Consider the following 273,482-nt stretch of genomic DNA (forward strand, 5'->3'; position numbering starts at 1 on the left):
GAAGGAAAGCAAGAGGATGCATGGGATGCGGGAAGCAATGGAGGAAGGCGTGAAGGCGAGAGACATTGCTGACTGAGACTGGGGGGTAGGATAGCAATCGAGTGAGAGAAGGGCGTCAGGGGGACGGGGAAGGGACAGACCAACCGAGAGACGGAGGGGGGGCACGTGGACAGTTTTCTGGGGCCAAGAGCAGGGGATGGTCGGGTAGCCTGTTTGAGTTGGAAGTTCGTAGATCCCAGGAGTTGAAAGACATTTAGGATTCATCAATGCTACATCCCACATAGTGAAAAACAAACAACACACACCAACCAACCGACTAGCCAAACAAACCAACCTCCCCACCAAGGTTAATGAGCTCCTCCCAACAGCTTATTCGTTCAGTTTCAACAAAACAATGTGCCCTCCATTGTGCCAGGCACGCTGGTGAAGCTAAAAAAAAAAAAAAAAAAAAAAAAAAAAAAAAAAAAAAGATACCTTACGACTTTGCACCTATTGCACCTATTGTTAAAATAGCTTTCAAGCCCTGGCCGGTTTGGCTCAGTGGATAGAGCCTCGGCCTGGGTTCTATTCGGGTCACTAGCACATGCGTGGGTTTCCGGCTCGATCCCCAGTTGGGGGATGTATAGGAGGCAGCCAATCAATGATTCTCTCTCATCATTGATGTTTCTATCTCTCCCTCTCCCTTCCTCGCTGAAGCCAATTATATATATATATATATATATATATATATATATATATATATATATATATATATATATATATATTAATGTTTTCAATATGCAAGTTCCATGCCTTAGAGCAGGGGTCTTCAAACTTCTCTCATTATGAGAATCACCTGGTGGAGTTGTTAAAACACAGATTCCCGGATCCCAACTATAAGAAGTGCTATCAGGAATCTGTGTTTTAACACCTCCACCAGGTGATTCTCATAATGAGAGAAGTTTGAAGACCCCTGCCCTAGAGTCTTGCTTGTTTCTTTCAGCAGTCCAGGTAGCAGCCAATTTGGTGGTCCAGGTTTGAGGACCAACACTAGCCACGTGGACTCTGCCCAGGTGCAGGGACAGTTGTGAAAGATGAATCCCACAGTCCAACCTAGGCAGATCATTTTTAATAAGATGGAGCTTTAGGGAGGAGGGGGGAGTGGAGGGGATCAATGAGGAGGGGGCTGGGACATCTGTAATACCTTCAACAATAGAGATAAATTAAAACATAATTTACTAAATAATTACTGTGTTGTATAAGTTTTAAGAAAAATATGAATAGAGCAAGATTAAAAGAAACAGAATGGCTTGGCAAATGTCTGCTATTCCTGTTTATCTGAGTATCTAGCTTGCCTTCCAACTTTAAGGGAGCCCTTCCAGTTCTCTGGCTTGGGACACTCCTAAGCATTGCTCAGCCTCTGAGTCAGCCAAAGCCACACACTTTCATGGGACACCCTCTTGACAGATCCTTTCCTGAGTCCTTCACAGCTGAGCCTCTCTCACCCAGGACTACTGATCTCCCTCCACAGCAGCTCCAGGGAAGATCTCAGTGCCCTTTCTCTAGCGCCACCCTCTGGGCTGTACGTTTTCTCGGCCAGGTCAGAAACCAAGGAGATGGGAAAAGACCGGGTCTCTCCCCATCCACCTGCAGCCCTGACTCTCACTTTCCCATGGGAACCCGGCTGCCTAAGGTACTAAGTTTCTAAGTTGGGGTCTCTTACTCTTCTGGCTCCCCGCCTTTCTAAGGAATTGCTAATTAGCACGGGAAAGCTGTGAAACAGGCTCTCCACAGCTCTTAACCAGCTGTGCAAGGGGATAAAGGAGTTTGAGATCCTAGACCAGGGGTCTGCAAGCTTTTTCTGGAGCAGCCAGAGAGTGAATGGTTGATGGTCTCTGTTGAAACTCCAAGTCTCTCCTTACAGTTTATAAGCATAGGCAATATGTAAACCCATAGGTGGGGCTATCCTATCTAATAAAGAGGGAATGTGCTAATTGACCCTCACATTGTCACAAAGATGGCAGCACCCACAGCCAATAAGGAGGGAATATGCTAACTGACTGTTACACCCTCAAAGATGGCAGCACCCAGTCCCCTCAGCCCTGCCAGGCAGGCCAGGCCTTGCTGCACCTGCCTCCGGAGTCCCCCAGTCCCCTCAGTCCCACAGTCACTCAAGACCAGCCCATGGTGCAGGCAAGCCTCAGATGGTGGCTGCCCAGCTGCCCAGGGCTACCTGAGGCTCAGGTAACCAGGACTGGCCCAGGCTTGCACTGCTGGCAGTGGCAGTAGCAGAGGTGTGATGGGCTGTCACCTTCCCCTGATTGCCCATGAGGGTTCCCAGACTGTGAGAGGGGGTGGGCCAGGCTGAGGGAACCCCTCTAGTGCATGAATTTTCATGAACCAGGCCTCTAGTGTTTTAATAAAACTTTATCTGTGTCATTGACTCAGCCTACTTCCTTTCAGCATAAACAACAAATACAGGGATCCAAGATGGCTGCGCCCAGGTGAACACCTAGCCGCAGCAGCACACAACAATTTCAATAAAATACAACTAAAATATAAAACGGACATTGCCCAGAACTACAGGAAGGTTGTCTGACTGGAAATTCTACAGCGAGAAGCAAGGAGAAAACCAGAAGGAGGCGCGGAGGAGCTGGAAAAGCCCAAGGTACGGAGACGCGGCGCGCGGAGGACGGAGCCGGAGAGGAGGGAGGCTGAGTGCCTGGCGGGCGTTCCCTAGCGGAAAGGAGATAAAACTCCGACTGTGCTGGGCCCCCGACTGCTCTGAACCCCAGTTCTAGGCCAGACCCCGGGGACTCAGGCTCAGCCATAGGGAGCCGGGCTGTAAGGCGGAACCCCGGGGAAGTGGCGAAAGGAGGTCCCGGCGGCGCGCACACTGCGCACAGAGAAGGGCCAGTCGGCTGTGCCGCGGGATTGCCCTGACGGGAAGGAGACTGGGGCTCCAGACTGCTCTGAACACCACCTCCAATTCCACTTCCAACTGAACTGAACCCCAATACCGGGCTCATTGGGGGAGAGCATAGACTGTTTGGCAGCAGGCGAAAATCGAGGGCACCTTTCTCTCAGAGGAGCCGGCAGGCAGCGAGCACTGAAGGACCCGCATAGGGCGGTGCTGACGGAAGCCAAAGCTGCAGGCTCCATCCACCCTGAAACCCCGTCCCATCTGTAACTGCAAAATGAGACAACAAAATAGATCACAAACGAAAGAAATGGAGGACAAAAAGCGTCTGGATATAGAGTTCAAATCTACACTTATAAGGTTTTTTAAGAATTTTCTAGAAAAGATGGATAAGACCTATGAGGATATGAAAAGAGATCAACTAGAATTAATAAGGAGTCATCAAGAAATGATAAGGGATCAACAAGAAATAAAGAATATATTGTCTGAAATAAAAAATATTTTACAGAGTCCTAAAAACAGAAGGGAAGATCACAAGAATCAAGTCAAAGATTTGGAACATAAAGAACCAGAAGACACTCCTCCACAGAAGCTAGAAGGCAAGAGAATCCAGAAAATTGAAGATAATGTAAGAAACCTCTGGGACAACTTCAAGCGAACCAACATCAGAATTATGGGGGTCCCAGAAGATGAGAGAGAGCAAGATATCGAAAACATACTGAAAGAAATAGTGACAGAAAACTTCCCCCACCTGGTGAAAGAATTAGACTTACAAGTCCAGAAAGTGCACAGAACTCCAAACAAAAGGAATCCAAAGAAGACCACACCAAGACAAATCATAATTAAAATTCCAAGAGCAAAAGACAAAGAGAGAATATTAAAAGAAGCAAGAGCAAAGAAGGTAGTTACCTATAAAGGAGCACCTATACAATTGTCAGCTGACTTCTCAACAGAAACCATGCAGGCCAGATGGGAATGGCAAGAAATATTCAAGGTGATGAATAGTAAGAACCTACAGCCAAAGATAATCTATCCAGCAAAGCTATCACTCAGAATCGAAGGTCAGATAAAGAGCTTCACTAATAAATAAAAAAAAGCTAAAGGAGTTCATCAACACCAAACCAGAATTATATGAATTGCTGAAGGGGGTTCTTTCAGAAGAGAAAGTAAACAAATATAAAAATTATGAACAACAAATACGTAACTATCAACAAGTGAATCTAAAAACCAAGGAAATTAAAAAAAAAATCTGATGAACAATAGTAACTGTTGAATATAATAGAATCAGAGGTATGGAAGGGGAGTGAACTGACGATTCTTGGGGAAAAGGGGAGAGGGGGGCGTGGGAAGAGACTGAACATAAACTGTGCACCTATGGATGAGGACAATGGGGAGTGGGGAAAGGGCAGAGGGCGGGGTGGGAACCTGGTGGAGGAGAGCAATGGTGGGGAGGGGGGCGGAAAGGAACATTTGTAATAATATGAACAATAAAAACTTATTTAAAAAAAACTTTATCTGTGGACACTAAAGCATGAATTTCATATAATTGTCATGTATTATAAAATATTCTTTTTCTTCTTTAAAATTTTTAATTTAAAAAACATTATTAGTTCAAAGGCCACAGACCAGATGTGGTTCACAGGGCATAGACTGCCCACCTTGCCATAGGTGATTAAATGCCCAAGAACAGCCTTAGCTGGTTTGTTCCAGTGGCTAGAGCATCAAACTTGCTGACCAAAGTGTCCTGGGTTTGATTTTGGTCAAGGGCATGTACCTTGATTACAGGTTCCTCCAAGCACGAGCATGTACAGGAGGCAACCAATCGATGTGTTCCCTCATATTGATATTTCTCTGTCTTTCCCTTTCTCTTCCACTCTCTCTAAAAATCAATGAAAAAATATCCTCAGGTGAGGACTAAAACACACACACACACACACACACACACACAAATGCTCAAGTACACTGTAATAGTAACTTATCCTAAATATTATAATAAAAGCCTAATATGCTAAGTGTCTGACTGTTCCTTTGACTGTTTGACCAGTTGTTATAACCCGCACTGACCACCATGGGGCAGACACTCCAACTGGTAGGTTAGCTTGCTGCTCGGACTGGGCGAGATGGCCCTGATGGTCTCCAATTAGCCCCAATCAGGATTGGGCCAGAAGAGCAGGACAGGCCCTGGGGCCCTCCCGTAACCCTTCCCCAGCACCAATCGGCCTGGCCTGTGCCCTCTCACAACCCAGGACCCCTCAGAGGATGCCAGAGTGCCAGCTTCAGCCCAATACCCACAGGCCAAGCCAAGGAGCCCGACCCCACCAGTGCATGAATCCATGCACTGGGCTCTAGTGTAATAATAAACAGTAACAGGTCAAAGAAAAAAGACACCTGTTCAGGACCAAAAGAGTCCAAAGCTTCCTGGGGAAAGTGGGGCCTGGGATGGATCTTTAAAAAAGATTAACTCTCAGGTTGCGAGTTTGGTTCCCAGTCAGGGTGTGTACAGGAGGTAAGTGGTTAATGTATCTATTTCTCCCTCCCTCCCTCTTGGGACTCTGTGAGCTTCTTGGATTTTTTCTTCCTTCCTCTCTCTATAAAAAAAATCAATAACAGCTCAAATCCGTTTGACTCAATGGATAGAGCATCGGCCTGCGGACTGAAAGGCCCCGGGTTCGATTCCGGTCAAGGGCATGTACCTTGGTTGCGGACACATCCCCAGTAGGGGGTGTTCAAGAGGCAGCTGATCGATGGATTCTCTCTCATCGATGTTTCTAACTCTCTATCCCTCTCTCTTCCTCTCTGTAAAAAGTTAATAATATATATATATATATTTAAAAATCAATAACAGTGGGTAGTGGTTGAGTGTCAGCCTGTGAACCAGGAGGCCACAGTTCAATTCCCAGTCAGCACATGCCGAGGCTGTGGGCTCAGTTCCCACTGTGGAGTGTGTAGGAGGCAGCTGATAATGATTTTTCTCTCGCTGATGTTTCTATCTCTCTCTCTCTCTCTCACTCTCCCTGCCTCTCTGAAAACAATGAAAATATATTTAGAAAAAAATCAATAAGAACATATTTTATAAAAAGGGTAAAACTTAGACAAAAGGTCAAAGGGAAGGAGGGAAAGATGGGTCCATCTGGCATCTGGAGATAAGAGAAAAATGATGAAAGACGGCTGAGTTTTATCATGGGGAAGTTGTGAGATATGTATCAGAACAAGGAACTCAAACCTGATCCTCACAGAAATAACACTTTATTTATTTATTTATTTTTAATTTTTCATTGTTCATATTATTACAAATGTTCCTCTTTCCTCCCCCTCCTCTCCATTGCTCCCCTCCACCAGGCTCCCACCCCACCCTCTGCCCTTTCCCCATCCATCATTGTCCTCATCCATAGGTGCACAGTTTATGTTCAGTCTCGTCCCACATCCCCATCTCCCCTTTTCCTCGAGAATCGTCAGTTCACTCCCCTTCCATACCTCTGATTCTATTATATTCACCAGTTAATATTGTTCGTCAGATTTTTCCCCCCCTTGGTTTTTAGATTTACTTGTTGATAGTTACATATTTGTTGTTCATAGTTTTTATCTTTATTTACTTTCTCTTTCTAAAGAACTCCTTCAGCAGTTCATATAATTCTGGTTTGGTGGTCATGAACTCCTTTAGCTTTTTTTTTATTGGTGAAGCTCTTTATCTGGCCTTTGATTCTGAGTGATAGCTTTGCTGGGTAGATTATTTTTGGCTGTAGGTTCTTACTATTCATCATCTTGAATATTTCTTGCCATTCCCGTCTGGCCTGCATGGTTTCTGTTGAAAAATCAGCTGACAATCGTATAGGTGCTACTTTAAAGGTAACTACCTGCTTTGCTCTTGCTGCTTTTAATATTCTCTCTTTGTCTTTTGCTCTTGGAATTTTAATTATGATTTGTCTTGGTGTGGTCTTCTTTGGATTCCTTTTGTTTGGAGTTCTGTGCGCTTCCTGGACTTGTAAGTCTAATTCTTTCACCAGGTGGGGGAAGTTTTCTGTCACTATTTCTTTCAGTATGTTTTCAATATCTTGCTCTCTCTCATCTTCTGGGACCCCCATAATTCTGATGTTGGTTCGCTTGAAGTTGTCCCAGAGGTTTCTTACATTATCTTCAATTTTCTGGATTCTCTTGCCTTCTAGCTTCTGTGGAGGAGTGTCTTCTGGCTCTTTATGTTCCAAATATTTGACTTGATTCTTGCGATCTTCCATTCTGTTTTTAGGACTCTGTATAATATTTTTTTTTTATTTCAGACAATGTATTCTTTATTTCTTGTTGATCCCTTATTATTTCTAGTTGATCCCTTTCCATATCCTCATAGGTCTCGTTTATTTTATCGGCCTTTTCTAGGAGATTCTTGAACAACCTTATAAGTGTGGTTTTGAACTCTATATCCAGTCGCTTTTTGTCCTCCATTTCTTTCATTTGTGATCTATTTCCTTGTCTTGGCATTTTTGCAGCTTCCCTGATGGGGCGGAGTTTCAGGGTGGAGCCTACAGCCTTGGCTTCCGTCAGCCACGCCCTACGTGGCTCCTGAGTCTCAGTGTTCCTCAGGGTCCTTCAGTACTTGCTGCAAGCACCTCTGAGAGTGAGGTGCCCTCGATTTTCGCCTGCTACCAAAAAGCCTAGTCTCTCTCCCCCAATGGGCCTGGAACCGGGGTTCAGTTCAGATGGAAGTGGAGTTGGAGGTGGCGTTCAGAGCAGTCTGGAGCCCCTGTCTCCTTCCCGCCAGGGCAATCCCGTGGCACAGCCGACCGTCCCTTCTCTGCATGCAATGTGCGCGCCGCCGGGCCCTCCTTTCGCTGCTCCCCCGGGGTTCCACCTTACAGCCTAGCTCCCTCTGTATGAGCCTGGGTCCTCGGGGTCTGGCCTAGAACTGGGGTTCAGAGCAGTCGGAACTGGGGCTCATCACAGTCTGGAGCTTTTGTCTCCTTCCCACTAGGGCAATCTGGCAGCAGAGTCAACAGTCCGTCCTCTTTGCTCAATGTGTGGGCCTCCGGAGCTCTGCCTTTTGCTGCTCCCCCAGAGTTCCATCTCACAGCCCAGGCTCCCTCTGTTTGAGCCTGGGTCCCCAGGGTCTGGCCTAGAACTGGGGTTCAGAGCAGTCGGAACTGGGGCTCAGCACAGCCCGGAGCTTTTATCTCCTTCCTGCTAGGGAACACGAGCCAGGCACTAGGCCTCCCTCCTCTCCAGCTCCGTTCTCTCCGCGCGCTGTGTGTCTCCGTACCTCAGGCTTTTACAGCTCCTCCACGCTTCCTTCTGGTTTTCTCCTTGCTTCTCGTTGTAGAATTTCCAGTCAGTCGACTTTCCTGTAGTTCTGGGTAATGTCCATTTTATATTTTAGTTGTATTTTATTGAAATTGTTGTGTGTGGCTGCGGCTAGGTGTTACCTGTGCAGCCATCTTGGATCCTCTCAGAAATAACACTTTTAGATTATTCTTCCTGGGAAACTTAGGACTTATCTGACAAGAGAGAACAGGGGACCAAGCAGGGGAATTGTAACTGTAGGAAGTGCAGGAGTCTGAGTGAGTATGTACAGCAACTGAAGGGAAGGGACACTGAGAGCCACAGGGCATAAAGAACCAAGGAGACTTGGTGACTAACAGGGCTTATTTTATTTTTAAAATCATTATTGTGGAAAACAGTATGACATCGGTCCTCCTTTTCTCCTCATTAACCTTTTCCAGCCTCTCTCTTCTCCCTGCCCCTTCCCCCGCCCTCATCACCCCATTGTCCATGTCCATGGGTTATGCATATGTGCAAATAAGTTCATTGGCTGGTCTCTTCCCACTCAGGATACCCTCCCCTCCCTTCCCACTGATGACTAACAACATTTACAAGAGGATTCAAAGTGATTTAGGATTCAGGACAAAAAATCAGGAAAGCTCTTCAGTTACTCATAGGCAACTCAGCACCCATCACCACCGCCAGACCCTGGGCGGACATTGGGAGACCCATATAGGACTCTCTTTCACGGCCCGCATAGAAAGAGTTCCAATTCAGGGTTCAGCTTCTGGAGAAGGGCCGCACACAAATGAAGAGACTTGAAGAAATTCAATTTGGCAATATGGGGGGCCAGGCGGTAGTCCAACTCTAGTGGGAGAACTCCTCTTGCTCTGGCCCTGCCATCCCCTTTTATTGAGGCTTTGGGGAAAACATCTTAAGCAACATAAACAGAAATTTACATGTAGCCCCTGGGCAGGAAATAACAGAAACTTACACAGGACAAATAAGGTAGATTCTGCTTCAGCTAACATAATCTCAACTAAAGGTTAGAGCAATTAAGGTTGTTGACCAGCCTTCCTGGCTTCCTGTCAACATCTCTTTAGCAGTGAAACTGATTTGGTTTCCAGCAGAACCATGCCCTAGAACTCACAGCCCTGTGGGGAGAGACGGCCAAATGAATGCACTGTGCAGTGCTGTCCAATGTGAACGCACAGGGCAGTGCTGTCATATGTGAACACACAGAGCAGTGCTGTACAATGTGAACACACAGAGCAGTGCTGTCCAATGTGAACACACAGAGCAGTGCTGTCTTATGTGAACGCACAGAGCAGTGCTGTCCAATGTGAACGCACAGGGCAATGCTGTCATATGTGAACACACAGGGCAGTGCTGTCCAATGTGAACACACAGAGCAGTGCTGTCATATGTGAACGCGCAGGGCAGTGCTGTCATATGTGAACACACAGAGCAGTGCTGTACAATGTGAATACACAGAGCAGTGCTGTCCAATGTGAACACACAGAGCAGTGCTGTCATATGTGAACGCACAGGGCAGTGCTGTCCAATGTGAACGCACAGGGCAATGCTGTCATATGTGAACGCACAGGGCAGTGCTGTCTTATGTGAACGCACAGGGCAGTGCTGTCATATGTGAACGCACAGGGCAGTGCTGTCATATGTGAACGCACAGAGCAGTGCTGTCATATGTGAACACACAGAGCAGTGCTGTCATATGTGAATGCACTGTGCAGTGCTGTCCAATGTGAACGCACAGGGCAGTGCTGTCCAATGTGAACACACAGAGCAGTGCTGTCATATGTGAACACACAGGGCAGTGCTGTCATATGTGAACACACAGAGCAGTGCTGTCATATGTGAACACACAGAGCAGTGCTGTCATATGTGAATGCACAGAGCAGTGCTGTCCAATGTGATCGCACAGAGCAGTGCTGTCATATGTGAACGCACAGGGCAGTGCTGTCATATGTGAATGCACAGAGCAGTGCTGTCATATGTGAACACACAGAGCAGTGCTGTCCAATGTGATCACACAGAGCAGTGCTGTCTTATGTGAACACACAGAGCAGTGCTGTCATATGTGAACGCGCAGGGCAGTGCTGTCATATGTGAACACACAGAGCAGTGCTGTCCAATGTGATCACACAGAGCAGTGCTGTCTTATGTGAACACACAGAGCAGTGCTGTCATATGTGAACGCACAGAGCAGTGCTGTCCAATGTGATCGCACAGAGCAGTGCTGTCATATGTGAACACACAGGGCAGTGCTGTCATATGTGATCGCACAGGGCAGTGCTGTCATATGTGATCGCACAGAGCAGTGCTGTCATATGTGAACGCACAGGGCAGTGCTGTCATATGTGATCGCACAGAGCAGTGCTGTCATATGTGATCGCACAGAGCAGTGCTGTCTTATGTGAACACACAGAGCAGTGCTGTCATATGTGAATGCACAGAGCAGTGCTGTCATATGTGAATGCACAGAGCAGTGCTGTCATATGTGATTGCACAGAGCAGTGCTGTCATATGTGAACTCGCAGGGCAGTGCTGTCATATGTGAACACACAGAGCAGTGCTGTCATATGTGAACACACAGAGCAGTGCTGTCATATGTGAACGCACAGAGCAGTGCTGTCTTATGTGAACATAGAAGACAGGTAGGGAGGTGAAAACTAAGCCTTAGAGAAAAGCCTATATGTTTTTGTAACCCATAGGCTTAGAAAAAAAGGGGAATCCAATAAAAGGAAAAGAGAAAAGAGCTGTTAGAAATGAAGGCGGAAAACCAGGAATGAGTAACATCATGGAGGCTAGTGAGAAAGACTTGGCGTGGGAGAGACCCAAGAGGAAGCCCATTGAATTCAAGAGGCCTCAGGAGCACCGGTGAATTCAGAGAGAAGACTGAAACCAGATTATAAGTTGCAGAGGAAAGGAGCTGGTGTAGCTGGAACACTTCAAACAAGTGTTTGTGCCAGAATTGGGAGTGGGGGTGGGGGGTGGCAAATAGGACAGAGCAGTCTCAGCCAGAAAATTCGGCTCAGGGGACACCTGAGTGAGGTCACCACATGTCAAATGCAAACAAGGCAGGTAGCAATGGTTCTGAAGACAGACAGAATCAGAGTCAGACCAGAAGACTGCTGTGTGTCTGCTCAGAGTCAGGACAGAAAGCCAAGGAGGAACACTGAATCCCAAGGAGAGGTGGAACCCTGGCCGCTGGAGCGGGCCTGGACAAGCAGACACCTGTCAAATGTTTGCCGAATGAATACATGCAGCACAGATACCAGCAGCATGCCACATGGAAAGAGTATGACTCTGGGATCAGACCTTAATTCACATCATAACCCATCCTATATAATAAAAGAGCAATATGCAAAATGACACTAACGTGCAACCGCCAGTCGCTATGAGGACACTAAAGGGGGTGGGAGTGGAGTGGGGCAGATGCTCAATGCAGGAGCTGCCCCCTGGTGGTCAGTGAGCTTCCACAGGGGAGTGCTGCTCAGCCTGGCTCATGCTGGCCGGCCTGCCGGCGGCAGTGACCATAGCCTCTCCCACCTCCAAGGCAGCACTAAGGATGTTTGACTAACGACTTAGGCCCACTCCCCGAGTCAGTCAGATATCCCCCGAGGGGTCCCGGACTGAGAGGGGTGCAGGCTGGCCTGAGGGAACTCCCACCCCACCCCCGCCCGTACAGGACTGTTTGTGCAGTTTAATTCATAAAGTCCATGAACACTGTTGTATGTGGCAGGAGTACACCAGACTCTGTGGTCCAAAATAGAAGACTTAGAGCACGCACATTCGATTGGGATTGCTCTGCAGGGTGGTGAGTGCTGGCACCAGCGTGTATACAAGGTGTGGCTTTGGTCCCGGGCTCCCAGAGGTGACGCTCTGCTCAGCCTGAAGGGCAGGGGGACCAGGAGGGCCTGGCGGTGGTGCTCAGGACCAGAGGTCAGAGCTGATTCCCAGTTAGGGCACATGCCTGGGGTGTGGAATGGATCGATCCCATCAACAATTCTCTCACCATTGATGTTTCTATCTCTCTGTCCTTCTCTCTTCCTCTCTGAAATAAATAAAAAATATATTTTAACAAGAGGACCAGGAGGATCAGGGACCAGGGGAGGGGCCAGCTGGATGAGTAGCAGGGCAGGTGCTGGAGGTGAGGCAGTGCAAAGGGTGAGCACATCAGGGCAGCGTAGGGTGTGTTAAGTCAGGGCAGGAAGCTTGGGCTGGCCTAGAGAGGCCAGATCACAAACCTAGTGATGTGCTAAAGTGATTAGATTTTATCCTGAAGGTGATGGGAAGCAAATGAAGAATTTTAAGTAGTGAAAACACGATTAAATTTGCATTTTAGAAATAGCGACTGCTGGAGGATGGGTTGGAGGAGAGAGCCGGTTGGGGAGAATGTGCAGAGGTTATTGTAGAAATAAGTGGGTGTCGTGAGGGCCTGAACTCAGCTAGAGGCAGTGGGCATGAGCGGTCCAGAGATGGGGATGGAGGTGAGGGTGGGGGTGGGGGTGAGGGTGGAGGTGGAGGTGGGGGTGGGGGTGGAGGTGGGGGTGGGGGTAGGGGTGGAGGTGGGGGTAGGGATGGGGGTAGGGATGGAGGTGAGGGTGGGGGTGAGGGTGGAGGTGGAGGTGGGGGTGTGGGTGGGGGAGGAGGTGGAGGTGGGAGTGGAGGTGGGGGTGGGGTGGGGGTGGGATGGGGTGGGGGGTGGGGGTGCAGGTGGAGGTGGAGGTGGGGGTAGGGGTGGGGGTGGAGGTGAGGGACAGAGAGCAGGCGCTGTCTACACCTCAGCTTCTGCTCCATCTCCCCAGACTCTTCCGCCCTCCCCACCGGAAACATCACTCCTGCAGGGCCTGTCTGTGCAGCTGCCATGTCCACTTCTGTATCTTGTACCCTCTGCCTGAGATGGTCACCTCCTCCTTTTCCTCCTTTTCCTTATAAACATCAGCTCAGGGAGAATCCAAGATGGCTGAACAGGTAAACACCTAGCTGCAGCCGCACACAACATAAACTGTGCACCTATGGATGAGGACAATGGGGGATGGGGAGGGGGCGGAGGGTGGGGTGGGAACCTGATGGAGGGGGGAAGAAATGAGGAACCTTTGTAATAATATGAACAATAAAGATTGATTTAAAATTTAAAAATTTTTTTTTTCAATAAAATACAACTAAAATATAAAATGGACATTACCCAGAACTACAGGAAAGTCGACTGACTGGAAATTCTACAACGAGAAGCAAGGAGAAAACCAGAAGGAAGAGCGGAGGAGCGGTAAAAGCCTGAGGTACGGAGACACGCGGCGCGCGCGCGGATAGGACGGAGCCCGAGAGGAAGGGCGGTGCGGCTGAGTGCCTGGCTGGCGTTCCCTAGCCGGAAGGAGATAAAAGCTCTGACTGTGCTGGGCCCCAGTTCCACTGCTCTGAACCCCAGTTCTAGGCCAGAACCCGGGGACCCAGGCTCACACAGCGGGAGCTGGGCTGTAAGGCAGAACCCCGGGGGAGCAGCAAAAGGAGGGACGGTTGGCTGTGCTGCAGGATTGCCCTGGCAGGAAGGAGACAGGGGCTCCAGACTGCTCTGACTACCACCTCCAACTCCACTTCCAACTGAACTGAACCCCAATACCGGGCTCAGTGGGGGAGAGCCTAGACCACATGTGTCAAACACAAGGCCCGCGGGCCAAATCCATCCCGCCAGGCCTTGCAATGTGGCCCGAACCGCGCTGTCATCACTGCACTCCGCTGCGTTTCCATCACAATGACAGTTTATGACTGTTCAGTAAACCATTCGGCCCACGATTTAGGCTGGATTTTAGATTTTGGCCCCTTCTCTGATTGAGTTCGACACCCCTGGCCCTAGACTGTTTGGTAGCAGGCGAAAATCGAGGGCACCTTTCTCCCAGAGACGCTTGCAGTGAATACTGCAGGACCCTGAGATGCAGGAGCCCCATAGGGCGTGGCTGACGGAAGCTAAGGCTATAGGCTCCACCCTGAAACTCCGCCCCATCAGGGAAGCTGCGAAAATGCCAAGACAAGGAAATAGATCACAAATGAAAGAAATGGAGGACAAAAAGCAACTGGATTTAGAGTTCAAATCTACGCTTATAAGGTTTTTCAAGAATTTCCTAGAAAAGATCGGTAAGACCTATGAGGATATGAAAAGGGATCAACTAGAATTAATAAGGAATCAACAAGAAATGATAAGGGATAAACAAGAAATAAAGAATACATTGTCTGAAATTAAAAAAATATTATACAGAGTCCTAAAAACAGAATGGAAGATCACAAGAATCAAATAAAAGATTTGGAACATAAAGAGGCAGAAGACACTCCTCCGCAGAAGCTAGAAGGCAAGAGAATCCAGAAAATTGAAGATAATGTAAGAAACCTCTAGGACAACTTCAAGCGAACCAACATCAGAATTATGGGGGTCCCAGAAGATGAGAGAGAGCAAGATATCGAAAACATACTGAAAGAAATAGTGACAGAAAACTTCCCCCACCTGGTGAAAGAATTAGACTTACAAGTCCAGAAAGTGCACAGAACTCCAAAGAAAAGGAATCCAAAGAGGACCACACCAAGACACATCATAATTAAAATTCCAAGAGCAGTCGAAGCTGGTTTGGCTCAGTGGTAGAGCGTCGGTCTGCGGACTGAAAGGTCCCAGGTTCGATTCCGGTCAGAGGCATGTACGTTGGTTGCAGGCACATCCCCAGTAGGGGGTGTGCAAGAGGCAACTGGCCGATGTTTCTCTCTCATCAACATTTCTAGTTCTCTATCTCTCTCCCTTTCTCTCTGTTAAAAATCAATAAAATATATATTTTTAAAAAAAGCAGGATCTGCCGGGACCGGTTTGGCTCAATGGATAGAGCGTCGGCTTGGGGACTGAAGGGTCCCGGGTTCGATTCCGGTCAAGGGCATGTACCTTGGTTGCGGGCATATCCCCAGTAGGGGGTGTGCAAGAGGCAGCTGACCGATGACTCTCTCTCATCGATGTTTCTAACTCTCTCTCTCTCTCCCTTCCTCTCTGTATAAAGTTAATAAAAAAAAAAAAAATATATATATATATATATATATATATATATATACATATATATATATACATATATATATATATATAAAAGCAGGATCTGTGGATTCTGCAGTGCATTAAAAAAAAAAAATTCCAAGAGCAAAAGACAAAGAGAGAATATTAAAAGCAGCAAGAGCAAAGCAGGTAGTTACCTATAAAGGAGCATCTATACGATTGTCAGCTGATTTCTCAACAGAAACCATGCAGGCCAGACGGGAATGGCAAGAAATATTCAAGGTGATGAATAGTAAGAACCTACAGCCAAAGATAATCTATCCAGCAAAGCTATCACTCAGAATCGAAGGTCAGATAAAGAGCTTCACTAATAAAAAAAAAAAGCTAAAGGAGTTCATCACCACCAAACCAGAATTATATGAATTGCTGAAGGGGTTTCTTTCAGAAGAGAAAGTAAATAAAGATAAAAACTATGAACAACAAATATGTAACTATCAACAAGTGAATCTAAAAACCAAGGAAATTAAAAAAAAAAATCTGATGAACAAATTAACTGTTGGATTTAATAGAATCAGAGGTATGGAAGGGGAGTGAACTGACGATTCTCGGGGAAAAGGGGAGATGGGGATGTGGGACGAGACTGAACATAAACTGGGCACCTACGGATGAGGACAATGGGGAGTGGGGAAAGGGCAGAGGGCGGGGTGGGAACCTGGTGGAGGAGAGCAATGGAGGGGGGGGGGGAAGGAACATTTGTAATAATATGAACAATAAAAATTTATTTTAAAAAAAATCAGCTCAGCTGTCACTCCTCCAGGCTGTCCTCCCTGCCTCATCCTCAGGACCCTCCGCCCCTCTGTTCACGGGTGTCAGTGACCCCCTCCCATCTTTCTTTTTCCTTTTTTTCTAATATATTTGTTGATTTCAGAGAGGAAGGGAGAAGGAGAGGGAGATAAAAACATCAATGATGAGATTCATTGATTGGCTGCCTCTTGCACACTCCCTGCTGGGGGTCAAGCCCACAACCCAGGCATGTGCCCTTCACTGGAATGGAACCCAACCCAGGACTCTTCAGTCTGCAGGCGAAGGCTCTATCCACTGAGCCAAACCAGCTAGCTCCCTTAGCCCCATATTTCTTTATATCTACTTAAAGCTCTGTCTCCTCGCGCCCCCAGCATGTTTAAACTCCATAAGGACCAAGAGCATCTGATTACTTTTTCTCTTTTTTGACGGTCTCACAACTGCCTTTATGGGAGCAGTGGGACATTCCAGCCACAGGACAAAATTAACCTCCCGCAGTGGCTTCGGCCAGACGCCAGCGCAGAGCAGCGGGAGAGAGAAACCCTTTGCAGCTCACCAAGCAGTGGCCCTCATCTCCCCGGCCCTCCGGATCTGGGTCCTGGGACCCCGCGCCCCCTCCTGCTGCTCTGGGGCGCTGGTCCTGACCGGCCCTGGGCAGGCCCGCACTCCCCGGGATGTTTCCGCCCCGCTTGTCTGAGGCCTCCACATCCCGCCTGCGGGCGGTTGGCAGCCACGCAGAGGGGAGCCGCGGGGCGCAGGCAGCAGGAGGGCGCAGGTTTGGGAAGCACCGAGATCGCAGGGGCAGGCCCAGACTTCCCGGTGAGCCGCAGACGCCGGCCACAACCAGAGCCGTTCGGGTCCGGGCCCCACACCTCCCAGGGGCCAGCTGGCTGCGACCTGGGCCCAGCCGGGCGCCCCCTCGAGTACTGAGCAGTTCGCCCACGATGGGCCGACTGCACCCCTGAAGCAAGGTGTGCGGCCCTGGACCGCCGTGACCTGGCCTGCCCGAGAGGGAGTAAGCGGAGTGGCTTCGCAGGTACCCGAGAGGGGGAAGGAGACCGCACCGCGCAGATCCCCCCTGACAGGGAGGTCACCCTGCGGTGCTGGGGCCTGGGCTTCTAGCCTGCGGACATCACCCTGGCCTGGCAGCCTGACGGGAGCACCAGACCCAGGACATGGAGCTGGTGGAGACCAGGCCTGCGGGCGCAGGACCTTCCAGAAGTGGGCGCCGTGGGGTGCCCCCTGGAGAGGAGCAGAGACACACGTGCCATGTGAAGCAGGGGGTTGCCCGAGCCCCTAACCCTGAGACGGGTTTCCTGATCTGGCCCTGGGTCTGTGCTCACAGTTCTGGAAACTCTCTGGGGCCCAGGACTAGGGCTTCCTTTAGGACCTCATGGCCCTGCCTCCTCCCTGGCCCCTCCCGGGCGGAAAAGCGGGGAGCTCCGCTCAGCCTGCCAGCAGTGCCCGTGCCCTGGGCTCTGATGTCTCTCCAGCCTCTGAAGTGTGAGCCGCTGTCTGATGTGGAGCTGAGTGAGACAGATGTGCTGGCCTTGCTTTGTGGCGAGGATCTCCAAGTCCCCTTCTGCAAAGGGCACGGCAGGCCTGTGTTCCTGTCAGCCTGCCCATGGGCCCTGCCCTGCCCCCGCCATCGTGCACACCGCACACATTCAATACACGCAGGGTTTTGTATATCAATGAAGCCTCAATGAAGTTTGTGGATGTCACGAGTGTGCTTGGCTGGAGGCACCCTCACAGCGGTGAAGAGGTGCCCACGGCCAGTGACCGCGCCACTGGCGGGGTGTCTGCCCATGGCCTGCTCCATCGCGCCCGCACAAGGCGGTCGGCCACTCCGCGCCAGACAAGCACCCGTAGGAGCCCCTGCACAGCTTTATTTTTTAAAATATATTTTTTATTGATTTCAGAGAGGAAGTGAGAGGGAGAGAGAGAACCATCGATGATGAAAGTCTCCCCCAGCAGGTTCTCAGCAGGTATTTGTTGACTGTGGGCATTAGTGTGAACTCAAGCAAAGATACCAACAAACGCATCTGCACAAATGCACTCACCTCTTCCGGGACCAGGTCTGCCGCCTGCACGCCCACTGCAAACAGTGAGGTTCGCGTGGCTCACTGGGAGCTGGACTCATCTGCCATCCTCAGGGCTAGGCAAGGCCTCTTTCACCTGTCCCTCCCTCTCTGTGCTGACTCCAGCCTGCACTGGCTTTAACTTGCCTGCAGAGCAGCATTACTTATGTGACTGTTAACAGAACAGCAGCAGGCACAGAGCTTGTCCTGGTGGGAGGAACTGTCGGTACGGACAGCCGGTGCTGGGCAGGGGCAGGGGCAGGGCCGAGCCTTTACCCGCAGACACCCGGGCTTGGACTCTATCCGTGTGTGCAGAATCAGACTCACCTACCACGGACATGCCCACAGTGTCCACGCCCAGACACCCAACAGCACCTGACATTCTTTTTTCTATCCCGGCTGGTGTGGCTCAGTTGGTTGGAATATCAATCGATGCACCAGATGGTTATGGGATTGATTCCCGGTCAGGGCATATACCTATGTTGTGGGCTTGATCCAGGTCAGGGCATGTAGGAGAGGCAACTATACCTCTCTCACTGATGTTTCTCTCTCTCTTTCCCCGTCCCCCCTTTCTAAAATCGATTAAATACATACAAATAAATCACTTTGTCTGTTCGTAGGTGTTGGGGGAGTATACACTTGCAAAAATATTCTTCTGTGTCAGTGAGACAGGACCACCCCGGGGAAGACTCCTACCTCTGAGTCTTATGCTTATTGATTAGACAGGACCAGATATTTTGCGGGGCCCCATAAAAACAAAAATGCAGAGCTCCTTCTTAAAAATCACTAAGAGCCGAAACCGGTTTGGCTCAATGGTAGAGCGTCGGTCTGTGGACTGAAAGGTCCCAGGTTCGATTCCGGTTAGGGGCATGTACCTGGGTTGCGGGCACATCCCTAGTAGGGGGTGTGCAAGAGGCAGCTGGTTGATGTTTCTCTCTCATCGATGTTTCTAGCTCTCTATCTTTTCTCCCTTCCTCTCTGTAAAAAATCAATAAAATGTAATAATAAAAAAAAAATCACTAAGAATTTCAAGACAGCAACACCAGAGTACCACGCCGAGCCCAAGAGCCTTCTGGGGGTGGGGGGGAGCGTGGCACGCTCACTCCCACAAAGCCTGCTGGCCCTCCCTGCTTCCCCCCCCCCCCCTCGGCCTCCGGCTAACAGACCGCAGCCTTAGGTGCTCCCAGGCCTTGAGCTCCCTGTGCTGGCCCCCCGCTCGCAGGTTAGCACTGGCTCTGCTCTCTCTGCCGTGTTCCCGGCTAAACAGTGACTCTCGAGGTCCCCACCTGCCAGGGTCCCTCCCCACATGCCAGCAACCAGAGCCACGGGCAAGCTGGGAAAACCTCCCCAGGCCTTTGCCCAGGTCCAAAGTCTCTGAGAACTGGAGGCCACACACTACAGAAGGCCCTGAGGTCATGACCCCTGACCTGGGCAGCTCCAGGGATCCCGGGGAAAGAGGTGGGGTTTGGGGAAGTGCACCCACCCGGCCCTCTTCTGGGGCCAGAAGAAAAGCAGCACAAGCAGACACCGCCCGGGCTGGGCCCAGAGGCATCCGGAAACCTCTGCAGAAAGGGGAAGAGCCAAGGGCGCCAGAGCTGCCACCGCATCGGGACTGAGCCACCACACACCGGGAGTTACGGGATATGGGCCTCGGACGGTTACCCTGCCCTGGCTTGCAAGGCCAGCAGGGTTTCTTCAGGGAAGAGCCTCCTCCCAATAGAAACAACCCCAACAGCGTCGAGCTGTGTGGCCACTCGCTCCGTGGCCAGCTGGCTCCAAGGCACCAGCTCCACACCACAGGCGCCATCATCACGGAGGAAGGGCTACGCTTGCCCTAGGGGCACACGCCCTCAGGCAAAAGCACCTACGGTGCTCACTTCCTGTGAAACACCAGGCTCCGCTCTGCAGATGCGAGGTGTGCTGTGCCCCAGCCGCCCATGCAGGCCTGTGGGCACAGCACAGAGCCCTGTCATTGCGGCCCCTCACATACCACCCACTCGGTCATCCTCACCCTCGCGCCTCTCACAGAGGCACAGCGGGCACTGGCTCGCCTGCCTGTCTGCTGGGGCCTGTAAGAGGTCAGCAGGCCCAGAGGCACCGCTGCCGGCCTGCAGGTTGCGGAAGTGCCTGGATGGTGGCAGGAAGGACAGTGAGCTGGCCCCTCCCCTCCCAGGAACCCACAGACTCCGCTCTGCTTCTTGTTCCCACGGAGCATTCGCTTCAGTAGGCCGCGCCCGTGAAGACCAGCCAGTGAGGTCACTGTTCTGCTCACCTCCTCCGGGCCACAATCTCATGGCCTCGCTCCCCAGGCCACCTTCATGGCTCTGTCCCCCTCAGTGCATCCCAGCCACACAGCTGTGTGCCACCCTCAGACCTCTGCGCTTGCCTGACCACCCCTCTCCCAGGAGCTCACGGGATGCCTGTGGCTCGCTTTCTCTTCCCTCCGGCCCAGTGCCTGCCACACAGCAGATGGCTGGTAATGGCTGAGTTAGTCACGATGCCTGTGTCCACATGAGGCGGCTACGCTGCCAAGGTAATGTGGGGCTCACAGTCAGCGTGCCGCAGGCACTGGTGAGAAGCCGTGGGGCGGCATGCGGACTCCGTCTGATTCCCACGCTCTCGGTGCCCGGGACGTCGCACTAGGCTCCCTGGGAGCAGTGGGCACTGATCATCTTGTTTGGATTCAGTCTACATCACTTCACTATTCTGTAGCCTTGAACCTCCGCCTTTCTACATTTCTGAAAAGTATGGATACAAGTGGTGACAAATCCTGTCTACCCAGGGTGTTCATCCCCTCAGGTGAGACCGTCCAGCTGCACAGACACAGGCGATGCTCCAGGTGCCAGAGCCCTCCCTCTGCAACGCTCCCTCGCGAGCCAAACCTAGCCTGTCCCCGCCGCAGCGCCTTGCTCTCTGCCAGGCCAGGCTGGAGGAGGTGACAGACACCCACCATCCGCAGCCTCCGGACCCCCTCCCGCACATCAGGGTGGCCGGCCCCAGACCAGGCCGGCAGGGAGGTACTCTCTGCTGAAGTTGAGAATTTGGCTGCATCTCTTGCCGGGCACAGTGATCCTGTCTGCAGGCCCAGCAAGCACCCAGCAGAGTAAGGGGAGGAGAGAGCTAGTCCAGACGCCTGGGACCCACACCTGCCACAGGGGCCCTGTCAGCCCATGCAGTTCAGGGTGAGCACTCACAGGACTTGGGCTGGAATGTGACCAAAAGGGTAACCAAGGAGGACAGCCTACCAGAGGGGCAGTATGCCACGTACCAATTCAGAGGCCAGGACTTCTCCAGGACCCCAGAAGAGGCCGGCTCCTCAGCCTGGAACCTTCCAAGGCTGGAGGGACCAAAGGAGAGCGCTGAGCTCGGGGTCTCCCTCCACGGCCTCCTCTGTTCGCCCATCCTCAGCGCTCGCCCACTGCTCCCTGCACTGCCTCTGCGCACGCACCTTGCAGGCATCAACACGTCCGCCGCACAGCAGGCACCAGGTCACCGGGCCCTGCCCTCTGTGTGGCCGCCCGCCCCGCCCCTCGGGAAGAAGCACTGCCCTCAGACTCTCCACACGGCCTCCAGCAAAACCAAGGCACACTGGGCACCAGGTCTGCAATCCCACCCTGGCTTGTGCCTGTCAAAGTGGGAGCTCCTCTCGCAGTTCAGACTCGAGTGTCCCACTCCCCACAGCCCAGCCCGTGAGGGCCAGGGTCTCCCTCCTCAGGGGAGCTTCGAGACCTGTCATCTCCAAACACAGACTCCCTGTGGCCTCTGCTACCCGAGAAGACGGAGCTCCTGCTGGTAGGACAGCAGCCCGTGTCTTCGTCCTTGTGGCATGGCCAAGGCCAGGGGGCCGAAGGCTGGTCTCCCCGCAGCGGGGCTCGAGCTTTTAGAGCTGCTCTTTCACGTCCATAGGACACTGTGGCGGCTGCAGCTCCAGGAACCCGAGTGTGCTCATGGCTGCCCGGCCCCCTTCCGCCTGGTGAGCTCCCCCCAAAACCCAGAAGCTTCCTCCCAACACCTCTGCCAAACTCCCAGCTCCTCCAGTCTGTCCCTCCCGGGCCTGTTGGTCCTCCAGTATGCAGAATGCATCTCCCCAACCTGGGGCCCCTGGGCACTATACAGCCCCCCACCCCCCGCCAATCCTTCCTGCTCCCTTACAGCCCAGCCGGCCCAGGGTCCCCAGAGGGAGACTGACCGGCGGCCGGAGGCGCGGGCTCCGCAGAGCTCCACCACAGGCCGGCGGCCGGGCCCGGGCTGCCCAGGGAAGGAGGAAGGGAACTGGCCCAGCGGGAGCTTCTCCCGGCCTTCCTGGCACCCGCCCGCGGGGCCTCACTCCCGCCCTCTCCCTACTGCAGTGCCCACGCGGCTCCTGCCGCTCTGGGCTCTTCCCAGCTTTTTGGTTCAGAGACGCGAAGCGGCTGCTCACGGGCTCTGCCCCAGCATTCCTGAGACCGATGCCATCCCCACCGCTCAAAGCGCCTGTCCGCCGGGAGTGGTGCTCCCTCTGCTCGGGCCTCTCCCCTCCTCCTCACTGGCCCATCCTTCCACTTTCATTCCCCTGTAAGTTGTGTTCACACACAGCTCCTGGCAAAGCCCTGGCTCCACCATCCGCCGGCTCTGAGTGTCTCCCTTCTGTTCCGCTCACTCCACCAGCCGGCCTGGGAGGACCACAGGACACACCCACCTTCTAGAGCTGCTGAGAAGGCCACACTCTCAGGCTCCTCACAGTTAAAGTTCTAGCCAATTCTGGGGCTTTCTTCGCTCAGGGCCTCAGAGCTTGGGGTTCAAGAGAAGCCGCAGAGCCGGGCACCCTGGGGCCTTGGCCCGGTCTGTTAGCCCTGTGCTGTGCACAGCGAGCCTCGCTGTGGGCAGTTTGGGGCGCAGGTGCCACATTACCCTCCTTTCTCCGGGGCCCGCTCCCTCCTCCTCCAAAGGTTCTGTATGCGGAGCCCGGTCCGGCTGACCCGGAGCAGGAGCAGCGACGGACAAACCCGGCACCCCGCACTGCGCAGCGCCTCTGGTGCAGCGTCTGCCGGGCGGCGCGCCAGGCCTGACACCCTGGCCGGAGGGGCCGCGGAAAGGGAGCCGAGGTTCGGTGAGAGCCCGCAGCACGCTGCCCTCGTGCAGGCAGGGCACGGAGGCGTGGGAACTGTTCTCTGGAGCACAGGGAGTGGTGGCCCCGCTTTCGGAGGGCAAGGTTCTTTCCCAGCCTGAGGCCTGGGGGGCAAACGGATGGCGCAATCCCATGCAGACATTCCTCTCTGAAGAGGAAGAGGGGAGGAGCTTTAATCCGATCCACAGGGAGAGGAGAAGGGGAGCATGAGGAGGCCACAGGCCAGCCAGGCCCTGCCCTTCTCCCTTAGCCAGAGCCGCAGTGGGACAGAGCATGTGCGGGCAGGGCCGGTCCTCAGACCACCGTCTCCTCAGTGAGGGCCCGGCCCGGCCCCACTCTGCTCCTGGGACCCCGAGGTCACCCAGCCAGGGGGCTCCAGAGAAGGCCCAGGCTCTGGCCTCGGGCACCGAACTCAGAGGCTGCAGCTGCTGGGCTCGGGCCTCAGCCCACAGTGACGCTGAAGCCGCAGTGGAACCTGTTGCGCCAGTGGTTGAGGAAGGCCCCCAGGGCGAGGGTGACGGGCAGCGGGGGCATCTTCTTCTCCAGCACAGCGCCCACACACCAGTTACTGTCCACCACGCCTGCGCAGGAGACGCGCAGGTCAGTGCCCGGGCTTGCAGAAAGGAGTCGGCAGAAGTCAGAGGGAGCACCCCCTCCCTGCCCCCATCCCACACAGCTCGGTGTGCTCCCACTCGCCCTCACCTTTAAACGCCATGTTGGCCTGCGGCAGGGTCAGGTGGTAACCGAAGGAGAAGGTGGTGTCTTGTAGCCTGGTGTTTGCCTCCAGCTCCACGCCAACCTGAACCTGAGGGGGAGAGGTCTGTCTCTGTAGAGACTGTGGGTCCTGGCGGCAGCAGGAGGAGACACCGTGACATGTATGGGAAGCGCAGGCGGAAGACAGCAGTCGGCAGGGCCCGTGGAGGCCCAGGGTGGGCACCGGGGCAGAGTGACATGCGGGGGGTGGGGGGTCAGTCGGCTCACCTGCTCATTCGCCCTGTGGTAATAGCTTGCATGGGCCCCACCTGACCCCACATTCAACGTAGCGACCCAGCGTACAGCTGTGAAAGGCAAAGGCGGAGGACGGGAGCATTACTGCTGCGGACACAGGCCAGGCCCCCAGCCAAGCCCAGCGCCCCCTCCATCACGCCCCAGCGTACCGGAGTACTTCCCCGCCAGCGTCAGGATGGCCCCCTCCTCGCCCGGCCGCCGGTGGTACACCAGCTCCCCCCCCAACACCAGCCGCTGGGTGAGGCTCTGCAGGAAGTGAGCGACCACGATCACTGGGAGTGGGAGACACAGAGTCAGGCCGAGACAACACGCCGGCCTGCCCTCCCCGCAGGTTTCTTCTCTAATCGCAGAAGTGAGCGAGGTGAAGAGGACGCCATCAGCGGTGGGTGGCCAGGATAAAAAGAGCCCTGTCCCGATTCTCACCGGACTCCCCAATCAAGTCAGGATTTCCGAGGGTCAGAGTCGCCGTGTAGTCATCTCCCCGGTACTCGCTGTCAAACTGCCAGGTCAGGAACTTGGACTGCTGCGTCTGGGATGGGGCAAGAGAAGTAAGCTCTCCCTCCCCCTCTGCCATCTGTGGCCTCTGCTCCTCCCCCGGGGCCGTGGAGCAGCACATTCGTGGAGGAAAGAAACCCTGGATGGAGGCAGGAACCATGGGTCACCTGGAAGACGGCCTTGGCTCGGAGCCGTTCCGCCAAGAGGAGCAGGACCTGCGCGTTGAGGCTGCCGCTGCTGTCCCAGTCACCTACCACAGTGGGGAAAACCTGTTGAAGAGCTAGACAGTCAGACTAAGCTGGGCTTGGTTCCATTCAGCCCAAACCCAAATACCATGGGCTTTCTTTAACGGCACCCAGCGCCCCCTATTGGAGCCACAAAGAAAAACTCCACTCAATCACACAGTCCCTCCTCTCTCCCATTCAGAAGAAACCAGAGGAGAGGAGCGCCCTCCCCATAACACACAATTTCCTCCGCCCGCAGGCGAGGCGGCTCTGAGAGACGGCCGGTGCGGAGTCCTCACCTCGGTGGGGCTGAGTTGCCAGTCCCCTGCATAGGCCGCATGCAGGTGATAGCCAGGCAGGCCCAGGGCACTCAGGTGCACCGTGTGAGCCACCTGGGGAAGAGAAGCCGGTGGAGAGCGTTCCTCTGCGCCCGTCCCCATCTCCCCCTCCATCCCGTCCCTATCCAGGCCTTTTAACAACCCCAACTGTCCACACACTGAGGGTCACCTGTCTGAAAGCAAGCCCACAAGCAAGGGAGTTAGAGCCGGGCTCCTGCCCTCTGCCGCAGCCCGGCGCCAGGGAGCAGAGGAAGGAGAGGGTGGGCCGGGCAGGAGGCGCCGTGAGGAGGGGCCAGAGAGAGGGAGCACCTGGAAATGGCTGCTCAGAACCTTGTTGACAACGAGCTTCACTCCCTCCATCTGTCCTGGGAATACATCTGAAGGTGGGAGGGAGAGAGGGGAGGAGTCAGCACAGAGAGGAGCCCCGACCCCGAGGAGCAGTCCCCCGCGTGTCACAGCAAGCGCTCTGGAGGAACCGACTCCTTTCCGGTTCTGCAACAAAACGCTCGCTCCATGGCGAGCCGGCGCGACCTCCTCTCCTGCTCCCAGCCCCGCACCCAGCATGCAGACCGTCCCTCGGCCCCTTCCCCCGGGCTCAGGCGCTCACCTTTGCACAGGCGGTGCAGCTCATCGAAGCTCCCGGGGTTGGGCAGAGGGTCCTCTCGGCGGGGGCTCCGGCGGGGCAAAGCCCCCATCGGAGCCAGGCCCAACGTGTTCCCCATTTCAGTCCGGAGGACGAGGAGGGGCTGGGGGAGCTGGAAAGGATGCTATTCCTCCCTCTACCCCCCGCGGGCCCCACCCCCCATCACCCGGCTCCCCAGCCCCCGAAGCCTCCGCATGGTCCGACGCTAGGCCTGGAACGAGAAGAGCGGGCGGGGCACCGGTGTGGGCACTGAGTCGCAAGCACAGTCCCGTCCCATCTCGGCCCCACAGCCCCACCTGTCACCCGTCTCTAACCCTGACCCCGCCGGCCGCCCCGCTCCCGAGTCTCCCTGCTCTCCATCCCGAGGCCGCCAGGCGCGGTTCGCCACGGATCGGTCGCCTTACCGTCTCAGACCTTCGTGCTGCCCCTTCCCCCCCGGCACACCCCGGTCATCTTGATGGGGGCAGCCATCTTGAGTGATGGCAGGACCGCGGCTTCATGCTGCTGTCTCCGCGTGGTCAGGATCACCATCTTGGAACCGGGCAAAAGAAAGCTTTTAAAGACCGGCCCTCCTTTGACCGGGCCCCGCCCAACCATTAAAGACAGGCGGCCTGGGTTTCCCAGGGGCCAATGGGAGAGGAGGAAGTAGAGGAGTGGCAGGCGCCGCGTCCAGAGAGCTCCAGCCTCGGAGCTGCGGAGGCGGGGCTTGCGGGCAGCTCCCGGGGTGATTGGCTGGTCCAAGGCTTCTCCGCGTCGACGTGGGAGCGCGGGGCTCTGAGGGAGCAGCTTGGAGCCTGGGCGGTCGAAGCCCCCGCCACCCTACGGCGTGGAGCGCTGCCTTGGAGAAGAGGGAGAGGAACGACCGGGAGGACTCATTTTCAACCCGGTTCAGTCGCCCTCGGCGCCCCACGCAGGATCGCTGGGCCTCCGCGACGCTCTGCCCCACGAGCTGCTCGCCGGCGCCGCCGGCCTGGGACCGCGCCGCCCTCCCGCGCAGTCTCTGGTCCTCTCGGAATGGGACCGCGTGAGCACCGGGAGTGTGGAGGAGCAGGGCTGCGGCCTCGATTCTAGCAGAACCGCCCCTGAAACAGCTGCCCCTGCAATTCATCAATCCTTCCTTCCCTGATTCCGCAGGCAGAGGGCCCGATAAAACCCCGGGATATGGGCCCGGCCCCCAGGGATCTCCACCCCAGGGCCAGGCGGGAGTCAGAGGAGTGCCTCCAGCATTGGGGGCTCCACAGGGAAATAAGGGGAGCCCTCGCTGGTCCTCGTATCTCCGCGCCACCTCTCGGGAATGTCCTGCTACACTTTGAAGGCTAAAAGGAGAAAGATGCAAACGCTTCTGGTATCTATTCAGCTGACTTCACCCAGATGCCTGGGGATGTGCAGTGGGGTGCTGTGGCCCCTGCTGATTCACTTCTGCTGGCTACCACCTCGACCTGATAAGGTGGCCCAATGACCAGGGACCTTCAACTTCTACCCTTTAACGTGAACCTCTTCCTGCCGGAGCCTTCCAACGGGGTGGAGGGCAGAGGCTGCTTTCTGACTGGGGGGTAGGCTGTGATAATTGGCCAACATGTTTTCAACCCCTTCTCATCACCATTACTGAGAAAGGGACCAAGCGGATCACCTGCCCTCTGGCCCTCATCCCTACCCCTAATTTCAACTCCTTTCTCCTTTTTTCTGTTCCCCAAACCTCTTGCAAGTTGCAGTGAAGTGTGGGGGGTGGGGAGGTTAGACTTGGGGGAGACAAAATTTACTCCTAATGGGACAGTTATTGGGGGCTGAGGGTTATGTCATGGGCACTCTTACTTCCTGCAGCGTTCAGAGCGAGGGGCTGCTGCCCCACATCCCAACAGAGTGAACCTCCAGTAGGCCTAAAGGACACCCCCTTGCCACCACGAAGGCCTGCACCAGGCGTCCCCCATGCACTTGTCCTGTCCTCATCCCTCCAACTTGTTTACTCCAACATGGTCCACCCCAATGTCCCTCCACATTCCTTGTCACCTGGCAGGGGGGAGGAGGGCAGAGAAGCAGGCAGACACGTAGCCCTGCCTCCCCAGCCAGGCGCAGGCACAGAGACAGAGGTGCTGGCCAGTGGGGAGCATCCAAGGAGGACCAGGTTTTAACTGTGGGGAGAGAAGGGACCCGTTGGAGTGGCCACGTAGGAAGGGTCCCTGGGGAGGGGCTGAAGCCTACCCAGCTTCAGTGTCGCCCCACCTCCATCTGTTCCAGGCCACCTCCCCATGACACCACCATGAAGCTGCTTATAGTGACCGAGCTGCTCCTCACCATCTCTGGCCTCGAAGGTGGGTGTGGAGTGGAGGGGAGTCCCAAGGAGAAGGCAGTAGAGGGTCCTGGCTGCCCATCTGCCAGTTCTGTGCCCAGATCTGGCTATCCCAGAGCTCAAAACGAAGACCATTCCCCCTCTGAAGCCAGAAAATTTATCCAAAGGCCTGAAGTGGGAGCCTGTTTGGCCTGGGCACTGGAGCGGCTTCGCTGGAGGCCAGGACTCGGTATTGGGGACCAGCTGAAAAGGGCGGGTGTTCTAGGTCCGGAGGCAGACGGAGGAGATGAGCCTGCAGAGCCTGTTCTCTCAGAACCTGCAGACCGTGGCAAGGACCTGGTGCAGAAGGTCAAGGGCCCAGAGGTCCAGGCCCAGGCCAAATAAGTCTCAGCAAGGGCGTGTTGAGGGCCCACAGGAGACTGAGCTCAGGGTGGAGATTGGGGAAATTGAGCTTCGAATTTGAGAGAACAGTTGCCTCATCCCTGATGAGCTTCCTCAGTTACTTGTGGTATGCCATCACTGCCGGACGCCCAGCCACCACACTGGCCCCTAGGACACGTCCGGCCAGCCTCCAGCCCCTCCCTCCCACCACTTGCTTCTACAGTGAACAGTGAAGGAGCCCATGGTGAGCTTTGTGGGGACGGGAGGAGGAGCGGCTCGGGGTGAAGGGTGAAGAGAGGGACCAAGAGACAAATGTGGGAACGGCAGAGCGGCCCCGGGGAGTCTGCTCCCGCCCGGAGCGCTCTGAGGAGGTGAAGAGCCTTTGCTTGGCCCTGGCTGGTTTGGCTCAGTGGATAGAGCGTCGGCCTGTGGACAGAAAGGTCCCAGGTTTGATTCCCGGTCAAGGGCACATGCCCAGATTGTGGGCTCGATCCCCAGTGTGGGGCGTGCAGGAAGCAGCTGATCTATGATTTTCTCTCATCATTGATGTTTCTATCTCTCTCTCCCTCAAAATCAATAAAAACATGTTAAAAATAAAAAAGAAGCTTTGCATGGATGTGAGGCTGAGAAAGTCTGGATTCTTGGCCTTGGGCAGGTCACAGGAGACAAGGCCTCCCTCAAGCTCCTCTCCATCACCTTGTGAAGAGAAGACAGCTTCTAAAACGTGAACCCACAGAGGTCACCCAAGGTTCTCCCTCCCTTCTGAGCCAGGGAACGCTGCTTGCTCCCACCCCCGCCTACAGTAAAAGGTTCGGCTCACTCTCCCCAAACTGCTCTCACCTGGACCCCTATCTGGGGACACCTTTCCACACCCCATTCTGGTCTGGGTGCTGTCTGCCTGGCCCAGCGGCCACTGCAGAGCTGGAGCCAGCAGACACCACACCAGTTCAGGCCGGCTGGCTCCGCAGAGGGACATGTGGGACTAGAGATGCTGGGAGCCATGATGCCGGGATTAAATCAAAGCAGAAGAGAGCAGCCTGGGGAGCGGCCAGGCCCGGAGCAGCCAGGTCTGGTATAACCAGGCCTGGAGCAGCGGCTGCCAGGCTGGGAGCGGCCAGGCCCAGAGCTGCCGGGCCCAGAGCAGCCGGGTCGGGTGCGGCCAGGCCCGGAGCAGCAGCAGCCAAGTCCAGAGCAACTAGGTCGGGAGCGGCAGTGTCCAGACCCGGAGCAGCTGGTTGTGGAACAAACCAGAGCAACAGAGGCCAGGCCCGGAGCAGCCAGGCCCGGAACAGCTCGCTCCTCGCCTGCCCCTCCCCCACGGCTGCCTCTCAGACATGGCTGGAAACTTTTGCGGGAACTTGAGGGTCTGCTGAATCAAGTGATGAAGGCTTAGATCTGGATGTGTTGAGTTAGTATAGGGCTGGGGTGTTGATCTGTGAGTGCCTTGGGTGGGGCCTGGATGAGGCTGGTTGACCTATTTGGAAATGTCTTTTGTGTGAAATGTATCATTGGGCATGTGGAGGTATTATTGATATGAGAAAATGCTAAGTAACTGATTTACTATCTGAAAAGGGATTTACTGTTGGGGAAAGGAAGAGACTGAACATAAACTGCACCTATGGATGAGGACAATGGGGGATGGGGAGGGGGCGGAGGGTGGGGTGGGAACCTGGTGGAGGGGGGAAGAAATGAGGAACCGTTGTAATAATTTGAACAATAAAGATTAACAAAAAAGAAAAAAGAAAAGAAGAGAGCAGCCTGGCAGCTGTGCGTGGCAGAGGGAAGTGGAGGCATTGCCAGAAACTATCCCCACTTGACCTCTAAAGCAGCTGCTTCCCTCCCTGACACACTTCTCATGGCTCATCTGCAACTGCCTTCAGCTGAGGCTCTGCATAGTGATGACCCTCAGCCCTCAGGGCCTCTTCCTCCCCTTTTTTCCCAGGACTGGGCGTTCTTACATGCTGAAGTGCACATAGGACAACCTTGTTTAACTTGGCAGGTTGAACTGTGAAGAGCTGAATCCTCACAGGGTAGTGAGCAGAGCAAATGGTACAGGAGTTGGAAAAGTGCATTGACAAGTGTGAGTCACTGTGAGTAAAGAGCTGCCCAGCCTGGGGGGCCTGGGCACAGACCAGAGTCCCATCTGAGAGGCTGCTGGGTCCGAGGCAGGACGGGCTGCAGCAGATGGGATGCAAGGACTTACAGCTGTGGCCGGTGTGGCTGTTGGTTGGAGCATCATCCCATACACTAGAAGGTGGAGGGTTTGATTCTTAGGGCACATACCCAGGGGCAACTGATCAATGTTTCTCTCTTCCTCTCTCCCTCTCTCTCTCTCTCTCTCAGAAAGAAAACACCCCTAATCAATGTTCTCTGTGGTTAGAGCGTCAGCCCACGTACTAAAGGGTCACCAGTTCAATTCCCAGTCAAGGGCATGTACCTGGGGTGCAGATCTGATCCCTGGGGTCAGGGCACATGCAGAAGGCAACCTATGTTTCTCTGTCTGGAAACATAACATACTTCCTGGAACCCCGCCTTCTGCTGCCATAGGACAGGGCTGAGGAGGGTTCCTGCCCGCCCACCGTGCCTCCAGAAGCTCCTCTCCCTCAGGACCCGACTCACCCACTCTGTCTGGCCCACATCCATCCCACTAAGGTCCCCCTCGCCCCAGAACCCGCTAAGAACTCCGTCCCCGTGCAACCCTTCCTGAGGGCCGTGGTCGGCAAACTGCAGCTCTTGAGCCACATGTGACTCTTTGGCCCTTTGAGTGTGGCTCTTCCACAAAATACCACGGCCTGGGCGAGTCTATTTTGAAGAAGTGGCGTTAGAAGAAGTTTCAGTTTAAAAAATGTGGCTCTCTTGCCGAAACCGGTTTGGCTCACTATATGGAGCGTCGGCCTGCGGACTGAGAGGCCCCAGGTTCGATTCTGGACGGGGGCATGTACCTTGGTTGCGGGCACGTCCCCAGTGGAGGGTGTGAAGGAGGCAGCTGATTGATGAATCTCTCTCATCGATGAATCTCTCTCATCGATGTTTCTAACTCTCTGTCCCTCTCTCTTCCTCTCTGTAAAAAAATCAATAAAATATATTAAAAATTTTTTTTAAAATGTGGCTCTCAAAAGAAATTCAATCGTTGCACTGTTGATATTTGGCTCTGTGGACTCATGAGTTTGCCGACCACTGCCTTGGGGCATCACATGAGCCCTCCTCACATCGTCCCTCCTGACGCCGGGCTTTGGGGCCAGGCTGTACCACAGACACGGTGAGCTGCCCCTGGACTGTCACCCACTGTGACTGAATTGGTCCCTCTTTGAGGCAGGGAAGCCAGGCTTTCCCACAGTCCAGAAGTCACTTCTTCGGTTTGAATGTGCCCAGTCCCACATGGACTCTCCTGCTCCTGCTCCAAACTAGAGGCCTGGGGCCAGGGCTCTCATTTGTCCCCTCACAGCAGCACTTGCCCTTCCATTGAGCAAAACAGCCTGGCGTTTGACACTGAGCTCTGTGAGGTCAGGTGTGGGACTCTTCCTCCCAACGGCAACTTCAGTACCAGCCAGAGCCCTGCAGAGGCTCCGTGTACAAGGAAGGAAGCAAGGAGTGGAGCCCAGTCTGTGGCGGCTTTATTGGTGCTGTTCCCTTCCCATTGCCCGGGGTGACTGAGAGTGCGAGGGGGCCATGGGGAGCTGGGTGCAGGGAAGGGGCGGTCGGAGGAGACTAGCATAAGCACATCAGTGAGCACAGGCCTTGGGCAGGGAAGAGGAACCAATGGGTCCATTCATGGGGGCATAGCATCTTTACACGGAGGTTTGGGCATTAATGGCGGGAGGCATATGTGATGTCAGCCCTGGGGCTGGACAGGAACTGGGGGCAGGAGGACGTGACCCAGGGCATCGGTCCTGCAGTTACTCTGTCGGTTTCTGATGCTTCAGGGTCTCATAAGTCTCCTGGTTCCGGGGGCTCAGGCCCTGGAAGTGAAGGTCAGAGGGCAGTCAGGAGCTGCGTCCCTCCACAGCTCCCACTCACCCCCACAGATCCTGCCCTTCCAAAGGTCACTCAAAATCCACCCTCTCCTGCTGACTTCCTGGGATTGGGGTGGGCGGGGCCAACTCACCGTGTAAATGCCATCTGACTTCTGTGGAAACAAAGGAGCAACTTGTCAGAGAACCACACCTCCTCCAGGGGCCCCCAGCATCTTCTTCCACACCCAGGGACTTATCAGCCAAGGGTGGGACTTGTCACCTGTGGCTTGGCTGGGTGGCAGGGTGGGTAGGGTGAGGTGGGAAGGGGGTCTCTGAAGCTCATGCAGGTCAGCACCCGAGACTCCTGCTCTCCCAGGCTATAGCCCAGAAGGGCTGAGTCTGCAAACTGTTGGCTCCTGGGGGTGGGGAGGGGCATCCATACCTGATAGGCGACAGCTGCCTTCCGCACCTGGATCTGGAGTGGAGGAAGGCCATTAGGAAAAGCAACTTTAGTGGCCCATCCGCTTTCCCTCCAACCTTGGTGGGTTTCTCTTTAAAGCCATGCTGCCACCACCGTCCCCACCCACCTGCCCAGCCTCACCTTGAGTCGACAGTAGAGCAGGGTCAGGATGATCCCATACAGAAACAGGATTGCATCCAGGATGTAGCAGATCTGAGGCTCTCCCAGGGCCTCTGAGGGGAGAGAGGGTGCCCATGGGGCAAAGGCATCAGGGAAGGGAGGATTCTGGGAGGGAGGCCAGGCCTGAGGGTGCTCTCCAGGGAAGCTTGCTTTTTCTCTGGATTCCTCTCCACAGCCTCGGAGTGAGGCTGGAACTCAGTGCACTAAGCCCCAAGGACTCCCCTCAGCCCTAGCCTTTCCTTCGAGCACTGGGGTTCCCCAGGCTTGGCTGAGCACTTCACGGCCCTCAAGGGACTCATCTAAGTGCACTAGGCAAAACCCAAAACCTCAGCCTGGAGGGTAGGGTGAGGGGAAGGCAGTGACAAATGTCAGTGAAGAAACCACAGGAGCGTCTGCTCAGTCCTGTGACCTGTGGCTGCGAGCTGGACAGGAAGGATGTAGCTGGGGAAGGGCGGGAAGGCCATTAGTTATTGGTCATCAAGCCCCGGCCACACAGCGCTCTGCCCACCCTATCCTGGGCATGTGAAAGCCAGGCCCCCGCTTCCCCGGCCTCAGTGCCCACCCTCCCAGCACTCCAGGGGCCCCCGCTGAGATTCCATCTCGGGGACCGGTGCCTGTGGGACTGCCCTGTTCCTCACACCCTGGGCCACTGAGAGGAAGTTTGTGCAATTAAAGAAGTAAAATGGGGTCCGAGCTCCCATCTGCCCTTCTCCCTGGCCTCTGTCACATGGGCTCCCGGGCTGTGACTTTTAATTCTGCAATGCCGGTCTCTCCCACTCCATGTTGATAAACCTCAAAGCTGCCTGTTTGGAGATGTCGCCATCTTACCAATGACGCAACCAGAGCTCGAGCAGCTCCGTCAGGGCGGCAGGACGCTGGAGGCAGCCGAGCCCGCCCGCCGGCTCTCCCCAGGCCTCAGCGGGCACCCAGCGCATGCCGCTCTCGGACCCTTCCACCTTCATAGCTGGGTTGGTGCAACCTTCCTTCCATCTTTCAATTTCCCCAAATTCCCTCGTTTCACTAATCCTGTCCCCCCATACTGCAGCCACAACCATCCATCTTGTAATCATTCACACAAGACAACCCTGAGAGCAAGAGGCGAGTTCATAAACTGACTGCTGACTTTCCCATTCTTGCCTCGGTTTCCCCGAGGATGCTCAGGTCTCTAGATGCTCACTGCCCACCCTCCACGCAGTGGCTGATGGGAGGTGCATGTTAGCCATGGCGCGGGAGCAGCAAGCACATCCGTGTGGCCAGCCTGGCCTCACTCCCTGGACAAGGCTCCGCTCCCCACGGGCCCTTGCAGACAGGACTTAACCAGCCAGAGGCCAGCTCCTCCTGGACACCAGAGGCTCCACAGGAACCTCGGCTGCTCCCAGACCAGCTTTTTGTCACTCTCCCCCGCCCACCAGCTGGAGCCTGGGGGCCTGTCAAGCCTGAGATGGGGACAAGGAAGGAGGAAACTGGCTTTTGTGCCCAGATGGAACCACACAGGCCCAGCCTGGGTCCCTGGGCCCAGCTGCCCACTGCTGTCCCCCGCCCCCGGGGCCCCTGCCTCACCCGCCCATATGCCTCGACTCGCACCCGGGAGTCTAGCTCACTGCCCTCACCTGCTTGTTCGACCAGCAGGAGGACGAGCAGGAGCGCCGCGGGAATCATCTTGGGCGGCGGAGGGCGGCACGAGCTGAGGGCCGGCGCAGCTGTGCTGATGAGCAGCTCCCTGACCACAGAGTTCCCCCCTTCCTGCCACGCCTCCCCCCTCTGGCCCCTTCCCCTTCCTGCGCTAGAAACCAGGCGGCTCCCGGAAGGGCCAACTAAGGGAGCAGAGCAGGCTGGGCCCTTCCGCCTCAGGCGTCCAGTGACTGGGGCTCGGCCTCCACGGGAGGGGACTCCCGTGCTGGGAAAGCCCAAATACCCCGCTTCCCACACAGCCCTGTTCAGACACACGCCGTGGGCACTGCGCCTGGCTCCCAGGGACCCAGGCGAGCCTTTCCCCTTCCGCCGGGAACACCCGGCCCCGATGTGAGGGGTACTGGTCTGTGTGGGCACCAAAGTCTGGGCTGGGGGGCGCTGAGGGAAAAGAGGAAATGGGGAATGGAGAAGTGGAAAGGACCAGAGTCAGAGAAGGGGCGGAGAGGAACAGGAAAATCTAACAGAGAAGTACAAGGTTAACAAACACTCGTTTCCCATGAAAATGAAAGACAGTGTGATACTAAGACATACAGAGGCTTTGGCACAGGGGCCAGAGCGGCTAATTTATTACTTTCTTTTCTAACACACACACAGAAAGCCTGCAGCTGAGTGTGCACAGCCCACTTCCAACGGTGACAGGCTCACACGGAAGTTGAGAGGCAGGGAGAGGCAGTGCTGCTGTCCTGCTCACCGGTCCACTTCGCCAAACACAATATCCTGGGTGCCTAGGAGGCCGGGAGAAGAGAGTGCTGTTACCCGGATCCAGAGCTCCCTGTGCCCCAGGCTGAGAACAGGAAGTGTCCAGATTCCGTCCCCACAGAGGGGCCCTGTGCCTGTCTACACAACAGCCTTGTACCTATGATGGCCACGACGTCCGCCAGCATGTGTCCCTTAGACATCATGTCCAATCCGGCCTGCAGGGGAAGAGCGACAGAGCTAGTGAGGCCACAGGGTGGACGGAGGGAAGTGCACAGGTATCTCAGCCAAGAGCAAGCATGGGGGTCAGCGTCAGCGGGATGGTTCTTACCAGGTGGGCAAAGCCAGGGGCCTTGATCTTGCATCGATAAGGGCGGCTGCTGCCATCAGACACCAGGTACACCCCAAACTCTCCCTGCCCGAGGAGGAAGGAGGGGGCTGCCATCAGCAGGAAGTAGCTGCTCCTCGCCATCTGGTCAGCCACACCCTCACCAGCATGTCTTTGGCCGCTCACTCCTTCCCCTCCTCTCACCTTAGGAGCCTCAATGGCCGTGTACGTGGCCCCCGGAGGAACCTGGTAGCCCTCAGTGTACAACTTGAAGTGATGAATCAGGGACTCCATAGACGTCTGGAGGGAAAGGGGAGCATCAACACTCAGATCCAGTCTCCTTGCCACCCGGGCACAGGACAGCCTCCCCTCAGGGGGGCTAAGAAGTGAGCAGAGAAGGCAGAGGAAGAGGAGGCCACAGGAGCTGCAGACTCTCATCGAGTGAGTTCTCTGCCAAGGAATGAATCCCAGGAGCCTCTCGCTCGCCCTACGGGACGACCCCTCCTTGCCCTGCAGCTACCTTCATCTCGGCTCGCTTGGGCGGAGACACTTTGGCATCATCAACCTTGATCTCCCCAGGAGGCATCTTGTTTAGACACTGAGAGATGATCCGAAGGGACTGGCGCATCTCTTCCACGCGGCACAGGTACCTGAGGGAGACAGCCCGGAGCTCAGGCTCCCCCTGCAAAGCGCTGGGCTTCCCTCCTTCCTCCTCGCGAGCGCCTGGCGTGGCCTGGCACCACAGCCAGCCTGCAGTCTTCGATTCTGGTCCTGGACCTGTCCCCACGTCCTCTCCTACAGTCCTCAGACCCTGTCCAGTAACATTTCCCTCTCTGATCACCATCTTAAACACTTTCTGGAGTACCTAGTGGGTGAGAGTCAGACAGCCTCAAAAAGCAACTGGAAATCTCATTCAGGGTCAGTACACAGGAACGGGATTCAACACTGAGGATCTGGTGGGAAGAACCAGGAACAGGAGTCTGAGTCTCAACTCCAGCGGACTAATCCTGGGCTCTTCTCTGACCTTCATGCCTCCGCTTCCTCAGCGATCAAGCCGAAACTGGTTTGGCTCAGTGGATAGAGCGTCAGCCTGCGGACTCAAGAGTCCCAGGTTCAATTCCGGTCAAGGGCATGTACCGTGGTTGCGGGCACATCCCCAGTAGGGGGTGTGCAAGAGGCAGCTGATCCATGTTTCTCTCTCATTGGTTCCTGACTTTCTATCCCTCTCCCTTCCTCTCTGTAAAAAATCAATAAAATAAATATATTTTTAAAAAGCAGCCACACTAGTTCTAAGGACCCCTTACTCAGGGTAAAACAGGTGTCACATGACAGTGCTCTGGGAAGCACTCACACACACAGGACACAAAGTAGCTAAGGGGAAAGTGAAGGGACACCAGCTGGACTGTGACTAAGGAGGACCTGGGCCTCACCTGTCATAGCAGTCCCCTCGGGAGCCAATGGGCACATCGAAGTCCACCTGGTCATAGACGTCATAGGGCTGGGTCTTCCGCAGGTCCCACTGGATGCCTGAGCCCCGCAGCATCACCCCACTGCAGACAGACAGCAACAAGGCTGCTCTCCACACTCCGAGGCACCTCCCTCCCTAACCTTCCTGCCCCCACGCCTCCTGCTCTGGGCGGACACCAGTCCAGAGTGTAGCCAGGGAAGTCCAGGATCCCCACCCCAGGGGAGAAGCCTAGTCCTTCACCTAAAGCCGTAGTTCAGTGCGTCTTCAGCAGTTACAACCCCAATGTCAACTGTCCGATTTCGCCAGATCCTATTGTTGGTCAGCATCTGTTGGCCAAGAAAACACCTTTCAAATGTCCAACACCTCTGTGTCTTTAGCACTGGGGACCAACACCCCACAAATCCTGCGTGAGGAGCAAAGAGGGATTTCCCCCCACTGACTCCTATCTCACCTCCTCCACCTCATCAATCCGAAGAGAGAAGTTTTTAGAGAACTGATAAATGTCATCCATAAGCCCAAGGGGTAGGTCCTAGAAGCCAGACGAGAGTGACAGTGAGCACAGCAGAGCCTCTGGCCAGGGCCTCACGGTGGCTTTTCCATCAGCCAGCGCTGCCCTCCAGTGGCCGCAAAGGACTCAGCATGGACGGAAGCTGGGGCTGCTCACCTGGTGCACCCCTCCTGGGCGGATGTAAGCAGCATGCATCCGAGCCCCCGACACTCGCTCGTAGAACTCAAACATCTGGATGGGACACAGGGAATTGGGGACAAAATCCTGGACCCCTAAGTCTAACCACATGGTGGTGCACTCCCCTGCCCCTCACAACAGAATCCCTAAAGAATATAACTGGCCCCTAAAAAAAGAATATAACCCAGGTTAAGTAAACCTCCTCCCCTAAGTGTCTCCTCTGCGTCCTCTCTCGTTAACCTTGACACCTTCTCCACTTCCTCATCTCCTTCCCATCCTATTCTTCCCTCCTTCTCCTACCTTCTCCCTTTCTTCAAACATCCAGAAGAAAGGGGTCATAGCCCCAATGTCCAAGGCATGCGTGGTCACAGCCATGATGTGGTTCAGCAGCCGTGTGATTTCCCCAAACAGCACTGCAGAAAGGGGAGGGTCAGGAAGGGGCCAAAGACCCAGGCTGGCAGCAGGCCTGGCAGCGCGGGGTCTGCGCACTGAGCTGGGCCCGGGGAGCGGGCTGGGCGTACCTCGGATCCACTGTGCCCGCGGGGGAGGCTGGATGTTCAGCAGTTTCTCCACAGCCAGCGAGTAAGCCTGCTCATTGCACATCATGGACACATAGTCCAGCCGGTCAAAGTATGGAAGGGCCTGGAAAGAGGGAGGAACCAGGTCCCCCTCAGGGCCAGGAGCCCTCAAGGATACCTAATCCCGTGTGTGCTGGGCAAGGGACCCAAGTCGTGTTTGTCAGTCTCCTCAGTGAAAACACGCTGACCAGGAGCCATTTCCAGCTCCCATACATGATGGAGCACAGGTCTGACGCAGGATGACGGGGGCCCTGCACCCCCCTGCCCACCGTCCTCCAGGCCATCAGTCTCAGGAGTCCCCATCCCCGGAGTTCGGACAGAGGAAGGTGGGGCTGGTTTCTGGCAGGAAGGACTCCTTCCCAGAAGAGCAGACTCTCCAGTCCCAGCTGTTAGTTTCCAGGAAGGGGCGGGGCTGAGGCGCCTCTGGGACGGCCAGTTCTCGTGCTGACGGCACTGTGACGTGGGGCCGTGCTCTGAGACCAGCCACCCCTGCCTGAAACCTCCAAGGGAAGTGCAATCTGCTGGCTGCTCTTCATCCGAACCCACCCTCCTCTCGAGACCTTCCTTCGTGACAGTGAAAAACACTTCAGGCTCCTACCTCGGATCCAGTTCCCTTAACTCTGACCCTCACCACCTGGGTCACACAGTTCTCTTAAAAATGTCAACCTTGCCGGGACCGGTTTGGCTCAGTGGATAGAGCATCGGCCTGTGGACTGAAAGGTACTGGGTTCGATTCCGGTCAAGGGCATGTACCTTCGTTGCGGGCACATCCCCGGTAGGGGGTGTGCAGGAGGCAGCTGGTCGGTGTTTCTCTCTCATCAATGTTTCTAACTTTCTGTCCCTCTCAATTCCTCTCTGTAAAAAAAATCAATAAAATATATTTAAGGAAAAAAAATGTCAACCTCTAGCCGAAACCGGTGTGGCTCAGTGGCTAGAGCGTTGGCCTACAGACTAAAAGGTCCGGGGTTCGATTCCGGTCAAGGGCGTGTACCTTGGTTGCAGGCACATCCCCAGTGGGGGGTGTGCAGGAGGCAGCTGGTCAATGTTTCTCTCTCATCGATGTTTCTAACTCTCTACCTCTCTCCCTTCCTCTCTGTACAAAATCAATAAAGTATATATATTTTTAAAAATGTCAACCTCTACTATCTTTTTTAAAAAATATATATTTTATTGATTTTGTACAGAGAGGAAGGGAGAGAGATAAAGAGCTAGAAACATCGATGAGAGAGAGTCATCGATCAGCTGCCTCTTGCACACCCCCTACTGGGGATGTGCCCGCAACCAAGGTACATGCCCTTGACCAGAATCGAACCTGGGTCCCTTCAGTCCCCAAGGTGACGCTCTATCCATTGAGCCAAACCGGTCTCGTCAACCTCTAATATCTTAATTTAAAAAAAAATTAGCCGAAACCGGTTTGGCTCAGCGGTAGAGCGTCGGTCTGCAGACTGAAAGGTCCCATGTTCGATTCCAGTCAAGGGCATGTACCTGGGTTGCGGGCACATCTCCAGTCGGGGGTGTGCAAGAGGCAGCTGGTCGATGTTTCTCTCTCATTGACGTTTCTAGCTCTATCTCTCTCCCTTCCTCTCTGTAAAAAATCAATAAAATATAATTAAAAAAAAAAAATTAAAAAAAAAAAGTCAACCTCTGTCACTGACTCCCTCCTGGTCACTCTGACTCACTATTTCGAAAGCAAGCAGACAGCTGGAAGATACAATCTTCAGCTGTTAGTCCTGGGAGCTGATGTCTCTCTCCTCTGTCCCTGCCCCCAGGGAACCTGGTTTTGACCTCAGAGTGCAGTAGAAGAGCAGGAAACTGAGGCACTACAGGAAGGACATGAGGCAGCCCAAAGTCAGCCCGAGAAAAGCTGAGTGCAGCTCTAGCTACAAAGCATTCCTACTGGGTAAACCAAGTCCAGGTGGCTCAAGTCTGCGTCCCCTGCCACAACTCTTCCTCCTCCCAACCTCGACAGGCCACTCCCTCACAACCCTCCCCCTGGAGTTTTGGGGGCAGTGGCTGGCCATGCCCCAGGTCCTGTGCACAGGCCTGTGTGCCCACACCTGCAAGTAGGTCTTGTATTCAATGAGCTTCTCGGTGCCTCGGTGCAGCAGCCCGATGTGAGGGTCACACTTCCGCACCATCTCCCCACTCAGCTCCATCACTAGGCGTAGCACACCATGGGCTGCTGGGTGCTGGGGCCCAAAGTTCAGGGTCAGGTTTGACACCATTGTGTCCTTTGGAGGGTCCACATCTGAGAAGGGGAAAGAGTTCAGAGCCAACGGCAACTCCCCCGAGAGCCCCCAAGAGGCAGCAGGGTTACGTACCCTTTCCCAGCCCTCCGCACTGCTGAACCTCATTAGTGGACTAATCTCCAGAAGTGGTCCTTCCATTAGGTCCACTAATCTCCAGGACCACTGGGCGAGAAGCTTTCTGAGGAGAGGGATGACAAACCCACTCTCTCCACATCCCCAGAATACCCTTGTAGTAATAATAATAATAATAATAATAATAATAATAATAATAATAATGGTTAACACCTATATGGCCCTTATTGTGTGCCCTGCACTACTCTAACCATTTTACTTATGTTAATTAATTATCATGAGTATCAGGTACTTCTGTTATCCCCATTTTACTGGCAAAACTGAGGCCAGAAAGGATAAATGACTTCATGGAGCCTGGACTGGACTCAGCCTGTTCAGCTCCAAGGTCCACTCTCTCTTTTTCTTTTCGTTGTTTGTTAGTTTGTTTATTTCAAGGTCCACACTCCTAACCACTAGGATGCACTGCTCTCCAAATGCTTCTGATGGCCCATGAGGAAATGGGAAAGAGAGAGAAACATCAATGATGGAGGATCATGGATTGGCTGCCACAACGCAGGCATGTGCCCTGACCAGGAATCAACCTGGCAACTTTCTGTGTGCAGGCACAGGACAACACCCAACCTACTGAGCCACACCAGTCAGGACTGACCCTCAAGAATGTTACAAGTGAGTTCAATGGATAGTGTAAGCCTGTGGTCTGAAGGGTCCTGGGTTTGATTCTAGTCAAGGGCACATGCCCAGTTGTGAGCTCAATCTCCAGTTGGGGGTGTGCAGGAAGCAGCGATCAATGGTTCTCTCTCATCATTGAAATTTCTCTCTCTCCCTCCCTCTCCCTTCCTCTCTGAAATCAATTTTTTAAAGTACTTAAAAAATGTTACAATTTAATTTGGGAAATAAGTACCTGTGAGAAACTAGTAATGCAGGCCAACTGACAAGTTACCAATTAAGAGGCTCAGCCATTAAGTATTTAAAGGGAGGGAAAAGCACTGTGAAGACCTGAGCTGGCTCTTAAGTTCAAATGATTCAGACCTCCCGGGTGTGAATCTGCATGGGTCAAGTTTTGGCGTAAAGTGTTTCTGGGACTCTTACCTGACCCGAGGCAGATCAATATTGGCACGCAGTGCTACTATTTTTAAAATATATATTTTTATTGATTTCAGAGAGGAAGGAGAGATGGGAACATCAATGATGAGAGAGACTCTTTGATTTGGTGGCCTCCTGCAAGCCCCCCACTGGGAATTGAACCCACAACACCACATGTGCCCTTGACTGGAATCGAACTGGAGCCCTAGCTGGTTTGGCTCAGTGGATATAGGGGTCCCAGATTTGATTCTGATCAAAGGTACAAGCCTGGGTTCGATCCCCTGCGGGGGCTGCAGGAGGCAGCTGATCCATAATTCTCTCTCATCACTGATGTTTTTCTCTCTCTTTTTCCCTTCCTCTGTGAAATCAATAAAATATACTGAAAAAAAAAAGAAAAAAGAAAAGAAAAAAAGAAAAGTAACTAGAAGTGCCGTTAAAGGTTCTTTGAGCATGAGAATGACTCAAATGGGTCTTTGGGGACAGGAAGGCAATGACACTGGGTCAAGATAGCAGGTAGCAGGGCAGGGCAGGAGTCCAGTGAAGAGACTCCTGAAACAACCAAGGTCTGACACAAACACATCTGGACACAAAGGGGAGATGTGCCCTGATGCAGTGAGGAGAAAGCGGGAGGACTTGGTGACTTGCTGGCAGATGAAGGCAAGAGAAAACTGAGCCCAGGTGACTAACAGTGTCAGTTCTGAGAGATTAGGAGAAAGGCAGTGCCACTGATCCGAACCCAAAAGTCAAAGTGGAAAGACTGGTTTTGATGGAGAAAAAAAATGTTTGTATTCAGGAAGGTTTCTTTTGTGTCCAGCCAGGGAGATGGAAACACAGTTTACTGAATCTCTGGGAAAAGTTGAAACTAAAGATATAAATTTGGGCTGAACCCAGGTTCGATTCTGGTCAAGGGCATGTACCTTGGTTGTGGGCACATCCCCAGTAGGGGGTGTGCAAGAGGCAGCTGATAGATGTTTCTCTCTCATCAATGTTTCTAATGCTCTATCCCTCTCTTCCTCTCTGTGAAAAATCAATAAAATATATTTTTTAAAAAGATATAAATTTGGTAGAGTCCAGCCACATGGCTCAGCGGTTGAGTGTTGACCCATGAACCAGGAGATCCCAGTTCAATTCCTGGTAGGGACACTTGCCCAGGTTTCGGGCTCGATCCCCATGTGTGGGGCATGAAGGAGGCAGCCGATCAATGATTGTCTCTCATCATTGATGTTTCTATCTCTCTCTCACTCTCCCTTCCTCTCTGAAATCAATATATGTATATATATTCAATATCATCTTTACAAAAATCCTTGGTAGGGACCTTACTATTTCTTTCCTCCTGGAATGTTCTTCTGTTCCTTCTCTACGTGACAAATACCTACTACGGTCACTGTTACTGTTTGTTGAATTGCCTGGAGAAAGAAGCCAAAGGGTGAGGGCTACGCCTCCTAAAACAGCGCTCAGCAGGACAAGTCAGGTGGGCAGGGGCCCTGGCACTCACCATTCCAAGGTGGAGGCTTCCAGTGGGCTGTTTCCTTGGTGGGGTACATGACCGCTCCCCCAAACTGCTCTGCCCACTCCACATCTGGCTGCCACTGCCGGGCACCTCTACGGAGTTCAAGGCACAGGCTGAACAGTGATTGGTCCCCGTTCCATCCACCCTCGGGGGGCAGACCCCGGGAAGGAGCCTGGACCCTCAGTGCCAAGTGCCTGACACGGGCTCCAGCAGCTTTGGCAGAACCAGCTGCACCCCCAGACGTCCTAGCCCCCTAACAGCTTATTCCAGAATCACTTCATCCCCCACCCTGCGCACCGAGGCGGGGATCCCAGCTCCTCCCGTCCGCGACCTTCAAGGTCAGCTGGGGAGATGGAGGACGCCTGCTGCCTCCTGGGCTCGGTCAGGTGAGCAGAGCGACGCACCGGCCAACCCGGGCTCGCCGTCGGTGTCCTCCTTTACTCCTTTCCCACGGGCACCGCTGGCACCCCACCCGTGACGGGGTTCGGGAGAGGCAGCAGAGACAAGGGGAAGGGGCACTAGCTCAACGTTGAGGGGCAGGGTCCCCCTCCACTTCATTTCACTGCTGGCCCAACGAGCTCGACACTTCTTTCCTCGGCCCGGGCGGACGCCGCGGCCCCTGGGGTCCGAGACGGCGGGCCTGGGCGGGGGTCACGGGTCCAGGTCACCCTTTCCTGGGGGCCCAATGGCCGTGGAATTCCCAGCCGCGGGGACAGCGCGGCGGGGGGACGCCCGGGTCTCACCTGCTGGGCTGCCCCTGCAGCCGGCCCCCGGCGCCGGGCCGCAGCAGCCGGGCCGCAGCGCCCCCGAGGCCGCGCACAGCCCTCAGCACCGCCATGTCTCCGCTGCAGACGGCCGAGGAGGCCGGGCGGAAGTCCCGCCTGAGCACCCCCGGAAGTTCCGCCTGCGCGCCCTTTGGCACACCGAGACCGCCATCTTGGAAGCTGGCGGGGTCGTCCACCCGAACTTGACCACATCCGGGTCTGCGCCTCGACCTCGCGGAGGCTTAAACGGGGACCGAGGAGGCTGTTCCCTCCGCTGCTACCGGCCTTTTGGCGGGAGCCCGGGCCTCGCGTCTCCCGCCTGGGCTGGTCCCCCGAAAGCCCGTCCGCGTCCATCGTCGCAGCGGCTCGGGGAGAAGTGGCCCGCGGGGCCGGGTCCCGGCACCAGGCCCGGGCGGCGAGCCCCGCGGTGGCGGGGGGCGGCCCCAGTGCAGACCCAGCGGGCGCTAGGGACGCCTCCGCCGCGTCGTTGCTGCCCCCGTCCTGGCGGAGCGGCCCCCGAGCGGCGGAGCCTGGGCGCAGGCCCCCACGGCCCCGGGGCCTGGCCACAGCCGCGGGGGGAGAGGGGTGCCTGCCCCGCCTCCCTCCGGGGCCGCGTGCTGAGGGTGCCCGCCGTGCCCGCTCCGTCCCGGGAGGAGCCGTGCCGGCTGCGGGGACGACTTGAGCTGGGACGGCGGCCCCGGGCCCGGACACTGCCTCCTTTGTGCCTCTCCCCGCTGCACCGAGACTAAGGCCCTTTGTCTCACCGCTTAGTCACCCCTTTGTCCTCGTCTCAGAATGGGGGTGGCAGGGGCAGTGCGGGCCTCTGGTGATGGCGCGTCCGGCCCGGCCCTGCTCCTAGGGTCAGGGCCTGGGGGGGTGGGGGGGGAGAACCATGGCACCAGGCAGGTACTCGCCACCTGAACAGGAAGGGAGGGTGAGGATGTGTGGGCACCGGAGGTGACGAGGCAGGGAATGGACAAGAAGGGGGTGGCCCTTCTCTGGGAAAGGGAAGGGAGGGGGCTGCACCCTGCTTCCTGGGGAAATCCTGGGGAAAGGAGGGGTGAACCCTGTGTCTGAACCCTTCCCCCGCCTTGGGCCCCCGAGAGACCTGCCCTGCCCAGGGACCTCTCCGCCTGGGGCCTGGGCTCCTGGGGGTGGCCCTGAAACTCACTGCCTCACTCGCCCCTTCCCTCTGGAACAAGTAAGGAAAGATGGTGGCGTGTGGCCAGGCCCTGGGTTGCAGGCTCAAACCCCAGTGCAGAGCGTGCAGGAGGCAGCTGAGCCCATAGCCCAGGGGTCGGCAAACTCAGTCAACAGAGCCAAGGATTGAAATTTATTTTGAGAGCCAAAAACCTGCTTCTGCACATGGGCCACCAAGTTTCAATCGTGACACGTCTGCACGTGGTATTTTGTGGAAGAGCCACACTCAAGGGGCCAAAGAGCTGCATGTGGCTCACGAGCCGCAGTTTGCCAACCACTGCCCTGGATGATTCTCATCATTGATGTTTCTATGTCTCTCCCTCTCCCTTTGTCTCTGAAATCAACAGAAACATTCTTTTAAACTTAAAAAAAATAAAAGCCCTAGCCCTGACTAGTTTGGCTCAGTGGATACAGCGTCAACCTGCGGACTCAAGGGTTTGATTTTGGTCAAGGGCATGTACCTTGGTTGCGGGCACATCCCCAGTAGGGGGTGCGCAGGGGTCAGCTGATCAATGATTCTCTTTCATCTAACTCTCTATCCCTCTCCCTTCCTCTCTGAAGAAAATCAATAAAAAATATTTTTAAAATGAGCCAAAACCGGTTTGGCTCAGTGGATAGAGCATCGGCCTATGGACTGAGGTCCCATGTTTGATTCCGGTCAAGGGCATGTACCTTGGTTTCAAGCACATCCCCAGTGGGGGGAGTGCAGGAAGCAGCTGATCGATGTTTCTCTCTCATCTATGTTTCTAATTCTATATCTCTCTCCCTTTCTCTCTGTGAAAATAAAATATATTTTAAAAATGAAATAAAAGCCCTAGCCTGTTTAGCTCAATGAACTGAATGGTCCTGGTTAGATTCTGTGTGGGAGGCAACAATGGATGTCTCTCTCATATCAATGTTTCTGTCTCTCCTCCCACTCTCTCTAAAAAAATATGGAACCCTAGCCAGTTTGGCTCAGTGGATAGAACATTGGCCTGCAAACTGAAAGGTCCCAGGTTTGACTCCGGTCAAGGGGCACATGCCTGGGTTGCGGGCTTGATCCATGATTCTCATCATAAATGTTTCTCTCTTTCTTCCTCTCTGAAATCAATAAAAATATATTTAAAAAGAAATAAAAATACCATTGGAAAAAATGTCATGTGTGAGGATGAACAAATAAAGATGACTGGATATTCCAGGACCCACTGGGGAGCCCGGCGAGGGTTCCCGCAGAGGGCCTGCACACTGCCTGTGTCCTGAGGGCCAGTCTCCCAGGCAGGGTGGCTGCCTGGTGAGAGTTGAGGGCAGTTGGGAGTGGGTAGGAGTGAGGCCAAAAGCCTGGGGGAAGCTACTGGGAGCCAGGCCAGGGAATGGGGAGGCAGGAAGTGGGGAGGGGAAGCCTGAGGGGGATGGAGGCGGAATGGCTGTTCCCAGCCCTGGGGGAGAGGGGGGGAACTCCGGAAGGGAGAGCCTGGAGGAGATAAGGGACGTCAGAAAAGAGGAGGTGCCACCCTGAGTCCCCCTTCTATAAAAGGAAAAGTGTAGCTTCTGCCTTGCCCCTTCCCCCTCCAGGTGCCCATTCTAAGCTGACTCAGCCTACCTTTGGGCAGTCACTTCCCTGACGCTGGATGCTGCGGCCCCATCTCCCTGCTTTCGGTACTCCAGCTGCTTGGTCCTGTCTTGCCAGTGTCAGGCCACTTCCTCTCTGCTCACCTCTGGGTGCTTCCTTCCCTGCCCCCACCCTTTCCGGCAGTTCACTCAGGCTGCTCAGCCCTGGAAGCCGTCTCTGGGAGCAGAGGGCAGCTGGGGGGGGGCCTGAGGAAAGGGGGCCAGAACCCTCCTGGGACCTAGGCCCTCGCTGTGCGTCAGCCAGGCCTTCCCTGACTTCCAGCCTCTGGGGGCCTGTCCACCAAACGGGGGAAGAGACTGAGAGCTGGCTGTAGGATTGGGGAAAGACATGTCATCAGCTGGCCCAGGGCCTGTGGCCCATCCCCCATCCGGCTGTTAGGGATCCCCCTCCCCTGGGCAAGTCCCATTTTTCTTTAAAGAAAAACAAAAACTAGGGTTTTTGGGAAAGAATGAGACACCATCTGAGTCCCACCATCAGCTGCTGGCTGAATGGCTTACAGCTCAGCCAATCACAGAGACCGGGGACACTTAAAAGAGCTGGCGGGGAGGTCTGCTAGGAACCTCAGGGAGACCCACAGGACAGACGGAGGCAGACAGACAGACCGAGGCCGAGGGAAGCAGGGTCTGGGGCCGGGAGAGGCAGGACGCGGGAGAGGAGGGTGTGCAGCAGCTGGCCACGAGGCACCGTTCTCAGGCCCAGGGTCGGTTTTCTCCATCTCCCGGAAGGCCCCCGGCCCCTGAGCCTCTGCTCTGACCCGCGGGAGCTCTCAGGCGGCAGTCCTCCCAGCTTCAGCATCCGCCATGTGCCCGACCGACCCGCTCTCCAGGAGGGGCTGGGCAGGCTGCTGGCTGTGGGGAGCCCCGTCCCGTCGGCTCCGCACCCTGCTCCTGCTGCTGGCCTCCCTCCTGCCCTCCGCCAGGCCAGCGAGCCCCCTCCCCCGGGAGGAGGAGATCGTGTTTCCAGAGAAGCTCAACGGCAGCGCCCTGCCTGGCTCGGGCACCCCCGCCAGGCTGTGGTACCGCTTGCCCGCCTTCGGGGAGATGCTGCTGTTAGAGCTGGAGCAAGACCCGGGCGTGCGGGTGGAGGGGCTGACGGTGCAGTACCTGGGCCCGGCGCCCGAGCTGCTGGGTGGGGCGGAGCCGGGCACGTACCTCACCGGCACCATCAACGGAGACCCCGAGTCGGTGGCATCTCTGCACTGGGACGAGGGAGCTCTGTTAGGGGTGCTGCAGTATCGGGGGACCGAACTCCACATCCAGCCCCTGGAGGGAGGGGTCCCTAATTCCGCTGGGGGGCCTGAGGCTCATGTCCTGCGACGGAAGAGTGCTGCCGGCGGCCAGGGCCCCATGTGCAGCGTCAAGGCGCCTCCCAAGAACCCCAAGCCCAGCCCCCGAAGAGCCAAGGTAGGTCCCCCACCCCCCTCCAGGGTGCCTGCAGCCCCTCCGCCTTACCTGCCCCACTGACCCAGGCCCCCCGCCCCGCCCACGTCCACGTCTGTCATTCTGCTGCCTCCCTCGCTTCGCTTCCCATGAGCCCTCTCAGCAGGTGCTGGCTGCTCCTTGCCTCACCCTCCTCCCAGCAGGGGCCTAAGAGGTGAGTGAGAGGCTCTGTGCTGGGAGTGCCCCCCAGCCCAGCCTGGCGTCCTGCTGCTCGGGCCCAGGTGAAGTCTCTCCTCAGGCTCTTGGCTCGATTCTTTCCTGTGCTCCAAATCCACGCTCCCACCACACACACAGAGACACAGACACAGACACACAAACACAGAGACACACACAGACACACACAGACACACACACATAGACATACACAGAGACACACAGACACACACACACAGACTCACACACACACAGACTCACAGACACACACACACAGACACACAGAGACACACACACACACACATAGAGACACACACACAGACACACACATAGACATACACAGAGACACACACAGACACACACACACAGACTCACAGACACACAGACACATAGACACACACACATAGAGACACACACAGAGAGACAAATACACACACATAGACATACACAGAGACACACACACAGACACACACAGACACACACACACAGACTCACACATAGACATACACAGAGACACACACACACACACACAGACTCACAGACACACATACACATGCAGAGAGAGACACACACACAAAGGAGTGAGAGTTGAGGCCCAAGGAATGGGCTCTGGCTTCTGATCTGCCTTCAGGATGGGCCCGGCAAACTGCAAGCGGGCAGGAGTGGCCGGAGGAGAGGCACTCCCACTGTGCCTGGCCAGTCCTCTTCCCACTGGGCCTGGCTGCCGGGCTGAGGCTCCCTCCTCCCCCTCCCTGCCCCCCTCCTCCCTCCTCCTCCTCTCTCCAGCTTTAATCCAGACCAGACCCGCCACGCTGAGATCTGGCCCAGCCCTGGGTGCTGACTGCATTGTTCCTCTAACCACTCAGGGCGACACGTCGCAGCCCAGCACTGCAGCCCGGCCGCAGGCAGGCCTGGGGCCCAGAGCCCTCCCAGAAGCAGCCCCAGCTGCTTTCCCCACCGTCCCAGGCAGCCCTGGGACGGCACCCTCCTCTCCATCGCCTAACCAACAGCAATTGCTCAGTCTGCACAAAAGCTCTGGGATTTGGGGCTGGAGGAGGGAACCAGCAAGCCAGGAAGCTTGTGGTGTGGTGTGTGGGACCCAGCCCGCTCTGCCCAGTTCCAGCCCGGAGGGTCTGGCCTGTGACGGGCGGCTTTTCAGGCCCTCCTCTCCTCTCTCTCCCAGCGCTTTGCTTCCCTGAGTAGATTTGTGGAGACCCTGGTGGTGGCGGACAGCACGATGGCAGCGTTTCATGGCGCAGGGCTGAAGCGCTACCTGCTCACAGTCATGGCCGCTGCGGCCAAGGCCTTCAAGCACCCGAGCATCCGCAACCCTGTCAGCCTGGTGGTGACACGGCTGGTGGTGCTGGGGCCAGGCCAGGAAGGGCCCCCGGTGGGGCCCAGTGCCGCCCAGACCCTGCACCACTTCTGTGCTTGGCAGCGAGGGCTCAACACCCCAGAGGACTCGGACCCAGATCACTTTGACACAGCCATTCTGTTTACCCGTCAGGTAGGCCCGTCAGCACCATGCGAACGGCACCTGCCCGAGCCTCTTAGTCTGGGTGGCAGCTCGGGACGCTGGTGCCGAGTCCTCACGCCTCTTCTGCGACCCCCCACAGGACCTGTGTGGGCTCTCCACCTGTGACACCCTGGGCATGGCCGACGTGGGCACCGTGTGCGACCCTGCTCGGAGCTGTGCTATCGTGGAGGATGACGGGCTCCAGTCGGCCTTCACTGCTGCTCACGAACTGGGTACTGGGTATGGGGTACTGGGTACTGGGTATGAGGTACGGGGTACGGGGTGAGGGCTGTGGTGTCTGGGATGGGTGAGAGAGGCGGCAGGGTGAGGTGCGGGGGCAAGGAGCTCACCAGGTGCAGATGGGGTCAAGTGTTCCTTCCTCCTCCGGGCCCAGGCCCAGGCCATCCTCCTCGCTCTCTGGTGTAGACACACACGTAGGTTTTCTATTTAGCTAGCTCATGGAAGCCTCTGTAACTGAGTGTGAGTGTATGTGTGTTCGTGTGAGAATGTGTATGCATGCAATGCATATATGCATGTGTTGTACATGTACGTGCATGTATGCGAGAGTGAGTGCATGTGCGTGTGAGAGTGTGTATATGTATGCATGCGTGTGAGTGGGTAGTGTGTGTGGAAACCTAGTATTACTGTGTGTATATGAGAATGTGTGTATGGGTGTGGCATAAGACAGGTGTGGGGGGTGAGTGTGTGCATGTGGGGAGCACAGCATTGAAAGGTGCTATTTAGGAGAGCTGGGGATGGGATGGTGGAACAGGGTTGGGAATGTTAGCTACAAGGGAAAGTAGGTAAGGAAGGACCCTGAGCATATTTTGGGGGGAAGGGGAAGCAGAGCTCTGGGGGGGGGGGCTACACACTGAGGAGCCCTCAGAGCATCAGAGGGGGGTGGGCCAGGCAGGACCATCCACAGCTGCAGCCAACTTTGTGAGGTGCCAGGGAGGGCACCCTTGACTCCAGCAGGGCCTCTGCTCCCATAGGCCACGTCTTCAACATGCTCCATGACAACTCAAAGCCGTGCGTGGGCCTCAACGGGCCTGGGAGCACCTCCCGCCATGTCATGGCTCCTGTGATGGCTCACGTGGATCCTGAGGAGCCCTGGTCCCCCTGCAGCGCCCGCTTCATCACGGACTTCCTAGACAACGGCTACGGTAGGCAGACCTCCCGCTGTCCCTGGTGCAATGCAGCCCTGCTCCCGCTGTGCTCTCTGCCACTCTGCGTGGCTGAGTGGACTCCCCCTGCAGCATGGGATGGGGCGAGAAATGCTGCCAAGGGAGGCACAGTTCCAATAGAACGAGACAGCCTGGGCAGGCTGCGGGGAAGGCAGCTGCCTGGCCACTGAGCCGTGCAAGCCCAGCAGGTGCCGCCCGGCAGGACTGTTGGCGGCTGCAGACTCAGCAGCTCTGCGGCTGGCCAGGGAGGCAGGCAGAGTGCCTGGTGTCCTGCGTCTGTTCTTTAGATGTGGGATGTGTGCTGACAGTTATGTTGCCTCTGTGCTGACCAGTGAGACAGGCCTGGTGATGGCAACTGCTCCTAGGTGTTGGCAGGGATGGAATGAGGTGGTTGGACAAGCAGTGAGCTGGTGCTCCTCACGCCGTAAGCAGCCAGCTACCTACAGCTTCGTGCAGGCCTAGGATGTGGGGCCCAGAGCCTTGGGCCCAGGAGCCCAGCCCTCGGTGGCGATCTCGAGGGACTGAGCCCATCCCTGAGCCCGCGGTCCTGCCCTCCCAGGGCACTGTCTCTTAGACAAGCCAGAGGCTCCCCTGCACCTGCCTGTGACTTTCCCTGGCAAAGACTATGACGCTGACCGCCAGTGCCAGCTGACCTTCGGGCCTGACTCACACCACTGTCCACAGCTGCCACCGCCCTGTGCTGCCCTCTGGTGCTCTGGTCATCTCAATGGTCACGCCATGTGCCAGACCAAGCATTCGCCCTGGGCCGACGGCACCCCGTGTGGGCCCGCACAGGCCTGTATGGGTGGCCGCTGCCTCCATGTGGACCAACTCCAGGACTTCAAGGTGCGGCAGCAGGCAGGGGCAGAGGCCTGGGCGGGGTGGCCTAGTGCCCAGGAGGGAGCAGGTTACCACCCTTCCCTTCTATGCGGCTGCAGGTCCCACAGGCCGGCGGCTGGGGTCCCTGGGGGTCCTGGGGCGGCTGCTCTCGGAGCTGCGGGGGCGGCGTCCAGTTCTCCTCCCGGGACTGCTCGCAGCCCATCCCCCGGAACGGCGGCAAGTACTGTGAGGGCCGCCGCACCCGCTTCCGATCCTGCAGCACGCAGGACTGCCCCGCAGGCTCAGGTGAGGATCCGGAAGGACCAGGCGGGGTGGGGAGCACTTTGGGAATCTAGGAAGTGCTGATGTCCCTGCAGAGGAGGGCAGTGTTTATCCTCCAGGACCTGCCCCGCCACTGCCCCCCCCCCAGAGAGGTGCCAGCTGGGGGATCTGAGGGGCCAGGTGCAGGGCTGGTGGGGGTGAGGGGCCAGGCCCTGACTGTGCCTATCGCCCTTACAGCACTGACCTTCCGAGAAGAGCAGTGTGCTGCCTACAACCACCGCCCCGACCTCTTCAAGAGCTTCCCTGGGCCCATGGACTGGGTCCCTCGCTACGCTGGTGTGGCTGCCCGTGACCAGTGCAAGCTCACCTGCCAGGCCCGGGCTCTGGGCTATTACTACGTGCTGGAGCCGCGGGTGAGCCGGGACACGGGCCTGTCTGCCCATACGCCCTCTGCCTTCTGCAGGCGCCTCCCTGCTGGCGTCCCAGGCCCGGCCGGCAGCCAGGTTCCCTGGGGCTGTCTGTTCATGGTGTTTGGAAAACAAACCCCAGCTCCAGACAACAGGCCCACAGGCCCACAGGGCAGTGCAGCCTGCCCCCGAACCCCTGCCCCTGCTCGGAGTAGGCAGGAGGCGAGCATGTGGCCTTCGGGGCAAGGCTCTGACCCTTTCCTATGGGCTCCCCTGCCAGATCCCAGTAGTGCTCCGTCAGCTCTTGGGCGGCCAGGCCTGCAGGAGACAGTGGTGCCTGCACTGGCTCTGTGGTAGGCCAGGGCTGGAGGCTGAAAACCCGAGTGCTCTCTGCCCTGTTCAGAATTCCTACAGGTTGGCTGCCCTCTAGCGGCCATCTGGGATGGTGCCCTCAAGGTTTAGGGCTTGGTATTGGGACCTAGTCATGACTTCCCATCGGGGTTCTCTAATGGCTGCAGCACCGAGCCTTTGGCCAGTTCCTAATCGGAGCCTCGGCGTCCAGCTCAGAGCCCTCCAATACACGTTTATAAGCACTTAGCGCAGAGCCCGGTTCTGAGAGGTGCTCTGAGGCGGTCACTCTGGGCCTCTCCCCACTCCATCCGCAGCCTCTCCCTCACGGGATGTAGGTCTCTTTTGGTTACCAACCTCCCTGAGCGTGGGAGGGACCCTTTGCATTCCTCCTTTTCTCCTCAGGTGGTAGATGGGACCCCCTGTTCCCCAGACAGCACCTCGGTCTGTGTTCAAGGCCGCTGCATCCATGCCGGCTGTGACCGTGTCATTGGCTCCAAAAGAAAATTTGACAAGTGCATGGTGTGCGGCGGGGACGGCTCTGGCTGCAGCAAGCAGTCTGGCTCCTTCAGAAAGTTCAGGTTCACCCACTATTTATTTCCTCTTTCTGCCTCTGGACACCCGGGGCCTGGGGATCAGATGTGAGCTCAGCACCTCCTCAGAGTCTAGTGAAGGAGACAATGAGCAAGGAGGCCGCATGTACCGCCTGTTCCATAGGCTCCCCGGGGACGGCTCCCTCCTGCAGTGACAGTGGGAGCTGAACCGCCACCCGAGGAATCCGACTTCAAAGGGCACCTAGTGTGGGGGCAGCGGTGGGAAGTCCAGAGGTCAAGGGTGGAGGCACATTCACAGGTACTGAGATCCAGGCTGGACACCACACATATGTCTAGGAAGACAGCCCTCCATACACACATACACACACTCAATACATGCACACGAACACACTAATACAGGCGCACACATGCACACTCACACTTGCATGTATGTACAAATATACACACACATGCACATAGATGCAAATATCAACACATGTGCTCTCACACATGCCAGGCACACAGAGAGATGGCACACACACAGCTCGGAGGGCTGAGGGGTTTGGGAAGATGCTGAGCTCATCTCTGCTCCTTCCACACAGGTACGGCTACAACAGCGTGGTCACCATTCCAGCCGGGGCCACCCACATCCTGGTGCGGCAGCAGGAGGCCCCAGGGGTGCGGGGCCTCTACCTGGCCCTGAGACTCCCCAACGGCTCCTACGCCCTCAATGGTGAATACACACTGACGCCCTCCTCCACCGACGTGGTGCTGCCAGGGCCTGTCAGCCTGCGCTACAGCGGGGCCACAGCAGCCGCCGAGACGCTGGCCGGCCACGGGCCCCTGGCCCAGCCCTTAACGCTGCAGGTCCTGATGGCCGGTGACCCCCAGAATGCCCGTGTCCGGTACAGTTTCTTCGTGCCCCTGCCGGCCCCTCCACCGCAGCCTGCTCCCCGGGACTGGCTGCACCGGAAGGCGCAGATCCTAGAGGTGCTGCGGCGGCGCCCCTGGACCGGCAAGAAATAGCCTCGCCTCCCGGCGCCCTGGCGCCGCCACACTGAGCGGGGAGAAGGGGCTTCGAAGGAGCCTCGTGCTGGACACGGGAGGAGGGTGTGCCCCCCAGCAAGGATGTGCAGGCCGGCCCTGCTGCTCCTGCCCTGGAGGCAGCCACGGCGTGTAAGGGCTGGGAGACAGTCTGGTCTAAACTGCCCCTCAGCCCTGAGGGGAGGCAGGGTGCCTGTTGTATTTATTTAGTATTTATTCACTTTTATTTAGCACCAAGGAAGGGGCTCTGTGGAAACTGCCCCTCTGCCCCTCATGGCCCCACTCTGGCCAGGAAATCTGGGGTGGGGTGATAAGCCCAGTGGTGAGCGTGCGCGTGTGCGCACGCACGTGTATGTGTGTGTGTATAAGAAGATGTGCGTGTGTCTGTGCATGAGGTGCAGCCTGCCCTGCCCTCCTTTCCTGAGAGCTATTTTCTGGGAAAGGACGCGGCGGGGGGGACAGGGCCTCAGGGGTCCGGGTTGCCATGTTTTTAAATGTAAATTGAATTCTGTTATTTATGTGCCCCCTTTGGAGTCAGACAGATACAGGCTGCACTCTGGCTCCACATCCTGAACACGTGTCCCCAATTGCCAATCATAACCCCTCCCGGAGGGCTGTGGCCGGGCGGGAGTGACATGAATAAAGAACCCTCTGCCCTGGGAACGCGCTGCTGCTGCTGCGACCACCTGCCTGTCTCCGCCCGCCCAGGGCCTCTGCAGTTCCCACAGTGAGGAAAGAAGCACTTGGCTCCAGCACAATAAGTGACTACGTGAAGGCGCCAAGATCCCAAGAACAGCGACGTGGACAAAACAAGCCTCAGCAGGGGAGCTCGTTGGGGCAGAAAGTGCTCTGGAGCAGGAGTTCGGGTCTGGCTTTGAGCGAGGTTCATCTTCTCAGAGTTGGGTAACTCCCGATGCTGAGCCTCAGGTTGCTCACGTGTGCAAGGGAGCTCACTGTACAGGTTCCCACGGTGTTCTAGGAACAGTGTGAGTTTTTCAGAACAGTGAAGGCCATACCCAGGCGAGAGGTTACCGTTATGACTATGGAGTGACAGGGCCCACACAATCAACCAGCGTAAGCCCAGATGGAATGGAATAAGAATGGAGTGTGGTTTGGTGGAAGGCAGGGGAGGGCCTGAGGCCACACTCCCTCGGGGGCAGAGGGTGCTGCTGGGCAGGGACTTGGCTCCAGCTGCTGTGCGGGAACAGGTGGGGAGGGGAAGGGTGGACCCTGCCAGCATTTGGAATCTCGCCTGTGGCACTGCTAGGGAAGGGGAGGGCCTCGTGGGGCGGTGGGAGGAGTTCCTGAGATGGGGGTGGCAGAGGTAAGCCCACAGCAGCTGGGGAGCTGGCTCTGGCAGGCTGGGGGGCTTGGGTAGCTGTGTGTCACACGGGTCAGCCCGTCCACCTCAGGCTGTGCCTCCGCGCCTGTGCTTTAGGCCGCCTTCCTGCCTCCTGGTCCTCAGCAGCCATGGGGACAGGGCACGCCCCTCTTCCTTCCAGCACACAGGGCCCCACTGCGGTGCTTGGCCCCTTCCCCACGCTGGGCCAGGCCCCAGGACTCAGCTGTTCCATCTGGTTAGCGAGGCTAGACCCCCGCTGTAGACCCCCGACCCCAGACGGGAGCCAGGGCTGAGGAGCTCACTGCTGCCAGGAGGCTGTGGACTAGGCTCCGGGAGGAGGAGCCGGTGGTGAGGAGGAGGGGGAGCCAGCTTGCTGGGTGTTGGGGTGAGTCAGGCCCGGCCCTGAGCACCGGGAACCCTGATGGCCCTTCCCACTCAGGGCCGGGCCCTCTTTGGAAATCACCATCCTGTGTGACTTTACCAGGAAGTAGGGCTCTGACTGGCACAAAGAAGTTTTTCCCAGAAAGGGCTGAGCCCCAGCTACTTCTGTGATTGGTGGGAGGAGAGAGGAGACACCATGGGCAGCTGGCCCTTAGTCCCAGAAGGCCTGACTCTCCTGGAGGGTCCCCCCACCTCCCTTCTCAGACTCAGGCTGGGCCTCTGAAGTCAGGGTCCAGCTCTTCTTGCTAGGGGTGGGGGTGCTTGCCCGCCTACAGGAGCCAAGCCAGCCCATCTCCTGGCCCAGCTGGAGGCCCACAGGGAGGGAGAGAGGATGCCCAGCGGCAGGGGGACAAGCCCGGGGCTCAGACAGAAGAGGATGTGCTGGAGGGGAAGACCGGGGCTGCTGAGCAGGGAGGGCTGTGCGGGGAGAGTCCACACGAGGTCAGACAAGCACGTGTGGGGAGGTGAGTGCGTCCGTGCTTGAGGTTGAAGCAATAATGGCCCATTCCTGACGCTCTTTCTGCCACTGCCAGTCTCTGCTTCTGTGGTTCGAGCAGAGGAGCCTGGGCGTTTGTCCAACCACTGCCGCTGTGGGTGCGGGGAGTGTTTCTGGGGGTGCTGTGGACCGGGCTACTCATTCCACAACCCTCCAACTCAGCCCATTTCTCAGTCTCCATAGAGTATTACAGTGTTTTGTTTTCTAAAACACAAGATGAACAGTTAGTGACAAAACCAGCATCTCATTCAGGGCAATGAAAGTGCAATCCAACATATTGACACTTTATTGGTTAAGAGGATGCTTCTGAGCCAATCAAATCGTCTCCCATTGACTGTTGCTGGGGAAAGCTAGTCACTGCCCAAAGCCTTGGCCAGCTGACAGCAAGGGAAGTCACCAGTTGTCAAAACCTCAGAAAAGGGGGGGAGGGGCCCCACCTTGGGAACAACTTCCCCAGAGAGGACCCTCCCCGGGAGGCCTCGGTGCCGCCTTTGGAGGGAAAGGCCGGGCAGGAGGTAGATTTCAGTCTCCCACAGCCTGGATGGCCAGCAGCAGGCCCTGCAAACGCTGTAAAATACAACACATGTGACACACATATCCAACTACATACAGACACACTAGCACATTCTCTTGATAACATAAATGAAAATAAGCTTTGAGGTGAAACCGGTTTGGCTCAGTGGGTAGAGCGTCGGCCTGCAGAGTGAAAGGTCCCAGGTTCGATTCCGGTCAAGGGCATATACCTTGGTTGCGGGCACATCCCCAGTAGGGGGTGTGCAGGAGGCAGCTGGTCGATGTCTCTCTTTCTCATCGATGTTTCTAACTCTCTATCCCTCTCTCTTCCTCTCTGTAAAAAATCAATAAAAAAATATATTTTAAAAAAAGAAAATAAGCTTTGAGAAGCAGGACATATGAGAATTTTGGCCTGAAAGTGGGTCTGAGGAAAATATATTTATTGACATAATTTCCTAAGTAGAATGGACTGTTTATCCCACTTATTTGTTCAACAGATAAGCCATTGGTTACAGAATGAAGTCAAATCATACTGTCACAGCATCTGGAAAGGGTGCAGGTTTTTGGAGTCAGACTGAATCCAAGCTTTGATGTGATCTTAAGTTGCTCCATCTTGGTGAGCCTCAGTTTCTCCAATGTAAAATGGATCTATTGCCCGCCTTAAGGAGAAGTCAGACTTCAGAACATACAATGGGAATACATGGCCCTGTGTTTGGCTTCTAGGAAGTGTCCTGCCTTGGGATTCCCTTCCCCTCCAATCTCTCTTTCCCTGGCCCCTCCCACTCCTGTATTAGCATGAGGAACAACAATTATACCAACTCTCAGGTCTGACCTACGAGCAGGATGGCTATTTTGTAGAATGTGTGTCCGAAGGTCTGGGTTCTATTCAGGGAAGACCTGGTCCCTGTCCTGAGTTCACAGTCTGGGAGCGGAGTTAGGTGGGACCTGTGTGGTGGGTACGTGGTAGAGCTTCCCCCAGCCCCCCCTGTGCTACACACACACACACACACACACACACACACACACACACACACAGAGGGGCACAGTGCACTCCTGCTACAGTGTTGCCTCCACTTCCAGAGTGATGCTGGCACTGGGCTTCTGGAGAGAAGGGGAGCTGGAGGAAGGAAGCAGTCTCACGGGCTCAGCTCCTAGTTTCTCTGTCCCACAAAGCCAGTGTGACATGAGAGCAGGCTCAAAGCTGGAGGTGAACTGATGCGCTGAGCAGGCCCCATCCGGGCGGAGATATTGGCGGACACAGTTGTAGACTTTGAAGTGTGCACCCACACGTGCTCCTGCTCCATCCCCTCGCCGCTGATTTTCCTTGAGAAATGGAATAGAGATTTAACTTATTTTAGGATTGTTATTTGTTTTCTTTTATTGTTTAAAGTATTACAAATAGTAGTACATATGTCTCCTTTTTTCCCCCCATTGACCCTCCCCCGGCCTCCCCTATCCCCTGGCACATGCCGCTACACCCCTCCCCCCCTTATTTTAAATTACCGTAGTTTGCTGCTACAAGGCTGGGTTTCTTCTACTGCGTTGGCATCTGTCATGAGGGGTCATGGGGCCTGGGATTTATTCAAAACAGAAAGGCAGAGGCTGTGGTGGACACCGGCACATTAGAATTGAAACGTCCAGAACGTGGCGACTCGCGATGAGAAGTCCTGGTGAAATGCAGTGGAGAGGAAGTTCTTGGAAAGAGGACGTAGGGCAGGTGTTGGAAGGTGGCAGTAGAGAGGGAGGACGGGAGGTGACAGGCAGCTTTACAGGAACAGCAATGATCTACGTCATCCTTTCCACGACACCGGCTCCTTAGAACCAGGCTCTGCCCTGGTCGGTGTGGCTCAGTTGGACAGAGTGTCGGCCTGTGGACTGAGGGCCCAGGTTTGATTCCAGTGAAGGGCACACGCCTGGGTTGTGGGCTCGATCCCCAGTGGGGGGTGTTCAGGAGGCAGCCGATCAATGATTCTCTCATTATTGATGTTTCTCTCTTTCTCCTTCTCTCCTCTCTGAAATCAATAAAAATATACTTAAAAAACATAAAGCGAAGTGAAGAAAAGGCAGTCCTGTATTTCCAAGACCTATTTCAGATTTTAAAACAAACAACCCCCCCCTCAAATAAAACAGGAGACTTTGGCTAGAAATAAATGATAAAGACTTATGTAAGGGTATAGTACTGGAGTTTGCAAAGTAGAAACAATACCCAGAATGTTCCAAAGGAGGAAGAAAAGTTCAGAGTTCTTATAGTGAAAAGTACACTCTTGAGAAGAACCAGCCCCGCGCTCAGCCTCTTCGCTGCTCTGGTGGCAGACAGTCCTCCGCGCGACCAGTGTCTGGACCGATAGGGTCAGGGAGCTCGGGTAAGCAAACGGGAGCAGTCTTTCTTTAATCCTTCAGGGATAGTCAGAGGGCTACCTGAAGGATTGATGTATAAACAGGCATTTTTGCAGGACTGGAAATTCAGACACAGGCTAGTTAGAACGAGGATAGAGTCATTTCCTCATGCCTCAGTCTACCTGACTAGTAATTTAGCACCTCTGCCCTCTGGTCTCACTAATAACACCTTACATTGCATAAGCTTCATCTCACTTAGTTTTCTACAGGAACCTCCTAAGTGGGGTCTCTGCTTCCAATTGTAAGCTTCCTAAAGTTCTGACCTTTGGCTGCTCGTCACAGCATTTCAATGGCTTCCTCCCGTCCTCAGGATAAAACCCAACTCCTGTAATGTGGTTTATGGAGTCTTTCGTTGTCTGGTATCTACTTACCAGCCAGTCCCATGTCTCACTATTCTCTTCACTCTGTTGTCCAGCTTTACTGATCCATTTTTAATTTCCCCAATCCTTAATTTCTCCCTCATTTCCAGGCTTTTGCTCTTATGGTTTCCTCTGCCCAGAAGACTATTCATCTGTTAGAAGATCTTTTCAGAAAAAGATGAAATTCTGACCACACTAAGAAAAAATTATTTTGACACTTATTAAAATAGTAAAGAAGCCAAAACCGGTTTGGTTCAGTGGATAGAGGGTCAGTCTGTGGACTGGGGGGTCCCAGGTTCAATTCTGGTCAAGGGCATGTACATTGGTTGCGGGCATCTCCCCGGTGGGGGATGTGCAGGAAGAGGCTGGTCAATGTTTCTCTCTCGTCGATGTTTCTAGCTCTCTATCCCTCTCCTTTCCTCTCTGTAAAAAATCAAAAAAATATATTAAAAAAAATAAAATAGTGAAGAAGACTTCATTCAGGATTATTGCAATCTGAGAGAGATTGGGCTCAACTCTGAATATAGTATGGACAAGTGGGTATGTATAGCCAATGAGCAGAACTAGAGGGCCAGCAGATAGAAAATTACACTGAGGGTAGGGAGAGTCTTGCTAACCAGACATAAGATTTTTGTTAAAGGCAGGCCAGGCTGATCAGATATTAATGCTGGCAGGATTCTTGGAAAGTGGCTAGAGGCCTGAGAATGAGGCCTATTTGAAAAGACGGTTCAGACAAGTGGGAGGCCCAAGCCTGTCTGAAGTTTGGTCACATTCTTGTCAGCACACATATACAAATGAACACGTGTTAAAGGTTCTATGTAACTCATTGAGGAATAGGAAGTCGTCACAACTGGTTCAAAAGGAAATCTAAAGAGCAGGCTTACAGGTCAGGCATACAGAGGTGAATATGAAAGGGAGCAAAAGCTGTTTTCTACAATGTGGGGAGTCCTGGGTTATTTGAACCTCTCGCAGAGAGGGCAGAATTTGCCAGTCCATCAGCTGCGCCCAGAGCTGTAAACAGTCCCACGGAGAGCCTTATTCGAACATGGCTGTGCTGTGGACAAGCTCCTGGCTCCCATTCGCCATCACTGCTCCGGGAATACTCGGTCCTCAGCGCGAAACTCTGCTCCAGAGCAACGAGGCGCCAAGAGCAGAGGGTCACCAAACAGACTGCCTGTCAGCAGAGCGACCTTTCACCCCAAGATCCAGAGAACATTGTCACAGCCCTCCACCCACACTGCTTCCTTCTTTGATAGCAACAGTTCCCATGCCCAGGCCCGCATTGATGGGGGGGGGGGTTCTTGATTAAAAATTTGGTCTATATTGCCGAAACCGGTTTGGCTCAGTGGTAGAGCGTCAGTCTGCGGACTGAAAGGTCCCGGGTTCGATTCTGGTCAAGGGCATGTACATTGGTTGCGGGCCCATCCCCAGTGGGGGATGTGCAGGAGGCAGCTGATGGATAATTTTCTCTCATCGATGTTTCTAGCTATCTATCCCCTTCCTTTCCTCTCTGTGAAAAATCAATAAAACATATTGAAAAAAAATTTGGTCTATATGGAGCAACAAAAATTTTCATAGAATGCAAAAATAGTATTGTAATATATTTTTAAAAATTTTAACATAAGTACAATTTACAAATATAATAAAAAATTATGAAAATTATGTATAGTATTATTTTATTTGGCATATTTCTCATTTGAGTGAATTTTTTTTAGTAAATTGCTGTCGTTTAAAAGGTCATGAAATTTTTCACAAGAATTTGTTAAATTATATTTCACACATAAAATGGCTTTTAATTGTAACGTAAGTCATTAAGTGTCACTCTCAAGGCTGGCACTAGACTTTTTGCCGCTACTATAAAATATAAAGTACTGTCCGCTAAATTCAAGAAAATTTATGTATTTATGAAATAAGTAAATAAATTACTTATCTAAATTATCTGAATAGCTGATTTGTAATGACATCACTTGTTTAGCTTACTAGCACGCAGTACGATGTGTATCGTTTGAGAGATAATGACAAAATGTTTTCGTCGTTGCGAACTTTGATAAGCAGTTCTCGATAATCAGTCCTCAAGAATTGTTATTATTAAAGTTTAACATTACAAAATTAACAAAAATAATATAAAACTCATATCCTGCACATGGCCGTCGAAAAACGTATATTCCCTTCCCGTTCTCCTGCCGTTCCTTAGTTTGTGGTGCATTCTTTTCAAAAATCGGGACTTTTTAAAACGTCGAGGGATAAATTGTTAAAAATCGGGACTGTTCCGCCAAAAGCGGGACTTCTGGTCACCTTACACTAAAACTGGCGCCAGGTAGCAGGGGCGCCGCTGAGAGCCGCAGGGCCCGCCTCTGGGCCTGGCTGCGGGTTTCCTGGCTGCGGGGAGCGAACGCTCCAGGCGCGGTCACCCCGGGAACCGCCCCGCCCCGGGCGCGGCCCCGCCCCGGGCGCGGCCCCGCCCCGGGCGCGGCCCCGCCCCGGGCGCGGCCCCGCCCCGGGCGCGGCCCCGCCCCGGGCGCGGCCCCGCCCCCGCCAGCATCCAAGATGGCGGCAGAGGCGCCTGCCCGGCTGTCAGGCCGGCGGTGACCACGGGAAGCCGCAGAGCAGGTACGGGCCGCGGAGGGAGGGACGAGAGGCCCGCATGAACGTGCGGCGATCGGGAGGATGAGAAGTTTGGAGCAAAGGCTGCAGACAAACTCGAGTGGAGCGGGTCCCGGGCGGAGTGTGGACCGGCCGGGCGGGCGCACCAGTAAGGCAGGGCTCGTGCAGGAGTTCGGGTGGGAGGGGTGCCCACAGGTACTGGGTGGTAACGCTGGAGGCACAGGGTGGTAACCACACCCTCCGGGGAAGCTAGTCCGAGTGCTGCCCTGCGTTTCCTCCCGCCCGCGGAGCCGGGAAAGGAGGCTGGGACGCCCCCTCCCCCCGCGCCTGGGCGTGTGCTTGCAGCTCCCAGGTGGTCACGCTCCCTGCACCTGCGGACCTAGTTCCCAGGCACGTGAAGAGCGGAAAGTAGCCCGTTTCCTGCTCCACCCTGTTCTCTAGAGACCACTCCACAGTGCCGTCCCTGCTGCTTCACCCCCTGGCGGACATACTGTCTCCATTAGAGGCCCTGTCCCCACTCCCCGAGCAGGTTGGTTCTGTTGGGTTCGGGATGGGTGAGCGTGGAATGGACACCCCAGGGTCTCCAGTGGGAGAAGCCAGCATCTTCCCTCACGTCCCCTGCTGGAAACCCGCTTCGGCCCTTCTGCGCCTCTCCGCGGGCGGCCAGTTCATCCTTGCCCCCTTGTGTTCCAGCTGGTCCCAGGAGCTCCGCTGGCCTACCGCCCTCTGCGACATTGCCAGTTTTAGATAATGCATCACATCTCTGCTCCCCCGGGACCCCCAGGGCCCCCGTGATCTGGAAGAAGACAGCTTGAACCTAGGTGAGTCTCTTCCTCTGAACTGGAAGCGAGGTTCTCCAGAGACTCCTCTGCAGCGAACCTGAGGGTGAGGACTGAGAGCACAGGGGCGGGTAGGAGAGCTGGAGCGTGAGACCTGGGCTGGGAAAGGTGGTGGGGCCGCTGGTGGCAACAGCCTGTCTCTTCCCCATGAGGACTGCACACCCGTGTGCTCCCTCGCTGACCAGGTCCTCTGCGTGTTTTCCCTCTTCACTCCACCGCCATCCCTACATGATGCTCTCTGCTGCTGTGCTGCCCCTGCCTGCCCAGAGCTCTCCTCTCTCCTCACAGACCTCAGCCCAGGATGTTGCGGCGGCTGCTGGAACGGCCCTGCACGCTGGCCCTGCTCGTGGGCTCCCAGCTGGCCGTCATGATGTACCTGTCGCTGGGGGGCTTCCGAAGTCTCAGCGCCCTATTTGGCCGAGAGCAGGGGCCCACATTTGACTATTCTCATCCCCACGATGTCTACAGTAACCTCAGCCACCTGTCAGGGGCCCCTGCTGGGGCCCCGGGTGGCCCTCTGGCTCCTCAAGGTCTGCCGTACTGTCCAGAACGGTCTCCTTTCTTAGGTGAGTGCAGAAGGAAGGTGAAGGTGAGGGGAAGGCCAGGAGGGTTTGAGGGTCAAGAGGGAGACTTAGAACAGGAGGCTGATGTCTTTGGAAAGTGGGCTGAGGTTGAGATGGACTTGATTTGGAGTTTGGATTGGGCTCTGGAGTTGAGTCAGAGCTTTCTGTGGCCTGCTCTCGGACAGGCCTCTTCCTGCCTCCGGTTAGGAAGTGCCTCCTTTGTGGATGCGCCCTGATGTAGGTCACTGGTTGGAAGCCCATCTGTTCTCTCCCACCCATAATGGCAGCTTCCACCCCTGTGAAGGAGTCATGAGACCTACACTGAGAAGGTAGGCTCCGCCAGGAGCCTGCTCCTTCCAGGTGTGGCGAAGCTGTCCCAGCGATGGGAGCTCAGGCTTGTGTGTGTTCTGCGTGAGTCCTCCGGGGTTGTGGAGCCACAGACCAGAGTGCCAGGGGCAAAGGTGGTCCTGATCTCCGGTGTCCTCCTTTGCCCTCTGATCCTCTAACCCGTGACTGTCATTTCCTCCAACAGTGGGTCCCGTGTCTGTGTCCTTCAACCCAGTGCCCTCGCTGGCAGAGATTGTGGAGAGGAACCCCCGGGTGGAAGCAGGGGGCCGGTACCGCCCCGCAGGGTGTGAACCCCGCTCCCGGACAGCTGTCATTGTGCCGCACCGGGGCCGGGAGCACCACCTGCGCCTGCTGCTCTACCACCTGCACCCCTTCCTGCAGCGCCAGCAGCTTGCTTACGGCATCTACGTCATCCACCAGGTGCCCTCCCCCACGGAAGCCTCACGTCAGTGCCGCTCCCCTCGCATAGTGGTCCCGAGGACCTTTAGAGGGTTTGGCTGGTGAAAGTGGGAAATCCCTGGCTCTGCTGGCCATGCTCTGGCCATTCTTCTTGCTCGCTGCCGGGTGTTCCTGGTCCCACACACTGCCAGGACTTTCCTTTGTTACGTTTTGAATTGTGCCAATTTGGAATTGGACAGATTTGGGCTAAAGTTTTAGTTCTGCCATTTGTTCCATATGTGACCATAAGCAAGACACTTAACCTCCTGCAACGAGATGAGGGGTGACTGATAAGACACCCAGTCACATGGTTGCTGGTTGTCAGATTTAATGCTAACAGCAGCATGTAAGTATCAGGCACACACTGTTGCTCAAAATACTTTTTGTTGAGTGAAATTTTTAGATCGTCTTTCTTTTCATTCTCTTTGCCCCCCATCCTACTTTGATTTCTCTCTTTAAAAAAAAAAAAAAAAAAAAAAAAAAATATATATATATATATATATATATATATATATATATATATACACACACACACACACACATTATTGATTTTTTACAGAGAGGAAGGGAAAGAGATAGTTAGAAACATCAATGAGAGAGAGTCATCGACCAGCTGCCTCCTGCACACCCCCTAACTGGGGATGTGCCCGCAACCAAGGTACATGCCCTTGACCGGAATCGAACCCGGGACCCTTCAGTCTGCAGCCAACGCTCTATCCACTGAGCCAAACCGGTTTCGGCTAGGGCCCTCTTTTTACTTTTATGCTTCAGTGCCTCTCCATGCCTCCGACAGTCAGGCCCTCCGCACTCTTTCAGGCTGGAAACGGAACTTTTAACCGGGCAAAGCTGCTGAACGTGGGGGTCCGGGAGGCCCTGCGTGACGAGGAGTGGGACTGCCTGTTCCTGCACGACGTGGACCTCCTGCCAGAGAACGACCACAATCTGTACGTGTGCGATCCCCGTGGGCCCCGGCACGTGGCTGTCGCCATGAACAAGTTTGGATACAGGTAGAGGCCTTAGATGCTGGGAAGCAGGCGAACGGGGGGATTGTGGTAGGGATGTATACCAGAAGACCTGTGGAACCCAAGGATCTTTCTCTCCCCAGCCTCCCATACCCCCAGTACTTTGGAGGGGTCTCAGCGCTCACTCCCGACCAGTACCTGAAGATGAACGGCTTCCCTAACGAATACTGGGGCTGGGGTGGTGAGGATGATGACATTGCTGCCAGGTCAGCCCTGCCTTTCCCCAGCCTGCATCCCCGCCCTCTGAGGCCCCCCTGGCTGTAGCCCGTTAGCACTAACCTTTGCACCCAAAACCTGCATTGTGCCATGCCTCTCCTGTCTTCTGCCCTCCCTTCCCCCACTGTCACCCTCAGCCTCCTAGATCAACAGGTGGCAGTATTCTGGGACCCCCCGAGCAGAAAGGGGCCACTTCCTGTGTGGCCACGGGAGGAGGCACTCAGGACCAAGAATCACTCTGTTTCTGTGGAACATGTGACCTTCAGTCTCAGCTGACCCAATTTCCTACCTGTGATTTGAGCATTTGGGCTTTGATATACGGATCCATTGCCTCCTCGCCCTGGAGTCCTGAATGGCATCTCTGAATTCTTGTTAAGTGTGAAGTGCCCAGCAGTTTCTAAATGTGTGCTTCCCAGGCCCCCTCCGCGTCCTGCTCCTGTGTTAGAGGTGGGGCTGGGCTCTGTTCAGGTCTTGGTTCCACCTTGCACATTGGAGGGGGCAGGGCAAAGGAGGCCGAGCAGCTCAGCCTGTCTTCTAAGGAAGAATTGCTGAGCTTGACCTCCAACTCCGACTTGTCCTGCACGTCAGACATAGAGGCTGCTCAGCATGCCCTTCCCGCCGGAGAGCATCTCCCGGACCGTTAGGGAGCAAGCAGGGAGGTGTTGACAGAGCGGCCAGATTCCGAAAGGCCCAGGGCAAGGGTGCAAGGCCCTGAGGGCTTGTGTTCTCTTCAGCCATCTCCTCCTTCCCATTTGACTCTCTCCCTGCCAGTCTGACACTAACGAGAAACAGTCCGCTCTCTGCCTAACTTCAGTAGTGTTCCCTTCCTGCTGGCCCGGGCTCCCCTTGTGCACCCCAGCTGTTCCCGCCAAGATCCCTCCCTCTTCCCACAGGGTACGGCTGGCTGGCATGAAGATCTCTCGCCCCCCCACGTCTGTGGGACACTATAAGATGGTGAAGCACCGAGGGGACAAGGGCAACGAGGAAAACCCACACAGGTAGGCAGAGGGGCTGCTGAGCAGTGGGTCGGGGCCCTCCGGTTCTGTATTTGAGTCAGAGAACCCCCACAGGCCCCTCGATTCCTGGCTGTTCTTCCTGGGTCTTAGTCTCTAACCTCTAACCCTCAGATTTGACCTCCTGATCCGTACCCAGAATTCCTGGACACAAGATGGGATGAATTCACTGACATACCGATTGCTGGCTCGAGAGTTGGGCCCTCTCTATACCAATGTCACAGCAGACATTGGAACTGACCCCCGGGGTCCCCGGATTCCCTCTGGCCCCCGTTACCCACCTGGCTCCTCCCAGGCATTCCGCCAAGAGATGCTGCAGCGCAGGCCGCCAGCCAGGCTGGGCCCTCTGCCTACTGCCAACCACACAGCCCCACACGGCCCACACTGACGCCTCCTTCCTGCCTACCTTTAGTCATGAAACTGATCCAGAGGGGTCTGTTCTCCCTCCCTCAGCTCCCCACTGCTCTCAGAGGACTAGGCACCACTTATGCTGTGCTGGGCCGGGGCCTCTCCCTGCTGGACTGGAGTTGGGCTCCTCTAGACCTGGGGGCCCTTTGTAGGGCGCCTGCCAGGATTATGACTGTGAATCTCTGATGTCATGATTGTATGTGGTGACTCCTGGGAGCGCTGCTCCTGCAATGGGAGCAGGGCTGGACCCCAAGTCCCTTCCTCTTCCATGGAGAGAAGAGTGCCCCAGCTTCTCCGGGACCTCTGTGAATATTTATTCTATTTATGGTCCCCAGGATGTGAGCCCTTCCCTGGACACTTTCTGCCAGGGCTGGAGCAGCCCCCCTTCTGGCTCTGGCTCTGGCTCAGGGGGCTGGATTTTGATATATTTTCTAATAAAGGACTCGGTCTCGCCTTTGCTCCTGCTTTCTGCACCTCAGGCACCCTTTGCCTGTCTCTGCACCTCCTTCTTCCCCATGCCCATGACAGGACATCAGACCGAGCCAATCTCCCACAACTTTTATTTTCCCGGTGAGTCCCAACCAGCAGGGACAGCAAGGTGAGGTGTGGAGATCATGGGTCAAGTTCTAAGCCCAGGGCCCGGGCTGCTGCCTGGCGCCCACTCTCTATACAGTCATTGACAGCCACTCCGTCATAGGAGGCTCCAGCCAGGGTCAGGGGCAGCCGGTGAATAGCCAGGAAGTGGGCAGCTGACTCTGCAGAGGACAAGGAGCATCAGCGGGCCGGAGCTCCTGGCTCCCCTCAGCCCAGCTGGTCCCCAACTCACCCAGTTTCCTCCAGTGGCCGAGTGTATACTGGGGGATGCAGTGCTGCAGAGAGGAGGAGATAAAAGTTTATTTCTGACGTCACAAGCCTTGGTGGACATTGACAGAAACGCCAGGTCCTGCCTTTGATGCCTCCAGTGGGAGCTGAGGGCACTGTCCGCTCACCCTGTGCAGATGGACCAGACAGTGACTCGGGGGCTCTTTCAGTCCTAACTGTGTGGCAGCTGCTTCCTGTGCCTGCTGCTGGAACAGCTCCTGAGAAAAGGCACAGCCCCTGGCCTCCAGCGCCTGTAACCAGGAACCTCCCAGCATCACCTGGGAGAGAAGGGAGTCCTGACCTCACTGGGCACACAGGAGCCCTCTGGACACCCAACTAAGCAAAGCTGCTTCCTCACAGTCACTCTGAGGCCAGGGGGGCTCCCGTCCTGCTCGGGAAAGGCAACCGAGTCGTACACAATCCCCAGGACGCCTGGATCTTCTGAGGACGGCACCAGATGTCCAAATCCCTGAGGAAGGAGGTGGTCAGGGGGAGGACTCCACGGGGCCCTCGCCTCCCCTTCCCGTGTCACACCTGCACTGGCAGCTGGGCTCCTTGGTACTGCAGGTTCACCACGGCCACAGACACAGCCCGGATGGTGCCCAGGACGCGCGCGAGAGGTGCGGCCTCGGCGGGGAGCAGCTTGCTGAGCACTAGGGGAGCCGGCAGAGGCTGCTCAGAAGGCCTTCCCTCACAATTCCACCCACCCTTCTTGGGACTAGCCTTCCCCAGGATGCGCAATTGGCACATGGTATGGTCCTACTGGCCCAGAAACCACAGCCTGCCTCACCCTGGGTGGGGAAGGGAGGTGGCTACCTGAAGCTGGAAGAGCACTAATCACGTGGTCGGCCTCCAGGCAGCTGTCCCCCAGAGACACCTGAGTAGGAGCACATTTGAAACATGGGAATTTTGCCTCAGCTTCCTGGGTGCACACGTGGCAGGAGAGCTTGGTAGTTGGCACAGAAATCACCCCCTTAGTCAGGGAGGGGGGCCAGACAGCCAGTGTGTCCATGCTGAGCTGTTCAGTGGAGCTGTCTACCCACAGACTTGGAACAAAGGGTCTCGGAGGAAGGTCCACAAATAAGGCCCACATTTAAACAGCTTCTAGGGCAGGAAACGAGCAGCTCCAGTCTGCCAGCCCGGGCTTGGTTAAAACATTTAGGCAAGCCCTGGCCAGGTAGCTCTTTTGGTTCGAGCATCGTCCCCATGTGTCAAGTTGTGGGCTCCATCCTGGGTCACAGCACATACAAGAACCAACAAATGAATGCATAAATAAGAGGAACAACTAATCGATGTTTCTCTCCACCCCTCCTCTAAAATCAATAAATGAAAGTAAGCTTAAAAAACACAACAGAACGTTTAGGCAAAGATGGAAACTACCACACAGGCTCATTGCACTCCACGGGGCACTCCTACCTTCCAGCGTCCCGCCTGGAGGCTGAGCCCACAGGCCGGATGGCCTCTGAGAACAGTGACCCCCCTCTCGGTCAGGTGGGTAGTAAGTGCCTGGGGCAGCATCTCCAGCCCTCCTCGGAGTGACCACTGGCTCCAGCGTTCAGCTCGGGCCTGGCGAATGAGTGCCGAGTCTGGCTGTGAGCTCTGCCCTGCAGAGGAGAGGAAGGAGAGGAAGGAGAGAAGCAGCATGACAGCCCTTCCGGCCTCCAGCCCGCGAGCCTCGCCCCTCACCTGTCCCCAGCAGCAGCCCCAGTAACACGGAGCGATGGGCTTGCTCGGCTTGAAAGAGGCTGGGAAAGCAGGACCGCACGCTGAGCTCCTGGCTGCTGCCTGCGAACACTCCGCGGCAGAGACTGTCCGCGGCCAGAGCAGCCACCTGCGGTGAGAGGGCACTGAGCGGCCAGGGGTCGGCGCCCTGGTTTTCACTGTCCTGCTGAGCTGTCCCGGGGCAGCCGGGCTTGGGCTCCGAAGCAGCCCACCATCAGAAGGGGGAGAGGGTCCTGGAGGCACCCGCCCTCCAAAGTTGAGTTTGAAATGACAAAGGACACTCCCAGGGACATGGGGGGCGGGCAGGCCTCTGGGCAGCGGCACCTCCGGTCCCAGGCGGCGCTCGGCAAAGCTGTGCACAGTCTCATCAGGGTCTCTGCTCTGCGGGGCGGTCAGGTCCCTCAGCCCGGCCCAAAGCAGAGGCTTGGAGAAGGGAGGCGACGGGCGGAGCAGCCCCCTGCGGGAGGCACGGCGGTGAGGGGCAGGGAGGGCGCTCACTCCCATCCGCTGGGGGCGGCGGCGGGCGTCACCTGAGGCCGGCGGGCAGCGCGTGCAGGGCCCCGCCCGCGTACAGGAACCGGTTGCGGGCAGCCGGGTGGTCTCCTCGGACAGGTAGCACTTCTGAGGCCAAGCCCAGCTCAGACACCTGCTCCTCGAACGTCCCCGGGGGGAGAAACGAAGAACCGACCACCAGATAGGCATCCCCCCTGCCCTCTGGAGGACCCCTCTTCTCCGGGCACCCCACAGCCTCACCAGGAGCAGAGTCCGGGCTCCCCGCGCCCCCGCGGGCCGAATTCCTCGGGGCCCGAGTTCGAAGACGGCGCCGCCGGGCCCTCGCACGGAGCGGATCCAGCCTCCCAGGCGCTCGCCGCCCTCCACCAGCACCACCTGGAGCGGGACTGGCACTGTGGCCGCGGCCTCCGACGCCGGGGGAAGGGGGTGGGCCGGCCAGGGACCAGGGGATCAGGGGCTGCCTCCGCGCGGGGAGCTCACCTTGGGAGCTGTGGGGGCGCGGCTCAGGTGGTAGCTGGCGGCCAAGCCGCTGATGCCTCCGCCCAGCACGACCACGGTCCGGCCCATCGGGAGCTGAGGAGAAGGGCGGCACGGAGGGCTGACCGGCTCCCTCTCTGCAGCGTCGGACCGCGCTCCCCGCCCCGGCCACTGCTTTGCGGGAAACTGAGGCAGGGTCCGCGGACGCGGTGGTGGGAGCGCGAGGCCCCGTTTGGGGCACAGACTCACCCAAGAGACGCACGAGAGGAAGTGAGGGAGCCCCGGGGGTGCAGGCCAGAGGCTTCCCGCCCATGCCCCGCGGGAAGAGACGGCCACACCCGTGCTATCGGCGCGCTCCACTCAGCGCGGGTCGCACCCGGCGCGGCCCCCCAGCGCCCCGCCCCCACGGCCCGGCTCTGAAGGTCGCGCCTGCGCAGCAGCCCGCTTCCCATTGGCGGCCGAGGGGTGACGTTGGCCAATGGAAACCCCGCTGGGCAGCGCCGGCGCCGGCCCCCGAGCGGAGCGGGCGGGGCAGCGCGAGGTCGGGCTGCGGAGGAGCCCGGAGGCGGCCCCGCGCACCTGCGCTGCGGGAAGTGGCTTGGGGCGCGGGGCCCGGGGACGCGGCTCGGTAAACAGCTCCTGACTGTAGCGGCAGCCGGGCCTGCGAGAGCGAGGGCCCCGGGCAACGCACCCCGCGTTTGTCACCCCGGGTGCGGGGGGCTGGGGCCTCGAGGGGCCGCCCCTTCGCCCGTACCAGTCTCAGGTTTGCCTTCCCTCTTTGGGCCCCACGCGCCCACGAAGATCCTGCCCCGCGAAAGTACAAACAAGGACATCCTCTTTTCTTAGTAAATTTATTCACAAAAAGTGAGATTGTAGTCCGGGGCTGTACACGGGCGGGGCCTGGGAGCTCTGTACAGGGGGCTGGGACACAAGGGGCCCTCCAGGTGGAAGGGTACTTTTTAATTAAAAAAAAAAAAGGGAGCTACAGTCACCCTCCGCCTCCCCATGAAAAAGACACAAAAATAGACGTCTGTGAGGTAAGGGGAGCTGGGCTTGGGGTGACGGCTTCACAGGCAGCGGGGCGGCTCCGGTGCCAGCTGGTAGAAGAGCACGTAGCCCTCGCTGGACGCCACCTGGTTCTCGCTGACCGGAGAGACCCTGGGGAAGGGGGCGGGAGGGCTCTCATTCCCGCACGTCCTTCTGGCCACAGGGCCGCCCTCGGCCTCGGGAGGGAAGGGATGCAGACCTCCGGCCGCACAGGAGGGAACAGCCCGGAGGGGACCAGGAGGCTGTCTCACCGAGAGTCGTTGTAGACGTGCCAGCCCGTCTGGCAGCGGCACAGGGCGGTGTAGTGGCCGTAGTGGACGCTGCCCGAGTGGTTGCACAGGGCGTACAGCTGGTAGACTGGGCTTCCTGCGGAGGCAGAGGCCGGGGGAGCTGCTCGCCGCCGGCTGGCGCCCGCGCCCCCTTCTGGCCTTCCCAGGGCCTTCCCAGCACTCACCGGCTTGGTCGCTGGCAAAGTCCCCCAGACTCAGGCGCTGCAGCGGGAAGTCCACACCCACGGAGCTTTTCTTGATGGAGCCTCGGGAGGCGGAAAAGCGATTCAGATCTAAGCTCTGGTTAAGGAGCAGTGAGAGGGGATGGGGGTGGGGGCTCCGAGGGGACTGAGCTCTTGAATGCTGTCCACTCCCCTCCCCCAAGGAATACCGGGAGCATGGCAGGCATGGTGTTTTCCTAAGGAAATTCAATTGCCAAGTATCCAGCCTCTGCAAACATGGGGAATGAGAAAAAGAATGGATGAAAGAAATAGAATATGAAGATTAGGATACGAAGTACGAGGATTCGGGGGAATCTCTGTACTGTCAACTTTTTGGTACTTCGGGTTTTCTGCTGACATCGGTCACACACCTGAATAAATATCAAATAACGTTAGATTGTTATGCTCCTCACCTCGAGTGGCTTTTCCGACACTCTGGCCACATAAAATTTACTCCTCCCGTTAATTCTGTATCCTCTGGGCCCCTCTTTGCCCCAAGCACTAGGACTTACCTGAGACCAACAGAAATCCAGACATACACACATTATTCCCCATAGTAAGGTATCATGCAACCCCTGTATCCCATATGGAACACCCCCCCCCCCCCAGTCCCCAATGTTACCACATCCCGTTTGAACCCCACATACTGGGGCATTTTCCGACTCTAGCTCTTCTTCCTTGGTGAAGAGGTTGAAGCAGTCCCGCAGAGACACTTTGCCCCCAGCAAATCCTTTCTGGAGGGAAAGGGGAATGAAGGGACAGCATGTTCTGCATTCCCTTTTCCAACTCTTCTTAACCAATCCAGGCTTCATGTCTCCTCCACAGACCCGAAGGGCTCCCCCCAACTCTGGGGGCAGCTAGGATTGGGCCTCCAAACCCATGTCCCATCCACCCCTGGAATCCTCTGAAATCCCACCTTAGGGATGGGCAGGGACAGGTCACAAAAAACCTCGAAGGTCGTGGAGCGATACCCACAGGCCTGGCACTTGAGACAACTTTTCAACTGGCCCACAAACAGGTCTAGACAAGCAGAGGCAGGAGAAAGTCACTGGGAGAGGCCAAGGTGCTTGCTAGGATTCTTCTCTTTCCATCCCTTTGCCTGACCTTCCTTCCCCATCACCAACACTCCTAACAAGCCCCTCACCCCTTTCCCATGTTTTTATCACCCAGCTTGTTCCCACAGCCCTTGCTTGTATCATGTTCTTTCTCCCAGCTTCCAGGTTCCCCACCCCCTCGCGGACTTATTTCCCTGTTGCTGTGCCCTGTTCCATACCCACAATCTTGCTGTCCTCTCGCTCCAGGTAACGCTTCCACATTAGGTTGGCCCGGTCATTGTCACTACCACAGAAGGGAAATGGGAAGCACCCCTGAGAGCAGGAAAAGTGGGCGCCCAGACACCCCTGAAACGATCCAGAGCCCTGTGCCCTACCCATACCTCCACTTCTCTACATTTCAAGGAAGAGGGGGGGACTAAGGCTTCCGAGGACTTTCTGGGGAAAGCCAAGAGGAGAGGAAAGTAAAGGGATGCAGACAAAAAAGAACATGCTGTCTCCTTCCCCCGCTTCAGGCTCTTTAGTGCCTTGTTGTAAAGTACCTCTCCCTCCTCCTCCATGGGGACATCCCAGCACTGCTCTGCCTCCGTTCGCTCCAGCCTCCCGCTCTGCACTGCTCCTAACCCATTTCTAGGCCATGCGTTTTCCTGGACCCTACACCTCAGCCTTGACTAGCTCTGTTCTGTGAAGGAAGTGCGCTACCGGTAAACTACTGGGGAGAAAAGGGTGTGGGAGCAATCCTACCTTAAGTCAGGTTCTTCTAGCAGAGTCCCTCCACAGAGGGGTGGAGAGGGAGCCGGACTACTGGCCAGGACTGGGGGAGCCCGGCGGCCCCGTCGGTTGATTTCAAGGTGTAGCCGCTCCATGAGGAGCTTCAGAAACTCCTGGGCATCCTGCTGGCTACAGCCAAAGAGTATGAGCAACTGATCCCCTCGTCCACAGACACTGTCCCCTGCCCACACGGTTCCCACTTCCTGGATTAAGAACACCTCAAGGCTCAGGACAATGCTGCCAGGACCCCTGCTTGGTCCTATCCCCAGACACGGCCAGAGAGAACTCCCACACCCTCCAGCTCTCCCACCTGTATCCAGAGAAGGAGGGCACGTATTTCTGGAAGACAGCTCGGAATCGAGTAGGATTTACTGCTTCACAAGAGTCAGGGTGCCACAGGGCCCCAATCACATCTGCAAAGGCTATTGGGAGGGAGTGGGGAAGGGAGACACAGGTTAGAAGAGGCAAGCAGGAGGCTGAGGCAGAACAGCCTTTACACAGTGGTACCAGGAAGATACCACTGGCAGAATGGAGGCTGGGGCGGCATTGGCAGTTGGACCTGCAGGGGGTTGGGGGGAAGAGGATGTGAAAGGCACGGGGACAGGAGTTATAGCCCCACCTTCAGTGAGCTCTTGGGCTCGGCCCCCTCCAGGCACCTCTTGCCGGAAGTCCCTTCGCAGGCAGAAGTCCCGGAGAGGCCGAGTGCTGCTCAAACACTGCAGCACGGCGTTCAGGAAGCACTAGGGAGCAGCAGAGACACTGCCATTATCTCTCCAGACCAGGCCCAGGGAACCTAGAGTTGCAGTGCCCCTCCCCCCAGCCAGCACGTCCCGCCCTGCACGCTCCCCATTTCTGTGAGGGAGGACGGGCAGGAGAATGGCTCTCACCGTGTTCCCCAGATTTCGGAGGCCAACATGACCAGAGCCCAGAAGCAGTGTGTGATGAGCCTGGAAGATCAGAGTGAGTCAGGTTTCCACATAGCCCACGTGACCCTCTAACCTTTCAACGGCATGTTGCTTTTAGCTGCCCATTGCTTTTACCCCCCTCTAATACCTCACCCCACACTCTACCCTCTTTCCCTCTGGGTATGAGGGCCTCCCTACCTCACTGGACATGAACAGTAAGCCCATCACAGGTGTGTGCACCATAGGCTGAGCCATGCCAGTCCCACTGTTCTCCACTTGTTCCTCTGCCCAGCTAATTGGCAAAGTAGCTCCCAGGGCAACTGCCCAAGCACTGGCATGGTTGCCCAGCTGCTCCCCACCCCCACCTTGTTGTGTCCAAAGTCCCCTCCTGCCCCCATGGCCCTTCCTGAACCCTTTCCTGATGGCTTCAAATGCAATCAGCCTTGCTCAAGAAATGGGCGACCACACTAGCTCAGATTCCTGAGCCCGCCCCTCCTCACCTTCAGAGATTAATTAGGCCTAGGCAGTGTCCTAGGAGAGAAGGCAAGGGAGACAGGGGCCTGGGGTACCTACAGGGAATGCCAAATGGCTGGGATAAATCCCTGGGGACTGAAGTTGTGCACCATGTGGGGGAGTGACAGACAACCCCAAAAGATAAGGAAGGGAGAGTACAGTCCAAATGCTGCAATGAGGGGCTAAGAAAGGAACTTGGGACAGGGGGGTAGGAAAGCCATGTGATTATGATGGCAAGAAAGCTGGAGGGACATGGGAATGGAAGGCCACATGTGCTGACAAATCCTCACCATCTTGTCATCGGAGTAGAAAGGCTTGGAGGGTCGGGCAGATATCACGCGGAAAGTGCCATGGGAGGTAGGGGGCTCTGTCCGTATGCTGAGCAAGGTGGGGGGTCCAGGAAAGCCCCCGAGGCGGCGGAGAGAGGTGCTACGTCTCAAAGTGGGTGGCTCAGGCCGGAGCGCCAAGCGGCTCAATGCAGCCCCTAGCTCTCCAGCGCCTCGATGCCCTCCCAAGGCAATCCCCATTGGACGCAAGTCCCCACTGCTCACAGACTTGGACCGGGCTAGGTTGGTCCTGGTTGGGAGAGGCAGAGCCACAGCTGGGGGTGGTGAGCCAGGCAGGGGAACTCCATGATCTGCCCGAAGGGGGCCTCTGGGACGAGGGCCTGAGGTCCGTGTCCGTCCCAGCTCCAGTTTCTTGAGCCGTTCCTCAGGTGGACCTGGCCGGGGAGGCAGAGGCCGTAACATGGGGTTCGGCCCAGGGACTGGGTTTCGACGCTCCTTACTGCGAGCCCGGGGGGAAAATGGTAGTTTGGATCCCACTCGGGGCTGGACATTGACAGATGGCTCTCGGGTCCGGCCCAGACGGTGCTCAGAGGCCTGGGGCATTGTGGTCACCACAGATAGGACCTGGGAGAAGAGAGGGGCAGCATATGAATATGGACGGAGGGGGAACCTAAGCTACCATACATACAAGCTTCTAGGTGCGCTGAGGGCGGAAGCGAGTTGTCCTATCAGTCATTGTATCTCAGTACCTCATAAAGTAAATGCATAGAGAGTTGCAGTGCCCCTTCCCCCAGCCACTATACGGCACACTGGAACCTCAGTTCTTGAACTTAATTCCTCTGGAAAGCTGTTGGAGAAGTGATTTTTTAGAAAACCGAATCATTTGTTCCCATCAGAAAGAATGTAAATTGAATTAACCCGCTCCAAACCCCCAAATGATTATGTTTTAACCTTTCTTCTAGTATATACAGTACATGTCTAATCTATAAATAAGCACTTCTTTTCTTAAATTTATCAAAACACCCTCTATTAGCCTTAAACAAATTTTTCATATATCACTGCCTCTAAAGTGCTACCACTGTCTAACTGCTTTTCTTTTATACAAATCTTTCAATTGCCTGTGATTGTTATTATGAGCATTTTCACACCCTTAGCAACATTAGCACTTTCTGTTTTAAAAATGTGCTAGTCACAAAAGCATTCTTTCCTTTGCTGCCTGAGAGATGCTTTTTGTCAGGTAGCAGTATCAGCATGAAAGGGTTGTCAGGTCCAAAACAAGTTTTTGGTCGACAACCCAGACTTTTTTCTGTGACAACTTGGTTGAGAACCAAACTGTTGGAGAGGGGAGGCGTCGGAGAAGTGAGTGTGGCTGTATTCATTGAGTATAAATGAATGGTGACAGCAGCCCACGGCTTTGACTCCATTCCTCACTAGCTTCCTGCAGAAACAGCTTTCCTGAGGCTGCGGTAGCCCTCTCCCTGGGATCACTGCACCTGCGGCTGACAAGCCTCACACCGCGGAGGCAGGCGGGAGGTGCCCGGCCCCTTGGGCGCTCGGGCCAATGGGGTGGGTGCAAGGACAACAGCCCGGAACACAGCTTCCCACCCTCAGCCCCTGCCCCTCCCAACTCAATGGTGACTTGCGACGCCCTCCCTCCCCCACCCTCGAGCTCCAACGTGGTGTCAGCTCAGGGGTCGCGACGGAAGGCGGGCGGGCAGGCCTTCCGGACCCCGGGTCGCCCGGCTCGCCCGGCGGCAGGGCTTCACGGGTCCACCCCCCTTGAGGGCAGGAAGGCCGAGGCCGTGATTGGCTCCGGAGCCCGGCACTGTATCCCCCACGGCCCTGGACACGGCCCCTGCAGCCCGTCCTCCCAGGCTCGCCGTCCCCTGCGGTGGAGGCGTCCTCCCAGGTCCGGGGCACCCCCCCACCCCCACCGGCCGTAACGCCGCGGCCCGTACCTGTCCCCGGGGTGCGGCGGGGGAGCCCCGCCGGGGCCAAGCCCCAGCTCAGGGCTGCCCCCCCCGACCCCTGCGCAGCACCCCCGCAGGCCCAGCTGCAACTTCAGGCGCAGCTGCCGCCCAGGTCGCTACCGTCGCCCGGGCCGCCGCCATCTTTGTTGGTCCCGCCGCCACCGGCTTCAGCGTCGCTCACGGCGCCGGCGCAGCCGCACTCCGCGCCTGCTTCCTCAGCGCTTGCGCGACCCCGCCCCCCGACACCATGGCAACGCAGCCAACTTGAGGAGCCGGTTGCCAGCCTTGCCCAGAATTGTCTTTACACCGTCACTGCCATCCACGTCCCTGAAGTATGGGGTCCCGTCACCTCATTCTGTGGCCCACAGACAACGGGAGCGTGGCCCGGAGGCGCAGGGAGGGTTCAGCGGCAGGCATGGGAAGGTCTCTGCGGGTGGGGAAGGCTGGCTGCTGTGAAGAGCCACCAATGAGAACCACAGGCCACGGAGGAAGCAGCTTTTATTGATGAGTTATCTCCGAAAATCAAAAGACCATGTACCCACTTTCTGTCACCTGCTGTCCTTCAGGACCTCACATTGCTCCCCCTGGGGAGGGGTCATAAGTGGCCTTTTGGTATTCCAAAGCCCCAGGCTTCCCCCTCCCTGCTAGACATTCAGAGCAATACTGTTTGTTGGTTTTTTCAGCAATGCCTGCTGCAGCTACTTAACAGTTGTGGGTGAAAGAGTGTGAGGGAAGCACTGGATGAGTAAGGGACACACAGGAAAAAGGATCGTAGCCTCTCAAAGGTCCCCTGTCCAGCATCAGTGGCTTGATCCTTCAGATGCACTTCTCTTTATGCTGAATAACACCTTTCTGAATCAGATCGGGGATTTCCACTGCCAGCCAGGGACCCAGCTGTAATACAAGGGAGACTTGTGAGCTTACTGCCACCGAGGCAGTGCATCTTGTTCTATCAGAAGCTCCTTCCTAGAGAGATTCTAGGGGAGCACACCCAAGGGAAAACATTGCTATTCCTTGTTTATTCTCAGTTACTTTTCCTTTTTATATTTCTATTGATTTTTTAGAGCGAGAGAGGAAGAGAGGGGACGGGAGAGGGAGGGAGAAGCAAATAACTCAAACTTACCCCCAGAGCCATAAGATGAGCCAGTCCAAACTTGGGCACGTTCCTGGCCCACAAAGGCTTAAAGTGATCAGTCAGACATATTTTGCCACCTCTATGAGAGGGACAGAGGGAAGAAGGTGTTGACATGCAAGGTTTACCATGAAACATAGCAGCCTCTTGGGAGCACAAGGCTACCAGTGATCCAATTTGGAACAAGGTCAGCTGAGTGCAGTGCGTAGGCTTGGCAGAGGGCGGCCTAGAGCCCCCCTAGGCCAGCAGGCTCTGGGAAAATGCCGCCTCCCCAAGTTCCCCCCAAGCCCGTTTTTGACCCTTTCCCATCTCCTATTCAGTCCTACCTGTACATCTTGGCTGTTTTTCCATCCAGTTCAGGGACTGCAATTTCTGGCGCAGTAGTGGGATATGTGATAGGAATCTAGAGGAATTATAAAGGAGAATCAGCATATACAGAAACTATTGTTACCTCACATACATTTCTCAGGTGAACTGACATGTTTGGCAAACTCCCAAGCAGCATGTGCAAACCAGAATTCTGGATTTGCAGATGAGTAAATAACTTATGCTTGCTTCAAATCTCAGTTTTTCCCTCCCATTGGAAATTTTCTTTGGTCCTTTCAAGAAAAGTTAGCTTGTTAACCTCCATATTTCCCATACCATCATACTCACTTCAAACTCGATGTCAAACTCATATTTGAGGAGATCATGGATGTACCAGCATTTTCCAAACCACCTATAACAAAGACCAAACCTCAGTCCAATTTGACCATTCTTCTCTTACTCCAGGGACATCTTCTTGGTTTAGGTGACAGCCTGGGAGACTCATGGGATAGGACTTGGGAAGCTATGGAGCTTGTGAGTGGACAGCCAATATGAAGCAGGGATGGCCCAGCAGTGAGCTTTGAGATACTAAAATGCTAAAACCATGTAAGATTCCCACCCCAATACCCCCCCAAGAGGGTCTGCCTACCGAGTCCCTTCCTTGTTGGACTCCAGTCGGAACCAATCAGTGTCTGCATTCTTGTTGTTCTCCACATACTAAAAGCAGAGAATTAGGTCTTTGAGGCGGAAGTTGAGGCCAAGGGCAGTCCCCCTTCCCTCAAAAGAAAATTATGAGACTACTTTCTTTCTTAGTACATTTGCCCAGTTTTCCTGACATAAGCAAAAACAAAGTCACACTGGTAAGCTGGGGACTAACAATTGTCCAGAGCAGAGAATGCTTGGGATCTATTCACTTTAGCAAAAAGATCTGGTGACACCACCTGAGTTCTCACTTCTGACAGTTTCTGCCCCCAGCCCACAACTTGTTTAATGGGGTCTTCCCTCCCTAGAGGACATTATATGGCCCTGGTTTTGATTAGCACCCACATGCTGATGGACTTCCAAATCTTTATCTTTAATCCAAGTGTTTTCTCCAGCTTCAGACTCTAGTTTTCAACTATATATTTCTGCCTTCGTTTCACAGGTACCTCAGGCTCAGCTTTTGCTTTTATTCCTTCTGACCTGATCCCCACATCAGCATTCACTGTCACTTAAGCTAGAAACCTGGAATTGTCCTTTTTTAAAAAAAAATATTTTTTATTGATTTCAGGAAGGAAGGGAGAAGAAGAGGGAGAAGGAGAGGGAGAGGGAGAGGAAGAGGGAAGAGGGAAGAGGGAGGGAGGAAGAGAGAGAGAGAGAGAGAGAGAGAGGGGGAGGGAGGGGGAGGGAGGGAGAGAGGAGAAAGAGAGAAGAAAAAGAGAGAAATATCAATCATAAGAGAGAATCATCAATTGGCTGCCTTCTGCATGCACCCCACTGGGGATTAAGCCTGAAACCTGGGCATATGCCCTGACCAGGAATACAGCCATGACCTCCTGGTTCATAGGTCCATGCTCACCGAGCCGCACCAGCTGGGCTGGAATAATGCTTGACTCTCCCTCTCCTTTAGTCCAGCAACAGTTCACATGTCCTGCTGGTTTTACCTTCGGAATGTTCTTCAAATCTACCCCTCCCCTCTATTCTCACTATAACTAACTGCAGAGTTTAGACTTTAGAGCATCAACTTTCTTTTGCCTGGATTCATCACAGACTCCTAACTTGTCTCCTTCAATCTTATCCCTGTCAATTCCATTTTCATCTCTATTGCTACTATGATTGATCTAAATTCAAATCTGACCAGAATATTCTTTAATGAAAATCTTTTAAAGGAATCCCAGTCTCCAAGATAAAATTCGAGTGCTCAGACCTATCTCTCAAGCCTTGCCCACCACTCCATGCTACACATTTGATGCTGTAGCAACTCTGAACTAGTTGTGTTTCTTATACACATCACGGCGCTGCTAGCTTCCATGCCTGTGTCTTCTGCCCCCTTTGCCGTGAAAGCCCTCCTCCCACCCTCGCCTCGTGTCGGGCTGACTCGGGCTGACTCGTGTTTACCTGTTAAGTCTCAGTTCAAGCACCGCCTCTTCCAGGGAGCCTGCCCTAACCCACACTGGATTAGCTACCTCACCTGCTTCAGAACATTCTAGCAGTTTCTCTGCCCCCCTCTCCCTTTCTCCACTTAATGTCTCTTAATTGATCTCAGAGAGGAAGGGAGAAAAACATCAATGATGACAGAGAATCATTGACTGGCTGCCTCCTGCACCCCCCACTGGGGATCAGCCCCAACTCGTTATGTGCCCTTGACCGGAATGGAACCCGAGACCCTTCAGTCCGCAGGCCGAGCTCCATCCACTGAGCGACACCGGCCAGAGCTAATGTGTCTTAATTGCCCGTGCCCGTAATAACCCGTGCCCATCTACCTCGGCTCGGCCCGCCTTATTGGGCTTCGGGACCCCTCCCCAGAGACGAGCGCACAGCGGGGCTTCCAGCGAACCCCGCCCGGCGGAGGGACCGGCGCCGCGCTCCTCCCAGACAGGGGACTCGCTGCCCCGGCTGGTCGCTGACGCCGAGCTCGGCTCCGCGGTTCTGCAACGGCCACGTTTTGACTTTTCGGCCCTAACGTGCTCGCCCCTCAGGAGTGAGCGGGCGGAGGATCGCGGGGCCCGGGCCGCCCCTCAGCCCCGGAGGGCGGACCCGGGAGCCGAGCGACACGCCACCTTCCGAGGCAGCCCCGCAGGACGCGCGCTTCCGGCTCCCCACGCGAGGCTCTTCCGCCTGCTCCCCATTCCCCGCCCGCCTAACCCGCGTTTCTCCACTTTCTGTGAATTTGGGGGTTCAACTTTAGGACCGGAAATGGCTTCCACACGGAGCCTATTTCCGAGCACATGCGACACCACAGCGCTTCCCGGGCCGCACTCACCCGGATGAGAGACTGATATTCCTCCTTGAGGCGCTGCACCCACAGCTCCCGGTCCCGAGGTCCGGCGTTCGTCTTCAGCACTGGGATCTCAGACACGACACGCCGGGTGGCCTCGTCCGCCATCTTGAACAAGGGCGCAGGAGAAACGCGGAAGCGGTTTGCCGGTCGTGTACTTTCAGGGCGCCGCCATCTTTACTGCGGGAAGAGGGGGAGTCGGGCGGCCTCAACGCTTCCTTGAACGCGATCTTTATTTCCTAGGAGCTGGAGAGTCCTACGGGAAGAACAGGTGGAAACGGTTTGTTCCCTACTGGATATGGAGCCAGTCAGTTAAAAAACACCCCAACCCTCCAGACTGCCCAAGCCTGGCTTCCGCTCCTGCTCAGAGAAGCCGCCTGGAAGCTCCCTCCCCCCGGAGCTGGAGAGGGGCGCGTTCACGTTCCTCCCAGGCGGTCCGGGCTCAGGCCGCGCTTTCTTCCTAACACTCCCCTGCGCGGTTTCCGCGTCCAATAGCTTCCTTATCTCCCAGGTGACCAGCCTGAGGGTGCAGCGCCAAAGAGGTCATCCCAGAGGAGGGTACTGAACCGGCAATTATCGCAAACCTAGGAGTCTCTGCCCAAAGAATTAACACAGCGGGACTAGGGGGTTATAGTAAGTGCTAAGGAGCTGAGAGGTCAGAAAGACGTGTTTAGTCTAGCATAGACTTTTTTTTTTTTTTTTTTTGGGGGGGGGTAAGGGTGTCTGGAATTGTCCCCTCTAAGAAAGAAGCATGTCTCTATCTCTAGTGCGTGGCACACAGTAGGTACCTAGTAATCCTTTTGCATAATTTTGAATCTTCCAGTAGGTTTTTAAACCTAAACTCATTAATTTTGGCTTTAATTTACTGTTTATTCCGTTAATTTTTCCAGTTTGTAGCAATAATATGGGATCAGATTATTTTTTTATTTTTGAAGATATATTTTTATTGGATTCAGAGAGAGAGGAAGGGAGAGGGGGAGAGAGAAACATAAATGATGAGGATCATTGATCGCTGCCTCCTGTACATCCCCTACTGGGGATCTGTGACCTAGTTCATAGGTCCAAGCTCAACCACTGAGCAACATCCCAAGGGCTGGGATCAGATTCTATTCATCATCAAGTTCTATAGTCAATCGACAAATGTGATAAGTATATGTAATTTAAAAAAATATATAGTTTATTGATTTCAGAGAGGAGAGGGAAAAGAGAAACATCAATGATGAGAAATAATTATTGATCAGCAGCCTCCTTCACACTCCCTCCTAGGGACCACACCCACAACCCAGGCTGTGCCCTTGGCTGTAACCAAACCCGGAACCCTTCAGTCTGGAGGCTGACTGCTCTATCCACTGAGCCAAACCAACTAAGGCTTCCTTTTTCTCCCCTCCACCCAGCCTCAATCCCCCCCCCCCCAAATTTTCACCACACTGTTACCCCTGTCCATGGGCTATGCATATAAGTCTATAAGTTCTTTGGTTTATCTCTCCTCCTCCCCCACTCCTACATCAAATCATGTCAATCTGTTACATGCCTCCATACTTTAGGTTATATATTAATTTCTAATGGCTGAAAACTCCAGTACAATACTATATAATAAAAATAATATGCAAAGTGACCATATCTCCGCTATACCCACAAGTCACACCATGAGCCAATCAAGAGTGAGTATGTAAATTAACCCAACCAAGATGGCTGTGGCTACTGAGAGAGCAGGAGGCTTGGGTTTCCCCTGGCAATGGAGGAAGCCAAGCTTTCCACCCTTCCTGGTGGGCCCAGGCCTCCACTCAAGGCTACAAAGTTTCAATTATAGAAGATAAAATAAACCCCAGATACCAGGGTCTCCACTTGGGTCAATGGGGGTGGGGCGGGAGGGGAGAGAGATTGGCCAGCCTGCAAACTACCACAGGCTCCTTGCCTGGCTGTCCCACATCCCCAAAGGAACCCCCACCCTGATCCAGGACACCCTTCAGGGCAAACCAGCTGGCCCCCACCCATGCACCAGGCCTCTATTCTATCTAATAAAAGAGTAATATGCAGATTGACCATCATTTCAACACACAAGCTGGCTGCCCCTATGTGGTCAAAGATGACTGCCCCCATGTGGACACAAGATGGCCACCACAAGATGGCCAGCAGGGGAGAGTAATTGGGAGGGACCAGGTCTGCAAAGGAGGGCAGTTGTGGGTGATCAGGCCAACAGGAGAAGACAGTTGGGAGGGACAAGGCCTGCAAGGGAGGGCAGTTATAGGCGATCAAGGCTGCAGGGGAAAGCAGTTAGGGGTGACCACGATAGCAGAGGAGGGAAGTTTGGGGTGACTGGGCCTGCAGGGAAAGGCAGTTGGGGGGGGACACAGGCCTGCAAGGGAGAGCAGTTGGGAGGACTAGGTCTGCAGGGGAGGGCACTTAGAGGTAACCAAGCCTGCAGGGGAGGGCGGTTAGGGGTGACCAGACTTGCGGGAAGAGCAGTTAGGGGCAATTGGGCTGTCAGGGGAGTGGTTAGGAGGTGATCAGGTTGGCAGGCGAAGCAGTAAGGGGCAATCAAGAAGGCAGGCAGGCGAGTAGTTGGGAGCCAGCAATTCTGGATTGTGAGAGGGATTTCCCAAATTGGAGAGGGTGCAGGCTGGGTTGAGACACACCTCTCCGTGCACAAATTTTGTGCACCAGGCCTTTAGTGTTGAATAAAGAATGACAACAGACATCCTGTCTTGTTCTGATTTTAGGGGGAAAACATTGTCTTCCTTCATTAAGTATAAGTTCCTAAGTTCCAAGGGCCATTCCTCTGTTTCTGTAACTTGTTTCCTGAGCCAGGCTCACTTTTTTAAATTTTATTTAATAAATCTTTATTGTTCATATTATTACAAATGTTCCTCATTTTTGCCCCCTCCATTGCTCCCCTCCACCAGGTTCCCACCCCACCCTCTGCCCTTTCCCTACCTCCTACCGTCCTCATCCATAGGTGTTTTTGTTTAGACTCTTCCTGCACCTCCCACTCCCCTTTTCCCTGAGAATAATCAGTCCACTCCCCTTCCATACCTCTGATTCTATTATATTCAACATTTAATATTGTTCATCAGATTTTTTAATTCCCTCGGCTTTTAGTTTCACTTGTTGATAGTTAAGTATTTGTTGAACATAATTTTTATCTATATCTTCTTCCTCTTCCTAAAGAACCCCTTTCAGCAATTCATATAATTCTGGTTTGGCAGTGATGAACTCCTTTAGCTTTTTTTTATTTTTATTTGTGAAGCTCTTTATCTGGCCTTTGATTCTGATAGCTTTGCTGGGTAGAGTATTTTTGGCTGTAGGTTCTTGCTATTCATCACCTTGAATATTTCTTGCCATTCCCATCTGGCCTGCAGGGTTTCTGTTGAGAAATCAGCTGACAATTGCATAGGTGCTCCTACCTGCTTTGCTCTTGCTACTTTTAATATTCTCTCTTTGTCTTTTGCTCTTGGAATTTTAATTATGATGTGTCTTGGTGTGGTCCTCTTTGGGTTCCTTTTCTTTGGGGTTCTGTGCACTTCCTGGACTTGTAAGTCTATTTCTTTCCCCAGTTGGGGGAAGTTTTCTGTCACTATTTCTTCTGGTATTCTTTTGGTATCTTGCTTTCTCTCATCTTCTGGGACCCCCATAATTCTGATGTTGGTTTGTTTGAAATTGTCCCAGAGATTTCTTACACTATCTTCAACTTTCTGGATTTTCTTATCTTCTTGCTTCTGTGGAGGAGTGTCCTCTGGCTCTTTGTGTTCCGAATCTTTGACTTGATTCTTGTGATCTGCCATTCTGTTTTTAGGACTCTGTATAATATTTTTTATTTCAGACAATATATATTCTTTATTTCTAGTTGATCCCTTTTCATATCCTCATAGGTCTCGTTTATTTTATCGGCCTTTTCTAGGAAATTCTTGAAAAACCTTAAAACCGTGGTTTTGAACTCTATATCCAGTTGCTTCTTGTCCTCCATTTCTTTTGTTTGTGATCTGTTTCCTTGTCTCAGCATTTTCACAGCTTCCCTGAGTTGGTAGGGTGGCTTTGTGTGCTAAGGTGTCCTATATGGTTCAATGGATCAGCCTCCCAGTTACCTGAGGTGGACAGTCTTGGTGTAGCCCTTTGTGGGCTGTGTGTGCAGTCTTGTTGTTAAGCCTTGCTTGTTGTTGGTATCACTGGGAAGTGTTGATTTTAAAGCCAGTTGGCTATGAGGATCAGAAGTGTCTCAGCTAGGAGGGTTTCTGTATTCCATTTAAATAGGGCGGAGTCTTCGGGTGCCACAGCAAAGCTTTGGTGAACCCCCAAGATTGGTTGCAGGCATGCACACCTCTTTGGTATAGGGGCAGACAAGCTTTGGATTTCTGTCTGTCCCTCCCTTAGGAGAGTCCTATTTGCAGCGAATGAACGAGAAATCTAGCCACTGGAAGGGCTTCTGTGTTCCGCTTGGATGGGGCGAAGTCTCGGGGTGGTGCAAACAAACTTTATTCAGCCCCTCCCTATGAGGGTCTGGTTTCTGAGTCCCGCAGTAATGGCCGCTGGCTTCACACACCTCCGAGAGATCTTGCCCACTGCCTGACACTCTGGCCTCTCCCTGTCTGGGGCCGTCTATCAGAGCAATAGGGTGGTTCTGTTTTCCTCCCAAACAAGAAAGCTAGCCGCGCATTAGCTGTCCGCCCTCTCCACGCGCCAGGAGTAAGCTGGGATAGAAGACAGCCCCCCGTCTCCATACACCTCAAGCAAACCAGCAGCAAAGTCGTGTGGCTGCCTTTTCGCGCACACGCAGTTCTCCACATCTTCACAGTTCCTGAGGTTCAACGTGCCTTCTCTCTCCTTCCCAGATGGTAGAGCTTCCTCTCAGCCAGCCATCCGGCGCTTCAGGGCGTGTTCCCCCTGTTTTCCAGTTCTAAATTCAAATTTGTTGTGGTAGGCTGAATTCAGGTGTCTACCCTATGCTGCCATCTTGGTTTCTCCCAGGCTCACTTCTTCCATCTTTATAACTATCTAAATAAAACCTGTCCTTTAAAATTATAAAATTATGTGTGTGTGTGTGTGTTTATTAATTCCAAAGAGGAAGGGAGAGGAAGAAAGAGAGCAACATCAGTTATGAATCTTTGATCAGCTGCCTCCTGCACATCTATTCTGTGAATCCAGCCTGCAAATGAACTGGGCATGTGCCCTGACCAGGAATAAAACCATGACCTCCTGGTTTATAGATCAATGCTCAAGCACAGGGCCATGCATGCTGGACTCAACATTCCTTATAATATATGTGTGTGTGTGTGTGTGTGTGTGTGTGTGTGTATATATACATATAAAATATCTTAATAAATATATTAATAAATAAACATTATATATATAATATATATCTTAATAAAATAAATCTATTACCAGATTGAAGATATAAAATAATTAACCACTTACATGCAATAAACATTAATATTTCAATAAAAAGATTTAAAATAGAATATTACTGTAACTGTACTAACAATATATCACAAAAGTTGTAAGAAATATTTAAAAAAAAAACTGCAGAGGATCCAAGATGGCTGCGCCCAGGTGAACACCTAGCTGCAGCCGCACACAACAATTTCAATAAAATACAACTAAAATATAAAACGGACATTGCTCAGAACTAGAGGAAGGTTGACTGACTGGAAATTCTACAGTGAGAAGCAAGGAGAAAACCAGAAGGAGGTGCGGAGGAGCTGGAAAAGCCCAAGGTACGGAGACAAGGCGCGCGGAGGACGGAGCCGGAGAGGAGGGAGGCTGAGTGCCTGGCGGGCGTTCCCTAGCGGAAAGGAGATAAAACTCCAACTGTGCTGGGCCCCCGACTGCTCTGAACACCAGTTCTAGGCCAGACCCCGGGGACTCAGGCTCAGCCATAGGGAGCCGGGCTGTAAGGCGGAACCCTGGGGAAGCGGCAAAAGGAGGTCCCGGCGGTGCGCACACTGCGCACAGAGAAGGGACGGTCGGCTGTGCCGCGGGATTGCCCTGACGGGAAGGAGACTGGGGCTCCAGACTGCTCTGAACACCACCTCCAACTCCACTTCCAACTGAACTGAACCCCAATACCGGGCTCATTGGGGGGAGCATAGACTGTTTGGCAGCAGGCGAAAATCGAGGGCACCTTTCTCTCAGAGGCGCCGGCAGCAAGCACTGATGGACCCACATAGGGCGGGGCTGACGGAAGCCAAAGCTGCAGGCTCCACCCTGAAACCCCATCCCATCTGTAACTGCAAAATGAGACAACAAAATAGATCACAAACGAAAGAAATGGAGGACAAAAAGCGTCTGGATATAGAGTTCAAATCTACGCTTATAAGGTTTTTCAAGAATTTCCTAGAAAAGATGGATAAGGCCTATGAGGATATGAAAAGAGATCAACTAGAATTAATAAGGAGTCATCGAGAAATGATAAGGGATCAACAAGAAATAAAGAATACATTGTCTGAAATAAAAAATATTTTACAGAGTCCTAAAAACAGAAGGGAAGATCACAAGAATCAAGTAAAAAGATTTGGAACATAAAGAGCCAGAAGACACTCCTCCGCAGAAGCTAGAAGGCAAGAGAATCCAGAAAGTTGAAGATAATGTAAGAAACCTCTGGGACAACTTCAAGCGAACCAACATCAGAATTATTGGGGTCCCAGAAGATGAGAGAGAGCAAGATATCGAAAACATACTGAAAGAAATAGTGACAGAAAACTTCCCCCAACTGGGGAAAGAATTAGACTTACAAGTCCAGGAAGCGCATAGAACCCCAAACAAAAGGAATCCAAAGAGGACCACACCGAGATACATCATTATTAAAATTCCAAGAGCAAAAGACAAAGAGAGAATATTAAAAGAAGCAAGAGCAAAGAAGGTAGTAATCTATAAAGGAGCACCTATACTATTGTCAGCTGACTTCTCAACAGAAACCATGCAGGCCAGAAGGGAATGGCAAGAAATATTCAAGGTGATGAATAGCAAGAACCTACAGCCAAAAATAATCTACCCAGCAAAGCTATCACTCAGAATCGAAGGCCAGATAAAGAGCTTCACTAATAAAAAAAAGCTAAAGGAGTTCATCACTGCCAAACCAGAATTATATGAATTGCTGAAGGGGGTTCTTTCAGAAGAGAAAGTAAACAAAGATAAAAATTATGAACAACAAATACGTAACTATCAACAAGTGAATCTAAAAACCAAGGAAATTAAAAAAATCTGATGAACAATATTAACTATTGAATATAATAGAATCAGAGGTATGGAAGGGGAGTGAACTGACGATTCTTGGGGAAAAGGGGAGAGAGGGGCGTGGGAAGAGACTGAACATAAACTGTGCACCTATGGATGAGAACAATGGGGAGAGGGGAAAGGGCAGAGGGTGGGGTGGGAACCTGGTGGAGGAGAGCAATGGTGGGGGGGGGGGGGAAAGGAACATTTGTAATAATATGAACAATAAAAACTTATTAAAAAAATAAATAAAAATAAAAATAAAAAAACTGCAAATAACAGGATTACCTATTATATTCTAAAATATTCTTTTCCTATGGGTTTGAGTTTATGTTAGGTATTCATTATATTCCACAAAAGAGTGAGATCAAGTGATATTTATCTTTCTCCAACTGACTTACTTCACCTAGGATAATGCTCTACAGGTTGATCCATGGTATTTTAAATGATAAGAGTTTCTTCTTTTTTATAGCAGCGTAGTATTCCATTGTGTAGCTGTACCACAGTTTTTTAATCCACTCATCTGCTGATGGGCACTTAGGCTGTTGCCAAATCTTTGATATTGTAAATTGTGCTGCTATGAACATAGGGGTGCATATATCCTTTCTGATTGATATTTCTGATTCCTTAGGATATATTCCTAGAAGTGGAATTATTAGGTCGATGGGAGTTCCATTTTTAGGGTTTTTTTGGAAACTACATACTGTTGTTCTCCAGAGTGGTTGTACAGTCTGCATTCCCACGAGCAATGCAAGGGGATTCCTTTTTCTCTGCATCCTCACCCTCACATCTTGATTTGTTGATGATAGCCATTCTGATAGGTATGAGATGGTACCTCATTGTCATTTTGATTTGAGTCTCTTAGATGATTAATGACTTTGAGCATGTTTCCATATGTCTCTTGGCCTTCTGTATGTCCTCTTTTGAAAAGTGTCTATTTAGGTCCTTTGCCCATTGTTTTTTATTGGATTGTTTATTGTAGGAAGCAGTTATAGGGTTAAGCCTTGGACTGACCTGCTGGCAAAGTCACAAACAAGTCCCAATTTGGAGGGCACAGCCCTCTAAGCATAATTAAGCTTGATCTTGTAACTGCTCCCTAGATCTTTCCTGGGTAGCTAATGGGCTTTGGGAGGTGCAGCAAGTGCGGCCAAAACAAGTGTAACTTACAATAACATTGTAAATTACTGTTTACCCCCGATTATAAATAAAGCATTAGTCTGGATCTGTTCTGTGACCTTAGCAAGGTGCAGAAGATCCACCTAGACCCAGCTTATTCTCTTTGTCTTCTTCATCCTTCACCGGCCCTCCCTCAGGCTTGCTGAACTCTTGGCTGTGCTGGCGCAGCACAGTTTATTTTCCTTTTTTTAAGTTGAATGAGTTCCCTGGAAATGTTGGAGATTAAACCCTTATCAGTGATAACATTGGCAAATATCTTCTCCCATGCAGTGGGCTTTCTTCTTGTTGTGTGTATTTATTTATTTATTTATTTATTTAATATTTTATTGATTTTCCACAGAGAGGTAGAGGGATAGAGAGTTAGAAACATTGATGAGAGAGAAACATAGATCAGCTGCCTCCTGCCTCCTGCAAACCCCCTACTGGGGATGTGCCTGAAACCAAGGTACATACCCTTGACTGGAATCGAACCTGGGACCTTTCAGTCCACAGGCCAACAATCTATCCACTGAGACAAACTGTTTTCAGCTGTTTATTTTTTAAAAATACACACACACACACACACACACACACACATGCAAATTGTCCCCTTAACATTTATTTTGATGTAATTCCATTTGTTTTCTCGTTAGGAGCTGTACTGGTAGAGATATTTCTATGACATATGTCTGATATTTTGCTGCCTATGGACTTTTCTAAGATTTTTATGGTTTCCAATCTTGTGTTTAAGTTCTTTATCCATTTTGAGTTTATTTTTGTGTATGGTGTAAGTTGGTGTTCTAGTTTCATTTAAAAAATATATATATTTTATTGATTTTTCACAGAGAGGAAGAGAGGGACAAAGAGTCAGAAACATCGATGAGAGAGAAACATCGATCAGCCGCCTCTTGCACACCCCCCACTGGGGATGTGTCCACAACCCAGATACATGCCCTTGACCAGAATCGAACCTGGGACCCTTGAGTCCACAGGCCGACGCTCTATCCATTGAGCCAAACCAGTCTTGGCTCTATTTTCATTTTTGTGTATGCATGTATTTGTCCAATGTTCCCAACACCATTTATTGAAGAGCCTGTCTTGACTCCATTGTATGCTCTTGCTTCCTTTGTCTCCTGTTAATTGAACATAATGGCTTGGGTCAATTTCTGGGTTCTCTATTCTATTCCATTGATCCATATATCTGTTCTTGTGCCAGGCAGTTTTGAAAACAGTGGACTTGTAATATAGCTTTATATCTGGTATTGTGATCCCTCCACCATTATTCTTCTTTCTCAGGATTGCTGCGGCTATCAGGATCTTTTATTTATTCCATAGGAATTTTTGGAGAGTTTGTTCTCTGTGAAATATTCCATTGGTATCTTTTTTAAAAAAATATATTTTATTGATTTTGTACAGAGAGGAAGGGAGAGAGATAGTTAGAAACATCGATGAGAGAGAGTCATCGATCAGCTGCCTCTTACACCCCCCCTACTGGGAATATGCCCACAACCAAGGTACATGCCCTTGACCAGAATCGAACCCGGGACCCCTCAGTCCCCAAGCCGACACTCAATCCATTGAGCCAAACTGGTCTCGGTTTTTTTTTTTTTTTTTTTTTTTAAATATATTTTATTGATTTTTTACAGAGAGGAAGGGAGAGAGATAGAGAGCTAGAAACGTTGATGAGAGAGAAACATCGACCAGCTGCCTCTTGCACACCCCCAATCGGGGATGTGCCTGCAACCAATGTACATGCCCTTGACCAGAATCGAACCTGGGACCTTTCAGTCCGCAGACCGACGCTCTACCACTGAGCCAAACCGGCTTCGGCTCCATTGGTATCTTTATGCCGCACATGTGTCAAACACAAGGCCCGAGGGCCAAATCCGTCCTGCCAGGCCTTGCAATGTGGCCCGCACCGCGCTGTCATCACTGCACTCCGCTGCGTTTCCATCACAATGACAGTTTATGACTGTTCAGTAAACCATTCGGCCCGCGATTTAGGCTGGATTTTAGATTTTGGCCCCTTCTCTGATTGAGTTCGACACCCTTATGGGGATTACATTGAATCTATAGATTGCTTTGTGAAGTATGGACATTTTATAATAATAATGTTGATTCTACGAATCCATGAACACAGTATATTCTTATTTGTTTATGTCTTCCTATATCTTTTTCAATGTCTTATAGTTTTCCAAATGCAAGTCTTTTATCTCCTTAAGTTTATTCCTAGGTATTTTTTTGTTGCAATGGTAAATGGGACTTTTTTTTTTTTAGTTTCTCTTTCTGTGAGTTCATTATTGGTGTATAAAAAAACCCATAGATTTCTGAGTGTTAACTTTGAATCCTGCTACATTGCTGAATTCATTTATTAAGTCTAGTGGTTTTCTGATGGAGTCTTTGGGGTTTTCTTTGTACAATATCACGCCATCTGCAAATACTGACAGTTTTATTTTTTCTTTTCCAATTTGGATGCCTTTTATTTCTTCTTTTTGTCTGATCTCTATGGCTAGCACTTCTAGTACTATGCCGAACAGGAGTGGTGAAAATGGGCATCCCTGTCATTTTCCTGTTTTCAGGGGAAATGGTTTTAGTTTTTCCCATTTAGTATGATGTTGGCTGTAGGTTTGTCATATATGGCCTTTATTATGTTGAGATATGCCCCCTCTATTCTCACTTTGCTGAGAGTTTTTATAAAAAATGGGTGTTGGATTTTGTCAAATGCTTTTTCTATGTCTATTGATATGATAGATCATTAATCTATTGTCAGGTGACTTATCATTAATATGATAAATCATTAATCTATTGTCATGTGATTTTGCCTTTCAGTTTGTTTATGTGATATATCATATTTATTGATTTGAAAATATTGTACCCGCCTTGCATCCCTGGAATAAATCACGCTTGATCATGGTGTAAGATCTTTTTAATATATTGCTGGATACAATTTGCTAACATTTTGTTGAGGATATTAGCATCTAGGTATATTCATCAGGAATAAGGGCCTGTTGTTGTTGTTATTATTATTATTTTGGTAGTGTCTTTATCTGGTTTTAGAATTAGGGTAATGCTGGCCTCATAAAAAGAGTTTGGAAGTGTTCCTCCTCCTTGGATTTTCTAAAATAGTTTGAGGAATATAGGTGTTAGTTCTTTGAAAGTTTGGTAAAACTTCCCTGTGAACCCTGGAGACCTGGGATTTGTTTGGTGAGAGTTTTTTGATTACTGCTTTTATTTAATCAGTTGTTATTGGCATATTCAGTTTTTCTGATTTTTCCTGATTCTGTTTTGGGAGATTGTATTTTTCTAGGAATTTGTCTATTTCATCCACACTGTCCAGTTTGTTGGCATATAGTTGTTCATGGTATTTTCTTACATTCGTTTGTATGTCTGTGGTGTCAGTGATTACTCCTCCACTTTCATATCTCATTTTGTTTGGTTCCCCACTCTTTGTTTCTTGATGATTCTGGCTAATGGTTTATCAATTTTGTTTATCCTTTCAAAGGACCTGCTTTGGTTTCATTGATTTTTTTTTTTTTTTTTTTTTTTTTTTGGTCTCTATGTTATTTATTTTTGCTCTAATCTTTATTATTACCCTCTTTGTATTTACTATGGGCTTTTTTTGTTGTTCTCTAATTTTTTATGTTGTAGAGTTAAATAATTTATTGCTGATTTCCTTTGTTTTTTGAGGTATGCCAGTAGTGCTATGAACTTCCCTCTCAGGAGTGTTTTTGCTGTCAAACCTGGGACCTTTCAGTCTGCAGGCTGACGCTCTATCCACTGAGCCAAACCAGTTTCGGCTCTAGTTTTTTTATATACACTGAGTGGCCAGATTATGATGATCTCTGAACACATAATAATCTGTCCCAAAGATTTGGGGGTTTTGTGTTTATTTTCATTTGTTTCTAGGAACTTTTTGATTTCTTTCTTGATCTCATTGGTAATCCATTCACTGTTTAATAACATGCTATTTAGTTTCCATGTGTTTGAATGTTTTGAGGAGTTTTTACTTTAGTTAATTTCTAATTCATTCCACTGTGATCTGAAAAGATACTTCATATGATTTCAATCTTCTTAAACTTATAGAGACTTGTTTTGTTTCCTAACATGTAGTCTATCTTTGTGAATGATCCAAGTGCACTTGAGAACATATATTCTACTGTGTTGCGGTGAAATGTTCTATAAATGTAAATCAAATCCATCTGATCCCGTGTGTCTTTGTGTCTCTGTTTCCTCAAGCTTTAGTCTGGAAGATCAATCCAGTGAAGCCAGAGGGGTGTTAAAGTCCCCTTCTATGACTGTATTGTTGTCAATCTCTCCCTTTAAGTCCTCTAGTTTTATATATATGTATTTAATTGATTTCTTACAGAGGAAGGGAAAGGGATAGTTAGTAACATCGATGAGAGAGAAACATCAATCAGCTGCCTCCTGCAAACCCCCTACTGGGGATGTGCCCAAAACCAAGGTACATGCCCTTAACCAGAATCAAACCTGGGACCTTTCAGTCTGCAAGCTGACGCTCTATCCACTGAGCCAAACCAGTTTCGGCTCTAGTTTTTTTTATATACACTGAGTGGCCAGATTATGATGATCTCTGAACACATAATAATCTGGCCACTCAGTGTATAACCTATATAATAAAAAGCTAATATGCAAATTGTACCCTCGACCAGGAGTTAGACCAGCAGGCAGCTGGCCAACCACCCATGTACCCTTGCCCTATTTAGGCTGGCCAGACCCCACCCATACACAAATTCATTCACCAGGCCTCTAACACACACACACACACACACACACACACACACACACACACACTCACACTAGAGGCCCGATGCATGAAATTTGTGGACGTGTGTTTAGTGTGTGTCTGTGTGTCCCTCAGCCCAGCCTGCACCCTCCCCAATCTGGGACCCCTTGAGGGATGTCCAACTGACAGTTTAGGCCCAAAGTCAGTATGATCAGGCCTAAACAGGCAGTTGGACATCCCTTTCACAATCTAGGACTGCTGACTCCCAACTGCTTGCCTGCCTGCCTTCCTGATTGTCCCTAACCGCTTCTGCCTGCCAGCCTGATCACCCCCTAACCATTCCCCTGCCAGCCTTATTGCCCCTAACTGCCCTCCCCTGCAGGCCTGGTCCCCCCCAGCTGCTCTCTCCTGTAGGCCTGGGTCCCCCAAACTGCCCTTTCCTGCAGGCCTGGTCACCCCCAACCTCCCTCCTCTGCCAGTGTGGTTACCACTAACTGCCCTCCCCTGCAGGCTTGATCGCCCCCAACTGCCCTCCCTTCCAGGCCTTGTCCCTCCCAACTGCCCTCTCCTGCTGGCCTGATTGCCCACAACTACCCTCCTTTGCAGACCTTGTCCCTCTCCTGCTGGCCATCTTGTGAAGTGACAATTTGCATATTACTCTTTTATTAGGTAAGATAGAGGCCTGGTGCATGGGTGTGGGTTGGTTTGCCCTAAAGGGTGTGGGTTCCTTTAAGGAGTGGGGTGGCCTGGGTGAGGGGCCTGTGGTGGTTTGTAGGCCAGCCATGCCTCTCAGCTACTCAAGTGGAGGCCCTGGTATCTGGGATTTATTTATCTTCTATAATTGAAACTGTGCAGCCTTAAGTGGAGGCTAGGGCAGGCCAGGGCAGGTGGAAAGCTTGGCTTCCTCCATTCCCAGAGAAACCCAAGCCTCCTGCTTGCTCAGCGGACACAGCCATTTTGGGGGGATTTATTTATCTTATATCATTGAAAGTTTGTAGCCTGGAGTGTAGTTCATGACCAGCTAGGGTGTATGGGAAGCTTGGCTTCCTCCATCTCAGGGGAAACCCAAGCCTCCTGTTCTCTCCAGCTCCATGGCTGCCAAAATTTTTGTTGGTATTTATTGTCTATAATTGAAACTTTGTAGCCTTAAATGTAGTCCACAGCTGGCTAGGGTGTATGGGAAGCTTGGCTTCCTCTATTGCCAGGGAAACACAAGCCTCATGCTAACTCTGTGGCCGTAGCCATCTTTGCTGGGTTAATTTGCATACCCGCTCCTAATTGGCTGGTAGGTATAGTGGAGGTACAGTAAATTTGCATATTGCTCTTATATTAGATAGGATAGAATGGCCAGATTATTATGCTTTCTGAAAGCATAATAATCTGGCCACTCGGTGTATTTAGGTGCTCCTATATTGGGTACATACGTGTTTCCCTTTGGTATTACCGTATTTTTTGGACCATAAGACACTCCGGACCATAAGACGCACCAGTTTTTAGAGAAGGGAAATGAAGAAAAAAAGATTCTGAAACAAATAGTGTCCTAAAATATTTTATGTGCATTAAAACCCAACATCACACTCATAAACACATGTAATCAACCCTGTAAAGTAAACAGCAGCATTTAGAAACATTTTAGAGCCGGGCAAGCACACAGAGACCACACAGAGCCGGGCAAGTAAAAAAACTTTTTTTTTAAAGTATATGTGTAGGCTATATTTGGACCATAAGACGCAGGGACTTTTTCCCCCCACTTCTGGGGGAAAAAAAGTGCGTCTTATGGTCTGAAAAATACGGTATGTAGTGACTTTTTAAAAATATATATTTTATTACAAAACTCTGGGGAGGGAGGGTATGTAGGGGGGGCAATGTTAAAATATGTACACAGATAATAATTTAATAAATAAAAAAATTTAAAAAAGGCAACCTAAAAAAATAAATAAATAAAAATAAAAATAAATATTTTATTGACTTTTTTTTTTTTTTTTTTTACAGAGAGGGAGAGGGATAGAGCCAGAAACATTGACCAGCTGCCTCTTGCACACCCCCCACTGGGGATGTGCCTGCAACCCATGTACATGCCCCTGACCAGAATCAGACCAGGGAAACCTCAGTCTGCAGACCAAAGCTCCATTCACTTTCAGCATGGAGTGACTTTTTTTTTTTTTTTTTTTTTAATGTAGTGATATTTGTTGTCTCTTGTGATGGCCTTCATTTTAAAGTCTATTTTATCAGATATGAGTATTGCTACTCCAGTTTTTTCCTTCCATTTGCATTAAATAATTTTCCCATCTCTTCACACTCTTTTGTTTTGAGGTAGGTCTCTTGTAGATAGCATAAAGTTGGGTCATGTTTTTCTATTAATTCAGCTACCCAACACCTTTTGATTGGAGCATTTAGTCCATTTACATTTACGATTATTGATTGGCAGTTATTTATTGCCATTTAAATTCTGTATATCTAGGTTTCTATTTCTTCTTCTGATTACAGTAATCCCTTTAGCATTTCTTATAATGCTTACTTGGTGGTGATATACTTCTTTAGACTTTTTTTTTTTTTTTTTGGAAGCTCTTTATTTGACCATCTATTTTGAATGATACCTTATTGGATATAGTAATCTTGTTCTCAGATCCTTGGTTTCCATTACCTTGAGTACTTCATGTCATTCCCTCTGGCCTGTGGAGTTTCTGATGAGAAATCAGGTGTCAGCCTTAATGGAGCTCCTTTGTTGGTAACTGTGAGATAGCACAGTACTTGCTTGGAAAGTCTGTAAGGAGGATTCTCTGAAAGTTTGGAGGCCTCTAGGGGGACTTTGCCGAGGGCAACAGATCCTGCCTTGACTTTTGCAAATAAGTCTGAGCCCTCAGGTGTTTTGCTGGAAATCTTTTATGTTTAGAATTTACCTTACTTAAAGGACACTACAGATGCATGTATTTTTTCAAGGATTCTTACCCTGCTGATAGTATCTAATAGTTAATTTTAGTTCAAGCTATTGTTACAATAAAAGCCTAAGTAGGCAGGCAAAAAGGGATGTCTGAATTTTTTAACCATGACATCCCTTAACCCACTCTTTCACAGAAACATGTCAGAGTAATCATTTATCCACCACTCAGGGTCTGATGGTCAGCTCCTACAGGTTTTTGTTTGTTTGTTTTTTTCCCCCCTCTTGCTGGCTTTAGGATTCTCTCTTCTTTAATTTTTTGCCTTTTAATTATGATGTGTCTGAGCATGGATTTATTTGGGTTCTTGCCACTTTAACTTGACATTTTTATTTTATTTTATTTATTTTTTAAATAAATCTTTATTGTTCAGATTATTACAAATGTGATCCTCTTCCCCCCTTCAATTGCTCCCCTTCACCAGGTTCCCACCCCACCCTCTGTCCTTTCCCCATCCCCCATTGTCCTCATCCATAGGTGCAGAGTTTTTGTTCAGTCTCTTCCCACAACCCCACTTCCCTTTTCCCTGAGAATCGTCAGTCCACTCCCCTTCCATACCTCTGATTCTATTATATTCACCAGTTAATATTGTTCATCAGATTTTTAAATTCCCTTGGTTTTTAGATTCCCTTGTTGATAGCTACGTATTTGTTGATCATAATTTTTATCTTTATCTTCTTCCTCTTTCTAAATAACCTCCTTCAGCAATTCATATAATTCTGGTTTGGTGGTGATGAACTCTTTTAGCTTTTTTTTATTTGTGAAGCTCTTTATCTGTCCTTTGATTCTGAGTGATAGCTTTGCTGGGTAGATTATTTTTGGCTGTAGGTTCTTGTTATTCATCACCTTGAATATTTCTTGCCATTCCCGTCTGGCCTGCATGGTTTCTGTTCAGAAATCAGCTGACAATCTTATGGGTGCTCCTTTATAGGTCACTACCTGCTTTTCTCTTGCTGCTTTTAATATTCTTTGTCTTTTGCTCTTGGAATTTTAATTATGATATGTCTTGGTGTGGTCCTCCTTGGATTCCTTTTGTTTGGGGTTCTTCGGGCTTCCTGGACTTGTAAGTCTATTTCTTTCCCCAGGTGGGGGAAGTTTTCTGTCACTATTTCTTCTAGTACTCTTTCGGTATCTTGCTCTCTCTCTTCTGGAATCCACATAATTCTGATGTTGGTTCGCTTGAAATTGTCCCAGAGGTTTCTTACACTATCTTCAACTTTCTGGATTCTCTTATCTTCTCCCTTCTGCAGAGGAGTGTCCTCTGGCTCTTTGTGTTCTAAATCTTTGTCTTGATTCTTGCTATCTTCCAGTCTGTTTTTAGGACTTTGTATAATATTTTTTATTTCAGACAATGTATTCTTCATTTCTTGTTGATCCCTTATTATTTCTAGTTGCTCCCTTTTCATATCCTCATAGGTCTCATTTATTTTATCGGCCTTTTTTAGAATATTGTTGAATAACCTTATAACTAGTTTTGAACTCAATGTCCAATCTTTTCTTTTCCTCCATCTCCTTCGTGTCCTTCTTTTTGTCTGCATTTTAGTTGTTTCCCTGATTTGATGGAATAGCTTTGTGTGCTAGGTGTTCTGGTAGAGCCCAGTAGCACAGCCTTCCCAGTTACCTGCAGTGGACAGTCTTGGTGTAGCCCTTTGTGGGCTGTGTGTGCAGTCTTGTTGTTAAGCCTTGCTTATTGTTGGTATCACTGGGAAGCGTTGATCTCCAAGCCAATTGGCTGTGAGGATCAGCAGTGTCTCAGCTAGGAGGGTTTCCGTACTCTGCTTGAATAGGGCGGGGTCTCGGGGTGGTGCAGACAATCTTTGGTTCCCTGTCAGTCTCGCCTTAGAAAAGTCCTGTTCGTGGAGAGTTTTGGAAGATTGGTTGCAGGCACGCGCACCTCTTTGGTAAAGGCACAGACAAGCTTTGGATTCCTGCAAGTCCCTCCTTAGAGAAAGCCAGCCTCTGGGAGAGCTTCTGTGCTCAGCCACAGGTAGGGCGGAGTCTCGGGTTGGTGCAGACAAACTTTGTTTTCCCTTCGGCTCCTCCCCAAGTCCCGCAGTAATGGCCTCTGGCTTCACACACCTCCAAGAGATCTCTGCCCACTGCCTGACAGTCTGGCCTCTCCCTGTCTGGGGCCATTTATCAGAGCAATAGGGTGATTCTGTTTTCCTCTCGGACAAGAAAGCCAGCCGCGTTAGCTGTTCGCCCTCTCCGCGCCAGGAGTAAGCCAGTAGCGAACTCAGCCCGGCCCGCCCTCTCTGCATGCAGGGAGTAAGCCAGCAGCAATCTCGGTCCGGCCCTTCCTCTCCGCACCAGGATTAAGCCAGCGCCTTTTCGCGCACACAGTTCTCCGTACCTTCACAATTCCTGAGGTTCAGCGTGCCTTCTCTCTCCTTCCCAGATGGCAGAGCCTCCTCTCAGCCAGCCATCTGGCGCTTCAGGGCAATGCCTCCCCTGTTTTTCAGTTCTAAATTCAAATTTGTTACTGTAGGCTGCATTCGGGTGTCTACCCTATGCCGCCATCTTGGTTTCTCTCTAACTTGACATTTTTAATTTTTAAAAATAAGATTAGGGATATTTTCTGCCATTATTTCTTTAAATATCTTCTCTATGCCTGTCTCCCTATCAGCCTCTTCTGGCACACTTGCTATTCTAATATTGTTACGTTTCAAGTTGTCCCACAGCTCCCTTAAGTTGTCCTCCTGTTTTGTTTTGAATATATATTTTATTGATTTTTTTCAGTGAGGAAGAGAGGATAGAAATATTGATGAGAGAGAAACATCAACTCCCACCAGGGATGTGCCAACAACCAAGATAGAAGCCCTTAACTGGAATCTAACTTGTGACCCTTCAGTCTGCAGGCTGATACCCTATCCACTATGCCAAACTGGCCAGGGCTGTCCTCCTATTTTTAAATTAATTGAGATTTTCAACCCTGTCTTCTAATTCACTGATTGAATCCTCATCTTCTCCTAATCTGCTCTGTATTCCTTCCAATGTGTTATTTTTTATCTCAGACTGTTCTTTTTCATAGTTACTGTATCTTTTTCCATGCTGTTGAGCATTTTTACCATCATTACTCTGAACTCTGTTTCAGATAAATTTCTAATCTCTACTTCATTTATCTCCTTTTCTGGAGAATTCCTTTTTCTCTTTTTTAAAAAAAAGCCCCAAAGAATGGGAAAAGTTTTAAAATATATTTTATTGATTTTTTTACAGAGGGGAAGGGAGAGGGATAGAGTTGGAAACATCAACGAGAAACATGGATAAGCTGCCTCCTGCCTTCCCCCACTGTGGATATGTCCACAACCAAGGTAGATGCCCTTGACCGGAATTGAATCTGGGACCCTTTTGTCCATAGTTAGATGCTCTATCCACTGAGCCAAACCAGGTAGGGTAGTGGTCAGCAAACTGTGGCTCATGAGCCACATGCGGCTCTTTGGCCCCTTGAGTGTGGTTCTTCCACAAAATACCATGTGTGGGTGCGCACGTACAGTGCGATTGAAACTGGCCCACGCACAGAAGTCAGTTTTCGGCTCTCAAAAGAAATTTCAATTGTATTGTTGATATTTGGCTCTGTTGACTAATGCGATTGCTGACCACTGGGTTCAGGCACCTGGAGAATTCTCCAGTTCTTTCATTTAGGGGGTTGTTTTTGTCTAATTTTGGCTTTCTGTTTGGATTTGTGACTGTATTAGATAGATCCTCTACACCCCTCAATCTCTAGTGCAGGACAGTGTCAAAGGCTGTTTCTGACTAATTAGATCAGGCAAAGACTCAAAGCCTCCAGCGTCTGCCTCTGTTTACAGATAAAATTGACTAGAATGCTCCCCCTCCCCCCACAATTGGACAGCTGCTTCTGCCTGGACGTTGTTATTTTTAATCTCTTAAGTGTCCTCAGGGTAAGGTGTTTTCTAATAGGGTATGTGAAATATCTCCCTCCCCACCCCCCCCAGGCAAATGTCTATCTGAAAAAAATGTCCTCCACTGCATGAGGGAATGACTTAGCCCAGGAAACTTGGGGTGTCTGCCTTCTGAGCTCTACCCCTTGAGTCTCCAGTATTAGTTCCTGCTCTCACACTCCAGCCCACTTTACCCTCCCTCTGCTAGAGCACAAGTGGTGGATAGTTCCACAGGGAATTTCGTGCATTGGCCCTTTAACAGAGTGCCTGCATTTTCAGCTGTTACTCTCTGGCAGACAGCACCCTGCTGGTTTTCATACCAGATGTTATGTGGATACCCTCTTGTTTTTGGTGTTCTCTGCTGGGGCCCATCTTGGGGATTAGATTCCGGAGTTCTCAGTGGCAACCCCTTAGCTGAGATCTCTCTCCAGGACTTTAGATACTGTCTGTTGGAGCCTGGCCAGCCCTTTTTCACCTCTGCCCCTTCTACCAGTCTCTATGAGGTCTCCACTTTCAGTACTCGGGTGTCAGGGTTCTCTACTGAGTTTTTTCTTTCTATTTTCCCTCATTTTTTTTTAAATTAAGATATTATATGTGTAGATATCTTACCATTGCCTTCCCCCTCCCAGACATGCCCTCCCTCCCCAAAGTTTTGCGTCCATTGGTTATACTTATATGTATGCATAAAGTCCTTCGGTTGATCTCTTATCTCCTCCACATCTCCCTACCCTCCCTGCTGTAAATTGACAGTCTGTTTGTTGCTTTACTGTCTGTGTATCTATCTTTTTGTTCATCAGTTTATAACATTCTTTATTATCCATAAATGAGATCATGTGGTGTTTTTCTTTCATTGATTGGCTTATTTCACTCAGCATGATGTTCTCCAATTCCATCCAGGTTGCTGCAAATGATAAGAATTCCTTTTTTATGGCAGCATAGTTTTCCATTGTGTAGATGTACCATAGTTTTCTGATCCACTCATCTGCTGACAGGCATCTAGGCTGTTTCCAAATCCTAGCTATTGTAAATTGTGCTGCTATGAACATAGGGATGCATATTTCCTTTCTGATTGGTGTTTCTGGTTTTTTAGGATATATTCCTAGGAGTGGGATTACTGGGATGAATAGGAGTTCCATTTTCAGGTTTTTTTTTTTTAGGAAACTCCATACTATTCTCCACAGTGGCTGCACCAGTCTGCATTCCCACCAGCAGTGCAGGAGGGTTCCTTTTTCTCTGCATCCTCACCAACACTTGTTGTTTGTTGACAGCCATTCTGACAGGTGTGAGATGGTACCGCGTTGTTTTGATTTGCTTCTCTCGAATTATTAGTGACTTTGAGCATTTTTTCATGTGACTCTTGGTCTTCCACCTGTCTTCTTTTGAAAAGATTCTATTTAGGTCCATTGCCCATTTTTTTTTATTGGAACATTTATCTTCCTTTTATTAAGTTGTATAAACTGTCTGTAGATGTTGGAGATTAAACCTTTATCAGTGATAACATTTGCAAACAGGATGTTTTTTCTGTATTTCAGTTGTAATACTAGTTTGTTTCTGGGAGCATGTCTGTGTAGCATCCACTTGCTCTATCACCATTTTTAATCAACTGTCCTTTATCATTTGAAAAAAACACACAAAACTATACATTCCCCCATACGTTTCAACACATATTTTTAGTATCATTTAGTTCTAAAAATATATATATATAAATCTTTATTGTTCAGATTACAGGTGCTCCCCCCCCCCATAGCTCCCCTTCACCGATTCCCCACCCCACCCTATGCCCTTACACCCTGCCACTGTCTTCATCCATAGGTGTAAGATTTTTGTCCAATCTCTTCCCTCACCCCTCAAACCCCTTCCCCTGAAAATTATCAGTCCAGTCCCTTTCTATGTCCCTGATTCTATTTTATTCACCAGTACATTCTGTTCTTTAGATTTTTTTATTCACTTGATTTTAAAATATATTTTATCAATTTTTTACAGAGAGGAAGGGAGAGAGATAGAGAGCTAGAAACGTCGATGAGAGAAACATCGACCAGCTGCCTCTTGCACACTCCCTACCGGGGATATGCCCGCAACCAATGTACATGCCCTTGACCGGAATCGAACCTGGGATCTTTCAGTCCGCAGACCGACGCTCTACCACTGAGCTAAACTGGCTTTGGCTTCACTTGATTTTTAGATTCACTTGTTGGTAGGTATCTATTTGACGTCTTTTTGTTCATAGTTTTTACCTTTACCATTTTCTTCTTCTTCCTCTCCTTAAAGAATACCCTTCAGCATTTCATGTAATCCTGGTTTGATGGTGATGTACTCCTTTAGCTTTTTCTTGTCTGTGAAGCTCTTTATCTGACCTTCAATTCTGAATGATAGCTTTGTTGGGTAAAGTAATCTTGGTTGTAGGTACTTGCTCTTCATCACTTTGAGTATTTCTTGCCACTCCCTTCTGGCTTGCATAGTTTCTGTTAAGAAACCAGCTGACAGTCATATGGGTACTCCCTTGTAGGTAACTGTTTTTCTCTTGTTGCTTTCAAGATTCTCTCTTTTGTCTTTTGCCCTTCGCACTTTAATTATGATGTGTCTTGGTGTGGTCCTCTTTTGGTTCCTCTTGTTTGGGATTCTGTGTGCTTCCTGGACTTGTAAGTGTATTCCTTTCACCAGGTAGAGAAAGTTTTCTGTCATTATTTCTTACAATAGGCCTTCAGTATCCTGCTCTCTCTTACTTATGGCACCCAAAAAATCCTGATGTTGGTACGCTTAAAGCTGTCCCAGAGGCTCCTTACACTATCCTCACACTTTTGGATTCTTCTTTCTGACACTCTGGTTGGCTGTTTTTTGTTTCCTCATCTTCTAGATCTTTGGTTTTACTCTTGGAGTATGTTGACCTACAGTCGAGTTTCTATATATTGTTTCAGACAGGGTATGCTTAATTTCTAACTGGTCCTTTTCCATTTTTTTGGTATTCTCATTAAGGTCTCTGAAGGTCTCTTCAAGTTTCTCAGTGGTTTTTAGAGTAACCTTATAAATGTGATTCTGAACTCTGTGTCGTCCAGTAGTTTACTTTCCTCTATCTCTCCCATTCGTGACATGCTTCTATGTCTCAGCATTTTGGTTGCCTGCCTGTGTTAATGGAGTGGCTGTGTGTGGTCGGTGACCTATAGGGGCCAGTAGCTCAGTTACCGCAATCACCAGAGGTGGTTGGTCTTAGCACACCCCTTTGTGGGCTGAGTGCAAAGTCTTGGTTTAGTTAAGCCTTGATTGCTGTGGTACACTGGGAGGAATTGACCTCCAGGCCTATTGGCTATAAGGGCCCGCTGTGTCTATAATGGAAGAACTACTGTGCTGCAGACATGCTGGTGCAGGCCTTGTTTCAGTGGGGCTTTGGTGCTCACTGAGCCTGTCTCCCGAATGTGTCACTTACGGATGTGAGGTGCTGAAATCTGGTGTCTCACACTGACCACCAGGTACACTGGCTTCTGGATCTCTAATGGGGTGCAGTTCAGCTACTGTCTGAGGCCACCCTCCAGGAGCCACAGCGAGAACCACAGTCCTCTCCTCCCTGCTTGGAGCTTGGAGGCTTTGGAGTTGTCTGTACCAGGTTGCAAGTTTGCTAGGAAAAACTGCAATAGAGGCCATTCATATGCAAAAGCCGCTGCTTGGAGCTTGGGTGTGTTTGTTGATTGTGCAGGGCGGAGTCTCAGAGCATCACTAGGCTAGGGCGTGGCAAGCAGCAATGGCTGCCAGTCAGAAGCCTCTGCCTCTCTGACCGAGTCCCTGTGTCTTGCGCCCCGGCACAACAATTATTCTTTGTTGTTGTTTTTTTTTGTAAAAATTCTACCCCAACCAGTAATGTTTCTTTCTTTTTTTAAAAAAAAAATATATATTTTATTGATTTTTTACAAAGAAGGAGAGAGAGGGACAGAGAGTTAGAAACATCGATGAGAGAGAAACAGCGATCAGCTGCCTCTCGGGCACAGCCTCCGCTGGAGATGCGCCTGTAACCGAGGTACATGCTCTTGACTGGAATCAAACCTGGGGATCCGCTGCCAGCCTGTATTATGCGCGTGCCCCCGTACCTCAGTTTTTCAGCGCTTGTGCCCTGAATGCTCCTTTCTCTTTCAGTTTAGTTGTAGAGCTTCCTTTCAGCCACCTTTCCCGTGGTCCTGGCTAATAGACGTTTTGTCTTTTAGTTGTACTGTTGAAATTGTTGTGCACGGCAGCAGTTTAGGTGTGTTTACCTAAGCCGCCATCTTGGATCCTCCGTTTAGTTGTAGTAATTATTATCATCATTTAGTTCTAATTACTATTATTGTTTTCCTTTCAATATAGTTTGATTTTTTTTACAGAGAGGACGAGAGAGGGATAGAGAGCCAGAAACATGGATGAGAGAGAAACATTGATCAGCTGCCTCTCCTGCACAGCCTCCGCTGGAGATGTGCCCGTAACCAAGGTAAATGCTCTTGACTGGAATCAAGTCTGAGACCCTTCACTTCAGTCTGCAGACCGATGCTCTATCCACGGAGCCAAACCAGTTTCGGCTAGATCTAATTATTTTTAAAATCCATTGTGATTTCTTTGGGGGAGGGTTATTTAGAAGTGTATTTCATAAAATTTTTAAAAAAATATATTTTATTATTGATTTTTTACAGGGAGGAAGGGAGAGGGACAGAGAGCCAGCAACATTGATTACAGAGAAACACTGACCAGCTGCCTCCTGCACACCCCCTACTGGGGATGTGCCCGCAACCAATGTACATGCCCTTGACTGGAATCGAACCTGGAACCTTTCCGTCCACAGTCCGATGCTCTATCCACTGAGCCAAACCAGTTTTGGCTCATAAATTTTTAATATAAAGACTTTTGAGTTACCTTTTGTTACTAATTTCTAGATTAAGTACAGTGAGGGTAAAAAATATACTTTATAATTTCAGTCTTTTGAAATTTGATGAAACTTGCTTTATAGCTCAATTATGGCCTATTTAAAAAATGTTCTAAGTGTGCTTGAAAATAATTTCCAGTTTGCAGTAGTTGAGTATAGTGGAGTATATATGCTTCCTGAATTCAATTTGCTGCTCATATTATTTATTTTTTTATATCTTTACTGATTTTTTTGGTGGAAGGCAGGATCTATTGGTTCTGAGAGACATATGCTCTGTCATGGAATAAAAGCGTGTTAAACCTCCTGTTAAAATGATGAATTTGGGAGAATCCAAGATGGCTGCACAGATAAACACCTAACCACAACTGCACACAACAATTTCAATAAAATACAACTAAAATATAAAATGGACATTACCCAGAACTACAGGAAAGTCGACTGACTGGAAATTCTACAACGAGAAGCAAAGGAGAAAAGCAGAAGGAAGAGCGGAGGAGCTGTAAAAGCCTAAGGTACGGAGACATGCTGTGCACGCAGAGAGGACGGAGCCGGAGAGGACGGGGCGGCTGAGTGCCTGGCTGGCATTCCCTAACAGGAAGGAGATTAAAGCTCCGGTCTGTGCTGAACCCCAGACCCAACAGTGCTGAACCACAGTTCTAGGCCAGACCCTTGCTCAAACAGAGGGAGCCTGGGCTGTGAGGTGGAATCCCAGGGGAGCTGCAAAAGGCAGAGCCCCAGAGGTGCGCACATTGCGTGCAGAGGACAGACTGTTGACTCTGATGCTAGATTGCCCTAGCGGGAAGGAAACAAAAGCTCCGGACTGTGCTGAGCCCCAGTTCCGACTGCTCTGAACCCCAGTTCTAGGCCAGACCCCGGGGACCCAGGCTCATACAGAGGGAGACTAGGCTGTAAGGCGGAAACTTGGGAGAGCAGCGAAAGGCAGGGCCCTTTGCCACATTGCGCGCAGAGAAGGGATGGTTGGCTGTGCCGCGGGATTGCCCTAGTGGGAAGGAGACAAAACTCTAGACTATTCTGAACCCCAGTTCTAGGCTCATTGGGGGAGAGACTAGACTGTTTGGTAGCAGGCGAAACTCGAGGGCACCTCACTCCCAGAGGTGCTTGCAGAAACACTGAGACTCAGGAGCTGCATAGGGCATGGCTGATGGAAGCTAAGGCTGTAGGCTCCACAGTGAAACTCCACCCCATCCAGGCAGAACACAGAGACTTTTAAGGCTACCAACTCAGGGAAGCTGCTAAAATGCAAAGACAACGAAATAAATCACAAACAAAAGAAATGGAGGATAAAGAGTTCATAAGCACACTTATAAGGTTGTTCAAGAAACTCCTAGAAAAGGCCAATAAAATAAACGAGACCTATGAGGATATGAAAAGGGATCAACTAGAAATAATAAGGGATCAAGAAGAAATAAATACATTGTCTGAAATAAAAAATATTACACAGAGTTCTAAAAACAGAATGGAAGATCGCAAGAATCAAGTCAAAGATTTGGAACATAAAGAGCCAGAAGACACTCCTCCGCAGAAGCAAGAAGGCAAGAGAATCCAGAAAGTTGAAGATAATGTAAGAAAACTCTGGGACAACTTCAAGCAAACCAACATCAGAATTATGGGGGTCTCAGTAGATGAGAGAAAGCAAGATATCGAAAACATACTAAAAGAAATAGTGACAGAAAACTTCCCCCACCTGGTGGAAGAATTAGACTTACAAGTCCAGGAAGCGCACAGAACTCCAAACAAAAGGAATCCAAAGAGGACCACACCAAGACAAATCATAATGAAAATTCCAAGAGCAAAAGACAAAGAGAGAATTTTTTTTTAACATATTTTATTGACTTTGAACAGAGAGGAAGGGAGAGAGTTAAAAACATCGATGAGAGAGAGTCATCAATCAGCCGCCTCTTGCACAACCCCTACTGGGGATATGCCCGCAACCAAGGTACATGCCCTTGACCGGAATCGAACCCGGGACCCTTCAGTCCCCAAGCCGATGCTCTATCCATTGAGCCAAACCAGTTTCAGCAAAGAGAGAATATTAAAAACAGCAAGAGAAAAGCAGGTAGTTACCTATAAAGGCGCACCTATTCGATTGTCAGCTGATTTCTCAACAGAAACCATGCAGGCCAGATGGGAATGGCAAGAAATATTCAAGGTGATGAATAGTAAGAACCTACAGCCAAAATTACTCTACCCAGCAAAGCTATCACTCAGAATCGAAGGCCAGATAAAGAGCTTCACCAATAAAAAAAAGCTAAAGGAGTTCATCACCACCAAACCAAAATTATATGAATTACTGAAGGGGATTCTTTTGGAAGAGAAAATAAATAAAGATAAAAACTATGAACAACAAATAGTAACTATCAACAACTGAATCTAAAAACCAAAAAAAATTTTTTTTTTTTTTAATCCGATGAACAATATTAAATGTTGAATATAATAGAATCAGAGGTATGGAAAGGGAGTGAACTGACGATTCTCGGGGAAAAGGGGAGATGGGGGTGTGGGAAGAGACTGAACATATACTGTGCACCTATGGATGAGGATAATGATGGGTGGGGAAAGGGCAGAGGGAGGGGTGGGAACCTGGTGGAGAGGAGCAACGGAGGGGGAGGGGAAGAGGAATATCTGTAATAATATGAACAATAAAGATTTATAAAAAATAAATAAAATAAAAAAAAGAAAATGATGAATTTGTCAATTTTTTTGTACTTCTGTTCTATGTAATTTGAATTTATATTATTATATGCATATCAATTTTACTCCATGGCAAAGTGAACTTTTTGATATAGAGTGCTATTTATAGTACTGCTTTGCACCTTTGTGTGATATAATTTTCATTTGGCTTATGTTTGCATAATATATCTTTTTCCATTCTTTCACTTCCAATCTCTTTGTACCCTTATGTTTTAGGTAACTCCCAGTATCTTTTCTTAGTCATGAGTGGTTGTTAAAGTTCCCAAGATTTAAAAATATATTAATTTAGAGGATCCAAGATGGCTGCGCCCAGGTGAACACCTAGCCGCAGCCGCACACAACAATTTCAATAAAATACAACTAAATATAAAACGACATTGCCCAGAACTACAGGAAGGTTGACTGACTGGAAATTCTACAGTGAGAAGCAAGGAGAAAACCAGAAGGAGGTGCGGAGGAGCTGGAAAAGCCCAAGGTACGGAGACGCAGCACGTGGAGAGGACGGAGCCGGAGAGGAGGGAGGCGGAGTGCCTGGCGGGCGTTCCCTAGCGGAAACGAGATAAAACTCCGACTGTGCTGGGCCCCCGACTGCTCTGAACCCCAGTTTTAGGCCAGACCCCGGGGACTCAGGCTCAGCCATAGGGAGCTGGGCTGTAAGGCGGAACCCCGGGGAGAGGCGAAAGGAGGTCCCGGAGGCACTGTGCGCAGAGAAGGGACGGTCGGCTGTGCCGCGGGATTGCCCTGACGGGAAGGAGACTGGGGCTCCAGACTGCTCCGAACGCCACCTCCAACTCCACTTCCAACTGAACTGAACCCCAATACCGGGCTCATTGGGGGGAGCATAGACTGTTTGGCAGCAGGCGAAAATCGAGGGCACCTTTCTCTCAGAGGCGCTGGCAGCGAGCACAGAAGGACCCGCATAGGGCGGGGCTGACGGAAGCCAAAGCTGCAGGCTCCACCCTGAAACCCCATCCCATCTGTAACTGCGAAATGCGACAACAAAATAGATCACAAACGAAAGAAATGGAGGACAAAAAGCGTCTGGATATAGAGTTCAAATCTATGCTTATAAGGTTTTTCAAGAATTTCCTAGAAAAGATGGATAAGACCTATGAGGACATGAAAAGAGATCAACTAGAATTAATAAGGAGTCAACAAGAAATAAAGAATATATTGTCTGAAATAAAAAATATTTTACAGAGTCCTAAAAACAGAAGGGAAGATCACAAGAATCAAGTCAAAGATTTGGAACATAAAGAGCCAGAAGACACTCCTCCACAGAAGCTAGAAGGCAAGAGAATCCAGAAAATTGAAGATAATGTAAGAAACCTCTGGGACAACTTCAAGCGAACCAACATCAGAATTATGGGGGTCCCAGAAGATGAGAGAGAGCAAGATATCGAAAACATACTGAAAGAAATAGTGACAGAAAACTTCCCCCACCTGGTCAAAGAATTAGACTTGCAAGTCCAGGAAGTGCACAGAACTCCAAACAAAAGGAATCCAAAGAGGACCACACCGAGACACATCATTATTAAAATTCCAAGAGCAAAAGACAAAGAGAGAATATTAAAAGAAGCAAGAGCAAAGAAGGTAGTAACCTATAAAGGAGCACCTATACGGTTGTCAGCTGATTTCTCAACAGAAACCATGCAGGCCAGAAGGGAATGGCAAGAAATATTCAAGGTGATGAATAGCAAGAACCTACAGCCAAAAATAATCTACCCTGCAAAGCTATCACTCAGAATCGAAGGCCAGATAAAAAGCTTCACTAATAAAGGAAAGCTGGGGGAGTTCATCACCACCAAACCAGAATTATATGAATTGCTGAGGGGGGTTCTTTCGGAAGAGAAAGTAAACAAAGATGAAAATTGTGAACAACAAATACGTAACTATCAACAATCTAAAAAACAAGGAGATTTAAGGAATCTGATGAACAATGTTAACTGTTGAATATAATAGAGTCAGAGGTATGGAAGGGGAGTGAACTGACAATTCTTGGGGAAGAGGGGAGAGGGGGGCGTGGGAAGAGACTGAGCATAGACTGTGCACCTATGGATGGGGACAGTGGGGAGGGGGGAGGGGGCAGGGGGTGGGGTGGGAACCTGGTGGAGGAGAGCAATGGTGGGGGGGGGGGAAGGAAAGGAGCATTTGTAATAATATGAACAATAAAAACTTATTAAAAAAATATATAAAAATAAAAATAAAATATATTAATTTATTGCACTAGTCAGTTTGGTTCAGTGGATAGTGTTGGCCTGTGGATTGAAGGGTCCCAGGTTAGATTTTGGTCAAGGGCACATCTGCAGATTGGTGGCCTGGGCCTCCTCTGCAGGACAATCATGTGATTGATCATGCCCAGAGAGAGGCCCTGCCCACCTGACACAGTCTGATGGTCAGTGGCCTGGGCCTCCCTTGCAGGGTGATGACGGGGCGATGGCTGGGCCCCCACCAATTGCATCGCACTCACCTTGGCTGGCCTGGTGCTAGTGGCTGTTATAGATTTTTTTTTTTTTTAAATATATTTTATTGATTTTTTACCGAGAGGAAGAGAGAAAATCATTGACCAGCTGCCTCTTGCACACCCCCTACTGGGGATGCGCCCGCAACCAAGATACATGCCCTTGACCAGAATCGAACCCAGAACCTTTCAGTCCGCAGGCCGATGCTCTATCCACTAAGCCAAACCGGTTTTGGCTAGTTTGGTTTTCTTGAAGGTCATTCTGCTGTTTGGCCATTTGGTCAATTTGCATTTTACACTTTTATTATTCTAGATACAAAAGCTCAGCGACTGTTATGGCAGAACAACCAGTTGTTATGACATGCTCTGACCACCAGGGGGCAGATGCTCAATGCAGAAGCTGGGCTGATGGCTAACACAGCTGCAACACTTGATCTTCTCCCACCTCCGGCAGGTGCAATCTTCGGCAAACATACTGCAATCCCTACACCAGGTGGTGGTGGTATGGCAGGAATGACCACAGATCAGCAGCTCAGGCTCCTAGAACTCTCCCTTTGGACCCTACAGTGCACTGCACCCCTTACCTACTGCCCTCTGAGTCTCCATATGCAGGCTCGGGGGAAACCCACAGAGGTGCTTCACACACAGTGCTGGGGCTGGCCTCTGTCTGCAGAGCGAATGCCGGTGAAGTCCAGCCCCGTGACTGATACCCACATGTGTCTACGGTTGAGCCCTTCCCAACTTCCACCTACCACCTGGCTCTGGCCCCATCTGGAAAGGTCGGCGTCCTAGCACTGGACCCTGCAGAGCGCTGGCCAGCTCCAGTGGATTGAGGGCACCAGCAGGTGCTGGCCTGACCTTTTCGGTTCAGGCAGCTCCACACTTGGGCTGGGTGTTGCGTGAAAAATCACCCCTCTACACCCTCCAGGTACAATCTGCCACGAACAAAAGCAGCATGGAACATTCATGCATGATCAGACTACCTTTACACCAGCCCCCTGGAACTCTCCCTCGGGCAGCAGGGCCATCTTCCTCCCCTTAGCTATTGCTGTGTTCCTTTGGATGCGGAACTGAAATGCAAAGAACTCATCTTACCCAGGATATGATTGGCTTCTCCCTCCTTCCTTCCTACCACTCCCAGCTGCCACTTCCAAGCTGGACCGGTCCCCACTTCCGGAGAGAGTCCCAGAAAAAGTGAGAAAATCCCAATCCTATGTGCAGGTCTCCCATGTGTGTCTGTGGCTGAGCCATCGTGCTGTTCCCAGGCCTGGCCAGCATCCAGGCTCCCACATTCCCCCCACGGTGCTGTGTGCTGATAGCTGGTGTCAAGGATGCCCACAGCTCAGCCAGTACTTGCCACGAGGCACATTCCTATAGGCCTACAGGTACACTCATCAGGGAACAGATGCAGTGTGAATACTCATAGAAACTAGGATGAGCCTGATACTGCTGCTGGGCTCCTGGAATTCTGCCTCAGGCAACGAGATCAAATTTCTTCCCTTACCAATTGCGCTGAGCTACAGAGGAAGGCAGCAATATAAAAGTGGCCACAAGGTGGCGACTGACCATTGGGGTAAAAGTTAGAGAGATGGATCTGAAGAGTGGGGACGTGGGCAAGAGAGCACCCTGCTTTCCAAGATTCCCAACTTTGTACAGTTCACCTTGGAGTGTCTCCAAGCAGCGGAAAGCATCCAGCACAGCCCAAGGTGTCTACTGGGGACCTCCTGGCCAGCAAGGCAGGACCCTAGCTACAGAAGAGACATTTGGAAATATTTTTTTTCAGGGAGGAGACTCCCCACACAACTTACTGGTGGCTCATGGGGATGGGGAAGCTCCTCAGCACGTGGGCCCAAGTTTCTGATTTCCTTTCAATATGCACAAATCCATCCACCCGGCCACTAGTATATACAGGTTTTTCTATATGCACTGTAAACCTACTTTTGCCCCACCCTGTACCTTGTGCCTTCCCTTTCACTCAATTCACTTCTATCTGGTTTCTAACCCATCATGTCTCTGAAACAGATTTCTCCAAAATTACTAAATGACTTCCTTGTTGCAAAATCTAGTGGACTTATTTTAGTGGCATCTTACCTGATATTATGTTTAACCCTTTGACCAGCTTCCTTGATACTTCAGTCCTGGTTTCCTTTTTTCTCGTCCTTGCCCATTCTCAGGATGCTCTTTTTGGCTTCCTTATCTCATGGCTTCAGCAACCATCTTGATTCACACACACACCCATCCAATCTTTCTGCTGTGTTCCAGGCCCACATAATCTCATATCCCATTGTCTAATAGATATCCCACAGGTACCTAAAACTCCTTCTCTCCTCCAAAATAACAAATGGCATAATTTTTTCTAAATGTCCAAGTCAGAACATTGGACAATATCTTTAGTCCTCCCTCTGCCGCAGAGCCATTTCCCATCTTTTTTCCCATCTGCCTGTTCCCTTCCTGGATACACAACAGCTTCCAAAAGTCCCCGCGGCCCATTGTCCCATTGCACTAGTATGTCTCTGAAATGCTAATGGCCCTGCTTACACCTCTGCTCGCACTCTTCAAAGCCTATCCTGTGCTCCGAGGATGAAATCAAACAATTTTCAAGGCCTTTGTAAGTCGGGCCCCAATCTCACAGACCACCGCAGGCCGACCAGGCCACCTCCTCCTTCCCAACCATCCAGGGCTCGGCTCGGGCGACACTTCCTTCGGGAGCAGGTGCTCAAAAAGGCAAACGTTCACAAAGAACTCTGAGCGAACCTGAGCAGCGCTCGGGGCAGCGGGCCCAGGTTCCCCCAACGTCCGGGTTAACAGGAAGCTCAGAGCAAAGGTCAAGTCCAGGTCGTGACCCTTCCTCCGCGAGCGACAACCGCCTCCTATTCCGCCTTAATGCGTCACGGCCGCCGGCCAGCCAGCCTCCTGGCGGGCCTCGGAGCCGACCCCTCCGGGGCGCCCGCACGCCGGAGCGCGCCCCCTCCCGCGGCAGCCCCGGGGCCGCAGGAACCGCCGCGGCCCGGCTGCCCCAAAGCAAGATGGCCGCCCGCCCCGCGCCCCGCGCCGTGAAGCCGCGCCGCCCGCGGAGGCCGCGCCAGGCTGCCCTCACCTGGCATGGCCACTCAGCTCGCGCCCAACCGCGGGCCTGACGCCGCCGCGAGCCGGCCCGCAGCCGGCCAGGTTCCGGAGGCGCCGCTCCGGACGCAGCCTCTCCCCAGCCCCGCCCGCCGCGCCGCTCCGCTCCCCTCCCCCGGTCCCACGCCCGCGGCGGCGGCAGGAGCCCGGATGCGGCGCCGGGAGACGGCGCGGGGAGCGGCGCGGATGGATCCAACATGGCGGCGCCGAGCCTGAGTCTGGGGTGAGGCGGCGGGCGGCGGGATGGGGAGGGGGCTCCGGCTGGCCGGGCGGGGCCGGGCGGGGCCGCGGAGGGCCGGGAAGGGAAGTGGGGAGGCGGGGGCGACGCCGGCCCGGCCGGACGGGACCCGCGGCCAGGTGGGGGAGGGGCGCGGCCGAGGGGCGTGCGGGGGGCGGCGGGCGGGGGCGAGGCGCCCGCGGGGCGGGGGGCCGGGCGGGCGGGGTGTGGTCCCGCCGGCCGCGGGGTGGGGGCGGCGGGGGCCGCGGGGGCAGGAGGGCGGGATTCGGGGCGGTGTGAGACGTGGGGCGGGGGTCGGGCCGGGACGTTCGGAGGGCTGGGCAGGGTTAGATTGGAGGGCGGGGGCCCCGAGTTTATTGGGGCGGACCGGCGGGAATGGAGGTGTGGGGACTGGAGGGCCTGTCGCAGGGCCGAGGTAACCAGGAAAGTTTGGGCGGGCGGCGGGCGGGGCGGCGGGCTGCGTGGAGCGGAGGTCGGGGCTGCCCGTGCGGAGGGGCGGCCGAGCCGGGCGCACCAGTCGCGGCAGCTCGGGGGCCGGGCCTGCAGCCTGCGGCGCTCAGGTGCCGGGAGCCTGGAGTTGGCGGAGGGTGCGCCGGGCTTAGTCTCAAAGTTCCCGGCTCACTTTCTCCGCGTGCCCGGGCGGACACGAAGGGAGACGGGAGCGGTGGGCGTCGGAGCTCTGTTGGCGGCGCGAGGGGAGGGACCGGCGTGCCTGGGAGCCTGGTGCCGAGCTGCGGCCCGGGGTCTGAGGCAGGGGACAGAACCCAGGATGGCGTCTGGAAACCAGGCTTCTTCAGTGACTGCTGAAGCTTCCAGACCTTCCGTGTGCTGTCTGGGTGCTGGGAGGGAGGATCAGTATTTAGAGAGAAATGTCCCTGGTGAGGTGCTGGCGTCTGAGTGGGCGCTGCCAAGTGGTGCTGCCCGGTGGGTGCTTTGCTGTGTGCGGGGGCCTGGGAGAGCCGGGAGGTCGTTCTGGGCTGATGAGGGACGTGATGGATGCGAAGTGCCTCTGGCTGTAGGACTCTCCCCGTTCTCGCTACAGATGGAAGCTAACGTTAATATTGTATCACAATTAGGTGAGCCTCATGGGACTGGGGGATTCAGGTGAGAATGTGTCAAAGGATAATTGGCTTTCCTACAAGTTGTTGAACTTGGGACCTTTCTTGGCATGAGCCATTGAGTCTGGAAGTGTTTGGAGTTCTTTTGTATGTGAATTGGCTGTTGGAGAGGTAGTGAAGCTTGGTGACTTTGTTAGGTGAGTTTTCTTATTTAGCTTGGAGGGGGTCATTTCCACCAAAATGGCTGTAGGTATTTTTACAACTAACGCCTTGAGTCTTTGAGGTTTCAAAATAAAGTTTGAAAATTGACTCTCTCCCCCATATTTGTTTTTGTTTTGTTGCTGGCTTTGACCTTCTGCTAGGGAGACCCCTGGGAAACGAAGTCTCGGACAGAGGTAAGCCTGGCTTTTTACTGCGTTCAGACGTTGGAAGGGAATGGAGATGGCATGAGAACTGCATCGCTGGTGGGGTCGAGGACAGGTAAAATGATTCTCCCCTCCCACACCGAGTGATATGGTCTGTTTTGGTAACTGGATATAAATAGGAGAGAAAGGAGAAATTAGGTGTGTTGGAGCAAGCCCCCAGCTTTGTTTTTATCTAGCCTTCTGGTTAGCTCAGGAGAAACTTTTTAATCATGTGGAACAGTGCACTAAGCACCACGTCTGCTAAATGGTGCCCTCGGAAGGTTGCTGAGGCACCTTCTGTGCTCACTCTTCCTCTAGTTGTGCAGGACATCATTTTTTAGTTTTTCACATAACTGCTTCCTGTGGGCTTCTGAGAGAGTCACATACCTTCAGTTTTGTGACAATACAGTTGTTATCCTTTGTTGGGATGAGGCTTGACTTTGCTTGGAAAGAAACCTCATAGAGAACCACCAGTCAAGAGGGAATCCAGGGGGTCCTTGGCTGGCTTGGACCTCCCTAAGGAGAACAAACTACAACTCTAAGAAATGCAGCAATTCCTTATAAGAACCAAGTATTACTTTGGGGAAACTATAGGGGGGACTCATATGTTAGGATCTCAAATGTGGTATCTAGTGTTATTTCAGGCACCAAGACTCGGGAGTTCCTGCTCACCTTCTGTTCTCCTCACTCCGGTGTCTTCACCTAGGTTCTCTGTAACTTACCGAGTGCCCTTGCTTCATTGCCACAGAAGGCTGAGTGTGTTTTGGATTAAGAGGAAGTTGGCCATGATCTTTTAATGCTGAAGTTAGATAGATTCTTGGAACTCCTGTTAGATTGCTGAGTGAGGGAACTTACCATTCTAGAGCAGTGGTCGGCAAAGTCATTAATCAACAGAGCCAAATATCTACAGTACAACGATTGAAATTTCTTTTGAGAGCTAAATTTTTTAAACTTAAACTTCTAACACCACTTCTTCAAAATAGACTCACCCAGGCCATGGTATTTTGTGGAAGAGCCACACTCAAGGGGTCAAAGAGCCGCATGTGGCTCCTAGCCGCAGTTTGCCAACGGTCCTAACTGATCATTAAGTGGGGGGAGCTGCCTGTTACCCAGCCTCCTGACATTTCTCCCAAGGACATGGCCATGGGAAACTTAGGCCTCATCTCCATTTTGCTTCATTAAATGAGTCTGACCAGCAGCCTTTTAGGACTTTAAGGATAGCTGTGGGGGGTAAGTGCGGGGGGGGGGGGGGGGGGTCGTCTTTTGTGTCTGTCTTGCACAGGATGGAATTTCTCTTATCTTCACAGAGGTCTGGATTGAACTAGGTCAAAAAGAGACCTCTCAGATGGGGCAGAGGGAGTACAACCCTCCCACCTGCTGTTCACCTGAATGGCAACAGCAGGTGGTAGAGATCGAGGCGGAGTGAGATAGAACTCTGAGTGCCAGTGGACTTAGGAATTAAGAGTCTGCCGGCCTGGCTTTCCTTTTCTTCTGGAATACTGTTTAATGGGTTTGGGTCAGAGGGACCAGTGGCTTTCTTCTCCAGATCTAGGGTGGGAAGTGACCTGCTGTTATCACGCTCCCTATAGGGCAGGGTCTCATTCCCAGCACTGTTGACATTTTGGGCCAGATAATTCTTGGTAATGGGGGACTCTCCTGTGCACTGTAGTTGCTTAACGGCATCCATGACCCTCTATTCACTCCTTGCCAGTAACACTCCCTTATTCCACCATATGACAATCTAAAATGTCTCCAAATATTTCTAAATTCCCCCCGGCGCGGGGGAATCGCCCCCGATTTAGAACCACTGACTTTGAAACTGATAATTTTAGAGACCTTAAATGATGTTGGAATGTAGAACTGAAAAGTGGCTATTTCCCCTCAAATGTAAGGAGCTAACCCTCAGATCACTGAGGTCTATTACAGAATTGTGTCCATTGATGAATAATTAGGACCACAGCGCTTTCCTATATTCTGCCTAATACGTATTCCAGTAGCCTGTTATGTGGGACAGTATTTCTTCATTTCCTAAGGTTTAAGACAGGACACTGAGTTAGGGAGCTCTGGAGCAACCTGGCCTTTTGATTGGTTGAATGTGAAACCTGTCCACCTGCTTTTCTGGGCTCATCATGGTCAGCAGGTGGGATACAGAACAAAGTTGTAGGGGTTTTGAGGCGGCTTGGCTTTTCCATGTTGCCTGGTATAAGCAAGAAGATGTTTTCATTCTGTCTCCTCCTGTACCTAGAGACTGCATCAGGTAAAACAAGAGAGGAAGAGACACGGGAATGTGGTCTGTAGGTGAATAGCTGTTTTCCCAGCTGTTTCCCATGCTTCAGGTGGGGTATCTTAAGTGGATATGGGCTGTATTTCCTGTCCACATATCAGAACCCAAGGTTTGGGGCTAAGTGATTTCAGCATTGACTTCCCTTTTCTTATGTGGGTGATTCTCTGTGCTTCTAGTTTAGGATTACTGAGGCAGAGAGATCCAGGTTCTGCTTGCTCTTTAGTTTTCTGAGAACTCATCAGTTTGGCTGTTCTGAAGCAGTTTATTTTTTATTTTTTTAAATATATTTTATTGATTTTTTTACAGAGAGGAAGAGAGAGGGATAGAGAGTTAGAAACATCGATGAGAGAGAATCATCGATCAGCTGCCTCTTGCACACCCCCCACTGGGGATGTGCCCGCAACCAAGGTACATGCCCTTGACCGGAATTGAACCCAGGACCTTTCAGTCTGCCGGCTGACACTCTATCCATTGAGCCAAACCGGTTTCGGCAAGAAGCAGTTTATTTTTTAATGCTAAAGGCCTGATGCACGAAATTCATGCAAGAGTAGGCCCCTCCCTCCCCGCCCAGTTGCCAGCACCAACTTTCTTCTGGCACTGGAGACCTGGCTTTGTCTGGAAGATCATTTGGAGGGACGCCTGCTCTATTTAGCATATTATGCTTTTACTATATATATATATATATATATATATATATATATATATATATATATATACATACACATACATACACACACACACACATACACACACACACAAACACACACATATACAAACACACATACATATACACACAAACACATACATATACACACGAACACATACATATACACACATACATGCATATACACACACAAACACACACACACACACACACACACCTTGTTTCCCCGAAAATAAGACAGTGTCTTATATTAATTTTTTCTCCCAAAGTTGCACTAGGTCTTATTTTCAGGGGATGTCTTATCTTTCCATGTGCTAGGTCTTATTTTCAGAGGATGTCTTATTTTCGGGGAAACTCGGTGTGTGTGTGTGTGTGTGTGTATATCTCTTAAAATTTTTTATTTATTTTGGAGAGGAAGAGATAGAAACATCTATGATGAAAAAGAAACATTGATCGCTGCCTCCTGCATGCCTTCTACTGGGGATTGAGACCACAACCTCGACATGTGCCCTTGACTGGAATTGAACCTGGAATTGGTCTGCAGGCCAACGCTTTATCCACTGAGCCACACCAGCTAGGACTTACTCAGTTTCTTAACCTAGACTATGTTTCTTGCTCTATGGTAGGGGTGTCGAACTCAATCAGAGAAGGGGCCAAAATCTAAAATCCAGCCTAAATCGCGGGCCGAATGGTTTACTGAACAGTCATAAACTGTCATTGTGATGGAAACGCAGCGGAGTGCAGTGATGACAGCGCGGTGCGGGCCACATTGCAAGGCCTGGCGGGACGGATTTGGCCCGCGGGCCTTGTGTTTGACACATGTGCTCTATGGAATGGACAGACCCACTTATCTTGCTGGCCAGCGGGTGCTGTGGAGTGGGTAGTTCTCAGTGTGGGAAGGCTATAGCTGCTAGCTAGAATACACGCATGGTAACTGACTTGCATATCTATTTTTAATGAGGTCTTCTCCCTCTTGGACTTATTTGAGTTTGTTTCTTAATGGGTATTGCTTGTGATGATCTCTTGGAGATGAAGTTTAATCTGTGTGCCAGACTCTATCCATTGCTAGGTATTGGAGATATAAAGATGAATATAACTTAGTCCCTCTACATGAGTTGCTGAAGATCTAATGCTATATACCGTATTTTCCGGCATATAAGATGACACTGTGTTCTAGTAAAAAGCCGCCTCAGATTGGCCAGAGTCAGAGAGGCGGTCTATTTAAAAAAAGAACTGGTATTGCCTTGAAAGTGGGGGATAGTCTTATACAGTGAATATAGGCCTAAACCTATGTTTTAACTGTAAAATTAGGGGGTCGTCTTATACGCCGGAAAAGGAAAAGACTGTGATAAAAGCCTAATATGCAAATCAACAGAATGGAGGAAAAATCAGTCGCTATGATGCTCACTGACCACCAGGGGGCAGACAACGCTGGTGCTGCCCACAGGCCTCAGGCCAGCCAAGGCGGGTGCCAGCACGCCCCCCTCTCACCCTCTTTCCACCAATTGCCCCACTGATCACCCCACAAATTGGCCCTGATTGCTGGTTAGGCCTAGGGACCCTACCCATTCATGAATTTTGTGTACAGGGCCTCTGGTGGGATAGTAAGTGCACAGATAATCCTAGTACACTCTGATAAATGGCTTACAGGAACATGCAGTGTTCCAGGGAGCACAGAAGAGGACTATCCCAGCATGAGGTGTAGGGACTAAATTTAAAGATGGCATCTGAGCTGACTTTTTTCTTTTGAGTTGACTCTTAAAGGGTGAGTAGGAGTTAGCCATCTGAGAAAGGTCTGTGACAGGGGAGTGGAACAGGAAGGAAGGTACAGAGAAGAGAAGTATATGTATGTAAACTATAAACAAAGTAATATTGTTAGAGAATGAAAAGTGAATTCTGCGGCCTGGTCAGTGTGGCTTAGTGGTTGAGCTTCTATAGCACATGCCTGGGTTTTGGGCTAGATTTCCAATAAGGGGTGTGCAGGAGGCAGCCAATCAATGATTTCTCTCATTACTGATGTTTCTGTCTGTCTCTCCCTCTCCATTCCTCAATTCATGAATGGGTAGGGTCCCTAGGCCTAACCAGCAATCAGGGCCAATTTGTGGGGTGATCAGTAAAAATATATTTAAAATAAGAGAGGCTGTTGCAGGAGTCCATGTGAGAGGTTATTGGGGCCTGAACCAGGGCAGTGCAAGTGGAAAGGTTAGGCAGATTTAAGACATACTTAGAAGTAGCATCAACAGCCGAAACCGGTTTGGCTCAGTGGATAGAGCGTCGGTCTGCGGACTGAAAGGTCCCGGGTTCAATTCCGGTCAAGGGCATATACCTTGGTTGCGGGCACATCCCCGGTAGGGGGTGTGCAGGAGGCGGCTGGTCGATGTTTCTCATTGACATTTCTAGCGCGCTCTCTCTCTCCCCTCCTCTCTGTAAAAAATCAATAAAATATATTTTTAAAAAAAAAAGAAGAAGAAGTAGCATCGACAGGAGTGCATAATGATGGGGTAGTTGGAGGTTTTGGTCAGAGGGGGTAATGAGTATGAGCAACTAGAGTGGAGGTGAACGCTGTTTGACCTGAAGACTGGTTGTTGGCTGAGTCCTTGACATTACCCAGGATGATGGAGGAACTTTCTGAGTCAAATGCCAAACTAAAGAAAGAGTAGGGCTGTCACTGGTCATTCACAGGGGGTTGGTAAATGACAGCCAGGTTGGAAGACAGCATATCAAAATGGCGTCTGAACATCAAGGGGGCACAGGTAGAATAGGAGAATTACAAGAGTGCTCAACATAGGAGCTTAATAATGTTTCCGGGTTTAAGTCCATGAATTTTACTGAATATTATTCATTAACCTTTCAAGCAGTTATACTTCTGGGCTTGGTTGGATTATAGGAAACCTACAGATACATTTATGGAAGGATGAGTCTGGGCTAGGATGCTTATTTCTTTTCTTTTTTAAAATATATTTTTATTGATTTCAGAGAGGAAGAGAGAGCAAGATACATACATCAATGAGGAGAGAGAATCATGGATCAGCTGCCTCCTGTATGCCCCACACCAGGGATTGAGCCTGTATCCCCAGGCATGTGCCTTGGCCAGGAATCGAACTGTGACCTCCTAGTTCATAGGTCTACATTCCAACACTGAGCTATGGAGGGGCGAGGATGCTTATTTCTTTGAATCTCTTTCACAACGATTTACCAAGTTATTTCAGTTGTATTATCTCATTGGATTCTTAACGAGTCTGAGTAGTAGGAAGAATTGGAAATAGTTCTCACCCTAAAGATTTTCAGTTTCTTACTGTTCCTAAGTTCATCTGCTACAGTTTCCTTATTAAAGAGTGAATTCTCTACTTCTGCTCAATTTTGAAATGAACTGATTAGGGGGGAGCACAAAGAACCAAGAGTAGTATTTTGGAGGCGGGGTGGGGGAGTGGGATCAACAATTAGGGTGATAGCTAATAGCTACTCCTGCTGGGTAACACCAAGATGGCATAGAATATTCTCACCCAGGCGAAGTGACTCTAGTTCTCCAATAGAATCTTGGACTTAGGGCACCATCTGTTGTATGTGGAGCTCTAGGCTTTATCTATAATAACAAAAGCATAATGTGCTAATTAGACCTTTGGATGTCCTTCTCGACAAAGCTGCGATGGCTGTGGGAAGGCAGCCGGGAGGCTGCAGAAGGGAGCGGGCCTAAGCCTGCAGAAGTACATCCCAAGGGCTCCTGGACTGTGAGAGGGCAGGCCGGGCTGAGGGACGACCCCCCACCCATGTTTGAATTTTCGTGCACTGGGTGTCTAGTTTTTAAATAAACCTTTACTAAGCACTACACTGCCAGGCATTGTTAGCACTGGGAATGTAGGAATGAATAGGACCAGTTTTTGCCACTGATGGGCTCACAGGGTCTTTTGTGTCCTTATAGTGTAGTGGCGATCGCAGCTGCCAAGCAGGGATTCTGGGAAGCATTGCGCACCTGAGCCCCCAGCATGGCGGGGCTGAAGCGACGGGCAAGCCAGGTGTGGCCGGAAGAGCACAGCGAGCAGGAGCATGGGCTGTACAGCCTGCACCGCATGTTTGACATCGTGGGCACCCACCTGACACACAGAGATGTGCGCGTTCTTTCCTTCCTCTTTGTCGATGTCATTGATGACCATGAGCGTGGCCTCATCCGAAATGGATGTGACTTCTTATTGGCGCTTGAGCGCCAGGGCCGCTGTGATGAGACGAACTTCCGCCAAGTGCTGCAGCTGCTGCGCATCATTACTCGCCACGACCTGCTGCCCTACGTCACCCTCAAGAGGAGGCGGGCTGGTGAGGGCCCGGGGCTAGGGACTTAGGTGTTGGGCTGGAGGCCCAGCGGGAGGCGGCACTGGCTCTGGGGGTGCCCAGGACTGTTATGAGGCCTGTTGGAGGGTTGGATCAGGAGAAGGAAGGAGTACATCTTCCCAATGACCCCCTCTCCCCCTACAGTGTGCCCTGACCTTGTAGACAAGTATCTGGAGGAGACATCGATTCGCTATGTGACCCCCAGAGCCCTCAGTGATCCAGAACCAAGGCCTCCCCAGCCCCCTAAAACAGGTGAGTGGGTATTAAATCCCCTAGTGTCCCTTCTCAAGAGGACACCAAACCCCTCATGGCCACACCTTAATGAAAGGACCCTGCCCTCCTCCATAAACATAAAAATGAGGTGAGGCAGCCCTGGCTGGTGTGGCTTAGTGGATAGAACGTTGGCTTGCGGACTGAAGGGTCCTGGGTTTGATTCCAGCCAAGGGTTGGTTTATGGGCTACTTTTTTAAAAATGAGGTGAGGCATTGTCGTGTCCCCTGGGTCCTGTGATTGTTGCCACATGTCCTTGTAGGTCACATTGTGGATACTGCGTTTCCTGCTAAGTCTGTATGATTCTTTCCCACAGAAGTGTCTGAGCATTTACCCTACTGTCTCCTCCCCTTTTTCCTGGTCAGTGCCTCCTCACTATCCTGTGGTATGCTGCCCCACTTCAGGCCCTCAGATGTGTAGCAAGAGGCCAGCTCGAGGGAGAGCCACACTTGGGAGCCAGCGAAAACGCCGAAAGTCAGTGACACCAGATCCTAAGGAAAAGCAGACGTGTGGTGAGAAGTTCAAGGGTCCCAGAGGGACACTCAGCAGCGCCATGCTCCCATTGGTGCTGTTGCAGAGTGAGGTTTGAGTGGTGGCCCTGGGGGGTTGAGAATTCCTGTCTTGGTGGCAGAGCACTTGTCAACTCTTTGTAGTTAACACCAGATCAGAGGGACGGGTCATGACCTCTGTGCTGCAGGAGGAACCACACCCTGGTATCATGAGAATGACTGCCTACTAAGCAGGAAAAGACGTCCCAGAAACAAGGTGCTCCTGAGGGGTGGGATGCTGTGACCTGGGCATGGCCTGGGTAAGGGAGCCCCCTGCATCAGGGCGCTCAGGAGCCTGGAGAAGAGCGGGGGCACCTGTCAGGTGATGTTCCCACTTTGCTCCTCTGCTGCTGTTTTCATCTTTCTCATAAACTCATCCTCACAGCACCTCTCTTCCCTGCAGACATCAGGCTGCGGGTCCGGGCTGAGTACTGCCAGCACGAGACTGCTCTGCAGGGCAACGTCTTCTCCAACAAGCAGGACCCACTGGAGCGCCAGTTTGAGCGCTTTAACCAGGCCAACACCATCCTCAAGTCCCGGGACCTGGGCTCCATCATCTGTGACATCAAGTTCTCTGAGCTCACCTACCTCGACGCATTCTGGCGCGACTACATCAACGGCTCGCTCCTGGAGGCACTGAAAGGCGTCTTCATCACAGACTCCCTTAAGCAGGCTGTGGGCCACGAAGCCATCAAGCTGCTGGTGAACGTGGACGAGGAGGACTACGAGCTGGGCCGACAGAAACTCCTGAGGAACTTGATGCTGCAGGCCTTGCCCTGACCTTCCCTCCGGGGACTGGGCCCATCACTCACCTCTGGAGCGTACATACTGTCCTGGGGTTTTTTTTTCTCTCCCCTTCCAACCAATCACACCCCTGCCTTTTTTTTTTTTTTTTTTTTTTTAAGGAAAAGACAAAGGAAAATGGAAGTGGTGTCTCCCACCCCTCCCTACACCCATGTGCCTGGGCTTCCCCGTTTCCCTTTCCACTCACCCCCCCATGTGTCTGCAGCCACCTTTACTACTGAGCCGTGAGACAGGTGTGTAGGGAGAAGCAGTCTGTAGGACAGTCTGAGGGACTGAGGGAACACTGCGTCCGGGTGCGTTGAGGGGCTGTCAGTGCTTCTGGCTTTATGGGGCTCTTACATTTTGTCTGAAAAACCAAAGGGCTGTGAGTAAGGGAGCTGTGTTGTGTGGAAGGTGAGACTCTGAAGTGTATTTTGGAAATTAATCATCACCCTCTCCCAAATTATAGACTTTTTAAAAAAGAAACTGTGGCCCTTTCAACTCTCTTCTCCTGTCCTCTGGTGCTGCTCCTCTGCCTGGTTTCTTCCATTTCATTGCTGAAACCTGCGTGGTATGGCTCCTCTCCCCTCCCCCCCCCCCCCCCCCACCCCCGCCCCCACCCCTGCCCCCCCCGGGGGGGTATCTGTCCCTCTTCAAGGGAAACTAGGAGAGGACTAGGTCAGTCCCATCAGCCCTCCCAGCTGTGGTGTGTGCACAGCACGGGGGGGGTGTGGTGGGGAGGGGGGGAGACACTTCCTTCCATGTGTGCTAGTGAGTGAACATAAGATGCCCCGAGCCCTTCCCCTTTGCTTGATGCTGGCTTGGGCAAAGGGCATTACAGGTCCTTCCCTGTCCTCCACCCCTCCCTCGGAGCACGGGGCTGGGACATGCACTGAGTGTTGCACTTTTATCTGGGTAGGAGCTTGTTGAATGAGCCAGGAGGCTTAGAACCGGAGCCGAGTCCAGCTGGACCAGGAAAGGGAGGGGTCCATCTGTGAAGGGAAGCACCGCAGGTGGAATCCGCCGCAACCAGTCACCACCTCCCCTTTCAGCTCCCAAAAGAGATGTCCAGACACACTTTATGATATTTTTCTCAATGCCAGTGCTGCTCAGCCCTCAGCATAACTTTAGTTTTCATGAAATAAACAGTATATGAAATTCCACATTTTTGAAACTGAAATCTGAGCTCAGGTGAGTTTCTTCTTTCCCAAGAAGCTAAGCATATATTCTTTCAACAGTCAAGGTTCCCCAAGGGAGGGGGAGGTGCACCTGGTCCTGCCTCAAAGTAACAGCAACACCAGCTCACAGTGGGTCTCAACTCAGAAGTCGGAAGTCCTAAGACAGTGGGTGACCGAGGTGGCCATAGAGGTCAGGCCTGCGGTGCTGGAACACAGGCAGATGTTGGCGCAGCTGTCGCAGGTAACTGAGGTCAATCCGGGCAAGGCAGAGGCCTGGTCCCTCCGAGCAGCGGGCCACCACTGTTCCCCAGGGGTCCACCACCATGCTGTGGCCATAACTCGCTCTCTGCTCGTGGTGGCGTCCACACTGGGCTGCAGCTACTACATAGCACTGGGTCTCAATGGCGCGGGCCCGCAGCAGCACCTGGGGGGAGAAGTGTGGCAGCTGGTGGGGAGCAGCAGGCCAGCCGACCACTGTGATCATTCTGAAATTGGCTAGAAATGACTTAGGATTAACTATTCCTTAACATAGAGTTAGGCAGTAATTTGGGGAATGAATTTTCTCACTGGGTGGGAAGGGGGAGAAAGTCTAACTGGCAGGGCCGAGGGAATGAGTGAAGTTAAAGGAAAACCTGCATGTTCTGAAGAGGTCCTCTTACCTCCCAGTGGGCTGGGCCTGTTACGCTTCCAAAAGCCGAAGGATATGTAAGTATCTCTGCTCCAGCCTGAGCCAGTGCCAGAGAGAGTTCAGGGAACCGCATGTCGTAGCAGATAGCCAGACCGAGCTGGGATAAAAAGAGAGTCCCATCTCTGTTCCTGTCCCCTCCCTCCCTCATCCCTCCCCTCCCCCTCCACAGCTCCCACCTGGCCTGCTGGTGTGCTGACAGGTGACTCCAGACTGGGCCCAGGCATGGTAGAGTTACTTTCATGCATAGGCCCCTGCCCTGGAATCTCCACGTCACACAGATGCGTCTTCCTGTAAGTGGTCACTACGGACCCTAGGGTAAGCGGGAGAAGGAATATTGGTGCTGGTGCCCAAGAAGCCCACCTTAGGAGCACCCCTTGGCCAAGGAAACAGTTGGGAAGACCCAATTCTGGAGAATCTTTGTCTAGGTAGAAAAGCCTGGGAAGAGGCAAGCCAAAGAGCTGTGAAGTCTCACCCTTGCTGTTCAGAAGCACATGACAATTGTAGATTTTCTGAGTCTGCTCCCAGTTTTGGCCACGTTCGTGGAAACCACCCAAGGACAGCCAGAGTCCACATTCCCTGTGGGGAGTGGACTCTGGCACTCTTTCCAAGGCTCCACCCTCACATCTGGCAATCCAGAGACAATGCCCAGCAAAGCAGTGACACCCCGTCCCCCTCTCCTGATACCTGGCAAGCTGGGCATATTCTCCCAAAAGGTCCCCGCCCAGTGGCTCAGACAGGCGCAGCGTCTCTGCAGGGTCCCGGGCAATGAAGTCAAAAGCCTCAGGTAGGAAAGCCAGGCAAGCACCCAGTCTGGCAGCCTCTCGAACCAGGTCAGCACAAGCTTTAAAGTTCTGCTGCTTGTCTGGCGTTGATGTGACCTGGCACACAGCCACCAGGGGCAGTTCCCAGGAGGAAGAGGAGACAGCCATGGCCCTGGGCCTGTGAATGGTGCAGGCAGAACTCAGAGTTCCCAGCATGGGGAGACCCAAGTTCAAGGAGAAAGGGTTCCCTTTGCTTCTCTCACAGGCACCATGACCTACCCATCAAATGGCGGTGGGTGGTTGGCACCCCACTGTTCCACCGCCATTCATTTCACACACATTTATTGAGCACCTACTACTTGTCAGGCACAGAGGATACAAAACGTGTTACCTGGGCTGAGCACAAAGTACTGAGAGTCGCGGTACCCGCAGACCAGGGAACAGCAGGGACAGGAGGTGGTGAGGCCTGACCACGATGCCGAGCCTGAAGATGAGAAATGGCACAGCCCTTCCCTAAGGAGCACACTTCCAGGATTCCCTGCCTTCTCGTCACACTGTGAGGCTGAACGAGCGCCCTGCGGTGAGAGGCCCCAAGTCTTCGGAACACTCTAATTAGGGGCGACAGGGGAGAAAATGGAGGCAACCTCCACTTTCCGCAGCCTCGCCTTACACGAGGCCCTGTCCTCTGCCAGCGCTTCCGCAGCTCCAAGTCTCCTCCCAGAAACTTCCCGCTCCCCCTCTTTACCCGCACCGGACAATGAGGGGCTCCCACCCGACGCACCCCGCACCCTCTCCACTCAGCCGCCCTCCCGCCTCCCCAGGGCGGCGGCTCTGGAGCAAGGGCAGCGCCGCAGGTGGAAGTCGCCGCGGCCGGCGGCCGGGGAGCAGGTCCTACATGGAGGTTCCGCCAGAATCTCCCGCAGGATCCACACGGAGAGCGGCCTGGAGGCGGAGGCGCCTAGGCGAGTAGGCGGGACCCGCTGCCGGAAGTGACGCACGACGCTGCACTGCGCGCCGGAAGCCCCGCAGGCGGCGAAGATGGCGGAGAGCAGCGGTCGCCTGGGCAGAGGCAGCGGGAGCGGCACGGGGAAGGGGGCGGTGTCGGCCGATCAGGTGAGGAGCCCGCGGCCCAGAGGAGGCGCGAGCACCGGCCCGCGGCCGGCTCCCCCAGGCCCCGCGCGGGGGAGGGTCCTGGCGCCGCCGCGGGAGCCCCGAGGGCCGAGCGGGCGGTTGGGAGGTGAAAGCCACGCCCCCGGGGTGCTCCGAGCTGCGGGTCTGGGGTTTGCCCAGGTCGCACGGGGCCGGGCCCTCACTCCCACCTCTCCGCCCCGCGGGAGGGGGTGACTGGCTGGAGCGGGGCTGCCCCCCCAAAGGAGGTGACAGGCCGGCGCCGCGCAGCCACGCGACACACACGGAGCACTGGTGTTTCCTCGCATTTTGATTTGGGGTCACTGTTAGATTGAACTTCTTTAGAAACTAATCCGAGTTTGCATCCCCCCCCCCCCCCCAGTGCCTAACATGGGGAAACATTTTATAAATTAATCAGAAAGCCCTCTGTGGCTTGGACACCATGGTTCGCTAACCATGGCTAGTGTTTAACAGAGATGGGAAGAAATCTACATAAGAGAAAGGAGAACAACTAAACAATAGCTCTTTTAATTACGCATTTACCAGCTATTTGTTGGACAATTATTCAGGACTTTATAAATGTCCCTTGCCATCAAAGAGTGCAAGTCATAAGGTATACAAAACGGTAACATGAGGCAGAAGAGGTATCAAGTGCTAAAAGGTTTGAGGAGTGAGGAAGAGACAATGCATGCAGAGTGTTTTGCACAGTGACTGGAATCCAGTGTGTGCTTAATAAAGGCTAGTTACTTTGTTTTCTAGAAGAGAGAATCCTTCAGCTCAATTCTAAAAGATGAGAGAAGTTAGTCAAACAAAGAAGGAAGTGGAGGGTTTCTAGGTGGAGTGAGCAGTGTATTTAAAAGGACAAAGGCACATGGCTATAAGGAAAGATGAAATAGTGTCACAATAACATGAATGGACCTTGAGAACGTGATGTGAAGTGAAATAAGTCTAACAAAGCTAAGAACTATATGACTTAACTCATGTGGAATATACAGTAAAACTGAAACTCATGAACACAAACAACAGTGTGGTGACTGCCAGAGGAGTAGGGGGGGGAAGAGGTTCCAATATGAGGGGACAGAAGAAGATTTGACTTTGGGTGGCAGGCACATGGTCCCATATACAGGTTTTGTACATTAGTAATCCACACATGAAACCTGTATGTTCATGCTGACTAAGGTCACCCCAATTAAAAAAAAGAAGTACGAAGGCATGAGACTGCCTGACATGCTTGGGATGCAGATAGACTTAAATTTTGGAATGGACTACAAGACTTGGATGTAGAGGAAAAGGGATAAAAGTAATCTAGATGTTTCTGTCTTTGATGGATGCTGGTGCCATTGGGACTATAGGAAGATGGACAAGTCGATGGGGAGAAAGTTTATTTTAGAATTTTAGGTTTGAGCCGAAACCGGTTTGGCTCAGTGCATAGAGCATCGGCCTGTGGACTGAAAGGTCTCGGGTTCCATTCTGGTCAAGGGCGTGTACCTTGGCTGCGGGCACATCCCCAGCAAGAGGCAGCTGATCAATGTCTCTCTCTCATCGATGTTTCTAACTCTATCTCTCTTTCTCTCTGTAAAAAATCAATAAAATATATATTTTTTAAAAATTTAGGTTTGAGTTTCTTGAGAGACATCCAGGTAGAGACATTTAATAAGTGGTTAGATTTATAAATCTTGAGTTACAGAAAGAAATCTGAGTTGGAGCTATAAGAGAATTATGAGCTCATGGCTGGTAGACAAAGCCATGAAATCATCTGAGGTGTGCACAGAAAGTGAAAAAAGAAGCAAACAGTGGTGGAGAAAAAGAATCCCTTGAAAGAAACTGAGGGGTTGTGGTAACTGAATGTTTGACTGTTCTTGCTTAACACTCCCTGGGCTGTATGTTCCAGAGAGCACACCAGGTGAAAAAATAAGATCTGTCGTTGCTTCGACTTTAAGCCACATGTGTCCCTTACAAACATCTGGAAGCAAGCACTTATTCTGTCCTCTGTGAATCTCTGCCATTTGCAGTGAGCTGTGTTGTTCTTTTATGGGTAAGGACAATCCAGTTTCAGAAGCTTTTGTTAGCATACCCAAAGTCAGTGACTTGAAGAGCAGAACTTTTAGTTGAGGGACTTCAGAATCAGACAGATTTTAATTTATTCACTTATACCATGATCGTATCAGATATTTAGCTGACCCTGAGGACTGAATAGACTTGAAAGGGAAAACATAGATCTACAGGAAGTGCACAGGCTGTTAGTTTAATTAAATCATGAAGTATAAGAGAATCCAAGATGGCTGCACAGGTAAACACCTAGCCGCAGCCACACACAACAATTTCAATAAAATACAACTAAAATATAAAATGGACATTACCCAGAACTACAGGAAAGTCAACTGACTGGAAGTTCCTCAACGAGAAGCAAGGAGAAAACCAGAAGGAAGAGCGGAGGAGCTGTAAAAGCCTAAGGTACGGAGACACTCTGTGCGCGCAGAGAGGACGGAGCCGGAGAGGAGGGAGGCCAAGTGCCTGGCTGGCGTTCCCTAGCAGGAAGGAGATAAAAGCTCCAACTGTGCTGGGGCCCAGTTCCGACTGCTCTGAACACCAGTTCTAGGCCAGACCCCGGGGACTCAGGCTCATCCATAGGGAGCTGGGCTGTAAGGCGGAACCCTGGGGGAGCGGCGAAAGGAGATCCCGGAGGGACTGTCCCAGAGAAGGGACTGTTGGCTGTGCCGTGGGATTGCCCTGGCGGGAAGGAGACAGGGGCTCCAGACTGGCCCAACTGAACTGAACCCCAGTTCCGGGCTCATTGGGGGAGAGCCTAGACTGTTTGGTAGCAGGCGAAAATCGAGGGCCTTTCTCTCAGAGGTGCTTGCATCAAGTACTGAAGGACCCTGGGGAATTACTGAGACTCAGGAACTGCATAGGGCATAGCTGACGGAAACCAAGGCTCCACCCTGAAACCCCGCCCCATCAGGGAAGCTGCAAAAATGCCGAGACAATGAAATAGATCACAAATGAAAGAAATGGAGGACAAAAAGCAACTGGATATAGAGTTCAAATCTACGCTTATAAGGTTTTTCAAGAATTTCCTAGAAAAGATGGATAAGACCTATGAGGATATGAAAAGGGATCAACTAGAATTAATAAGGAATCAACAAGAAATGATAAGGGATCAACAAGAAATAAAGAATACATTGACTGAAATAAAAAATATTATACAGAGTCCTAAAAACAGAATGGAAGATTGCAAGAATGAAGTCAAAGAGTTGGAACATAAAGAGCCAGAAGACACTCTTCCGCAGAAGCTAGAAGGCAAGAGAATCCAGAAAATTGAAGATAATGTAAGAAACCTCTGGGACAACTTCAAGCAAACCAACATCAGAATTATGGGGGTCCCAGAAGATGAGAGAGAGCAAGATACTGAAAACCTATTTGAAGAAATAATGTCAGAAAACTTCCCCCAACTGGGGAAAGAATTAGACTTACAAGTCCAGGAAGCACACAGAACTCCAAACAAAAGGAATCCAAAGAGGACCACACCAAGACAAATCATAATTAAAATTCCAAGAGCAAAAGACAAGGAGAGAATATTAAAAGCAGCAAGAGCAAAGCAGGTAGTTACCTATAAAGGAGCACCCATAAGATTGTCAGCTGATTTCTCAACAGAAACCATGCAGGCCAGACGGGAAAGGCAAGAAATATTCAAGGTGATGAATAGTGAGAACCTACAGCCAAAGATAATCTATCCAGCAAAGCTATCACTCAGAATCGAAGGTCAGATAAAGAGCTTCACTAATAAAATAAAAAAAGCTAAAGGAGTTCACCACCAAACCAGAATTATATGAATTGCTGAAGGGGGTTCTTTCAGAAGAGAAAGTAAATAAAGATAAAAACTATGAATAACAAATACGTAACTATCAACAAGGGATTCTAAAAACCAAGGAAATAAAAAAAAAATCTGATGAACAATATTAACTGTTGAATATAATACAATAGAATCAGAGGTATGGAAGGGGAGTGAACTGACGATTCTTGGGGAAAAGGGGAGTGAGGGGTGTGGGAGACTGAACATAAACTGTGCACCTACGGATGAGGACAATGGGGAGTGGGGAAAGGGCAGAGGGTGGGGTGGGAACCTGGTGGAGGGGAGCAATGGAGGGGGGGGAGGAACATTTGTAATAATATGAACAATAAAATTTTATTTTAAAATAAATAAATAAATCATGAAGTATAATTTAGGAGATACCAGAAAGTAACTTGAATCTCTTCATGGCAAATTGTTTGGGAGTTTAAAAAAAAATACATATTTTTTTAGTTGTTTTCAGAGACAGGAAGGGAGAGGGAGAGATAGAAACACACCGATGAGAGAGCAACATTTGATCAGCTGCCTCTGCATACCTGATATTGGGGATCAAGCCTACAACCCGGGGGTGTGCCCTGACCAGGAATTGAACTGAGACCTCTTGGTTCATGGGTCATTGCTCAACCAGTGAGCCACACTGACCAGGACAATTTGGGCCTTTTTTTTAAATTTAATAAATCTTTATTGTTCAGATTATTACAATTGTTCCTTTTTTCCCCCTCCAGGTTCCTACCTCACCCTCTGCCCTCCCCCCCCCTCGTCCTCATCCATAGGTGTATGATATTTGTTCAGTCTCTTCCCCCACTCCCCTTTCCCCCAGAATCGTCAGTCCACTCCCTTTCTATACCCCTGATTCTATTATATTCACCAGTTAATACTGTTCACCAGGTTTTTTATTCCCTTGGTTTTTAGATTCACTTGATAGTTATGTATTTGTTGTTCATAATTTTTATCTTTACCTTCTTTCTCTTCTTAAAGAATATCTTTTAGCATTTCATATAATTCTGGTTTGATGGTGATGTACTCCTTTAGCTTTTTTTTTAATTTGTGAAGCTTTTTATCTGGCCTTCAATTCTGAATGATAGCTTTGCTGCATAGAGTAATATTGGTTGTAGGTTCTCGCTATTCATCACTTTGAATATTTCCTGCCACTCCTGTCTGGCCTGCATAGTTTCTGTTGAGAAATCAACTGACAATCGTATGGGTACTCCCTTGTAGGTAACTAACTGCTTTTCTCTTGATGCTTTTAATATTTTCTGTTTGTTTTTTGCTCTTGGAATTTTAATTATGATTTGTCTTGGTGTGGTCCTCTTTGGATTCCTCTTGTTTGGGGTTCTGTGTGTGCTTCCTGGACTTGTAAGTCTATTTCTTTTACCAGGTGGGGGAAGTTTTCTGACATTATTTCTTCAAATAGGTTTTCAGTATCTTGCTCTCTCTCATCTTCTGGGACCCCCATAATTCTGATGTTGGTACCCTTGAAGTTGTCCCAGAGGCTTCTTACACTATCTTAAACTTTTTGTATTCTGTTTGCTTTTCCGGAGGAGTGTTTTTTACTTCTTGGTATTCCAAATCTTTGACTTGATTCTTGTGATCCTCTAGTCTGCTTTTAGGTCTCTGTATAATATTTATTTCAGTCAGTGTATGCTTAATTTCTAGTTGATCCCTTTTCATATCCTCAAAGGTCTCGTTTAATTTATCGGCCTTTTCTAGGAAATTCCTGAAAAACCTTATAACTGTGGTTTTGAACTCTATATCCATTTTTTTTGCTTTGCTCCATTTCCTTCATTTGTGGTCTGCCTCTTTGTCTCTGCATTTTCGCTGCTTCCCTGAGTTGATGGAGTGGCTTTGTGTGCTAGGTGTCCTAGCAGGGCCCAGTAGCTCAGCTTCCCCAGTTACCTGAGGTGGACACTCTTGGCTCAGCCCTTTGTGGGCTGTGTGTGCAGTCTTGTTGTAGTCAAGACTTGTTTGTTGTTAGTATCACTGGGGAGAGTTGATTTCCAAGCCAATTGGGTGTGAGGATCAGCAGTGTCTCTGCTAGGAGGGCTTCTGTGCTCAGCCTGGATGGGGTAGAGTCTCAGGGTGGCGCAGCAGCCTTGGTTTCCCTGTCAGCCCCGCCCTAAGAGGGCCTTGTTCCCTGAGTCCCGGGGCAATGGCTGCTGGCCGCCCGCACCTCTGAGAGAAGACTGCCCTCGAGTTTCGCCTTCTGTGGGACAGTCCAATTTCTCCCTGACCAGAGCTAGATATCAGTGCAATAGGGAGATTTTGTTTTCCTCCCCAACAAGAAAGCTAGCTGCACGTTAGCTGCCCGCCCTCCGTGTGTGCCGCGAGTAAGCCAGCAGCGTATTCAGCCACCCGCCCTTCCCACTCTCACAGATCTCCGCACCTCCACAGCTCCTGAGGCTCAGCGTCCTTTTCTCTTTTTTTCTAGTTGGTAGAGCTTCCACTCAGCCAGCTTTCTGGTGGTTCTGGACGATGTCCGCTCTGTTTTCCAGTTGTAATTTCAAAATTGTTGTGGTAGGCTACATTTAGGTGTTTACCTTATGCTGCCATCTTGGTTTCTCCGGATTTTTTTAATATAAACAGTAGGGGAATCACAGGATATATTATTCTATTGAAAATGTAGAAAATACAGAAAAAAGTACAAAATAATAAATTACCCATGATCTTGCTATTCTTAATCTTTTGGAGTATATTCTTTGAGAGGCCTTTCCCCTTCTTAATGGTTTTGTGTATGTGTGTGTAGAAAGGGAAGAATGTGTATTTCACATATTTATCCTCACCCAGGGATATATATTTATTGATTTTGGGGGGGGGGGGACATCAGTATAAGAAAGTTCAGATAACTAGTTCACCCAAAGGACAACAAGGTGTCTTAGCTCTAATTGACTTTTGTATCTGCTCATCTCTATCCAAAACCTACTTCCCTTGGCGGGGTGGAGGGGACAAAAAAACAAAAAAAAACACCCTACTTCCCATGGAGAAACTAGCACAGAACAGGTCACTGCCCTGGGGTCAGGAAACAAGGCCCTATGATTAGTAACTGCCTTCCTCCCCACCCCTCCAAGAACCCCACTGTGTTAAGGAGAGGCAGTTCCCCAATGGGAGGGGTGCTGGGCAGACCCAGGCAGGACCTAGTCATTACAAAGCCTTTCCTGACTCCCCTTTACCTGCAAGTCTACACTCCTCTCTCTGTAGATTAGGGGTGTCGAACTCAATCAGAGAAGGGGCCAAAATCTAAAATCCAGCCTAAATCGCGGGCCGAATGGTTTACTGAACAGTCATAAACTGTCACTGTGATGGAAACGCAGCGGAGTGCAGTGATGACAGCGCGGTGCGGGCCACATTGCAAGGCCTGGCGGGACGGATTTGGCCCGCGGGCCTTGTGTTTGACACGTGCTGTAGATGATCCAGTAGCTTTGCACCCCACCCTAGTTTATAGTTGCAACTCCTCACCAGCTGTTACTGCAAGGTGGACCAGCCGGTGTCACACATTAGGCACTTAGGAAGTATTGGGTGAAGGGAATTCTAGCAGACCTAAGTTAGCAATTGCAAACATGTGTCCTCTCATTTTCCAAGGTGGGTGTCCTCCACTGCATCTTTGTAACGCCTTTGATAATATGTTGTGTCTTGACCCTATGCCATTTCCACTGCCTCCTCTCTAACTTAACGGCTCTCACTTTAGGTGATTGCTGGCTTCAACCGCCTTCGGCAGGAACAGCGGGGCCTGGCATCCAAGGCAGCCGAGCTGGAGATGGAGCTGAATGAGCACAGGTGAGGCCGCTGGGAGGCTGGGCTTCTGTGGGGAGGGCTGCAGGAGCAGGACCTGCATTCTGAGACCCTGTGTTGTCCTGCCACAGCCTCGTGATCGATACGCTTAAGGAGGTGGATGAAACCCGCAAGTGCTTCCGCATGGTTGGAGGGGTGCTGGTGGAGCGCACTGTCAAAGAGGTGCTGCCTGCCTTGGAGAACAACAAGGAGCAGGTGAGCGAGTCAAGGAGAGCTCTGGGCAACCACTGGAGAGGGAAGAGGAGGGCAGGGATTGAGGGGATTGGTGGCGGGAAGTCTGAGTAGCCTCTTAGCTTCCGCTCTCCATGCTACACTAGGTCCAACTCATAGACGAGAGGCTGTATGCCTCTGTTCCTGGCTGATTTGGGGAGGAGAGGTGGTGAGAGCAGTGTTTCCGTGGATACCTGCGTCCAAATCAACTGGAGGACTAATTTGAAATACACCTTCCTAGACCCTGTCCTGGTTCAGAACCTTTGGAGCTGGGGCCCATGAAGTGGCATTTTAAAAACAAGCACTGGCCGAAGCTGGTTTGGCTCAGTGGTAGAGCGTCTGTCTGCGGACTGAAGGGTCCCGGGTTCGATTCCGGTCAAGGGCATGTACATTGGTTGCGGGCACATCCCCGGTGGGGGGGGTGCAGGAGGCGGCTGGTCAATGTTTCTCTCTCATCGACGTTTCTGGCTCTCTATCTCTCTCCCTTCCTCTCTGTAAAAAAATCAATAAAATATATTTAAAAATTAAAAAAAAAAAAAAGCACTGGCCGCCGAAACCGGTTTGGCTCAGTGGTAGAGCGTCAGCCTGCGGACTGAAAGGTCCCAGGTTCGATTCCGGTCAAGGACATGTACCTAGGTTGCGGACAAATCCCCAATAGGGGGTGTGCAAGAGGCAGCTGATCGATGATTCTCTCTCATCGATGTTTCTAACTCTCTATTCCTCTCTCTTCCTCTCTGTAAACAATCAATAAAATATATTTTTTAAAAAATGGCACTGTGGCCCTCATAATAAAAACCTTGAAATTGTTAAAAAAAATAATAATTATTATTTTAAAAAAAGATAAGCACTGGCTGGTTGGCTCAGTAAATCGAGCATCGGCCTGCAACTGAAGGGTCCTGGATTCGACTCCAGTCAAGGGCACATGCCTGGGTTTTGGGCTTGGTCCTCAGTGATGGGCTTGCAAGAGGCAGCCTATCAATGATTCCCTGTCATCATTGATGTCTCTCTCTCTCTCTCTCTTCCTCTCTGAAATCAATAGAAATATATTGGGGAAAAAACAAGCAGTCCATGGGACCCTTGTGTCTGCTAGGGTTTATGAAACCTCATGTTTGAGAAGCAATAGTTTTAGTGTCTGGCTCTACTTTACTACCTGGTTAAAGGTGGGATTGGAGGGGTCATGTCGTCTTCACTTCCCTAGCCCATACCAGGGTGGGGATGGAAATCCTGAGTACTGTCTGTCCCTTGCCTTCTAGATACAGAAGATCATTGAGACACTGACTCAGCAGCTTCAGGCAAAGGGAAAAGAATTAAATGAATTCCGGGAAAAGCACAATATTCGACTCATGGGCGAAGATGAGAAGCCAGCCAAGGAGAACTCAGAAGGAGCAGGGGCGAAGGCCAGCTCCGCTGGAGTGTTGGTCTCCTAGGGACCAAGGCCTTTGCATTTTTTCCTACCTGACTCCTACTTCCAGTTTCTCATTGTTATTTCCTCTGCTGTTATAATATTTTTTGTTAATTAAATGTTTTAGTCAGAATGTGTATCTCTAGCCTGAAGCTTTCTTTCCACTGGAGGGATGGGATTTGCATGGGGCAGGGAGGAGCATGTGACTGTGTCCCATCGTTAATGGCCACAGTATCAGAGGGCCCGTGCTTCATCCTTTGCCTTGTATACACAGATGTCTCTACCATTTTTGTGTTTTTTGTTAATTCTCACCTAAGGGTATTTCTTCCCATTGATATTTTTAGAGAGTGGAAGGGCGGGGGTGGGGGGATGGGGGTGATGGGGGAACACACATCAGTTAGTTGCCTCCCTAACTTGTCCGGACTGGTGCTGGGAACCAAAACTGCAACCCTCAGTATGTGCCCCAGATTGGGAATCAACCCTTTTGTGTGCAGGGCCAACACTGACCACTGAGCACACTGGCCAAGACAGATGTGTCTACTTACTGCCCTCCACCCCAAAAGATTCAGAGACAAATGTTGGCTGTTAGATGGAAATTTAATAAGCATTTGAAAAAGAAACAGACTGTCAAATTACAGTGGGGAGGGTAGGGAGATGAGATCAACCTGAGGACTTGTATGCATGCATATAAGCATAACCAATGGGTGAAAAATTCTGGGAAGGGAGGGCATGTATGGGAGTGGGGCTGGGGTGGGAATTGGTAAGGTATGTACACATATTATACCTTAATAAAAAAAAATGAGGAAATAAAAAGCATTTGACAGACAGGTAGCTCTGGTGATAACGCTGTAAGAGTTTACGATAAAGCGGCCTGGCAGCGTGTCTTGGCACCGCTTTTTAGAGAAAGAGGTCCAGGGTGCACAGTTGTGGACTGGCTGTCCTGCCGTCCTCCCCAAAACCCCCAACCAGGTACAGCTGGTCATTCCAAAGGCAGGTCCGGTGGCCCACGCGTTTCAGTGCGCGGTCTGCACAGGGGAAGCGGAACCACAGGGAAGGAGCCCTGCCTGTGGGGTGAGGCAGAGGTGGCGGTTAGGGAGAGGTAGCAGTTGGTCACTCAGGGGCTTAAACCAAAGGTTCGCCCCTTTTTCCCTCCTCACTTGATCTCTGGTTTTTCAAAATTTAATATTCTGTGTTCCTTTAACTTGTCAACTAATTCTTCCTTCTCCCTCCTCCATCACTACCCCTTTCTCTGCTCTTCAAGTTCTCCTGTCTTCCGACCTTTCCCCTCAACCAGTCATTGAATGTGTTCTCACGGGCATCGTAGATGTAGAGGTCGTTGCAGATGGTGTCTCTAGCTCTGGTCAGAGTCTCTCCACCAAACAGCACAGCAAAGGGCCCGACCACAGAGCATGAATGATGCCGGAGGCCCCGAGGCCCATGCCGGGACCCCTGCCCGCTGCTCACGAGCTTTGATAGCTGTTCCGTTAAAAGGGGGGCAGCAGGCGCTTCCTCCTTGGGAGAAAGAAGGGACTGTCTGGAGGGGTTTGAGCGCCATTGTAACTGCCTCCCACCCTAAGCAAGGCCCGAGTAGTACCCGGATCTCCCCGTGGCGCCAGTGCCCGGCTACTTCCGGTTCGGCTGAGTCGCAACCTCCAAAGAGCAGCAGCTGGTGACCCGGGCGGGGCCCGGGCGTGGGGAGCAGGGCGGCGCAGTGCCCGGAGCGGGAGGCGGAGCGGTAGCTTTCTTCCCTGTAGCTGAGGGTGCGCACTCGGTCGGCGGCCCGGTGGGGGTTTCCGGAAACTACGCTGCCTTCCCCACCCCCTTTGCCCAGGGTCAGAAGGGGCCTGGGGCGGAGGGCCATGCTGGCAGGGCCAGGTCATCCCAGCGGCCCGGGGGAGGCTGCCGGGCGGCGTCCGCAGAGCGGGGCGCAGGGCGGCCGGGCCGGGCCCGGGGGCCATACCGGTAGGTGCGGGCGCCGGGGTCCAGCCTCAGCGTGTAGATGCTTCCGTAGCGACGCTGAGTGCGGGTCCCCCCTTCCCGGCCGGCCACCCGCAGCTCTCGGTCCGAGAGGCGGGTGCAGGTGTGGCTGCTGAGGCCCGCGGGGGCGCAGCTGCCGGGCGCCGCGGCCCACGCCTCCCACTCGCCGCGCTCGGCGTCCAGGGCGGCCACGGCGGCCAGGCGGCGCGCCCCGTCCCAGCCGCCCACGGCGCACAGCCAGCGCCCGCCCAGCGCCGCCGCGTCGTGGTGGCTGCGCCGCGGGCCGCCCCGCGCCCCCGTCCGCACGGCCGGCCCTGCCGGGTCCAGGACCACCGTGTCGGCGCTGGGCTCGGCCGCGCCCCCGGCCAGCAGGCCCCCCACCAGGTAGAGGCGGCCCCGCAGTTCGGTGCACGAGTGGAAGGCCCGCGCCAGGAGCGCGTCCCGGGCCACCGGCCGCCAGGTCCAGCGCGAGCCCCCCGCCCCGCCCGGGGGCGCCGCCGCCATGGCCCGCGGGAGAGGCGCCGCGGCGGTCGGGTCCCAGCTCCCCGGCGCCTCTCCCCGCGTCGCCCAGCAACGCCGCCGCCGCCCAGGGCCGGGCGAGGAGCGCCGGCGGAGCGCTGGGACCGGAAACCCTGGGAGGCGGCGCCCACTCGGCCGGAAGCCGCGCCTGGTCTCCGCGGCGCCTCCTGGCGGCCCCCGCGGGCGGGGCGGGCGGGGGCTCGCCGCTGGGGGGCAGCAGACCTCCCTCTTCGGACTGCGGTCCCCGCGGCCTTGGAGACCAGGTCAGGCCACGCGAGGATGCCGCTGCTAGGCCCCAGGATGCAGCCGTGGTCGGCAAACTGCGGCTCTTTGGCCCCTTGAGTGTGGCTCTTCCGCAAAATACCACGGCCTGGGCGAGTCTATTTTGAAGAAGTGACGTTAGAAGTGTAAGTTTAAAAAATGTGGCTCTCAGAATAAATTTCCACTGTTGTGCTGTTGATATTTGGCTCTGTTGATGAATGAGTTTGCCGACCACTGGAAGGGCAGGGGTTCCTCCTGATGCGATCCAGGTGGAGCTGCCCGGACATGGGAGCTGGATGGGGCGAGTGGGGGTGGTTCGAGGGAACACACCCCTGCCCTCCCTGGTCTCCTTTTATTCAGGCAGATCCCCAGGACCCAGGGGAGAATGGAGAGGTCCAGATCAAAGCGGCTAGTTTCAGCGACAGCAGGAACGCAGACATTGTCCGGACACAGCTGGGAGGGAGCAGCGGGGCGTGTCCCGGCTGCGCTGTCCGGGCGGCGATGCCTGTGCAGTTGCTCTGGGTTCTGCTCATCGCTGGACTCCATTCAGAGGCCTCGGCAGGGCTGCCCTGGGATCGGACAGCACAGCAGGCTCTGCCCTCCCTGCCCTCCATTGGGGCAGGAGGGGGCAGGTATGTTCAGGAAGGCACAGGCGAAGCCTGGGAGGTTGCAGAGACCTGTCCCCCACGCTTACTTTAAAGCTGAGACTCAATAAGAGCTTTGAAAGTCTCTGCCCACCCAACTGTTGCTTTCCCTGATTCTGATATGGAGGATTCTGTCTTCCCAGCTCTTGTTAAAAGCCTCTAAGCAATCTCTAACTTCTAATGTCCTTGGCTAAAGTGTGAGAGCCAGTCCTTTCCCTAAGGCTGTGCCTGGGTAACCTCCCCACAGCTGGCTTCAGCTTGTCCCAGTCCTTGGACTTAGCAGGGGAGATGCCTGGAGGAGGGTCATTTTGCTTAAGTTTTATGGGCTTGTAATGCCCATTTGGGGCTCTTACTTTAGCTTAAATCTGGCTGTTCTTTCTGCTGGACTCACTTCCTGCCTCTCCTGGACAGAACAGGGACTCCCGCACCCACTGAGGGCCTTCCACTCCTCCCCAGGCCCCTCTAACTCTGTCTGCACAGCTGGCCTCTCACTTGGGCCAGGAGCCCGAACCTCACTCACTCCTGGGTTTTGCACTTCCTTTGAGGTGGCATCCAGACACTGCAGCTCCTTCCCTGGTTAGTCTGAAACCAAGCTCAGATCTTACTAGTAGAGGAGGCAGGGGGGAAATCCAGGTAATAATAATAATAATAATAATAATAATAATAATAAATCAAATAAAAAAAGGCCAAAAAAAGAAAGAGAAGGGAAACAAGCCAATCTGGCCTGGCCTGCATAGCTCAGGGGTTGAGCATCATCCTATGAACCAGAAGGCCATGCTTGGTCAGGGCACAGGCCCAAGTAGCAGGCTCGATTCCCATTGAAGAGTGTGCAGGAGGCAACCGATCAGTGATTCTCATCACCGATGTTTCTCTCCCTTCCAGTCTGAAATCAATTAAAAAAAAAAAACATTTAAAAAAAAGAAAAGAAGCAGGACGTGTATGTCACATCCCTCCACCCCAGGGCAGCCTCTCTGAGGTCCTGACAGTGCGACAGACCAAAGGGCATTGAGAAAGGGCTGGGGGCGGGGTTCCTTCCTGCCCTGGCCCTGCTCTCACTGCCGATGGCGCCCAGGCGTGGGCTGGGCCGGTCATCCTGAAAATGTAATCCTGGCAGGACCCTCAAACTGACCTGTTTGGACAAGCAAGGCTCCTGCAGCCCAGCTTCTCAGACTGAGTCTGGGTCTGTCCTCGCCCCAAATCTGCCTCCTGGGTGCAACCCTTCACAAAGCGCTCAGTCTGGTTTCTTCTTGCCTTAACCCTGTCTTCTGACTGACCCATCCTGGTTCTCAGCATCATTCAGTTCACACAGCTGACAGTGGACCCGCGGGTGTCCGTCACACTCTGGAGATCCCCAAGTTCTCTCCGCCTTTGTCTCCCAGGCTCCCCCACATTCCTGCCCTTTCTGTGGGTCTTTCTCTGTTCTGGACCCTTCTACACCCCCTGCAGCTCATTCTGGCCAGGTGACAGCTGGCCTCATGCCTTCACGCCTCCACTCAGCTCAGCCAGAAAGAGGACGTGGACAAACAGAAGGACAGAGGAATGACAGCAAGGGCCAGGTCTTAAGCCCTCCCCTGAGACGTGCTGCCAGGAGCAGCCTCTCGGGAGAAATTGGTGAGTTACAAAATGGTGGTGAGATGGATAAGGATGGGAGAGAACTTGAGGGACTTGGTGATATTGAATAAGAAACCGGTGTGGCTCAGTAGATAGAGCGTCAGTCTGCGGACTGAAAGGTCCCAGGTTCGATTCTGGTCAAGGGCATGTACATTGGTTACAGGCCATCCCCAGAAGGGGGCGTGCAGGAGGCAGCTGATTGATGTTTCTAGCTCTCTGTCCCTCTCCCTTCCTCTCTGTGAAAAATCAATAATATATGTATATATTTTTTTATTTTATTTTTTTAAGTATCACTGGGCCCCTATTGAGTGGTCAAAAGTTGAGGGCAGAACCTGGCTAGCGTGGCTCAGTGGGTGAGCACTGACCCATGAACCAGGAGGTCAGGTGCAGTTCCTGATCAGAGCACGTGCCTGAGTTGTGGGCTCAGTCCCCAGTGTGGGGTGTGCAGGATGCAGCGGATCAATGATTCCCTCGTCATTGACTTTTCTCTCTCTCTCTCCTTCTCTGAAATCAATTTTAAAATGTATTTTTAAAAACATAAAATATTGCCGAGACCGGTTTGGCTCAGTGGATAGAGCGTCGGCTTGGGGACTGAAGGGACCCGGGTTCGATTCTGGTCAAGGGCATGTACCTTGGTTGCGGGTATATCCCCGGTGGGGGGTGTGCAAGAGGCAACTGATCGATGACTCTCTCTCTCATCGATGTTTCTGACTCTCTGTCTCTCTCCCTTCCTTTCTGTACAAAATCAATAAAATATATTAAAAAAACAACCATAAAATATTGAGGGCGGAGAGGGAAGTGCCTGAGTGCCCCCAGCAGTGTAAGTACTCAGAACCCGCCTTCCGGCTTTCTGTGTTGGCGGTTCATCTGTCTCAGCTGCTCAGTCTGAACGACCCTGTGGCTGATGCTGTGTGCACCTCTGTCGTTGTCTCTGGTCCCCGGCCTCGCTGCGCCTTGAGGTCTGTCTTTCCCCACGTCCACGCCCGTGGCTCTCTGCATCTGCCTGCTCTGTCTCTGTGCCGCTGAACAGAGCCAGCCTCCGACTCCTCGCCAAGAGCTTTGGAATGTCCCAGGAGCAGCCACTTATTTATTTTTAATTTTTATTTATTGATTAAAGTATTACATGTGTATCCTTATTGCCCCATTGCCCCCCCACACATGCACATACTCATGCCCTCACCCCTGGTGTCTGAGCCCATTGGTCATTTAAAAAAATATATTTTTTACTGATTTTTTACAGAGAAGGATAGAGAGTTAGAAACACTGATGAGAGAAAATCATCGATTAGCTGCCTTTTACACGACCCCTACTGGGAATGTGCCCAAAACCATGATACATGCCCTTGACCAGAATCGAACCCGGGACCTTTCAGTCCGCAGCCAACGCTCTACCACTGAGCCAAACTGGTTTTGCCCATGGGTCATTTTTTTTTTTTTTTCAGAGAAAGAAAGGGATAGAAAGACAGAAACGTCAATGATGAGAGAGAATCATGGATCAGCTGCCTCCTGCAGCCCCCCCCCCCCCCCCCGCCCGAATCAAGCCTCAACCCGCGCCTGTGCCCTGATTGGGAATCGAACTGTGACCTCCTATTCACAGGTGAGCCCCGCCAGCGACAGATCCACTGCCACCAATCGCAAGACCCACCCACCTTTGCTCTTACCTTCTCCTCATGGGGGAGTCTGTTGCTGACACCATGTGGAAGATTCCACGGGGCTCCTCCTCTTATCCTACTCCAGCCAGGACCTGTTTCTCCTCTTTCCAGAACTTTCTGAAAGTGCTAGCCCCCCAAAGGCACAGGACAAAGAATCCAGCATCTTCTGAGCCTGTACTTATGGAAGGCGGGTGCCCTGCTGAGAGTGACCTGGGGTTCTGCACACAACCCCGGCTCCGGTGGGGCCCCGCCCGCTGAGCGACAGGGAGTGTGGTTGTCAGGAAAAGACGGCCGCACTGGGGGACAGGCTGGCGGCAGCAGCAGAGGCGCATCTGTGAGAAACGGGCGACCCTGAGCTGGCAGAGCCGCTGCGGCGAGGGGAGCGGTGCTCCGTGGAGGGGGTGGGGCTGGAGCCCTGCTTTCCGCGCCCCCCCCCCCCCCAAACAGGAGCGCTCTAGGGAGGAGCAAGAGGGTGGCCTGGGGATGGAGGCAAGCCCTCCCCCCATCCCCGCAGCACCAGCACCAGCCCGGCCTGAGCAGAGGGGGAGCCGGGAAGGGGGGCTGCGGGCCCCGGACCCCCCGCAGCCGCTCCGCCGCCCTCACCTCCACCTCACCCAGAGCCAGCGCCCTCAGCCCGACTCCCTCCCACCGGGCTCACCAGACAGACCAGCTGCCCCACCCGCCTCCACCGCCCACCGGCCTGACCCTCACTGTCCCCCGCTCTCCGCCCGCCCGCCCCGGCCGCCTGACTCACTTCCAAGTCCACATTCACAAGCAGACATTGCAGCCCAGCCCGCTCCAACCGGTTTGGCTCCGTGTGCCGCCGCGACGGACGGCTGGGCGGTCGGTGGCACCTGCAGGCGATGGGCACCGAGGACGGGCAGCTCACCGGCGTGAGGGGCGGCCGGGGCCCGGAGCTGTTCTGCTTGCGTGTCCGTCTGCGGGGGGGGGGGGCTCCTGGGCAGGCCTCGGGCGGCACGGTGTGATGCCCACGCTGCCCGCGGGTGGGACTCTGGTGTCCGGCCCGGCTGCACGCGGGACCCGCTCAGCAGGTGCTTGTGATGAGATGCCGCTGTGGCCTGCTTGTCCCCATTCTTAGGACCCAGAATGTGTGTGTGGGGGGGGGAGGTGAGGCATGAGGGCATGGGGTTGTGAGGAAGGAAGTGTGCACCCAGGAGACCAGACCTGGCCTGGAGGCCCTCCCAGCCACCTCTCTCAGCGGCTTCATCTCAGGCAGGGGGCAGAGGCCTGAGGGGCACTGGGTCCAGCTTGGGGGTGGGGGCTCCCAGGGAGGCCGAGGAGGGGATGAGAGAGTCCCTCCCCCCGCGGGACACTCCTAGCCTCGGGCCCACCCACCCTGGCCTCATACCAGCTGGCAGTACACAGTCTATGGCACCTTATGGACTTGGGGTGACTGGCTGGCAGCACTGTGGGGTGATGCTGAATAGGGAAGCTGACAAGACACGGCCTGGTACTGCCTGTGATCAGACTGCTTTCCACCCAGGCCTCAGTTTCCCTGCGGCTCCCGGGCCCGGAGGTGAGTCCATGGGAAGGAAAAGGCTCCCCTGCAGCCAGGCAGCAGGGCCCACGTCCGACTAGGACCATCACAGCACAGGCACCCTCCGTCCCTACCCCCACCCGCCGGCTCCTCAGCATCAGGGCAGGGCTGCTCTCGGCCCTCACCCCAACCCTGGCCTGGGTCCTCAGGCTGGAAGGGGCTCACGAGGGGGCCGTGGGGAGAAATGGAGTTTGGGGTCCAGCCTGGCCCTTATTGCCCTTGAAGAAGAGGTCACGGCCACGGTCATTGCTGAGAGAGGGATCGAGAGCGAGGTCGAGGTCACATGACACCCCTTCTTTCCTGGTCCATCCGTTAACAAAGATGCACTCAGTCCCCTGCACGCGGCCGGCTGTCCCGCGTGGACGCAGACAAGGTTGTGACGCAAACCTGACTTCCGAGGAGCTCACAGACCCAGCCCCGCCCGCCCCTCACGGCGCACACGGAGGCTTCAATGCCACTTAACGGGAAGCTGCAGTGGAGCCGGGAGAAAGGCGCAGACCACGGGCATGGCCAGGCCGCACCCAGGCCTAGCCGGAGCAGGAGGAGTGCACACCGAGGCGTGCTGAGAGGCGGACGTGTGCCTTGTCCAGCGGGAGGGGTAAATGGCAGCATGAGCCGGCGATGAGGGGAAGGGAGCCTGCATGTCGGGCACCAGGCCAGTCAAGAAGGGTGGCGCTGCGGCCTGGGCGAATCCCTTGGCCAATCTCTCGCATCATCTCCTACATATGGGGGTCAGGGGCTCACTTTAGTTCCTTCTTAGGAGTCTTTGCACGAGCTCCCTACCTCAGGGGGAAGATGTCCGAGCAAACGCCCCCTCCAGCACCTCCCCTCTCCCCTCCCGCCTTCTCTTCGGAGGGATGGGGGATGGGCAGGTACTGTCCTTGGTTCTGCCTCCCCCGATGCTGAGCCTCGGAGACCGGACCGCTGGCAGGTGTGGATGCTCAGGCGCCTCCCGCTGCGGGGCCTTGCCCTGCCCCTGCCGCCTCTCTCTCCAGCCACCGGCGCCGCCCCCTCTGCTCGCCTCTCTTCAGGGCCCTGCGTGCTGCCAGGTGAAGCCTCGAGCTGAGGGTGGGATCCAAGGGCCTCCCCACCCTCCCTCCCCAGCGCCCATTAGCCGGGCCAGGGGGCGAGGCTGCAGCCGTGTGCCAGGCCCGGCCCCCAGACGCACCTGTTCTGACCTGCTGAGCAGGTTCCCAGTTTCTGCCGGAGCTGTTGGCCGCGGCGTGGGAAGCAGCTCTGGGGGAGCTCAGAGCTCCCATCACGGCTTCTGGGGGGGCAGCTGCCGCCGGGTGCAGGACGGGCCGGTCCCCTAGGGGAGCCCCAGGAGGACGGGCAGGTCTGCCAGGGCCCGGACCTGTGACCCTCCCGCCCCGGCCAGCGCCCTCTCCAGCCCCAGAGCTGGAGCCCCGGGAGCGCCCGGCGGCACCTGAGGAACGCGGGGCAGCTCTGCGTGGGACCCATGGCCCTGGCCCGCGGAGCCGACATGCAGGGGCCTGAGGCCTGGCTGCCGCTGCTGCTCCTGGCGTCACTGGCAGGTAGGCCTCCCGGAGCCACAGGACCCTCGCTTCTGAGCCGCCAGCGCCCCCTCCCCCGCGAGGCCTGACTGAGGACCCACCCTCTCCCACCAGCTGCCGGCCTGCCCCAGGGGAGTAGGGGAGCTCATCCCCGTGGCCCCCTCCGGCCGAGGCCTGGAGGAGAGGATGAGGGGCCGGGGCTGGGTGGGCCGGGGCCCTTCCACCAGGTCCGGGAGGAGCCCTCACCTCCCTGCTGAGCCGGGAACTGCTGATGGTGCGAGGCTGACTCAGGGGTGAGCTGGTTCCAGTCATGGGTGTGGGGAGCTGATGCCCCGAGAGGGACAGGGTTCTTTCTCCTTCTCTCCCTGAGCCCAGGACCAGGCGCTGGAGGGGCGATGGGCCCTCTCCCCCTGGACACAGTCAGATGCCAGTGTGGTGACGATGTGACTGCTCGGATGAGTTGGGGGCTAGGAGGTGCCTTCCAGCCAGGTGTGGTTCCCTTTGCTCATTGCTGTCCCCATTTCCTCACGGAGACTGTCTGATGTATGAAGCCGATGGGAATGACAGGAGCTTCGGACGGGATAGGACCCCGTGGGATCGCGTGGGCCATGAGTAACCGAGACACCCTTCCCTTTGGGACTCGGGGACCTGCCTGCCTAGGACTGTTCCACCCCAGGCCCAGGAGCAGCCACAGCCTGGTGGTCCAGCAGGGTCCTTGCTTCCGCACCTGCCGGGATGGCCCTGCTCCCCCCTTCCTCCCCCCTGCTGTCAGGGTAGCGAGCCTGGCTGTGTGTGGGGGGACTGCTCTCCTTCCACCTGAAGATGGAGGGGTCTTGGCCCAGCCTCCAATCATAGGGCACTGAGCCTCTATCCCCACCGCCCCTCCCCCCCTCATTCCCTTCTCCAGGAGCCCTCTCACTCGCTCAGGCCCAGAAGGTGGGGCTGGGTGGCTTGGCAGCCACTTGCCTGCAGGACCTGCCCACACCTCGAGGATGGGGCAGGATCAGAGAGGTCGCAGCTCCAACTCCCTCACTGCCCGGAGGGAAACTGACTCCCTCAGGGTTAGAACTAGGCCGTCCTGAACGAGACCCTCCCTGCCCCCTCCATGACCCAGAGCTTGTTCTAAGAGAAGCCCAGGGAGAGCTTCTAGTGAGGGCGGCCTTGGCCTTGGCCTTGGCCAGGCCTGACAGACGGACAGGGGACATGCCAATGGTGGGAAGCAGCCTGGCTTCAGGACACCAGGCTGGTGCCCAGGGAGCTGCTGGCAGTGCTGTCGCCGCCGCTGGCCGAGGGCTCGGGCCGAGCGTCAGCTGCCCCCGTGGCCCCCATAGTCCAGGCTTCTCTGTGTTTGGGCTCCTTCTCAGAAGCTGCCGTGTTTCTCTCTCTGAAAGCCTTGAGTTCTGGCCTGTTTCTGCTCTTAATCTGTTAGGTGGCCTTGGGCAACTCAGAAAGTCTTAGGAGACCCAGAGTGGCCGCTGTCTGCGCCCTCCGGCCCGAGGCCCGAGGCGGAGTGAATGGCCGCAGAGCGGTGCTGGGTGTGGGAGGCAGGCAGTCTGGCTGTGGTGATAAAAGGGGGTCCCTCTGGGTGAGACCAAGGCTGGCTTCACCCCGACACTGCCCTCCGCCCATTAGTGCCCCCCTGCAGGCCCTGACAGCTCTGAGCCCCAGGGCCTGCCCCGCCCTGGCCGAGGAGGAGGCTGGGGAGGCGCCTGCACCAAGGCTCTTTGTTTCTCTTTAATGAGATGAGTTTCCGGGTGAGGTCCCCTCCCTCCTCCCTCCCCACCTCCTGCCCTGGGCGGGAGGGCCCCAGGTCGCCAGACACCCTGTAGTAAGTAAGTAGATCCTCTTCCCAACTGGGTCTGGCCCCAGGGGGTCGCAGGCCAGGGGTGGGTCTCCATTTCTGCCCTCCAGGGGAGGACCAGCTTTTGTCTGAGGTTGGCTTCCTAGAAAGGGAGGCACATCCCTGCTTCTCTCCTCCTGTCACGGGGCAGCCCTCTCCTCAGGATCTTCCCAAACCCCGTGGAGCGTTAAGCCTCCTGAGGGAGAAGGCCTGGCTCTCTGGCCTCTCGAACGAGCCCTCCGACCAGGTCTCCGCAGGAAGGAGGGTGCGGCCGGGGAGCCGAGTCGGGAGGGAGCCCAGAGACTGGGCCTGGGAACAGAATACAAATGGAAGGTGACGTTGGGAACTGGGGCCACAGCCCTGGAGGAGGGTGCCAGGTGGGACCCCTCAGCTGGCCGTGGCCTCTGGCCTGGCCTTTCCCATAGTTCTCTGCCCCTCCCCCCACTCACCTCAAATTGGTGTGTGCTGGGAGCTGAGGAGAGGCTGGGATTTGGGTGGGGCAGAGCTGGCCACACTTGGAGAGTGGCTGGCAGGATGGGGGGGAGGGAGGGTGGCTAGGATCTCAGGAGTTTGGGAGAAGCTGAATTCTGGGTCTCCCACCCACAGTGTGGCTGTTTTGGTGACTCAGCCAGGCTCAGACTGGCTCCGGGGGGTTTAGGGGACTTATCTGAGCGGGAGCTGTGTCTGGGCTGAGCGGGCTGCCTCCAGGCCTGCCCTGCCTCATTGTTGTCATCGCAGCTCTTCTGCTGTGGCCCCCTCCCCAGACGCTAATCGGTGGGCGGGCGCTGTGCCCAGGTTGCTAAGCTGGGGGCTTAGGACAGTGGGAGGGAAGGAGGGAGGCAGGTGAAGCAGAGGGAGAAGCTCCTGGTTTTGCTCCAAGGCCAAGGCTGCCCAGGAGGGAGGAGCAGGGCTTCAGGGCCCCCTTCCAGGTCCTTTCTCTCCAATCTCCTGGTGGCTTCACTCTGTGGAGGCTGCGGTGGTGCTGGGGGGCGCATGCTGGTGTGTGGGGCGTGGGGCAGGGTTAACTAGGCCCTCCCTCCCTCAGCCCCGGGCGGCATCCTCCTCCCACCAGCCACACCAGACCACCGGCACCAACCCGTCACCCCACCCGGGCCAGAGCCAGGGCTGCTTGGGTGGTGGCAGCAGGTGTTCCCAGGGCCACAGGTGCTGGGGGCCCTGGGAGGGGCTGGGGGAGGAGTGAGGGTCCTGGGGACAAGGGTGGAGAGAGCGCTCAGCTCCTTCTGTTGGGGAGCCCGTGATGGCAGCTGCCCAGGGCTTCCCGAGGGACAGGACTTCACCTCTGGGCCCTCCCCTCGGTGAGGTGGGTGGGCGACTGGGCGACATTCCAGATGGACACAGCCACACGCCACAGACCACGCACACCGACCGGGCAGCCGAGACAGGGAGGCATGCAGGCACCGGGGGAGCCACAGCCGAACATTCACCAACACGGTGGGACAGGAGTGTGAGACGCGGGCACATGCACACCCCATACGCTGCTCTTCGGTTGCAGACAAGCACATACACTCACTGAAGGCAAGGCGTGAACACGAGTGAGCGACCCCTTCGTGCAAGGAGGCAGCCTCCCGTGCGTGTGAACTGGCACCAGGAGCAACCAGGCCTCACCCAGAGCGGCACGTCCAGATCCACGGCTCTCACTCCCCCCTGGTCCTCCCCGCTCCCGTGCTCCTGGGGCTGGAGGGAGAGGCCCCTCAGGAAGATCCTCCCTCCCCAGAGACCCTCTCTGGGGGCAGCCTCAGTTCCCCTCTGGGGCACAGGCCAGGCCTCACGCCCAGGAAGTCGGGACAAAAGCTCTGGGTGGGAGCAGCCAGGCCTGGAGGAGCTGTCTGGGAGCTGGTGGCGTGGGGCCTGGCCGGGGTGGGGAGGCCCAGGGCAGGGATCTTGTTGGGCCAGTTGGGCCTGTTCTTTCCCTTGTGCAAGGTGGTGGCTGGTGGCGGCTGTGGCTGAATCACCGAGGCTCCTGACCAGCGTCCTGGGCTCCCGGAGGCGGCTGGGAGGGTCGGAGGGAGGAGTGCAGCCAGCAGAGGCTGCGAGACAGACCCCAGCAATGCGCAGCAGGAGGGTGGGGGGGCTGGCCTGGCCACGGGGTGCCCACAGTGACCTCACCGGGCAGGCGGCTCTGGTGACGTCATCGTGCTGATGCCGGGGAGGCGCTGCGGGAGAGAGGAGGCTGCTGGGCTGGTGGCTGGGCTCTGGGTCCACTGGAGCCCAGTCCCTCCACTGAGGACTGTACTGCGGACGGCGGGGCTGTGGGAGCACTGAGGGCTTGCCTGTCTCCCTGGGTCCTGGGCAGGCTTGGGCTGGTCTCTGGGGAGTGTGGGTCTTGGACACACAGTAGGGATGAAGGATTGGGCTCAGGCATGTGCTAGGGACGCGCTGCCTGTTGTGCTGTATGAAGTGACCTTTGGGGAATGTGGGTGATCAGTGGGGAGCGGGTCAGATGGTTGCGATGTGGCCTCTGAGTCGTCTCAGGAGAGTCTGTGGAAGGGCTCTGTGCCGGCTGGAGCACTGGCCCCTGCAGCCTGCGGACGGCAGTGCTGGGCGCAGAGGCTGAGGAAGCCCATCTGCCAGGCAGCCCTGCCCTCCTGTGTCAGGGGACATGCTGGGAGGGGCAAAGGCGGCAGCTGGACTCCCAGGCTGGGCTGGGTGGGACCAACATCAGCTCAGGCAGCTCAGGGCCCTGGCATCCAGCCCTGCAGGTCTGTCCCGTCCCTTCCAGGCGCTCCCAGCTGCCAGCAGCACCCCTTCCACCCCTCCCTCTGCCCGCTCGGCTCTGCCTGCGGTGCCCTCAGATCCCCTGTAGTTGGGCTTCTGTCTCCCCCCATGCTTGTCCTCCACTGCCCCCCCCCCCTTTAAAAATATTTTTATTGATTTCAGAGAAGAAGGGAGAGAGAGAGAGATAGAAACATCAATGATGGGAGAGAATCATGGATCAGCTGCCTCCTGCATGCCCCTCACTGGAGATAAGCCTGCAACCCTGGCCTGTGGGCCAACTTGGAATCGGTTCATGGGTCGATGCTCAACCACTGAGCCACAGCGGCCGGGCCTCCACCCCTTTCTTTTTTCCTTTGCAGTGAACCCAGCTAACCAGTCTGTCCTGCCTGCACCCCAAGGTTGCCATGCACACCCCTCCCTGCCTAGCCCAGCCAGACTGCTGGTTCCTCAGGGTCCACCCTCCCACCTCCTGCCTGTCTCTTGTCTGTTCACTCGGCACTAATCCAGCCATCGGTGACCATGGCTTGAGTGTCAATCATGAGCAGGAATTCAGCCCACGGGCCCCCAGAAGAAGCACTGAGTCAGAACCCCCGTCTCCACATAAGACGTGAGGCCCAGGTTCTGCTCCGCGGGCGAGGCCGCCGCAGCCGGGAGCCGCGCGGAGAGCGGGCGCCGCAGGAAGGGGCTTCGAGGGTCTGAGCCCCTCTCCTGCCCCTTCCCGGCAGCCGTGCCTCCCGCTCCGGTGCGGCTCCCGCTTCCCCTGCCTCCCTGACCCCGCTCCCTCTGGACCCACTCAAACCCCTCTGCCCGGGGCGGGAGGCCCGCGCGGCTGGGCTCCAACCACGGCCTCAGACGCCCCGGCCTCGCCCGCCTCCCCGCCCGCCCGGGTCGCGCACAGCCCGGCTGCCTCCTCCGGGCCGCTCGCCTCCCGCCTGGTCCCCGGCCGGTTTCCCGGCCGCCCAGTCCCAGACGCCCGACCCACCTCACCTGAGCCTCGGCCTCAGCCTTCCCGTCTCAGCGACAGGCCGGCGGGCCCCCCTTCCCCCTCCCTGGAAGCCGGTCGCCCCGCTCCAAGCGGGAACCCAGCCTCCTGGGCGGACCGCCCCCCGCGGCTCCCCCCCTCCCCCCAGGACCCTGAAAGCCGTCTTCCGGGCGCAGGCCAGCCCCGCCGGCTGTGCGCCCCGAGGGCAGAGCCCCCTCCCCGCGGCCGCACCTACGCCGCAGGCCGGTCACTCCCTCCCGGGCCTCGGTTTCCCCCGGGGACAGGGACGGCGCCGCCCAGCCTGCTCTGTGGGCGCCGGGGAGCGGCCCCAGTGCTTCGCCAGCACCTCCGCCGCGGCCGCCGAGCCCCGCCCGCACCCCTAACCCGCTGCCTCTGTGCCCGCAGGCCGCTGCCCGGCGGGCGAGCTGGAGGCCCCGGAGCTGGTGACGGTGGTGCTGGGCCAGGACGCGCGGCTGCCCTGCCTCTACCGCGGGGGCCCCGGCGAGCAGGTGGCGCAGGTGGCCTGGGCGCGCGCCGCCGCGGGCGAGGGCGCCCGGGAGCTGGCGCTGCTGCACGCGCAGTACGGGCTGCACGTGGGCCCCGCCTACGAGGGCCGCGTGGAGCGGCCGCCGGCGCGCGGCCCCCCGGACGGCCCCCTGGACGGCGCGGTGCTGCTGCGCAACGCGGTGCAGGCGGACGAGGGCGAGTACGAGTGCCGCGTGAGCACCTTCCCGGCCGGCAGCTTCCAGGCGCGGCTGCGGCTCCGCGTGCTGGGTGAGCGGACCTGGGGCGGGGCCTGCGGGGGAGGGGTCGGGGAGCCTGGGAGGGGTCCGGGGGCGGGGCGGGGACCTGGGCGGGCCGGGGGACCCCGAGGGCGGGTCCTGCAGGGGGCCGGAAGCGCGGCCTGCAACCCATCCAGCTCCGCAACCCAGAGTGACCCGCGCCTTGGTTCCACCGGCTCAGCCGCGCGAGAAGCCATTTAACGCCAGTTCTTCCTCCCAGTGACCTGAAACCTCCCTCGGTTTCTTTCGGGCGACAGGGCCCAGCCAGCACTCACCTGCACCTGACTCTCAGCCCCCTAGCCCCAGCGCCCTCGGTGGCCCGGTTCCTGCCCAGCCCGCGGGTCCTGGCCCTCCGAGGGCAGTCAGCCGGTGCCTCCTTCTGGCCCGCCCCCTGGGTCTCACCGAGGTGCCCCCAGGCACTGGTCAGAGCCCCTCGGACCTGGGCTCCACGTGGGGCCCAGGAGTGGGCAGGCAGGCCCAGGGGGCAGGTGCCATCAGGACCAGGGCTATGTCTCCCTCGCCTGGACCTCAGTGAGGGTGGTCAGAGGCCAGACCGACCCTGTGAGTCACTGCTTTCCCGTTGGCGCTCATGGTCGGCGGAAGCCCCAAACCTAAGGTCAAGTCTTTTCCACCCTGGTTCAGGCTGCTAATGGTATGAAGGTGAAAAGGGTCTTTGTCATCTCCCTTCACTCACCAGCTTTGTAGGAAAATATGAGTGTGACCTCGGCTTGAGCACCTGAGACCCGGGGTCTGCGACGAGCCCTCTTCCGCCCTGAGCCTCGACTGCCTCTGACGGCCCAGCCGGAGCTGTCACTTCATGGCTTGTTGGCGGGACTGATGAGATTCTGTCTGTAAAGTGTTTAGCATAATGCTTGGTGCCTATTACTATAATATTATACCCACGTTATCTTTAATTAGTTCGTTGTTTTTATTAAAAAATAACCCATGCTCATTGTAAAAAGTACAAACAATGGACAGGTATAGTCGGGTGAGATTCTGCCACTCACCTGGCATCCTTACCGGTAAAACAAGAGAACGGGGACTGGAACTGGGCAGCCGTGGAAAAGGGACTGTGATGGGGCGGGCCTCCTGACGGGGTGCAGACCGTGACCCCTGTCCCTCACCTGCAGTGCCTCCCCTGCCCTCACTGAATCCTGGTCCAGCGCTGGAAGAGGGCCAGGGCCTGACACTGGCCGCCTCCTGCACAGCTGAGGGCAGCCCGGCCCCCAACGTGACCTGGGACACAGAAGTCAAGGGCACCATGTCCAGCCGCGCCTTTGAGCACTCCCGCTCGGCAGCTGTCACGTCCGAGTTCCGCCTGGTGCCCAGCCGCAGCATGAACGGGCGGCCCCTCACCTGCGTGGTGTCCCACCCCGGCCTGCTGCAGGACCAGAGGCTCACCCACACCCTGCACGTGGCCTGTGAGTGCTGGGGTCGTGGGGGGCCCCATGGCTTCGAGGGGCGGTGAGACCCTGAGAACCTGAGCCCACAGTCAGGCCAGCCGGGTCCTGTGGCTGAGGTGAGGTCTGGGGGGAGCCACCCAGATGACCCCAGGCCTCTGACGTAGAAGGGCAGTTGGAAGAATCACACGTGAACTGGGAGCTGAACTGGGGTGTCCAGGCGGGGATTCGAGCTGGCACCAGCTGCTGTTCTGCCTCCTCCCTTACTTCCTCCGCCGCAGAAGGAAAGTGATACCCGCTCAGGCTCCCGTGGAACTAGGAGCCCGGCGTGCAGGGCAGCTCAGGCTCAGGGCAGGGGTGCTCAGGGCAGCGGGGTGGCAGTGGGTGTGGGGCTCTGAGGGAAGAGGACGTTTCTGACTCAGCTGACCCAGCATGTGGCCCAGCGTGGCTCCTCAGCAGATGCTCGATAGGGAAAGGAATGGCATGTAGGTGGTTTAGCTTCCCAAGAATCCGGGAGCAGAACCAGTACGGCTCTGCAGGACATCCCAGGAGGGGCTTGGAGGAAGTGACCCATGGGTATGCTGAGGCACTTAGGGGCTCCTTGCCCTGTATCCCAGAGAGGAGCGGGGGCTCGGCTGGCACAGTGAGGAGGAAGGAGAAGGCAGGGGAGGCTCTCCCAGGTAGGTGGAGCCTGGGATGGGCCCTTGAAGGAACAGCAAGATCAAAGCTGTTTATCCCCTCCACCTTCCGTTCCAGACCTTGCAGAGGCCTCTGTGCGGGGCCTGGAAGACCAAAAGCTGTGGCAGACCGGCAGGGAAGGTGCCACGCTCAGGTGTTTGAGTGAAGGGCAGCCCCCGCCCACCTACAACTGGACACGGTGAGGGCCTGGCCTGGGAGGGCTTCTCTGAGGCCAGCATGTGCTCACGAGGGGCTGGGACGACACATTTTGAGCCCCAGGTACATGGGGCACAGCTCCTCCACGGAAGCACAGCCATGGCCCCAAGCGGTCGGCTGGCCGGGGTCTGGGCACGCGATCATCTGAGGGAACCAGCAGTGAAGACCTTGGCTTTCCCTAGCGTTTACATGACCACGTGTTCACACACTAATACTGTGTATGTTTACAAAAGTTCCTAAAGAGGGTAAGACAACATGGCACAGCTGATTGTCTCTGCTGTTAACCAACACCCTGTGGGCCCTGGTGGTGCCCACCCCATGTGCCCGCACCCGCCGCTCCCCGCAGGAGCGCTGGGCTTTCTCCGGGGTCTGAGGTCCAGGGCTGTGGGGGTGTGTGTGTGTAAGGCCAGGGTGCCCGAGGCCCTGCCCTCCTGTGCTCGGCGCCGGGGGGTGGGGCGCCAGTCACTTTTTCTGAGTCGTCTGAGCCCAGATGGTAATGAAGTGTCCTGTTGTGTGGACAGACTTCATGCCAGGGTGCCTGGTGCCCAGGCTGGTGATGTGCTGCCGCGGGAGCCTGTGGGATGGCATGCGCGTGTGGAGGGCGCCCGGGTCAGGCTGAGCAGCAGGGAGGAGGGCCTGCCTGGACCTGCCCGGGTGGGAGGGGCACCGTGGGAACAGCCTGCGGCTCTGGGTGACGACATGGGGGCGGGAAGGGAGCGAGGCCTGGACACGTCGGTGGTGCCGCCGCAGCCGGCCCGCGGCCCCATCAGCTCCCTGTCCTCAGGCTGGACGGGCCTCTGCCGAGCGGCGTGCGTGCGGACGGGGACACCCTGGGCTTCCCCCCGCTGACGGCTGAGCACAGCGGCGTCTACGTCTGCCGCGTGAGCAATGACCTCTCCTGGCGGGAGTCCCAGGTCACCGTGGAGGTGCTGGGTGAGCTCGGGGAGCCGGGGCGGCCGGGGCTGGGCGGAGGGCGGCTCTGTGGGGACCTCGGGCGCGGGAGCTGCCTCACTCAGGCAGCCTGTCTCCAGCAGACCCGGAGGCGGCCTCGGGGAAGCAGGTGGACCTGGTGTCGGCCTCCGTGGTGGTGGTGGGAGTGATCGCCGGGCTCCTGCTCTGCCTCCTGGTGGTGGTGGTGGTGCTGATGTCACGATACCATCGGCGCAAGGCCCAGCAGATGACCCAGAAGTAGTGAGTACTGGCCGCTCCTGGGGACAGAAGAGGCCGGCAGCGGTGGGGGGACCGAGGAGAGGAAGTGGGGGTGGGCTTCTGGGGCTCGGGGTCTGGGCCACGGCTGGATGTGGAGGACCTCACTGCCTGTGTGAGGGTTGGATCCACATGCCCAGGTGTCACCACGCACATGCACACGCATGCGCCACAGCCGTCAGGCACACTTGTAGGGACAGCACATCACCAGGGCCCGTCTCCCAGAGGCCGGCTGGGGCTCCCTGTGGAGGCCGCCCTGTCCCCTCCTGACAAAGGGGTGTCCTTCCCAGTGAGGAGGAGCTGACCCTGACCAGGGAGAACTCCATCCGCAGGCTGCATTCCCACCACTCGGACCCCAGGAGCCAGGTGGGTGCCCCTCTGCCCAGGAGCACAGTCCTCCGTCCGGCTGGCCACTGACTCACAGCTGGGCTGGGCTGGGCCCCGGGGTCATGGCTGCTCCGTCCCTGGGTGCTCCCGTCCCCCAGGTCCTTGGGAAGCCCGCCAGCAGGGATCCTGGGAGGTGGCGGCGGCACGAGGGTGTGGCATCAGGAGAGACTGGGCTGTGGGCTGGGGGAGTGGTGGTCAGGGAGGAGCTGGTGGAAGACAGGTGGAGGCGAGCCCTGGCCTGACTGCTCCCGTGTCTGGGCCCTGCAGCCGGAGGAGAGTGTAGGGCTGAGAGCCGAGGGCCACCCTGATAGTCTCAAGGACAACAGTAGCTGCTCTGTGATGGTGAGCCCGGCCCCCCCCGCGTCCCCACCACTCTCCTCAGGCTCCTGTCCTGTTCCCAGGGCAGGTCATGGCCCCTCCCTGCTCCTCAGCCTGGCTCAGGCAGCCCTACCCTGCCCCCTGCTCCACCTTCGGCTGCATTTCCGTCCCCACCCCCTGCACTTGCTCCCAGCTTCTCCCTCATGCCCAGTGACTCTGAGACAGCCATGACCCCTGACCCCTGTTTATACTTGGCCTACAACACACCTTGCCCCTGCCCCACTAGGGTATAGCTGCCCTGTCTTGGTTCCTGACATGCCCTCTGCCCTTGGCCTCCAGAGTGAAGAGCCCGAAGGCCGCAGCTACTCCACGCTGACCACTGTGCGGGAGATCGAGACCCAGACGGAGCTGCTGGCGCCCAGTCCCGGCTGCGAGCGGGCAGCAGGGGAGGACTGCGACGAGGGCATCAAGCAGGCCATGAGCCACTTCGTGCAGGAGAACGGGACGCTGCGGGCCAAGCCCACAGGCAACGGCATCTACATCAACGGGCGGGGCCACCTGGTCTGACCCAGGCCCACCTCCCACCGCCCAGCGCCTGCTCCCTCTGCTGACCGAGGACTTCAGCTCATCTCATCCCTCAACCCCCGACTGTTCCCCTTTTCCTCCAGCCCTGTGTCTGATACCCAGATGGCTGGATAGGTTGAGTCCTTGCTGTGTGTGCAGGTCAGTGTGTGTGTGTGTGTGTGTGTGTGTGTGTGTGTGTGTGCACGCGCGCATGCCTGTGCTGTGTGTCACACCATCTGTCAGGATTCAGTGCCCGGTGCTGCTGTGTCCAGTTCCCCGGGCAGCTGCATGGAGTTGTGTGCCTGCATGCATTCCACCTGCAAACACAGGTGTTTTCTCAGACCCCAAAGCAGTATTATAATAATGCAGAGGCTGGAGGCTGCGGGCACTTCCACGTGTGCGGGCACAGCTGGAGCTGGGATCTGACTCCTGGTCAGAGGGGGCTCCCAGCCCCGGAGGTCCTCAGAGGCTCCAGCTGGCACAGGAAGCCCTCTGCCCTCTAGTGGCTGGGCCTGCTGCTCGCACGTGTTTCTTTAAGGACCAGCCTGTGAGTCCCAGAGTAAGAGGAAGACTGGAAACAAGCTTTCACTCACACGACATTCTCCTTCCCCGAAGGGAGGCCTCAGCACAGACCGCCCGGGATAGCCAGGGGCCTCTGGGGGAGCCTGGAGCCAGTGGGTGTGCAGGTGGGAGTGGCCGTGGCCCTGGAGGCAGGGTCGGCCCTCTGTCCCCTGAGCCACTCTGCTTTCTTCCTTGTGGTTCAGTGGCCTGTGGGCCTGGGGGGCTGTTGGGACTTGGTGATGAGGGTTCCTGTTCAGTTGTTGTTGGGGATAGAGGGTGGGGGTTCAGGGGATGCAAAGGGGCTGCTGGGGGCCTGACTGGCTCCTTCCCCTGGGGTCCTGGGGCCACCACCTCGGCTTTTCTGGTCCCTTTCTGCTGGATCCACTCACACACGCAACCAGAGCACCCAGGGGACGGAGCAGCCATGAGCCCCAGGCTCAGCCCAGCCACCACTCAGGCCTGCAATGCGGGCTCCTGGTCACAGGAGAGACTGGCCCTGCTCCCCGCCAGCCCAGAACTTTGGATCTGGGACCCTAGTGTGTACATTCTATGTAAATATGTTCATATTTGTACATAAATAAACATGATACCTGTTTGTCTTGTTCCTGTCTTGCCCCCCACCCCCGCCCCAGGTGTGTAAGCCTGGACCCTGCTGTCCCTCAGCCTGCCCTGTGGGACCGGGGCAGCAGGGCTGCGGTTGGCAGCACAGACAGAGGAGCCAGACCGCAGAGGAGTTCCCCAGAGGCTCGAGCTGGGAGGGCTTCAGGTCCCCGTGCGAAGGGCCGCAGGCAGGCCTGGCCCTCCCTCCTGCGTGTGCTGGGCACCGCTCCTCGCTGCCTCAAGGGGGCCGGCCTCGGGTCTCTACCTGGGACCCAGCATCCTTGGCTCTAAGTGCCAGCCACCTGCTCACGCCCCGGCCGCACACACACCCAGGGCTCTGACATCACCTCCCGCGACCAATGGGCCAGGCCCAGCAACGTGTGAGGATGTGAGTGTCAGCTACCTCCCCCACCCCGCCTGTGGTTGCAAAGATGCTCTAACAGGAAGCGGGTTTGGGGCGCTGCGCTGCTTCCTGCCCTCCCAGGGCCGAGCAGGCTGGAGGGCGAGTGCCAGGTCGGCCACGAGACAGTTTTGTGTCAGGGTCCCGGCAGCTTCCTCTTCCCCGCCACTTCCTCGGCCAGAGCCCCAGGCAGGAGCTGCTGCCGTTGCCCAGGCCACCCTCCACCCCCAATTCCGAGCCCTGCCCCGGCCAGGGCCACGCCCGCAGGCTGGCTAGGACTTTTGTGGGGAACCCATAGGCCAAAGGTTTTGGGGGACGGCGGTGGCTGGGCCAGAGGCCTGGGCTGCAGCCATGAAGTCTCGGCAGAAAGGCAAGAAGAAGGGCGGCTCGAAGGAGCGGGTGTTCGGGTGTGACCTGCAGGACCACCTGCGGCTCTCGGGCCAGGAGGGTAAGGCGGGGCGCGGCCGCAGCGGGAAGAGGTGCGCGCCGGGAGGGGCTGGGTGCCCCCAGAAGGCGAGGGGCCGGCGAGGCAGGAAGCTTCGTGAAGAAGGCAGGGCCTCCAGGGGCAATGGCGGGTCCTTGGGTCTGAATGGAGGGATGGACGAGGGCTGGGAGAGTCCAAGGAGGCACTCGGGTGGGTCCTGGTGAGGAGAGGGCCCTCCCAGCCTGGCTGGGCCCCAGCGAGGTTCCCGGGGGGAAAGCCCCCATTCTCTGGGGTCCTCCTGGTCCCTTTGTGCAAAGGGGAGGGCAGGGGAGGCCGTGGACATGGGGAGGCCAGAGAACAAGGCAGCTTGGGGCCTGGTCTGAAGACGGGGTGAAGGGCAGAGGAGGGGGTGGGGACTGTCCCAGAGCTTGGCAGCCGCCTCTCCCTGAGGGCCTCGGGGGCCTGGGGACTGCAGGACGGGGACAGCGGCTCCTCTGCTCCCAGGAGCAGCTGCATTTCTCAGTGTGATTGGAATGGAGCAGGAGTCCCGGCTGCCCGCCCGCCCGCCCGCCCGCCCTGTTTTTGGCAGGTCCAGCTCCGCCCAGGGAAGGCCCCCCCAATCTGTCGTTTCCTCTTTGCCCTTCTCTGCTCGGTGCTGTGGCCCCTGCAGTGCAGGGAGGGCCCTGGTTCCTCTGGCTTCCTGCTCAGGGCCCGCCCACGTCCCAGACACCTTCTTCCCCTTTTCTCCCGGAGGCCTCGTCCCCAGCGCCGCCTGGGTGCCGCGGGGCCCACGGAGGAGGCAGAGCAGCGGCAGCCGCCTGGGCCTCTCTCCCCGGCGGGCTGCCAGGGCACGGCCAGCCCTCGGGCAGGGTTTGTCTGGAGGAGGCTCTGGGCCCAGGGCCCGCGACGGGCTGGCCATCCTCCCCCGGTTCTCTGCAAGCCCAGTGCTGCCACCTCCTGGCGCCACCCTCCCCCTCCCCCACAGCGAACACCGCCCCCTCCAGCACAGGCCCCAGGCCGGCCTCTGTCTGCGTTGTCAGCGGGTAGGAGCCTGTCCCCCGGAAGGACAACATCTGGGTGCTGGGTCGGATCTCGGCGCCTCCGGAGGGTGAGGGGAGGCCCCGCCCCGCAGGACCCCCTGAGCCCTCGGGAGGCGCCATTCGGCACCAGAGTGGCCGCGAGGCTGGGCCAGGCCTGGCACAGAGAGTGGGAGTGAGGGGGAGACACCTGGTGAGGGCTGCTCCAGCCCAAGACCCCACAGAAAGGAAGCCCCCGTGGGGCCGGCACTGCTCCTTTCCCCAGTGACACTCGCTCGGCCTCTCCGCCATCCCTCCCGCCATCCCTCCGCCATCCCTCCTGCCACCTGTCCCATCCAACTGCTCCACTGCTCCCAGCTGTTTGCTCCTGGGTCTCCCTTCCCAGCCCTCCGTTTACCCAGCTTTCTTTTACATTTTCACTGATTTTAGAGAGAGAGGAAGGAGAGGGAAAAAGTAGAAACAGATCTGCTGCCTCCTGCACACCCCCAACTGGGGATCGGGGATGGAGCCTGCAACCCGGACATGTGCCCTGACTGGGAATTGAACTGTGACCTCCTGGTTCATGGGTTGACAGTCAACCGCTGAGCCACACAGTGGGCCCCATCTCCATCTCTGACACCTCACTCAGCTTCTGATGCTCCAGCCTCCTCCATGCCTGTCCCTCCCTTCTCCTGGATTTGTGCCTCTGACCCCATCTCTTTGGCCTCTGCCTCCTCACCCCCTCCATCTGTCCAACCCTGACCTCTCTTCCCCCTCCTCCTTGACCCATTTCCTCAGCGGCTCTGACTCCCAGACTCCCACATGCCTTCCCACAGGGCCTCTGGCACGCACAGTGGACAGAGGACGGGGGTGGGGGGTGGGGGCGTCTGTCTGTTGGCCGTGGCTCCTGAGACACAGTCCCTGGGTGTGGGGCGGCCACCGATGCTGGTGCCGCATCAGGAATCGCCCGTCACTGCGCTCAGTGAGGGCCGTTGCCCTGGCACAGGTGCAGGGGGGGAGGGGTTGGGAGCGGGCACAGGTGCAGGGGGGGAGATGTTGGGAGCGGGCACAAGTGTGGGGGGGTTGGGAGTGGGCACAGGTATGGGGAAGAGGGTTGGGAGTGGGCACAGGTGTGTGGGGGGTTGGGAGCGGGCACAGGTGTGGGGGGTTGGGAGTGGGCACAGGTGGGGGGGTTGGGAGTGGGCACAGGTGTGTGGGGGGTTGGGAGCGGGCACAGGTGTGGGGGACGGAGTTGGGAGCGGGCAGAGCCAGGAGGGTGGGGGCGGGCACAGGTGTGTGGGGGGTTGGGAGCGGGCACAGGTGGGGGGGTTGGGAGTGGGCACAGGTGTGTGGGGGGTTGGGAGCGGGCACAGGTGTGGGGGGTTGGGAGTGGGCACAGGTGTGTGGGGGGTTGGGAGTGGGCACAGTGCGGGGGGGGGTTGGAAGCGGGCACAATTGCGGGGGACGGAGTTGGGAGCGGGCAGAGCCAGGAGGGTGGGGGCGGGCACAGGTGTGGGTGAGGTTGGGAGCGGGCACAGGTGTGGGGGGGTTGGGAGCGGGCACAGGTGTGGGTGAGGTTGGGAGCGGGCACAGGTGTGGGTGAGGTTGGAAGCGGGCACAGGTGTGGGGGGGTTGGGAGCAGGCACAGTGGGGGGGGGTTGGGAGCGGGCACAGTTGCGGGGGACGGAGTTGGGAGTGGGCAGAGCCAGGAGGGTGGGGGCGGGCACAGGCGTGGGGGGGTTGGGAGCGGGCACAGTTGCGGGGGACGGAGTTGGGAGTGGGCAGAGCCAGGAGGGTGGGGGCGGGCACAGGTGTGGGGGGGTTGGGAGTGGGCACAGGTGCGGGGGGGGGGTTGGGAACAGGCAGAGCCAGGAGGGTGGGGGCGGGCACAGGTGTGGGGGGGGTTGGGAGTGGGCACAGGCGTGGGGGGGTTGGGAGCGGGCACAGTTGCGGGGGACGGAGTTGGGAGTGGGCAGAGCCAGGAGGGTGGGGGCGGGCACAGGTGTGGGGGGGTTGGGAGCGGGCACAGGTGTGGGGGGGGTTGGGAGCAGGCACAGTGGGGGGGGTTGGAAGCGGGCACAGTTGCGGGGGACAGAGTTGGGAGTGGGCAGAGCCAGGAGGGTGGGGGCGGGCACAGGTGTGGGGGGGGTTGGGAGTGGGCACAGGTGCGGGGGGGGGGTTGGGAACAGGCAGAGCCAGGAGGGCGGGGGCGGGCACAGGTGTGGGGGGGGTTGGGAGCGGGCACAGGTGTGGGGGGGTTGGGAACAGGCAGAGCCAGGAGGGTGGGGGCGGGCACAGGTGTGGGTGAGGTTGGGAGCGGGCACAGTTGCGGGGGACAGAGTTGGGAGTGGGCAGAGCCAGGAGGGTGGGAGCGGGCACAGGTGTGGGGGGGTTGGGAGCGGGCACAGTTGCGGGGGACGGAGTTGGGAGTGGGCAGAGCCAGGAGGGTGGGGGCGGGCACAGGTGTGGGGGGGGTTGGGAGTGGGCACAGGTGCGGGGGGGGGTTGGGAACAGGCAGAGCCAGGAGGGCGGGGGCGGGCGAGGCCTCTGAGCTCCGCTCTCCTGGCCATGCAGCAGCGCTGGCACTGCCACACGCACCGCACAGGCCGCCTCGCCCGCCTGCTCCTGGCCTGGCTGCGGGGCCGCGGCCATGGTGCGGACACCAGGGCTTTACAATGGTGCGCAGTGGGTTTTGAGCTCCTTCCTTGTGTGCTACTCACTCACCTGCACAAAGAGCTGCTGGCCGACCTCCGAAGCACAGTTAGAGAAGAGCAGGGACTGAGGGGCGAGCGGTGGGACCGGAGAGGAAGGCTTCTCAGCCCCATGTGGGGGCGGCCTGGGCAGCCTGGGGTTGCGTGGGGCACAAGGTCGGGCTCCTGAAGCCCCGAAGGAGGGACAGGGCGAGGCAGCTAATGCACTCAGTGCCCAGCACCGATGATCACAGCTGAGCGTCAATGAGCATGTACTGAGCATGTGCCATGTATCCACCCTGTGCTGTCTGGGGGGTGACTGCTGTCCAAAGGGACAGACCAGGATGGGCCTCGCAGGCATGGTACGTGCGCAGGCCGGCGTGGGCGCAGGGAGCCGGCTGGCGCTGGAGGCAGGGTTGGAGGTGGCTGGAGAGCGGAGTTCACAGGCAGAGCCAGAGGGGAGGGCGTTTCCAGGAGAGGGAGTAACATGGTGGAACAAGAAAGGACATGGTCCCGAGCCTGTTCTGAGCGCAGCCACGGGCTGGTCAGGGGCCTGACGGAAGCCTGCTGGCGCTGAGGCTGAGGTGGCAGCTGGACCCGATTGTGAGGGTCTTACCTGTCACCTGAATAGTTTATATTTCATTCCGTGTCTGTCAGGTGAGCAATGTGTTACGCCCAAACTTCGTGATCCCCAAGGACCACCAGGGAGCCGAGTCCGATGCAGTAAACAAAAGCGCCTCTTCCATGCTAGCATGGGCTCTGTCCCACTCTCGCCGACAGCATGGTGGAAGAGCGCGAATTTCACCAAGCCCGGGTTCTACTCCGGTGGTGATGTCGCTGCTTTGGCTGACCCCGATTGGTTGGGTGAGGGCTAGGGTCGTTACACAAAATGGAGGATAGCTCTGCCCTGCCTCACAGTGGAGTCCAGAGTTTATCCTCGCCCCACCCTGCCCTCTCACAGTGAAGACTGGGGTGGAGCAGGATGTGTCTATAACAAAGGATTTGAAGCAGGGAATTGTGGGGTTTTGAGGGTTTCCCATGTGGGAGACACAGGTCACGTAACAGGAGGAATAGCAAGGTGGGTCCCCGGAGCGGTTGTCCTTAGGAAGCTTCGGTCACAGGGGCTTGAAGCATGGCCGCTCTTGGAGCTCACGGAGTTCAGTCCTGGCTCTCCCTGGGCAATACTGGGTACTCACTAGTCCTTCGATCCTCAGCTTTCCTATCTGTAAAATGGGGACTAGCTCCACAGTGCGTGCATACAGGAGCTTCTCTCCTGCACTGACAGGTTTGAAGGCCTGTCACTGTTGTGTGCCTTCCTGCGACAGCGGTGATATCCCAGCAGCCCTGTCCCATGTGGTTGGGACGCAGAGTATAGGCTGGCCTTGGAAGATTTATAGCTCACTTTCAAACAGATTGCTAACCCTTTAGAAGTCTAGAGTAGCAAGCAGTCATTGCAGAGAGAGAAACTTCAGTTCCATAAAGTCAGAACTTCCCCATAGGAGCGGCTCCCCCTGGGTTACACTGAGGCTCTGCCCCTGGGCAGACAGGTGGGGGAGGGTGGGGCAGTTGGGGGAGAATCTTCTTGACAAGTCTTATTCCATGGGCACTGCCCTGGGCTGCCCGCCCTCCCAGAGGCTGCCCTCTGACCTGCGACGGCTTCTGTGTCTGCCCTGCGCCCAGTGCCCCAGGTGCTGAGGAGCTGCGCGGAGTTCGTGGAGGAGTACGGCGTGGTGGACGGCATCTACCGCCTCTCGGGGGTCTCCTCCAACATCCAGAAGCTCCGGTGAGTCAGGCCTGGGGGCGGAGGACACAGACCAGGCCCCGCGTCAGGGAGAGGCTCCAGGAGAGCCTGCGTAGGAGAGGCTGAGACCACGCGCTCCCTGGCCTGGCTAGCATGTGCACAGACTCACACTCTCTCACATGCACACTGAGCGTTGTGGTTTTTAAAATATATTTTTATTGATGTCAGAGGGGAAGGGAGAGGGAGAGAGATGCAAACATCCATGATTGGAGAATCACCGATCGGCTGCCTCCTGCACGTCCCCACTGGGGACGGAGCCCTTGCCCTGGGCATGTGCCCTGCCTGGGGATCCAACCGCATCCTCCTGGTTCATACACTGGCTTGGATATATCTACATTAAAAACAAAACAAAAAACAACTCAGTGGTGCCTGGCCACTGTGGCTCAAGGGGTTGAGCATTGACCTATGAAGCAGGAGATCACAGTAAGATTCCTGGTCAGGGCACATGGCTGGGTTGCAGGGTTGCTGGCTTGTTTCCCAGGAGGCAGCCAATCAACAATTCTCTCTCATTGATGTTTCTCTCTCTCCCTCTCCCTTCCTCTGTGAAATCAATTAAAAATATTTTTTAAAACATTGGTATAATTCCTTTACCATTGCCGAAACCGGTTTGGCTCAGTGGTAGAGCGTCGGTCTGCGGACTGAAAGGTTCCAGGTTCAATTCCAGTCAAGGGCATGTACCTTGGTTGCTAGCACATCCCCAGTAGGGGGTGTGCAAGAGGCAGCTGGTCGATGTTTCTCTCTCATCGACGTTTCTGGCTCTCTATCTCTCTCCCTTCCTCTCTGTAAAAAATCAATAAAATATATTAAAAAAAGAAAAAAAAGAATAAAATCCCTAGGGATAAATTAAAAAAAAAATTCTCGTACCATAAAATTCACCACATAAAGATTCACATTTAAGCTCTAGCTGGTTTGGCTCAATGGATAGAGTGTAGGCCTATGGACTGAAGGGTCCTGGGTTCGATTCTGGCACATGCCTGGCTTGCGGGCTCAATCCCCAGTGGGGGGCATGAAGGAGGCAGCTAATCAATGATCCTCTCTCATCATTGATGTGTCTATCTGTCTCTACCTTCCTCTCTGAGATCAATAAGAACACATATTACAAAAATAAAAGGAAGATGCCCATTTCAGTGGTTGTTACCTGCTCACAGGCTGCGAGCCGTCACTCTCAGTTCAGAGCATCTTCTCTCACTCCACGGCACAGCACTGCCACTGTCTGAACGGGTTTTCCTATTTGGCCCATTTCACAGAAATGGATCATATAATTGTGAATGTTTGTGTGTGTGTTTTTCACTTGGCCTGTTTTCAAAGTCCATGTGTGTTGTTGCATGTACTGGCACTTCATTCCCTTTTATGGCTGAATGACATTCTGTGGTGTGGCTCGACTACACGGAGTTTATTCCCTCATCAGTTAATGGCTCTTTGGGCTGTTTCTGCCTACTGGCTGTTAGGATAACGGTGCAGAGACACTCATGTACATATGTACGTTGACATATGCGTGCAGTTCCTGTGTGTGCATACAGGTGTGGGATTGTGGGTCATGTGGAAAGTCTATGTTGAACTTTTAAAGGAGCCACCAAACTGTTCCCACAGTAGCTGCATCGTTTCACATTCCCAGGAGGGTCCCCAGTGCCCGCCGTCACCCTGTCCGGCGCCGCCTCAATGGCTGTGATTGCATTTCATCTGCGCTAGCATCTCTGACAGCTGGTGACGTGGCACCTCTTGTGTCTTCTCTGAGAAATGTCTGTTCAAGGCTTCTGTCCATGTTAAGTTGGTTTGTCTCTTTTGAATTGAAAGAGTTCTTTATATTCTAGACACTCATTCAATGTCAGACACTCCTTCAGTCTGACTTGCAAGCCCCATCCTGTGGCTTCGTCCCCTCTCGGCAGTGCCCTTTGATGAGCACTAGTTTGTAATCTTTTTTAAAATACTCATCCAAGAAATGAGGATATTTTTTTCTATCATTTTTAGAGTGGAAGGGTGGGGATGGGGCAGAGAGAGAGGAGAGAGAGAAACATCAACGTGAGAGAGACACATTGATGTGAAAGAGATGTGGATTGGTTGCCTCCTACACGCACCTTGACTGGGGGCGGGGGAGGGAGGGCGGGCAAGGATTGAACCTGCCACCCAGGTACATGCCCTTGACTGGGAATCAAACCTGCGACCCTTTGGCCCAGCCATCATGGCTCAATGGTTGAGCGCTGAACTATGAACCAGGAGGTCATGGTTTGATTCCCAGTGTGAGGCATGCAAGAGGCAGCCGATCAATGACTCTTTTTCATCACTGATGTTTCTTCTCTCTCCCTCTCCCCTCCTCTCTGAAATCAATAAAAACACACTAAAACAACCACCACCACAATAAAACCCGTGGCCCTCTGGTGCCAGGCCCATTCTCTGACCACCGAGCCACACCAACCAGGGCTCAGAAGTGTGCAATTTTGATGTTCAATTTATTTTTCCGTGGGTTGCCTGTGCTTTTGGTGCCATACCCAAGATTATGAAGATTTACACGTACCTTTCTATGTAAGGTTACACTCACCCACCTTTCCATCTCTGTACCCAGATACAGCCAGCCCCATCTCTATTGCTCCCAGCCCCGCCCTTCCCACGTCGCTATGCCTGCAGCCACATCCCCGCTGTGGACCTGTCCACGCCCTGAGCCGCTTATTCTCACAACTGCCCCGTGCGGTGACCGGCACGCCCAGGTCCTCCTTCCAAGTCTCACACACGTTGCCCCTCACCTCTGTCTGAAGCCATCCCTCAGCTCCCCCATTTCTCAGCTGCACTTCTGACCACTCTGCCCCTTCCCCAGGCAGGAGTTTGAGGTGGAGCGGAAGCCAGACCTGCGGCGAGATGTTTACCTCCAAGACATCCACTGCGTGTCCTCACTGTGCAAGGCCTATTTCAGAGAACTGCCCGACCCCCTCCTCACGTACCGCCTCTATGACAAGTTTGCTGTGAGTGAGAGGCTGGATGCCAGAGAGGGCTGAGGGGGGTGTCCTGATTTGTTTATTGAGCAACAGGACCTGGAGACCCTGACAGCAAAGTGTGCCTCGGCCACCCCAGCTAAACCGCCGAGGCTGGGCACCACGGGGGGTTATCCCGGGACCAGGGCCCACAGAGGACTCTGGGCACAGTGGCAATGGGTTGTTCAAGGTCACAAGACTATTAAGAGGCACAGCCAAGATCCCGCTGCAGGTCTGTGGGTCCCGGCTCTGAGCTCTCCCTGCTACCTGTGCATCTGGGCTAGGCTGGCGTGGGCAGCACAGCTGTTTCTCAGTTTGCCTCAGAGCTCTGGCAGGAAGCACAGCAGGCTGGGCCACTGACCCGCTCTGGAACCTTCCTCCATCAGGAGGCAGTGGCGGTGCAGCTGGAACCTGAGCGCTTGATCAAGATCCTAGAGGTGCTTCGAGAACTCCCCACCCCAAACTACAGGTGCACAGGCTCCTCCCCATGCCCATCCCTGCCCGCATCCCCAGTCCTTCCAGGGGCCAGTCCTACACCTGCCTCTGTCCCCTGATCCTGGCCCTGGCCCCTCTGCAGGACCCTGGAGTTCCTCATGCGCCACTTGGTGCACATGGCCTCCCTCAGCGCCCAGACCAACATGCACGCCCGTAACCTGGCCATCGTGTGGGCCCCCAACCTGCTGAGGTGCGTGCTCCTGGGAGCAGCATGGGGACCCGGCAGCGCAGGAGGGGCGGTGCGGGTGGCTGCAGTGGGACTGGTCCCCGAGCCAGTGGAGCACAGAAAGACTCAGCGTTGCCCCGAGTGGGGTGCGGCTCAGCCGGTGGACGCTGCCTCTGAGCTCGCCCAGCCTGGTCCCGCGGGGCTGAGCCATGCCTGCCTCCTGGGCCTGGAGCGCAGCCCGGCCGCGCTCTGCGGGAGGGAGGCTGCCCGGGCAGGCTGCGCCGCGCTCATGACCATGAGCTCAGGCCCTGGTGGGCGCAGAAAGCAGAGAGGAGTTCAGAGGGTGCCTCGGGCTTCCTGGAGGAAGTGGCTTTGAGCTGGAACCCTGTGGGAGGAGGTGGAGATGGGCCGAGGGCGCATAGAGAAGCGTGAGGGACTTTTGGGAAGGATTCAGGTCAGGAGTTCCCGCTCAGCCGTGAGAACCACTCCCCTCCGCTCAGGTCCAAGGACATCGAGGCCTCGGGCTTCAACGGGACAGCAGCCTTCATGGAGGTGCGTGTGCAGTCCATCGTGGTGGAGTTCATCCTCACGCACGTGGACCAGCTCTTTGGGGACACCGCCCTCTCTGGTGAGTGTCCTCCAGCCCAGCATGTCACCGCATCCAGGGAGTCCCGGCAGAGCTGCAGGGCCTCGGAGGTCACTGGGTCAGTCTCCCACTTTGCAGATGAGAAAACTGAGGCTCATGGCAAAGGCCTGGAGTTGCAGGCACAGCCGGTGTGAGCAGACGCTCCTGCTCTCTGCCGGCAGCACGGTCTCTTGCTCACCGCCATTAGCCTGGCTCCAAGACTAGTGGCTACTGCTTCCCCCACAGGCCAGTGTCTTTGTCCCTGGGACTCACTCCCTGCCCTTGAGGAGCTAGACCAGGGCCTCCAGGGCCATCCTAGCCAGGGAGCGGGCAGCTGCGATGGAGCTGGTGCCCGGAGCCCTCACTTCTGTTCTTGGTGGCGACTCCCCTCCCTTCCCAGGTGGGGAGCTGGAGAGTGGATGGCGGTCCCTCCCTGGGCTCCGGGCGTCCAGCAGTCCCGAGGACTTTATGCCCAGGTCGCTGCCCTACCACCTGCCCAGCGTCCTGCAGGCTGGCGATGGCCCCCCGCAGCTCCGGCCCTATCACACCATCATTGAGATCACAGAGCACAAGTAAGACTCCCTCCCGCCCTCCTCCGCCCGGCCGCCAGGCCATCCCTGACCTCTCCACTCCCTCCAGGAGGAAGGGCTCTTTGAAGGTCAGGAAGTGGAGATCAATCTTCAATCTGGGTCGCTCTGGCCATGAGACCAAGAGGAAATTCCCACGGGGGGCTGAGGACAGGGGTAAGTTTGGGGTGAGGTAGGGGGCCTTCTGGTGTGGGAGTGCCCGGCCTAGGCCCTACACACTCTGTCTTGCAGAGGACAAATCTGACAAGGGGACCCTGCGGCCAGCCAAGAGCATGGACTCCCTGAGCGCCGTGGCCGGGGCCGGGGCCGGTGAGTGCCCGCGTGCCGTGGGTGCGGGCTGTGGGGCTGCATGGGCCTTGGCATCTGCGTGTGGAACCACCTCTGTGAGGGTGACAGTGTTATGAACAAGACCATCGTGTGCACTTGTGCGCATGTACTCCCTCATTTCACAAACAGCTACTATTGCTGCACCACCAAACGCAGTATTACATGCCAGCCACGACGCTGGCTGCCTGGCTTACAGCAGTTTCCTAATCCAGGGTGTGTTCACAGGAGCACAAGCAGACGCTGTGCGACCTATGACCTATGACCTCTGGGTGTGGGCGTGCGGTTGTGTCGGGGGAAGCGGGCGGTGCCTGTGGGCTGTCCTCCGAGGCTGTGGGATGAGGAGGCGCTGTGCGGGGCCAGTGCTGAGGCTGGTGCCCTCTCCGCAGAGGCAGAGGCAGAGGCAGAGGCAGAGGCAGAAGCAGAGGCAGAGGCACTGCGGGCCCCCAGCAGCCCCCGGGCGCCTGAGAGCTTGGAGGATGACCCTGCAGAGGCAGCAGGTGAACCGGAGCCCGAGGCAGGGGCCCCGGGCAGCACCAGCTCCGAGCCAGGAACACCACGCGCCGGGCGGTCAGCGGTCCGTGCTGGGGGCGGCAGCCGGGCCGAGCGCTGTGCCGGCGTCCACATCTCAGACCCGTACAACGTCAACCTCCCGCTGCACATCACCTCCATCCTCAGCGTGCCTCCCAACATCATCTCCAACGTCTCCTTGACCAGGCTCACCCGAGGCCTTGAGTGCCCTGCCCTGCAGCCCCGGCCGAGCCCCGCCTCTGGCCCCTGCCCGGGCCCTGGGCCTCCAGGTGAGGACAGGGGACCGGGAGTGGGGGCTAGGCCCTGCAGCTGGAGGTCTGATGCTGGGGCGGTGGGGGGGGAAGGCCTCATAGGCCTTGGTCTTTGGGTGGTCGCCTTCACCTGCCCTCGGTTCAAGGTGGGGGGAATCCAGTCCTTCATATGAAACCTATGGCGAGAGGGTCTCTCCTCCACCCAAGGGTAGGGTTGTGGTGGGACACAGGCAGGGTCACTAAGGACAAAAAGCACTGAGTCATAGCGTTAGTGCTGACGGACGGCTAACTCTACTGACGACCATTCTGTGCCAAATGCCACGTGAAGGGCGTGTGGCGCCGGTGGCCAGGCCTGCTGGCTCCGCGTGGTGCAGCGGCTGCTTCAGGGCAGCGGAGGGGGGGTCTGAGCTTTGCTCTGAGCTCATTCTGTGTCCGGCAGGGGCGAAGGCCATGGCTGTGGAGTCTGTGTGGGACCAATGTCTGCCACCCAGTGGTCTGGGCAGCCTGTTCCATCTCTGAGTCTCAGTTCCCTCACGTGTAACATGGAGACCACACCCTTGTGTGGCCATGTGCTTTGCAGGGAAACAGACGAGGTGCATGTGCTTGGCACCTGGGAGGCGCCCAATGCAAGCGGCTCTGAGCTGATGGGTTGGAACACTGGTCTGAGGGTCAGCATTCCAACCCATCAGGGCTGGGGGCCTACAGCAGTGCTGGAAAGGCCACCCTGGAGGGGTCTGGGCTGGTCTTGACCTTTGTGTTCCTGGGGCCACCTCTTCCAACAGAGAAGTCCGAGGCGAGTTCAGCCCCAGGCCCCCTGGCCGACTCCGGCCCAGCAGCCTTGGTCGCTGCCCTAGAGGACTGCCTGTCCCAAGAGGTGCAAGATTCCTTCTCCTTCCTGGAGGACTCCAGCAGCTCAGAGCCTGAGTGGGTAGGGGTGGAGGACGGGGAGGCGGCCGCGGCAGGAGCAGGAGCAGCAGCAGCCTTCTCTCCTGGGGAGGACGACCCTGGGATGGGCTATCTGGAGGAGCTGCTGGGAGCTGGGCCTCAGGTAAGGAGGAGCCTGTTGGGTTGGGTAGTGAGGACTCCTGAGGAAAGACAGGACCCGGGTCCTCAGCCACTGCTGTGTCCACAGGTGGAGGAGTTTTCCGTGGAGCCGCCCCTGGATGACCTGTCTCTGGAGGAGGCGCAGTTTGTCCTGGCTCCCACCTGCTGTTCCCCGGACTCCATGGGGCCGGGGCCTGAGGCAGAGGACAATGGGGAAGAAGTCTTCCTGAGTGCCTATGATGACCTAAGTCCTCTTCTGGGGCCCAAACCCCTGGCCTGGGAGGGTCCGGGACAGGCTGAGGGGGTGCAGGCATGCTGGGAAGTGGAGGAGGACAAGGAGATGGAGCCTGGCAGCAGATGGGACGTCAGGGAGGAGGCTGAGGGAAGTCCAGAGAACAAGATGGAGGCTGGAGAGGCAGGTGAAGAAGGCGGGGAAGCGGAGGTGAGCCAAGAGCTGACGGTCAGTTTGAGGGAAGGAAGTGGGGAGGAGACAGAGGCCAAGGAAGGTAAGAGCATGGAGGAAGCTGAGGGTGTGGAGCAAACAGGAGGGCCAGGTAAAGACGAGAAGAAAGTAAAGCCTGAAAGACGGGGAGAGGCTGAGGAAGGAGAGGGCGCCCAGGTGGACTCTGGAAGGGACCCAGAGCAGGGGGCCCAGGAAGTGCAAGCTGCTGGGGAGAGCTGGGATGCTGTCCACACCCAAGCGGCTGGGGAAGGCGGAGAGGGTGAGGATCATGTCAAAGGGCAGAGGGAGAACAGAGACCAGGATGGCAGAGAAGACCAAGGGGATGGTGAAGACAGCGCAGAAGCAGCCCAAGGAGCAGCAGAGGCCAGCAGGGAGCGGGAGAGCGGGGATGGAGAGGCGGAGGGAGCGCAGGGGGCTGGAGACCATCAAGAAGGGGGCTTCCTCCTTGGAGGGTCGCATGTAGTGTCCCTAGAGGCTGATGATGCCAAAGAGGGCAGTGCCCAGGCCTCTGAGACCCAACAGGCAGCCCTGCAGCCCCCCCGGCCAGAGGAGATGGAGCCTGAGGGGCAGCCCAGTCCAGAGGGCTGCCATCTGTGCCCCTGTCCCCTCAGCTTGGCTGGCAGCGTGGGCATGCGCCTGGCCTCCACCCAGGTTCAGGTCCAACAGGTCCGCTCTGTGCCGGTGGTGCCCCCTAAGCCACAATTTGCCAAGATGCCCAGTGTAATGTGTAGCAAGATCCACGTGGCACCGGCAAACCCCTGCCCAAGGCCTGGTCGGCTGGATGGGACTCCTGGGGAAAGGGCTCGGGGTTCTGAAGCCTCTCGGTCCTCTTGGAGGAACGGAGGCAGTCTTTCCTTTGATGCTGCTGTGGCCCTGGCCAGGGACCGCCAGCGAACTGAGGCGCTGGGGGTGTGGCGGACCCAGACCTGTGCCGGGAGTGAGGACTTCAGCCTCATGCCCAGAACCTCTCCCTGTAGCATGCTCCCTGCCCTTTCCCCTCGGCCCCTCAGCTGCCTAGAGCTCCCACCTGAAGGCACAGAAGGGCCTGAATCCCGGAGCCGGAGCCGGTTTAGTCTACCCCCCAGAGAGCCCCAGCCTCCTCAGCCCCTCTTGCCCCCACAGCGCCGATCATATGCATTTGAAACGCAGGCGGACCCTGGCAGAGGTGAGGGTCTATGATTAGGACCAGAGCTCGGGCACAGGGGACAGGAAGTTGTCTTCAGCCTCTGGGGTCCCTGCCTAGCTGTCTCCTGCAGCCTGAGCAGCCGGGCCCCCTCTTTAGGCTTTGGCCCTCCAACTTCTCTGACCGGGGAAGGCAGTCTGTCTGGTTGGTTTACCTAAACTTGTCTCAGGCACAAGCACCTGCCCCTGAGGAGACTCCGAGGAGGCCCTGAGCCTGGTCCTAGGCCTAGGGGGTGAGGTCACTGCCCAAGGCAGGCAGGCACCCAGAGGCTCGCCTGGGGAGTGAAGACCGGAGGCGGGGCCAGGGCAGAGGCTGCTCGCGAGCATTCCCGGGCTGTCCGGTTCCGGTTCCGTTCTCCGGCCCGAGGCCCGCTCTGCCCGGGTCAGGACAGGCCCGGAGGCTTTGGAGACCGTGTCCGGGAAGGTCTGGCTCCTCCAGCTCCCCGCGTCGGCTTCCGTCGCCTTAAGGAACAGCGTCTCCTCCAGACTCTTCCTGCCTCGGATCTTCCGGGAGGGATGGCGCCCGCGACGGGTCCCCTCCGCGGGCCGAGCTTGGAATAAAGCATGTCTCACCGGCGGCGCGGTCTCGTTATTGGCTGGAGCTTGGGAGGCAGGGCGCGCCTCCCCGTTTGGCCGGCCGGCCTGTGTCTGTTGGCGCTCAGGCCTGGTTCCGGCACCGCGCGGAGCCGGAGCTGGGCAGGCGGAGCGAAGAGAAGCTGACATTTGCGTCAGCGCCGGGGCCCCGCGTTCCCGGCCGGCTCCGCGAGGCGGGCCCTGCGCTTGCGGCGGGAACCCGCGGCCGCAGGCCCGGTCTGCGCAGCTCCCTCCGCCGACTTCGCGCTCCCCGAGTCCACCGGGGGGCCGACTGCGAAGAGGAGGGTCGGGGTCGCTCTCGGGGAACCGCCTCACACACCGGAAGCCGCGGGTCCCGAGCGAGAGCCGGCGGGCGCCACCTCCGAGGTGTGCAGCGAGGAAGTGCGCCCCAGGCACCGCCCAAAACGCTCCGGGGAGGGCCCTGACGCCAAGTGGCCTTCCCAGCCCTTACCAAAGATGGCGCCGCCGGGCGCCGTCCCTCCCTCCCTCCCGGAACTAAATAGGAAGGCCCGGTCCGTCAGGAAGGGAAAGCGCCCAGGCATTCGGCGCCGCGCTTCTGGGATCTTTCCAGCCTCCTGGAGGCGGCGCGGCGGACAGAGCCGCTCAGAGGCGGGGCGGGGCGGGCCCCGGGGCACTTCCGCCCCGCACCAACATGGCCGCCGCCGGGCGCGCATGCGCAGCCGCCCATGGAGCCCCGAAGACGGAGATCCCTGTCCCCGGGAGTCGGCGTCTGAGGAGGGTGAGTGCAGGACGGGCCGGGGCCGGAGGCGGGCTGCGCCGGCAGGAACGGCAGCCTCGACCGGGCGGGGAGGCGGGAGGAAGCCTCTGCTAGGGGAGGGGCCGCGCCGGCTCTGTCTCCGGCCGCACGTCCCGCCTCCGCGCCGGGCCGAGCGCCGCGCTGTGTCCGCTGCGGGCGCCGCCGCCCGCGCTCCGTCGCCTTCCCTTTGTGCCCTCCGAGCACCGCCCTGCGGCCGCCCCGCCCCGCGGGCCTCCCGCCGAGCGCGCGCGCCGCCGGCCGGGAAATGCTTCCGGACGCCCGGGAGGCGCGGTGACCAGGCCGGGCCCTCGGAGGCCGTCCTCGCCGCTGCGGCGTCGGGCGCTGCCCGCGCGGCCCGGGCGGCAGGTGGGTGGTCCCGGTCGCCGAGCCTCCCCGCGGGGACCGCGGCCTCCGTGCAGCGCAGCCTCCTCCGACGGTTTCGCTTTCAGTTCCCCCTTTGGAGAACACTTTCCTTGGGTCCGGGTTTTCCAAGGCTCGTCGCTGAAGATTTTCCTTGGATGGGAAAGGTTTGGGGGACCCACTGGTAGATCTACCAAAAAGTTCCCCTTTGGCGCCGGGATTACTTCATTGCTTTGCCGTGTGTGTCTGTCTGGAGCCATCTGTCTGTTCCGCGCGCTGTTTCCTGCCCGCCCCCCTTCCCCCCCGTCGAGCCCGCGGCGGGCACCTCGGGGTGTCTCTTCCCTTAAGAGCCCGGCCTGGAGTTGCCCAGCCTCCTTGGATTTGGAGTTGTCTGGCAACATTTTGGCAACGGTGTCGTTCTGTGCTTTGTGGTGGAGAGGATACACTTGTGCTTTTGGGTCTTCAGCAAACATGTCCATCTGGACACCAGAACAAGAGCCTGTCACTGTAACGGGCCTCAAAGGCCAAGTCTGGTGTTTATGGTTGTTTGGGAGGGTTTTCCCAGGCCATGGGCTTCTGGTTTCTCCTTCCTGGATTCCTGGTTCTGAGAACAGAAATTTGTTGGCACTGGGTTCAGCGTGTGGCTGAGCAGTTAGAAGAGGCATCAGCCTCAGTGGTCCTGTGGTTTTATGTTTTTTAAAAATGTTTCTATCGACTTTTTTTTTTTTTTTTTTGGAGGAGAGAAGAATAGAGAAATAGAAACAGCGATGAGAGGAACATCATCAATTGGCTGCCTCCTGCACACCCCCAAATGCGGATCCAGCCTGCAACCTGGGCCTGTGCCCTGAACAGGAATCAACCTGCAACCTTTTGGTCTAGGGTTAGTCAGCCCTGTGGGTTTTGAAGATAGTGTTCTAATCAGTGCTCTTCCTGATCCCCGTGCCATTGCAGATCACAGAGCTGTGATCCTCATCTGTCTCCCTCCGTGTGATTATTCCTCTCCTGCTGGAGGTGAGGGGGCCCATTGCTCAGCATCAGGATAGAGGAAACGGATTGTCCCCTGCAGAAATGGGGTTATGTTCCTGGCTGTGTCTTCATGGAGCCTAAGTTTTAATATGGGGACTGTTCAGTTTCCTAGGGTCACTGCAAACTCCTGATTTCTGCCAGGACTTAACACTCAGGCCAGTGAGGCAGGAGATACAAAGACTTCCGGAGAAGGGCCCGTTCTTTGGATGTGCTGCTCACAGAGAGATGAAGGGGTGAGTGAAGATGAGGTGGGTGTGTGGTGGGTGTGGGATGGGAGAATGTGCTGGCTCTGGAGTCAGGCCGATCCGCTCAGGTCCCATCTCCTGAAGCACTTGTGGCTGTGACTTGGTTTCCTGTCTGTGAAATGCAAGCACTCCTGCCTGCCTCGTAGTGCTGTTCTCAGCTTGGGTGGGTGCTGCCTCCTCAATGCTAGCTCAGTGTCTGTGTCCATCACAAACAGCAAATTCCAGGCTAGCCTAGGGTCTGTTGGGAATGCCAGTGAGCTTTCCATGGACTTCCTCCCTTATCCTAACCCTTGGCCCCTTCACAAACAGGCAGCAGAAAACAGCTGAGACGGAAGAGGGGACAGTGCAGATCCAGGAAGGTGAGTGGTAGAAAGAGAAGTGAGCTGGGACAAGAGCCCATCATGGCCTCTCCCACCCTGTGGGCTGTCTGTGCACCTTTCCTCTGATGGCAGGCGAGTGAAATGGGGAGAAAGGCAACACAGATTCTTCTTGCTCCTTGAATCCAGGTGCTGTGGCAACTGGGGAGGACCCGACCAGTGTGGCTATTGCCAGCATCCAGTCATCTGCCACCTTCCCCGACCCCAACGTCAAGTACGTCTTCCGAGCTGAGAATGGGGGCCAGGTAAAGGAGGGCAGGTGCCGCAGGTACCACCTGGGTGGGCAGAGGGAGGTCATGGAGCCTGTTATGTGGAGACCTGGCTTGGAGGATGAGGTGACGATGTGGACTGTTGGGGGTTGGGTTTGGAAGAGAGGTAGGTATGGAGTAGGGCTACTTTGAAACCTCCATATGGGGATAGACGGGGAGCTGTTGGCTTGTGTCTCTGAAGGCCTCTGGGGGCCTGTCTAGGAGACACTTTGTGAGGGGCCTGGATCCCTAGCGCTTACTCTCTTGTCCTCTCTCCTCCTTCCCCTTCCTCCCTGCTTCTAGGTGATGTACAGGGTGATCCAGGTGTCCGAGGGGCAGCTGGACGGCCAGACCGAGGGGACGGGTGCCATCAGTGGCTACCCTGCCGCTCAGTCCATGACCCAGGTATGGGAGGGGAGGGGCTGGAACTCTTTAGAGGGGGATGAGGCAGGGAAGGGGTGGGGTAGTGAGGCATCTTGCTCCCTGTCCCCAGGCACTCTAGACTCTCCCCACTCCCCTTAGGGTTAGCAGCAGCAGAGAGTTCCCTGGGGAGGGTCTGATGGTCACTGGACTCTGTCCTCTTGGTTTCCTTCAGGCGGTTATCCAGGGTGCGTTCACCAGCGAAGAGGCAGCTGACACAGAGGGGACGGCCGCTGAGACACACTATGCTTATTTCCCTGGCGCTGCTGTGGGCGACGGGGCGGGGACCGCGGCCGGGAGTGCAGCCGCTGTTGTCACTACCCAGGGCTCAGAGGCCCTGCTGGGACAGGCCACCCCTCCTGGCACCGGTGAGATGCTGTGTGAAGCGCGGGCTGCAGGGTAGGGTGGGCAGTGGGACATGCTGGCTCAGCGTGCAGTGGTCCCTGATTGCTAGGCAGCAGGGAATGTGGGACCACCCCTCAGCAGGAGGAAATTTGCCCTTTTTAATTATTTGTTTTGTTTATTGTCTTTCTTTCCTTGTCCTTTTTATGTTTACTTATTTTAAAAATACATTTTTATTGATTTCAGAGAGGAAGGGAGAGGGAGAGAGACAGAAGAGAGAGAAATATCAATGATGAGAGAGAATCATTGATTGGCTGCCACCTGCATGCCCGTCCTGAGAATTGAGCCCAAAACCCAGGCATGTGCCCTGACCTGGAATTAAACTGATCTCATGGTTTATAGATTAACGCTCAACCACTGACCCACACTGGCCGGCAGAAGTTTGCCATTTTTAGAGGAAGGTCTCAGGGCCTTGGCCTCAGAGCTTGCTTAGGTTCTCAGTTCCATGCGCTGACGCCCTACCCGAACCCTCCCAGGTCAGTTCTTCGTGATGATGTCACCACAAGAAGTGCTGCAAGGAGGAAGCCAGCGCTCCATTGCCCCCAGGACCCATCCTTACTCCCCGTGAGTAACCTGTTCCCTTGTTACTACGAGTGCCAGGTCTTGTGTGATTACCTGCCCAAGTGCCAATCTGACTTTTTACCTTCATCACTTGGCTGCCCCGGGCTCCGTGGTCAGGAAGTCAGAAGCTCCCCGGACGACTCGGGATGAGAAACGCAGGGCTCAGCATAATGAAGGTGGGTGCGGCCAGGGCGGTGCTGGGAGCTGTCTGGTGGGATTGGACAGCGGCCGTGTGAGGGGAAAGTCGGGCGCTTCCTGGGCCTGTGGGAGTGTGGGCTGTCACCTTGTCCTCACTGTTCCCGCAGTGGAGCGGCGCCGCCGGGACAAGATCAACAACTGGATCGTGCAGCTGTCCAAGATCATCCCCGACTGCTCCATGGAGAGCACCAAGTCCGGCCAGGTCAGGCCGCGGCGGGCCGGTCCCGGGCTGCACGCAGAGTCGCCTTCTCTTCTGGGGTTCTTGGGGGAAAGTGAGGCGGAGAGAGTGCGCTGCTTTGGGAAGTATCTCCTAGCCCAGCCCGCATTCTGTTGGCTTTCCCTGCAGAGTAAAGGTGGGATTCTCTCCAAAGCCTGTGATTATATCCAGGAGCTGCGGCAGAGCAACCACCGGTTGTCTGAGGAGCTGCAAGGGCTGGACCAGCTGCAGCTGGACAATGAAGTGCTTCGCCAGCAGGTCAGCTTCCTGTCCCAGGGAGCCCTCTTGGACCCCGAAGCCGCTGAGCCCCGTTGGGACCCTGTACTTTCCATAGATAGGCTTTGCCTCCCCTTCACCAGCGGAGGTCGGAGTCAGCGCAGGGACCATTCCCTTTCTGCTCCTGCAGGTGGAGGACCTCAAGAACAAGAACCTGCTGCTGCGCGCCCAGCTGCGGCACCATGGCGTGGAGGTGGTCATCAAGAGCGACAGCAGCTGACGGCTCCCTGCGGCGGAGCGGCAGGAAGTCTGGAGCAGTGGCTCCTGGGCCGTGCCTGCCCTGCCCTGCCCACTTCTGGCACGAGACTGGGAGGCTCAGAGGGTGTGTCAGGCAGCAGCCTGCAGGGTGTGAACACGGAAGCGCACTGGCGGACAGCCCGGTGCACACCCGGTGTCCGTGCTGGATGCTGGACACACCCAGTGGGCCTGCCTGGTGCCTGCTGATGAGACCTGGCTGCCCCGGACCCGGGGCTTTCGCGGTTCCCTCTTTACCCGGAGCTCAGGGGTGCACCTGAGGATGCCAGGGGACAGGCTTCAGTGAGACGTGGGGGAAGGAGCAGTGGCGCTGCCCCAGGAGAAGGTGGGGCAGCAGCTGAGACTTGTGCAGATGTCCAGGGAGAACCACAGGCAGGGCCCACGTGGGCCTTCTCCCTTGTGGGGATGGTTCCCTCTTTTTCTTTTTTTTCCGAGATAAAGTGTTCAGAGCCGCGATCGACTCCCGTCTGTCCTTGGTGGGCCCCAGGGCGGACGAGGAACACACTGCACTTGGACCAGTGTGGCTCGGGCGGGGCCTGGGGTGGGTGCTGCTTGCTCAGGAGTCTGGCGCAGTCTGGGCAGATCCGCGGGTTTCTAGGGCAGGTGCTTGGGGGCGGGGCGGGAGGCGGTGCCTCGCTTCCGGTTCCGGTCTGTTCTCGGAGGGGCGGAGGCGGGCTGGCGGGCGCCTGCCTTGGCCGCAGGGGTCCTGGGGCCGCGTAGTGGCGGGTCGTAGTGCCCTGGACCCGGGAGCGTGCGGGAAGAGGGAGAAGGGGGAGGGCTGTGGGAAGGGGCTCCTCGCGGGGCCGTCCTCAGGCTTCTGATCGCCCCGCCCCCACAGTGCCCAGTCTGGCTCCCGGAGCCCTGCTCGCTGCTGGCCAAGGGCCTGACCAAAGGCCGGGCCGGCTTGTGGATGTGAGGTCTGGGGAGGAAGTGGCCGCGGGAACCATCCCCGGGCGCTCCGCATCCCGGTACAAGATTTGGAGGGGGCCCCCGCCGGTTGCGGACCAGGGGGGTTCTCAGCTAGGAGGAGTGGGAGGCTTAGCACGAGGTCCTGAATTCCCGCCCCGCCCCCAGCCTCCCCGAGAGGTGGAGTCCTGGTGGGGGAGCCGGCCCTCCCAGGTGGGTGACCTGGTGGGAGACGGCTACACCTCCCCAGGCCAGATCCTGGCTGGCTGGGACGTATCTTATCCTCGAGGTTGGGGTGGTGCCACAAGGGGCTCTTTTGGGGTTCCTTGGGGGCCCAGTCCTCCAGGCCCAGCCTCTGAACCTGAGGTTGCCAGCTGCCAGCCCCCCACCCCCTCTGTCCGGACCCCCTTTCAGGGTCTGAGGAGAGGCTGGGCTGGAGCTGCGGCCTCCTTTCTTCTGTCAGAGGGGGGCTGGCAGGCCTCGCTATGGCCCTGGGGCTTGGAGTCAGAGGGTCTGGGGGAGGTGGGGTGTGCTGGGCTATAATTGGGCCTGCCCGGCTGTGCTCCCCCCCTCGTCTCCAGGAGCCTATAGGGAGCGGCTCTGGACAGGAGGCTGGGGAGAAGGTGAGGGAGGGGGTCCGCCTCCGAGCGCCTCTAGGAGGGGCAGCGCATCTGATCTAAGCATTGGACGTATTTAACGTTTCAGTTCGAATCTTCATACCTCAGTGCAGCCCTGGGTCATTCTTCCAGTACTCACCTTCCCCACCCCCTTCTCCCTCACCCCCACCTCCAGCCATTTCCCAAGACCACAGTTTTCTTTCTAGAAAAATTGTTTTCAGTCCATAATGCACATCACAATCACCTAAGAGCTGGGGGGGGGGGGGGGAAGCTTAGGCCCAATCCTAGATTTGGAATCTGGAACCCCCAAGTGGTTCCCCTCTGCAGTCAGGAGAGAACCACTGCTCTGGTTAGAGGTCCCAGCCTGAGCCCCGCCGTGGTGGCGCTCACCTACATCCTGCTGTGGCTGCTTTTGTACAAAAACAGCAGATGTTTGTAACTATGTGTCTTTCAAAACCTAACGTGTTTACTATCTCGTTCTTTCTAGGAGGTTGCCTATCTTTGCTCTAGACCAGCTATTTTCACCCGGTGCCATGAGAATATGCAGTACCTGAGTAGTCAGGGCACTGGCCCCTTTCCCTTAGATTGCCAGATAAAAAGATGACAACAGCCAACACAACAGTAGCTATCTGGTATGAATGAATAAAAATTATACTTTTTTTAAAAATCAGATCGGCAAAAAGTATAATCTGTTTGGTGTGCCGTGGGATCTCACTAGTTGCTGTGTGCCATGAGTTGAAGCTGTTCTAGACCTCCAGGCCCCGGCACAGCAGCAGGGGAGCGGCGGCTGCCCTCCACAGAAGTGCCCAACACATACAGGTGTCAGGGCTCCTTCGATGCCACCAAAAACAGCTCCCAGGTTTATTTGGTGTGTGTGTTTAATCCTCACCAGTGGGTATGTTTATTTATTTTAGAGAGAGGAAGGGAGAAAAAAACAAAACATCAATTGGTTGCCTCCCAAATGTGCCTTGACCAGGGATCCAACCCACAACCCCAGGTATGTGCCCTGACTGGGAATCGAGCCTGAAACCTTTTTGGTGTATGGAACAGCACTCCAACCAATTGGGCCACCCAGCCAGGGTCAGGTCCCACTTTTTATCAATGCTGTTCTCCGATTCCACACTGGATTTAACAAAATTTTACTTGTTAATGGAAATATTTACTGAGGCAAAATTCAACACTATAGGGCAGGTGGATAACTTCCCTCTTGCACGGTGATCATTTGCTGTGTATCTTTTTAAATATATTAATGGAAGAGTTTTGACTTAAGTTTGAAAGGTTTTGATAGAGAGGAAGAGGTAGAGAGAGAAACATCAATTGTGAGAGCCAGACACCGGATCCCGCCTGCAGCCTGGGCATGTGCCCTGACTGAGAACTGGAATGACTCCCACCCACCTGAGCCGCATTGGCCAAGACCCGCTTTACTTCTTTTTTAATATATTGATTCTTACAGAGGAAGGGAGAGGGCTAGAGAGTTAGGAACATCAATCAGAGAAACATTGACCAGCTGCCTTCTGCACACCCCTTACTGGGGATGTGCCTTCAACCAAAGTACATGTCCTTGACCGGAATTGAACCTGGGACCCCTCAGTCCGCAGGCCGATGCTCTATCCACTGAGCCAAACCAGTTAGGGTTCTTATGTTTTACTTCCTAAGTGTTATTCCTTATGGAAGAGGAAGTCGGGTGAGAGATGGACCCGATTCTGGAGAAATTCTTTCAGATCTTGCATTCCTTTCCTTTCTGTCTTCTTCCTTCTGCCCTCCTATCTAATCTTACCACTCACACTGCACACACTGTAAAGTCTTCTGTTCATCCGAGTTCCTGCCACCTCGGCCACAGAGCTGTCCCACTCTAGGTAATCAGCAAAGTACTTCCTGAGCTTAGCTGGACATGGTTAGGTCTGGAGACACAGTTGAAATAGGTGAAAGAGGCCAAAACTGGTTTGGCTCAGTGGATAGAGCATCGACTTGCGGACTGAGGGGTCCCAGGTTCGATTCCGGTCAAGGGCATGTACTTTGGTTGTGGGCATATCTCTGGTGGGGAGTGTGCAAGAGGCAGCTGATCAATGATTCTCATCGGTGTTTCTGGCTCTATATCCCTCTCTCTTCCTCTCTGTAGAAAACCAATAAAATATATTTAAAAAAAAAGAAAAGAAAAGAAATAGATGAAAGAGACCAGCCCGGGTCTGGCAAAGAGGTGTGTTTCTCTTTCTCCAAATAACCAAGTACTTTGGGTTTTCAGACTGGTTAGTGTCCTTGACCAGAATTGAACCCCGATGCCTCACCTCAGTCTGTGGGCCAGCACTCTAACCACTGAGCACTCCGGCCAGGTCTGGTTCATAATATTGATAGGCTTTTCTAACCAATAACCTTACCCTTTGAGTTCTCTCCCTTTCCTTGGAGCCAGCACTGACTGGCTGTGTGTCCTCCCTTGACTTCTGTCTTCCTTTTCAAACCACGGAGTCGCCTCCTCAACAAAGGTTATCTACCCCAGGTTTGTGTTGACAGCATACCTGTGTGCTCACAGCTACTTCCTCACGTTTCTCTCTCCCAGTGCGCTGTGAGCTCCTCAGAGGGGGACTGGTTTCATCTGCTGACCTGCGGGCCCTCAAACACAAGTTCTCAGTAGCCTCTGACTTTCAGAATCTCCTCATTTGGCCTTTCTAACACATCTCTGCCTGAGCAATCTTATAACACCAGAGGCCCAGCCTGCAGGGATCGGGCAAAACAGGCCTGGTGCACGGATTCATCCAGGGCATGTCTGGCCCATCTCGCCCAGTCCCCATCAGCCGGATCCCAGCAGCAAACTATTATAACCTACTGCTTGGAGCCTCTGTCCCCTGGTGGTCAGTGCGTGTCATAGTAACTGGTCAAATGGGCAGACAGATAACTTCGCATGTTAGGCTAAAAATTATATAGATTTTTATTTTATCTGAGTTTATAATTCACAATAGCTCTCTGTTGCCTAGTGACTCAAGCACAGGCTGAGCCTTGCCCATTGAGCAATCTGCAGTCTGGCTCTGGACCGCTGGCTGCCTGCTCCCAGAGCTGCTCCCTGCAGTGGCTGAAGTCCACCTCCCTCCTTCCTGGTCCTGGCTTCCCTCGCCATTTCCCTTGGGGAAGCTTCTAGTCTCTGAGGGACCACTCTGAGTGTCATAAGAACTGGAGGAATGTATTTGCTGCCTCATCCAGAGGTTTTTTAAACTGGAGGAGAAAAGTAAACAGGACGCAAGAAACAAGAGAGTGGTAGGTAAGGCACACCCTCCGTGGCAGCATTTGGGCTGGGTTATAACTTGCAAGGCTCTTCCCCTTCAGACTGAGCTTCATTTCATTTTTATTTGATCAACGATTAAACTAGAACTTGACATATAAGAGGAACTCAATAAATAGTAAATTTGTATTGAGGTGTTTAGTAATTCCTGGGGGGAGGTACAAAGGAAGAAATTGAGAGTACTACTCACAAATGGTAGCAAGTTCTATAAAGAGTGAAGGCTCCAAGTGAGAGTTCTGAGGTTGTTTTGACTTAGCACTGCTTAATAATGGCCACTGCAAGTTACTTTAAAAAAACAACAACAACACACAAAAACAGCCGAAACCGGTTTGGCTCAGTGGATAGAGCGTCGGCCTGCAGACTGAAAGGTCCCAGGTTCGATTCAGGTCAAGGGCATGTACCTTGGTTGCAGGCACATCCCTGGTAGGGGGTGTGCAGGAGGCAGCTGATCGATGATTCCCTCTCATGGATGTTTCTAACTCTCTATCCCTCTCTCTTCCCCTATGTAAAAAATCAATAAAATATATTAAAAAACAACAACAAAAACAAAACCCCAAACACAACCTATTTCAACTATTGGTTCCAATAAGAAAATAATTCTGGAATATAGGGCTCTCATTTTTTTTAAAAAAATATTTTTACTAGAGGCCTGGTGCCTAACATTTGTGCATGGGTAGGGTCCCTATAGGCCTGGTCTGTAATCAGGGCGGATCTGTGGGGCAATGGGTGGGGAGGCACTGGCACCTGCTTTGGCTGGCCTTTGGCCTGTGGGCAGCTCCTGTGTTGAGTGTTTGCCCCCTGGTGGTTAGTGTGCGTCATAGTGACCTATAGCTCCACCATTTGGTCAATTTGCATATTAGGCTTTTACTATATAGTATTATAATATAGGATTGATTTTAGAGGGAGAAAGAGAAACATCAATGATGCGAATCAGTGATTGCCTCGTGCACGCCCCTCACGAGGGATAGAGCCTGCAACCCAGGCATGTAGGGAATCAGGGTGGCCTCCTAGCTCAGAGGTCAGGTGAATGAAGCCAGCGGCTGAGCAGGGAGGGCTCTTTGGACACATCTCATGAGTTCAAGGATATATCTGTGACATTGATAGAATTATCTGTAGGTCAGTTTGTATTACTTGGAGTATTTGGTGTATATATGCTTAAAGTTATCGAGAAAATGTAATTCTGCTTTCCCCATTCCCTCTCTTCTCTTGTCTGTGCAGGTTCTCAAGTGAGTGTTGGGGGGGCGGGGTTAGGGCTGGGGGGGCGCACGGAGGAACAGGGTTGGAGGGTGGTATCCCTGCTCTCCTGGTCCTCAGCCCCCACCTCCCGCATACAGTATGCGGTTTTCATTTGCTAAGGATGCGACCATGGTTTCTGTAGCCCCCAATCATTTCCACACAAACCACCACCAAGAAACAAAGCCAGGCCGGCTCCTAGCTTCCCTCTTGGCCTCCCAGGCATTCCCCTCCCGCGGCGCCAGCAGGCACCCAGCCAGCCAGCCAGAGACCTCACTTCCGGGGCCGCGCAGGCAGGTGCGCACCTGAGGAAGGTGGGGCCGGGTCTCCCTGCGCCAGGCTCCCGGCCAATCGGCGCGTCGGGCTGGGGGCGCCCCGCCTCCGGGGTGCGGTCGCGGGCGGGACTGCACCTGGCGGCGGCGAGTCACTCAGCGGAGCGGCGGCTGCCTCTACCAATCACAAGGCGCAGGGGCGTGGCCCCGGCCAATCGGGCTTTTGGGGGCCGGGCCGCGGCGGGACCCGGGCCAAGCTGGGCGCGCGGCTGGGTCTGTCCCGGGCTTGGCGGCCGGTTTCGCTTCGGGATCCTGATCGTGATGGATTCTAAGGCGAAAGTCGGGAGAAAAGAGTTGCTTCTCTTCGCGTCCGTGCTCCTGTGTAAGTTCCCGAATTCCGGAAAGGGCCGGTGGGCTGGGTCCCAGGTGGGAGCGCGCCGCCCCCACGGCCCTGCCCGCGGCCGGACGGGCCCGAACCTGCCGGCCTCACCCTCCGAGGCCTTGTCCCCGCCCGGCGCGCCCCGCCCTCCGCCCTCCGCCCTCCGTGCCGCGCGGTCGGCTCCGCTCCCGGACACTCGCCGGTGGGGAGGCTGGGGGGGTCGGGTCCCCTCCCTGTCCTGACCCAGGTGAGGGTCCTGCCTCCACGTGCCCCGGGAAGAGCCCCGCAACCCGACCCGCAGCCGCGAGCCCCGCTCCCTAAGGGACCCCAGGACTCCTGGGCGGCGGCCGGAGGGCCCCTGGCCCCGGGCTCGGCCGGCGGCGTGCGGGGCCGAAGAGGAAGTGGAACAAACCTGGGTTTTCTCCCGAAACCGCTTCCCCAGTTGCTCCGGGAGAACTTGGGCCGGAGACCGCACGGCGGCGGGCGCTCCGGGCCCCGCGCTTCTCCCGCTGGTCCCGCCGCCGCACCTCGGCCCGAGCGATCGCGGGCCGTGCGGCCGGGGAGCCCGCTGGCCGGGAGCCCGGGGAGCCCGCTGGCCGGGGAGCCCGGGGAGCCGCTGGCCGGGGAGCCCGCTGGCCGGGGAGCCCGGGAGCCCGCTGGCGGGGAAGCCCGGGGAGCCGCTGGCCGGGTAGCCTGCTGGCCGGGGAGCCTGCTGGCCGGGGAGCCCGGGAGCCCGCTGGCGGGGGAGCCCGCTGGCCGGGGAGCCCGGGGAGCCGCTGGCCGGGAAGCCCGGGGAGCCCGCTGGCTGGGGAGCCCGCTGGCCGGGGAGCCCGGGGAGCCCGCTGGCCGGGGAGCCCGGGGAGCCGCTGGCCGGGGAGCCCGGGAGCCCGGGAGCCCGCTGGCCGGGGAGCCCGCTGGCCGGGAAGGCCGGGGAGCCCGCTGGCCGGGGAGCCCGGGGAGCCGCTGGCCGGGGAGCCCGCTGGCCCGGGAGCCCGGGGAGCCGCTGGCGGGGGAGCCCGGAGAGCCCGCTGGCCGGGGAGCCCGGGGAGCGGCGGGCCGGGGAGCCCGCTGGCCGGGGAGCCCGGGAGCTTGCTGGCCGGGGAGCCGGGGAGCCCGCTGGCCGGGGAGCCCGGGGAGCCGCTGGCCGGGGAGCCCGGGGAGCCGCTGGCGGGGGAGCCCGGAGAGCCCGCTGGCCGGGGAGTCCGGGGAGCCCGCTGGCCGGGGAGCCGGGGAGCCCGGGAGCCTGCTGGCCGGGGAGTCCGGGGAGCCCGCTGGCCGGGGAGCCCGCTGGGTGCAGGTCCGATCGCTGCTCGCCGAGATCTCTCCGCCCGCTGCCCTCCCGGAAGGCAGGGCATTGCCCCGCGCGGCCGGGCCTCCCCGGCGGTGGGACCCCGGGTTCGGGAGGAGGAACCGCTGCTCTGCGAAGAGCTCCCGGAAGGGGGCGTCCTTGCTGGAGGGAAGGGGAGGGCGCTCCTCTGCAGGGAGTAGAGGACCGGCCCGGCTGGTGCTGCCCTCTGCCCGGCGGGAGAGCGGGAGGTGCGGGCCGTCTGGGTGGTCGTGGCTCCCGCTCCGGGTCCGGGTTGTGCCTCCCCCCGCGGGCGCCCCGTCGCTCCGGGCTCCCGGTGGCCAGAGCGGCTGGTCCCCGCTGCTTCGCGTGGACGGTCACCGCCTCAGGGCGCCAAGTTTGGGGTACATATGTACACACACATTGTCACACATTACACGTGTGCACACATTTTGTCACACAGGTACATGTGTGCATACACATTTTGCCACAGAGATACATGCGTGTACACATGTGTGTTCGCTTCTCCCTTTCTCACACAAAGAGGCACACCGCAGACACCCATCGCACCCTTCCTCCCGCTCCTCTCTGAAGGGGCAGGACTTCTCCCATGGGTGTCACCGGGGAGAGGACCCCCGGGGGCACCTGCTCTGTGGACACAGCAGTGGCCGCCACCCGCGCCTCAGGTTTGAAGGTGGGGCTGGGCGGTGGTGCTGACAGGGCTTGTGTTCCCTCCGGTCTGGTCCTCAAGCTCACTGCTTCCTGCTCCGGGTGCCCGGGGCCTCCACGTTCTCTGGGGAGACCGACCGCCCGGCTGAGGGGCCTGCGGGAGGCAGTGAGCAGATACGCCCTGGCCTCTGGCACTGACAGCCGCCCCCCGCCGCCCTGGCCGCTGATAAGGAGCAGGGCTGTCCGGCCCTGGGGAGGACTCGGAAGCAGGGGCTGGGCTGGCAGGAAGCTGGGTCCCTGCCCCCAGCACCGGCTGCCTGGCCGGCCTTCCTGGGCGGGGCTGGCAAGCTAGCAGAACTGGAATCCTGCTGGGAATGGGCAGGAGAGGCAGGAGGGAACTCCTTGTAGCCTGTGCTGCCTATTGTTGGACTCCCAAAGCTTTCCTCTGGCCACCTCTCTTTGTGCCCCTCCACCTCCAGGAATGAGGAGTGGGGACCTGGCCAGCCTGGGCGCGGAGCCTGTTTTTGAGTTCTAGTTGTAAAGCAATGTCAAATTCATTTGTTAATTCAGTAAATATCAGTGTTTACAATGTCTGAGCAGGTGCCAGAGATCAGGGATAAACAGTAACACTTGCTATGAAGTAGCTCTGCGGGGCCCTCACCTGTGTGGCTCCGTGGATAGAGCATCGGCTTGCGGACTGAAAGGCCCAGGTTCAGTTCTGGTCAAGGGCATGTACCTTGGTTGCGGGCACATCCCCAGTAGGAGGTGTGTGTTGTGGGGTCGAACCCTGGGTTCAAAATAAGACCACAGGAGGCTGAAGATTGATTTAAAAAAGCAGGCAAGGATTTATTGAAAAACTGGCCAGGACGGCCGCGGGAGCACCACATGCAGGTGGGCTCCACACACCAGCACTGATCCAGGTGCAGGCAATCCCTTTTAAAGCTTCAAACCACAGGAATTTCCCTTTGTTCTAAATTCTAAAGGCTGGCCAAAGCCTGTTTGGCTCAGTGGTAGAGCGTCGGTCTGCGGACTGAAAGGTCCCGGGTTCGATTCCAGTCAAGGGCATGTACATTGGTTGCAGGCATATCCCTGGTGGGGGGTGTGCAGGAGGCAGCTGGTTGATGTTTCTCTCTCATCGACATTTCTAGCTCTCTATCTCTCTCCCTTCCTCTCTGTAAAAAATCAATAAAAATATATTTTTTTAAATTCTAAAGGCTGGGAACATTGGAATGTGGCCCTATCTTGCCCATAATACAAAAGCAGAACTCAGAGGTTAATCTCTAAAGGTTATCTATAGTTTCTACCCCTGAAGCTACTGAGTCAGTGGGAGTCTATCTCCTGTAACTACCCTATTGTTTAAGCAAGTAATCGAAGATCCGAAGTCAGATAGCAAGGTTAAAATTCAAACAGCAGTTTTTACCCAAGTATGATTGCTACCATATTTCAGTGTGCAGGAGGCAGCTGATAGATATTTCTAACTCTTCTATCCCTCTCCCTTCCTCTCTGTAAAAAGTCAATAAAATATATTAAAAAAAAAAAGCTGAGGGAGCAGAGAAACTGGGCACCATGAGCCCACCCAGAGGCACTAAACCACGTGCTGCGAGCTCCGGCCCAGGGTCTTGGGAGGCTCCTGCTAGAGGGGACGTTTGGATGAATTTGTAGCGATAACCAGAGGCTGGCTGGCTCGTTTCCATCCCTCCCCTTCCTTCCTTTAAAAAAAAAAAGGAATTAAAAAAAATCACAAGAAAGCTACTTAAGGAAATTTATAATAACAGGGTATGTAGAGAAGACAAGGATTTCTTAATAAAGCAGTAGCAAGGAATGGGTGTTGGGTTGTTAGGTGCCCGGAGGCCTCCACCCTCTGGGACATCCTTCTGGTCCCAGCATCTTCCTCTGGCCCCGGGAGTGAGGAGCTGGCGGTGGAGCAGCCCTTGGTGGCTCTGCTCCCAAGGAGCGGAGACACCTCAACCAAGCAAAACAGAGCAGAGGGCGCCAGGAGCTGTCCAAGTACAACCTGTTTGGGAGCACAGAATGGAAGAGATTTACTTTTTTTAAGCCTTATTTTTATGATACATGCTCTAGGGAGAAAAATGAGAAAACACGGAGGAATACAAAGAACATCACATTAATCCTATTATCTGGAGAGAAACTTAATGCTGCCATTCCATTTCAATCTTTCCTCATATAATACTGGCACTCATTCTAAAATATGCTTTAAGCAAATTCCACTGTATGACTAGAACAGAATTTACTTGTTCACCCTTGTTGGCATTTAGTTTTCTTGGGTTAAGTTTCCTACCTTGCTGCTTGTAGTTGTGTGATTTGGGGCAAATATGCTCAGCCTTAGTGTTCTCATCTGTAAAGTGGAGGGTAACAATAGTACTTGTTTGTCTCAAGGTTTCTCTGAGAATTTAATGAGACAGTGCATACCAGACACAAATCTAAATGTGGGGTTTGGGTCCTCTCTGCCATCACTCCACTGGCACAGACAGTCACAAGACCTGCCCAGATGCCAAAACCGGTTTGGCTCAGTGAATAGAGCGTCTGCCTGCGGACTGAAAGGTCCTGGGCTTGATTCCAGTCAGGGGCATGTACCTTGGTTGCGGGCACATCCCCAGTAGGGGGTGTGCAAGAGGCAGCTGAACGATGTTTCTATCTTTCTATCCTTCTCTCTTCCTCTCTGTAAAGACACAATAAAATATATATTAAAAAAAAAAAAAAAAAAAAAGACCTGCCCAGACCTTAGGCTCTACTGCAGCCACAATGTAAGACAAGCACACGGATAAGTGTATACATAGAGCCTGTTTGGAAAATACAGTTTGCTAGCTTTCGTATTATTTGAATACAAAGTGATTTTCAGGCATTATATCTGCAGTCTTACAGCTTGGCACACCTGAATGTCTGGGAACATGCTTGATTGATTTGGGTGTGAATGCCAGCATCACCCCCTCCCCTTCTCGGTTCCTAAATCACTCTTCTCTCACCTCCTACCCATGTGCTGTCCACCTGCCCACTTTCCTGTTCTCACCAGAGTCCAGGTGACCTGTGCTCTCTTCGTCTCCTGGCATTTTTCTTTCCTGGAAATTTATCAAGACTCACATGCACACTTCAGATTTTGATGGTGTAGTAATCTATTTCTTTCTTTTTAAAATATATTTTGTTGATTTTTCAAGGCCAGCCACGCAGGCCTCCCCTGGGCTGTCAGGTCAGCATGTGGCCCCTTGCGTCCACAGAGAAGAAAGGAGAGGGATAGAGAGCTAGAAACATCGATCAGCTGCCTCCTGCACGCCCCCTTCTGAGAATGTGCCCACAACTAAGGTACATGCCCTTAACTGGAATTAAACCCAGGACCCTTCAGTCCACAGACCGGCGCTCTATCCACTGAGCCAAACCGGTTTTGGTGTAATCTATTTCTTAAAAATCTGTTACCTCATTTCACCATTAAAGTTTTATTTAATCATTCAGTGTTTCCTGGTGTGACTATTTTCTTATTTCCTGTTATCTTTTGTTTTGAAATATATTTTTTATTGATATCAGAGAGGAAGGGAGAGGGAGAAATAGAAACATCAGTGATGAGAGAGAATCACTGATTGGCTGCCTCCTGCACACTAGCTGCAACCTGGGCATGTGCCCTGACCAGGAATTAAACCATGACCTCCTGGTTCATAGGTCCACACTCAACACTGATCCACACCAGCCTGGCATGCTGATCTTTAATGTGATTATTTTCTCTTTTATTGAATCCATGTGTACAGCATAATGACTCACTATTTGTTTACATTGTGAAATGATCATCACAGTCAGTCTAGTTAACAACCATCACCATACATAGTTACAGATGTTCCTCCTTGGGTAAAAACTTAAATAATTTTTTTTTTTAATTCATTGGTTCTTTAAAATTGTGTTGTTTTTTTTTTTGTTTTTTTTTTTTTTGAAGTGAGAGAGAGAGAGGGAGGGAAAAAGAAAAAGAACATCATGTGTTGCTTCACTTACTTATATATTCGTTTGTTGCTTCTTGTATGTGCCCTGACATAGGGATGGATGATGCTCTAACCAACTGAGCTACTTAGCTAGGGCTCTGTGATGGTAAAAACATTGAAACCTATGAAGACTTTTTGTAATATTATTTGAGCCAAACTGTCAACAATTGACTGAGATGATGCTCCGGAGAATGGTGGATTTTCCTCTATTTTATACATTGCAATTAAAGGAGGGGACGTAGGTGGATTACCTGAAATCTATTGGTGATAGATTAGAGAGGCGGCAGCGGCGGATGGCGGGAGGGAGGGGCGGGGGGCACAGGCACGGTGGGGGCGCTGGGCAGGGCTATCCAAGCCCCTGGGATTGGATGAAAAGTAAAATGAAGGACACATAGGTGGTGCAGGATAGTTAACAGTCAACAGTTACCATGATAGCAATAACAATGGAGGAATCTGTGGTCTCCATCCTGGTGCCCAGCACATTAGGTTGTGCCTCCAGGCGTCCAGGAAAAGGGAAGTTACAAGTGACCCAGACATTTCAAGGATGTTACCATAGATACAGAAAGACAGACAGGCTCGGTTAAGGTAAAGGTTGACCTTGTCAGTGGAGATACCGGCCTCGGCCCACCATCACTGCTTTAGTTAGAGGCGGATTTCAGATCCTCTGTGGTGACTTTAGGCCTGAGTTTGCAGACCGCCACGCAGGCCTCCCCTGGACTGTCAGGTCAGCATGTGGCCCCTTCCATCCACAGAACTTTTAAGATTTACTTTCTTAGAAATTTTAAGTATACAATACAGTATTATTAACTATACTCATGCTATATATTACATTCCCACAAAATTTTTGCCACCAATCTGTTTTCTGTATCTATGAAGTTGTGTGTGTTTTGTTTTTGTTTTACATATTACTGAGATGATAGGGTATTGGTCTTTCTCTTTGTCTGGTTTATTTTACTTTGCTTAATGCCCTTAAGTCTGTCCATGTTATCATAAAGGGCAAGGTTTCATTCTTTTTTCCTTCCCTCAGAAATTTTATTTCATAATGAATTATTCATAGACAAATTATAAGTAACTATCTGTAGTAGTATAAATATATAGATATGTTTCCTTTTATTGGATGATGGCATTTTACCCTACTAATATAGCTCATTCTGTTTTTCCATTCCTCTACTGATGAAGTTGAAGATTTTATTCTTTTATGGCGGAATAATATTCATTATCTGTTGATGGATACTAAGGTTGTTTTCATAACTCGGCTATTGTAAGTGCTGCATTGTAAGTGCTGCACTGGGCATGGGGCTGTAACATTTTGAGTTAGTGTTTTTATTTATTTTTTTAAATATATATTTTTATTGATTTTTTTACAGAGAGGAAGAGAGAGAGATAGAGAATTAGAAACATCGATGAGAGAGAAACATCGATCAACTGCCTCCTGCACACCCCCTACTGGGGATGTGCCCGCAACCAAGGTGTGCCTTTGACCGGAATCGAACCTGGGACCTTTCAGTCCGCAGGCAGACGCTCTATCCACTGAGCCAAACAGGTCTCGGCAGTGTTTTTGTTTTTATTTTTGGGCAAATACTCAGGTGAAATTGCTGGCTCATGGTAGTCATCTTTTTAATTCCTCCTCTGGAGTCTCCATCCTGTTTTCCATAGTTGATGCACCAATCTACACTTCTCCAACAGTGCACTCTCCCTTTCTCCCCATTCTGGACAACACTTGTTATTTCTTGTCTTTTTGCTAATAGCTACTCTAGCAGGTGTGAGGTGTTCTATCATGGTGGTGTTACGCCCAGACTTCGTGATCCCCAAGGACCACCAGGGAGCTGAGTCCGATGCAATAAACGAAAGAGCCTTTTCCATGCTAGCATGGGCTCTGTCCTACTCACGCCATCAGCATGGCGGGAGAGAGCGAATTTTGCCCAGTCCAAGGGTTTTACTCCAGTCGGTGGTGATGTCACTGCCTTGGCTACCTGATTGGTTGGATGAGGGCTAGGGTTCAGTTACAGAATGGAGGATAACTCCGCCCTGCCCCACAGTGGAGTCAGGAGCCCATCCTCGCCCCGCCCTGCCCTCTCATTCCCCCCTTATCTAATGTGCCTGAGTCAAATCATTGACAGCCTACTTCCTTTCAGCATAAACAACAAATACAGTTACCAAGACCCTTAGTACCACAGTTTCCATCAGTATTGGCCTCACTGAAGTCCAGTTCCCCTCCTGCAGGCACCAGTTCTCCTCCTGGCCTGCGTGGAGCCCAGGCTGGGGATCTCACAGGTGAGGCCGCTAGTTGCCAGGATCCAGGCCATGCAGGAGCTGGGAGTCATGTAGTCAGGTTTGGGTGCCATCTACTTCAACAGCAGTGGGCGTGCTCAGGATAACAGTGCAGCGTCCCTTTGAGTCCTTGGGCAGTGAATTTCTTTACCCACATTGAGTTCCTGGGCTACAGGGTCTGCAGTGGGCACTGGCAGTGCATCTGGAACAAGCAAACTGCAGAGCCTGTAAGGACTTGAGCAAGGGAATGGTTACCATTCATGATACCCCCACCCCCCCCCCCCCCAAAAAAAAAAGGGAAACTTGTCTCAGTAAGGGGTATACCTCAACCTAATCTGAAGTGTCTACAAAAACTAGACCTTAATGCTGGTGGTTTAATCTCTGAAATCCACCTACCAATGCTCTCCTGGGGAAGATCCCTGGGACCCGAATTCCCAGGGGGACCCCCTTACCTTGCTTAGCATTTACCTGTGCACAGACAGTACTTCTAGCAACTCTGCCTCACAGAAGTTCAGAAGTCTTGGTGACACTTAAGTGGGTAACCTGGTGTCACTGGGCAACTCTGACCTAGAGCATCTGGGACCAACAGTCTTGCCATCTGGAGGGTCCACCAATCATCTGGTCCTTCGGTGGCTTGCTTCTGTTCAGCCGATTCCTTCCGGCTGCAGTTGGTAACCCTCTTTTCTCTGTGGATGGCACAGTGTCTCCATCAAAGGGCCTGGATTAAGGCCAAAAGTTCTGGAGCTGTGCCCAAATGGTGTGGTCCAGGGTGACTACCACTGCCCCTGCATATCAGGTCCCATCCTGAACATAACTGTTCCCATCCGTGAACAGTACCTTGTCATCTGTTACCTCTGTGCAGTCATGAATGGGTTCCTCCATCATCATCTGGAAGCAGGCTGGCAGGGTTGATGGCCAGAGACTTATGAATCCAGACACAGGGCTGGTCCAGGAGAAAAGCTTAGCTCCTGGCCCAGAGTCTGCTTATCTGCCTCCTTCACCAGCATTGCTATGGTGGCCACTGCCTGGAAGCATGCTGGCCACCCTACTGCCACAGCGTCCAGTCTCTTAGACAGATAGGCAACAGGTCTCTTCCAGGGACCTAGAGTCTGAGTGAGAACCCCTTTGGCAATGCCTCTTACCTCACTCACGTAGAGATGGAAGGGCTTTGCAACGTCTGGCAGGGCTAGGGCAGCTGCTGAGATGAGAGCCTTCTTTAGCTCCTCAAAGGCCCGTTGTTCCACTTTGGACCAGTTCAACAGCTGCATTTCCCCAGTACGTGTTCCTTCCGAGGACCACAGTCCTAGATGTCCAAGAAAAACAGGCAGTTTATCCGGTGGCTTCCTGGGCTGATGTACGAGTCCTATCGGCTCTCTTAAGACTAAATAGGCTGCCCCAATGCCCATCAGGAAACTGACAGGCTTGCCTCTCCTAGCTAACCTGTCAGGACATTCTCTTCATAACTTTTATAAAAATCTTATCTTCCAAAAATACATAACCATGCCTCAGATTTTAAAGAAAAGGCAAGGGAGGAGGGAGCAGGTCCATACACTGTTCCCAGGCCTCCAGCCGCTTGAAATTTAAAATGCCACATTTTTCCTACAGATACAGATTTATCTGCATTTCTAAGCTGCTGCCACCACCGCCCCAGCCACACTACTCAGGCGGCCCCTGAGGAGGAAGTGTGGGTCGCTCCAGCGGCTTCCCGGCTCCGCCTCCCCTTCTCCAGGCAGCCAGCAAATTAACCCAGGTGCCTGCTCCCCAAGCGAGGCCACCACTGCCCAGCCGCGCTCCGACGCGCAGACTGAGCCCCGCGGGAGCCCCCCCTTGGACCCAACGCCGCTAGGGGGCCCTGCACCGCCACGCCGGCCACACTTCGCCGGCTCCATCCTGGGGCGCCATGTTGCCCACACATACCAAACTCAGACCTGGGAAAGGTTTCTGCAGGTGAGGCAATGGCTCACGCCGCTCACCTCATCCTGGGAGAGGTTACCATCCCTCTCCCCACATGAGGGTCCCTCTAGGGCCCTCCTGGGAGGTCAGAGCATCTTCTGACCTCCTGCCCGTGGCCTTCATGGTGCGTCCACCAGGAGTATTCGGGCACCAATTCCATGAGGGGTTTTACGTCCCTCCAGAGTGCGCACACAAGGACACAGATACACACACAACTACCGCTGCCAGTCAGGCTCTCTGGATCGGAGTCCCTCATGGCCCTGGCTGGTGATCCCGGATGAATTCCCCAGACTTCGTGATCCCCAAGGACCACCAGGGAGCCGAGTCCGATGCAATAAACAAAAGAGCCTTTTCCATGCTAGCATGGGCTCTGTCCTACTCACGCCGGCAGCATGGCAGGAGAGAGCAAATTTCGCCTAGTCCAGGGGTTTTACTCCGGTCAGTGGTGATGTCACTGCCTCAGCTAACCCTGATTGGTTGGGTGAGGGCTAGGGTTCAGTTACAGACTGGAGGATAACTCCGCCCTGCCCCATAGTGGAGTCAGGAGCCCATCCTTGCCCCCCCCCCCCCCCCCCCACACTCACACACCACGCGTAAGCGCTAAAATGTGGGTCGAAGTTCTGGATAGACATTTTCCCAAAGACATACAGCCACTGAGAGGCCAGGGCGGGGCGAGGATGGGCTCCTGACTCCACTGTGGGGCAGGGCGGAGTTATCCTCCATTGAATGGGAGAAAATGTTTACAAATCATATATCTGATAAAGAGTTAATGTCCAAAATATGTTTTTAAAAATGCATTTTTAAAAACATTTTCTCCTATTCAATAAGCTGCCTTTTCATTTTGTTGATGGTGTGTTTCTCTGGGCAGAATGTGGATTCTTTCATTGTGCAGAAATATCATCATGCTGACTTAGGAATCACCAGGGATTTGAATGACATGCCCAGTACTGTGCTCAGCTTATGAACTGGGCAACAGATGGTCCATGCTGCCTGTTACTACGTGAGCCAATTCAGCGGAGACAGGGTGAATCCTCTGTGAGCGTTTATTCCAGTCCTGCCGGGAGCACGGAGAGCAGCAGGTCATCACAAACTTCTGCTCTGCGCCCCATAAACCAGCTGCCTCTATTGGGTAGAAGGACAAAGGTTACTGGGGGGCGTGGGGTACAGGCAGGGGAAGTAGGCAAAAGGAATAAAAATGAGTGCCATGGTTGCAGTTGCAGGCCAGCGGGGCGGGATCTCTGGTTGGGGCCTTAGGCTAATCTTTCTCTGACCACAGGCAGTTCTGGAAGGATCTGGGCCCCGCCTTCCAGGGTTGACTCCCAGGCCTCTGGGGTGGGGGGGTGGGGGGGTGGGGGGGGTGGGGGGGTGGGGGGGTGGGGGGGGTGGGGGGGTGGGCGGGGAGAGGACCGGCTCCGCCAGGTTACAATGTGCTTTACTCAGAACAAAACAACCTAGTTTAACAGAATGATCAGTATTTCTTTAACGATAGCTAGTTCTCAACATTTTATTTTTGTCCCTAAATTCCGACCTCTGATGGTTCTGCTCAGCCGTATGGCAAGCCCCACAGAACGGTGGAGCCGGGGCTGGAGCTGGTCTCGGCCTCCGCCTGGTCCTAGAGCACCCAGCCCGATGGGGTGGGCGGGTGCCTTTAGGGCCCTAACGACCACGCTAAAGGCCTGTTTTCGACTTCAGGCCCACTGCGGGCCCTGGGGGTGGATGGAATTTTGAAGGAACTGGAAACCTACTGAAGGGGCTGCCCACCCAAGGGGCCTTTGAAGATAGTGGGGTGTTTTAGTGGAGGCTGCTAAATGAGAGTTTGCATTACAAAACCTCCTGGGGCTTCCCACGTTCTGATCTCCCCTCCCCCGGGACTGGGCCCCCCCCCCCCCCATCCCTGCCGGAGGAGGGGCCGAGCTGGAGTAACCTTCCAGACTGCAAAGGACTTTGAAAACGCTTAATTGTTAAGCTGATGGAGCTACATTTTAAAAAAGATAAATGAACACTAGTTTCCCCCCCCTGAGAACTGTACATTTGGAAAAACACACACCTTTGCCAGTATTAATTTTTTTAAAGATTGGGTTTTAAATTAAGTTTGTTTTTTTCTTTTGTTAATGTAAGAAACATTCAAACCGGTAAAGAAATTTTGTGTTTATTTAAGCCAAACTATCAACAATTTCCAGAAGCAGAATCTCAATGTGTTGAAATAATGCCCCCTTTCCAGAAAATGGCAACTTTCACCTGTTTTTATAAATCATCAAAGGAGGAACCGCTGGTGGGTTACTTGAACTCCATTGGTGATAGGTTAGGCTGTAGGGGTGTCGAACTCAATCAGAGAAGGGGCCAAAATCTAAAATCCAGCCTAAATCGCGGGCCGAATGGTTTACTGAACAGTCATAAACTGTCATTGTGATGGAAACGCAGCGGAGTGCAGTGATGACAGCGCGGTGCGGGCCACATTGCAAGGCCTGGCGGGACGGATTTGCCCCGAGGGCCTTGTGTTTGACACATGTGGGGGGTGAGAGAAAGCAAAGGGGGGTGGGGTGTGAGAGAACCTCTGGGACTGGAGGAGATGCAGTGACAAGACTTACTAATTTTGCATAGGTGAGCATAGAATAGTTTACAGTCAGCAATTAACATGATCACAATAACGGAATTTGTGGTCTCCCAGGCACACGGGTCTGAGAAAAGAGAAGTTCTGAGTCACCCTGACATTCCAGTCATGTTATCATAGATGCAAAAGGAAATTGGCTCAGTTAAGATCAAAGTTGATCTTTTTCTGGGAAGCTTAGGACATGATTACCTACCATACACTGCCTTTTTATTTATTATTATTATTATTTTTTAAAAGTATTTTTTATTGTTTAAAGTATTACATTGTAGTAGCACATATGTCCCCCCCCACCCCCCCCACCCCCCGTTGACCTTCCCCCAGCCTCCCCCACCCCCGTGTCTTGTGTCCATTGTGCTTACATGCACCCATACAAGTCCTTCGTTGGATCTCTTACCCCCTCCCACCTTCCCCCTGTGGTTTGACAGTCTGTTCGATGCTTCTTTGCCTTGATCTAGTTTTGTTCATCAGGTTATAATGTTCATTATTTCCCATAATGAGTGAGATCATGTGATATTTTTCTTTGACTGGCTTATTTCGCTCAGCATAATGCTCTCCAGGTCCATCCATGCTGCTGCAAATGATAAGAACTCTTTTTTACCGCAGCGTAGAATTCTACTGCATACACTGTCTTTTTAAAAATATATCAGAGAGGAAGCGAGAAGGGGAGAGGGAGATAGAAACATCCATGATGAGAGAGAATCATTGATTGGCTGCCTCCTGCACTTCCCCTACTGGAGATCAAGCCTGCAACCCAGGCATGTGCCCTGACCAGGAATCGAACCTGGGACCCTTCACTCAAAGGCCAATGCTCTATCTACTGAGCCAAACTGCTAGGGCCATAGACTGCTTTTTAATTTTAGAAGTTTTAATTTCAGGTAATCAGATTGCTTTGAGTCTCTGAATTTGCGATGCCACTACCCAGGCCTTCCCTGAGCTGGCAGGTCAGCTTGTGGCCCCCTCCGTCACACTGGGTGTGGAGAAAGGGGCTTATTTTATCTGCTGGGCTCCTGTTCATTCATTGCAAATCTGAGCAGATTTTGCCTGGAGCAGTGCTCAGCTTCGCTCCCGGGATTACTTCTTGGAGGAGAGGGGACCTGTAGTGACAGTTTGCTCTGGGCTGTGGGAGCCTTGGCTCTGCTGGGGGAGGCTATTTTCTGGAATGCATCATGGAGGAAGAAAGAAAGAGGGGAGATCGTGGAGAAGGAAAGAAAGAGGGGAGATCGTGGAGGAAGAAAGAGGGGAGATCGTGGAGGAAGAGAGAGGGGAGATCGTGGAGGAAGAAAGAAAGAGGGGAGATCGTGGAAGAGGAGAGGGGAGATCGTGGAGGAAGAGAGGGGAGAGGGCTCAGGTGGCGGCACAGCGTGTTGTGAAAAAGCAGCTGCACTTCTCCGAGCGAGCGTATCCTGGTTTCAGTTGCTGGAGGGCAAACCACAGGAGCAGAGGACGATGACAGCTCCTCACAAGGTCAGGGCGCTGCGCCCCGTCTTGCGAAAGGATTCCGTGCTGTCTTAGGCGCCCTGGAAGCATGGCTCTGACCTGCACCATCGCTCTGCTCCGGGCCTGCTCCCCGCCCCGTGCACAGTAAACAGGACGCCAGCAGTGCACCCAGACTTGCTGCTTGGGGTGAAACGGTAGCGGTGTCCAGTACTCACAGCAGTGCCTGGCAGGTAGTGCGCGCTCAGAGTGTCCGCTCCTCCTCAGCAGTGGGACAGAGGGTGGTCTGAGTGGGATGAGATTAAACAAGGCAGAGAAGCCAAGTGGAGAATAATTGACGTTCTTCAGGTGATGTTGGCACGAAAACGTGGCAGTGGGAATCAGGCGGGCAGCTTGAGGGGATTTGGGAGATGACGTTGTAAAGCTTGGTGTTTGCCTGGAGTGAAGGGCAGATGGTGGCAGCCTGAAGGTGACCGAGTAAATGGCGATCCCGCCAACCTGGAGAGTGGGAAGGGAGGCAGGGGCGATGGCAGGAGGAGTGGTGGGAAGTCTGTGAACGTGTCAGGTGAGGTGGTGGCTAAAGATGGCTGGTGTGGTGTACATGGATTTTGGGCTGCACTGAGATTTCCTGGGGAATATGGAGAAGAGAAAAGGCCAGGATCCGTGGTCAGCAAACTGGGGCTCACAAGCCACATGTGGCTCTTTGGCCCCTTGAGTGTGGCTCTTCCACAAAATACCACGGCCTGGGCGAGTCTATTTTGAGGAAGTGGTGTTAGAAGAAGTTTTAAGTTTAAAACATTTGGCTCTCAAAAGGAATTCAAATAGTTGTCCTGTTGATATTTGGCTCTGCTGACTAATGAGTTTGCCGACCACTGCCCAGGATGCTGCTGGGGGTCACACGTTAAGAGATGGACAGAGGCGCCGAAGCCAGTTTGGAGTAGTAGATAGAGCTTCGGCCTGCGGACTGAAGGGTTCTGGGTTCAATTCCGGTCAAGGGCATGTACCTTGGTTGCGGGTACATCCCCAGTAGGGGGTGTGCAAGAGGCAGCTGATTAATAACTCTCTCTCATCGATGTTTCTGGCTCTCTATCTTTCTCCCTTCCTCTCTGTACAAAATCAATAAAATATATATTTTCTTTTTTAAAAAAAGAAAGAAATTGTTGTGCGAGGTGGCAGTTCAGTTGTTTACCTACGCCGCCATTTTGGTTTCTCCCCATCACTGCTTTTAGTTACAGTTTTAATTTCAGACTATCCTTTGTGGTGACTTTAGGTCTCTTGAGTTTTCAAAGCTGCCCGACAGGCTCCTCTGAGCTGGTCAGGTAGCATGTGGTGCCTTTTCCATCCACAAAGCTATGATAGCTATTTGGCCCTTCCTCTGAATCAGCCACTTTTCTAAGTCCTTTGTGTTGACTTATTTAACTCTCAGCAACAGCTCTTTGATAAAGAAACTGTGTTAATCCCCAATAAAAAAAATAATATATTTTATTGATTATTTTATTTATTTTTTTAAAAATCAATCTTTATTGTTCATATTATTACAAAGGTTCCTCATTTCTTCCCGCCTCCACCAGGTTCCCACCCCATCCTCCGCCCCCTCCGCCCCTTCCCCATCCCCCATTGTCCTCATCCATAGGTGCACAGTTTATGTTCAGTCTCTTCCTCCCTCCCTTTCCCCGATAGTAAATCCCTTTTCAGATAGTAAATCAGTTACTTAGCATTTTCTCATATCAATAATACCACCACATGCCCAATGATACACTTCACACAAAAGACATTTCCAAATAGGTCAACCAGCCTCATCCAGACCCCACCCAAGGCACTCACGGATCAACACCCCAGCGCTATACTAACTCAACACATCCAGATCTAAGCCTTCATCACTTGATTCAGCAGACCCTCAAGTTCCCGAAAAAGTTTCCAGCCATGTCTGAGAGGCAGCCATGGGGCAGGGGCAGGTGAGGAGCGAGCTGTTCCGGGCCTGGCTGCTCTGGGCCTGGCCTCTGTTGCTCTGGTTCGTTCCACAACCAGCTGCTCCGGGTCTGGTCACTGCCGCTCCCAACCTAGTTGCTCTGGACTTGGCTGCTGCTGCTCCGGGCCTGGCCGCACCCGACCCGGCTGTTCCGGGCCCGGCTGCTCCGGGCCTGGCCACTCTCAGGCTGGCAGCCGCTGCTCCGGGCCTGGCCACACCTGACCCGGCTGCTCCAGGCCTGGTCACTCCCAGCCTGGCAGCTGCTGCTCCGGGCCTGGCTGCACCCGACCTGGCTGCTCCGGGCCTGGCCGCTCCCAGCCTGACAGCCGCTGCTCCGGGCCTGGCCGCTCCCAGCCTGGCAGCTGCTGCTCCGGGCCTGGCTGCACCCGACCCGGCTGTTCCGGGCCTGGCCACTTTCAGCCTGGCAGCCGCTGCTCCAGGCCTGGCCGCACCTGACCCGGCTGCTCCGGGCCTGGTCATTCCCCAGCCTGGCAGCTGCTGCTCCGGGCCTGGCCACACCCGACCCGGCTGCTCCGGGCCTGGCCACTCCCAGCCTGGCAGCTGCTGCTTCGGGCCTGGCCACACCCGACCCGGCTGCTCTGGGCCTGGCCACTCCCAGCCTGGCAGCTGCTGCTCCGGGCCTGGCTGCTCCAGGCCTGGCCGCTCCCAACCCAGCTGTTCTGGGCCCGGCTGCCCCGGGCCCAGCCGCTTCGAGCCTGGCTGCTCCCAGCCTGGATGCTCCAGGCTTGGCTACTGCTGTTCTGGGCCTGGCTGCTCCTGACCAGGCTGCTCTGGGCCCGGCTTCTCCGGGCCCGGCCACTCTGGGTCTGGGTGTTCCTGGACTGGCCACCCTGGGCTTGGCCGCCTCCGCCTCAGGCCTGGCTGCCACTGCCCCAGGTCTGGCTGCTCCAGTGCTGGCTGTTGATGCTCTGGTTCTGGCTACTGCTGCTCTGGGGCCTGGCCGTTGCTGCTCCGGGCCCGGCTGCCACTGCCTTGTGCCTGGCCACTCTAGGCCTGGCCGCCGCTGTTCCAACATTCTGTCCTTTTTTTTTTTTTAAAACGCATTTATGTTGCAATGTTGGCTGGTGAGTTGAGTTCTGACTTAGTCTTTGATTTTTCAAGATTTTCTTTGTATTCTTTCTTAAGTAATTTTACTATCTTTTGCTCTCACTTGATTTCTTCACATTGAGAACTTCTTTGGTTTCTTCCTCCTTGTCCTGGGAGCTCAGCAGGTTGGCCTGTGGCACCCCTTTGTTCTCCGCGGGCTCCTGTGCTGCTTCAGCCTGTTGCTGGGGTTGGCGCCGCCCAGGAAGCAGACCCCGGCCTTGGCTCCGTTGCCCGCGCTCAGCGGTCGAAGGCTCAGGGGCATCCCCCACCCCTGGGGGCCCCGTCGCCCAGCTCCTTGCTGGTGCCCGGCTGGCCGGTGTCCTGCAGGGGCTCCTCTCCTCGTCGTGTTCCTCCAGTCTGGAGCTTTTTTTCTCCTTCCTGCTGGGGGAGTCTAGCATCAGGGTCAACAGACTGTCCTCTGCGTGCAGTGTGTGCAACTCTGGGGGCTCCGCTTTTTGCAGCTCCCCCAGGACTCCACCTCACAGCCCCGTCTCCCTCTGCTTGAGCCTGGGTCCCCAGGGATTGGCCTAGAACTGGAGTTCAGGGCAGTCGGGAGTGGGGCTCAGCACCGCTGGAGATTTTGTTTCTTCCCGCCAGGGCAATATAGCATCAGAGTCAACATTCTGTCCTCTGCATACATTGTGCGCGACTCCGGGGGCTCCGCTTTTCGCCGCTCCCCTGGGATTCCGCCTCACAGCCCCGTCTCCCCCTGCTGGAGCCTGGGTCCCCAGGGTCTGGTCCATAACTGGGGCTCAGCGCTGCTGGTTCGGGGGTTCAGCCCAGGCTGGTGGTTTTATTTCCTTCCTGCTAGGGAACGCCAGGCAGCACCCAGCCCTCTCCTCCTCTCCAGCTGCGACCTCTCCGCACGCACATGCGTGCGGGCACACACCATGTCTCCGTACCTTAGGCTTTTTTTTTCAGTTCCTCTGATTTTCCTTCTGGTTTTCTCTTTCCTTCTTGTTGTAGAATTTTCAGTCAGTCAACTACCTGTAGCTCTGGGCGATGTCCACTCTACATTTTAGTTGTATTCCATTGAAATTGTTGTGTGCTGCTGCGGTTAGATGTCTACCCGAGCAGCCATCTTGGATCCTCCCTTATTGATTATTTTATAGAGAGGAAGTGCCGGGACCGGTTTGGTTCAGTGATAGAGCGTTGGCCTGCGGACTGAAAGGTCCTGGGTTCGATTCTGGGCAAGGGCATGTACCTTGGTTGCGGGCACATCCCCAGTGCGGGGCGTGCAAGAGGCAGCTGATCGATGATTCTCTCTCATCGATGTTTCTAATTCTCTATCCCTCTCTCTTCCTCCCTGTGAAAAATCAATAAAAAAATATTTAAAAAAAAAATAGAGAGGAAGGGAGAGGGAGAGAGAGTTGGAAACATCATTGAGAGAGAAACATCAATCAGCTGCCTCCTACACACCCCCTATTGGGGATTTGCCTGCAATCAAGGTACATGCCCTTGACCAAAATTGAACCTGGGACCTTTCAGTCCGCAGGCCAACGCTCTTTTTTTTTTTCTTTTTCTTTTTTTTTCTTTTTTTCCGGCACAACACGTTTTATTTACCGACTGAGGCCCATCGCATGAGGAGGAGCCCCTCGGGGGGCCAGGACCCACGCCTGACTCTCAGTGTCCCCAGCCCCCCGCCTCTGTCCCCTCTGGGCCCTGCCTGTGTCCACTCCGGCTGCCCGAGCCTCACCTGTGCGCACAGCCTCCTGTCTGGCCGTTAGGAGTCCCGGCCTAATTTGCATATCACCTCTTTGTTAGACAGGCTGTTCTGGGTATTTTCAAAACTAGAGCCATGTTGGTGTCACGGAGATGTCACTCGGAAAGGGAGTTCACGCTCAGAAAACGCTCGGTTTGGAACAATGACCAGGAACGATGACAGAGGCCGCCAGCTGAAGGGCCGTTCCTTCTCTGGCATCAGACACAGCTGTTAGGCCGGGGCCAAGGCCTAACCCGCCCTCTCTCCTCTCCAGATCATCAACCTCCGGCAAATCCAGGAGGTGTTCAACCAGTTCCGAGTGGTTCTGACATAAGGGCCCTCCCTGCCCAGCTGACTCTCACCAGGGGCATGGGCTCCCCCGCGGGGCACCCCTGCCTCCCCCGTGCAGGTGCAGCCAATGCCCTGTGCCCTGTGCCCGTGCGCCCTGTGCCCGTGCAGGGCCAGAACCGAGTGCTCAGGATGTGCCCAGGCCCTGGTTCCGAAAGTCTGCCCAGAGCTCTCGCAGACCGACGTTCTATCCACTGAGCCAAACTTGTCAGGGCTGTTTATCCCCATTTTACAAATGGGCAAACTGAAGTTGAAGGTGACCAAGTGACAGAGATGGGGTTTGAATGCATCTGGTCCCAGCGGCTGGCTCAGGCCTGGGAAGGATTCGGACCAGGATGGCTGTGAAGTCCTGGCGGCCTGGAGGGGCTGGAGTCCTGGCAGGATCCCCAGCCACCGAGGGTGCGGAGGATTGACAGTTAGGCAGACAGCACTGCTGCTCAGAGGAAGGTGTGTGTGTGCGTGTGTGTGTGGGAGGGGGGAGGTTGAGGTGCAGGGTCTTGTCTTTAAAACAAGGAAATAGTAGCCTGGGCCACCCAGGAGTCAGGATTCCTGGGGAGAATGAAGGTGGCTGTAGCAAATGTATAATTACCGATGTGTTTTGGATCTGATTATCTGAAAGGACTCAAAAAGGAACTTTAGCTAACGTTATTTCAAAGGTTGGTTTTTTAGTTTAATTATGTTCTTCATGTGGGTGGTGCCATAGGTAGGGTTCTTAGGAACCTAACTGAGGTGTCAGCTATTGCACCAGACAGTGTTAGGGAGTGTGGGAAGGAGGGGAAGGACGCAGACCACAGAAGCCCTGCGGCGCCCACCGCTTGTAGGTGGGGAGGGGGCTTTGGGCACCTGTCGTCCTCTCGGACCAGGTGTGGTGCCGGCTGCCCTGCTGTGTCCCTTGTCCTTGGGCAGGGCCACGTTCTGGCTGTTCTCAGAGGGCTATCTATCTATCTATCCATCTATCCTCTATCTCTTTCTCCTTCTCTCTGTCATTAGTGCTTATGTGCATTTATTTTAATTTTACAAACACTGTGAATTAACCGGGGTCAGTCTTCCCTCCCGCGCAGGGGACAGGGGTGACCTGTGTGCTCATCTCAGTTCTGCCATTTCCACATGGGAAGCTGGGCAGGGCCAGCCCCCTAACCTGGAATGAGTTCATTTTCTCATCTGTAAAATGGGGAGGGAAGACTTACCTGGATTAATTCACAGTGTTTGTAAAATTAAAATAAATGCACATAAACACTCATGACAGAGAGGAGAATAGAGATAGATAGACAGCGAGCAGGAGAAGAGAAGAGGGTTGAGAGATGGAGGGGAGGGAAGGGGCCGGAGAGTGTAAAGAGCCTCTAGCTCATCCTTCAGATGGGCAGAGGGAGCTCAGGGTCAAGGCCCTGCTCTGTTGTGTGTAAAGGAAAATGCCGTATGTGTCAGGGTGTTTGCATTTACCTCAGAGGGCAGGATTCAACTCAAGGCTGCACGTGAAGCTCCATGAGTTTGAGTGTTGGGAACAGGAATGAGAACAAGGAGTTTCTTGTTCTCACTCCTGTTCGCAGTCCGGGCCCTTATTGCGTCTAGTGGTAGCCTTGGCCGCTCCGGGCAGCCTGCTGCCTGTCTGTCCACCCACCACACACCATCTTTCCTTGTCCTTGGGCAGGAGGAGATGCTGGTGAAATTCTCTGAGCCCAGTTCTGGTCCTGGCTCCATCTCAGAACCAGCAAGGTGACCTTAGGTTTTTGCCTCTGTTCCGTGTGTAAAATTGGGTGATAATACTGGTCCTGCTCGTCTGTCCTGCTTGTTTCAAGGGTCAAGCGACATCATGTGTGAGAAACACGCTGAGATGCACCCGATCCCCCGTGAGTGCTCCTCTGAGGCCGCTGGTCTCTGCCGATGGATGGTGGAGAAGTTGTGAACCTTGAAATGCTTTTTTGGGGAGCTGCTCTCGATTAGTGGGAATCTAATTAGATTACTGGGAGTCGGGGTGGGGGGGATAATAAAAAATGAAATAAATTACATTTGAAAAAAATATTTTATTTCCACTAATAACAGAAGTATTGGCCTGCAATTGTAGCAAAAGCATTTGAAGATTACTTAAGACTAGAGGCCCGGTGCATGAAATTCGTGCATGGGGAAGAGGGGGGTCCCCTCAGCCCAGCCTGCATCCTCTCCAATCTGGGACTCCTTGAGGGATGTCCAACCATCTGTTTAGGCCAAGCAGGCTTAAACGAGCAGTTGGACATCCCTCTCACAAGCCAGGACTGCTGGCTCCTAACTGCCCTCCCCTGCAGGCCTGGACCCCCCCCCCCCCACTTTTATTTATTTATTTATTTAATATATTTTATTGATTTTGTGCAGAGAGGAAGGGAGAGAGATAGAGAGCCAGAAACATCGATGAGAGAGAGTCATCGATCAGTTGCCTCTTACATACCCCCTACTGGGGATATGCCCGCAACCAAGGTACATGCCCTTGACTGGAATCGAACCCGGGTCCCCTCAGTCCCCAAGCCGACGTTCTATCCATTGAGCCAAACTGGTCTCGGCGCATATTACTCTTTTATTAGATAGGATATTGGTGTGAGATGGGCAAGAGCTTGACTCTGAGTCCTTGCACCTTGGGGGCTCAGGGCCACTGCCAGGTGCTGCCCTCCTGATGGGAGCCTCTCCTCCTAGGCTTGCTGGCGCCAGGCAGGGGAGCCGTGTACACTTCCAACTCCGAGGTCAAAGTTCCCGAGGATAAACGTGAGTTGGGAGGAGCTGGGAGGGTGGAGCCGGCCAGGGTCCTGTCTTCTCTATTTGCTGCTGCTTCCTCCCACTCACGTTGATCTCGTCTGTAGCCGCCAAGTTGTCCTGCTCCTACTCGGGCTTCTCCTCTCCCCGAGTGGAGTGGAAGTTTGCCCAGGGCGACATCACCAGCCTCGTTTGCTATAACAACAAGATCACAGGTGAGTCCTCCCCCTGGGTGCCAGGTTCCCAGGGCCTTCTCACCTCCTGCTTACCTGCCTCAGCGTCACGGGCACAGCTTCCCCAGCTCTCCAGCTCCCCCTGCTCTGGTTCCTCTCCCCGCAGTTCCCTTTGAGGACAGAGTCACCTTCTCCAACACTGGCATCACCTTCCACTCCGTGACCCGGAAGGACACGGGGATGTACACGTGCATGGTCTCTGATGAAGGTGGCACCGCCTACGGGGAGGTCAGCGTCCAGCTCATTGTCCTTGGTAAGTGCCAGGCCTCCTGTGCCCCCTGGGCATTGCTGCTTCCCCCAATGCCGGCTGGGCTCTGCCGAGCCGGGAGCTCGCTGATGGTGCAGGCTCTGGGCGGGGACTCGGTCACAGTGAGGGAGGGAGGCCAGCATGGTGGCTGGGGTACCGCCTTCACCAGCCACTTGGCCTCCAGGAGCCCTCCCTGCCCTGTGGTCAGCAACTTCTCTTTCCAGTGCCGCCATCCAAACCCACGGTCAACATCCCCTCCTCCGCCACCATCGGGAGCCGGGCAGTGCTGACCTGTTCGGAGCCGGACGGCTCCCCGCCCTCTGAGTACCTGTGGTACAGGGACGGGGCCCTGATGCCTCTGGAACCCAAGAGAAACCGTGCCTTCAGCAACTCTTCCTACAGCCTGAACCCCACGACAGGGGAGCTGGTACGGTGGGTGGGCTAAAAACGGGGGGGCACAGGTACGGAACCCCTGAAGGTGGGGGAGGACCGAACAGCAGGGTTTGCTGGGCTTTAGGATCCAGAGACATAAAAGGCAGGCGCTTGGCTTCTCAGCAGGACAGGGTGGTTTTCTGCTCCAGGTCTTCGATCCCGTCTCGGCCTCTGACACCGGAGAGTACTCCTGCCAGGCCCAGAACGGGTTCGGGAGCCCCGTGATGTCCGCCGCGGTGCGCATGGAGGCTGGTGCGTGCGGGCAGGGGCAGGGGGCAGGGTCAGACATGGTCCTTTCCTGCTGGCGGACCGCGTGGTTGGCACCGTGAGCGAGCATCCTTGTGTCTCTAGTGGAGCTGAACGTCGGGGGCATCGTGGCAGCCGTCCTAGTCACACTCCTCCTCCTGGGACTCCTGGTTTTTGGCATCTGGTTCGCCTACAGCCGGGGCTACTTTGACAGTAAGTCCTTGGCCTCAGAGGCCCTTCCTCCTCCCATCCCCAGGTGGGCTCTGCTCTGGAGCTGTGGGCTGCACCATGGCTCCCCTCTCCCTGGCTGAGCTGACTCTGTTCTGCTGACACTCACCGTGTTTCTTCTCTTCCAGGAAAGAAGAAAGGGTGAGTGAGGCGCTGTGTCGGGCTCTCCGAGCTGGGGAACAAGATGCGAGAGGGGCCCAAGGGTGGGGGCCGAGGGGGAGGCCTCGCCCGGCAGGGAGACAGCTTCCCGGCTCACTGTAGCCTGCGCTGTCCTTCCCCTCCGCGCCCCCCCCCCCCCCCCATCCCCTCCGAGGCCTCGTGATTCTGTCAGGTTCTCAGTTCTGACCTGAAAAGTTGGCAAGGAGAGGGGCTCGGGTCTGACTGCCCGTCTTCTGCAGGACCGAGAGCAAGAAGGTCATTTACAGCCAGCCCACCGCTCGGAGCGAGGCAAGTGTTGCGGGGGAGGGGCTCTGGGGCCTGGTGTGTGTGTTCATTGTGTGAAGGTCCTGTACTTTGGTTGCAGGATCCCTGGCCTGGGTGGGGCTTGTGCAGGAGGCAACCAATGGATGTTTCTCTCTCTCTCTCTCTCTCTCTCTCTCTCTCTCTCTCTCTCTCTCTCTCTCTGTTCTCCTCCTCCTTTTGACTCTTTAAAAATCAATGGAAAAATATTGCCCAAAAGGAGGAAGAGGAGGAGAAGGGGGGTAGGAGGAGGGGGTGGGGGAAGGAGGAAGTGGGGGAGGATGGGAGGGGGAGGGAGAAGGAAGGAGGGGGAAGAGGAAAAGGGAGGGGAAGGGGAAGGAGGAAGGGGGAGGGGAGAGGGGAATGAGGGGGAGGGGGAGGGGAGGAGCAGAAGGAGGAGGAGGGGGAGAAGGGAGAGGAAGTGGGAGGGGGGAGAAGGAGGCGGAGGGGGAGAAGGGAGGGGAAGGGGGGAGTGGGGGGAAGGATGGAGGAGAAAGAGGGAGGGGATGGAGGGGGAGGAGAAGGGAGGGGAAGGGGGAGGGGGAGAGGGTGGGGAGGAGAAGGAGGGAAGGGGAGGGGAGACTGGAAAGATTGACGGTTGTCTCCACAGGGGGAGTTCAGACAGACTTCGTCCTTCCTGGTGTGAGCCCTCTGGTCTGGCCACCGCTTTCCTTGGGTGCTGCAGACTCTGGCCCCGAAGCGAAGCCCGTGCCCAGGAGGCCTGGTGTCTTCCCGCCCCGCCCCGCCCCCTCTGTCCTCACATCGTCACGTCGCGATGTGTTTTTAATGTCAGCCCACACCCTCCCTCCTCCGCGCTGAGGCCCTGGGATGCCCTCGGGGAGCCCGGCTGGGGGAGCCCGTGGGGAGGAGCTGCGGGGCGTTCGGTGCGGAGCAGCAGTCCCGGCGCCGCCCGGAGGAGACCCGGGGCCGGGGCAGCGCCTCGGGCCCCGCGGGGAGGGGGGCCGGGGCGTCCGAGCCCGGAGCCGGGAGCCGGGAGGTGTGAGTCCCCGGATGATGCTAGAAATAAACCTCGGACCGAAAGCTTCTGTGGTGGGAGGTGAGGTTCTTCCACTCCTCCAGACCAAGAGGAAATGCCTAACGCCCCCCCCGCAGCCCGGGCTGCGACTCCCATCCCCCCGCAGCTCCCCACACGGCCCCGCACACACGGAGGGCACACACGGAGGGCACACACGGCCCCGCACACACGGAGGGCACACACGGAGGGCACACACGGCTGGCACACACGGAGGGCACACATGGCCCTGCACACACGGAGGGCACACACGGCTGGCACACACGGAGGGCACACATGGCCCTGCACACACGGAGGGCACACACGGCTGGCACGGCCCTGCTCACACGGCGGGCACACACGGTCCCACACACACGGCTCAGCACGCACGGTCCTGCACACACGACGGGCACACACGGCTTCGCACACACGGCGGGGGCACACGGTCCAGCACACATGACCCCGCACACACAGTCCCGCACTCACGGCCTCCCACACACGGCTCCGCTCTCATGGCCCCGCACACACGGCGGGCACACACAGTCCCACACACACATACACACACACACACACACACACACGGCCTCGCACACACGCCCCCCCTCACCCCCCAACGACCCCGCACACATGGTGAGCACACATGGCCCCGCACACACAGCCCCGCACACAGGGCGGGCACGGATGGCGGGGCTGCAGCACAGGGCGCCAGCCCAGCGGGAAAAACAACCACCAGGCAAAGTCACTCACCAATCAGAATCCCCCGACGGAAATAAAGTCTGGTTAGTCGATGAAAGTAGAGATTAGGACACGTTCCAGAGGAATGTGAAGCAGTTTCAATCTGGCCTCTTGGGGAGAAGGTGGGAGTGAGGGAAGGGCCGGCATAGGATCCACTTGGCGAGTCAGCTGTTACTGCCTTGGAATTCACCTCTGGCTACAAAACATGTCAGCTTTGTGGAATGTCAAAACCATTTTTTAAAATAAGTTGTTCACATTCAGTTTATTTAAGTCTTGAAGTAAAACATTTAAAGAATTTTGTCCTTCAAAATTCTTCTGATAGTCTTACTGATTAAGAAGTTTGCCCTGACCAGTTTGGCTCAGTGGATAGAGCGTCGGCCTGCAAACTGAAAGGTCCAGGTCTGATTCCGGTCGAGTGCATGTACCTTGGTTGCGGGCACATTCTCAGTAGGGGGTGTGCAAGAGGCAGCTGATCGATGATTTCTCTCTCATTGATGTTTCTAACTATCCTTCTCTCTTCCTCTCTGTAAAAAAATAAATAAAACATACTTAAAAAAAAGAAAAGAAAGAAATTTGCCCTGACCAGTTTGGCTCAGTGGATAGGGTGTCAGCCTTCAGACTGAAAGTGCAGCCTCTGTGGAGAACAGTATGAAGCTTGCTCAAAAAACTAAAAATGGAGCTCCCATTTGACCCAGTAATCCCACTTCTAGGAATATATCCCAAGAAATCAGAGACACCAATCAGAAAGGATATATGCACCCCTATGTTCATAGTGGCACAATTTACAATAACTAAGATTGGAAACAGCCTAAGTGCCCATCAGCAGATGAGTGGATTAAAAAAACTGGTGCATCTACACAATGGAATACTACGCTGCTGTAAAAACGAAGGAATTCTTACCATTTGCAACAGCATGAATGAAACTGGAGAGCATTATGCTAAGCAAAATAAGCCAGTCAGAAAAATATATCAAATGATCTCACTCGTGTGTATATAATGAACAACATAAACTGATGAACAAAAATAGAGCCAGAGGAAAAAATATCTTAGACTAGAAGCAATCCTGCTATTTGCAGATTTTAAATATTTTCTACAACTTTTGTACTATCATACTATATTAGTACAGTTTTGATAATATATTTATACTTAATATCCTTTTTCCTCTTGAAATATTGTTTATGGCATGTAATATATCAAGATCTTTTTCTTGAATAATTGGTGTTTATTGTATGTAGTATTATATTTAAAAGTTTTTCTTGAGATATTAAGGTTTATTGCATGTAATGTTATTATATTTAAGGTCGTTTTTTTTTTGAAATATTTTAAAAAAGGAAAATAATAATAAAGATATTACACAGCTGGAGGGGGGGATTCAGGCACCCTCTTAAAGAGCTAACACAAAATTTCGTGTGCAGGCACTTACCCTGGGCTCCAGCAAAGGGAGGGCAGAGTGGATTTGAGCTGTACGAGCAGAAGCCAGAGATGGGGGCTCTAGGGTTGAACGTGGAGGGCAGACACCACGGTTTCTATGCTGAGTGGTTCCCTCACGCTGCAGAGGACAACTTTTGCAGGCAGACCTTTGCTATCCAGGTGGTTTTTGCCTGGGGGTAAGGCAGTTGCCCCACCCCATTGGAAAACCTCAGCTTCAACCTGTAGACAATTGCATTCAGCTACTCAAAACTGAATACAATCAGTGTGCAGAGGCAATCTAGAGGCTTTGAACCATTGCCTCATCTTTGCCTACCTAATAAATACATAGTCATAAACCCAAACAGGCAGCCCAAATGGGGAGATAAGAAACCAAACCCCAAATGAAAGAACTAGAGAATTCTCCAGGTGAAAAGCTAAATGAAATGGATATCATAAATTTATCACACAGATGAACCACTTTATCAGTGCTGTTGACCTGCCCCTGGTTCACCCATGTCCCTCTGCTTGTCCCGTGCTACAGGTGAGCCTGCAGGAAGTGGACAAGAGGCTGAAATACCCGCTGCAGGTCAAATACTCCGGGGTGGATGTCACCCACCCAGGTTAAGAACTGGCCAACTACCCTAACCAGTTTAGCTCAAGGGATAGAGCGTCAGCCTGCGTAATGAAGGGTCCCAGGTTTGATTCTGGTCAAGAGCATGTACTCTGGTTGTGGGCACACCCAGTAGAGGGCATGCAGGAGGCAGCTTATCGATGTTCATCAATGTTTCTAATTCCCTCTCCCTCTCTAAAAAACCAACTCTCTCTCTCTCTCTCTCTCTCTCTCTCTATATATATATATATATATATATATATATATATATATATATATATATATATATATATTATTGATTTTTTACAGAGAGGAAGGGAGAGGAGAGAGAGCTGGAAACTGATGAGAGAGAATCATCGATTAGCTGCCTCTTGCACACCCCCTACTGGGGATGTGCCCGCAACCAATGTACATGCCTTTGACCGGAATCGAACCTGGGATCTTTCAATCCGCAGACCCATGGTCTCTCCACTGAGCCAAATCGGTTTCAGCCAAAATATATTTTTAAAAAACAGAAAAAAAGAACTAACCCACTGGTATTTCATGGGATGGCCTGGATCCAAGTAATCTCTACAGCCTGGTCTTTTAAAAAATATATATACTAGAGGCCCAGTACACAAAATTCATGCATGGGGGGGGGGGCGTCCCTCAGCCTAGCCTAGCACCCTCTCCTATCCAGGAACCCTCAGGGAATGTCTACTGACAGCTTAGGCCCACTCCCCATGGTTCTCTGCTGTTTGCAGGGCCTGCTGTTCCATGCCAGAGATGGGCAAACAGGCCCTGCTGAGTGCTGCCTGCAGGCCCTGTTCACAATTCACTGTGACTACAGCCAAGCAGACTTTGCTGTCTGCTGTCAAGCTGTGCGGCCACCCTTGCTTCTCAGGGCCAACTATAATCCTGGGAGCCTGCGGGCATGGCTTGATGCGGCCACCCTCACCTCCCAGGGCGGCAATGGTCCCTGGAGGCTGAGGGCTTTGCGCCCATCCCCTGAACACAGGCTGCTTGATGCATGCATATGCAAATTAACCTGCCATTTTTTTTTTGGTTGGGTCGATTTGCATACTCACTCCTGATTGGCTGGTGGGCATCATGGAGATACAGTCAATTTCCATCTTTTTCTCTTATTAGTGTAGATTTTTATTGATTTCAGAGAGGAAGAGAGAAACAATAATGAGAGAATCATTGATTATCTGCTTCCCGCATGCCCCCTACTGAGGATTAAGCCCACAGCCCAGGCATGTGTCCTTGTCTAGAACTGAACTTGGGACCCTTCCATCCACAGGCTGATGCTCTCTCCACTGAGCGAAACCAGCTGGGGCTACAGCTTGGTCTTGAGAGACCCAGATGCTGCAAGCAGAAAGGACCCCACATTTAGGGAATGGCATCATGTCAACATGAAGGGCAACATCAGCAGTGACCTGTCTTTCTGATTATGTGGGCTCTGGGCCTCCTAAGGGCACAGCCTTCACCGCTGTATCTGGCTGGTTGACGAGCAGGCCAATCTGCTGAAGTGTGACGAGCTCATTCTCAGCAAACGATCTGGAGACCATTTCAAGGCGGCATCTTTCTGCAAAAACTATGGGCTCGGGCCCCCAGTGGCCGGCAGGTGTTACAGGCGGAATGGGATGACTATGTGCCCATGCTCTGAGCTGCTGGCTAGGAAGCAGGGAAAGCCAGGAGACACATGGCCCAGGCCCCAAGCAGTGTTCTCAAGTTCAGTGATGCATGTTGATTTCTCCTCTTTCCTGTTCCCACTTTCACAGGCGAGACCTGAGCAGACAGAGCTGTGAGGTGACTTTTCCTTCTACCTGTCCTTTATCCTTATACAGAGTCACACATCTAGATTTATTCTTTGATCAAATTTGAACTCCAATTTGGGGAGCCTATTTTGGTATTGGGATATGGTTATCAGATTGTTAATATAAGAATAATAACCCAGCCCTGACCAGTTTGGCTCAGTGGATAGAGCGTCGGTCTGTGGACTCAAGGGTCCCAGGTTTGAAACTGGTCAAAGGTATGTACCTTGGTTGCGGGCACATCCCCAGTAGGGGGTGTGCTGGAGGCAGCTGATTGATGTATCTCTCTTATTGATGTTTCTAACTCTCTATCCCTCTCCCTTCCTCTCTGTAAAAAAATCAATAAAATATATTAAAAAAAAAAAAGAATAAGAACCCAGAATTTAAAGGTGTATCATCTGAAGAGCAGTACAGGAAACCTGCAGAGTCCTTTTGCTGTTGAGCTGCAGGACTGGGCGAGAGGTACCCTGAAATTGTAGGAGTTGGGCTTTGCTGTATGCAATTGGTGGGCCTGGAGGTTGGTTTTCTCTGTCAAATTTTGCCAGAAAGTATCATCCAAAAACAAGGATAAAAAGTCAATTGGTTCACTCTCCTCTGATAGATCCAGGAATGTTCACTGGACCTTTTCCATCCTCACTGAAAGTCAGATCTGTATTTGGTGATACAAAATTCCTTGTCCAACCTTCACCACTTAGATCTCCCCAATCAGCTGTTTGAGGGACACCCCCCCCTTCTCTTACTATTGATTTAGCTCTAGATCTATAAGGTTCAAGATTCTCCTCATCACTCAAGCTCTCGCTGTCTGTGTCACTTGAACTGGAAACGTAACTCCTCAGAGTCTGAATCATTCAAAGCATCGATCACCTGTTGGACTGTGATAAGCTTAGACCTACTTTGCTTTCCTGTTGAAGTGCTTGGTTCATCAGCCGCTCGTTTCATTGTGAATTTTCAGAATTTTTTCATGTCAAACCACACAAAGTCAATTCAAACACATGGGTGCAGACATTTGCAATGGCTAACCATGATTGGTTGGTTATTTTTAGTTTATGACGCATTTTTTTTCACGTACTAGGCAAAGTACTGAAAATTAGGTACAGTGGTATAGCGGCAGATTCAGAAATTACCGAAAAATTGGTACAGTGGCTTGGTAGGGTTAATTTTGCTGTTTAATTACAGTTGAATAAAAATATAAACATTGTGTGGACAAAAAAAAAAAAAAAAAAAAAAGAAATTGGAAGGGTCCCAAGTTCAGATGGAAGGGTCCCAAGTTCAGAAAGACAGTGCCACTGCTGATGTTGCCCTTCATGTTGACATGATGCCATTCCCTAAATGTGGGGTCCTTTCTGCTTGCAGCATCTGGGTCTCTCAAGACCAAGCTGTAGCCCCAGATGGTTTCGCTCAGTGGAGAGAGCATCAGCCTGTGGATGGAAGGGTCCCAAGTTCAGTTCTAGACAAGGACACATGCCTGGGCTGTGGGCTTAATCCTCAGTAGGGGGCATGCAGGAGGCAGATAATCAATGATTGTCTCATTATTGTTTCTCTCTGAACATAGAGTTCAGAATAATGATGGTAAAGATGCTCAACAGAATGGTAAAAGATATAGTAATAATGAAAACAGAAATAAAGAATGAAATAGCACAAAGAGAAGACAAGGATCAGATCAGTGAATTAGAAGATACGGTAGAAAAAAATAAGAGAACCAAACGAAAAAAAACAAAACAAAAACAGTTAAAACACAGGAGGACAACTAAGGGAGCTGTGGGACAACATGAAACAACAATATTCAAATAGCAGGTGTGCCAGAAGAGGCAGAAATGGAGAAAGGGACAGAAAACATGTTTGAAGAAATAATGGCAGAAAACTTCCCTAACCTGGAGAAGGAACATGTCACACAAGTTCAGGAGGCACAGAGAGCCCCAAGCAAGAAGGACCCAAACAGGCTTATGCCCAGACACATCATAATTAAAATGCAAAAAATTAAAGACAAAGAATCTTAAAGGCAGTGAGAGAAAAGCAAACTGTTACCTAAAAAGGAGCTCCCATAAGGCTATCAGCTGATTTCTCATCAGAAACTCTACAGGCCAGAAGGGAATGGCATGAAGTACTCAGGGTAATGGGAAGCAAGGATTTGAAACAAAGATTACTACATCCAGCAAGAATCATTCAAAATAGATGGTAGCCCTAGATGGTTTGGCTCAGTGGATAGAGTGTCAGCCTGCAGACTGAAAGGGCCCAGGTTTGATTCTGGTCAAGGGCATATGCATGCGTTGTGGGCTCAATCTCCAGTAGGGGGCATCCAGGAGACACCTGATAAATGATTCCCTCTCATTGATGTTTCTATCTCTCTCCTCCCTCTCTGAAATTCAATAAAAAATATATTAAAAAGTAAATATAATGGTCAAACCTTCCCATTTCCTTTGCCCTCAGATCAGAACACTGAAGTCAGTGGTCATAAAAATAAAATAATAGTCAAATAAAGAGCTCCCCCCCCCCAAAAAAAAAAAATGGCTAAAGGAGTTTATCACAAACTCGCCAACATTATAAGAAATGCTAATGGGACCACTATAATGAGAAGAAGAGAAAGAGAGATAGAGAAACTAAGGCATACATAATTAATATGGTATCAAATAAGCACATATGAATAATATCCTTGCCCAGCTGGCATGGCTCACTGGTTGAGCATCAATCTATGAACTGGGAGATCACAGTTCAATTCCCAGTAGGGCAAATGCTGGGTTGTGGGCTCAATCCCCAGTGTGGGGCATGCAGGAGGCAGCCAATCAATGATTGTCTCTCATCATTGATGTTTCTAACTCTCCCACCCTCTTCCTTCCTCTCTGAAATCAATAATAAATATTTTTAAATAATAATAACCTTAAATGTAAATGGGTTAAATGCTCCAATCAAAAGGCATAAAGTAGCTGAGTGGATACAAAACCATGACCCAACTATATGCTGTCCACAAGAGCCCTCCCTCAGAACAAAAGACTCAAAAAGGATGAGTGTGAGGGATGCAACAAAACTTTCCATACAAATGGAAAAGGAAAAAAAGCTGGGCTAGAAGTACTCATATCCAACAAAATAGACTTCAAAATGAAGGCTACCAAAGAGACAACAAATGTCACTACATAATACTATATAATCCAACAAGATGAATTAACACTGGTAATCATATCCACCCAATATAGGAGCATCTAAATATATTTTTTAAAAATTCTGGAAGACATTAAGAAAGAGATCAACAACTATACAGTCATAGTAGGAACTTTAATACCCACTGACTTTACTGGATAGATCTTTCAGACTAAAAATTAACAAGGAAATAGTGACCCTAAAGGACACACTGGATCAGATAGATTTAGTTGACACTTATAGAACATTTCACCCCAAAGCTCAGAATATACACTCTTCTCAAGTGCACATGGATCATTCACAAAAATAGACCACATGTTAGAACACAAAACAAGACTCTTCAAGTTCAAGAAGATTGAAATCATTCTCAGATCACAGTGGAATGAAATTAGATATCAACTACAGTAAAACACCCCAAAACATTCAGACACATAGAGGCTAAATAGCATGTTATTAAACAGTGAATGGATTACCAATGAGATCAAGAAAGAAATCAAAAACTTCCTGTAAACAAATGAAAATGAACACACACAACCCCAAATCTTTGAGACACAGCAAAAGCAGTTCTGAGAGGGAAGTTCATAGCACTATAGGCATACCTAAAAAACAAAAACAAAAATGAACTATTTAACCCTACAACTTAAAAAACTAAAAGAGAACAAGAAAATCCAAAAGTAGAAGGAATGAAATAATAAAGATTACAGCAGAAATAAATGACAGATACTAATATATATATATATATGAAACAAAAACTAGTTCTCTGAAAACATAAACAAAATTGATGAAGGGTTATCCAGACTCATCAAGAAACAGAGAGAGATGACCCACATCATTAACAAAAGCAGTGAAGAAAGGATTATAAGAAAATACCAGGAACAACTCTATGCCAACAAGCTGGACAATGTGGATGAAATGGACAAATTCCTAGAAAAATACGACCTCTCAAAACTGAATCAGAAAGAAGCAGAAAACATGAATAGGTCAATAAGAACCGATGAAATAGAAGCAGTAATAAAAAACTCTCACCAAACAAAAACCCAGGTCTCGCCGAGACCTGTTTGGCTCAGAGGATAGAGTGTCGGCCTGTGGACCGAAGGGTCCTAGTTTCTATTCAGGTCGGGGGCGAGTACCTTGGTTGCGGGCACATCCCCAGTGGGGAGTGTGCGGGAGGCGGCTGATTGATGATTCTCTCTCATTGATGTTTCTGGCTCTCTGTCCCTCTCTCTTCCTCTCTGTAAAAAAAAAAAAAAAATCAATAAAATATATTTAAAACAAACAAACACCCAGGTCTGGAAGGCTTCACAGGGGAGTTTGACCAAACATCCAAAGAAGAACTGACACCTATCCTCCACAGACTGTTTCAGAAAATCCGAGAGGAAGGAACACTCCAAGCTCTTTTTATGAGGCCAGCATCCTGATTCCAAAACCAGATGAAGACTCTACAAAGAAAGGCCAATATTTATGATGAATGTAGATGCTAAAATCCTCAACAAAATATTAGCAAATTGGATCCAGCAATATATTAAAAAGATCATACACCATGACCAAGAGGGATTTATTCCAGGAAGGCAAGGCTGGTATAATATATGCAAATCAATAAATGTGATACATCACATAAACAAACTGAGAGACAAAAACCATATGCTCATATCATTAGGCACAGAAAAAGCATTTGAAAAAAATCCAACACCCATTTTTGATAAAAACTCTCAGCAAAGTGGGAACATTTAACACTCAACCATTTCTTCCCTATTCTGGTAGATTCATGTCATACACCATGTCCAGGAAATTGTGCTGGTATCCACCTCCCAGTCTGTCATTCCCATTTAAGCACAGGCCAAATCTATATTAATAGAGGAATAGGAAAATTGTCCGGGACACAGTAACAGTAAAGACCAAACATCAGGCTGCATGGGGTGACCAGGATGGCAGGGGGGTCAGTAAGGAAGGGGCGACCAAATGACTGAACAGAAGGTTGCATGAGGCAACCAGGCTGCTGGTGGTGGTGGTGGGGAAGGCAGTTGGGGGCAACCAGGCCAGCAGAGGGGGGCAGTTGTGGGTGACCAGGCAGGCAGGCAGGTGAGCAGTTAGGAGCCAGCAGTCCCAGATTGTGAGAGGGATGTCCTGGTTTGGAGAGGGTACAGGCTGGGCTGAGGGGACAACACCCCAACGCACAAATTTCATGCACCAGGCTGCTAGTTAAAGTATAATAAATCTTAGGGAAGGCTATGGCTAATTTTTTTTTCATTTCATAGAGGAAGAAAGAGGTAGAGGGACACAGAAACATCGATGATGATAATCATGAATCGGCTGCCTCCTGCATGCTCCCTAGAGAATCAAGCCCACAACCCAGGATTGAACCTGGAACCCCAGTCTGCATTCCCACCAGCAATGCTGCTATGAACATAGGGGATATGACGCTGGTAGTATTCCATTGTGTTTTTATATGTCTCTTGGCCTTCTTTATGTCCTCTTTTGAAAAGTATCTATTTAGGTCCACTTTTTTTTATTGGATTGTTTATCTTCCTTTTGTTAAGGTATATGAGTTCCCTGTCAAAGTTGGAGATTAAACCTTTATTGGAGATAACATTTGTAAATATGTTCTCCCATGCAGTGGGCTTTCTTGTTTTGTTGATGGTTTCTTTTGCTGTGCAACAGCTTTTTATTTTGATGCAGTCCCATTTGTTTATTTTCTCCTTATTTTTTATTGCCCTAAGAGCTGTACCCGTGGAGATATTTTTACAATATATGTCTGATATTTTGCTGTCTATGGATTCTTCCAAGATTTTTATGGTTTCCCATCTTATGTTTAGGTCCTTTATCAATTTTGAGTTTATTTTTGTGTGTGGTGTATGTTGGTAGTCCAGTTTCACTTTTTGCATGCATCTGTTCAATTTTCCCAACACCATTTATTGAAAAGACTATCTAGTCTCCATTGTATGCTCTTGCCTCCTTTGTCAAATATTATCCTATATAATGAAAGCCTAATATGCTAAGTATATGGTCATCCATTCAACCAATCAAAGTTTAATGCTAAGGCTGTTCACCTGCTCACTCTAATATGCACTGACCACCAGGGGGCAGATGCTCTGGTAGGTTAGCTTGCTGCTGGGGTCTGGCCTATTGAGACTGAGCAAGGTGGACTGGACACACCCTGTAGCCCTCCTACTGTCCCTCCCCAGCCCCGACTGTGCACCTGTGGGGTCCCTCGGCCTGGCCTGAGTCCTCTTTCAATTCAGAACCCCGAGGGATGTTGGAGAGCTGGTTTTAGCCTGGTTCTGCAGGGTAGGCCGAGGGATCCCACTGTGCATGAATTTGTGCACTGGGTCTCTAGTTTGAGTATAATGGTTTGGGTCGATTTCTGGGTTCTCTGTTCTGTTCCATTGGTCTATATATCTGTTCTTGTGCCAATACCAGGCAGTTTTGAGGACAGTGGCTTTGTAATATAGCTTGATATCTGGTGTTGTGATCCCTCTAACTTTGGTCTTTCTCAGGATTGCTGCAGCTATTTGGGATCTGGTGCCTGAATTTCTAGCTGTCTCTCTCTGGGAGACAGTAATCCTGCTGCTTTTCACAGCCAGATGTCATGTGGGCAATTTTCTCAGTTCTGGTGGTCTCTGCTGGGGGCCTACCTTGGGGGTTACAAGCCAGAGTTCTCAGTGGCAACCCTTTACGGCTGAGATGTCCCTCTGGGACTTGAGTTGCTCTCTGTGGGAGCCCAGCCAGCCCTTTCACACCTCTGCCCCTCCTACCAGTTTCTATGTGTTTCCTCTTACAGTCCTTGGTATCAGGGTTATCTCCAGCTAGCTTTCATTTGGTTGTTCAGGATGCTTTTTGTTCTTGTTGTATTTTAGTTGTAATTCTAGTTTGATTCTGAGACGGTGTCTGTGTAGCTTCCACTTACTCTGCTGTCATTTTTAATACTCCTTGGGGTTTATTCTTGACCACACAGCTAACAACCTGAGGCCATTTGTTCTTACTTTATTTTTTAATTCTTTATTGTTTAAAGTATTACATAAGTCTCCTTTTCCCCCCATTGACCTCTCCTAGCCACCCCCACCCCCCAGAACATGCCCTTACCCCCTACTGTCTGTGTCCCATTGGTTATGCTCATATGTATGCATCCAAGTCCTTTGGTTCATCCCTTCCCCCTTCCCCCCTGCCTTCCCTCATAGGTTAGACAGTCTGATTGTAGCCAATTTTCCCAACATCTTTTATCTTGTCTCCAAACTCAATTTGATGCTAACCAGAATCTGGTGTCCTAAGGGCCTAACGATTAAGGAATGCAGTGAATGAACAGAAAGGATATATATATATATAATACAGGCCTGGTGCACAAAATTCGTGCACGGAGGCGGGGGGTGGGTGTCCCTCAGCCCAGCCTGCACCTTCTCCAATCTGGGACCCCTTGAGGGATGGATGTCTGACTGCCCTCTCACAATCCAGGATGGCTGGCTCCCAACTGCTTGCCTGCTTGCCTTCCTGATTGCCCCAACAACTTCTGCCTGCCAGCCTGAATACTCCCTAACCACTTTCATGCCAGCCTGATTGATTTCTAACTGCTCCCCTGCCAGCCTGTTTGCCCCCAACTTCCCTCCTCTGCTGGCCTGGTCACCCCTAACTGCCCTCCCTTGCAGGCCTGCCTTCCCAAATGCCCTCTCCTGCTAGCCATCTTGTGGTGGTCATCTTGTGTCCACATGGGGGCAGCCATCTTTGACCACATGGGGGCAGTCATCTTGTATGTTGGAGTGATGGTCAATCTGCATATTACTCTTAAAAAAAAAATATTTTATTGATATTTTACAGAGAGGAGGAAGGGAAAGAGATAGAGAGATAGAAACGTCAATGAGAGAGAAACATCTACCAGCTGCCTCTAGCACACCCCCTATTGGGGATGTGCCCGCAACCAATGTACATGCCCTTGACTGGAATCGAACCTGGAACCTTTCAGTCTGCAGGCCAATGCTCTACCACTGAGCCAAACCGGTTTCGGCTGCATATTACTCTTTTATTAGGATAGAGGCCTGGTGCATGGGTAGGGACTGGCTGGTTTGCCATGAAGGGTGTCCTGGATCAGGGTGGGGGTTCCATTGGAGTATGGGGTGGCCTGGGTGAGGGGCCTGTGGTGGTTTACAGGCTGGCCACACTCCCTGCAACCCAAGCAGAGGCCCTGGTATCTGGGGTTTATTTATCTTCTACAATTGAAACTTTGTAGCCAGGAGCGGAGCCAAGCCTCCTGCTCACTCCATGGCTGCAGCCATTTCTGTTGAAACTTTGTAGCCTTAAGTGGAGGCCTGGGCCGGCCAGGGTATGCAGAAAGCTTGGCTTCCTCCATTGCCAGCGAAACCCAAACCTCCCTCCTACTCTGTGGCCACAGCCATCTTGGTTGGGGTTAATTTGCATACTTGCTCTGATTGGCTGGTGGGCATGGCTAGTGAGTGCAGCAGGGTGATGGCTAATTTGCATATTACTCTTTTATTAGATAGGATATTTAAATATATTTTTATTGGTTTCACAGAAGAAAGGAGAGGGAAAGATAGAAAGAAACACCAGTGGTGAGAGAATCATCAATCTGCTCCCTTCTGCATGCCCCACCTGGAGACTTAGTTTGCAATCTGGGCATGTGTCCTTGATCAGAATAAAACCCCAGACCCTTCAGTCTGCAGGCCAATGCTCTAGCCACTGAGCCAAACCGGCTAGGGCAGAAAGGGTCATATTAAAGAAATGGAGTTTCTGAGCAATTAAATTTATCTGGTTTATGTCAATTTAATTAGGTCAGCCGAAAGCCTAGATGAGTAGGGGGAACTTTTACTTCATGACAGTCTGCACACACCTAAAGTCCACGCATGTGCCGTAGGGGAAGAAAAACTACCTTCATCTGGAATAATTGAAGTGGCATATTTTGGGGTAGCATATTCTGTCACCCATCAATGTTTATTTTTGGATGGGAGTATCCTATAAAGGACAGGTTGAAATCCTTAAAGATGTTCAGACTGTGAAGGGGTGTCATTAATGTTGGGTAAAACCATTTCAGTTTTTTTTAAAGTGTCAGATGTGGGTACTCTTTAGAGACGAAGATAAGCAGGTGCAGATGGAAAACGGCCTGTATTTTCCCTGGTGGAGCCACAGAGGAGTGCTGTAAGGGAGTGGTTCTGAAGGAAGCACCAATCTGGTGGGAGGGCAGGTTACAGAGTGTGTACATAGTCATCTTTGGTCTGGAGTTCTCGTAATTGCTATAGATTGTTTTAGATTCCATAAATTCATGACTTATTTAATCCTCACACCTAAGAAAGGTGTTGTTACTATCCCGATTTCCAGATGAGGAAAGGGGGCACAGAGGCTGGCTGTTCGCTGCAGGTCCCAGCTGAGAGTGCAGTGCCACCCAGGTAGATGGGCTCCGAGCCTGGATTCTGAAGACCACCACCTGCATCAAGGTTACAGATACACTGTCCACGTGGGAATGAGCCAACTCTGCACCTTGACCTCACTCACAGGCAGGCCTCCGTTCAGAAGACCATGCTTTCATGGCCCCAGCTCTCCGTGCGCTCTGCTCAGCCCAGCTTCAGACTCAGAACTGAAAGTGGGTCAGAGGATGGAAATTGAGAAAGGCTGGCCTGAGGGGAACTGGAAGTATTTGCTATGATGGGAAAGTCCCTGCCTTTACCCTCCATGATGACAGGAAAGGGGTCAGACCCTGGGTGTCAGAGGGTAGGGAGGGAATGTGAGAGTACAGACAGGGACCTAAAGCCAAAGCAGCTTCTTAAGAAAGTGCTTCAGTTTGCAGTGCTTAAACATGGATGGAGAGAAACCAAGATGGCGGCGTAGGTAAACAACTAAACTGTCGCCTCACACGACAATTTCAAAATTACAACTAAAAGACAAAATGTCTATCACCCAGAACCACGGGAAAGCTGGCTGAATGGAAGTCCTACAACTAGAAGGAAAGAGAAAGGAGCACAAACGCTGAAAAGCTGAGGGATGGAGGCACACAAATCAGGCAGGTGGTGGGTGACTGGGTGTGTGGCTTTTTTTCAACCTGAAGTGAGATAAGCACCCAATCACTTTGAAATCCAGTTTCTGAGGAGACTTGGGGGACCCAGATGCCTACAGGGCGAAAAGTGAGGGTGACTTTTTTGCAGAGGTTCGTGCAGTAATCATTGTTTACTGCGCTGGAACGTGGGGACAGGGGGACTTGGAAACTCGGAAAGGCATAGAAGGCTGATGGCAGACATCGCTGTTTGCCAGGTCTCAACCTAGTGATGCCCTGAGTCCCCACCCTACACAATCTACAAACCCTCCTAGGCTCTACACAGTGGCTTTTGCATATAAATGGCCTGCACTGTGGCAACTTAACAAAATAAATTGCAGCTCCAGTCAGACTGCTCCAAAACTGCCAAATCCCAAGCAAAGAGAAGAAAACTGTATTTCTTGCTGTAGCTCCTGCTGGCTGGCCTCAGACAGTAGCTGACTTACACCCCATTGGAGATCCAGAAACTAGTGTATCTAGTTGTCTGTGTGAGACGGCACCAGATTTCAACTACTGTCATAAGGGACACATTCAAGAGGCAGACTCAGTGAGCACCAAAGCCCCACTGGAACAAGTCTTGCCCCATAAACGTGTCTCCTGCACAGCAATTCTTCCATTATAGACACAGCGGATGCTCACAGCCAATTGGCCTGGAGGTCAATTTTTCCCAATGACAGCAGCAACACTCAAGACTTAACTACAACAAGGCTGTACACACAGTCCACAAAGGGGTGCACCAAGAGTGTCCACCTAGGTAACTGGGAGGCTGACCCATTGAACCATATAGGACACCCAGCACACAAAGCTACCCTATCAACCAGGGAAGCAGCAAAAATGAGGAGCCAAGGAAACAGATCACAAACCAAAAAAATGGAGGAGAACAAACAACTGGACATAGAGTTCAAAACCACAGTTATAAGGTTTTTCAAAAATTTTCTAGAAAAGGATGATAAATTTAATGAGATCCTCAAGGATATGAAAAAGGACCAACTAGAAATTAAACATACACTGACTGAATTAAAAAATATTAAACAGAAACCAAACAGCAGATTAGAGGAATGCAAGAATCAAGTCAAAGATTTGGAATACAAAGAGGCAAAGGACACTCCTCCACTGAAGCAAGAAGAGAAGAGAATCCAGAAAGTTGAAGATAGTGTAAGAAGCCTCTGGGACAACTTCAAGCATACCAACATCAGAATTATGGGGGTGCCAGAAGAAGAGAGAGAGCAAGACACTGAAAACCTATTTGAAGAGATAATGACTGAAAACTTCCCCCACCTGATGTAAGTCTATTTGATTTACAAGTCCAAGAAGCGCACAGAACTCCAAACAAAAGGAATCCAAAGAGGACTACACCAAGACACATCATAATTAAAATGCCAAGAGCAAAAGACAAAGAGAGAATCTTACAAGCAGCAAGAGAAAAGCAGTTAGTCAACTATAAGGGAGCACCCATATGATTATCAGCTAACTTCTCAAGAGAAACTATGCAGGCCAGACGGGAATGGCAAGAAATATTCAAAGTGATGAATAGCAAGAACTACAACCAAGATTACTCTACCTAGCAAAGCTATCATTCAGAATTGAACAGCAGATAAAGAGCTTCACAGATAAGAAAAAGCTAAAGGAGTTCATAACCACCATACCAGTATTATATGAAATGCTAAAAGGTATTCTTTAAAAAGAGGAAAAAGAAGAAAAAAGTAAAGATATCTATCAACAAGTGAATCTAAAAGTTGAGTGAATTAAAAATCCGAGGAACAGAATAACTGGTGAATATAATAGAATCAGGGGCATAGAATGGGAGGGGACTGATAATTCTCTGGGGGAAAGAGGAGTCTGTGTGGGGGGTATGGGAAGAGACTGGACAAAAATCATACACCTATGGATGAGGACAGAGGGTGGGGAGGGGGGAGTTAAGGGCAGAGGGAGGAGTGGGGATGAGGTGGAGGGGAGCTATGGGGGGGGGAAGGAGAAACAATTGTAATAATCTGAACAATAAAGATTTATTAAATTTTAAAAACAAACAAACGTGGATGTGAACTTTCAAAGAACGCCCAGGCCTAGTCCGGTTTTCTAGCACCAACCCTCCCCCACCCCCTGCCTCCCGCTCACCAAGGGCCCCACCTCTCAGCCACGCTCTCCCCTCCACCCCACAGTGCGTTGGAATGGGACGCCCAGGACAAAACGGTGTGGCCCCCATGCAGGTCTCCATGTGGCCAGTGCGATAGAGAGAGCTGGGCCAGTCCTTGGCTCTGCCTTCGCAGGAAGCTGCTGGGCTGGGGAGAGGGAAGGACAAGATGGTGAGGCTGGCGTGAGTCACTGCACCCGGCCCGCTTGAAGCAATCTTGGCCAGTTCAATTGGTGGGAACTGTCAGCTGTGCGAGGGGCTGTGGCTTTCTCAGCAGCCTCGTTAGCTCTCAGTCAACCAGAAAGCCTCCGGGTGAGGAAACTGTGGCCAGACCAGCGGCAGCCGCGCACTCCCGTCCCCCTGACTGGTGACCGTGGGCCTGTGCACAGAGGCTGCAGACAGCGCCTGGCCACGGCCTGTGGGGATGCTGGGGCCAGCTTTCACCTTCCTAGTCCTGTTCCTGCATGGACGGCACAGCCAAGGTGAGGAGGCCCCCTCTGCATTGGTGTGTGTGTGTGTGTGTGTGTGTGTGTGTGTGCATGGACTAGGGGCCAGGCCCACGGGCGTCAGGTCCTGGCCCCTCTGGGTGGTGGGGCTCCCCATGGCCATTTGGAATTGGCTGAGCACCTGCCGGGGACAGGCTGCCGGAGGGCGGTGGACCCGGAGCACAGCCTCAGACTTGGTTACCTGTGTGGTGGGAGGGGTCTTGCCTGGCCGTAAGGAGGCCAGGAAATGGCCTCTACCTGGATGCTAGGGGCTGCGGAAAGGAAAGGGCCCTGGGCTGGGGTTTCCACCAGCAGGTGGTGGTTCTGGAGTCCAGAGACCACACATCGTCCCAGAGGCAGGAGGGACGGCTGTCCTCTGCTTGGTGGCCTGGCCCTCTGGCAGCACCAAAGCCACAGGCGCCTGTGGCGGGGAGGGGGAAGGTGAGGCCACTGGGAGCTCAGAGACTCCGCCCAGAAGCCTGGGAGACTTGGAGGGCATTGTGGCGGGTACTGAGGGCACCCTGGGCATGAAGCGAGGGCACAGGCCCATGAGTGTTTGTCCAGGGCCCATGAGAAGGCTGAGCTCGGGCTGAGTGGGCAGGAGCCTGGCTTTGGGGATGAGAGTGGCAGAAGGTCGAGGGTGAGATGAGACGATGAGGCTGTGATGGGGTAAGCTCTCCCTCAGCGGCCGGCTCTGCTGGCAGCTCTGCCACCCTGGCGGGCGGCGCTGGGTGCGGGGCACGGGCTCCGGCTAAGGAAACCCTGGCAGGGTCCTGTGGGGCGGGCCTGGTGGAGGCAGACAGAAACCACTCTTTTTAAAAATATATTTTATTGATTTTTCACAGAGAGGAAGGGAGAGGGATAGAGAGGTAGAAACATTGATGAGAGAGAAACATCAGTCAGCTGCTTCCTGCACCCCCCACTGGTGATGTGCCCACAACCAAGGTACATGCCCTTGATGGGAATCGAACCTTCAGTTGGCAGGCCAATGCTCTATCCACTGACCCAAACTGGTCAGGGCAGAAACCACTCCTGTTTTAATTTTTAAATAGTTTGAAAAAATTTTGGAGCTCCAGAGCAATTGTAAGAAAATGCTTGTATTTCTTCACCTACCCTGTTTCCCCGAAAATAAGACAGTGTCTTATATTAATTTTTGCTCCCAAAGATGCGCTAGGTCTTATTTTCAGGGGATGTCTTATTTTCCCATGAAGAAGAATACGGTACACATTTATTGTTAAGTGAAAATAAAGGAAATTTACTACCTGGATATGGTACGGTAGTACGGTAGTTGTCAACACAAACCAGACAAACTGTGAATCCTATAGTATCAAGAATTTACTCATTTATTCAATGATAATCATGTCATCATCTTCTGGAACATCATCATAACAATCCAATTCCTGAATTTCCTGGTGAATTTCCTGTGACTCCATTTCTTTCAGAATCAGTGGACCAAATCTCTCATGTTTAGCAATAGCACTGTCTTTAAATGAGTACTTCTTGTCAAGGTAGCCTGCTCGCAGTGCATTTGCAATGCAACTGTCAGTGATTTTATCCCATGAATTCTTTACCCAAGTCACAACTTCTTGCAGTTTAGGTTTCACAAAGCTTCTGAGACAGAGCCTAGGGGGACCTTATTTTCGGGGGGATGCCTTATATTTCACTCAGAAGGAAACCTGTAAGTATGTCTTATTTTTGGAGGATGTTTTATTTTTGGGGAAACACGGTAGATTCACCAGTTAACATCTAATCGCCTTCGCTTCATTCCTTTTCTCTCCACTGTGCGTGTGCGTGCACTGGGAAGTGGATGCTGATGATGGCTGGTTGAGCCATCTGAGAGTAAAGCCTCTTTACTCCTAAATATGTTGGCACGTATCTTTTAGGGACAGGAATATTTCCTTACAATATGACTTCATCATATCATCACATTTAGAAAACCTAATGCTACGCCGTGGAGTAGAGGGGCCACTTGTGAAGGTGCCGCCAGCCAGCAGCCAGCAGCCGAGGGCACGCGGGCCGCACCAGGCGGACTGTCCCTCTGCCGGCCTCCGCGCCCTGCTCCTTCCTGCAGGACGTTTGTGGCGACAGCCACAGCCCCTCTTCCGGGTTTGTCAGGTGTTTCCTGTGATTCAGAGGAGCTCTTTGGCCAGGATGCCGAACAAGTGCTGTCGCCTTTGTTTTCAGACCTCACCGAGGATGACGCTTTTCCGCTGATGTTTTTAGGGGGGTGGAGGGGAGGGGGTGGAGGGAGGGTGGGGAGGTGTGAGAGGGAGAAACATGGATGTGAGAGGGACATCTTGGTTGGCTGCCTCCCACAGCCCCAGGTCCAGGCCAGCAGAGAGCAAGGGGAGGGGGGTGTGGGGTGTGGGGTGTGTGTGTGGGGGGTCCCAGCGGGCAGAGACTGGGGGTCCCGGCCGGCAGAGAGCGGGGGGCGCCGCCCTGGCCTCGGCGGGAGGAGGCGAGCTTCCCGCGTGTCTCCGCGGCAGGACACAGGTGACGGGTGGACGCGGGCACTCCCTCCTGCAGCTCACGCTGCCGCCTCGGCCCTTCGTGGCTCTGAAGGGGGGTGCTCCGCTGTAAGTAAGGACCCTGGCTCACTGACATGGGTCCCAGAAGGCTGATGCGGGTTCCATCTCTGTGCCCTCTGACCTGCCAGTGTCACTCAGCCATGGGGAAGGGCACCCCGCTGCATCCTTCCCTGTGCCCCTCCCCCCACCACCCCAGATGCAGCCCCAGGAGCTCCTGGCTCCCCTGCTGCCTCCGGCCCAGCCTGCAGCGCCCCCCCCCCCCCCCCCCCCCCCCGCGCCCACCGCGCTCCCGTGTGTCCGCAGGAGGAAGCTGCTGTCTCAGGACCAGCCGCCCGCCCTCAGGGAGGGAGCGCAGGGCACAGAGCACTCCCTCGCCCCCCCGCTGTGCCCGAAACCAAGAGAGGTGACCCCAGGGTCCCCTCACCCCAGCACAGAGCACACCCAGGCACCTGCAACCAGGAACAGCTTCCACCCAGAATGGAGCCGGCCACCGCGGGTGCTCAGGCCAGCGCTGCACCCACCCAGCGCCGGCCAGGGCCTGGGGTTGGTTGGGTTCATTCGTCCCTTAGGGGACATGATAACAGTGAGATGTTTTCTTAAAAACATGGGTTCCTGCAGAATTCAGTGACCGTGCAGGCCCTCACCCCTCCAGCTGTGCAGTACCCCTAGGCGCTCGCTGGGTCTCGCTGGCCGCTGCGGCACTCCCCTTGTGGCTCCACTGCCTCAGCCGGCCGGAGGCCCCTCCCGCCGGCCCACTCCCTCTCCTGGTTCCCGAACCCCTAACCCATCTCCTCAGCGATGTCTTCTTCCTCCTGAAATGGCAGCCTTGCCACCAAGGCCCAAGCTGACTGGGCTACGCAGCACCCCATTCCACATGTCCCATGGCTGATTGTCTGTGGCTACTCTGTCTGCTCTGGCCTGTCCACTCTGCTCTGTCTGCTCCTGTCTGTCCGCTCCTGTCTGTCCGCTCCTGTCTGTCCGCTCCGGCCTGTCCGCTCCGGCCTGTCCGCTCCGGTCTGTCCGCTCCTGTCTGTCCGCTCCGGCCTGTCCGCTCCGGCCTGTCCGCTCCAGCCTGTCCGCTCCGGCCTGTCCGCTCCGGTCTGTACGCTCCTGTCTGTCTGCTCCGGTCTGTCCGCTCCGGTCTGTCCGCTCTGGCCTGTCCGCTCTGGCCTGTCCGATCCGGTCTGTCCGCTCCTGTCTGTCCGCTCCGGCCCGTCCGCTCTGGTCTGTCCGCTCCGGACTGTCCGCTCCGGTCTGTCCGCTCCGGTCTGTCCGCTCCGGCCCGTCCGATCCGGTCTGTCCGCTCCGGCCTGTCCGCTCCGGTCTGTCCGCTCCGGCCTGTCCGCTCCGGTCTGTCCGCTCCGGCCCGTCCGATCCGGTCTGTCCGCTCCGGCCTGTCCGCTCCGGTCTGTCCGCTCCGGCCTGTCCGATCCGGTCTGTCCGCTCCTGTCTGTCCGATCCGGTCTGTCCGCTCTGGCCTGTCCGCTCCGGCCTGTCCGCTCCGGCCCGTCTGCCCTGGTCTGTCCTCTCCGGTCTGTCCGCTCCGGTCTGTCCGCTCCGGCCTGTCCGCTCCGGTCTGTCCGCTCCGGTCTGTCCGATCCGGCCTGTCCGCTCCGGTCTGTCCGCTCTGGCCTGTCCGCTCCGGCCTGTCCGCTCCGGTCTGTCCGATCCGGCCTGTCCGCTCTGGTCTGTCCGCTCCGGTCTGTCCGCTCCGGCCTGTCCGCTCCGGCCTGTCCGCTCCGGTCTGTCCGCTCCGGCCTGTCCGCTCCGGTCTGTCCGATCCGGCCTGTCCGCTCCTGTCTGTCCGATCCGGTCTGTCCGCTCCTGTCTGTCCGCTCCGGCCTGTCCGCTCCGGCCTGTCCGCTCCGGCCTGTCCGCTCCTGTCTGTCCGCTCCGGCCTGTCCGCTCCGGCCTGTCCGCTCCGGCCTGTCCGCTCCGGTCTGTCCGCTCCGGCCTGTCCGCTCCGGCCTGTCCGCTCCGGCCTGTCCGCTCCGGCCTGTCCGCTCCGGTCTGTCCGCTCCGGTCTGTCCGCTCCGGCCTGTCCGCTCCGGTCTGTCCGATCCGGCCTGTCCGCTCCTGTCTGTCCGATCCGGTCTGTCCGCTCCTGTCTGTCCGCTCCGGCCTGTCCGCTCCGGCCTGTCCGCTCCGGCCTGTCCGCTCCGGTCTGTCCGCTCCGGTCTGTTTGCTCCGGCCTGTCCGCTCCGGCCTGTCCGCTCTGGTCTGTCCGCTCTGGTCTGTCCGATCCGGTCTGTCCGCTCCGGCCCGTCTGCCCTGGTCTGTCCGCTCTTGTCTGTTCGCTCCCTGCAGTGTCTTCGCAGGCAGACTAGCACCTGGCTGGAGAGTTTTCCGGCTTCTGTGGTCCTGGGGTGGGGACGCGCCTCTGGGTTCCTCCTGTGTGCAGTGAGGACATGTGTTCCTCCTGTGTGCAGTGAGGACGCATGTTCATCCCGTGTGCAGTGAGGATGCATGTGCAGTGAGGACGCAGTGAGGACGCAGTGACCTCCTGGGGCAGCGAGGCTGGAAGGAGGCGCGAACGGAGCGCTGCAATGCCAGGCCTCCAGCTCCAGGGCCCAAAGAGGCGGCTGCTCACTGCGCTTCGTCCTCAGAGCCCAGAGACCGTGCCGTCACCCCTCCGCCACCACTTAATGGAATAGAAAGTAAGAAAATGTTGAGATGAGATGATAAACCTTGACTGTGTGGCTCTTTGCTGAGGTTTCTTATCATGGTAACCAGGAACTTAGGGAGACCTCCACACCTTTAGCTTAGGGGAACATGTATTTGACTTAGGAGATATTTAGCTGTATTATTACATCATGTGAAACATTTCATTTTAATCTCCATTCCTGCTCCTCCCTGGATGTGTTTGCGCAGCCGTACGAGACGCTGGGCTCCACGCCTTCCTCCGGGCCCGTGTCTGCCCGCAGCCAGTGCGTGGCACAGGGCGCTCAGCGCACACCGCGCACACCGGCCGAGGCAGCTGCACCGAGGAAGGGGCCCGTGCCAAGCGCTCAGAGGCAGATGGAGGGGAGCCTGGGTCAGAGGGGTTGGGGGACCTTCAGGGCACTGCCCACACGAGTGGGCCTTGGTCCTAAAGGTCACTTTGACCCCAAATCCGGTTTTGGCTGTGCATCCTGAGGAAACCCCAAAGGACACGCTGGAGGCTGCGAACAAGCTGAGGGGCTGTGGCTGACACGCCACGTCGCAGCGGGGTTCGGGCGGCTGCGTGGCGGGGCTGGCAAGCTCTTCTCGTCCTCAGAGTGAGGGGTGGTGTGCGGGCTCGGAGAGAGGAGCTCGGCCCGCAGAAATCACTAGGGATGCTGAGCCTCTGCTTCTCGGCCACACCGTCCCCCGACGTGACAGGCACAGGGGCACCGTCACTGCTACGGCTCTGTGCGGCCACGCCTTTCCCCGTGTCCCCCCCCCCCCCCCCCCCGAGTTAGCTCCTGTGAGCGGCCACAGAAGGCACTCTTGTACTTGCCTCTTGCTCCACATCTGATGAGATTGCATTATCGTGGCTGATCATGTTGACGGCTGGACAAGGTTTCGCTGTCCACTCTATGACGGCTGATCCCCATTCTGCCACTGGGGAGGCTGGTCTTCTGTGGTGAAGCTTCTGGAGCCTTTTGTGGGTGCTCCATTAGTCATTCTGGGAGCTAACTGAGGGAGATTTTGCAATCTAATTAATTAGGTAATTAGACAGCTTCATTAAGCCCTTGTTATGTTCCAAGACATATGCTAGATTTTGTGAGGGAAAAGGTAAAACAGATGTGGATTCTATCCTCTTGGGGTGGAGTCCTGTAAACAAGGAGAGACAGGAAATGCTAAGGTCGCTCAGAGGCAAGCTGGACCTAGAGAACCAAGACGGAGAAAATGGAGGTTCCTGTTGGTGCGGCGCTGGGCAGGGCCTTGCAGGATGCAGACCGTTTGGGAGGAGGAGGACCCTGCCAGGCGCCTCCTTTCCTTGGAGAGACTGTGCGGTGACAGTGCGGGTCCCCAGGTGGCCGCTGGGCCAGGGCTGCCCGGGGAGAGCAGCCCTGGGTGTCCCGGGAGGCTAGCGGGGCTTGGGAAACGGGGGCGCGGACTGCGGTGGGGCTTTGCGGGATGGTCCTGCGCCCGCATCTGAAGCTCACGGTTCCCCAGACCCGGGGCCCTGAGCTCAGAAACCGCCACAGTCCCGCTCTCCACTCTCCGAGGCCTCCTGGCCTCTGCCCTGAGGGCACCCTCCCTTCCCCTCATCCAGAGCCACTCCCTCCGACTCCCTCCCGTGGGGTCAGATGCCACCTGGCGTCCTCCCCTCTGCCCTCCCTCCCCCCTCCCCGTTTGCTCTCCCCCCTCTTCCCTCCCCCCTCCTCCTGTGCTCTCTTCCCCTCCTCCCTCCTCTGCACTCTCCCCCACCCTCCCTCCTCCACCCTCACTTTCCCCCTTCCCTCCTCTCTCTCCCCCCTCCCCCTGCCCTCTCTCCTGCCCTCTCCAGGCCACTGACACCTGCCCAGCGGGCGCCACCTCTGTCTCGCAATCCCAGCCCGCTTCCCACTCACTCCATTTCCTCTGCTCTCTGCTTCGGTCTCTGGGAGCCACCCTGGCAGGAGCAGGGCTGGCGGCCACTCGGGGTTATGGAAAAGGCCTGGTTCCACTTGGCCCTGGGGCTCAGAGGTGAGCACCCGCCCATGGACCTGGAGGCCACATCAGGGCACAGGCCTGGCTCCATCCCAGATGGGAGGGATTCTCAGCATTGATGATTCTGTCTCCCTCTCCCTTCCTCTCTAAAGTCGGTTTAAAAAGGTCCAATTCCGGAAGCATCTGCAGAGTAGAATTGCAAAGGGAGCGGCTGTGGTTGCATTGTCACATTAGTTCTCTGTCAAGATGCTCAAACTATGCCTCAGCTCCCACCGTGCTGGACAGCATTGCTCTGAAGCTGCCGCTGCGTCTCCTTCCCCAGAGGCCCTGGCCTGTCCCGGCGTCTCCTTTCCATTTGGGGATGTTTCCTCTTGTGAGGCCGTTTTTGGGTCTGTTCTGTTTTGTTTCATTTTGGACACCATTTATGAAAAGTTTTAGAAGTGATTTAATGCTCTGGTTTATGGTATTTTCCTCCAGGAATAACACAGTTCCCTCTGTAATCCAAGTCTGTGCAGGTGATTCCCCACGGGGTTTGAGTCTCTGTGAGAGTGAGTTCTTGTTCACTCTTCAAAGATGTTTTTATTTACTCACTTTTACAGAGAGAGGAAGGGAAAGAGAGAAGCCATTTTGCTGCTCCACTTAGTGATGCACTCATTGGCTGACTGGGGATCGAACCCACAGCCTTGGGGTGACAGGGGACCCTCTCTGGCAGGGGTTCTTGTTCACTCTTAATTCTTAGTGTGCAGCCATTCCCGGCACCGACCCCGAGCCTGGTGGGTGAGGCACCCAGGCCTCCTTTCTGAGCTCCGCGCTCTCGTGGCTCCTGGAGTTGAGTAAACTCTGCTAAGCTGCTCAGCCTCCCAGCTGCTTTTTATGGAAACAGACGCCTCCAGTAACAACAGTAAAACCGCTAGCCCTCTCAATTTCCTTCTCTCAGGTCCTGGCCCTTAATATTTCACCGTTTTTTGGCCCTAGCTGGTTGGGCTGAGTGGATCGAGCATTGACCTGCAGACTGAGGGTCCTGGGTTCGATTCCAGTCAAGTGCACATGCCCGGGTTTCAGGCTTGATGCCCAGGGTGGGTGTGCAGGAGGCAGCCAATCAATGTTTCTCTCTCACCATTGACGTTTCTATTTCTCTCTCCCTTCCTCTCTGAAATCAATAAAAGAAATATATTTTTTTATTATTTATTTATTTATATATATATATTTTCAGTATTATGGAAATTTTAATAATGCTAACAAATTGTGGACCAGTAGTTTTATTGCTAGTTTCACCCAGTGGCCAGATAAGTTTCTACTGAATGATTACAAAAATGTTATACATAAATGTTAAAGGCACACTTTAAAATTAAATACCCATTGCTTTTGAAGTTATTTATTACATGTTCTTATAAGCTAATATCTTTTTTTTTTTAAATCAATCTTTATTGTTCATATTATTATAAAGGTTCCTCATTTCTTCCCCCCTCCACCAGGTTCCCACTCCACCCTCCGCCCCCTCCCCACCCCCCATTGTCCTCATCCATAGGTGCACAGTTTATGTTCAGTCTCTTCCCCCCTCCACCATTCCCCCTTTCCCCGAGAACTGTCAGTCCACTCCCCTCCCATATCGCCAACTCTACTACAATGAACAGCTATTGTTGTTCATCAGGTTTTTCAATCTCCTTTTTTTTTTTTTTAATTAATAAACTTTTACACTTCTAAGAATAAATTTTAAAATCTAATAATTTTAAACCTTGTTTTTTTTCTGCCCTGGGAATTGAGAAGCAAACTTGTTTACATGTAAACTTGCCCTTAGGCTATCAAAAGGTGTAGCCATTCAAGTGTAAATGGACACATTGTTTAAAGATAGCTGCTTTGGGAGAGAGGGAGGGGGGGCAAAAAAAAAAATCAATAAAATATGTAAAAATAAATAAATAAATAAAGATAGCTGCTGGAATCAAAGGTCAGATAAAGAGCTTCACTAATAAAAAAAAGCTAAAGGAGTTCATCACCGCCAAACCAGAATATGAATTGCTGAAGGGGGTTCTTTCAGAAGAGAAAGTAAATAAAGATAAAAATTATGAACAACAAATACGTAACTATCAACAAGTGAATCTAAAAACCAAGGAAATTAAAAAAATCTGATGAACAATATTATCTGTTGAATATAATAGAATCAGAGGTATGGAAGGGAAGTGAACTGACGATTCTTGGGGAAAAGGGGAGAGGAGGATGTGGGAAGAGACTGAACATAAACTGTGCACCTATGGATGAGGACAATGGGGAGTGGGGAAAGGGCAGAGGGTGGGGTGGGAACCTGGTGGAGGAGAGCAATGATGGTGGGGGGGAAAGGAATATTTGTAATAATATGAACAATAAAAACTTATTAAAAAAATAAAATAAAGATAGCTGCTGGTTGGAATTGGATTACTTGTTCTGGGTGGGAAGGGCTTGTCTTCCCCTTTCTCCATTAAAATTAAGGTGTTAGCTTTAAAACCTCTTTTTGGCAAGAGACCTTAAACTTTCAGAACTTTAAATTTTTCAGATAGTAAATCAGTTACTTAGCATTTTCTCAAATCAATAATACCTCCACATGCCCAAGGATACACTTCACACAAAAGACATTTCCAAATAGATCAATCAACCTCATCCAGGCCCCACACAAGGCACTCACAGATCAACACCCCAGCGCTATACTAACTCAACACATCCAGATCTAAGCCTTCATCACTTGATTCAGCAGACCTTCAAATTCCCCCAAAAGTTTCCAGCCATGTCTGAGAGGCAGCCTTGCAGCGGGGGCAGGCAAGGAGCGAGCTGTTTAGGGCCTGGCTGCTCCGGGCCTGGCCTCTGTTGCTCTGGTCCGTTCCACAACCAGCTGCTCCGGGTCTGGCCACTGCTGCTCCCGGCCTGGCAGCTGCTGCTCCGGGCCTGGCCACTCTCGACCCGGCTGCTCTGGGCCCAGCTGCTCCGGGCCCGGCTGCTTCGGGCCTGGCTGCTCCCAGCCTGTCTGATGCTGTTTTGGGCCTGGCCGCTCTCGACCTGGCTGCTCTGGGCTTGGTTGCTGCTGCTCCGGGCCCAGCCACTCCAGGCCTGGGTGCTCCTGGACTGGCCACCCTGGGCTTGGCCGCCTCTGCCTCAGGCCTGGCTACCACTGCCCCAGGTCTGGCTGCTCTAGGCCTGGCTGCTGCTGCTCTGGGGTCTGGCTGTTGCTGCTCCCGGCCCGGCTGCCACTGCCTTGTGCCTGGCCACTCTAGGCCTAGCTGCCACCATTCCAACATTCTGTCCTTTTTTTTTAAAACGCATTTATGTTGCAATGTTGGCTGCTGAGTTGAGTTCTGACTTAGTCTTGGATTTTTCAAGATCTTCTTTGTATTCTTTCTTAAGTAGTTTTACTATCTTTTGCTATAACTTGATTTCTTCACATTGAAAACTTCTTCGGTTTCTTCCTTCTTGTCCTGGAAGCTCAGCAGTTTGGCCTGTGGCACCCCTTTGTTCTCCATGGGCTCCTGCATGGCTTCAGCCTGTTGCCGGGGTTGGCGCCGCCCAGGAAGCAGCCCCTGGCCTCGGCTCCATGGCCCGCACTCAGCAGTCAAAGGCCCAGGGGCACCCCGCACCCCTGGGGCCCCATCGCCCGGCTCCTTGCTGGTGCCTGGCTGGCCGGTGTCCCGCAGGGGCTCCTGCTCCTCATCGCAGTCCTCCCAGTCTGGATTTTTTTTCTCCTTCCCTCCAGGGGAGTCTAGCATAAGAGTCAACAGACTGTCCTCTGCACGCAATGTGCGCGACTCCAGGGGCTCCGCTTTTTGCCGCTGGAATTCCGCCTCACAGCCCCGTCTCCTTCTGCCTGAGCCTGGGTCCCCAGGGTCTGGCCTAGAACTGGGGTTCAGAGCAGTCGGAACTGGGGCCCAGCAAGGCCGGAGCTCCTGTTTCCTTCCCGCCAGGGCAACAGCATCAGAGTCAACATTCCTTCCCTTGCGCTTAATATGCACGACTCCGGGGGTTTGGCCTTTCGCCGCTCCCCCAGGACTCCACCTCATAGCCCCGTCTCCCTCTGCTTGAGCCTGGGTCCCCAGGGATTGGCCTAGAACTGGGGTTCAGAGCAGTCGGGACTGGGGCTCAGCACCGCTGGAGGTTTTGTTTCTTCCCGCCAGGGCAATCCAGCATCAGAGTCAACATTCAGTCCCCTGCGCGCAATGTGCAAGACTCTGGGGGCTCCGCTTTTCGCTGCTCCCCTGGGATTCCACCTCTCAGCCCCGTCTCCCCCTGCCCGAGCCTGGGTCTGGCCCAGAACTAGGGCTTAGCGCTGCCGGTTCTGGGGTTCAGCCCAGTCCAGGGCTTTTATTTCCTTCCTGCTAGGGAACGCCAGGCAGGCACCCAGCCTTCTCCACTCCGGCTCTGTTCCCTCTGTGCACGTGCACGCGTGCGCAGCATGTCTCCGTACCTTAGGCTTTTTCAGCTCCTCTGATTTTCCTTCTGGTTTTCTCTTTCCTTCTTGTTGTAGAATTTTCAGTCAGTCAACTACCTGCAGCTCTGGGCAATGTCCACTCTACATTTTAGTTGTATTCCATTGAAATTGTGTGTGCTGCTGTGGTTAGGTGTCTACCTGAGCAGCCATCTTGGATCCTCCCCCAAGGTAATCAGAAATATATTTTTTTAAACAAAGAAAGTTAGGTCAGAGTTTGTCTTACCATCTTAAAAAAAATGCTTTCTTATAAAATTCCCCCCACCATTAAAAAAAATATTTTATTGATTTTTTTACAGAGAGGAAGGGAGAGAGTTAGAGAGCTAGAAACATCGATGAGAGAGAAACATCGATCAGCTGACTCTTGCACACCCCCTACTGGGGATGTGTTCGCAACCAATGTACATGCTCTTGACCGGAATTGAACCTGGGACCTTTCAGTCCGCAGATCGACGCTCTACCACTGAGCCAAACCGGCTTCAGCTCCCTCTACCATTTCATTAGCTCTCTGACGCCTTTAAAAAATGTCCTTATATTTTGCCCATTTTTCTTCTTATTCTTAGTGGGAGTGTTGGTTAGCATGTCTCTACCTGGTCTTCTGTGATCAGATTAAAACTCCTTGGGTGGCCCCTTATCTCAGGCACTAGCGTGTGCTGTGGGACCAGTATGACCTGGTCCCAGATGCCGGATTCCGGGGCCAGGACCCGTGCTGACACAGGAAGAGGTCCGGGCTCCTCAGGGCTCTGGGACAGTGGGAACAGTGCAGACGGAACACCCAACCCTTTCTAGAAGCTTATTCATGACTGTCCATTCCCGAGGGGCTGGGCGTGCTGCCCGCTCTTAGGTGTAAAGGGTCTGAGGGCCACGGAGACGGCCAGGCAGGCCCAGGCTGCTCCCAGTGTGGTGACAGGCAGATTCCCTTCGTGTGCATCAACCTCCGAGTCACCACCAAAGGAACAGATTCTATCGACCTCTTGTCACTATAGCCTCATTTAACAGATCTGTTCCTATCGATAGCCGTCTCCTAACCTCTCCTCCAAAACTCTGACCCTCTCCAGCCCACCCAGGCAGGCTGGCTTTCCTGCCTCATTGGCGATGTGAGAACTCTCCTGCCCACACGGCCACGGGGACGGCCCTGCTCTTCCCCACTGGCTGCTCTGTGAGGGGGGGGGCACCCTCCTGTGCAACAGGTCCCACCCTGAACCGGGCAGGAGCTGCGGGTGCCCGGGCAGGAGCTGGGGGTGCCCGGGCAGGAGCTGGGGGTGCCCGGGCAGGAGCTGGGGGTGCCTGGGCAGGAGCTGGGGGTGCCCGGGCAGGAGCTGGGAAGTGCCTGGGCAGGAGCTGGGGGTGCCCGGGCAGGAGCTGGGGGTGCCCGGGCAGGAGTTGGGAGGTGCCCCGTCAGGAGCTGGGGGTGCCCGGGCAGGAGCTGAGGGTGCCCGGGCAGAAGCTGGGAGGTGCCCCGTCAGGAGCTGGGGGTGCCCGGGCAGTGTATTTTTATTCTTGCCTTTCCATTTTTTTCCTACTGAGTAATACTTGTGGAGACCTTCCAGTGACTGAAAACCTGGCAAATAGGAATCAAGAAGGACCAGTTTGTTGCACCAACTTCTCCGGGGGAGACAGAGGGGGGGAAGGGGGTAGGAGCCCAGCTCTGTGGGAGGGCAAGGAGGGCGCTGGGAATTCAGTGTGGAGTTCGTCTTCCTTGGTTTGACTGTTCAGAACATGGTGTAGTGGTCACCACTGGTCACCCATGGTCCCCCTGAATGGACTGTCACATCAGATAGAATGTTTATTTAGAGCACTGTAGTTAAGAATTCACCCTCCAGCCCTAGCTGGTTTGGCTCAGTGGATAGAGTGTTGGCCTGCAGAAGGGTGCCAGGATTGATTCCAGATTATGGGCTCAATCCCCAGTAGGGGGAATGCAAGAGGCAGCCAATCAATGATTCTCTGTCATCACTGATGTTTCTATTTCTCTTTCTCTCTCCCTCTCCCTTCCTCTCTGAAATCAATAAAAAAAAACCTACCCAATAAAATAGTAATATGCAAATTAACAACCACTCTGCCACACTCACCAGCCACGCCCACCAGCCAATCAGAGAGAGTATGCAAATTAACCCAACCAAGATGGCTGCGGCCACAGAGAGTAGGAGAGAGGCTTGGGTTTCCCAGACAATGGAGGAAGCCAAGCTTTCCACCTGTCCTAGCTGGCCTAGGCCTTCACTCCAGGCCTCTACTTCAATTATAGAAGGTAAGGAAATCCAAACAGAAATGGTGGCAGCCACGGAGCAGGAGGCTTGGGCCCGCTCCAGGCTACAAAGTTTCAATTGTAGAAGAGAAATAAACCCCAGATACCAGGGCCTCCGCTTGGGTCACGGGGAGGGTGGGGGGGGGGGAAATTGGCCAGCTTGCAAACCACAACAGGCCCCTTGCTGAGGCTGCCCCACGCTCTAAGGAACCAACAATAATAATAAAAGCGTAATGTGCTAATTAGACCAGACTATCTTCCAGAGGAAGCTGGGCTGTGAGGAAAGCCTGGGTCCCAGTGCCAGAGGGAAGCTGGTGCCGGCAGCGGGGAAGGAAGGCCTAGTCTTGCACAGATTGTGCTTCGGGCCTCTAGTAAATAAATAAGAGAATTCAGCCCTCGCTGGTTTGGCTCAGTGGATAGAGGACCCACGTTCGATTCCGGTCAAGGGCACATGCCTGCCTGGGTTGCAGGCTCCATCCCCAGTAGGAGGTGGACAGAAGGCAGATGATCAATGATTCTCTCTCATCACTGATGTTGCTATCTCTCTCTCCGTTCCTCTCTGAAATCAGTGAAAATATATTAAAATTCACCTTCTAAAGGCAAATTGACTGTGTTGCAGGCTCATCTTTCTCACTGATAATTAGGGTTGTGACTTTAAGTTCTTTCTAAGTCTGTTTCCTCGCTTGTCAGATGGGGCCGCTGCGCAGTGAAAGGTTCACAGCTGCAGAGCCTTTCCACCTGCTGGCGTGCTGAGCTCAGGGCTCCCTCTCCTCTGGGCGGGCAGAGGGGCCAGTGAGCAGGTGGGCGCTCAGGCTCAGGCTCAGGGAAGTCAGGCCGCTGCCCCCTTGCTGAGGCCCGGCTCCGCTCTGTCGCAGCCGCTGCCTCTTGCCCGGGAGCCTGGCCAACGGGTGAAGCTGTGGTGAGGCGCTCGGGCACGTCATTCCACTTGGGGCCCAGCGACACCCCGACAGCAGTGAGCTCCTTGGAATGGAAGGCACAGCTGTGCTCAGAGGAACGCACTCGCGTGCTGTTCAGCTGGAGGGCCAATGGCAGCTCCGAAGGGGAGCACTGGGACTCCGGCCGCCACAGGCTCCGCCTCAGCACCAGCCCGCCCAGTCTCCTCTTCGAGGCCGCGCAGCAGGACGACAGCGGCACCTACTCCTTGGAGGTCACCAGCGAGGCGGGCGCCGTCAGGATCCACTGCTTCCTCGTGTCCGTGCTGGGTGAGTGCCCCACTCGCGTGGGTGGGGGCGGCGGGGGGGCCTGAAGGCCTGCCTGACCGAACCTCTGCTTCCAGACCCCGTGCGGCAGCCCGAGCTGCGGCTGCTGGAGCAGAGGGCGGCCCCGGGCGGCAGGTGCCAGGTGACTCTGAACTGCTCGGCCTCCGGAGGCAGCGATGTGGCCTACACCTGGTCCAGAGGGGGCCAGGCCATCCCGCCGCCCAGGAGCCCCTTCCGCCTGGAGGAGCAGATCGGGGCGGGCGGCCTGCACACATACACCTGCAACACCAGCAACGCGGTCAGCTGGGCCAGCCGGAGCCTCCAGCTCGGCCCGGGCTGCGGGAGCGCTGGCCACAGTGAGTGCCCTCGGGGCTGGGCGCGGAGGGTGTGGGCCGGGGCAGGCTCAGGAGCAGGAGCCAGGAGGTCTGGGAGCCCTTCGCCAGGGTCCTGGCCTCAGGCGCACAGGTCCGGCAGCCAAGCCGCCTGGAGCTGGGAGAATTCGTCCCCATCAAGAACCTCCTGGAAGTCTCTTCCTTCCCACAGGAAGCCCTCCTTGTCTGGGGAGGGACAGCCAGTCTGGCTGTGAGCTGTTTTCTTCTTTGGCTGCCGGACGCTTCCCCCTCAGGGGCCGCCTGCCCCTGCCCTGTGGTCCCAGAGCAGTGCCGGGGCTGGCGGCTCAGACGGGCACTGGGCAGAGGCACTGTGCTTCCCGGAGAGTCACCCGGGCCACTTTGCACCGCTTTTTCTTGGGTAAATCAGACCTAATGTGATGTCAGCATGGATTCACAGGGTGTGAGGGTAAGACCCGCCTGCACCCTGTCTTTAAGGAACTTACAGCCAAACAGGGGCACAGAGTAAGCTCTCCCGGCACACCGACACGAAAGCCGACGCGCGGGCACACTGGGCAGCTCCTGCAAACGCCTGGCAGGCTGCTGTTTAGGCACAGTGAGGCCCTGTCTGTGAGGGCCTCGTGGGCAGCATCTGGGCTGCCCTCCTTTCCTGCATGGCTGCTCGGCACTGCCCTTGGCTGCGGGACAGGCCCTGGCACGGACGTCCCGCGGGGAGAGCAGAGGTCGCAAAGGCGGCGGAGGCAGCCTGGCAGGAGCGGACATGCTTGTTGCGGTAAAACGAAGGAAAGGGTCTGGGTGACAGTGACTGAGCTGGGATCTGTCCGCTGTTACTGCTTGCTGTGTAGGTACATTGTCTCCTCCTGTGAGAAAACAGGCCCAGAGAGGCTGAGGAGCTTGCCCAAGGGCACAGAGCTTAGTGTCAGCACCTGATTCCGAGTCCCCTGCTCCATTGTCACTGGGTGGCCTTCCATTGGAGCAGGGAGACACCTCTGACCTGAGTTCACTGGAGTGAGAGCAGCACCCCAGCGAGGGGGAGGGGAAAGCGGTCACTGCAGCAGGCAGGGAGGCAGGGAGGCAGGGAGGCAGGGAGGCAGGGAGGCAGGGAGAAGGCGAGTCCTCACGCCCATGTCTCCGTCTCCCTCAGAGCTCGGCCTCCTGCCCCTTTTGATGATCATCCTGGTTCCCATACTCACGCTGCTCGGCACCCTCACCTGCGTCTGCATGTGGAGAAGGGGGAGGAAGCCGGCAGGTAAGGGGAGGGGCCCTAGGACAGGCTGCCTGACCGCCTCCCTGCACCGGAGGGACATGCCCGCGTCAGGGAGGGAACACAATGGCTGCTCCGGGTCTCGCTGGGGGGAGGGAGTGCGGGGTGCAGGGGGAGATGTACATGGCCTGATCCCTAGCAGCAGCTTTACTGGCTGTGGCCGGTTTGGGGGAAACTATCAGGCAGGTGCTGCCTTGAGCTCTTTGAGTAACCCTCCTCCCTTCTAGAACCTTCCTCAGGGTCTCGCCACCTTGAACGAGGGTGGATGCTGGGAGCAAGCGCCTGCCCGTCTCCCCCAGAGGTCTCTGCAGCTCTGCTCTGCTTCCCTCCCCCAGAGCCCGGCCCAGAGGAGGCGCTGACCGTTTATGAAGATGTCCGCAGCCCGCCCATCGGGAGCGGCCAGGTGCTGCCCAAGGTGCGATCTCTCCTTCCTTCCTGACGTGTCCTGGGAGCATGGCCCTGCCCAGCAGGGGCCCGACAGCCCGCTGCTGCTTCCGAGTGGCCTCAGCCCATCTCGGTCCCTCTCAGGTCCTAGCTCTGGCCGCGGGTGGACAGAGAGAACTGGGGGGAGATGATGAGATGAGGCCCAAGGGCATTTGGGGCAGAACTGGGTCCCCGGCACCAGGCATAGGGGCCCCTGGTGCCCTAATTTCCGGCGGCCAGGCTAAGGCTCAGGAGGAGTGCGACCTTGTATGTTGCATGTGACGAATTCTCCTGCCCCTGTAAGTTCAAGTTTACTTTTGGGGGCCCTTGGTCATTGCCCAGTGGCGAGGGTGCTGGCCGACAGTCTTGCTGCCGGCTCAGTGGTGTGTGTGCAGATGGGAAAAGGCTGCGTCTGGCTGAGGTGAGCAGGGCTCGCTCCGAGGGGAAGCAGAGGCAGCAGAGGGGCTGCAGCACAGGGTGTGGGCCCGGTGGGCGCAGTGCTCGCTGAACTATCCGGTGGGAAAGGAGGGACCGGAAGGACCCTCCTCCCACCGCCGTTCCTGGCGCTGGGCTTGGACAGCGAAGCAGGAAACCAGGTGGGGGCCTGGAACCACGAACAGAGGCAGCTCCCTGAGGCTCTCTGGGGCCTTGTCGGGGCCCAGCAGCAGAATACCGGGGAGTTGGTGCCTCTCCCGTCTCCACACCTAGTACAAATCACAGCAAATACCAGTGCCTACAGCCATGGAGGCCCTGCTCAGGGAAGGTCACTTTAGATAGAAAAATGGAGGATAATACTGAGGAAAATGAGTATTTAGGAGAAAAAATCTATTGGGGATTTAGGCCCATTACTATGCTTCTAAGCCAGGGGTTCGTCTCCCATGGCCTCGTCCCCACTCTCCCCAAAGGCCTCCACCTCCCCACGGGATCTGGCTGGGCCTTCTGGCTTCCCGCAGGCCGGGAAGAAGAAAGCAGCAACAGAGCCAGGTTCTGCGAGCTGCCTGTGCTGCCCCAGCCTTCAAGTGACCAGACACCAAGGGGTGGAGCCAGTTCAGTAGAGACAGGGTGGAGCCCAGTGCAAGCGTATATCCCAGTCCTGCGCCGGGTGGCTTGGAGAGCAGCAGGTCAGCCACACACCTCTGCTCCCTCGCCCCGTAAGCCAGCTGCTCATACTGGGCAGAAGGACAGAGGTTACACGGGAAGGAGGCAGAGGGATAGGAATGGGCATGCAAAACGGGCAGTTTACAGGCAACGCAGGCTGGGGTTTTGCAAGAGGGGGTGTGGGGGCCCCTCTGGTCTCTGCAACAAGATGGTTAATCTTTCCCTGACAACAGGCAGCTCCCGGGGGCTGTGTTTCCAGGCGAGCTCCCATGTACTATGTGCAACTCCAGCCAGGTTAGAATGTGCCTTGTTTTTTTTTTTAAAAATTTTTTTTCCCCCTCTTGATTTCAGAGAGGAAGAGAGAGGGAGAGAGAGATGGAAACATCCATGATGAAAGAGAATCTGGATCAGCTGCCTCCTGCATGCCCCACACTGAGGATCGAGCATGTTCCCTGACCCAGAATAGAACTGTGACCTCCTGGTTCATAGGTCAATACTCAACCCCTGAGTCGGGCCGGCTAGGCTGTGTCTTCCTTAATCAGAACAAAACAATCCTGGTTAACAGAGCAGGATTCATATTTCTTAGTTATAGCTGAGCCCCAGGATCCTATTTCTGCCCCAACACAAGGATTGCTGAACTCCAGAGCCGGTCCTGGCAGCAGACCTCCAAGAGGAAGGGCATGAATGAGCTTGGACCCCACGGGGGCAGCACTGAGAGAGGGAGACAGTCTCTGGCTGGGGTCGGTTCACTCAGCTGCACACTGCAGGGGGCTGGCTGGAGCCAAGGGCACGAGGACTGGCAAGGCTGGGTCTGGTCTGGGGCTCGGAGCCATCTAGTCCTGGAATCAGTGGCTGCAGTGAGACTGTGACCTCACTTAGTGCACAGTCAGCGGCCAACAGTCAGGCGGGGAAGGGGCGTTTCTATGCAGGACAGGCGCTCAGGGGCTGGGTCTCCCGGGCCAGCCCTTTCATGGTGCTTCGTCCCAGCTGCTGCCCGGTGGCTGCTCTCCATGCCACTCTGGCCTGGGACCTGGCGCTCCCTCCCAGCTCCTGGGAGGCCCTCTCTTTTGCACCCTTCTCCCGACATGACCCAAACCCGGAAGGCTGAGCGCCTGCTGATGCTGCCACATGCCTTTCCCGTTTCTCCTGCAGGAGCGGAGGCAGGAGCAGGACTCCTCTGGGAATGGGAGCACTGTCTACTCCATGGTGCTGCCCCAGGTACGGCTCATTCTCGCTTGGAGTCCACACCTGTGTATGAGCTTCCTCAGCCCCCCACCCCCAAATCTCCACACACCTCGGATCCTGAATGGCGAGTGAGATCTTTTTGTGAATTTGGTGCTTTTGGAGGGAAGGTGGCTGGGCAGTGGCGCTGAGGTTGACTGACAGTCCCTGTGCTCTAGGGTCTCCACAGCCTAACAGCCAGGCAGGAGGTTTCCTCCCTGCAGCCAGAGGTGGGGCCAGATGAAGTCACGGGAGTATGACCATGACAGGAGTTCGGCTTCTGGTTTTCTGTGTTCTTTTCCCCCACTTCCCTGCTGCTTCCAGGACATGGGGCCCTTGCACTTAAAAAACTATATATATATACCCTGTTTCCCCAAAAATAAGACAGTGTCTTATATTAATTTTTTCTCCCAAAGTTGCGCTAGGTCTTATTTTCAGGGGATGTCTTATTTTTGGGGAAACACGGTATACACACACACACACACACACACACACACGAGAGGCTTGGTGCATGAAATTTGTGCATGGGAATTTGGGTAGGGGTGTCCCTCAGCCCAGCCTGCACCCTCTCCAATCTGGGACCCCTTGAGGGATGTCTGACTGCCCGTTTAGACCTGATCCTGGTGGACACATCTTCCCCAAGAAGAGAGAAATGGGAATGTGAAGAACAGTGTTAGCATTTAGCTCCACAGAATCACAAACACATAAAATATGGGATTGGGCCTAAACAGGCAGTCGGAAATCCCTCTCACAATCCAGAACTGCTAGCTCCCAATTGCTCACCTGCCTGCTTTCCTGATTGCCCCTAACCACTTTTGCCTGCCAGCCAGATCACCCCCTAACCACTCCCATGTCAGCCTGATTGATGTCTAACTACTCCCCTGCCAGCCTGTTTCCCCCAACTTCCCTCCTCTGCTGGCCTGGCCACACCTAACTGCCCTCCCCTACAGGGTTGATCACTTCCAACTGTCCTCCCTTGCAGGGTTGATTGCCTCCAACTGCCCTTCCTTGCAGGCCTGGACCTCTCAACTGCCCTCCCCTGCTGGCCTGGTCTCTCCCAACTGCCCTCTCCTGCTGGCCATCTTGTGTCCACATGTGGGCAGGATCTTTGACCACATGGGGGCAGCCATCTTGTGTGTTGGAGTGATGGTCAATCTGCATATTACTCTTTTATTAGATAGGATGGAGGCCTGGTGCATGGGTAGGGGCTGACTGGTTTGCCCTGAAGGGTGTCCTGGATCAGGGTGGGGGTTCTCTTGGGGCATGGAGCGGCCTGGGCGAGGGCCCTGTGGTGGTTTGCAGGCCAGCCACGTCCCCCCGGTGACCCAAGCAGAGGCCCTGGTATCTGGGGTTTATTTTTCTTCTACAATTGAAACTTTGTAGCCTGGAGCAGAGCCAAGCCTCCTACTCACTCTGTGACTGCCACCATTTCTGTTTGGATTGGTTTACCTTCTATAATTGAAACTTTGTAGCCTTAATCAGAGGCTTGGGCTCGCCAGGGTGTGTGGAAGGCTTGGCTTCTTCTATCATCTGGAAAATCCAAGCCTCTCTCCTGTTCTCTCTGTGGCTGCAGCCATCTTGGTTGGGTTAATTTGTGTACTCGCTCTGATTGGCTTGTGGGCATGGCTGGTGGGCATGGCTTGTGGGTGTAGCAGAGTGATGAATAATTAGCATATTACTCTTTTATTATATATATTAAGAATATATATTATTATATATAAAATAAAAGAGTAATGCTAATATTAGAGAAGAAGGGAGAGGGAGAGAAACATCAATGATAAGAATCATTGATCTGCCAAAACTGGTTTGGCTTAGTGGATAGATAGAGCATCAGTATTTGGACTGAAAGGTTCCAGGTTCGATTCTGGTCAAGGGCATGCACATTGGTTGTGGGAACATCCCCGGTAGGGGATGTGCAGGAGGCAGCTAGTCGGTATTTCTCTCATCATTGATGTTTCTAGCTCTCTATCCCTCTCCCTTACTCTCTGTAAAAAAAATCAATTATATATATATATATATATATATATATATATATATATATATATATATATATATAAAATCATTGATCTGAGGAGAAACCAAGATGGCAACATGGGTAAACACCTGAACTTGGTGCCTCGCACAACAACTTCAAAACTACAACTAAAAGACAAAACAGACATCATCTAGAACCACAGGAAGGCTGGCTAAGTGGAAATTCTACAACTAGAAGGGAAGAGAAAAGCACACTGAGACTCAGGGGAGCTGTGGAAGTAAAGTGCAGAGGTACAGAGGTGCATGTGCATGTGGAGGGGGCTGGCAACTGAGGACATGGCTGGCTTTTTCAATTGCAGAGAGACACAAGCTCCCAACTGCTCTGAACTCCAGTTCCGGGTAAGACTCTGGGGACACAGACACATATGGGGAGAAACTGGATTGTCTGGCAGCAGTGGAACTCAAGAGCGGCTTTCTCTCAGAGGTGCTTGCAGTGATTACCAAGAGACACTGAGACCCCAGGGCCTCTTAGGGAAGAGCTGATGGGAATCCATTGCTGTTTGCCCCCCCACCCCAACTCTGCCCCATTCAAGCTGTGTGCAGAGGCTTTTGCATATGAATGGCCTGGTCCTTTGAAATATAAACTTACCTAAACAAACTGCAGCTGAGTCAGAGAGACCCAGAACATCCAAAAGAAGGTCCAAAGCCCCACAGCAGCTTGCATTACTTCACAGCTGGGCCTCATCTGGGCACCTCCAAACCCAAACAAAGAAGAGGAATCTGCAGATCTCTCTGTTGTTCCTGTTGGGTGGCCTCAGGCAGAGGCTAAATTATCACCTCCTTGGAGATCCAAGAGCCAGTGTACCCAGGGGTCAGAGTGGGACCATCCAGATTACAACTCCTCAGATCCATAAGGGACACACTAAGGGGGCAGACTCACTGAGCACCAAAGCCCCACTGAAGCAAGTCTTGCCCCATAAGGGTGTCTCCAGCACAGAAGTCCGACCATCACAGACACAGCTGATCCTCACAGCCAACTGGCCTGAAGGTCAATTCCTCCCAGTGATACCAACAACAATCAAGGCTTACCTACAATAAGACTGTGCACACAGCTCACAAAGGGGTGCACCAAGAGTGTCCACTTCAGGTAACTGGGGAGGCTGAGCCACTGGGCCCTATAGGACACTTAGCACACAAAGCCACTCTGTCAATTCAAGGAAGCAGCCAAAATGCAGGGACAAAGAAACAGATCACAAATGAAAGAAATGGAGGAAAGCAAACTACTGGATATAGAGTTCAAAACCATGGTTTTGAACTCTATATCCAGATTTTTCAAGAATTTTCTAGAAAAGGCTGATAAATTTAATGAGACCCTCAAGGATATGAAAAAGGACCAACTAGCTATTAAGCATACACTGACTGAAATAAAAAATGATATACAGATATCTAACAGCAGACTAGAGGATCACAAGAATCAAGTCAAAGATTTGAAATACAAAGAAGCAAAAAACACCCAACTAGAAAAGCAAAAAAAAAAAAAAAAAAGAATCCAAGAGAAACCAAGATCGCGGCAAAAGTAAACAACTTAACTGCCACCTCTCACAACAATTTCAAAACTACAACTAAAAGACAAAATGTCTATCACCCAGAACCACGGGAAAGCTGGCTGAATGGAAGTCCTACAACTAGCAGGAAAGAGAAAGGAGCACAAACGCTGAAAAGCTGAGAGACGGAGGCACACGAATTGAGCTGATGGCAGACAACTGGGCACACAGCTTTTTTTCAACCCGAAGGGAAACAAGTTCCTGATCACATTGAAATCCAGTTTCTGTAGACACAAGGGGGCCCCAGATGCCTACAGGGAAAAGTTGGACTGTTGGCCATCGGGTCGGAAAGTGAGGGTGACTTTTTTGCAGAGGTGTGAGCATCAATCATTGTTTACTGCGCTGGAGCACGGGGACAGGGGGACTTGGAAACTTGGAAAGGCAGAGAAGGCTGATGGCAGACATCGCTGTTTGCTACGCCCCAGCCTAGTGACACCCTGAGACCCCGCCCTACACATTCTACAAACCCTCCTAGGCTTATACAGTGGCTTTTGCATATAAATGGCCGGCCCTGTGGCAGCTTAAGAAAATAAACTGCAGCTCCAGTCAGACAGCTCCAAAACCACCAAATTACAAGCAAAGAGGAGAAAACTGTAGTTCTTGCTGTAGCTCCTGCTTGGTGGCCTCAGACAGTAGCTGACCTACACCCCATTGGAGATCCAGAAACTAATGTATCTAGTGGTCTGTGTGAGATGACACCAGATTTCAACTACTGTCATAAGGGACACATTCAAGAGGCAGACTCAGTGAGCACCAAAGCCCCACTGGAACAAGTCTTGCCCCATAAACGTGTCTCCTGCACAGCAATTCTTCCATTATAGACACAGCGGATGCTCACAGCCAATTGGCCTGGAGGTCAATTTTTCCCAGTGACAGCAAAAACACTTAAGACTTAACTACAACAAGGCTGTACACACAGTCCACAAAGGGGTGCACTAAGAGTGTCCACCTAGGTAACTGGGAGGCTGACCCATTGAACCATATAGGACACCCGGCACACAAAGCTACCCTATCAATGCAAGGAAGCAGCAAAAATGAGGAGCCAAGGAAACAGATCACATATGAAAGAAATTGAGAACAAACAACTGGACATAGAGTTCAAAACCACAGTTATAAGGTTTTTCAAGAATTCCCTAGAAAAGGCCAATAAATTTAATGAGACCCTCGAGGACATGAAAAAGGACCAACTAGAAATTAAACATACACTAACTGAAATAAAAAATATTATACAGAGACCCAACAGCAGACTAGAGGAGTGCAAGAATCAAGTCAAAGATTTGGAATACAAAGAGGCAAAGAACACTCCTCCACCGAAGCAAGAAGAGAAGAGAATCCAGAAAGTTGAAGATAGTGTAAGAAGCCTCTGGGACAACTTCAAGCATACCAACATCAGAATTATGGGGGTGCCAGAAGAAAAGAGAGAGCAAGACACTGAAAACGTATTTGAAGAAATAGTGACTGAAAACTTCACCCTCCTGGTTAAAGAAATAGACATAAGTCCAGAAAGCACACAGAACCCCAAACAAAAGGAGTCCAAAGAGGATCACTATTGGAGTCTCTTTCCCAGCCGGCGTAGAAAGAGTTCCAATTCAGGGTTCAGCTTCTGGAGAAGGGCCGCACACAAATGAAGAGACTTAAAGAAATTTAATTTGGCGATTTGGGGGGCCAGGCGGTAGTCCAACTCTAGTGGGAGAACTACGACTGCTCTGGCCCTGCCATCCCCTTTTATTGAGGCTTAACAGCTGCTTCAACTTAACATAATCTCAACTAAAGGTTTAAAGCAATTGAGGTTGTTGACCAGCCTTCCTGGTTCCTGTCAACATCTCTTTCCCAGCTGAAAAAGATTTGGTTTCCAGCAGATCACACCAAGATACATCATAATTAAAATGCCAAGAGCAGCCGAAACCGGATAGAGCGTTGGCTTGGGACTGAAAGGTCCTGGGTTCGATTCCGGTCAAGGGCATGTACCTTGGTTGCAGGCACAACCCCAGTGGGGGGTGTGCAGGAGGCAGCTGATTGATGATTCTCTCTCATCAATGTTTCTAACTTTCCCTCTCTCTTCCTCTCTGTAAAAAATCAATAACATATATTAAAAAAATTATGAACAACAAATATTTAACTATCAACATATGAATCTAAAAGTCAAGTGAATAAAAAATCTGAGAAACAGAATAAACTGGTGAATATAATAGAATCAGGGCCATAGAATGGGAGGAGATTGATAATTCTCAGGGGGAAAAGGGTGTCTGTGTGGGGGATACGGGAAGAGACTGGACAAAAATCATACACCTATGGATGAGGACAATGAGGGGGAGGTAAATGCAGAGGGTGGGGTGGGGATCGGGTGGAGGGGAGCTATAGGGGGAAAAAAGGAGAAACAATTGTAATAATCTGAACAATAAAGATTTATTAAATAAAAAAAGAAAAAGGAATACAAAAAATATGAAGATAGTGTAAGGAGCCTCTGGGACAACTTCAAGCATGCCAACATCAGAATTATGGGGGTGCCAGAAGAAGAGAGAGAGCAAGACACTGAAAACCTATTTGAAGAAATAGTGACTGAAAACTTCCCCCACCTGGTGAAAGAAATAGACTTACAAGTCCAGGAACCACACAGAACCCCAAACAAAAGGAATCCAAAGAGGATCACACCAAGACACATCATAATTAAAATGCCAAGGGCAAAAGACAAAGAGAAAATCTTACAAGCAGCAAGAGAAAAACATTTAGTTATTACAAGGGAACACTCAACTGATTTCTCAACAGAAACTATGCTGGCCAGATGGGAGTGGCAAGAAATATTTAAAGTGATAAATAGCAAGAACCTACAACCAAGATTACTCTACCCAGCAAAGCTATCATTCAGAACTGAAGGGCAGATAAAGAGCTTCACAGTTCAGAAAAAGCTAAAGAAGTTCATCACCACCAAACCAGTATTACATGAAATGCTGAAAGGTATTCATTAAGAAGAGGGAGAAGAAGAAAAAGGTAAATATAAAAACAATGAACAGCAAATACATATCTATCAACAAGTGAATCTAACAATCAAGTGCTTAAAAAATCTGAACAGAATAAACTGGTGAATATAATAGGTCAGGGGCATAGAAAGAAAGTAGACTGACAATTTTAGGGGAGAAGGGGTGTATGTGGGGGGGTGTGGGAAGAGACTAGACCAAAATTATATATCTATGTATGAGGACAGTGGCGGGGGGAGAGGGGATAAGGACAGAGGGTGTAGTGGAAATCGGGTGCTGGGGAGCTATAAGGGGAAAAAAGAGGAACAATTGTAATAATCTTAACAATAAAGATTTATTTTTTTTAAAAAAAGAATCATTGCTCTGCTGCGGGGATCAAGCCTTCAACCCGGGTATTGTGCCCTTGCCTGGAATCGAACCTGGAACCCTTCAGTCTGCAGACCAGTGCTCTACCCACTGAGAAAAACTGGCTGGGCACTTTTTCTCCCCACTTATTATACCTGTTTTCAGGAAAGACAGGGTCTGTGTTGTTCTCTTTTATCTTATTACTAGTAGCCTGGTGCATAAAATTCGTGCATGGAGAGGGGTTCCCTCAGTCCAGCCTGCATCCATTCCAATCAGGGACCCCTTGGGGGATGTCAGACTGCCATTTTAGGCTCAATCTCTGCGGATTGAAACTGGCAGTTGGACACCCCTCTTGCAATCTGGGACCACTGGCTCCTAACCACTCACCTACCTGTCTGACTGATCACCCCTAACTGCTTCTGCCTGCCTACCTGATTGCCCCTAATTCCTCTGCCTGCCTGCCTGATCACCCCTAACTACACTCCCCTGCCAGCCTGATCTTGCCCTCAACTGCTCTCCCCTGCAGGCCTGATCTTGCCTCCAACTGTCCACCTCTGCTGGCCAATTTGGTTCTGATTGGTCAGTTTCTATGCCAGTCAGTGTCATTGGACCTATCAATGGGGCCTGTCTATTTTTTAAGTGAATCTCCTCTAATAGTCTCATGGTCTGTAGATTGAGATAAATGAACGTGCTCAAAGCCATGAGCTGGACAAAGCTGTGCCATGGGGTCCGGAGTCTCCCCTGCACTGGCTCTAACATCCAGGGTTAGAGCTGCACCATCAGTGGTGGACCCAGCTGGGCATCTCTTTCTGAGAAACACTGCCCCCTAGTGGCCAATGATGAAAAACTTATGATAAAAATTACTTTAAGAAATTACTTAAAAAAAAAAAAGTTCTGATAAAAATTACTTAATAATAATAATAAAAAAGCAGCAACCTCTTCAGCTTGGTGGAATGTGGATGGCTTAGAGGACGGCCACGGACAACAGGAGGAGGAGAGCAGGGGTGTCTGGTCCCTCAGTGCCGTCTTAGAATTCCCAAGAAGTGTGTTGCCTCCTCCCACTCCCCTTACAGTAATGGGGCTCATTGGGTCAAGTCACAGAGCCTTAAAGAGTCCAAACCTGTAAGAAATCTTAAAAAATATATTTTATTGATTTTTTTTTTTCAAAGAGGAAGGGAGAGGGATAGAGAGTTAGAAACATCAATGAGAATGAAACATTGATCAGCTACCTCCTTCACACCCCCTACTGGGGATGTGCCCACAACCAAGGTACATGCCCTTGACTGGAATGGAACCTGGGACCCTTCAGTCTGCAGGCTGACTCTCTATCCACTGAGCCAAACTGATTAGGGCCAGACCTGTAGACATTTTTATGAGCTTATTTGCTACAAACTGACCACAATCATCTGGAATCAAAATCTATGGGTTGAGAAAATGCTCTAGAGAATGGCAGTTTTGCCCCTTGTTTTGTACATTACAATAAAGAAAGGCATAAGTGGGTTACATGAACTCTATCAGTGATGGATTCGGGGGCAGGAGAAAGCAAAGGGGGGGAATCTCTGGGATTGGATAAGAAGTAAAATGAAGCCTGGCCAGCGTGGCTCAGTGGTTGAGCGTTGACCTATGAACCAGGAGGTGACGGATTGATTCCCAGTCAGGGCACATGCCTGGATTGAGGGCTCAATCCCCAGTTGGGGGCGTGCAGGCAGCAGCTGCTCAATGGCTCTCTCTCATCATTGATTTCTATATTGCCCTTTCCCTCCTCTCTGAAGAAAATTAAAAAAATATATATATTTAAAACAAAAAAGGAAAATGAAAAGACACAGAAAAGAAAAAATAAACAAAGAAAGAAGAAAAATAAGAATAGGTGTTTGTGAGTATAGGAGAGCTAACAGTTCCCAGTGAACATGCTAACAGTAACAATGAGAGGTGCTGTGGTCTGCTCTGGTGGGAGCTGCACCGAGGGATCTGGAGAAGGGGACCACGCCACAGGTGTTAGCTGCGGTAGATGCAGAAAGATAATAGGCAGGCTCGGGATTGGCCTTTGTCGAGGAAGATGCAGGCCTAGGACATGACTGCTCCCAGGACTCACTTTCAGCTGGGAAGTTGTGACAGTAGGCGTCCTGTGTGGTTCCCAGAGCCTGTCAGGGTTAGTATGTGGCCCCTTTTGCCCCCGATGTAAGAGCAATTGATTCCCGAGCGTTGTATTCTAAGAAGAGGACATTGTATTCTAAGAAGAGGACTTTGAGCCCTGACTGGTTTGGCTCAGTGGATAGGCAGGTGTCCTCAAACTTTTTAAAGTGGGGGCCAGATCACGGTCCCTCAGAGAGCTGGAGGGCCGGACTATATGAACTACTAATTCCTACTGTAACACCTCGGCTGCGCTCACTGCCCAAAAGACCTGGCGGGCCAGATCAGACTCCTCTGCGGGCCGCATGTGGCCCGCGGGCCGTAGTTTGAAGACCCCTGATAGAGCTTTGGCCTGTGGACTGCAGGGTCCCAGGTTCCATTCCAGTCAAGGGCGTGTGCCTTGGCTGCGGGCAAATCATCAGTAGGGGGTGTGCAGGAGGCAGCTGATGGATGACTCTCATCAATGTTTCTAACTCTCTTTCCTTCTCCCTTCATCTCTGTAAAAAAAATCAATAAAATATATTTAAAAATATATTTAAAAAAATAAAAAGAGGACTTTGAGATGCTGAGGGAGACTTCCCTCGCCTGGAGCATAGAGATGCTTCTTTCAGACACAGAGAAGGAAAACGGTTGCCAGAAGGAGACATGGAGGAAAGAACCCTGGGGAGTCTGCGTTTAAATTCTGCTGCTTCTGTGACACTGTGACTTGGGCTGTTTCTCTTTTTGGAGGCTCCTCTGTAGAATGAGGCAAATCACAGTCATTCTTATCAGATAGGAGAGTCCTGAAGATTAGGAGAGAATGCAAGCGGCCAGTTTGACTCAGTTGGTTGAGTGTCGTCCCATACACTGAGAGGTCCAGGTTCGATTCCTGGTCAGGGCACATACCTGGGTTGTGGGCTCCATCCCCAGTAGGGGGTGTGCAGGAGGCAGCCAGTGATGTTGCTCTCTCTCTCCCCTTCCCTTCTCCTTTCTCTAAAATCAAACATATTTTCCAAAAAAGCAGCAACTGCCTTAAAGAGAGGGACTAGCATTCGGTTGTGTGACTCCCTCCTAAGCAGGGCTCTTTCAGCGGACACTGAACGCCTCTCTCTGGGCAGGGATGAGGTAACTCCCACCCTAGGGGTGTACTAGATCTATTGATGCCTCTGAAATGATTTCATTTCTCCTCTCATTAGTCTTCCGCTGCCACATCACAAGAAACTGCAACTACTCTGTATTCAGTGGTCCTGCCCTCGGGGAAGGTGAGTTCCACCTCAGGGTGCGGGGCAGGGGTGTGCTCTGCATGCGCAGTGCAGGGCGGGGCTTGCACTTCTGAGTGACTTAACTTCCACTGCGTGTATCCAAGTGACTTGTGTTAAATGACTATTGAAAAGTGAATGGGCGAGTGCTTTTCTAGTTCTGTTTGGAGAAAAACAACAGCTCTGGGAGAAGAGTATATTAAAGGTGTTTCCAGAAGTTTCTATGGAAGGTAGAGGACAGTCCGAGAGGAAGTGCTTGGTGCAGAGACCACAGGATCCTGGTAAGCCAGCTGAGGCTGTGGTGAGAGGAGAGATTTCCGATGCATGGGCATGCGCACTGAGCGGCAGGACCGCACTGGACCTGGAGAGACACAGTATTGACCTCAGGGAACCAGACAAAGTTTGGCCAGTCACCTCAGGGTGGAGGCCTGGGACTGAGGCAACCCATTGGAGTCCTCTCTAATCTTGATCCAAGGGGGGCTCATAGCCCATATGTGTACCTGGACCCACAGAGCTGGGTGTCCTGGGCCCGTTGTCATCCTTTCATCTCAGGTGGAAGGGGTGGGAAGAATGATACTCCCAAGGCTGGACTCAGTGCAGACCATAAGCTGAACTTGGTGATGAGCGGGGGGAGCCTGGTGGATGTGAAGGACAGCATTCAAGCAGGTCAGCGATTGTGTGTTTGTATAAAAAGGGGAGAAGGTTAGAATACATTTTCAGACTTTTAATCCACCCCCTTCCAATAAGTCATTCAATCAACTTGGATTCTACCAAGAGGGATTGATATTTAAATTATATGCTACACACATGGCCGACATGGCCACAGCCCCTGGCCGCAGCTTTGGTTTTATATCTGAAGACTTTGCTGACTACCGAGAGCTCCTGAGCGCCACTGGGTGAGTGTGTGTGCCAGGCATTGAACAGATACACAGGGGAAGCCGTGTTTGTATTAGGTTTGTCTGAAGGCTGTGTGTGTGTGTGTGTGTGTGTGTGTGTGTGTGTGTGGTCTGAGGGGTACATGGCTGTGGTATGTTAAACTGATTTTGGTTCGGAAATATCATATCATAGGAAAGTATGTGTTAACACCTTCTGGAAACCAAAAACACCATTGTTTACTCCTGGGGTAGGAGACTGTATTCACATTTGGTTGGGGACACTTCAAGGATTCTCTGGGCACTGAGTCTTTTTTGGGACCTCTCACACCAGTTCAGAGTGGGGCATTTCTTCACTGGAAGTTAAGAACTCTTTACCCTCTGAATTTCAGTCTGGATCTAAGAAGAGGAGCCACAGCCCTTCCATCTATGAAGGGGTAAGATTCTGAATGGGCTTAGTGCCTGTAGCATATCTGGGAAGTCATCCACAGAGTCTCAGATCTGTAGGGATTTCAGGTAGATTCTAATCCAAAGCCTCATTTAGAGGTGAAGAAACAGGCCCAAGCAGAGTGAGGGTCTCACACAAGGTCATGTCACGCGTTGGGGTTTGACTCTTTCTAGGGAGATTGAGTTTCAAATTAGGGCCATCTCCATGCTATTTCCCCAGCTGTGAATCCTACAATGGATACCTCTCCCTTCCAAGTGTGTTTGTGAGGGTGGGGAGATCAGAGAAGGGAGGATTAGTAAGTCTGAATGATTTTTAAGGTTAGGGAGTCATTCCAGAATACAGGTGATCTTCAGCTGCTTCTAGGGTGAAGACTGAACAAAGGCGCCCCTGAGCATGGACCACCTAGGGAATGGGAAGCAGGGTCTCAACACTTATTGAGGGTGGGATGCTGCAGGTGTCCTGCCAGTGGCTTCATCTGAATAGCTCATTTAATCCCCACAGAATGTGTAAAGTAGGTATAATTCTCCCTCCCATTTGTACCCATAGAAAGTAGGGCATGGAGAGCACCTCCACTCATTCCCCAATAGCCTCCTACTGCACCCAAATTTCCACCTGTGGCCCAACAATATTGTTGCCGTTGGTCCCAAGGGAGGGGACTATGGGTGCCTGCTGTGCTGCTCGGCATTGTGACAGCAGCTCCACATATAAAGCCACCTGAACAGTCCAGAGTCGCAGAGGACACTGTGTGGCCCCAGGCAATGGGGATGGGGTGGGGGTCAAGAGGAAGCATGGTGTGGTTATAAACACTAGACTTGGAGCCAAAAGAATTGGATTCAAGCTCCTCCTGGACTTCAGTCAGTTATTCTGAGCTTAATTTTATTAATCTGGAAAATGGGGTTAACAATTCAGACCCCACAGGGTTGTTATGGGGATCTCCTAGTGGGAGTGTCTGAACTTCATTTCTTCTGCAGGTTGGAAAGACACAACCCAGAGCTCAACACCCTGCTTGACTCAACACCTGGAGCTGAAGAACTTTTCTGGGTAATCCCAGGGGCCACTCCAGTCTCCCCTCTGTTAAGCCCCAGCATCTGTTTTGGGAATCAGTGCAATGGTTTACATAATAGTTCCTAGTCTGGGAGTTTGTTGATGGACTATATTTTGTTTTGAAAATGATTTTTTAACAGCCATTAAAATAGCAAGGCATCTGCACCAAGGGGTTGAGGGCTTGATCCCTAGTGGGATGCTGTAGGAGGCAGCCAATTGGTGTTTAGCTCTCCCATTGATGTTTCTCCCACTCTCTAAAAAAAGAAAGAAAGAAAGAAAGAAAAGAAAGAAAAAAGAACAAGGATGTTGCCTTGACTAGGTAGTTCAGTTAGTTAGACCCTTATCCCAATACCTAAGGTTGAGGGTTTGATCCCCAGTCAGGACATATACAAGGATCAACCAATGAATATATACATAAGTGGAACAACACATGGATATTTCTCTCTCCCTCTCACTTTCAAATTAAAAAAAAGAAATGAACAAGTCTTTCAACTTACAGACTGGATAAGATTGGGTAGTTCACAAAAGATCACACAGCAAGTCCAGGTATTGGAAATCTAAGTTCTATGTAAATATAGCATGTGCCATGAATGGTTTGGCTCAGTGGATAGAGTGTCGGCCTATGAACTGAAGGGTCCCAGGTTTGATACCGGTCAAAGGCATGTACCTGGGTTGTGGATACATCCCCAGTAGGGGTGTGCAGGAGGCAGCTGATTGATGTTTCTCATCGATGTTTCCCAACTCTCTATTCCTCTCCCTTTCTCTCTGTAAAAAAAAAATAAAAAATCAATAAAATATATTTAAAAAAATGTAGGGTGTTCTTGCCTTATTCAACATAGCACTGGAAGTTCTAGCCACAGTGATCAGACAAGAAGAAATGAAAGGCATCCAAATCAGAAAGGAGGAAGTAAAACTCTCATTATTTGCAGGCAACATGACACTGTACATAGGAAACCCTAAAAACCCCACCAATAAACTACTAGATTTAATAAATGAATTTGGCAATATAGCAGGATACAAAATCAACACTAAAAAAATCAATGGCTTTTTTATACACTAATAATGAATTATCAGAAAAAGAAAATAAACAATCTCAGTTTCCATTACAACAAAAAATAAGATACTTAGGAATAAACTTAACTAAGGAGATAAAAGACTTGTACTCAAAAACTATAGTTCTAGAGCACATGTGTCAAACACAAGGCCCACGGGCCAAATCCGTCCTGCCAGGCCTTGCAATGTGGCCCGCACCGCGCTGTCATCACTGCACTCCGCTGCGTTTCCATCACAATGACAGTTTATGACTGTTCAGTAAACCATTCGGCCCATGATTTAGGCTGGATTTTAGATTTTGGCCCCTTCTCTGATTGAGTTCGACACCCCTATTCTAGAGGGTGACAAAACAAGGGGGAGAATATACTGTGTTCATGGACTGGTAGAATCAACATCATTAAAATATCTATACTAAGCCGGGACCGGTTTGGCTCAATGGATAGAGCGTCGGCTTGGGGACTGAAGGGTCCCGGGTTCGATTCTGGTCAAGGGCATGTACCTTGGTTGTGGGCATATCCCCAGTAGGGGGTGTGCAAGAGGCAGCTGATCGATGACTCTCTCTCATCGATGTTTCTAACTCTCTATCTCTCTCCCTTCCTCTCTGTATAAAATCAATAAAATATATTAAAAAAAATCTATACTAAGAGATAAAAAATGGTGGCAGAGTAAGTGGATGCTACATAGACACCTTCCCAGGACCAAACTGGAGTTACAACTAAAATACAAAATATTTCCTGAATAATCAACAGAACAATCACTGGAGAGGACCCTGATAACCAAATGAAAAATTTTATAATTACTAAATTTTTTATGAGTGTTTTTAAAATAAGAATCATCTGTTCATGGATGATTGCTTGTGTGTACTCCTTTGCTTTCTTTCTTTCTAGTTTCTTATTGGCACAACCTTTATTTGGCTATTTCTAATGTTTTTACTGTTGATGTTTTAATTCTTGTAAATATGGGCAATTCTTAGGTAGAAGATAAAACACCTCTAACAACAGCCACCCAAATTCTGGTGAGTAACTTCTAAATTTTAAAAATTAAAGAGATATAGGCACATGTTTATTAAAAAATTAAAGTTGCTTCCACATTTTAGTTATTGTGAATAGTGCTGCTATGAACATAGGCATACAGATATCTCTTTGAGACCCTGCTCTCAATTATTTTGGGTATATACCAGAAATGGAATTGCTAGGTCGTGTATATATATATGATGTTCACAGTGGCTGTACCATCTCATCATGAATTTTTAGATAACAGATACTGTGTTGACATTATTATGCCTGTCTAAATATGATTAACAGCTGAACACTGAAAGTTGGCTATAATTTTGCTTCCTCTGTTTGGTTTACCTGAAATTAATAATGGCTTTGTTTTTACATGCTTAGTTTCCTTTGCACCTGTTGCTGATTCTTCCCACATTTTCTGATGGCCTGACAGCACAATTTCCCACAAAGCCAATCGCGTTAAGTAGTCTGTCACTTCTAATGTGTTTACTTGGGGACCAGCTTTCTAGGTTGGTTGCACAGCCATCGTTTGGGGAGTGTCTGTGCCTTCCTCCTCGTCTGGAATCCCTATTTCCTGGATCTCATGGGTTTTTGCTTTGTTGCTTTCTTTCCTCTTATTTATATATATATTTTTGTGGCAGAGGGTCCTATTTTGGTTTATTTTTTCGCTTTGATGGGTGTCTCCTTTGTAAACTTTGTCAAGTGAAAACGAAACACGGCAGTCGGAATGGAGATGCAGCCTGCACCTGCAGTTTGAATCCCCACACTCTTTTCTGCGTTTGCCTTGCCCTTTTTGCGCGAGAGCTCCTCCTTGTGCTGATCTCTCGTCTTCGTGCTTCTCATGTCTTCTTTCTGGATTTACAAACTGCGTTTTATGGGGGACGTCTCTTTGTAGCTTCTTGAAAGCGGATATTTGGAAGGTAATTTTAAAGGCATATTATAGATTTTCATTATTCTATAAATGCTTATTACAATAGTGTAGTAAGGACCGAGAAACATCCTTAATAATAAAAGAGTAATATGCAAAATGACCCTAACGGCAGAATGACCAGGAACAACCGGTCACTATGACGCTCAATGCAGGAGCTGCCCTCTGGTGGTCAGTGTGCTCTCACAGGGCTTATGGCTTCAGCAAGCCTCTCCTGCCTCCTCTGCAGCATTAAGGATGTCTGACTCATGGCTTAGGCCCAATTTCCTGCAGAGTGGGCCTAAGCCAGCATGTGGACATCCTCTGAGGGGTCTGGACAGCAAGAGGGTGAGCAGGTCACGCTGAACAACTCCCCCCCACCCCGAGTGCACGAATTTTTGTGCACTGGATTTCTAGTGGAGATATAAAAGACTGCTTCTGCCCATAGTGAATTTACAGAATAAACGGCAGATAAGAAATCTCTGTAATATAGTTAAAATAAAATTTAAATAAAAATAAAGTCCCAGCCGAAACAGGTTTGGCTCAGTGGATAGAGTGTCGGTCTGCGGACTGAAAGGTCCCAGGTTCGATTCCTGTCAAGGGCATGTACATTGGTTGTGGGCACATCCCCGGTGGGGGGGTTGTGTATGTTTCTAGCTCTCTATCCCTCTCCCTTCCTCTCTGTAAAAAAAAATCAATGAAATATATTAAAAAAAATAAGGTCCCAATCCAAGGATCTCCCCAGGATACAGGTGATTAATTTCTGTATAAAGAGCCATACTGACCTTTAATGTACCCAGAACAAGGAAACCTAATTGGCTGGAGATATTTTGGAGGAGACGGTGGTTACTAACCTTTAAAGGATTGGTAGGATCTTGCTAAGTGGAAGTGGTCGGGATTTATATGTGGATATAAAATTTTATGTGAACATGGAACAGCCACTTTGACCTGAACAGAGTATTGGAGTGAATTTGGGGAAATTAAATTGAATATTAAAATAACCATTTTAATATTGTGGAGGGCACCGTGTCCCAGGAGAAGCAATGTAGATGTGTTCTGCGGGCAACTGAACACTACGGGAGGTTTTTAGGAAGTAAGTGCTGAGATGAGGTCGCTGACATTCCAGAATGTCATATAAATGGGATCATGGTATGCAGCTTTTGTGTCTAGCTTCTTTCACTTAGCACAGTGGTTGGCAAACTCATTAGTCAATAGAGCCAAACATCAACAGTACAATTGAAATGTCTTTTGAGAGCCAAATTTTTCAAACTTCTTCTAATACCACTTCTTCAAAATAGACTCGCCCAGGCCATGGTATTTTGTGGAAGAGCCACACTCAAGGGGCCAAAGAGCCGCATGTGGCTCATGAGCCGCGGTTTGCCAACCACTAACTTAGCAGAACTCACCGGGGATTTCACCCATGTTGTTTCATCTATGAGTAGTTTATTTCCATTACTCAGTATTCCATCATATGCATGTACCCACGATTCAGCATTTAGCACAGGATGACTTTTGGGTTATCATCAGTTTTTGAGCGTTATGAATGAAGCTGCTAAAAACAGTTGCATTTGGGTTTTGTGTGGACACAAAATTTCCATTTTTCTCTGGTAAAATGATTGCTGGATTGTATCTTAAGTGCATGGTTAATGTTAAAAATTGCCAAACTGTTTTTTAAAATGTCTGTACCATTTTCCACCTCTGCTTACATTGTGTGAGAGTTGCAGTTACTCTACATTTTCACCAGCATTTGATGTAGTGTAGTCGTTTTAAAATCCATTCTAATAAGTAGTGATATCCCATTGTGGTCTGAATTTATGTTTCTCTGATGATTAATGATGCTTAACATCTTTTTATATGCTTATTTGCCATCCATATATCTTCTGTTATGATCTGCCTGTTTAAATCTTTTACCCATTTTTTTTAAAAGAATGTGTTTATTGATGTATAAAAAGATATCGGTTCATTATAAATTTAGAGAATGTGGAAAAGTACAAATAAGCAAGTAAACCACCTTAAATTGAATATTAAAATAACCATTTTAATACTGTGTTAACATGCAACTAAGAAGGACAGGTGGGTGGATGATGATGAATGGATGGATGTACAATTAGAAAACATACTTAAATGAGTTGTCATATGTTGCTAAATTTTTTTGCAGGGACACACTGACTCCATCTGCTGCTTTTTTAAAAAATTGTATTTATTGTTAAAAGTATTACATATGTCCCCAAACTCCCATTGACCCCTTCTAGCTTGCCCCCGCCCTCAGTTCTAGGCCTTCACCATCCTTGTATCTGTGTCCATGGGTTATGCATATATGCATACAAGTTGTTTGGTTGATCTCATATCACCAACTCACCCTCTCCAACATCCCCTCTGAGATTCTGGCTTTTCTGATGCTTTTATGTCTCTAGATCCATTTTGCTCATTAGTTTATTTTGTTCATTAGGTTCTACATATGAGTGAGATTTGTCTTTTTTTTTTTTTTTTACTGGCTTATTTTGCTTGATAAGGTCCCTCCATGTTATCTCAAAGGGTAAGATAACCTTTTTAACTGCTGCATAGTATTTCATTGTATAGATATACTACCGTTTTCTAATCCCCTCATCTACTGATGGGCACTTGAGCTGTTTCCAAATCTTAGCTATTGTAAATTGTGCTGCTATGAACATAGGGGTGCATTTCCTTTGTGATTGGTGTTTCTAGTTTATTAGGATATACTCCTAAAAGTAAGAATCACTGGATCAAATGGCAGATCCATATTTAATTTTTTGAGGAAACTCCATACTGTTTTCCATAATGGTTGTACCAGTCTGCATTCCTACCAGCAGTGTACTGTGTACTAGGGTTTCCTTTTCTCAACATCCTCTCTAGAACTTGCCATTGGTTGATTTACTTATGGTAGCCTTTCTGACAGGTGTGAGGTGATACCTCATTGTAATTTTATTTATTTATTTATTTTTATAAATTTTTATTGTTCATATTATTACAAATGTTCCTTCCCCCCCTCCCCTCCATTGCTCTCCTCCATCAGGTTCCCACCCCACCCTCTGCCCTTTCCCCATCCCCCATTGTCCTCATCTATAGGTGCACAGTTTATGTTCAGTCTCTTCCCACATCCCCTTCTCCCCTTTTCCCCAAGAATCGTCAGTTCACTCCCCTTCCATACCTCTGATTCTATTATATTCAACAGTTAATATTGTTCATCAGATTTTTTTAAATTTCCTTGGTTTTTAGAATCACTTGTTGATAGTTACATATTTGTTGTTCATAGTTTTTATCTTTATTTACTTTCTCTTCCAAAAGAACCCCCTTCAGCAATTCATATAATTCTGGTTTGGTGGTGATGAACTCCTTTAGCTTTTTTTAATTAGTGAAGCTCTTTATCTGACCTTCGATTCTGAGTGATAGCTTTGCTGGATAGATTATCTTTGACTGTAGGTTCTTACTATTCATTACCTTGAATATTTCTTGCCATTCCCGTCTGACCTGCATGGTTTCTGTTGAGAAATCAGCTGACAATCTTATGGGTGCTCCTTTATAGGTAACTACCTGCTTTGCTCTTGCTGCTTTTAATATTCTCTCTTTGTCTTTTGCTCTTGGAATTTTAATTATGATTTGTCTTGGTGTGGTCCTCTTTGGATTCCTTTTGTTTGGAGTTCTGTGCGCTTCCTGGACTTGTAAGTCTAATTCTTTCACCAGGTGGGGGAAGTTTTCTGTCACTATTTCTTTCAGTATGTTTTGATATCTTGCTCTCTCTCATCTTCTGGGACCCCCATAATTCTGATGTTGGTTTGCTTGAAGTTTTCCCAGAGGTTACTTACATTATCTTCAATTTTCTGGATTCTCTTGCCTTCTAGCTTCTGCGGAGGAGTGTCTTCTGGCTCTTTATGTTCCAACTCTTTGACTTGATTCTTGCAATCTTCCATTCTGTTTTTAGGACTCTGTATAATATTTTTTATTTTAGTCAATGTATTCTTTATTTCTTGTTGATCCCTTATCATTTCTTGTTGATTCCTTATTAATTCTAGTTGGTCTCTTTTCATATCCTCATAGGTCTTATCCATCTTTTCTAGGAAATTCTTGAAAAACCTTATAAGTGTAGATTTGAACTCTATATCCAGTTGCTTTTTGTCCTCCATTTCTTTTGTTTGTGACCTATTTCGTCTCGGCATTTTCGCAGTTTCCCTGAGTTGGTAGCCTTAAAAGTCTCTGTGTTCTGCTTGGATGGGGTGGGGTTTCAGGGTGGAGCCTACAGCTTTGGCTTCCATCAGCCCCACCCTATGCAGGTTCTTAAGTACTCGTTGCAAGCGCCTCTGAGAGAAAGGTGCCCTCAATTTTCGCCTGCTATCAAACAGTCTAGGCTCTCCCCCGCTGAGCCCAGTATTGGGGTTCAGTTCAGTTGGAAGTGGAGTTGGAGGTGGCATTCAGAGCAGTCTGGAGCCCCTGTCTCCTTTCTGCCAGGGCAATCCTGTGGCACAGCGAACTGTCCCTTCTCTGTGTGCAATGTGCACGCCTCCGGGACTTCCTTTTGCTGCTCCCCCGGGGTTCCACCTTACAGCCCAGCTCCCTCTGTTTGAGCCTGGATCCCCGGGGTCTGGCTTAGAACTGGGGTTCAGAGCAGTCGGAACTGGGGCCCAGCACAGTCAGAGCTTTTATCTCCTTCCCGCTAGGGAATGCCAGCCAGGCACTCAGCCTCCCTCCTCTCTGGCTCCCTCTCTGCGCATGCCGCGTGTCTCCATACTTTGGGCTTTTACAGCTCCTCCGCTCTTCCTTCTGGTTTTCTCCTTGCTTCTCTTTGTAGAATTTTCAGTCAGTTGACTTTCCTGTAGTTTTGGGTAATGTCCATTTTATATTTTAGTTGTATTTTATCGAAATTGTTGTGTGCGGCTGCAGCTAGATGTTTACCTGTCAGCCATCTTGGAACGACTCCCCTCATTGTCATTTTAATTTGCATCTGTCTGATCAGTGACTGAGCATTTTTTCATGTTTCTTGGTCATCTGTATGTCGGCTTTGGAGAAGTGTCTATATATCTCTTTTGCCCACTTTTAAATTGGGTTGTTTGTCTTCCTTTTGTTAAGTTGTATGAGTTCCTTATATATTTTGGATATTAACCTTTCATGAGATATATCATTGCCAGATATGTTCTCCCACACAGTCAGCTCCCTTTTCATTTTGATGATGGGTTCTTTTGCTGTGCAGAAGCTCTTTATTTTGATTTTGTCCCATTTGTTTATTTTCTCCTTAGTTTCCTTTGCCCTAGGAGATGTATCTACAAACATATGGTTACAACAAATGTCTCAGATTATGCTGCCTATGGTTTCTTCCAGGATTTTTATGGTTTTACAACTTCCATTTAACTTTTTTTAATCCATTTTGAGTTTATTCTTGCATATGGTGTAAGTTGGTGGTCTAGTTGTTTCTCCTTCTCCTTCTCCTTCTCCTTCTCCTTCTCCTTCTCCTTCTCCTTCTCCTTCTCCTTCTCCTTCTCCTTCTCCTTCTCCTTCTCCTTCTCCTTCTCCTTCTCCTTCTCCTTCTCCTTCTTCTCCTTCTCCTTCTCCTCCTCCTCCTCCTTCTCCTTCTCCTTCTCCTTCTCCTTCTCCTTCTCCTTCTCCTTCTCCTTCTCCTTCTCCTTCTCCTTCTCCTTCTCCTTCTCCTTCTCCTTCTCCTTCTCCTTCTCCTTCTCCTTCTCCTTCTCCTTCTCCTTCTCCTTCTCCTTCTCCTTCTCCTTCTCCTTCTCCTTCTCCTTCTCCTTCTCCTTCTCCTTCTCCTTCTCCTTCTCCTTCTCCTTCTCCTTCTCCTTCTCCTTCTCCTTCTCCTTCTCCTTCTCCTTCTTCTTCTTCTTCTTCTTCTTCTTCTTCTTCTTCTTCTTCTTCTTCTTCTTCTTCTTCTTCTTCAACACCATTTATTGAAGAGACTGTCCTTATTCCATTGCATGCTCTTGCCTTTTGTCAAATATTAATTAATCATAATGGCTTGGGTCAGTCTCTGAGCTCTCTGTTCTGTTCCATTGATCCATATGCCAGTTCTTGTGCCAGTACCAGGCTGTTTTGAATACAGTGGCTTTGTAGTATAATTGATATCTGGTATTGTATCCCTGCAACTTTGCTCTTCTTTCTAAAGATTCCTGTAGCAATTCAGGATCTTTTTTGTATTATTATTCTATATACATTTTTGGAATATTTATTCTAGATCTGTGAACTATGCTATTGGTATTTTAATAGGGTTTGCATTGAATATGTAGATTGATTTAGTTAGTGTGGACATTTTAATGATGGCAATTCTACCAATCCATGAATGTGGTATATTCTTCCACTTGTTTATATCTTTCTCTCTCTCTCCTTTTAATGTCCTGTAGTTTTCTGAGTACGAGTCTTTAACCTTATTTAAGTTTATTCCTAAGTATCTTAATTATTTTGTTGTAATGGTTAATGGGATTATTTGTTTGTTTCTATTTCTGAGAATTCATTATTAGTGTATAAAAACATCATCAATTTCTAGGTGTTAATTTTGTATCCTGCTCCATTGCTGAATTCCTATATTAAATCTAGTAGATTTCTGGTGGAGTCTTTAGGGTTTCTATGTACAATATTATGTCATCTTTGAGTACACTTTCTCCTTTCCAATTTGGATGTCTTGAATTTTTTCTTCTTGTCTGATCACTGTGGTTAAGACTTCCAGTACTATGTTGAATAAGAGTGGCAAAAGTGGACATACCTGTCTTATTCCTGTTCTTAAGGGAAATGCTTTTAGTTTTTTCCCATTGAGTATAATGTTGGCTATAAGTTTGTCATATATGCCCTTTATTATGTTGAGATATGATCACTCTATTCCCACTTTGCTGAGAGTTTTGATCAAAAATGGGTTGTTGGATTTTGTCAAATGCTTTTTCTGTATCTATTAATGTTATCATTTGATTGTCTTTCAATTTGTTTATGTGATATGTCATGTTTATTGATTTGCAAATATTGAACCAGCCTTGCATCCCTGGAATAAATTCCACTTGGTCATGATTTATGATCTTTTTAATATATTACTGGATCCAATTTGCTAATATTAGTTTGAGGATTTTAGCATCTATGATCATCATTACATTGGCCTGTAATTCTCTTTCTTTGTAGTGTCTTTATCTGGTTTTGGAATTGGATA

At 53.1% G+C, this 273,482-nt stretch overlaps 16 protein-coding genes, 1 long non-coding RNA gene and 1 pseudogene across 44 annotated transcripts; 9 read left to right on the plus strand and 9 right to left on the minus strand.

The window, feature by feature from the left end:
• Positions 1–23,326: 23,326 nt before the first annotated feature.
• TOMM40L (translocase of outer mitochondrial membrane 40 like) lies at positions 23,327–26,056 on the minus strand. 3 transcript variants are annotated; one of them, XM_036434375.2, is made up of 9 exons: positions 25,850–26,056; positions 25,552–25,619; positions 25,204–25,296; positions 24,848–24,949; positions 24,609–24,714; positions 24,335–24,457; positions 24,159–24,235; positions 23,880–23,982; positions 23,327–23,758 (listed from the first exon to the last, which is right to left on the minus strand). In XM_036434375.2, exons 1-9 carry the CDS (start codon positions 25,962–25,964, stop codon positions 23,619–23,621), a joined length of 927 nt encoding a protein of 308 aa, XP_036290268.1. In that variant the 5' UTR covers positions 25,965–26,056; the 3' UTR covers positions 23,327–23,618. The 3 variants fall into 3 exon arrangements, with proteins under 3 accessions (XP_036290268.1, XP_045436302.1, XP_036290269.1); XM_045580346.1 differs by having other exon boundaries at positions 24,347–24,457; positions 25,850–26,051; XM_036434376.2 differs by lacking the exon at positions 25,204–25,296 and having other exon boundaries at positions 25,850–26,049.
• A 6,089-nt stretch (positions 26,057–32,145) lies between these two features.
• On the minus strand, positions 32,146–35,251 carry FCER1G (Fc epsilon receptor Ig). The gene is made up of 5 exons (XM_036434377.2): positions 34,757–35,251; positions 33,108–33,199; positions 32,949–32,981; positions 32,659–32,679; positions 32,146–32,512 (listed from the first exon to the last, which is right to left on the minus strand). The coding sequence occupies exons 1-5, from the start codon at positions 34,803–34,805 to the stop codon at positions 32,450–32,452; spliced, it is 258 nt and encodes an 85-aa protein (XP_036290270.1). The 5' UTR covers positions 34,806–35,251; the 3' UTR covers positions 32,146–32,449.
• Positions 35,252–35,380: 129 nt separating this feature from the next.
• Positions 35,381–44,408, minus strand: NDUFS2 (NADH:ubiquinone oxidoreductase core subunit S2). The gene is made up of 14 exons (XM_036434374.2): positions 44,251–44,408; positions 43,493–43,599; positions 40,651–40,841; positions 38,537–38,657; positions 38,316–38,428; positions 37,995–38,069; positions 37,782–37,859; positions 37,571–37,656; positions 37,293–37,412; positions 36,383–36,512; positions 36,067–36,162; positions 35,866–35,949; positions 35,695–35,752; positions 35,381–35,563 (listed from the first exon to the last, which is right to left on the minus strand). Exons 1-14 carry the CDS (start codon positions 44,343–44,345, stop codon positions 35,526–35,528), a joined length of 1,392 nt encoding a protein of 463 aa, XP_036290267.1. The 5' UTR covers positions 44,346–44,408; the 3' UTR covers positions 35,381–35,525.
• Positions 44,409–46,685: 2,277 nt separating this feature from the next.
• Positions 46,686–55,465, plus strand: ADAMTS4 (ADAM metallopeptidase with thrombospondin type 1 motif 4). Its single transcript, XM_036434373.2, has 9 exons — positions 46,686–48,483; positions 49,856–50,179; positions 50,289–50,421; positions 51,181–51,351; positions 51,932–52,218; positions 52,311–52,497; positions 52,711–52,886; positions 53,634–53,809; positions 54,364–55,465. The coding sequence occupies exons 1-9, from the start codon at positions 47,881–47,883 to the stop codon at positions 54,785–54,787; spliced, it is 2,481 nt and encodes an 826-aa protein (XP_036290266.1). The 5' UTR covers positions 46,686–47,880; the 3' UTR covers positions 54,788–55,465.
• Positions 55,466–62,845: 7,380 nt separating this feature from the next.
• On the plus strand, positions 62,846–68,257 carry B4GALT3 (beta-1,4-galactosyltransferase 3). Of its 6 annotated transcripts, none has more exons than XM_045580353.1 (9): positions 62,847–62,963; positions 63,348–63,486; positions 63,651–63,778; positions 64,064–64,362; positions 64,892–65,127; positions 65,962–66,152; positions 66,251–66,373; positions 67,277–67,381; positions 67,511–68,257. In XM_045580353.1, the coding sequence occupies exons 4-9, from the start codon at positions 64,098–64,100 to the stop codon at positions 67,782–67,784; spliced, it is 1,194 nt and encodes a 397-aa protein (XP_045436309.1). In that variant the 5' UTR covers positions 62,847–62,963; positions 63,348–63,486; positions 63,651–63,778; positions 64,064–64,097; the 3' UTR covers positions 67,785–68,257. The 6 variants fall into 6 exon arrangements, with proteins under 6 accessions (XP_045436310.1, XP_045436309.1, XP_045436305.1 ...); XM_045580349.1 differs by having other exon boundaries at positions 64,085–64,362; XM_045580350.1 differs by having other exon boundaries at positions 62,872–62,963; positions 63,399–63,486; positions 64,085–64,362.
• Positions 68,258–68,347: 90 nt separating this feature from the next.
• On the minus strand, positions 68,348–71,798 carry PPOX (protoporphyrinogen oxidase). Of its 3 annotated transcripts, XM_036434388.2 has the most exons (13): positions 71,627–71,644; positions 71,381–71,474; positions 71,141–71,275; positions 70,918–71,033; positions 70,712–70,844; positions 70,352–70,496; positions 70,082–70,269; positions 69,482–69,542; positions 69,200–69,318; positions 69,024–69,134; positions 68,794–68,943; positions 68,631–68,673; positions 68,348–68,559 (listed from the first exon to the last, which is right to left on the minus strand). In XM_036434388.2, the coding sequence occupies exons 2-13, from the start codon at positions 71,465–71,467 to the stop codon at positions 68,417–68,419; spliced, it is 1,431 nt and encodes a 476-aa protein (XP_036290281.1). In that variant the 5' UTR covers positions 71,468–71,474; positions 71,627–71,644; the 3' UTR covers positions 68,348–68,416. The 3 variants fall into 3 exon arrangements, with proteins under 3 accessions (XP_036290281.1, XP_045436303.1, XP_045436304.1); XM_045580347.1 differs by lacking the exon at positions 69,024–69,134 and having other exon boundaries at positions 71,381–71,473; positions 71,627–71,797; XM_045580348.1 differs by lacking the exons at positions 68,794–68,943; positions 69,024–69,134 and having other exon boundaries at positions 71,381–71,473; positions 71,627–71,798.
• A 416-nt stretch (positions 71,799–72,214) lies between these two features.
• On the minus strand, positions 72,215–78,607 carry USP21 (ubiquitin specific peptidase 21). 7 transcript variants are annotated; one of them, XM_036434384.2, is made up of 13 exons: positions 78,401–78,606; positions 76,707–77,066; positions 75,625–75,684; positions 75,357–75,477; positions 75,048–75,159; positions 74,711–74,866; positions 74,188–74,255; positions 73,831–73,934; positions 73,544–73,648; positions 73,207–73,285; positions 72,879–72,986; positions 72,676–72,790; positions 72,215–72,535 (listed from the first exon to the last, which is right to left on the minus strand). In XM_036434384.2, the coding sequence occupies exons 2-13, from the start codon at positions 77,043–77,045 to the stop codon at positions 72,445–72,447; spliced, it is 1,458 nt and encodes a 485-aa protein (XP_036290277.1). In that variant the 5' UTR covers positions 77,046–77,066; positions 78,401–78,606; the 3' UTR covers positions 72,215–72,444. The 7 variants fall into 7 exon arrangements, with proteins under 7 accessions (XP_036290277.1, XP_036290274.1, XP_036290271.1 ...); XM_036434381.2 differs by having other exon boundaries at positions 74,188–74,252; positions 76,446–77,066; positions 78,401–78,604; XM_036434378.2 differs by having other exon boundaries at positions 76,446–77,066; positions 78,401–78,604.
• A 290-nt stretch (positions 78,608–78,897) lies between these two features.
• UFC1 (ubiquitin-fold modifier conjugating enzyme 1) lies at positions 78,898–116,049 on the minus strand. 2 transcript variants are annotated; one of them, XM_045580359.1, is made up of 7 exons: positions 115,917–116,049; positions 82,813–83,083; positions 80,500–80,567; positions 80,199–80,262; positions 79,871–79,947; positions 79,536–79,626; positions 78,898–79,306 (listed from the first exon to the last, which is right to left on the minus strand). In XM_045580359.1, the coding sequence occupies exons 2-7, from the start codon at positions 82,933–82,935 to the stop codon at positions 79,229–79,231; spliced, it is 501 nt and encodes a 166-aa protein (XP_045436315.1). In that variant the 5' UTR covers positions 82,936–83,083; positions 115,917–116,049; the 3' UTR covers positions 78,898–79,228. The 2 variants fall into 2 exon arrangements, with proteins under 2 accessions (XP_045436315.1, XP_036290291.1); XM_036434398.2 differs by lacking the exon at positions 115,917–116,049 and having other exon boundaries at positions 82,813–83,183.
• Positions 116,050–119,581: 3,532 nt separating this feature from the next.
• LOC123652189 lies at positions 119,582–142,084 on the minus strand. Its single transcript, XR_006741354.1, has 3 exons — positions 142,070–142,084; positions 124,488–127,091; positions 119,582–119,890 (listed from the first exon to the last, which is right to left on the minus strand). It is a non-coding gene; the product is annotated as an uncharacterized LOC123652189 (long non-coding RNA).
• On the minus strand, positions 127,593–130,053 carry NIT1 (nitrilase 1). 2 transcript variants are annotated; one of them, XM_036434395.2, is made up of 7 exons: positions 130,037–130,053; positions 129,533–129,625; positions 129,065–129,319; positions 128,853–128,956; positions 128,557–128,690; positions 128,352–128,477; positions 127,593–128,116 (listed from the first exon to the last, which is right to left on the minus strand). In XM_036434395.2, coding segments are annotated over exons 1-7 (981 nt in total). In that variant the 5' UTR covers positions 130,039–130,053; the 3' UTR covers positions 127,593–127,849. The 2 variants fall into 2 exon arrangements, with proteins under 2 accessions (XP_036290288.1, XP_045436314.1); XM_045580358.1 differs by having other exon boundaries at positions 129,923–130,040.
• PFDN2 (prefoldin subunit 2) lies at positions 130,124–139,650 on the plus strand. Its single transcript, XM_036434400.2, has 4 exons — positions 130,124–130,254; positions 137,802–137,890; positions 137,977–138,100; positions 139,369–139,650. Exons 1-4 carry the CDS (start codon positions 130,180–130,182, stop codon positions 139,540–139,542), a joined length of 462 nt encoding a protein of 153 aa, XP_036290293.1. The 5' UTR covers positions 130,124–130,179; the 3' UTR covers positions 139,543–139,650.
• KLHDC9 (kelch domain containing 9) lies at positions 140,096–142,074 on the minus strand. 5 transcript variants are annotated; one of them, XM_045580356.1, is made up of 5 exons: positions 141,478–142,060; positions 141,112–141,271; positions 140,831–141,026; positions 140,340–140,581; positions 140,096–140,141 (listed from the first exon to the last, which is right to left on the minus strand). In XM_045580356.1, exons 1-4 carry the CDS (start codon positions 141,996–141,998, stop codon positions 140,415–140,417), a joined length of 1,044 nt encoding a protein of 347 aa, XP_045436312.1. In that variant the 5' UTR covers positions 141,999–142,060; the 3' UTR covers positions 140,096–140,141; positions 140,340–140,414. The 5 variants fall into 5 exon arrangements, with proteins under 5 accessions (XP_045436312.1, XP_045436311.1, XP_036290286.1 ...); XM_045580355.1 differs by having other exon boundaries at positions 140,831–141,029; positions 141,478–142,057; XM_036434393.2 differs by having other exon boundaries at positions 140,096–140,130; positions 140,337–140,581; positions 140,831–141,029; positions 141,478–142,057.
• Positions 142,085–148,897: 6,813 nt separating the features above from the next.
• NECTIN4 (nectin cell adhesion molecule 4) lies at positions 148,898–161,518 on the plus strand. 5 transcript variants are annotated; one of them, XM_036434409.2, is made up of 9 exons: positions 148,902–149,273; positions 155,216–155,584; positions 156,723–157,013; positions 157,749–157,869; positions 158,671–158,819; positions 158,903–159,077; positions 159,383–159,458; positions 159,747–159,821; positions 160,137–161,518. In XM_036434409.2, the coding sequence occupies exons 1-9, from the start codon at positions 149,198–149,200 to the stop codon at positions 160,362–160,364; spliced, it is 1,560 nt and encodes a 519-aa protein (XP_036290302.1). In that variant the 5' UTR covers positions 148,902–149,197; the 3' UTR covers positions 160,365–161,518. The 5 variants fall into 5 exon arrangements, with proteins under 5 accessions (XP_036290305.1, XP_036290302.1, XP_036290306.1 ...); XM_036434410.2 differs by having other exon boundaries at positions 148,904–149,273; positions 158,918–159,077; XM_036434411.2 differs by having other exon boundaries at positions 148,906–149,273; positions 158,921–159,077.
• Positions 161,519–161,691: 173 nt separating this feature from the next.
• Positions 161,692–177,702, plus strand: ARHGAP30 (Rho GTPase activating protein 30). Of its 3 annotated transcripts, XM_045580361.1 has the most exons (13): positions 161,695–162,370; positions 167,733–167,835; positions 170,663–170,807; positions 171,203–171,285; positions 171,394–171,501; positions 171,978–172,105; positions 172,503–172,674; positions 172,742–172,845; positions 172,921–172,998; positions 173,439–173,813; positions 173,982–173,984; positions 174,578–174,843; positions 174,928–177,702. In XM_045580361.1, exons 1-13 carry the CDS (start codon positions 162,274–162,276, stop codon positions 176,479–176,481), a joined length of 3,216 nt encoding a protein of 1,071 aa, XP_045436317.1. In that variant the 5' UTR covers positions 161,695–162,273; the 3' UTR covers positions 176,482–177,702. The 3 variants fall into 3 exon arrangements, with proteins under 3 accessions (XP_045436316.1, XP_036290300.1, XP_045436317.1); XM_036434407.2 differs by lacking the exon at positions 173,982–173,984 and having other exon boundaries at positions 161,694–162,370; positions 173,439–173,805; positions 174,555–174,843; XM_045580360.1 differs by lacking the exon at positions 173,982–173,984 and having other exon boundaries at positions 161,692–162,370; positions 173,439–173,818; positions 174,580–177,702.
• A 584-nt stretch (positions 177,703–178,286) lies between these two features.
• On the plus strand, positions 178,287–182,523 carry USF1 (upstream transcription factor 1). Its single transcript, XM_045580362.1, has 11 exons — positions 178,287–178,362; positions 179,363–179,454; positions 179,776–179,825; positions 179,973–180,088; positions 180,395–180,496; positions 180,687–180,879; positions 181,390–181,477; positions 181,592–181,650; positions 181,780–181,874; positions 182,019–182,147; positions 182,296–182,523. Exons 1-11 carry the CDS (start codon positions 178,354–178,356, stop codon positions 182,383–182,385), a joined length of 1,023 nt encoding a protein of 340 aa, XP_045436318.1. The 5' UTR covers positions 178,287–178,353; the 3' UTR covers positions 182,386–182,523.
• Positions 182,524–188,940: 6,417 nt separating this feature from the next.
• On the plus strand, positions 188,941–215,043 carry F11R (F11 receptor). Its single transcript, XM_036434419.2, has 10 exons — positions 188,941–189,101; positions 211,089–211,157; positions 211,253–211,360; positions 211,485–211,631; positions 211,850–212,052; positions 212,207–212,309; positions 212,409–212,516; positions 212,660–212,672; positions 212,930–212,978; positions 213,601–215,043. The coding sequence occupies exons 1-10, from the start codon at positions 189,041–189,043 to the stop codon at positions 213,634–213,636; spliced, it is 897 nt and encodes a 298-aa protein (XP_036290312.1). The 5' UTR covers positions 188,941–189,040; the 3' UTR covers positions 213,637–215,043.
• A 1,573-nt stretch (positions 215,044–216,616) lies between these two features.
• On the plus strand, positions 216,617–218,616 carry LOC118716904 (annotated as a pseudogene).
• A 27,450-nt stretch (positions 218,617–246,066) lies between these two features.
• On the plus strand, positions 246,067–263,530 carry CD244 (CD244 molecule; the record flags this gene model as incomplete). Its single annotated transcript, XM_036434421.1, has 8 exons — positions 246,067–246,382; positions 246,457–246,735; positions 247,874–247,978; positions 248,329–248,396; positions 250,667–250,732; positions 260,939–261,004; positions 262,266–262,310; positions 263,293–263,530. Coding segments are annotated over 8 exons (984 nt in total), but the record flags the coding sequence as incomplete, so codon positions are not given.
• Between the last annotated feature and the right edge of the window lie 9,952 nt (positions 263,531–273,482).

The sequence above is a fragment of the Pipistrellus kuhlii genome, unplaced genomic scaffold, assembly GCF_014108245.1.
Source record: "Pipistrellus kuhlii isolate mPipKuh1 unplaced genomic scaffold, mPipKuh1.p scaffold_m20_p_121, whole genome shotgun sequence".
Lineage (NCBI taxonomy): Eukaryota > Metazoa > Chordata > Mammalia > Chiroptera > Vespertilionidae > Pipistrellus > Pipistrellus kuhlii.

What these genes read in the sequence shown, in the direction of transcription:
- TOMM40L (XM_036434375.2), bottom strand. Translation starts at nt 25,964, where the DNA reads ATGGGGAACACGTTGGGCCTGGCTCCGATGGGGGCTTTGCCCCGCCGG. An exon ending in GGCAACTCAGCCCCACCGAG is followed by an intron (nt 24,950 to 25,203) that starts GTGAGGACTCCG and finishes GCTCTTCAACAG; the next exon opens with GTTTTCCCCACTGTGGTAGG. An exon ending in GCTGGCGGGGAAGTACTCCG is followed by an intron (nt 24,236 to 24,334) that starts GTACGCTGGGGC and finishes TGCCTTTCACAG; the next exon opens with CTGTACGCTGGGTCGCTACG.
- FCER1G (XM_036434377.2), bottom strand. Translation starts at nt 34,805, where the DNA reads ATGATTCCCGCGGCGCTCCTGCTCGTCCTCCTGCTGGTCGAACAAGCA. An exon ending in TGCTCTACTGTCGACTCAAG is followed by an intron (nt 32,982 to 33,107) that starts GTGAGGCTGGGC and finishes CCTCCACTCCAG; the next exon opens with ATCCAGGTGCGGAAGGCAGC. An exon ending in AGTCAGATGGCATTTACACG is followed by an intron (nt 32,513 to 32,658) that starts GTGAGTTGGCCC and finishes CTTCACTTCCAG; the next exon opens with GGCCTGAGCCCCCGGAACCA.
- NDUFS2 (XM_036434374.2), bottom strand. Translation starts at nt 44,345, where the DNA reads ATGGCGGTGCTGAGGGCTGTGCGCGGCCTCGGGGGCGCTGCGGCCCGG. An exon ending in GGATTGATGAGGTGGAGGAG is followed by an intron (nt 37,657 to 37,781) that starts GTGAGATAGGAG and finishes CTTGGCCAACAG; the next exon opens with ATGCTGACCAACAATAGGAT. An exon ending in CGGCCATTGAGGCTCCTAAG is followed by an intron (nt 35,950 to 36,066) that starts GTGAGAGGAGGG and finishes CTCCTCGGGCAG; the next exon opens with GGAGAGTTTGGGGTGTACCT.
- ADAMTS4 (XM_036434373.2), top strand. Translation starts at nt 47,881, where the DNA reads ATGTGCCCGACCGACCCGCTCTCCAGGAGGGGCTGGGCAGGCTGCTGG. An exon ending in ACTACGTGCTGGAGCCGCGG is followed by an intron (nt 52,887 to 53,633) that starts GTGAGCCGGGAC and finishes TTTTCTCCTCAG; the next exon opens with GTGGTAGATGGGACCCCCTG. An exon ending in GGCTCCTTCAGAAAGTTCAG is followed by an intron (nt 53,810 to 54,363) that starts GTTCACCCACTA and finishes CCTTCCACACAG; the next exon opens with GTACGGCTACAACAGCGTGG.
- B4GALT3 (XM_045580353.1), top strand. Translation starts at nt 64,098, where the DNA reads ATGTTGCGGCGGCTGCTGGAACGGCCCTGCACGCTGGCCCTGCTCGTG. An exon ending in GCATCTACGTCATCCACCAG is followed by an intron (nt 65,128 to 65,961) that starts GTGCCCTCCCCC and finishes GCACTCTTTCAG; the next exon opens with GCTGGAAACGGAACTTTTAA. An exon ending in ATGAACAAGTTTGGATACAG is followed by an intron (nt 66,153 to 66,250) that starts GTAGAGGCCTTA and finishes TTCTCTCCCCAG; the next exon opens with CCTCCCATACCCCCAGTACT.
- PPOX (XM_036434388.2), bottom strand. Translation starts at nt 71,467, where the DNA reads ATGGGCCGGACCGTGGTCGTGCTGGGCGGAGGCATCAGCGGCTTGGCC. An exon ending in GAGCCCGGACTCTGCTCCTG is followed by an intron (nt 71,034 to 71,140) that starts GTGAGGCTGTGG and finishes TTCGAGGAGCAG; the next exon opens with GTGTCTGAGCTGGGCTTGGC. An exon ending in GGGGCTGCTGCTGGGGACAG is followed by an intron (nt 70,270 to 70,351) that starts GTGAGGGGCGAG and finishes TCTCCTCTGCAG; the next exon opens with GGCAGAGCTCACAGCCAGAC.
- USP21 (XM_036434378.2), bottom strand. Translation starts at nt 77,045, where the DNA reads ATGCCCCAGGCCTCTGAGCACCGTCTGGGCCGGACCCGAGAGCCATCT. An exon ending in TCCGAAATCTGGGGAACACG is followed by an intron (nt 75,478 to 75,624) that starts GTGAGAGCCATT and finishes GCTGCTCCCTAG; the next exon opens with TGCTTCCTGAACGCCGTGCT. An exon ending in CCCCCGAATCCTCGTACTTC is followed by an intron (nt 72,987 to 73,206) that starts GTATCCTAATCT and finishes ACCAGAGCTTAG; the next exon opens with ATCTGAATCGCTTTTCCGCC.
- UFC1 (XM_045580359.1), bottom strand. Translation starts at nt 82,935, where the DNA reads ATGGCGGACGAGGCCACCCGGCGTGTCGTGTCTGAGATCCCAGTGCTG. An exon ending in TCCAACAAGGAAGGGACTCG is followed by an intron (nt 80,263 to 80,499) that starts GTAGGCAGACCC and finishes TCTTTGTTATAG; the next exon opens with GTGGTTTGGAAAATGCTGGT. An exon ending in AGTTTGACATCGAGTTTGAA is followed by an intron (nt 79,948 to 80,198) that starts GTGAGTATGATG and finishes TAATTCCTCTAG; the next exon opens with ATTCCTATCACATATCCCAC.
- NIT1 (XM_036434395.2), bottom strand. An exon ending in GTACTTTGTGCTCAGCCCAG is followed by an intron (nt 129,320 to 129,532) that starts GTAACACGTTTT and finishes CACCATTCACAG; the next exon opens with GCCCAGGGCCATGGCTGTCT. An exon ending in TCAGCACACCAGCAGGCCAG is followed by an intron (nt 128,478 to 128,556) that starts GTGGGAGCTGTG and finishes TTTTTATCCCAG; the next exon opens with CTCGGTCTGGCTATCTGCTA.
- PFDN2 (XM_036434400.2), top strand. Translation starts at nt 130,180, where the DNA reads ATGGCGGAGAGCAGCGGTCGCCTGGGCAGAGGCAGCGGGAGCGGCACG. An exon ending in ATGGAGCTGAATGAGCACAG is followed by an intron (nt 137,891 to 137,976) that starts GTGAGGCCGCTG and finishes GTCCTGCCACAG; the next exon opens with CCTCGTGATCGATACGCTTA. An exon ending in TGGAGAACAACAAGGAGCAG is followed by an intron (nt 138,101 to 139,368) that starts GTGAGCGAGTCA and finishes CTTGCCTTCTAG; the next exon opens with ATACAGAAGATCATTGAGAC.
- KLHDC9 (XM_045580355.1), bottom strand. Translation starts at nt 141,998, where the DNA reads ATGGCGGCGGCGCCCCCGGGCGGGGCGGGGGGCTCGCGCTGGACCTGG. An exon ending in CCCGGCGCCCGCACCTACCG is followed by an intron (nt 141,272 to 141,477) that starts GTATGGCCCCCG and finishes GCGCACCCTCAG; the next exon opens with CTACAGGGAAGAAAGCTACC. An exon ending in GGCGCCACGGGGAGATCCGG is followed by an intron (nt 141,030 to 141,111) that starts GTACTACTCGGG and finishes CTTTCTCCCAAG; the next exon opens with GAGGAAGCGCCTGCTGCCCC.
- NECTIN4 (XM_036434409.2), top strand. Translation starts at nt 149,198, where the DNA reads ATGGCCCTGGCCCGCGGAGCCGACATGCAGGGGCCTGAGGCCTGGCTG. An exon ending in GCTCCTGGCGTCACTGGCAG is followed by an intron (nt 149,274 to 155,215) that starts GTAGGCCTCCCG and finishes CTGTGCCCGCAG; the next exon opens with GCCGCTGCCCGGCGGGCGAG. An exon ending in ACAGTAGCTGCTCTGTGATG is followed by an intron (nt 159,822 to 160,136) that starts GTGAGCCCGGCC and finishes CTTGGCCTCCAG; the next exon opens with AGTGAAGAGCCCGAAGGCCG.
- ARHGAP30 (XM_045580360.1), top strand. Translation starts at nt 162,274, where the DNA reads ATGAAGTCTCGGCAGAAAGGCAAGAAGAAGGGCGGCTCGAAGGAGCGG. An exon ending in GCCTCTATGACAAGTTTGCT is followed by an intron (nt 170,808 to 171,202) that starts GTGAGTGAGAGG and finishes TTCCTCCATCAG; the next exon opens with GAGGCAGTGGCGGTGCAGCT. An exon ending in CTCCCCACCCCAAACTACAG is followed by an intron (nt 171,286 to 171,393) that starts GTGCACAGGCTC and finishes GCCCCTCTGCAG; the next exon opens with GACCCTGGAGTTCCTCATGC.
- USF1 (XM_045580362.1), top strand. An exon ending in CCGCTCAGTCCATGACCCAG is followed by an intron (nt 180,497 to 180,686) that starts GTATGGGAGGGG and finishes GGTTTCCTTCAG; the next exon opens with GCGGTTATCCAGGGTGCGTT. An exon ending in AGGACCCATCCTTACTCCCC is followed by an intron (nt 181,478 to 181,591) that starts GTGAGTAACCTG and finishes CTCCGTGGTCAG; the next exon opens with GAAGTCAGAAGCTCCCCGGA.
- F11R (XM_036434419.2), top strand. Translation starts at nt 189,041, where the DNA reads ATGGATTCTAAGGCGAAAGTCGGGAGAAAAGAGTTGCTTCTCTTCGCG. An exon ending in CTTCGCGTCCGTGCTCCTGT is followed by an intron (nt 189,102 to 211,088) that starts GTAAGTTCCCGA and finishes CTCTCCTCCTAG; the next exon opens with GCTTGCTGGCGCCAGGCAGG. An exon ending in ACCCCACGACAGGGGAGCTG is followed by an intron (nt 212,053 to 212,206) that starts GTACGGTGGGTG and finishes TTTCTGCTCCAG; the next exon opens with GTCTTCGATCCCGTCTCGGC.